The sequence below is a fragment of the Thamnophis sirtalis genome, unplaced genomic scaffold, assembly GCF_051295495.1.
Source record: "Thamnophis sirtalis isolate CommonGarterSnake01/CBP01778 unplaced genomic scaffold, rThaSir2_p1.2 scaffold_2, whole genome shotgun sequence".
In the NCBI taxonomy this organism is placed as follows: Eukaryota; Metazoa; Chordata; class Lepidosauria; order Squamata; family Natricidae; genus Thamnophis; species Thamnophis sirtalis.
Window position 1 is genome coordinate 134,386,024 of NW_028261382.1, and position 288,358 is coordinate 134,674,381.

Consider the following 288,358-nt stretch of genomic DNA (forward strand, 5'->3'; position numbering starts at 1 on the left):
AAAGGATCAAAGCCTCAGGTTGTTAGCCATTGAGTCTTCAAGCTAATTTGGGCTATTGATCATTAAGAATTGAGAGTTTCTTCAATATATGTATGATTTTTTTTCATGGTAATTTCAGATTATTATTTTTTATTCTTTTTATAATAGGCAGTTGTGGTCTTTATATTTCATTTATTTTTATTTCTATTAGGCTTACATGCTGCCCATCCTGTCTAGAGGTGACGCTAGTGTATTGAAACTTACTTAGTTTCAATAAGTTAAAATGTATTCTGTCTCTTTCGCTTAACCTGCAAGTCAGTGTTGACTTCTGGTGATTGCTTGGACAAGATTTCAGAAGTGTCTACTTCCTAGAGATGAGAGTGAGTGACAGGTCCAAGGTCATTCAACTGGTTTTGTGCCTAAGACAAGATTAGAACTCATGGTTTTTATCCTAATGCCTTAACTACTATCTCATACTATGATTTCAGCTAATAAACTGAATGCTCTCTAGATAGAACGATGTGGGCCATATCTACCCATTCTCCTTGGCTCATCTGTAATAATAACAAGACCCAGTTCACCGCAACAAGAGATGTACAGAAGGACATTCAATGGTAGAAATACACTGCATGCAGGAGAAAAACATGAAAATCCATACCTAAAGCAACATGAACTGAAACAGTTTTGTCAGACTTCTTGAAGGGAAATAAATTCTTGTCCTCAATGCAAGACCACTGCATTCTGCCCATTCAGATGACTTTGGGTCATGAAGTATAAAACAAGTGTTTAACTTCTTTTGGAAGTTTTAAACGAATTAAGAGAATTATCTTACTGATCAAAATGCTCAGTGGCAAGTATATTTAATCAGTTGATTCTTACCAACTGAGCCTAAACCTAGAAACAAATGGATCAATTAGGCATTGATCTACCTGGTCCTAATGGAGTTCTTTGGGGAGGGAATACCTATGTGATCCAATACTTCAGGGCAATCCTACTTTGCTCACATTATGAGAGCTAATAAAACTCATTAACTTCCAATCTTTTGCTTTTCCTTCTGGCTACAAAGAGGGTGTTAATTTACTTTTGTAGACTTCTTTTAATTAACTTTTACTGGTGCCTGTACTGATTTTATACAAATGCTCAACTTAGGAACTGTAGGTATTAAATATTAAGTAAGAACAATTATTTTAATTTTACAGGGAGGTTATTGTAAAATGTGTGATATAGCTATTCACTGTAAATATAACTCCTCTGTTACATGTTCCAAATTCTTTTTAAGATGTTCATTGCAATTAATATATTAAGATTTTTTTAAAAAAAAATCTTGCTTGTTATGATTTGTATGGCAAATCAGCAGAATAAAATTTTATCCTCCTGGAAAAACTGAGACGAGGGCAATTGTAGTTCAGCCTGGAGAAAGCTTATTAAATAAATACCAACTATTAAGATCTTACAGTATTTCTGGATAATGTCATTGCTTACTAATGTTCTGAGGTTAGGAAAATAATTTTTGCAGATTGAAATAGGGCAACTAGTATGGAGTAACTATTGGTCAAGGACTGAGTAAAGCCAGATTCAAGTTCAGCCTCAGTTATAGAACCTCACTGAATTACTTTGGGCCAGTCACTCTTTCTCGGCCCAAACTAACTTATGGAGCTTTTCTAAGGAAACAATGGTGGATGGTGGAGAAAAGGTAGGAGTTAGTATAAGGTATACTTCCTTGGGCTCCTAGAGGAAATAGTGCTCCAGTGCTCTGAATTGGAAGGGATTTCCCACATGTGCCCTATGTCCTATCATGTATTAAACTACAGGGGATGGAGGGTGGGATTCAAAATTTAAATCAGGAATTTTAAAATCAGTGGATAAGAAACAAATGTGAGATCTGTTCAAGAAAAATAAATTTACAAAAGTGCTATCTTTATTTCGCAGTATGTCATAAATCCACAGTGTGCAGATGAAATATTTTCTTTGCACCTTTGAGCAAAAATTCTATAAATACACTCAGTCTTGTAGGGGCAATATCACATAGCAAATTCCATATAATGATTATTCCTATCTGATCAAAGAACAAATTTAAAGCAATACCAATAATAACGATATTATTAAAACAGTAGTGGCTGCCAATAGTTGGACATTTTTTTATTATTTCCCCCACAATTCAAGTGGATAGTATAGTTACATTATAGTACTGCAGGCAAGGTCATCTTTATTCACATGAAGACAAAACCTAAGTGACTGAGTGGTTTTGCAATTTTCATTACAACTAAAAAACAGAAAAACTAATTGAGGACTGAAGTTGGATTCCCAAGACTTCACCTGAAACAACTGTTGTGTCTGGGGATTATTTTTCCATAACACATTTTCCTAATCCAGCAGATTCTGTGCCAATTTATGAAAACAATGAAGTATGCTACAGTTATGTAGTTACAATTATAGCACATGCCTGGCACAGAAAACCTTTATGAATGACTTGAACTAGTATCTCAGACTTTAAGTGTATTATGCAACTGGAAGGAAAGAAGGAAAGGGAAGAAACCCTTTTAATATAAAGAAGCCACAGCTAATTACTGGATTGTTCAGCACAGAGCAAGTCAGGTGTGGATTTCTAAGTACACCATGTAGTTTTGACAACATTCCTCCAAAGGATTGATGACTTTGAGTCTAATAATGTTAAAAAATTGTTAGGCATTCATTCTTTTTAATGAGCTGTTACACCTCAATGCTTTTGAAAAATGGCTATATTTTGAAATCTTTCTTGAGACAGAAATTAGATTCTTCCACAACAAAGAGCATATATTTCCTGTTGTAGGCAAAGAGTCAAATGTAGCTTTTCAATCGTGGATGACTGCAAGAGAACAAGAAAGCAAGAAGGTGCAACTGACCTTCTTGTGACATCATAGTGATTTCTACATGATGCCTATGAATTTCACTTTCAATTGGATGGCAATAAAAGATGCCCCAGTGAGGTAGACAAGGATGGGGAACCAGGCTTCAAATACTGCTATTGCAATGGTCTAACATTTATGGCTGCTTCTCTTCCAATTACTGCATTGTTTATTAGCTAAACAATCTTACCTCTATTATCATGACAGAAAGACTTTAGTACATGGACTTCTCAGAACTCAGCATTCCCTGGACGATTCAGATGGTAGGGGATCTTTACTACGAGGTGGACTGAATCTTGGACTCCCGTAGGCACAGGAGCCTACTACAGTACTTGGTGCAGTGGAAGGGATACTCCCTATCAGAAGCCTCGTGAGTGAGAAGCGTAGATGTAAGAGCATCCCGGTTGGTGAAATGGTTTCATTGACATAACCCAGGCAAACTCAGTGGAGGCTCCCTGCGACTAATGAGAGATCTCATGGTGTCCTTTGCCTTCCAGGTGCTGTCCCCATGGTAGAGGGCAGCATATCACCCCCTGGGTCACCAGCTGCACTGGGGCTGCCATTGGGGTGGGGAGAGCTGCCAGCTGGGAGGTGTGTCCAACACCCACACTGAACGCCATGCCCGCTGGGAGCTCACCAACAGCCCGCAGGCCGCACAGCTGAATCACGCTATGGGAACACATGCCAAGGGCCACTGCCAGACTGGGGGCGGGCAGGCACAGCTACGAGATGTCTGCCACAGCTAAGGAGCCCACAGAGAGCCAGAGAGGCCACAAGCTTAGTAAACAGCTGATATGTTGCAGTCTGGATGGGCAACTGAGTGCGTGCAGGTGCAGGCTGCACTCAAGCAGGGCATGCCAGAGAGAAAGCTCTGAAGATGCAGGAATGGCAGCAAAGTGGTGGCGCATGAGGGTGGTGGTTATTATGTGGGCCAGGGTTCAGGTGATGGACCCATTGGGGTGGGATAAAGGGCACTTAAGGTATGGAGGGTTATACCATAGTAGCACTGACTTTATTTTCATTACTATTTGTCACTCTGTGCCGGATTTCCCATTTGCAAGATAAAAGAATATCCACTTCTCTTTCTTCTCTGCGTTTCTTGTCTCTGCTAAACGCCAGGACTTGACACCTTATTTGCTTACCATGGAATAGGAACTTATTGGTTCCTGTTCCAATAACCTGAGCAGCTTTCAAGATTTCATACATTGTTTAATATTCTAAACAAGTGATAAAACATTAAAATGGATGCTGAAGCCTTTCAAATATTACAGCTACAATTAGAATATGTCTTTCTAGACATATGAGTAAACCCAAAAGCTGTTTGTTTTGCAATATGGGTGCTACCACGGAGTTGACTCTTGATAGATAGGATCATATCTCTGATTGGACCCGCAAAATGTGCCTTGTTGAAATCTGGAAGAGTGCAGGAATTTGGGTCTTCAACAAAGATCTATTATCTGCTGTTTGTGTGAGTAATTTAGGCTTAAGATGTATAGGGGTTTATATACTAAAGTGTGCATCTTGAATTTGGATTATCACAAATGACAACCAATATATTTGAATGTGCAGCAATGTGGCAATTCTTGATTTGCACTCTATGTCAGAATGCAAATCAATTTTCAAGTCTCTTCGCCTACATAGGGTATGACTTTGCAATAATCTTTTATCTCTCAAAGCCTTTCTTTAACAGGTTCAAATACAGGAAGACTATTTTTATAAGAGCTGTCAATCAGAACTGCATCTAGCTATTTCTCCCAGAGAAATTTATTTAGAAGAAGTTTTGGAAATTACTGAGAAATGCAGTATTTTGCTGGGTCTGACTAAGAGATCCACTTGAAAAAATATTCTTTAATTGTGCCTTGATAATACAAAAAGTCAAATTCTGATTCTTCTGATTCTGAGAAGGGGGTATAATAGAAGTATATCACCATGTTTACCTCCTTGCCTCATCAATTCATTTCATGAAATTAATATGTAATTCCTGACATCTGAAAAGGTTTGTACTCGTATCATTAAAGCTATACCACAAATTTCTCTGAACAAACATATGGTACACGTATTCTAGCAAATCTAACACCTATCTGCTTATACAGTTCTATCAATATTGTTTTCCTGGCTGTATCAATGAAATCAATAGGTTTTACTTTCATGTAAAAAGGCTTAGTATTGGGGTATAAGTCATTCTGTTAACTGGATGAGTGATCTTTATTCCTTGGAAATTGTCTCTTGAAATATAGGCCCTGGTATGACCTACAGCTTCTTCATTAACCCAGTTTTCAGAATATGCAGTGTATTTAGCATACTATGACTAAACAAGCTATGGAGTCAGTTTTAAATAGGGTTAACTCCCATTGAACATGATAGTTATTTCTGGGGTAAAACATACATAATATTGTACTATTACTTTTTGTATAAACGTACAATAACGTTTTATATACTTTTTATATATTATCGTAATTCTATATAGTAAATTATTTTTATCCCAAACATGGTCCCTTAGAAAGGCTGATCTTTTCAGTAAATTTCATTCACAGTTAACCTATTACCTTAGGTTATAATCTGATAAATGTAAATACTACACAGTGATTCAACAGCTTTAGTTCTTTTCATATTGTTTTACTCTCCAATCTTCTCTAATTGCCCAAACCAGTTTTCATTGTGTGTTTAAATTTAGCCCCTTAAGGTTCTTATTGTAGCAAAAAAGCTACCTCCCTATCAGATTTTTCTAACAAAATGGTACAGATGAAGCCCATCACTTTAATCCTGCTGAGCTATTGTTTGATTTCAAGTGCATCCTGTTTCTAAATATGCCATCTGTGATGGATCTATGCACATATAACCTGAAAAGCCCTCATCAGACCTTTTGTTAGGCAAATGCAGGAATCTAAAAAGCTCTTAATACACAAAGTCATGGCATTAAAATATTAATAAAAATATTTTGCATTATAAATCACAACAAATTATGTTGATATCTGTTCTCAAATGCTAAATTTTACACTCAGGTTATTCTTCCTTCTATAGCCTTCTTTTATCAAATATCATTCTTGTTATTATTATTTAGAGATAATTAGAGATTATTTAGAGAATAATATTATTTAAAGAATATTGTCCAATCTTTCTGACATTTAGCTTGGAATGAAACTGTTTCCAGGTATTATAAAAATGTATAAACTCCCTTAATGCTATGATTTTTCTCCAGCTCCCAATTGGCAAGCTCTCCTTCCACAAAAGGAAATCATGCTGTTGAATGATTTAGCTCTTGAGTAGTAGCTCATGAAAAGCATCTATTGCTGAATCCTATTTCTTTCTTACCTAGTAGTATCATTATCTCTTTCTTGGAAAATGACAAAACTCCTGATTTTATAGAAATGTGTAAGGTTAGCATATTTATTTACCAATTTATTTTGCAGTTCAAAACCAACAGCTAACTTTCCCATCATATGGATCTCCAGTTTTAAAAGCAAGTTTTTAGAAGGAGGACGAGAAATGAAAACATTGAAGCAGCTTATATTGTATAATTGGCAAGGCTTCTGTTGATATTAAAAGGTTTTAGCTATTAGTAAAAAAAGATTGAAGACATTAAAAAGATGGTATAACATTATTTCTTTATGTAGCTTATAAACTGCTCTGTCTGAAACCACACACAATTCCTCAGCTTTGTAGATTTATATTTAAAAACAAAGTAAGCATAATGTTATAAATAATACCCTTAGGACAAATCAGCAGTAAAAAAATTATATATTAAAAGCATAAAATAAAAAACAGGAATAAATTCAATGCGCCCCAATATAAAACATAATTCCTTACCAGAGGGATAAAATTATGATAAACCAAATAAGAACTTTATTATAGCCAAAAATAGCAAGAAAAAGATATAGGCAGACAAGTAATTAATATAGGAGGAACCAGTCTTGTGCTGTGCACGTTTCATCAGTTGCATTCTTCATCCTATAAAAGAACTTGGCAATCATATAATGGACTTGAATGTTTTTGTTGCTTAAACAAATTAATAATTAGCTAACTAAATGATTACTAAAAATAGATAATGACATGAAAAAATAGCAAACACAGAAAGTATTGTGGCAATATAAAATCTATATTTTATATAGATTTTGTATGCCACAAACCCCATCCCTTTCAAGATCTCTCTCTCCCTCTCCCTCCCTCCCTCCCTCTCTCTCTTTCTTGAGTGGGGTGTCGCTGCATTCTACAATGTACCTCACATTTGTGGAACATCTTTCACTTTCTCAGCTTACCAAATGGTATTGTCTGAATACCAATGTAATACAAGTTCATGTCTTCAACCAACACAACATCACAAACAAATCTATGTACAGTATTTGTCCATAAACAAAATAAACATATAATGCAATTTGTATGATTCAAATTACTATGGTTTATAAATCATGATGAATGGCTCAGCAGGTTGTTCAAAACCTATCAGCTGTGATTTATTCACTATACCACATTTAAATAAGCCCGTTATAAAGTTATGTGAACCAGATCAGCATAATTGCAGAAATGCACATTTGCTTATTTAGTTATACATAGTATGGCGATTTGCTCAACTCTGATACCTAGACCAGTCAGTTTCTAGGGTGAAGAAATTAAATGATTGTTACTAAAATATAGAAGTCATATCATTTATAAGATATCAATAGTACAAGTAAATTTTCCAATGCAAATAGATTTTTAAAAACCAAGAAGGATTTTGTATCAATGGCCCAAATGTCTGTCAGTCAGTAGAATAAAAAGTGTTGGTGGATTTGTCTTCTCTCTCCCCGCCTCTCCTTCAGACACAAAGAAGCAGAAAGAGAACCAGAACTGGAAAGAGAGAATAGGAAAAAGACCAATGAAGCTGGATTTATAGAACACTTTTAAGAGAAGGGGAGCATTTTTTTAAAAAAGGAGAAGGAGTGGCTGTACAACTTTTTTCCTGAATCATGTTTTCTGTCCAATGTAAGACTGCTCACAATTTAACACTGCTATCAGTTTAAGTGACTAATGGTGGAATTTAACATATTTCAGAAATATCTTTTACTTTAATTTTTTAAAATTCTTAACTTTGCAAATCTATGGCTACATAACCCACTGAACTTAGTCACTCTTGAAAATAGAACTGCATTGTTAACATAGTTTTAAAAAAATCTTAAATGCATGGTCCAGTTACAGTTGATGTACAGTTTAAATTATGTGTTTCGAATATGGGAGATTTAAATGTACATTTGACTCTATCTGAAAATCAATCAGACTTTAAAATCCCATTGGTCATTGACTCTTTAATTAACATTCTCATCTTCCTGGCTATTGCTGAAACTGTTGTCATTCAGCCCTTGCTGGAAACTTTATCAATTAGTTAATCAACCAGAAAACAATCTTGATTAAAAAACTTTATCATCTGAAACTTAAACAAAGAAAAGTAATACAGAGCTGATTTGATAAACTTCATGGATTTAAAAGGGTTTAGAAAATACTAATTCTAAGTAACACTTTAGGAAACTGAAAACTATAGACACTAATTTGTTTTAGGGAGGACAGTTCAGACATGTAGATACATATGAAATATTGTTCTGACACCCCTCGTCTTATACCAAAGCACACTGAGAAAAGATACTTCCAGGATTTATTAAAACTCAAAATTTTTCAACATTTGACAGAAAAAAATAGGAAAAAGGGTTGCCTTCACAAATTGAACTAAAAGCAACCTAATTATATATAACTCTTTCACCCAGGAGCCCAAGAAGTGTAGCATTTTCAAGTCTTATCAATGTTATTAAGTAAGATACTAAATATGAGTCATTCAATTTGTCTGGTTTCCTGCTAGGTTGCTAGTCTCTCATTAAAATGATTCACTGGTGCCACCTACAGAACAATAATAGTATATATATATGGACTAAAATCACTAAAGATATATTGGGATGTTTAGGGATCTATACAGATCATCGCTAATTTAGCTATGTAGATATGTGAAGATTGGTCCTTCCTCAATAAGCAATTATTTTGATGTAGAATCTGTGAGAGGATAATTATAAGAAGCCACTTCTCAGCAATGAAGAGAAAGGTTTCCGTATCCAGCCATGTCTGACTCTAGGATGCAGAGCTCATCTCTGTTTCTTGGTCTTGGGATCCAGTGTTGTCCGAAGACATTTTTTGTTATCATATGGCCAGCATGGCTATATGTCAAAGGTGCATGGAACACTGCTACCTTCCCATCAAACTGGTTCCTATTAATCTTGCATTTGCATGCTTTCGAACTGCTACCTAGTGACTAATTATAAAACCATCATCATCTTCATAATCCTGAATCAAACTATTGCAGAACAAAGACCTCTCCATGATTTTATTTTCTTTCCTCTATAAAAACTGTTTTTTTCTTTCTTATCTTAGTATATTCAGTGCAAATCAAAATGCACTATTATTTAAGCCATAAAGTAAAGATTGCCCCCTTCTGGGCAACTGTAAAACAACTGCTGTAGCCTCAGACCATGAAATCTCCTTCTCTGTATTATTTTTAAAAACCCAGCTTTCAAATGATGATTTTTAAATTGTAACTAGTCTTTTATAATTGAGTAAAGTTAATGTGTTTTGTAGTTTACAATCCAAAGATAATAGTTTTATATATCATTTTTCGTTTAAGTTTAAGAGGAAATGCAGCATTCCAAAAAGGAGAGAATGAACAGAGGCACATGGACTACATGTAGCCCTGCTTCCTAATTTTCTCCAAGATTGGGCTCCTGAAATTTGAAGAAAGAAAATGGGAATGTGATTTTTGCTCCTTTCTCATAAATTAACCAGTATGTTAAATGTCTAAAAGGGCTAACACATTTGAACTATGGTGCTGGAGAAGACTCCTGCGAGTCCCTTGGATTGCAAGATGATCAAACCGGTCAGTCTTAGATGAGATCAACCCTGACTGCTCTTTAGAAGGCCAGATCCTGAAGTTGAAAGTTAAATAATTTGGCGACCTAATGAGAAAGAAGAACTCACTGGAGAGGAACCTAATGCTGGGAAAGATTGAGGGCAAAAGAAGAATGGAATAACAGAGAATGATGTGGCTGGATGTGTTGCACGCCTTCGGATCCACTGCATCTGCATCTGCTATAGGTGCGAGGGTGCTGCTTGCCAAGGTACAATTGGGGAGGTCAAATCGGAGGCAAGTTTTGGGTTTAACCATTTTAAATTTTAATGTGTCCTTCTTAGATCCTTGCAGTGGGAGTGCACTGGGAGGGAGGGGGCTGAAACCTTTGGGGTGTCCCGTGGGAAAGGTATCCCCTTGTGACTAGTTGGTGTAGGTTGACCCAAGTCAGAATAAGCAGGGTCCGTTATGATAAAGACATGTGCCTCTTTGATTAGTTCGCCCTTGGAATTTCCAGCCTTGCATTGGTAGAGGCCAGTTTCCCTGGGGGCAGTCACCCAGACCATCAGAGTGCTTGATTTGGTGATGGTGTCTGTAGTAATGGTCATCCTCGGGGCCCAGGAACTGGTGAGCCTCTGTCCTGCTTTAAACCAATGGATATACCATCTCCTTCCTATGATACCTTCAATGTGGCAAGTAAGAGTCACGTGCGATGGGGCTTTGACCTGTACTATGGTGGGTTCCAGTTCTAAGGTGAAGGTGGGGGTGGAGCGCCTATCTCGCGTCCTCCCCTCTACCTGGAATTGGTTTGTTTATGGGCCTCTGACGGTGGCACATAATGGTGGAATTATACCTGTCGTGTGGGGCCCAACTTGAGATGTTGGGTTCCATCCGACACTGCCAGTATTTTATCCCTTCCTGTTCACATGGGAAAAGGCCTTCCTCCTTGTGACAGTCCGTATACCAATGATCACTATAGACGAAGTGAGACCCCTGAGTCCCCTCATAGAAGCAATCCCTACATGGGGGGAAAGGACCTGGCCCCATTACCTCAAATGCGGGCAACGGTTTGGCCTCATTCCCCCTTTGCCACAAAGGAGGGGTAGGAGAGGGGGTAGTCAAAATCATAGTCTTCTGGAAAGCCCCATTCCACCTCAGCCTCCTCCTGTGGTTTAGCCAAGAGAACCTGATATAGATAAAGAGAACGACCATTGGTCTTACCTGAAGGGTCCTTCTCTGCACACTGCGGGAGAGTCCAAGCTGTGGGTTATTTCAGTCTGGTTGCCCTGAAACTGAGGAAAAGACTTTTCCTTGGCCACGCCTCCAGGCGTGCCTAATCCCCTGAAATTTGAGACACTTTGGCCGTGGAGATGCAGCTGAAGACGACCGCAGAATGGAGCCATGATGACACGACGATCCGTAACCCCGGACAGACCAGGGTGGGTTGGACTCTCCCGCAGTGTGCAGAGAAGGACCCTTCAGGTAAGACCAATGGTCGTTCTCCTGCACACTGCTTAGAGAGTCCAAGCTGTGGGACATACCCAAGTTAATGTCCATCTGGGCGGGCAGAATCAGAGTCACGGGGTACGACAGAAGAAGTCACTGCCTGCAGCACCCGCCTGCCAAAGGTTGCCTCAGCCAAAGCAAACATGTCTAGCTTATAGTGTCTAATGAACGGAGACGGTGTAGACCACGCGGCTGCCCTGCAGATCTCCTCAATCAGAGCTTGCGTAGCCCAAGCTGCAGAAGTCGCCGCACTGTGTGTCAAGTGAGCCGTTATTCGAAGGGGCACCGCTCTCGACTGTAGTTCGTACGCAGATGCGATACAGACTCTGAGCCATCTGCCAATCGTGGACGAAGAGACCTTCTTTCCCAGCGATCCGGGCTGGAAGGATATAAACAGAGCCTCGGACTTCCAGAAATCAGAGGTGCGATGGATGTAGATTTTCAATGCCCGTCGCAAGTCAAGTTAGTGCCACTTGCGCTCGCTCGGACGGGAAGGATGCGGGCAAAAGTTTGGCAACACAACCTCCTGCGCCCTGTGGTACCAGGAGTTGACCTTGGTGAGAAAGGTCGGATCAAGCCGCAAAACGACCCTGTTGGAATGGACGACACATAAGTCCTGGCGCATAGACAGAGCCGCCAGCTCCGAGATCCGACGGGCGGAGGTGATGGCGATAAGAAAGGAAGTCTTTAGTGAAAGGTGCTTGAGAGAGGCTGTTTGGAGCGGCTCAAAAGGTGGCCCCATGAGGGCCTGTAGCACCACAGAAAGTTGCCATGTTGGGTAACGGTGGACCATGGGAGGCCGGATGTTAGAGATGCCCTTGAGGAAGCAGCGCACCCTGGGAACCTTGTTGAGGGGAAGAGAAGGGTCGCCGGCCCAAACAGTAGACAAAGCCACCACCTGGCGACGAAGCGTGGCCGGAGCGAGACCCATCCCAAGGCCCCCCTGTAGAAAGTCCAGCACCCTTGCCACTGGAGCAGTGACAGGGTCGAGTCCTGAGTCCTCACACCACTGGGCAAAGGTAGCCCAAGTGGAGTCGTAGATCCTAGTCGTCGATGGACGCCGAGCCACTTGAATGGTGTGGACGACATCGTCTGACAGACCTCAGCCCTTAGCAGGTCCCCCTCAAGTGCCAAACTGCCAGCTGCAGCCACTGGGGCTCTGGATGGACAATGGCCCCTTGGCTGAGGGAGACCTGTTCCAGGGGAATCCGCCACGGCAGGGACACCGACAGGCTGACTAAGTTGGTGAACCACAACCTCCGGGGCCAATGGGGCGCCACGAGCAGCACTTCCGCCCCCCCTCTATGATCTTGATTAGAAGACGGGGAAGGAGTGGCAGAGGAGGAAACGCATAGAGGAGGCCGCAAGGCCAGCTGCAGCGAAGAGCGTCCGTTCCTTCCGCTCCCGGAGAATGGAAGCGGGAGAAGAAGCACGGAAGGTGCGTGTTGGCTTTCGTCGCAAACAGGTCTACCAGCGGAAGACCAAACCTGCGGGACAGTTGTCAAAACAGAGCAGGATCCAGCTGCCATTCCGCGGAGTCGATGGTGGTCCCGCTCAGCCAGTCCGCCTGGGTGTTGTCCACGCCGGAGATGTGGTCGGAGCGGATCGATTCCAGGTGCCGCTCCGTCCAGAGTCCCAAGGCTTCCGCCTCCGCCATCAGTCTTTTGGACTTGGTGCCGCCCTGGCGGTTGATGTGCGCCTTCGTGGCGACGTTGTCCGTCATCAAGAGGACATGACGGTGACGTATGTGACAGTGAAAATGGCGGAGGGCCAACCTCGAAGCTCGCAGCTCCAGAAGGTTGATGCTGCAACACGACTCCACCGGGGACCACCTGCCTTGGACCACGAGATGATCCATGTGTGCTCCCCAACCTGCGAGACTGGCGTTGGTGGTGATGACCAGTCGGTCGGGCTCCTTGAACAGGTGTCCCTTGGTCAGAGCTGGAGATGTACACCACCGGAGGGACCTCTTGACTGACTGAGGTACTGGAATCAGTCTTGGTGAGTTGCTCCTGTTGGCCCTCTGATAGGTAGGAGCAGCCACTGCAGGGCTCTGGAGTGGAGACGTGCCCAAGGGATGATCGACAGACAGGAGATCATCTTCCCCAACAGCTGTGAGAGGAGGACAATCGGAACCTGCCTTGCTTGCCGTACTGAGAGAGTTATGGACCTGAGGGCCTCTAACATGTCTTGGGAGGAACACCTTGCAGGACATGGTGTCTATCACCGCCCCCAAGTGGTTGATCTTGGTGGTGGGGGTAAGGTGACTTTTTTCGAGATTCAGGGAGAACCTGTGATGCCTGAGAGTCCTCATGGTTATCCGGAGATCCCACAAGGCCTGCCGCCTGGACGACGACTGGATGATGATGTCGTCCAGGTAGCATTGGAGCCTTATGGGCCTGCAGTGGAGATGGGCCGCCACTACCGCCAGAACCTTGGTGAAAGTCCTGGGGGCTGAGGACAGGCTGAATGGAAGGGCCCTGTACTGGAAGTGGTGGCCTGCATAAAAGAAGCGCAGGAACTTCCGATGTCGGGGGTGAATGGGGATGTGTAAGTAAGCCTCCCGCAGATCTATGGAGGTGAGGAGGTCTCCCTGGCGGATCCCCGCCAATATGGACTGAAGGGACTGCATCTTGAACCTCCGATAGGCAATATGCCTGTTGAGGTTCTTGAGGTCCAAGATGGCTCTCCACCCCCCCGAGTTCTTTGGGACCAGGAAAAGAATGGAGTAAAACCCGCTCCCTTCCTGGTCCGGGGGCACCTGCTCGATGGCATTGATCTCCAGGAAGTGGAGAACCTCCTGGTTCATCTGCTCCTTCTTGATGGGACACGAGGGAGTAGGGCACCTGATGGCATTGATCTCCAGAAAGTGGAGAACCTCCTGGTTCATCTGCTCCTTCTTGATGGGACACGAGGGAGTAGGGCACCTGATGAAGTTCCTGAGAGGGGGGGACAGGAATTCTAGGGACAGACCCTCCCGAACTACCTGCAAGACCCAGGCATCATGAGCCGTCTGGGCCCAGTGGAAGGCGAACAGCTGTAGTCGACCCCCGATTGGTGATGAACTTGGGGAGTCACTTGGACTTCCGGAAGGGCCTGTTGGAGGCGCCTCCGCGATTGAATTTGCGGAAGCCAAACTGCTACCTACCACGGTCTTGAAAGGAAGACCTGTCTTGAGCCCTCTCCCACGCTGCCCAGCTGCTCTGTTAGAGGGGTAGGAGGAGGAAGATGTGGATGGCTCAGAGGAGCGAAAGGACTGCCGCCTCACATAGGGCGTGGACTTGCGGTCCTGTTTTTTAGACGTAGAGGGAAGGACCTTCTTCTTATCCTTCGATTCAATGAGGAAAGAGTCCAACACCTCACCAAATAATTTGGACCCCTTGAAGGGGGCAGAAGCCAATTTCCATTTGTGCTTCTGGTCCGCTTGCCAATGTCGGAGCCAGAGCAGATGGTGGGAGGTGACATTCGTGGCTAGAGCCCTAGAGGCGAATTTGGTGGCATTGAGGGCCGCGTCAGCAGCGTATTGCGACGCTGCGATGAGTTTAGTCACGTCCTGATGAAGCCGGGCGTCCCCTGCAGGAATCTTATGTAATATGTCACGTGACCAGATTACAGCGGCCCTACTGAAAGAAGCGGAAGACGAGGCCCTAATGGCCCATGCCGCTGCTAAGTGAGTCTTATAACAGACTTTCTCGGCCTTCCTGTCCTTCGCCTTAAGGCCTTCAGACAGGTCCGCAGGCAGGGAAGCATTAGAAGTAAGGGCCGTGATGGGAGGATCTACGGCCGGGAGAGCCAAAAGGTCTTCCAAGACAGGCTCCATTGTGTACAATTTCTTGTCCACCCCGCTGGGAGAGGACAAGGTGGCTGGCTGAACCCACTGACGCTGAATAAGGTCCAGAAACCTGGAACCGGAACCAACTCTTGCTGGGAAGTTGGGGCGTCAAACATGACTGCATTCTGGTTTACTGGGGCCGAATCAGCTTGCGGTTGAGTGGGTTTAGGCTTAATGCCTACCATGGTAGTGGCCTTCACCTTGCGAAGGACTGACTTGAACAGGCTAGGCTTGAACAGGCCGGAAAAGGAGGAAGCGTCCGGAGATAGGTCTTCATTTTCGGACAGGCCCTACTCTATAGGGTCCGTTGCCTCCAAGGCCGAGGCCTCCCTTTTTTGAACAGGGAAGTACATTTTGGAAAAGTACAAAATCAGAAATTAATACAAAAGTTACAAAAACAGAAAAAAAGAAGTTTAAATTTGTACAAACAGTTTTCTGCAAATTCATCCTTATAGTATCTTATACCCATGGTTAATTTCCTGTGCCCTTCCTTGTAAAGCATCTTGCCACACAGTTCCAGTAAGATTTGTAATACCTATGAGGAAGTATGAATTTCAGAGTACAGCAAAGTATCAATTTAAAGCCTGTAATATTAATTTATGCCAGAAAGCTAGGGTCTCATAGCCCTCGCTACATGGGGTGATTTTATCTGTTCACCCCTTCCTGCCTCAGATGGAGTCACTGAAGAAGTCGGCGTGAGCTTAAATGGACTCTGGAGGATGGTAGAGGACAGGAAGGGCTGAAAGAACATTGTCCATGGAGTCGTGATAGGACGGACATGACTTCACAACTAACAACAATAAATTCTTGTTACAGTCTATGTTGAAAACTATGCAAGCATCATAGATAATACTTAGTGAACTTTGCATGTGTTTTACTCCAATCTCCTTTTTATGTTGAAAGAAGCATCTAACCTGTTCTGACCCCCCCCTCTTTGCTCGTTCAGAAATGACAGCCACACACAGCTTGCAAAGGAATGTCTTTATCAGTCCCGGCTCAAGCTGGCTGTAAGCCCAAAATAAACATAGATAAATTCTCTGGCAAAAAGTTAAACAGCAAATGCAAAAACAAACTCTCACAGCAAACCATAAAGCAAATTACTTATCCAAGTGCTTCTTTGAATCATGAACTAGAACAGGAACGAACGAACGAAGTTGACTTCTGCAACTAAGGCGTGGCACCATCAGTCTTTTATCCTCAGGAGGAGATCCTTAACGAATCACAGCTGCCTGTTATCCTCTCCTGTGAGCATCCCAAAACAACTCACAGGAGATTTCTGCTGAGTCACAACATAACCCCATGATGGTGAATCTATGGCACGCGTGCCAGATGTGACACACAAAGCCCCCAGTAAAAGATAATTAGGAAAAGCACCTTTATCTGGTTGACTAGCTACCGAAAAAGAAGTTGAATAAAACCCTAATGTTTTCACTGGTTGCAAAAGTGTGCCTATTTCTGGTCCATGGTTTCAAGGTTAGTGTGAGTGCAAGTCAGTTATGGTTTGATCAGGCAACAGTGGCTTAATCTGTCTCTCAAACCAGAATGTCATAAATCTGACTTTTTATTTTTTTAAATCCCAAAGAAGGATTCCCCCCCGCCTGCTTATTTCTGATTCATGTAAAAAGTGTCTAAAATCTATAATACTTCACTACCCATGTCTTAGCTGGAAGCTGCAGTCCAATGCGCCTGGAAGGTGAAGCTGGGAATAATGCTCTAAAATGTTATGTTAACATAACTCATGTTGTTTTCTCCCTCTTAGCAAAAAGTAGTCTGCCACTTCCCTAACCATAGCAGATCTATCTGTAAATCATGAAGCACATCTCTGTGGGTGATTCCTTTCTTCCTCCTTTGCCTAATCTTCTGATTCAATCTTTTGGAGTCTTTCAGAATGGGCAGTTATAATAAATCTAACCACACTAGCATATTCAGCTGGGTAGAAAAGGCCTTTCCCACTGACTCAAACTGGGAAGGACATACAAACTTATGTATTCTGATGATAGGAGAAGCCATGCACTGAACATATATTTCAGACTCCAGGATATTCACATGCAGAAATAAAGTATGAGAGGAAGAACAGCATTTTGCATACGTGTGAAACAAAGCTAGAGTGCAACAGCTTTGTTCTTCCTTATTACAGCACCCCACGTTGTGCATATTTTGCTGACAACTGTTGGTGTTAAAGAGAAATTGTAAAAATATTTGAGGGGAAGTCTATATATACAAAACAGACTGTTAGTCAGACACTGCCAATTTGCCAAATGTTGGTATGCCATGAAGCAATGCTATTTGGATAAAACTGCTATGGGTGCATCGATGGTGAGATAGGTAAGAGGTAGCAAATGACAAAATGTTTGCTATGCCATCAAAAACACAAATCCTATGATTTATATACTTACATACAACTGTACATGTCTTTTTCATTATTGTCCCTTGCTGCAATAGACCTATGAAAGCTGACAGTGCTAGTGGATTTTGTTATTGTTAATTTCCAACAGCTGTTTAAGAAAACCAGAGTTTGTATATCAGTTCTGCACAGACCTTTGAAACAACAGAAATAGGGATGAGAATGACCTACTTGCTGCTTTAAATAAAGGACAACATGATATTCCCACTGCTACTTGAACTGTACAGTATTTCAGTTCTGATAATCAGATAGCATCCTTGGGTAAAATTGGTAGTAGAAACCCAAATTTAAATGTGCAATGTATACTTTTGTTATGCAACAGAGGGAAATAGCTGTAAGGCTCAGAAGGAACAAATAGGCAAACTCTATTGCTGCTACATTACTTTTGCATAACAGTAAGGACAGCCCCAAGCTAGATTTTCTCTCCTTTAAACAGAGAGGGGCATTAACTAGCATAATTGCATTGTAAACATTGCATGCAAGAATGTGAAGATGAAGACTAGCTGTAAATAGTTTTCTAGAATTTGGAAAGGGATTATTCATTGCAACAAATTTTCACTTGGTGACTTTTCAACAACTCTTTGAAAATAAAAGAAGAGTCTCAAAATTTGTAGGACTGTGAATTTGTAAAGGTAAAGGTTCCCCTCGCATATATATGCTACTTGTTCCTGACTCTAGGGGACGGTGCTCATCTCCGTTTCAAAGCCGAAGAGCCAGCACTGTCTGAAGGCATCTCCGTGGTTATGTGGCTGGCATGACTAAACACCAAAGGCACACAGAACGCTGTTACCTTCCCATCAAAGGTTTTTCTACTTCCATTTTTAAATGCTTTCGAACTGCAAGGTTGGCAAAAGCTGGGACAAATAACCAGAGCTCACTCTGTTACGTGGATCTAGGGATTCGAACCACCAAACTGCCGACCTTTCTGATCGTCAAGCTCAGCGTCTTAGCCACTGACTCCCATTTGTAGGACTGTATATAACCCCCACACTCTAGGAAATACAGCTATTGGACAGTGTTCCTTCTGTCCTTGAACAAGTCAACTGTCTGTCCAAATACAGTAGGGGTGCACCCTGGCAAAAACTCATATGTGCATCAGTGCAGCAAGTGTGTATACCCAAAGCTGCATTGGTTTATTTCTCCAAAATTGGAGCTTGCCAGGTTACCCTTTTGCTCTGACCTTTATTGGTTTTATTGACCTTAGGATTTAGCAAAGAGAATTATTTTATGTAGGTAGAAAGAAATGTGTAGTGTTGATGTGAAAGAGCTGTTTCTTTTTACTTTACCCGTTTTTGAAATGTCTCTATATGGACTCATATTTAAAATGACTGCCTATTCCATCTAGAACTGATCTTACAGTACTGATCAGATTGACTAGGGAGATGTCAGCTTCTGCTTTGCTGTTGCTTCAGCTGCCATTGAAACGGGGAGGGAGGGCATAGTATTTGGGTGGGGTTACTTATTGTGCTGGAGGAAGATTCTGGAGGTCTTTGGATGGACAGACTACGCATGCGTGGATGTTTTCCCGCCTGGGTTAACGGCACTGACATTCCATCTTCGTGATGTCTTTTGAAGTTATCTCACACCTGACACTTGAAGGACATATGATTGGACTAGGCCTATGATGCCAGGGGGTGTGGAATGGGCTCTTCTATATATCAACTGCTTTCGCGCCTAATTAACCAGACTTTGCTATGCAACCGCTCTTTAACCATTTTTAATTAGTAAAAGTACATTTGATTTTCCACAAATGGAGTCTCATGGTCTTCTTTCCTAATTATTAAATGGAGAGGTACTGACAGGAGAATTGCAACAAGTCCCACATTTCTGGAAGGTGTCCATGTGGGGTGGGGTGATGAAGCAAGATGTTGCTTCCCTTTGGTAGTGCTGATGTTAAGCAATTAATAGAAATTAGGATAATCTCTTTTTGTTGATATTCCCAAAAGGGTTGAAGATGGAATGTTTCAGAGAGCCTTCTCCTGATTCTATATCACTGTATTTAATTCTTTTTATTGTTTCTATTTTAATGTTTTTGTTTGGTGCTATTTTTATTGTTGTTACTTGTGAAATATTAGATATTACTTTAGATATTACTATGAACATTTTAATTGTTCTGTTATATTTTATGGAATCCCCCAAGAGTTATTTTTATTGCTTCAGGGTAATAAATCTAGGCAAAGGACTGAATTAAGTTAATACTGATACCTTATGAATCTCTTTTTTTCTTTTCTTTCTCCTTCCTATTATGTGTAACTTTTTTGAATGATTGTTGTTGCATTCTTTTAAAAAAATAAAATAAAATGAAATTTTTTAAAAAGCTATTATCCACTAAAATGTCTTTGGGATCTCATACCTACTGAGAGAGACATGGTCATAAATCAGATGCTTTGGCCATTTTATCTCCGTTCTCTTATAACAGTAACTAAAAGTACTGGGTACATTCTACTACATAAAACAAAAAGTACTGGGTACATTCTACTACATAAAACAAAAAGTACTGGGTACATTCTACTACGTAAAATGGTGCTAAGTATTTTCCAAACAATTGTACTGAAGTTTATCTACTCTGGGATGCAGTTTACATTGATGCCTCCCTCTGTGTCTATAATAATACTGTCCACATTAGAATTTGTCAGACCTTACCTTTAAAATGCTAGATGCCAACACATTATTCATTTTAAACACTACAGCAGTAAAATGTCATTTTAAATGTGAGAAAAATGTTTATTCCATTATTAAAATGGAATAGTAGTTATTTTAATAAAAAAGATAGTGTTTAATTAAACCAGGATATTTTTCACATGTCCATATTTGTAAAGGCACTGACTGCACAGTTGTTTAGAAGGACCTTGAAAAACTGGCTCCTTGCCCATGTCTATGGTGCTGAAGAAGACCCTTGTTCTTGTCTACCCTGTCATTCTTTAAAATAAGTACATTTTTATGTATTTCTTTTAAACTGGTTATTATTTTATCTACCTTGTTTTAGCTGTTATGAGCTGCTCCGAGTTGTTGTGGATTGAACGGCTTTTGACTTTAAAATAAATAAATAAATAAACAAATAAATACAGGGCACCTATATTTAGATTGTCTGCAGGCATTGATTGATCACGTCCCTGTTATGCAATCACTCAAAAAATATTTGTAAAAAAGGAGAAGAAAAGGAAGCTTCTGCAGCAATTTAGACAACCGTATTTTTTTTTTAATGATATTAATCTTAAATTCTGAAATGACATATAAACTCTTATTTTATTTATTTCAGGTTAATCATATAAAAACATATGGCAAAATAATAGATTTCATTTACTTGGATATTCCCTTGTCTAAAGACCAGCCACAGCTAATGGCTTAGCATCTTCTACATATGGACATAGTGAACAATAGAATTATTTTCCTTTATCTGTATGACCTCCTCTTCTTCTGAGGCTTAAAATTATTTCTACAATCCTGATCTAGTGTACAGAATGTAGACTGGAATAAAGTAATATTTTATCTTTTGAATATTCCTTACCATTAATTTTCTTTAACATTTTTCCATCCACCCCCCCTCCCCCAATTGCTTTTAGTTTTTTTTTGTTTCAGACAGAAGGAAGTAGGGAGTGGAGAGAAGGAAATGTGCAGCTTGACATGCTTGCTCAAGCTCCATCTGGCTGTTAAATCTGCTTGTTAGCACTTAAATTACACAATAGATTACAACATATAAAAGACTCACATGAAGTGAGATGTGCAAACAAGGTATAGAGAAAATTCCTGTCACAATCCTTGTTGTTGTCACTGGAATCCCTGCATATGTCTCACTATGCATCCATTTTGATATTTTAGTAAGAGATCTTCAAAGAAAAGCAGAAAATGGACTTAGTGGTATTAAATTACAGCACTTTGTTTCATTTCCCACCCAAACATTTAATAATTTAAATGTATTTCTGTATTTTGTAATGTAAATTAAATTAATGTACATTTTGGTTTAAAAGGATACTTAATATAAACAAGTTTCACTGATTTCTGAATCATGGTTGTTGTGAATAATCCACTGGATTTATGTAAAGTAAATGCCTCCTTGCTAGGATGGGATGAGATGGCAGTAATAAGGTGTGCGTGTGAACCGAGACACAGAACAGGACAACGGTATCACCCTCCTCCCTTACATCAAAGGCACCACAGATAAAATCAGCAAAATTCTCCACAAACACAATATCAAGACAGCCTTTGGCACTGACCAAAAAATAGCCAACATCTTAAGAAACCCCAAAGACAAGACCCAGGTAGAAAATCAAGGAGTCTATGAAATACCATGCAAAATCTGCCCAGCCACATACATTGGACAAAGTAATGGGAGAATAAATGCACGCATCGCAGAACACAAGAACGCAGTCAGAAAAGAAAAAACGTCCTCCCTTTTCGGTAAATAGCAGTAGACTTAGCAATAGCAGTAGACTTATATACCGCTTCATAGGGCTTTCAGCCCTCTCTAAGCGGTTTACAGAGAGTCAGCATATTGCCCCCAACAATCTGGGTCCTCATTTTACCCACCTCGGAAGGATGGAAGGCTGAGTCAACCCTGAGCCGGTGAGATTTGAACCGCTGAACTGCTGATCTAGCAGTAGCCTGCAGTGCTGCATTTAACCACTGCGCCACCTCGGCTCTTAATAAATGGAAAATAAAAATGCATTTTTATTTTCCATTTTCATTTCGTACAGTCACATATATATAAGGTGACCAGATTTTCAGATTGGTAAAGAGGGACACCATTGACCGGGGGGGGGGGGCAGGGGGCTTGATTAAAATTTTTATATTTTGTCAAACATGACCCCAGGACACTGAAACCATCATAAATATGAATCTGTTGCCAAACATCAAAAATTTGATCACGTGACCATGAGGATGCTGCAACGGTTGCTAAGTGTGAAAATGGTCGCTAAGTGTGAAAATGGTCGCTAAGTGTGAAAATTGTCATCAGACACTTTTTTCAATGCCATTGTAACTTTGGTCACTAAATGAACTGTTTGAAAGTTAAGGCTAGCTTGCCTTATGCCTTATGCTGGCTTACATTTTCAAGAGAGACAAGCTAAACCCCTTGTTAGAATTGAAATAGAAATGAATAGAGTAGAGTAAAGTAGAATAGAATAGTTTATTAGCCAAGTGTGATTGGACACACAAGGAATTTGTCTTTGGTGAATATGCTCTCAGTGTACATAAAGAAAAATAAAATAGTAAGATAGTGGGATCCTTGCCCACCAAGCTCAGAAACCAGTGATCCCACAATCTGTCCCACACCTCCTCTTTCCTCAAGAGGTGGTGGGGTGGGGGATCCTTGCCAACCAAGCTCAGAAACCAGTGATCCCACGATCTGTCCCACACCTCCTCTTTTCTTAAGAGGTGGTGGGGTGGGGGATCCTTGCCAACCAAGCTCAGAAACCAGTGATCCCACGATCTGTCCCACACCTCCTCTTTCCTCAAGAGGTGGTGGGGTGGGGGATCCTTGCCAACCAAGCTCAGAAACTAGTGATCCCATGATCTGTCCCACACCTCCTCTTTCCTCAAGAGGTGGTGGGGTGGGGGATCCTTGCCCACCAAGCTCAGAAACCAGTGATCCCACGATCTGTCCCACACCTCCTCTTTCCTCAAGAGGTGGTGGGGTGGGGGATCCTTGCCCACCAAGCTCAGAAACCAGTGATCCCACGATCTGTCCCACACCTCCTCTTTCCTTAAGAGGTGGTGGGGTGGGGGATCCTTGTCAACCAAGCTCAGAAACCAGTGATCCCACGATCTGTCCCACACCTCCTCTTTCCTCAAGAGGTGGTGGGGTGGGGGATCCTTGCCCACCAAGCTCAGAAACCAGTGATCCCACAATCTGCTCCACACCTCCTCTTTCTCCCTCTCGTTCTCTTTTTGGGGTAAGGAGGAGAAAGGACAAAAAGGAGAAAGAGGGAGAAATGGCTGCAGAGAGAGCGGCGCCTGAGAGAAGCAGGCAAAAAAAGAAAAGAAAAACCTTCCGACGGCTGAGCCTCTTGGCCCGGGACCGAGCCTCCTCCTTGCGCGCTGCCTGCAGAAAAACAGTGTGTGTCAGCACGCGCACGTGCAGAAGGGGAGGGAGCTGACCGGAGAGTGGGAAACCACTGACCTCTAAAGGCCACATTGGGAACAACACTTCAGAGAAATAAAAACTCTTTTTTAACGGCGTCCTTTTTAAAATTGTTTTCTTTCTTTTGGAAAATCGGGACTTTTTGAACACGCTGCGGGGCACGGGACAAATCATTAAAAATCGTGATTGTCCCGCTGAAAGTGGGACGTCTGGTCACTTTACATATATACTGTGCATAACCGGGGCCATATAACATTAAACAATAAACACAGCCATTCCTCTTGTCAATAATACCCCCCAAAATAGAAACCCAATGTACCTCTTCGACCCTCCCTTTCTTACGCCCCCCTCCAACGTTCCATCTTCCCTCCTTCATTCCCCTCTACCCTACTTCCCCTCCCCCTTTACCACTCCTCTCTCCCGGTACACTCCCTCCCTTCCTTCTCACCCTCCCTCCAATCCTCTCTCCCACCCTCTCTACCCCTCTTTCTTCTATCCCTCTACTCTTCCCTTCGGTGTATTTCTACTATCTATTAATGTATTCAGCTTGTCCTATTTTTACAGTGGGATTAAAGAGCAACAGTATACAAGTGCAGTCGCGTTGCTTTGAGATCTAACACATACTAAATATCCCCCTCCCCCCTAACACCGCACCTCCCTCCCCCCCCCAACTTCCCAGAGCCCATACACGGTATAGATTTTTAACAAACACAGTCTAAAATATATTAAGACAAAGGAAATAAAAAAAGAGAAGTTGATAAGATCTCTACATTGAACTCAGCTTCTTCCTGTTGCACTAACTTTGAGCAGTTTAGATTATTCCTAATCTTAAGCATAAACTATCTGGAATTTCTTAGTCCCGTATTTGTTTTGTATATAGTCAATCCATTTTTTCCCAGTCTCGTTTATATATCTCATTTGAATGGTCTTTAAGATATGCCGATATTTTAGCCATCTCGGCTAGGTTTGTAACTTTCAATGTCCATTCTTGAGTTGTAGGCAAGTCTTCCTTCTTCCAGTATTGCGCCACCAACAGTCTTGCTGCCGTTATTAGGTGCAGAACCAAATTAGTCTCTACCGCTGTAAAGTCAGTACATATACCTAGTAAAAATAACTGAGGAGTAAACTTTATCCTTCTTTTAAAGATATTTTGCATAATCCACCACATTTTTATCCAAAATGCCTTAACCTTTTGACAAGTCCACCATATATGAAAATATGTAGCATCGAGAGAACCACATCTCCAACATTTAGGCTGTACATTCGGATACATAGAAGCCAGCTTTTTAGGATCTAAATGCCATCTATAAAACATCTTATAAAAATTTTCTCTCAGGTTTTCTCTCAGAAATGTGAATTTCACATTTCTTACCCATATTCTTTCCCATGTGTCCAACATTATTGGTTCCTCAATATTTTGAGCCCACTTTATCATACAATCTTTAACTAATTCTGTTTCCGAATCCATCTGTATTAATACATTATATATCCTCTTTATATGCATTAAACTTTGATCTCTTATTTGTTTAAACAAATTATCCTCAACTTGGATAAAACCAGTTTTTTGGTCTATTTTCCACCTGGCCTGTAATTGGCCATACTGGAACCATGTTTGAACTACCTTCTCTTTCAGTACCTCTAAAGATTTTAGTTGTAGAACCCCCCTATCCAAAGTGAGAAGTTGTCTGTAGGTGGTTCTATCCTGTTTTTGTGCTATATTCATATTTTCAATTGCATGTCTAGGAATTGCCCACATGGGTAACTTGTCAAAACTCCCTTTTCCAGCACCTTAAAGCAACAGGACATGAAATTGATTTTGAAAGTACCAAATTAATCTCCAAAACTGAGAATAATTATGGAAGCTATCGAAACAGAGAAACACCCCCACAACATGAATAAACATGACAATACCTCCCGCTTACCAGACATCTGGAAACTAGCCCTAATCAACAAATGAGTCCCAGCCACGCAAACTGACACCGGACCAGAACAACACAGGACGCAACCACCAATTGCCCTCACCAGACTCAAACCCAAACCCATCCCATAGACCAAATGCAACCACCATCCAGAAGCCAAACCACGGCGGCATCACCAACTGCTGCACCCCCCTCCAACCCCCACAAAAAGCAAACTGACATACGCCATGAACACATGGCCAGACCACAAACTCGGAGCCAAACTAAAGCCCGGGATGTTACACCACAGCCATCTGCTCAGGACATTACATCACAGAACTCAGGAAGTTGCAACACAAAGGCTCAGGATGTTACAACGCAGCCAACCCCCCAGGAGGTTGCAGCACAGGACTCAGGATATCACTACAATAAAGCTCAGGATGTCATCACACAGCCCATTACCCAGAATGTTACAACACAAAAGAACAATAGGCACATAGCCAGTACCTCAGCCACACAGGATGTTATGAAAAAGCCGACTAATCTGCAAACATCAACTCCCTCAACTAATCAAAATGTTATAACACAGCCAACCAATCCGCTTACAGCAACAAAGCCAGCACTCCACACACCCCCACCTATATTTATAGAAAGACGAAGCCAAAGGCACCAGCCTGAACATAGTGAGGGGGACCTCGTTGAAATGTCAGCAAGATACTCTCAATCTTACACGGGAAAAGATCCAAATACGCCAAGACCTGCATATGATTTTATATATATACTTTTGATTAAATCAATGCAAGGAATGCTTTTCTTTACCCCTCCAAATCCCATAGCAAATGGTGATCCATTATAAAATGTTATTTTATCTGAAGCTTTCCTAATTTTAGATGGCAATTTAGTTTCAGCACTTAATTGGGGTGGAAAAATCAGCATATGTGTCCTTCCCATTTTATTGAAGATATGTAGGTTCTGGGGAAGAAAGGTTATTTTTTTAAAAGGATGGGAAAGGGTTTTGGAAGCTCCTTCCTAAGGTATGGCTGACTTTGCCAAAATCTAAGAGCCAGGACAGTGTCCCGATAGCCAAGTGACTAGGGCTTATAGCCCAGCCCATAAATAGGGTTTCATCAGCCAAACATGTAGGTTAGCTTGGAAGCCTGTCTTGCATTGGAATGAGAGGCTATGGCTAGGGCCTAATCTAGCTGTTTCCCTGTATCTATATGCTGATGATATTTTGGAAATTCTGGACTCTATTTCTTTTTCTAATTTTATAAAGGTTATGCAGTATTTTGGAAAGTATTCTGGTTATAAAGTAAATTGAGATTAATTTTGTTTATTTCCTATGGACTCAATACAATTATGTAAAAAGATGGGTTTTGTGATTACTAATTATATCAAATATTTGTGCTTTATTCAGTGTAGCAAAAAAGTATTTCTAAATATGTGGAAATAAATATGATGAAACCTTTTGAACTGGATATTATTAGATAACTTTGGATAATATTAGCTTAAAATTCCTTTGCGTTTGTGGAGCAAAATTAAAGTTACTAAAATGAATATTATCTCTTATTTATATTCTGAGAGGTTTTCTTATGTTAATATCAAATAAAAAAGTTACTTAGGGACTTCCGGGGGAGGAGCCTGTTGTCGCCGGGGGCTCAACGGAGCTCCCCTCAGAGTTCTGGTCTGTATATCTAAAAGATCAATAGATATCTCCCCTTTCAGGCAGAAAGGGGCAGGGAGGAGCTCAGTCGTTAGGATCTCTTTGTAATTCACAGCCTTTTCTTTTGCTGTGAACGGAGAAGAGGTTCAACAAAAGCTGAGCTTTTTTTTACTCCAGCCAGATCTTCTCAGCTGTTTTTTTTCAGCTCTAGGCAGGTCGTCCTCCCCCCTCAGAACAAATCTAAGCTATTTAAAGTCGGTCCGAGCAGCGACCATTCCTGAACATTTTTTTTGGTTTATTACTATTTAAAATACCAGCTTCAAGCGTACCAAAAACTCCTTTGCTTAACTGTTTTTCAAAATGGCGATTTTATAGCCTTCGCAGTTGATATATTTAACCAGCCCGGTTTTCCTGAAGACCTCTCTTTACTAATTGCCAAAGTCTACTCAAAGTATTTTATTTTAAATCAAGGTGCTCAAAGACGGGGAGGAAGGCGGGGCTTAGCAGTGAGAAGATGGAGTTTCAGGCTACTCCTGAAATTCCTCTATACCGAAGGATTTTTGGACGGGTTCTTTGAACTCTAGCTGTCCCGTAGACGACAGTGAAGGTGAGGAGAGACCCAGGACCTCAGAGACACCCGCAAGTCTCTGGGGGGGGGTATTAACTCCTCGTGCCAATTCCTTTTTGGATTAGCTGCGTGCTAACTGAAACTGCAGGTTGCCCCTAAGAATGGTAGAAGTTATGTCATCTGGTAAGCTGATTTTATCATCCAAGAGAGATTGTTCGCGTTAAAAACTTAAGCTAACTGAAACCAAAGAACAGGAAAATTTAGCGGCAAATTGGCTTTTTTTAATGGATTTATGGCTGGTGGTTACTTTACTTCTTAAATGCTTCAAGAAACTCCTCGACATCCTCCCCCCTCTGAATCTCCCTAAGTGGATCGTAAAATTTATTTTCTACTAATTAGCCCGTCACGATTCGACATTTTTATTACTTTATTACTTGGCTCTGTTTATGATCAGATAAGATTGCACAGCCTGTAAAACACTAAGAAAAGTGCTTCGAAGTCTGTGGGGGGAAAAAAAAAAGAGAGCTTGCAATTTTTAACTACGACACATCATGGCGTCTCAAAATACCTCTAAGATTTCATTTCAGATTCTTTTTTCCGCATGTAGAGGGCTTTTTGACTCTTATCAAAGGCTGGAAAGAAAATTGGATCATCTGATTTTAAAATATGAAGTAAAAACTGAGATCGTTGAATTTTTAAATGTTCCTGAAATACAAATGGAAAATGTGAGAAATGGTGTCTGGTCTATCTCAGAGGAAGAAAGGAGGGGGGGAGCTATAAAGAAGACTCATTTAAAGAGACAGAGTGCAGGAGGAATGGAAAATCCACCCTTGAGAATTAAAGTTAATTTGGAAAATTTTACAAGCCCAGGACAACATTATTATTTCATCACTGACATTCAGAGTCCAAAGGTGCAAAAATATCTTTGTCTGGATTTGCTTATGAAAACATTTGGTAAATTTATCCAACGCGTGGCAATTGGTTTGAGAAGTTTTTGCTATTGGAGAGACACTGGCTGACAGATGGAAGAACGTAATTTAAAATTAGCTAAATCTGATTACCTTAATGTGTAATAGATATAGCTGAATAATGACTGATATGGATAGTAATATATATAATTTGGAACTGGCTGATAGATTGAAGAATACAATTGAAAACTAGTTAAACCTAATTACTTTTTCTTGTAACAAATATAGTTGAATAATAATTGATATTGATAGTAATGTATATAATGTGGAGTTGATATGATAACTAACAATTGGATATGAGAAAACATCTTTAGATTATACATAAAGAGTATTAACTACAATAATTATCACTATTAAAAAAACTAAATAAAATACATACAATCAAATGTTAATCAATACTGGGAAAATGTTATGATATATGATATAATTAAATATTATGGATGTCCAGCTAAAATAGGATATGAGGATTTGATGATAATAGAGGATTTTACAAATAAGTAAATGAATTGTCAGCATGTGTTATGGATTAATTCTTTAGCATAGCTAAGGATGAAGGATGTTTAAATAACCATAGGTAATTTAAACTGGAGGTATAATGATGTTGATATGGTAAATATTCGAGTTAAGATATTTGAATTAATATGAGTCAATGGAAGAGAAGCACCAAAGCATGTTGTAACCAGTTGATATACTTCCTTTTTTTTTTCATAATAGACACCTGTGTTTTGTTTTGTTTTCCTGCCTTGTCACTTGTCGTTTTTGTCTTTTCTTGTATTATTTTTACTTTTTATTTTTTATTTCAATTTTTATTTTTTATTTGTCCTTTTTTTCTTTTGATTTTTTTTTCCCCACCGGTGTGGGCAGGTATTGTTCAAGATTATTACTTTTATTAATATTTCTAAATAATAATTACAGTTAAATGAAAATGGATATATAATAATGCTTGTGTTAATATGAGTTATGTTGGTTGACTGTGGAGGAGATGTACCAAAACTTATCTGTAATTGATTGATACATTTTCTACAGATGTAAAGAAAGATGCTGTACCTGTTTTAAACTAAAATTAAAAAACATTTATTAAAAAAAAAGGTGCTCAAAGACTTTGTTTGTTCGCTTTTGTTCTTTTATAATGGCTCCCAAGTCAAAACATTCTAATTCTAAACGTTTTTTTAACAATACATCCCAAGTAATCGCTATAAAGCCACAGTCTTTGCCTTCTACGCCCCCTACTGGAGACTTGTTAACGAAAGAATTTCTTTTTGATACTCTCAGGGAATTTAGGGAGGAAATAATGCAATTTATTTTGGAATTATGTGATAAACTTGATGCCAAGATTGCTCAAACAAAGGAGGATACCATCGGGGTTATAACTGTGATGACAGACTATATTGCAGGAATGGAGAATAAATTGGAACTTTTGGAAAAAGCCAATTTTAATCTGACATCCAAAATCGAAAAGTTGCAACAGGAAGTTGATAAGGCAGAGAGACAACTTGTCATGACGAATTATAAAAAGACTGCGTTTGCAATAAGAGTTAGGGGATTGCGTGAAAACGAACAGGAGAATTTGAAGCAGACCTTTTTTGAGGCTTTCAGTCGTGTGGTGGGAGGTCCAGGACTCAACTTTGATTGGCAGATTCAAAAAATTTACCGCCATAGTTCGTGGACAGCAAAACAGAGACAGCTGCCGAGAGATCTGGTTATATATTTTGCTACAAAAGAATCCAGAAACGCGATACTACAAGAGCTCTACAACAACTGGCTGCGAATTGATGGACAGGACTTGATCGTTTTTAAAGAGGTGCCACCCCAGATGTTAAAAGCCAGGAGAGACTATGCTTTTTTAACTAAAGAACTTAGAGATAATCAGATACAGTACCGATGGGAGGCGCCATTTGGCATTACAGTCACACTTGACGATCAAAAACATCGCCTTAATTCAGCTTGTGAAGCTCGAGACTTTTATTATAAGATTTTAAAGGCGGAACTTCCTGAATTACCCGGACCTGGACAAAGACAAGGAGAAGCAGATGGGAAACAACCAATCACACAACTACAAGGCGGGAGCTATCGTTTTTCCCCTTCGGCAGCACAGCAGAGCAGAGAACAAGGACTTAATTATGCTTCCAAAGCATCTGCTTAATCTTAACTCGAATAATACTCTGTGACTCTGTCTTGTAGAAAATGGCATAGTGGTATACCGATCAAGAGACATTAGGGCTGTAAGAAATGATGTTGATCTCCTCGGAAATTATATTGTATGGGACTTAAAAAAAAAAAGACTTGATGGACAACTTTGAACTTTTATACAAAATGTGTATGTTTTATTCTCTTGGGTGAGGAAGGCGGAGATTGTGATGCTTCCGGATTGTGGTTTAGGTTGAATCGAGCTGGGAAGGGTGGCACAGATGGGAGGGTAGTGAAGGTTTAATTAGAGTTTATTTTGAGCCAGAAAGTAAGCTGATTTTTATAGTAATTCTTATTTGAACATAATGTGTGGAAGAATATACTTAGGGAGCTTGAAGGAAGGCGGAGCAAATATGGGAGGAGTACGGATGATAACAAAATATATATATTGACATGGGTAGAGGCAGGATGAGAGGAGCTGGAACAGAAACCGAGAGAAATATTTGAGGTGTTTAAGTTGCTTTATAGAGAAAGAGGTAAAAGGGATATATTAAAGGTTTGGAAATGGATATATATTTAGATAAGGAGATAAAGTCCCTAGCTAGAGTAGAATTTTATTTGATTAACTCACTTGGTTTCAACATAGTTTGAAATCCTGCAAGTAATAAATTAATTGAGATTAGGAATGATGCACATTGCTTAAGTGTTAATAATGATGGGAAGCTGAGTTTAAGGTAGAGAGTTTATTGATTTCTATTTTTTTGGGGGGGGGTTCCCCCTTTTATTTTTTAATTATTCTTTTCTTTTTTTCCTTTCTTTTTTCCTTTTTATTTTTTATTATTTTTTAACTTTTAATCTATCTGGTTTCAATATACTCCAGACTTTGCTTGATAAAGAATGATGTCGGGAATGGGATCTGGGAAGTCAAAAGGGGGTCAGGGAGGGGGGTTCATGGGGGGGAGGGGGGGGAGGGTGGAAACATAGACTCAATTTTTAAAACAATGAATGCACTTGGATACTGTTGCTTCTTTTTCTTTCTTTTTTTTCTTTTCCTTTTCTTTTCCCTTTTTTCCCCCCTCTTTTCCTATAATTTTAGTGTAAATTACAAAACGAATAGACCTATGAATAGTAGAAATACACCGAAGTGGGGAGTAGAGGGAAAGAAGAGGGAAGAATTAAGAGGGAGTGAGAAGGGAATGTAAGGAGGGTGAGCTGGTGGGAAGGGGAGAAAGGAATGGTTGAGGGGGAGGGGAAGTAGAAGAGGGGATTGTTGGAGGGGAGAAATGAAAGTTGGAGGGGTAGAAGGAAGGGTGTATGAAGGATAGAAGTGTTATGAGTTGTTTATTGCTTTTTCAACTGCACAGTATTTAAGTGATTGTATAAAGGAAAATGAAAATGAAATAAAAGATGTTATTAAAAGAAAAAAGTTACTTAGGAAATTTATTTGTGATAGTGGACCACCAAGATTTTCATTTGAACAAGGTAGCTTGATTTACAAAAATGTCATTCTGCCAATATTTTATCAATTATCTGTTTGTTGGTGGAATACCAATATAACTGAATAGTACTCCTCACAGGCTAAGATGGAAACCTATTATGTATTTCCTTTGCAACCAGGCAAGTGCTGGGAACAGCATCTGGAGGAAAAGATGTTTTATTTCCAAAGGTATGAGCAATAAGAAATCCTATTGGCCCATACGGTAAATTAAGTTTTGATAATGAGGCTCATCAATAGCTAACCCTTTGGAAAAATTCTACTTTGAAAATTGGTGATACAGTCATCTTTACTTAAGGATGGGGATTCAGGGATTGTTTGAACATGATAGCACTGAATAAGTGATACTTACAATCAGTCCTCAAAGGTCCAGCCATTGCAGCATTCCACTTCAGCAGCTTCTTCCAAGCAAGGTCAGTGGGAAAGCCAGCAGGAGATTGCAAATGATGACATGATGTCCATGGTGATTTACTTAACAATGTCAACAGGAAGTGCTGGTACTGTAGATACTGCAATTAAGACTTTAAATTAAATACCATTTAACAACTACTTTAAGGATTTTTCCTGATTTCAAATTGAATTTAATCTTCCCAATTCATAAATTTACCTTCAGTTAAACATGTTCAAATGTATAAATATGGATCAGTTGCTTTTGCTGCTCAGAGACACATAAGCTGTTTTCTTATTTGAGGGAATCCATAACAAATAAAACCTGTAACATTTTCAGAGTGGATATTTTTGAGATATTTCAGACATGGACTAAATAACAGGAATTTCCCAAAAAGCCACCTCAATGGCCTCATGTCTTTTAAAATGGTATCTATAGATTTGAGATTAAGATTAATTCTTCAAAAATTGTATTTAGCGTGGATTACATTGCCTAAAAATGTATTCTAAAGATTGGACACCAGATTTCCTATGTTGGAGGTATAATAAATTGAGGGCTAACTAACCCATATTATATGGAATGTGATTATTTAGCACCTTTTTTTGAGATAATGTATTAGTGTATATTAATAGATTTATGAGAACATGTTTAAATGAAAGATGCTAATATACCAAATCTTTGAAATCTGCCTATTATCAGGAATGTAAGATGATTAAGAAATTGGAAAAGTGATATTATTCCAGATGTCAAACAATGGCTGTTGGAAATGTGTATTTTATCTGTTTTGAAAAAGGTAATACAGCTAGTTTTTGATTTACAACAGTTCATTTATTGGCCATTCAAAGTTATAACGGCACTGAAAAAAGGAAGTGACCTGTTTCACTTACAATCACTGCACCATCCCCCTGGACACATGATCAAAATTCAGATTCTTGGTTACTGATTCATAATTATGACGGTTGCAGTCTCCTGGGGTCACGTTATCCATTTTTGTGACCTGACAAGGGGGAAGCCAGCTTCACTTAACAATTGTTTTACTAAAAGTGATTCATCTAATACCTGTGACAAGAAAGGTCATAAAATTCACTTAGCCAGTTAGCAACAGAAATTTTGGGCTCAATTGTGGTTGTAAACCAAGGATTACCTATAGTCAAATATTAATCTATTCAATTAATTGATCTATTAATCAAAACAACAGCAGCAATATTTTTAACTATGGTAGAGATTCTGCAATATATTAAAAAGTAAAGGTAAAGGTTCCCCTCGCACATATGTGCTAGTCGTTCCTGACTCTAGAGGGAGATGCTCATCTCCATTTCAAAGCCGAAGAGCCAGCGCTGTCCGAAGACGCCTTCGTGGTCATGTGGCCGGCATGACTAAACACCAAAGGCGCACAGGACGCTGTTACCTTCCCACCAAAGGTGGTTCCTATTTTTCTACTTGCATTTTTACGTTTTCGAACTGCTAGGTTGGCAGCTGGGACAAGTAACCGGAGGCGGTGCTAGGGAATTGAACCACTGACCTTTCTGATCGACAAGTTCAGCACCTTAGTCATTGAGCCACCCTTGCAATATACTACAATGTTTTATTTAATAGTAGTGAATTCGTTGGTAAACCAGGGACTATTTTTAAGTATAAAATATCCTTTTTTTCTTCATCTTTATAGTTTGCACTTTCATTTTTTCTCCCATTTTTTTTCTTTAAAATTAATGCTTGTTTTATTATTATTATTTTTAAAAAACCCTCCAGTGGCTTTGGTCCGAAGCTGACGTACTGGATTTGAATTGCCATCCTCCGCATCCTGGGAACCTGACCCACCGGAAAGCCGCAGGTCGTTCCCTAAACTGTGCCTTGGGAGATTCAAGTGTCAAGGAGAGGTCGCGGGCACGGTAAAAAAAACAACAACGGAGCCACGAGGAGGGAGAGACACGAGTCCGTGCGCGCGCAGGGCTTAAGCTGGGGATTCCGCTCTTGTAACCGTCTTCCCGGGAGCTCGCGGGCGTCCTTCCTCGGAGAGCGGCAGGAGCAGGTGCCCAGAGAGCGAGAGAGCCAAGAGTGAAGGGAAGTGCGCCTGCGCCGCCCGTACGGCCTCGCTTTTGGAATGGTGGGAGCTCCACATTCAGTGGGATCTGCCCGGGCGGGTTCGCATGTGAGGTGGGGGGAGAGGAGGCGGCGGGGGTGACGTAGAGATCGTTATCTGCATCTGGGAACCACCCAGCCGGAGCCGGCTGTCGGGCCGCTCGCCTCCCGCCCCGCTTCTCTGCGAGAACGTGCAACCGAGCGGAGTGAGTAATTCGTAATTCCTCAACAGCACCGAAGGCTGCCCGCCGGCTGGCATACTTTGCATGACGATGGTCCTTTTTTAAAATTATTATTATTATTATTATTATTATTATTATTATTATTATTATTATTATTATTATTATTATTATTATTATTGTTGTTGTTGTTGTTGCTCTTCTTTGTATTATTATTACAAAATCTTCGTTTTTCCTGCCTTCTCCCGCCTCCCTTTGTGGGTCGCTCCTGAACTCCTAGCTCTGCCTTCCTGGGAAAAAAAGCTTAAAGTTTTGGACTCCGGGCTGCCTCGGAGCGAGCCCAACCAACGAGACAGGAGAACAAAGGGAAAACTGAGGCAGTTTCTGCCTCTGACGGTCGTTGGAGGAGCAGTTTCTCCCCCCCCACCCACGCCGCGTCCCCGCGCGCGAGCCTTTCGATTTTTTTTTAAGAGGCTGCAGTTCGGGGCAGAGAAAATCGTGGAGCTGATGGGGAGGATGGCGATAGAGGCTTATGGAAATAGAGGTCATCCGGGGTGCTTTTAAGGTTATGGACGTAAGGCTCCCTTCACTGCCAATGAAGTCTTACTTCAGAGTAAGCGGGTTTGGGATTGGTCGGGAAGTCAAAGCGCCCAGAGGATAAGATGTGTGCGCGCTGCGGGTGTATAAGCAGAACCTTATGGCAGAGGCGCTTCTTATATTCCGGCTGCTTGCATGCGGATGGAAGAGGTCGGGTTAATTGATTTTCCTCGCTTTCACTGGGTTTCCCAAGATGGTTTGGTTTAAAAAAAATTTAAAAAATTCCAGTGCTAGACAATGTCTTTACGCACAGCTCAGCAGATGTACAGGAATGTTGCTGTTTATTTAAGAGGGCTATTGGATCCTGGGCTATCTAAAACAAAACAAAACAAATAAGAAAATGTGAAATTGTCTGGCTTTTTGCAGTTCAGATCTGGTAGTCCTCTTTTTTTTTTTAAGGCAGGGTATACAAATGCTCATTTTCTTTTCTTAGGCAATTTCTTCAGTTCTGCATCCCCATTGTGCTGGAGGTAAATGTTAAAATGCATGTTCAAAATTGTATTTCTTTGTTTTGCGTGCAGTTCAGAAGCTCTTTGTTTTCTCAGTTATTATTTTGTTCCCTGTTTTGGGGAGTTTCGTATAACGCCAGCCTTTTTGTATCTGGAACAAATTGTGATTTTGTGTTCAGAGAATCTGTTGTACTAATATTTCTAACTGAATATTTATTCTGTCTTTTAATTTTAGCTGTTAAAAATAAAACAATGAATATGTCAGGTTTTGCTCTAGAAGTAGTAGAAATAAATAAAAGATACTTATTGCTTGATGTTTGTGTGTGTTAGATGTTATAAAAAATTGGGAAAAATGAAAAAAAAACTTTACCTAGTGTTGTCCTCAAATGTCTCCCTACTTTTTAATGTAGCAGGACAGATTATGCATGAATGTATATAAATGACATGCTTTTCAGAATATTAAGATTGATCCAGACTTAAACTGGGTTTAAACAATTAGGAGAGGGATTTTAATGGAGATCAGGGATTCCAGCCATTCTGTGTTTCTATTCTGAGGTGAGAGCCTGATTATAGTCTGTTCTTTTCTAGCCTCAGGGAGCAGCAGCTGGGAACTACTACTGTGAGAAGACAAAAGCAGCATGCTGATCTTCTGTGCATGATTTCTCCCCCCCTCCCTCTGCATTGATAGACATGTCATCTGAATACTTTAACTTGGAAACAGGAATAGTACATCTTCAGAATCTACAGTCTTATTGCCAATGATGCAGGCAGTCAAGGACCCTCATCTAGAATGACAGGGCATCATTAGGAGCCATGTGGGAATGAGTCTGCTGAGGGGGAGTGGTCCAGTTCACTTTGTTTAAAAGTCAGCTGCTGGCAGAGGAGAGCAGGGTTAAGAAGTATGGAACTACAATAAAATCTGCTGGACATGTGCTCTCATGTGTTCATGTAACGGCGTTGAATTGTAGGGTCTCTTTTTTCCAGAGTGGCTTGGAGAGATCTGGAAAGCCATAGAGGATGATTGTTCTTGGGCTGAAAAAAGCATAAATTTGACCACGGTCATGCATATAACAGGGAATTAGTAATTCAGCCTAAACCAAGCTTGCTCTCAGCATGCTTTTATCAGGAATAATAAAGCACCAGCACCCAAACTCTCTTGGAGAGGAGCAACTAGAAAAGCAAGATAAGAATTCTCGGTCCAAAAGCTTGCCAATTCTGAATGGGTCCGTTCCGCAAATTAATACCACACAAAGTGCTCTCATCGCAGCCAAAAAGAACTTCTTACAGAGTTTGCAGGGGGGCTCTGATCAGAGATGTGGCCTTGACCCCGATATATCAGCACCTCATAGTAATGCTATTGCTACTTCTTCCAAGACAGTGTTGTCTTTTACACCTTCAAGCTTTTCGAGAATGGGGAATTTCACTGAAAGAAATAATTGCAACAACTCTGCTAGATTAAGTAATGGAGTGTCACCAGCTTCCACACTGCTAGTAATGCCTGGTAGAAAATATCTTGCTATGGTATTGACAGACTCTCGATTCTTTTTGATATGTATGTGTTTCCTGACTTTCATTCAGTCACTAATGGTCTCTGGTTACCTGAGTAGTGTTATCACTACCATTGAGAGAAGATATAGCCTGAAAAGCTCTGAATCTGGGCTATTGGTCAGTTGCTTTGATATTGGCAGCCTTTTAGTAGTGGTCTTCATCAGTTATTTTGGTGGGCAAGGGCGAAGGCCTCTGTGGCTTGCTGTTGGGGGTTTATTTATAGCTCTTGGGGCTGCTGTATTTTCTTTACCTCATTTCATCTCTGCACCATATCAAATCCAGGAATTAAACTCCTCTGTTTCTAATGATGGCTTGTGTTTGACTGGAAATTATTCAACGAAAGGGCACCTGGAATCATCAGGCTGTCTGAAGAATTCACGTGGAAATGGCCACTCACTCTATGTAGCTTTGTTTATTTGTGCCCAAATTCTCATTGGAATGGGCTCCACACCTATCTACACTCTAGGACCAACCTACTTGGATGACAATGTCAAGAAAGAAAACTCATCACTCTATCTAGGTAAGATTTTTGTATGATTATTTTGAAAGAAGGCCAACTTCCTCTTTGAAGCTCCCAAACCAATGCAGCAGCTTTAAATGTATTTGAATGTTTAGCTAGACAGATATAGTAGCTAATATTTGCCAGAATAAAGACTTCAATAGCTGTTACTTTATCTTCTAAAAACTTTGTTCCATTATCTCTTATATCCTGTACTTTTTTCCATGTTGAAATATCTATGGAAATAATTGAAGTGATACTTATCTCTTTCATGAGGGAAATGGAATATGAACTTGTTTACTTTCAATGCATTATGTACCGTATTTTTCATTGTATAAGGCTGAAAATCTGGGTGCGTCTTATACACTGAATACAGCATTTTTTGCCTCACGAAACTCCGCCCCTTCACCAAAATGGCCATGCATACCTTTTAGAAGCCTTTCAGAGAGCTCCTGGGGACTAGGGAGGGCAGAAATGAGTGAAAAAATCCAATTTTTTGCCCCCCACAGCCCCCAGCAGCACTCTATAAGCTTCTTAAAGGCTATCCATGCCTCTCTTTTTTTGACAAAAACGGGCCCGTTTTCGCAAAAAAACAGGACATTTTTTGCTCATTCCCCCTCCCCGCCCAGGAGTACTCTACAAGCCTCCTAAGGGATATTCATGCCCTTTTTTTAAAAAAAAAAATGGGCCTGTTTTCAGGAAAAACGGGCCGTTTTGGGGAGGTCTGCCGAGGTAAAAAACTTTTTTTAAAATTTTTCCTCTTCAAAACCTTGCTGCATCTTATACTCCGAAAAATATGGTATATGTTCTCCCTCCCCCTTCCCCCCTATGTGCGTGTGTCTGTCTATCTGTCTGTCTATCTAACACACACACACACACACATTCATTCATTCATTCAAATAAATGTTTAGGGCAATTTTATCATGTATTTTAACATATACACGCAAACATAAAATTACTATAAAACAAGCAATAACAAATATTATGGTAGCTGGTTAAAAAATTTGAGAATGGTAATATAATTTTAAATATATTGTTGACACATAATTTATAGTGTAAGTTGCATAATATCCATGAATTATGCTCAGTTTTTTAATTATGCTGAGTTTTAAAATACGTTGGGAAGATTTTTAAGTATTTTCAAATCTTTTAAATAGTTCCCGATAAAAGTCCTGTTCGACTAGAATTTTGATCTTTTAAAGCCAGGAATATTAAAGATAGTTAAAAATGCTGTTGGTAAAGCTCTTTCTATTTGTGTCCCAGATGTCAACTATTGTATTTTAATAGTGATATAAAGTAAATCTAGTCTTAAGAAGAAAATGTATTCATCAAATGTAAAACTATATCAGAAATTAACTTCTGAAATTTATTTTTGATATGTGTATGTATTTTTTTTCCTGAACCATGGAAAACTATTCATTGGATTTATTCCAGGAAAAATACTTACATTTCACATTGATAATTCATTCGGTTAATTAGACCTGAAAGGTATTCATGTATGCATGGGCAATAAATTAAGCATTATAAACCAGTTTTTCTGACCTTCATGACCTCCTTCATGAAATGCATGACCAGAATCTTTGTAATTCTTGTAGATATTTTATTGATCAGACATTTATTATATTACTGTTGTCACATTGGATTAAGCAATCAAACCAGTAGTAACAATATTTAGTAGAGTCAAATGTTTTCAATGTTATTTTATTTTTTACTCTATATATCTAAAAGTCATTTAGAAAATTCTTGTCAAGTTCTCTATTTACCCCCAGGGTCAACTAGAAATAGCTACCCAGATTTTTTTAAAACTTGGAAATAGAGTGTAGTGTTAACTTTTCAAAATAGAGGGTAAAACCACAGGACTTTCATTTCACAATAATTGTTTATATCCACGCTATTGGTTAACTTACAAAATGCTTCATAATGTAATGATCATAGCTTTAGCTACATAAAAACCTTCAGAATGAAATGCTTGACTTCATATGGTAATCTCCCCCCACCCCGAACTTTCCTTTAAAAAAATTGTAAAGGGTTAAATTTGTTTAAAGAAAAATGTTTTGAACACTTTTTTTCTTAAGGGTACAAATGAAAATTTAGGATTTTTGTACACAAATGATGGGGAATAAAACCACCTACACTTCCTCCTTTCCCCCCCCTGTCAAATATGTAGTTTCGTACCATTCTAATTTTTGATGTATTTAGTGATCTGACACATTTTTCCCAGAATGCACTTACTTAAATTTTATGGCTTCCTTGGAAACATAAATATGATCCCCAACATTGAACAATACATCCTACCACTTGTAAAGTGTATTCTTAATGTCAGCTCCCTATTTTCACATAATACTAGATATTATATTACCACTTCTTTGTTTCTGCATTTGCATTCTGGATTACTATATTCTCTAATGGATCTTTAAATCCTATTTACAAAAGCAGATTTTATACATCATATGCAAAGCTACAGCACCTACAACAAAAGCAGGAAGCTTGTAGTGTAAAATCAATAATTCAGTCTAAGTTTAGCTACTTTTATCATTCAGCTATTCAATAAAATAATACAAGAATATAAATTTTAAATGTGTTTATTGTAAAAGAATTTCAATGTTCAAGTCATTTAATAGAAGAAAAATGCTAGTTCTAGATGGAAGTCCTTGTTATTCTATAAAATAATTGAGTGGCTGACAACCAGTAAGTTAAATCTTTTATCTGTGCAAGATAGTTTGTATTAACAGATTCAGGTGTTTTTAAGAAGATGAATTTATATGGTATGTTTGAGTTCTCTGTTTATTCTTCTGTCAGAGGATTGTAGATAAGATCTAGCTAGAGAACCAGGCAGTGATTATTGCTAGGCTTGCTTTAACCATCTTTATCATAAACATCACAAACATGTTTTTTTTAAACACAGAATCTTATTTTTATGGTGGTGTATACATAATGTTCAGACTTGGTCTTTTCCAAGTTTAACACGTTTCTCTAAATGTGTGGATTTTATTTGTCATCGAATCCTATTCGTAATACAAACCTGAGAACAGAAAAACGTGAAACTGACAGACCCAGATAAGTTGGCTGAGATACCTTGAGTGTCTTTGTATTATTGACAAGGTTTCAATTTCCTCTTCAGGCATAGTACCTGTACAGGAATGGTCTTTAGAGGAAGACTTGGTGAGAACTCTGTCTTTAAAAAGAAAAAAAAGATCACATTACAACATTGTAGATGCACCAATATTCTGGATTGCCAATCCAATCTAAATATCAGAAGTTCATAGTAACATCTATTCATTCTGCTCTAGTTTTGTTTCAAGAACTTTTACACAATTTTTAAATTTTAAAAGAATCAAAGAACATTCCAGACAAGAAAATAATAATGTTTGTGCTATGCTAAGTACTCAAAACATCATTCTTTGGACGTTAAGGCAGGACGTTGAGACTTGGGATAGATGCTTTGGAAGCTTCCTCAGATTTCTTGCTTGTAAATATGCAAAGAAAGAAACAAATAGTTAAGATGGCATTGAAAAGTGACTTACAACTGATCCTCATTATGAGCATTATAGTGTCTCCACAAATCATGTGTTCAAAATGTGAGCCCATGGCAAGTTGCATGCATTTATAATGGTTGTAGCATCCCAAGGTCATGTGCTAACCATTTGCAACCTTCCCAGGCACCCTTCAACAAGCGAAGTCAATGGAGGATGCAGGATTTGCTTAACATCCATGTGATTTGCTTAATGACTATGGCAAGAAATATTGTAAAAGAGGGCATGGCACATTTAGTGACCACATTTCTTAACAACAACCCTAACCCTAATCCCAATTATACTCATAGGTTGAGGACTATCTATCAAACCTATATGTGCATGTGCACATATGCACATGTGAAGATGACCCAGGAGAAGATTTGAAGAAGCTCCTCAAAGCTGTCCATAGGATGTTGCTGTATCAATGCATTGGTTTATCAGTTCAAGAGAGATTCATTCTTTCCAGTACATTCCATGAAATACTGTTAAAATTTTTGCACAGCCGTAAAAACAATAATAAAGACAACAGCAGTAATAAAATAGGTAGAGATAACTAGGTAAAGGAACTCTGGCAGTTTGTGAAAAAATATTCTAGTAGCTAGTTTGGTGTGTTTAAGACTCCAAACTAAAAACCGGGAATTGTGAGTTTTGGGCATAAAACCAGCTGGATAACCTGGACCAGCCTCTCTTAGGCCTAGGAAAAGCAATGGCAAACCCCCACCAGATGTTGTAAAAGATCACCCATCCACATACACACACCAAACTAGCAAGAAAACTGCAGGGAATAGTTCAGGCAGTCACCAGGAATCAAAGGTGACTTAAAGAAACAAAGATAAATACAGGTAGTCCTCAATTTACAACCATGATGGAGCCTGCCCACCATGGTAATAAGTTGTGATGTTGTAAAACAGATCAGTCACATTAACTGACCAGATTTTATGACTTTTGTGGTAGTCACTAAGTGAATCACCATGCTTATTAAGAGAAACCATGATTGGTAATTCAAGCAGATGCTAGGGATGTAATTTTGCAGAGAACTGGAAGTGCTAGTTTTCAGCAAAGCCAATGAATGCAGGTTGCTGCAGATGACCATAACTGTGGCCATGTTGCCAAGTGCCCAAAGTTGATCACATGATATGGTTGACCATTGGAACTTCAAATCTGGGTTGAAAATAACCCTAAGGTACGTCTGTCATAATTTCAAACAGTTGCTAAATGACTGGTTGTAAATCAAGGACTACCTTTAGTCTATATTTTTAAAAACTGCTTAACATTTAAAGCAAAAAAATCAAGGAGAGAGTTCCTGTTTCTGCAGACTTGGGAAGAAGAACACTGCTCAGAGATCTGAGACTGGAAGAACGTGGTTAGCCCCACTCAATATACTTTAAGCAAGAGAATAATCAGAATCCAGTCCATGACCTGACAGGATGGGTAATTTGTAAACATTGTTTCCAATGTTTATAATGAATTGTTTGTATCTGATAGTTCAGTATCAAGCCTTCTATGCTCATCTGGTACCAGTTAGCTGGTGTTCCTTTACTCCCAAGTAAAACCTTCTAACCTCACTGAATGAAATTCCTGTTAATGACAGTTCTGCAAGACATTACTAATACTTTGGGATCAGGACAGATGGAACTAGGTTAGACACTCAGAAGGGTTAGGAAGCATTTTAATTTAAGCTTTATTCACAGACCCAGAGCTCTAGCTATGTTCATGGATTCTGCCACTGTTCATTACCATTTCCTTTCTTCTGCTTTAAAGTCGGGGGTGTTTATAGTTTGTTAGGTGCTATCAAATTGAGCTTAGATCTGGTAATTGCAAGGGCAGATGGCTGACATTTCATTCTATTTACAGTAATAATTAGTTGTTGTTGCGAAGTCGTGTCTGACCCATTGCAGCCTCATGGACAATATTCCTCCAGGCCTTCCTGTCCTCTACCATCCTCTGGAGTCCATTCAAGCTCATGCCTACTGCTTCGGTGACTCCATCCAGCCACCTCATTCTCTATTGTCCCCTTCTTCTTTTGCCCTCAATCTTTCCCAGCATTATGCTCTTCTACAGTGTGTCCTTCCTTCTCATTAGGTGGCCAGTATTTGAGTTTTTACAAGTCCTCAAATTTGTTTGATGGCATCCACTCAAGTTTATTAGTTGTCTTTCACTTCCTATACAGTAACTTCTCTCAGGCAAGAATAGTTGTTTTTAATTGTTATCTATTCACATCATCTGCTAGATTATGTGAGTTTCTTGCTAATTACCACCCAAGTGGTGCTGTCAGTTTTTTATTTCATTCAGGAGCAATTGCAGTTCATGGAACCCTCTTAATAAATGTCTCCAATACATAATTCAAAAATGTGCCTCTTCTTTTGTCACTCTGTGTTCATGTTTCCTTGCTGTATGTTACATGATCATTGTTTTAACCATTCTGATTTGTGTTGTCATAGATATGCCTTGATCCTTACTGTGTTTCATCATTACCATACTTTCAAGCATTAATCATGTTTATATCTGCAGCACTTATTATCCTGAGTCCAAAGAAAGAAAATCACCTATCATATTCATTTCTTCATTTCTCTTTTTTATAAATGTAGCTAATCCTCTTTAGATAAGCAAGTTCAAGCTGTTTAATATTTCTGACTGTATCCTCTTCTAAAAAATATACTTGATAGTTATTCAACCTCTTGGTTGACTCACTTAACTGTATATCTGAATGAATCACTCTAGAAAAATGACGTGACATGTCCCCCCCTACAGAGGTGCTATTCATGCCTGATACCCCATTCCATTTGTCACATTTTTGTATGAGTAGAGGCAGTCCTCAATTTACAACAGTTCATTTAGTGACCATTTGAAGTTACAACAGCACTGAAAAAAGTGAATTATGACCATTTTTCACACTTATGATCATTGCAGCATCCCCATGGTCACGTGATCAAAATTCTGCTGCTTGGTAACTGACTCATATGTATGATGGTTGCAGGGGCTGGGGGGGTCATGTGATCACCTTTTGTAACCTGACAAGCAAAGTCAATGGGGAAGCGAGATTCACTTAATTGTGTTACTAATTTAACAGCTGCAGTGATTAATAATTGTGGCAAGAAAGGTCGTAAAATGGAGCAAAACACACTCAACAAATGTCTCACTTAGCAACAGAAATGTTGGGCTCAATTTTGGTAAGTTGAGGACTACCGGCATATGTTTTGGAGTCATAAACCAGGCTGAATTCTAAGAAAATAATGGGGGACCCGAAAGAACAAATTCATGAAGAAGGAATATCCACCAAGTTCTTTTATTTTGATGTATACTGTAGCATCCTATAGATCAGTGTTTTTCAACCTTTTTTGTGCAAAGGCACACTTTTTTAATGAAAAAAATCACGCACACCACCATTAGAAAATGTTAAAAAAAATTAACTCTGTGCCTATATTGACTATATATAAAGTAATTTTCCCACGGCACACCTTACACTATGTCACGGCCCACTAGTGTGCCGCGGCACAGTGGTTGAAAAACACTGCTATAGATAGCTATCTTTACAACCCCCAGTAGTTTCTTTTTCAGATAAGAATCTCTGTCCTTAACTCTCAACACATCCCAAATATTGCTTGTATCATAATCTATTTTCTTCTCTTTTTTTGATCATTTTAATCATTTGTTTTGTTTTGCAAATAGGATTACTGAGATGGAAAATGCAGATAAAATGTAGCTGCTGTACATGTGTTTGTGTACATACATGTACAGAGACACACCGAAATATGTTTTTTCTGGACTTTTTTACTAGTCTTCCACATAGTACACAGAGATTAATAACTATAGCTAAAGGGCTGGCTATATAAAATTCAACCTCCATAAGTATAAAAAAGAGTTCAACCTTTGGATAACCCTTCTACTAATCAACATGAACTCTGCCTGCATTGGAAGAACAAATTAACATCAATACTGCAAAAATGACTTTCAGTTTTGGATGATTATGGATTTTTGCAAGAGGGATTTGTTTGTTTATAACATATTCTGCACAACTCCCAATTCTGTGAACAAATCTATGTGGTTCATAGTTTAAAAGAGTATTAACAGGAGTGAGAAAAATTACCGCAATCAATGAAATTAAAGAATAAAAGATAGCAAAGATGACAAAGGCATACAGAAATGAAAATGAACAGACCCATATAATCCAAAGGGGATTTCAGCCATCCTTGCCAAAGGCTTGGGCAAAAGCCAGAAACACCACCCAGAACACCAGCTAGGGAGGATATTATAGTTTATAGTTTTTATGCAGATCAAAGTAATCATACTTTGTCCCTCTAAAATCAGAATTAACTGTGCTTATTTTTTCATGTTGATACAGTCTGTGACCCCAGGATCACATTGGGACATATTAACAATTTAGACAGAATCATAAACTGATATTAGTTTTTAGGCTTTTGTTTCACTTAATGTAATTTATCATTTTCATGCAGCAATAATACTTTCTAACATTTAGTTTGAAGAGGATAAACCAGACCGTAGTTTAAGTTGAAGAGGATAACAGATAGTATAAATATTTAGCTTGAAGAAGATAAAGAGACAGTAAGGTCAGTCTTTTCAAAAACTGGAAGGATAGCTGTGGGGCAGAGTAGCTGATGCCACAGTGAATTTGTTTGTAAGAGGCCAAGGGACTTTTTGGTATTTTTTCTAGACTCTCATTTTTCAACTTTAGGCAAGAAAATTGAATTAACAACCATACTGCAGTAGGGGCTGTGATACTGCTATTGTGTGTTGGTGTGTGTGTATGTGTATTTGGGCATATATGTAGGGTTGTGCATGTAACATCTCTGCTGCATTAGGTGGCAGTTTCTTCCTGAAACCAATTTGAAGTGTTGGTTATTACCTTTAAGGTCCTTCATGATATGGGACAGGTTACGTGAGGAACTGTCATATTCCTATTTCATTGACCTATCCCGTCCGAAATTTCAACTGGCAGGGTCTCGGGTCAAAGCCTTTTGTACTTCTGCCCGCACTCTATGGAACATCTTGTCCCCAGAGATGAGGGACACCCCATGCTTTTTGCCTTTCAGAAAGGTGTCAAGAACTGGCTCGGGCAATTGGCATGGGGATCAAACAAGGTCACGCAACCTTAGAGGGGGGGAGGTGGCTTAATGGCATACCTCTATCTTTTTAAACTCTTGTAATTTTTAACATATTAATTTTATTTTAATTCTGTGGTGGTGCATCCATTTTAGTGCTTCTGCATCGGTTTCAAAGTTTGGGAGCTGTGGCCACCATGTGATAGTGGTTCTTCTGTCTCAAGAACCAATTTCAGTTGGTGTTGACTGAAGGAAGGGAAGATCATTTATTCATTCATTCATTCAAAATTAATATGGTTGCCCATCTCCTTTCCATGACTTTGTGTGCTTACATGGCCTCAACACCCCATCTATGAGGTATTTCAGGGTTACATCTTGTTTAACATCTTCCCAATGTCTGGAAGCTAATTGTGCCACTATCATTATCATTTCTTGCTCACCCCTTTAAGTTTATAGAGGCAGCAAGTGAGGAAAGCACAGAAAAGAAGGAGGGCTTCACTAGCTGGGGTGGCTACTCATGGACAAACTCTTATATGTTGTTTGTTATTGGATGACAATTTTATTGCTGGGCTGACTGCTCTGGCTTCTTTCAGGACATCTTCTACTGTATAGACAGACATGACATGAAAGCACAGCAGCTATAGCTGCTTTTAGCAAAGTGTTCCTTGTTCTTATTTTACCCTTGAACACCAGACATTTTAAAGTATTTTCAAACTGTCTCCAACTGGAAATTAAAGGAGTGAAATATGGGATATGTCTAGAAAAAAGGATGTATGTTAACACTGTTGCACACATATATTCAGATTTTATCATATTTGCCATATTTATTGTAATGCGGGCTGAAAGAGAGTGATTGTCTCAAGGTCACTCCGCCTCTAAAACAGTATTAGAACTCAGGCTTGCCAAATCAGTGCCCTAAACACTAATCAAAGTGATTCTCATAAAAATCTAATAATCCTCGGTATAGCAATTGATGTCTACAGAATTTGGCAACTTTACTATTTGTTTCAGATTCGATATTTAGCCATCAGGAACATTATTAGAAGAGTCATGACTGATACATGAGAAGAATAGCAAAACATGAGGAACTCATCTGATTGAATTTGCTGAATAAAACTGTTATACCTGTCTTCCAGGATCTTAGATATCATAATATCAAATCTAGTTAGCAAGAGTGTTCTACTGTACTATGTGAAGCATGCAGAATGTCAGAAAACATAGTTGGCTAAAGTAAATGGTCTTCTGCTTAGATCAGCTATACAGTAATTGGGAGCAAGATCTAGACTTCAGCCTTTTGGTAATTTAGATGCCTCGTCTACAGAACCTCTTTTTCTGGTACCAAGATGTCCTGTAACCCTTGTTTAGAACATGATTTCACAAAGAGCCTTTGTGAGATGCTACCCAAAGAAGATGTAAGGACTACAAATTCAAAAATATTTTTTTCTCTTAAAAGTTGCAGAGCAAATATGCTCAAATGCATTTCCCTCTGTAATTTAACTTATCTTGCTCTTCTCTTCTAAAAGAAGAGTTTACCTGGTAGGTCTCAAATAGCCCAGTGACAATAGCCAATTGTCTATTTCTTTGGTTGTAGCCAACGTGGGAAAATATTTCAATCCTTATTTATCCATTCCAGTAACAGCTAATTGTAATTTTTGGCAAAAATTAACATTTCACCAGAAGGTTTTGGTGAGGTTTTTTGGTAACAAAAAATCCCAGTTTCTTATTTTTGTTATTGCTTTAAAGTTGTGTAATCCTTTGGAAGCATGTTTCATTTATACTAATGTAATCCTTCAAGTTTTAAAAATAGTCTTCCTGGCACCCAGTAAGAGATATTGATTTATAAGATCTAAATTTAGAACATAAGAAGATTTAAGATAATATCCAAAAAGGATATTAATCAACCACCAAACAATAGCAGCAAGGTGGAGTTTTAACTTTCAGATAGCAGTGGCCTATGCCTGGTTATAATAATAATAATAATAAAAGGTTATATCCGTATTGATGAGTGTAAGTTTGTGTTGTGGACCATCTTCCTGTCTTGATGGCATGCTTACCAAAAGCTAAATATATTATAGCAAGTAGAAATACTCTCATTACGCAATAAATGCTCTTTTCACTCCTGATATTCCATGTTTGAATTCCTCCCCTTACCACTCTTCTCCACCCTCTCATCTTTTCCCCTTCTATAATATGAATAACTCTTTTTTCCCCTTTTTGCCTAAAAGCTCTTCTTTATTAGTGGCAACAAATAGATGGTTAAAAAAAAGTTCAGTAAACCTGGAGACAAATATATGTTATCTCCTTTCAATCTTTATTTATACACTAAAAGTTGAATATATCTCACACTCACTCTCACTTAATGGGAAGTGGTAGATACTGATATTACTAGTAGGACATTTTTAAAGAACATTTAGAATGTACCTACCTTCCAATAATTTTCATACAGAAGGAAATGGAGATGGCACCTGCTATTTTTATATATACTATACAATATTTCTTCTTAGTATAAAATTTTGTTACATAATATCTGTTTGCCTAATTGCTGCTGCACATTGCAGTGTTATGTATGGCAGATATAAAGTAGAGCTATATATTATTTAAGTGGCTTATGTCTGAATCCTGATGTAAATGACTTTAAAACTCATTTTAGGTCCATGAATTTTTAACTGTATAAACTGCTTGGAAAATATCTAATTTTATTAATTATTTTCCTCAATTCTGTTTTTCATGTCTTTTAAGTGATATAATCTATCTCTTTAGGCTGAAAATTATCATTTTTTTCACCTATATGCCCATTTTCCCAAAAGCATGTATAAGACTGGATTGTTATTGTTTGTTAAGATTTTAATTGCATTTCTTAATCCATATAAAAGCAATTAAAATCTAACATACAATCATCCTAACAGATGTATTATACATTTACATATTAATTGTAAATAAATAATTAATAATTAATAATAAATAATAATAAATAATTACTTCAATGGCTATTTAAATTTGCAATTTTACTTGAATTTTGTTCCTATGCCAAATAATTTGTTTCTTATTCAATCACAATATATATGTTAATTAAAATGTGCTAATTACTCCTGGATTTAATTGATTATAAATATGCATATTAATATTCCTGGAGACAAGGTATTATTTATTTCTGAAATTATGATACTTGAAATCTGGTTAATTTGAAATCTTTAAATTATGCAAAGTCAATATGATAGTGTTCTCTTGATATTACAGGAAGTATAAGATGGAGAATGTACTATAAAACAGAAAGAGATTAGTATTTACAACATAGGTTTACTCACTCTAACATACACTCCCGTACTTCTTTATTTAGGCCATGTTAATTATGCTACTTGATAATCATTCTATCTTGTCAATGGAATTCATTAATAAGACATATCTTAATAGCAAGTATATATAATATTAAATATTCAGTGTTCAATAAAATACATAATCAAATTCAGAGTAAATGGAGAAAATAATCTGTATTTAAAGACCAGAGCTATTGAGAATGTTTGAAAAGGTTAATTTGCTTTTCCAAAATTCAAATGTTTTGAAAGGCAAAATATTACTAATAATATGTAAATGTAATCTGTCAGTTTGAATTTGGAAGTTGAATGCTTATTTTATTTTCTATGACCATAGTGCTCAAGAATTTTTTCTGGCACATTTGCTAGTGAATGAATGAAAGTTCTACATGTATAAAAATTAAGCTATTTTTAAATTCAGTTGACATTTCACAACCTAATTGTACTCTTGAATGCTACATTCTCCTATGAATGTACAAAGCAAAACAGAACTGGAATATAAACAAGCAGTGATCTGCCATTTTTGGAAGGGCTGCACCGTCCTTTGGCTTTTAAGGCAAAAATTTATTCAGCCAGTGTGGGTACAGTAATATGATGTCCGCAACTCCTTAAAGCAGTGGTATCATTTATGGAGTTAGGCAGCTGCCCTCCACAACCAATGTTCCTTCTAAGCTGCGCTGCTGTGTGGCCACGCACGTGACAAGAAAACACCGTGCAGCAGTTTCCAACTGCCGTGCAGTGATTTTTAATGTCACAGCGTGATGTACATTTGATGTAAATCAAGCCGCTGGACTCTGGACTTTAGTCTGCAGGCGGCTCGGAGGTTTCTGTCAGCCGGGCTGGGATATTATAGTACCTGGCCATGCCCAGAGGAGGGCAGGCCTTTGGCCAACAGAAACATGGTCGCGTAAGGTTACGATTGGGCTCACAGCTGATTGACATGGAGGCCATTCCCTCCTGGTTGAAAGTTACTGAGGGGGGCAGTGGCAGCAATAGCCAACTCTCCGCGGGACGTGTAAACGAGACGGTACTGCTCTCTGCTGTAATTGTAAAGGTAGCATATCAAAGTAAAATGAATATCAGGCCCTGTCCTTGAAGACCTACATGTAATCTTCCTAGTCTATTGTTAGTCCAGCTACAAACTGCAAAATGCAGCATGCTTCCGGTAGCAGCTCTAACCCACCCCACCCCATTTTGTTAAAACAATATACATGCTATCTTGCCATTCTCAAATAGCAATAGCAATAGCAGTAGACTTATATACCGCTTCATAGGCCTTTCAGGCCTCTCTAAGCGGTTTACAGAGAGTCAGCATATTGCCCCCAACAATCTGGGTCCTCATTTTACCCACCTCGGAAGGATGGAAGGCTGAGTCAACCCTGAGCCGGTGAGATTTGAACCGCTGACCTGCTGAACTAGCAGTAGCCTGCAGTGCTGCATTTAACCACTGCGCCACCTTGGCTCTTTGAAACCTTGACTTGGATAGATTCTCTTTCAGAGGTGGGTTGCTCCCGGTTTGGCCCAGATTGTGTGAATCGGTAGTAGTGGCAGTGGGAGGCTCTGCCCACCTGCCTAGATGCTTCTGTGCATGCACAGAAGCTTTGCACGCCAGAACTGGTAGTAGGAAAATTAGCATTTATTCCTAACTTGCTAATATCACTGCAGACTATTGGATAGTAGGGGGGAAGTATAAAGCATATAAAGTAATTCATAGTATGGAAAATGTGGATAGAGGGAAGTTTTGATCCTTTTCCCATAGAGAGTCATCCATTGAACTTGAATACAAGTAGTCCTCAACTTACAACAGTTCACTTAATGATGTAATGAAGTTACATCAGCACTGAAAAAAGTGACTTACAGCTGTTCTTCACACTTATGATCATTGCAGCATCCCCATGGCCACATGATCAAAATTTGGATATTTGGCAGCTGCCTCATATTTATGATGGTTGCAGTGTCCTGGGGTCATGTAGTCACCTTTTGCAACCTTCTGCCAAGCAAAGTCAGTGGGAAAGTCAGATTGACTTAACAACCAGGTTACTGATTTAACCGCAGTGATTCACTTAACTGTAGCAAGAAAGGTTGTAAAATGGGGCAAAACTCACTTAACAAATGTTTCACATAGCAATAGAAACTTTGGGCTCAATTATGATGATAGATTGAGGACTACCTGTATAGGGAGATTTCTTTACTTAAAGGATATTTACATGGTAGAATTCGCTGCCATTAGATTGGGAATGATTAATTTTGACAGGTTAAAATGGGACACTGGTAAATTCATGATTAGGCTATTAATAGCTGCCAGACTGGATATCTATTTACAGTTTTGCTACATTACAAGCCACACATCTATCTAAATTTGAAAGCTTTCAGAATGTATTTATTTGCCTTATATATCACAGAGAATGCTGGAGTAGATGGGCCAGTAGCAGAACTCTTAGGTACTGTTTCCAGCATTGATTGAAGACAGACCACTTTGCTCAAATCTTTCCTTTTTTTCTGACAAAATGGTGGTGTCATTTTTATGAACATTGTTCTATTGAAATTATTTTACATTATTTTACTTTATCCACTATATTAACAATGTGGTTTAGAATATTTCAAAATCTACAGTTGTCAAGCTTTCAAATACACATACAGCACATTTGCTGTAAAGAACTGATGTCAAAATGTAAAGCTAATGATAAGACTGGAATAAACGTTGTTATGAAGAAAAAGTGCAGCTTGAAGTTTAAACCAGAATGGTTGAGAGAGTTAGTAGAGACTGAACTGCTGACGTTGTCTAGAAAACAGTTAACAAAACTGGGCAACATCTTCACTTATCGTGAAAGTAGTGACGATGTTCTTTGCACCAAGAAGCTTGTACAGGTAGCGCATTCACCACTGGAAAACAATGGAACGATTGGAAAATTGATTATTTGAAGCATCATATCAATCAGAAGATTCACCTGGATTTGGTCACTAAACTATGATGCCAGAAATCTGGAGAGCTGCAGAGGCTACTGACTGAAAGTGCAGAAGACAGAGCGAACAGAAAAGAAGTTTCACTGTGAAGAAATGCCAATGCTGATGAAGTCGAAAGTTTTGATTGATAATGTGTTGCTGGCCATAAACATAAATGTGTTGGTATTATCAGTCAAAGTCATACATGGCCACATAGGCAAGTATGTGTCCATTCCGGAGAGCTGGCGCAACAAGAATTATGGCTTTGAGTTCGTGGAGTGCAGAAAGAAGTAATGCGTGATCTATGTAATGCCAGTTGTCATACTTTTATTGCTGATGAAAGCACCGATGTATCAGTCACCAAAATATTGATTTTGTATGCAAAATTCCGCCCGTCTAATGCTGCAATTTATAAGACCGTGTTTGTAGGAATTTTACAGTTGCCAACGTGCGACAGCACAGCAATCACAGCAGCCATAAAAGAGTTCTATGCTACAAACAACATTGACATTAAAAAGATGGTCATGTTTACGTCAGAGGGTGGGTCTGTGATGCTGGGTAAGAATAATGGTGTGGCTGCTTGAAATGTATCCCATTTGCTTGAACAGCACTGTGTGGTACATCGAGAAGACTTGGGGATTGATGATGCATGTAAGCACGTCTCACTGATGAAGGACATCGAGATTTTACTACAAACTGTCTACACTCTGTTCTGCCTCTCTTCTGTGAAGAAAACTGCATTTGCAGAACTAGCAGAAGTTCTTGAGTGTGAATCGGTAGCCTTCAGACTGTTGAATAAAGTACGATGGCTTTCCAGACATTTTGCATTGCGAGCAATGATTGATGAGAAACATTATAGTTTTGGTTGAGTACTGTAAAGAGCAAACAGAAACACACAGTGACCCAGTCTGCAAATATTCTTACAGAAAGTTGATGAATCCACAGGTTCGTACTCCATTGATTGTGTTTGACGACGTTCGTGAATTAGCCGAGTTAAACAAGCTGTTGCAAAGAAGCAACCTGACACCAATCGAAGCCGTTCAGTTTGTGAAGGCCAGAATAACCAAGCTTCGCTTGCAATATTTAGGCAAAACAGCTTACTGGAATAACGAAGCTTGCGAATATATGCAGACCAACCCAGACATTGACACGGCTCCCATACTCAGATTTATTGAACGTTTGTGCTTGCATCTTGACAGTTGTTTTCCAGACAACGAGCTCACAGTTTGGAATATATTCGAAATTGCTGCTTTGTCAAATGTGATCTCTTTTAATTTGGGGGAAACTGAGATTGCAACTGATTGGAAAATACCAGCATTTCTTTGACGATTTGGATGAAGTCAGCATAACATCAGCTGTACAGTCACGGTATCATGACTTCAGATTTCTGATGTTGGAGAAATTCAAGTCTGGATTAATGCACTCATTGGACAATGTAGTTCAGTTTGTACTAAGAGAGCAACAGTTTGGATTGCTGTCATGTCTGCTGGATATTTGTGCAACATTCCAAGCGTCAAGCACCGATTGTGAGCGAGGTTTTAGCCTGATGAATGCCATCAAGACCAAAGCTTGCAATCGGCTGCAAACTGAGCACTTGGAAATGCTGATGCGAATCCGAGCTTAACCAGACTTCAGCGGCGCAGATTGATCTTGACAAAGTGTACTCGGAATGGTCGTTAAAGAAAGACAGACGTGAGAAACTGTAAGATGAGACAGACTTTCAGTGAATACCAGTGTACATTACCGTAAACATTATACAAGTATTTTAATATTATAGACTTGCAGTATTATAAGTGATACTGATATTATATAGTACTCTTAATTAAGCGGGTACCTTGAATAAACATAACTTTGAGTTTCAAATAACACTGATTTTGTTCTTGTCTTGGGTAACAGCTGTGAAAAAAATTCAGGTTCTCAGGCATGAAAATGTGTCGCTCAAACACTATACTTTTTCGTGCACGCTGAAAAAAAATTAGAGGGAACATTGTCCACAACTGTAGCAGGATCCCAGGATATAATGTTGATTTAAGCAACCTCACCTCCAAAGCAGCTCTTGTTTTTGAATCTTAAATGTTACACTGCAGTTTTTATTCTCTCATGTTTAATTTAAAGAAGGAAGATTTACCACAAACTATGGTTTTTATTAATAGGCTGGAACATACTTTCCCAAAACCTTTTTATCTCATGCACAGAGAATATAGGGAAAAGACAGAAATTGCAGAAAAAAAAAGAATAAATAGCTGTGATGAATGTACAAAAGCCCAGGAAAGCACTTAGTTTCATGCCCTTTTATTCTTGAAAATGGTTAAATTACTATAGCATATTGTTTGATGTGTTTTGGATATTCTTTTCTCTTTTACAGCTATCATGTATGTAATGGGAGCTCTTGGTCCTGCAGCAGGATATTTATTAGGCGGAGTTCTTATTGGGTTTTATGTACATCCTACAAGTACTATTCAGATTGACCAAAGTGACCCACGGTTCATTGGTAACTGGTAAGCTGCAACCATGTGGGGGTTTTATGTGGAAGGTAGCAGTAATGTTTAACATTTGATCAGTAATATTTAACATCTGGTCATGTACTCTTTCATCCTGTATGCTGTGTTTTGAATAGTTGTAGCCAAAGGAAAATGTATAGATTGTTCAAATGCTGCAAATTTTACAACTATTTACTTATCATTTTATTTCTCTATTCTGGAAATATTTAAACTAAAAAAGTTACCCTATAAAAATGTAATAATAATGGAGCTGATGTGTTACTTTTCCACCTGGCATTTTTTAAATGTATATGTTTCTAATTCTTTGTGCACGTTTCTGGCACAGCTTGCCAACATTATAGGAAGGTGAATAGAGTAGGAGTAGGAATAGGAATAGAATAGAATGTTCCTTTTAACTTTGAATGGTAGCTATACAACTGGTCATTAAGCAAAGATCATGATGCTTAATCTGTTTTGGATGCAGTTTTTGTGATCTTCAAATCACTTATATGGTAATTGTTTTATGGGACAAACAATAACACCAAGTGTACATTTCTGCTTCCTATTATAGAGGGTTTGCTTTTGTGTGTATATAGCAATAGCACTTAGACTTTTATACTGCTTCACAGTGCTTTACAGCACTCTCTAAGTGGTTTACAGAATCAGCATATTGCCCTCAACAATCTGGGTCCTCATTTTACCGACCTCGGAAGGATGGAAGGCTGAATCTGCTTTGAGCTGGTCAGGATCAAACTGCTGAACTTCTGGCAGCTGGCAGTCAGCAAAAGTAGCCTGCAGTCATGCAATCCAACCACTGCACTATTACTGCTCATATATGTATGCTTATAGGCAGTGGTATCTCTTATTGTATTGCTTGATGTAATAAATGTGACCCTATTTGTAAATGTTATTTCTTACCTTTTGATTTTAGGTGGAGTGGATTTCTCATTTGTGCTAGTGTGATGCTTCTCGTTATACTTCCAATGTTTGCTTTTCCCAAAAAACTCCCACCTCGACACAAGAAAAAGAAAAAAAAGATGCGCTCTGAAGTTTCAGGTGATGATGATTTGGTGAAAGAAAAAGTGAATTGCAAAAATGAGCTAGAGCCGGAAATTTCTACATCAATGAACTTTGGAAAGAATGTTAAAGGTAAAAAATTTCCTGTTTGAAAAAAATCAAATTAAGATGAACTTCAAATTCATAGAATTATTATTTGTTGTTGAAAACTGATACAAAATATATTTATTTATTTAGAAGTAGCACTAAAGCAGAAGACTTTGGTTCAATTGGTTCTACATTAGTTGCAGAGTAAATTGTTTCACTCAAAAAATCAGTATTGGGTCGCTTCAAGCCTAATCGGGCAGGCTGTAATCCATAAACAGCCTTTATCAAGCTTGAACAGCTTGCTAAAGCTATGTAAATCCTATCTATTATTTTCCTGCTGTTATCAGCATTATGAAAAATAGATTTTGGCTAGGGATGCTGGACAAAAAGAAGAGGTTGAATACATGTACCAATATTAATTTTTATTAAAATAATATCCCAGTTTGGTGAAGATGTGTATGCTGAAGGGTGGTGAATGAAGGGTTAGGGTTAGAAGGTAGAATTATAGTGCTCATGTGCTGTTCATAAATCATAGTTTTATGTATCCAGTGGCAACTCCTCACTAAATGATACTTGATTGTTCTTTGTCTCCCATGCATTCTAGACAACATTTAGGTTTCCTTCTTTTATTGCTTTTTGTCTTTTTTATAGAACTTCCAAGAGCAGCTTTCAGGATCTTAAGCAACATGACATTCCTTTTTGTGAGTTTGTCATACACAGCTGAATGTGCCATTGTTACTGCTTTTATTACCTTTATTCCAAAGTTCATTGAGTCACAGTTTGGCATCCCAGCTTCCAGTGCCAGCATCTACACTGGTAAGATATTGCTGTAAATAAATCTTTTAAGGATTACTTTCCTCAGCTTTTAAAAAGAAAGTTAATGGAAAATAATCAGGATTCTGTTCTTAATTGTTTTAAATGTGCAGATTCTCTGTCTCACGGTTATTATATATGAATAATTTGTTATTGATACCATATAGATTAGCAACATAGAATTTGTGGCACTATTTGGTTTTCCACCAAACAGCCTTTTTGATCAACCCACACTATTAACACTAACAAAGTGGCATTAATTTTGCAAAATTTGGTGATTGTCTGAGATTTGTTGTTACAAGATTTACAGATATCTAATAGAGCTACTGATCTGTGCTTTAACAGATGAGATACATCAGTAGCAGGGAAAAAATTCTGGCATTGCTAGCATTCTTTCAATGTTTGCTTTTATACTAAGAATTAAAAGTTATGTTTTTTAATCATTCTCTTTGCAGTGCTGGATGGATTTTATTGTATTACTAAAATGTACATGTATGAATAATTCCTCTATATAATCATAACATTTTTGTTGCTCTGTTTTTTAATTTTTTTTACTTTGAATATTTAATATACCTTTAAATAATATTTGGAATATACTTTAGGATGTTTTTATTCTTGTAATTGCCAAGTGTCCTTGATGATTATGGCAGTTCACAAAATAAATAAGTGTTGCCAAACTGGCTGAGACCAGAAATCTATTTTAGCAACAGCTAATCCGATATCTGGTGCAGTTGCAATTGAGGCTGTCCGCACTATTTAGCATGATGTAGCCTTTCAGTTGGAGGTTTTCAATATTTGCCATCATGTAGTAGTAAATCATAAGCATTATGCTTCTTCTATTTTCAACCAAGAAGCTTAAAAAACCACAAAACTTAAAATGCAAACACAAATGGCAACAGAATAACATTAAGATAAATAGTTAAGCTGTTAAATATGTCAGTATCAAAATGCCCCAGATATGAACTTGTTGAACTGTTTTTAATAGCCAGCTAATTTTATTTACATAAGTAAATAAGAAAGATTCATGCTGATTAATTCTTGGCAATAGTACTTATCAATCCTCACAAAGATAAATTTAATGTGTTTATTGACAAAGAACTTAATATAATTGTCAGTAATATTTTAATAAATAATTTCATGTGTTTTTTGCACCATAGATCATTTAAATCATGAAATAATGTTCTGATAAAAAAATAAGCTCTTTAATTCTTACAACCAGTAACTTTCAATATGAATCTTTTTCGAATAATCTGATTATGGAATTGTGTCCTGGAAGCTAATTTTTTTTAAAAAAATTAAATTTTGGTTTTATGAATACAAATAATCTGTCATCTCTTGGTTTGAGGTAACGGTTCAGTACACTTGCCATTAAATAAGTTTACCATTCCTGAATGGTAGTCTTGATATTAATACTCAGTATAATACTGGCAGTATGATTATTTCAAATGTATTTAGCTTTTTAAAAACATCAAATAGGCTTATAATTTATTGATTAAAAATGCATAAACAGAAGTTTGGAAATGGTTAAATTTACTTTTACAAAGAAGTGTAAAATTGGATTGTCTAATTTGTTCTTAAACAATAACACACAATTTAAAAAGCTTTTAAAATAAGATTAATACAGGCTGATTCAGTTATTCAATTATTATGGAGAAGAAAAATTGGGAAAAACCTTAACACTTTTTTTCTAAGATGATCACGCTAATTTGAAGCCTTCTGATTTGCTCTGTAACATGTTCAGATACCGGTATTAAGTGGCCACAAGCAACACTTCCCTGAAAACATAGGTTAGTGTGTGTTAAAATGCATAAAGACACACAGCCTAATTAACACAGGTTTTCAAAGCCAATCCTATGTATATTTACTAAGAAATGAATTCTTCTTATTCTGTACTAAAGATAATAAGGATTGTAGTTACATGTATGAGAAGCCATCAGAAAGGAATTTTTATAAAAATACTGTAGTTCTCTGTGTGAGGAATTTTGACAAATCAAAGGGTGAAGCAGGAATCTGCTTACTGAAAACTGGTTTTGCTTTAGGGTGCTTTATGCAATGATTAAAACATGTGCTTTAGTTGGAATTTTCTTTTGAGCAAGGAACAGCATAATTGAATGCTATTTTTAGAAAGCTTTGTCTTGCAGTTCATACATATTATTAATTACATAATTTTGATAAGATATTTAAAAACCTTATTAAAAGTTCAGCTTGGTTTTAGTCTGGTTATTAAAAACTATAAATAGTGGATTTTTGATTTCTAGGCCTTCCACTCTAAAAAATGGATTCATATAACTGGTAAATATTTTATTGTCATTTTCCTGAACCATAAAAGGGGAAGAAATTGACTTTTTCCCCAGGTTGCCCAATATGTTTTCTTGCGAGACCTGAGGAAGATGGTCTTATATGGGCAGCAGTGGCCATGTAAAAAGCCAGGGCAGCAGGCATGCCTCATCAGCAGGGGCCTTGGAGTGCAAGGTGGCAAGAGCAACTATGGATGGGAGTGAGCTGGGTTTACTTCCTGTAGTGAGAAGAAGCCCCTTTGTACTGCTGGACCATGCTGGTGTTGGAAGAAATGTCCATCTGGTTCAGTTCCAAGCTGGGAGAATGACACTGGAAACATGGAGGCTGATTGGAAATATGGTTTATTGATGAAGCAGAACCACATGTGATTCCACATGGGCAGCTGACAAAAATGGAGTTGGGAGTGGGTAGGTTTTATACTTTCTTTGGGCTTTATATTTGAGCTTCCTGTTCCTGTGCAAGAACGTGTCCTTTAATATTCTGTTGGCTGTTGTCAGATTCCTATGGGGTCAGCTAGGGGTTATGTAGGAGTCATAGCTAGGTATAAGTAAAAGAAGAAATGCAATCCTAGATGCTTGTCTGAGCTAATCTGGCCAACCTCTGGCATACTGTTTATCTGAGCTCCCAGGTTTCTGTGACTTTAAAGTTTTGTATTCTGAAAGGGTGTTGGGCAATTCCTCTTGCGGCTAATGGCTTTTGTCCTGTGTTGGTTCCTGGGTGAAGGGCTGCTTCTAATCCTATCACTCTGCTTTTGTTAGCTGTCAAACTTTGCTGCAAGTAGTTTCAAAATATCCTTTCTTGAATGGATTTCTGCCTGCAATATTTGCTTTGCTTATGAATAGAGCCATCTAAATAGTTGGCTTCTTCTTTCAATAAGTTCTTTATCTCTTAAGTGCTGGCATCTGCTGTGGGCTATTAAGAAAGACTTCGGGGCTGCTTTCTACCTCTAAAAACATGTTTCTCCGTTTCCCATTTAGGAAAACATAATATTCTGCCTTTTTAATATTCCTCAAAATATTTCATTCTTCGGAGGGAGGCTTCCCACACTGGGCTAGGACTAGGCTTCTGAGCTCCCTGGGAAGACTGCACCTTCACACTGTGCTGTGGCTCAGGGGCTTCCTACAACCCCAGCCCCACGGCATATCAAGAAGCCTTGAGCTACAGCCCAGCATATTCTTTCTCCAGCCTCTTTGTGCTCACACATGCATGCTCATGTTTCACACCCTCTTTCCCCAGCCTCCCTGAGCTCATGCCACACTGCACTGCGCCTTGTAGGGCTTCCTCCATCCCACTGCAGCACCTGCATTTCTTATCTGGGATTCTCTCCACTTCACTTCCCTCCCAGCTACAGGGGAGTTATGATGACAATCGGAAGTGCTGGGATTGCTGTTGCTAAGTGTCATGTGTCATAAGGTCATGTGACATGCTTTATGACTATCACTTAGCAACAGAAATTCCAGTCCCAGTTGTGGTCTTAAATCAAGGATTATAATTTGTCAGGCTTTAAAACTCTAATCCCAAACCCAGTATATCTATACATAAAAAGCACAGTTCCATAAAATCTCTGAAATGGTATATTAACTATGACCTTCAATAACCATCAATGTTCCCTCTAATTTTTTTTCAGTGTGAGCAGAAAAGTATAGTGTTAAGCAGCATATTTTCATGCCTGAGCACCTGAATTTTTTTCACAGATGTCACCTAAGACAACAACGAAATCAGTATTATTTGAAACTCAAATAATATGTTTATTCAAGGTACCCGCTTAATTAAAAGTGTTATATAATATCAGTATCACTTGACAACGCTCCTGCTTAGCAACCAAAATATTGGCTCAGAAAGTCTGGCATTTGAAGCACGCAAGTCTTAAAGCTGTTGTTACAAGATCCTTGCACCCATAACCCTTTAGAAAAAAAAATCCCAGGGGTCTTCAAACCTGACAGCTTTTTGTGGACTTCAACTCCCAGAATTCCTCCTCCAGTCATGTTGGCTCAGAAACTCTGGCTTTGAAGCATGCAAGTCTTAAAGCTGTCAAGTTACAAGATCCTTGCACCCATAACCCTTTAGGAAAAAAACCCCCAGGGGTCTTCAAACCTGACAGCTTTAAGACTTGTGGACTTCAACTCCCAGAATTCCGCCTCCAGTCATGTTGCAGCAACGTCATCTGCGTGGATCTGCTCCATCTTTGGTTTTTTTCACAGGGGGCAGGGCTGCCGCTGAAGATGCCAACGAGCCCCCGCTGCCACTAGAATAGCTGCTGCCGCTTCCTCCTCCTCCTCCAACAGCACCAACACATTTGCTGCCCAGTGCTGCAGCTGAGGTGAAGCTGCCAACGCTCCCGCTGGCGCCCCCGCCCATGGCAGCAGTGGCGGTGCCTCCCCCTCCGCTCAGAGCACTTCAGCTGGGCTCCGCGTTACCCCTGCCGCTGCCTCCACTTCCGCTGCCTTCCTACTAGCTCCCACGGCCTCATGGCTCCTCAAAAGCATGGCGGAGGAGGAAGGGGGAGGGATAATGCGGGGGCCAGCTCAGGTGCTCCGCGTGGAGGAAGAGGCACCACTCCCACAGCCGGGGGTGCTGACGGGAGCTTTAGCGGCTTCACCTCAGCCGCAGCATCGGGCGGCAAATCCGGCAGTGCTGTTGGAGGAGGAGGAGGCGGCAGCAGCTATTCCCTTCAGCTTCCGGAGCTTGTAACAGAAATCACTGCGTGCAGTTAGAAACGGCTGCACGGTGTTTTCTTGCCACATGCGCGGCCGCGCAGCTGTGCACTTTAGAGGGAACAGTGATAACCATATGTTATAAATAAAGGACATAAGACAATAAAGCCCTACATTTTATTCTTTTTCATTTCATGTTTTTTATAATACTGGGAGCTTATTCCTTTCCCAGCTAATGTAAAATCAAAGCAGTATTTCGTCCTTCTTTAAAGGTCTCTGTTTAGAGTTTCTTTTGATTCTGGGGAAATCATAAGGAGGCTTTTTCCTAATGTTTTACATGAAGTGGATAAGGAATCATTTGTCACTCCTATTCATATTCTAAAAAAACATAACCTTCCTCAAAAATAAAAAATGGAAAAAATTGGCACTGCATTTTCTGGTAACGTAGCCTTTGAGTTTTCAAAGGATTGAAAGGCCAAATTGTAGCATTAAACATTCTCGAACCTTGTTCACTGATGTCAATGGCATCTCTAATTGAGGCAAGGATCAATTTTCCCAGGTTGATAGACCATCTTCTCTCATATCCAAGGGAGAAGCATGTCTTATTCCCTCAATGCTAAGCTTTGTAGCTAAGTTTATAAACTTGGTTATTTGCAACTTCATCTAATATGCCATCATGTTGTACTCCATAATTAACACTGATCAATTATCACTGTACCTCTTGCTTAATAAAAATTAGACTTTAGATAATGATGTCAAATACATACAAATAGTCCTTGACATATGACCATAATGGAGCCTACCATTATGATCATATCTTGTGATGATAGTAATTTTACAACCTTTTTTGTGACAGTCATTAAAGGAACCAGTGGTTTGGTATGGATGTGGTAAAAAACAGAAGTAAATGTTAAACTGTAAAACATCATGTGATTGTGGGATATTGTAAATGACCATAAAGGTGGCCATGTTGAGTGCCCAAAGTTTGGTCACATGCCTATGGAAGGGCCCAAGCATCAAAACTTTGAATATGGGTCGTAGGTCCCCTTTTTTGCTTCCATTGTAACTTCAAATAGTCACAAACGTGCCTGGTTGCAAGTCAAGGAATATTTGTTCATCCTGTTCTGAATTCATAAATACCTATCATCATATGAGTGCCATTGTCAACTAAGTAAAGCTAAAGGGAGTCTTTTCAGAAGGGACTATTGCATATAATATGGTCTTAGTATATTTCCAGTAATAAGCAATGGCATTGTACTTTCTCTGGCCTTTTAATCTTAATTCTAATGTGTAATTTCAATGCAATTCTTTATCTCTCAGATTTTTTTTTCAATTCTATTTTAAATTAACATTGTTACAATTTTTTTAACCTCTTCATTTTTATTGTACAGTAATTTTTTAAGAAATTATGCTCACCTTACTAGCTGCTTCTTAACTCATTCCATTACAGTTGTGATTATTTATTTTCTAATTATGTAGCACTAAATAACTCTTTGCTAACCAAACAAATGACATTTATCTATTTCATAAGCTAGCTTGGGAGTTTCAATTGATCTTTAAGATAGGGTTATAAATATTGTTAATGTAAAAAATGTAGAGAGTTGGTATATTTCGCTTATAGAAAAGGTATTTCCATAATATACATTTTAACACAACGAATGTTTTAACGTTCCTCTTTTTCTTTTTCTTTAACCAGGTGTGATTATTGTTCCAAGTGCTGGTGTTGGTATTGTCTTAGGAGGTTACATTATAAAAAAGCTAAAACTTGGTGCAAGAGAATCTGCAAAACTAGCAATGATTTGCAGTGGAGTATCTCTATTATGCTTTTCAACACTCTTCATAGTTGGATGTGAAAGTATTAATCTAGGAGGTATAAATATACCATATACCACGGGGTAAATATATTTTGAGCTTTCTAAATTATTTATACTTTGCGTCAAAGCCAGCCTTTTTGTGCTGTATAAAAGGCAGTATCTTTTTCATAAGAACATTAAATAATTTAAAAGTGCTTTAATAAGTAAGTAACAAAGAAATATATTGTATAATCATGGATTGAAATACTCCACAAGAAATAACAATTCATCTGTTGTGTTGAAATAAACAATCTTTGGTAAGTATTATATGCAAAATGCAAAGAACCTAATCTAAAAATACACAATGTTTTAGATACACACATACCACTTCTAAATTATTTATTTGAAGAAAGGGTACTAAGGATCATTTCCACCATTCATGGGATATTGCTTTGGAGATCATAGTCTTTCTTGGGTTATGCTCTTCTAAGTGTGAGATAAGTTAATTTTAATGGAAGAAATTTGATATTAAGACATTTCCCTTTTTTCCTTGCCTGCCTTCCCAGCTGAATGTTTTTGAATCTGTAAAGCTTGACCTTGGAAAACATAAAGACATGGATTTTGAAGGATTTTTAGTGCTTTCAGTATTCTATTTTCTCTCCAACCTGAGTATTTTTAGAACAAATCTTGACATTTGGTTGAATGAATGCAAAATCAATCAATCTCCCCCCCCTCACTCACTCTCTCACACACAACAATGTTATTACCATATATATACAACATCAATATTTATTTCCATAATATATATTTAATACTGCAAATTATGGTAATGACCATCAGCCCAAGAACTTTAAATTGGTGATGAGGAAATATATTTTCAGAACATAAATTTATGAGCTCATTTAGCCATTATAACTAAGTGAATGTAGATGTTTGGCTGAATGACCAAGGCCCTATTTTGTTCAGGGCAAGAAAGAAAAAAGAGCTTTGACACTAACCAGCTTACCCTCTGAAATCAGTCACAATTGTTTCATTGCTGTCATTCACTTAGGCAAAATAAGTTATGTAATGCTGTATCTTATATAAGAGAGCATATACAAATTAGCTATAAGAATCATCCATTTCTAATTTTTTTTTACAAATTTTACATATTTGTTAGTTCTGTATCTGTTTGTTGTTTATTTTGTTTTTAGGAAGATAATTTCAGTTTCTCCTAGGCGCTGCTTGGAGTGTCCAAGCTCGGGTTTAACTTCAGCTTGCTGCCCAAGGACTGAGTTTGATTTTTTTGTGTTGTAGCTCCACCTCCTGGTTCCTCCAGAGGCTCAGTTTTAAAAAACTCAGTCGCCCTACAGGACGTCTTTCCAGGGGCTCCAGTCCTTGTTCAGCAAGCTGGATCCCAAATTTCTTATTTTTCCTTTTGGGTTAGAGTTAGTGTAGCTCCTTTAACTAGACTGCTAGTGAGATTGTAGATAGGGTTTTTCCTGCTTTCTACCTCAGCAAGGAATCCTATTTGCCTTCATCGCGCAGGTAGGCTCCCTGGGGTGATCGCAGCCCAGCCACCACCTGGGCTGTCTCTAAGTCGGGTCTTCTCCTCAGGACGGTTCAGTGAGTATGGGGGGGGGGGGCGATTGCGCTGTCAGAGCCCCTCTGAGCCCCTGACAGGAGCGCTAGGCTCCATCCAGGCCCAACGACGCTCCAGGCACGCGGTGCGAGCGCGGGCGCCATTTTAAAATGGGCTTTTGGCGCGCTTTCGATCCCAGGGCCCAAATTCGCCGCGCAGCCTCCCTTGATTAGCGGATCGCCGCAGAGGGCCGCTGTAAGCCCGGAGCCTCACGTTGGGTGGCCACGGAGGCTCTTGCCCTCCTCTTTCTCCCAGCAGCTGCAGGGAACCCGGGCTTCAAACCCCCGCCTACCTCTCTTCAGCGCGGATCCGCAGGAGCCAGGCTGACTGCGTCATCCTGCTCCAGCCTCCCTCTCCTCTCTTCAACCGGCCAGCCTCCAAGCTCTTGAAGGCCACACGCATGGATCAGGCCCTGACCTACCTCAGGCCTGGTCTACTGCCATTGTCGGAATGGATCAGCTAGACTCTACCAGCGTGGAAGAGAGGCAAGGGGGAAAGACCGGGCCCACTCCCAGTAAGCGTTGCAGGTCCAATCCATCGGGCAAGGGAGTTGGGGGGGGTATTTCCCCAGGGGAGAAGCAGCCTAAGGCAGGTTCGACCTCCAAGGCTGAGGAAAAGATGGCACTGCGCTGCCAAAGGGCCCTGGAGAAACAGTTCCAGAAGGCCCAGGCCGCACAGCGCAAAATTCCCATGGAGTCATCCCCAAGTGAGATAGGGGGTGGATCTCCCACGGGTGAATCTCAGCGAGGGGCTTCCCCTTTAGGCCAAGGTAGTGAGGACTTTGGGTTCTCCCCCAACCCTCATAGGGCATCCTTGGGATCACCTAGCCATTCCATGGCTGTGGACTCCCTGGCAAATTTGGATTCAGGGGCTGAAGAGGAATCCTTGGCTCCCTCAGAATTGGAGCCCCCTCCCCCTCAGGGTCAGGAGCCCATTCTATCTAGGGCCATGGAGGAGGTAGTGACTCGTGCCATTTCCAAAGGCATCACCGATGGCATGGTGCAGTTAGCGAACCAGTTGTCCTCTGTGGCTCCCAAGCCAGCTGCCAGCCAGACCAAGGCCCCCAAGGCCTCTGAAGCCAGGGCACCCTCCCCCACCCCAACGGGGCTTAGTGAGGTGTCAGATCAGGAGGAGGCCGAGTCGGAGGCTCCAGCTCTCTCCGACGATGAGACCCCTGCCCCTGAACAGGCCACGGGCTCAGCTCTATTTAATCCGGCCATGTTCAGGCCCCTTCTTACTAAAGCCAGGGCTGCAGGTCCCCAAATGGGTCTCCCAGCCCCCGCAGCCAAACCTATATCCGATCCGGTCACGGGTGTAGTCATAGGTCCCCAGGACCCCGGCGCAGGCCTTTTTAATGAGGTGTCTCCGCCCTTGGACCTCGTACCGGCTCCCCAATTATTTTTGGACATCATCCAACGACAATGGGTTCAGCCGGGGACTCTGGCCAATCCGAGTGGGACGGATAGGAAGCTATTTACCATGGAAGCTCCCCTGGAGGAGCTCCTCAAGATTCCCCAGGTGGACGATTCAATTATGGCCCTTACATCTCCCACTGCCCTTCCAGCGGAGCTATTTGAAGGGCTCAAGGCAGAGGACAAGAGGGCGGAATCCGCGGTTCTTAAGACGCACCAGGCCACTGCCTGGGCCATGTGCGCTTCCGCCAGCTCCTCTTATTTTGGCAGGGCAGCCCTCTTCTGGCTCCGCAAGCTACGGGCTGGTCTCCCGGCAGGCAACTCCAGGACTAGACAGGACATCACCAAGATCATTGCCACCATGGAATACTCTGCTGACGCGTCCCTGGCAGCCACTAAATTTTCATCCAGGGCGCTGGCCTCGAATGTCACCTCGAGGTGCCTGCTGTGGCTCCGCCACTGGCAGGCCGATGTAAAAGCAAAATGGAAGATGGCTTCCGCCCCCTTTAAAGGGGGTAAGCTGTTCGGCGAGGCCCTAGATCCATTTCTAACCGAGAACAAGGATAAGCGAAAGGTGCTCCCTCTGGTCACTAAGAAACAGGAGCGGAAGGGTCAGCCCTTTCGCAAGAATTCCTTTCGGAATAACGAGCCCTCCACCTCCACAGCCGGTCCCAGTAGCGCCTACGGCACCTCGCAGGATCGCTCCCAGGATAGGCCCTCCTTTAGGGACAGAGGGAAGCAGCAGGGTTTCTGCAAATCCTTCCAGGGAGGTTATTCCAACAAGCCCTTTAGGAAGTCCAAGTGACTGTCACAGGGCTCCCCCCATAGACGGCCGGCTCCAGCTCTATGCCGCACAATGGGAGGAAACCACGACGGACAGCTGGGTCAGGAACACGGGCTGACTCTGGAGTTCCTGTCTTTCCCCCTGAGAACCTTCCTCCGTTGCCCTATCCCCAGATCCGCCCACAAGCTACAACTGATGAGGGCGGAGATAGAACACCTTTTAGAGATAGCGGCCATAGAGGAGGTCCCCAGGGGTCAAGAAGGCAGGGGGTTTTATTCCATCCTCTTCCTGGTCCCCAAGTCATCGGGGGTGAGGGCGATCCTGGACCTCAAGAAGCTGAACAAGCATCTGGCGTACAAGCGCTTCAAGATGCAGTCCCTCCAGACCATCCTGGGCTGCGTCAGACCGGGCGATCTGCTGACATCGATCGACCTGAAGGAGGCGTATCTACATGTTCCGATCCACCCGGCGCACCACCAGTTCCTTAGGTTCCAGTTCGCCCATCGCCATTATCAGTACAGGGCCCTTCCCTTCGGGCTCTCGTCGGCCCTGTGGACATTCACCAAGCTGCTGGCAGCTGTAGCCGCATGACTCCAGTCTCTGCCCGTGAGACTGGAATGCTACCTGGACGACATCCTTATCCATTCGTCGTCCAGGGGGCAGGCCCACGCAGACCTGGCCACCACCATCAAGACCCTGCAGCTTCACGGGTTCTCCGTCAACCTCACCAAGAGCCACCTGAACCCGACCTGCAGGATCCAGCACCTCGGAACGACCATCGATTCCGAAACCTGCCAAGTCTTCCTCACTCAGGAACGAGTCAACAGCATCTGGACCCTGGTGAGGAGCATCCGCTCGACCGGGTCGGCCTCGATCCTCTCTCACAACTGATGGGGAAGCTGGTGTCTTGCATCTCGGTGGTCCCATGGGCGCAGCTACACACACGAGAACTACAATGGTTCGTGCTACCTCTCCAGAGGAAGAAGGCCAGCAACTCCAGATGGGTGGTACGGGTCCCCCCGAAGGTCCTTCGCTCCCTCCGGTGGTGGCAGACGGATGCCCTTCTCAAAGGCAGTTGCTTCAGGGAGCCGAAGCGGCTGATAATCACCACAGACGCCAGCCTCTTCGGCTGGGGTGCTCATCTGGGGACAGCGGTGGTTCAGGGCAGGTGGTCGCAGGCGGAGCTCGCCCACAACATCAACTGGCTGGAGCTCCGGGCCGCAAAACTCGCCCTGCGCCACTTCCTCGACCAGGTCAGAGGCCGCAATGTACTGATTGATGGACAACATCGCTGCCAAGGCCTACATCAACCACCAGGGCGGCACGTGGTCTCTGGCTCTGATGTCAGAAGCGGAGGCCCTGGGTCGCTGGGCGGAGAGGCACCTGGCGTCAATTCGAGCAGACCACATCTCCGGCGTAGACAACGTGACAGCGGACTGGCTCAGCAGAACCACCATCCAGAACTCGGAATGGTGGCTGCACCCGAGACTGTTTTACCATCTGTCCCAGAGATTCGGCCACCCGGTGGTCGACCTGTTCGCCTCGCCGGCCAACGCCCAACTTCCCAGGTACTTCACCCGGTTCCATTGCCCCGGGGCGGAGGGCACGGATGCCTTAAGATCCCGCTGGCCTCCGGGTTGTCTGTACGCCTTCCCCCCTCTTCCCCTAATTCCGCACGTCATCCGGAAGATTCTGGAGGAGGGGGCGGAGGTGCTCCTCGTCGCTCCCCACTGGCCGAGGAGGACTTGGTTTGCCGACCTAGTCAGCCTGTCGGTGTCCCGGCCGTGGCGCATACCTCAGGAGCAAATCTCCCTCAGCCAGGGGGTTGTCCAACACCCGGAGCCCCAGTGGCTACAGTTGGCCATCTGGCACTTGAGGGGGACCTCCTGAGGCTTCATCGCTTCTCCGACAGAGTCATCCAGACGATTCAGGCTTCTAGATGACCATCCACCGTCAGAATATACGAGGCAACATGGACTGCTTTCTCCCGTTGGTGCCTCAATCACCACCTTGTGGCATCCTCCGCGACCATTCCGCAAGTCCTGGAATTTCTTCAGGACGGTTTGGACAAAGGGCTAGCGCCAAACACTCTCCGTAGCCAGGTGGCTGCCCTGAGCACCATTCTGTCTTCTGACACTCAACTACCAATTTCACGACATCCTCAGGTAAAGGGACTCCTGAAGGGGGCGTCCAACCTTTGCCCGCCCATCATTCACAGATACCCTACCTGGGACTTGACTGTGGTTCTGCAGGCATTGACCGCATCACCCTTTGAACCGTTGCGGACGGTGGGCCTACGCCACCTTACGCTAAAGATTGCCTTCCTGATCGCCATCACCTCCGCCCGCAGAATTTCGGAGTTGGCCGCCTTATCTGTCAGGGGCGACCTTTGCATTTTCCACTCCGACAGAGTCATATTGAGACTGGACCCTGCCTTTGTCCCGAAGATTAATACAGTCTTCCACAGAGCGCAGGAAGTGATACTCCCTGATTTTTGCCCTCTTCCCAAGCACCAGAGGGAAGTCACTTGGCACAAATTGGATGTGCGGCGGGCGGTGCGCATTTACATCAAGCGAACGGCTCCTTTCCGTAAGTCGGAGGCCTTATTTGTGTCATTCCAGCCGGCCTCCATGGGGAAGAATGTCACGTCCTCTACAATAGGACGTTGGCTCAGAGCGTGCATCAAGATGTCTTACGAAACTCAGGCCAGACCGGTTCCCTCGCGCATAACAGCACACTCTACGAGGAGCGCTGCAACTTCGGCCGCCTGGGCTACGCAAGCGCCAATTGAAGAAATCTGCCGTGCTGCGACGTGGTCTGGTCCATCTCCATTTATACGTAACTATAGACTTGATTCTTTCGCCTCAGCTGAGGCGTCTTTTGGGAGGAAAGTTCTACAGAGAGTCGTGGCAAGCATTTCTTCTTCCCTCCCAACTTCGACATAGCTTCGGCATGTCCCGAGCTTGAACACTCCAAGCAGCGCCTAGGAGAAAGACCATTGGCTTACCTGAATGGTCGTTCTTGAGGCACTGCGGAGTGTCCAAACCCACCCTTAAGGTGGGGCCGCGAGGTGTGTGAATTGCACCTTCATGTCTTGGACTTGGACTTGGACTAGTTCAGTCATGGACTATTGATCTCCTTCATTTTTTAAAACTGAGCCTCTGGAGGAACCAGGAGGCGGAGCTACAACACAAAAAAATCAAACTCAGTCCTTGGGCACTCCGCAGCGCCTTGAGAACGGCCATTCAGGTAAGCCAATGGTCTTTTTAATAATAAACCAATAATGCTTTGAGTCCATTCTTTTTCTGTCTATGTATGAATAAAGTAATGCTTCAATTATATATTTGAAACTGACCAGTTATTTTCTAAAAGTCACCAAAACAGTTGCGATTCTCATCCATTCTTGAAACTTTGAATCATGTTTTTCTCTATTCATCTTGTTCCTAGCCATTCTTTATGTCACCTAACAGAATAATATTTTCCTCTGGATCATATTATTGCATATCTCACCCTCCCCAAATTCATCTCTGGTTCTTTTATTGTTACCATTTGTTAGAGCAGAACACATTTTTTTCATCAATTCCTACTTTCACATGCATCCATAATTCATGCCTTGATGTAAATTTTAATTTTTCCACTCATAATTAAATCCATACTTTCAATTCTGTGCAAGAATTTTGGAGTATTATACTCGATTCAACAATATCAAACCATCCTCATTTAGTTTGATGAAATCATTTTATGTTCTTTCTTAAAAATTTTAAATTTGTTAATCCATATCTTTTATCATATACAATATTGACATATTTATCATATTTATTTATTCTTATTACCTACCAAGTTAGCATGTAACTAGGATCCTTGTTCCTTGGTTGCCAATTATAATGCTACTTATGTTGGTTTTATATTTGGTATCTTCAAATAGAATGAATTGGAGGTGACATGGCAAATGAGATTTTACATTGTATGTTCAAAGCAATTGCATAGTATGGCAAAAGTTTCCCTGATTTCTCATAGATACTAGTAAAACTTTACTGATGATTATAGTTAGCTCAAATTAATATGAGAACAGTTAATGGGATATTTCCTAGTGAATTAGCATTAAACTTTAAATATTGTGTATAGTTTGGTCATTATGTCACATGGGTGGAAAATCTGTGGCCAAGAGGGAAAATAGACAATAGTGAGATGGGATTTGTAGTACAGCAAAATCTGGAGAGACACAGGTTCCCAATTTCTGCTGTATATCAGGATTGCTATTATAGAAGTAGAAATTGTGCAGAATAATCCAGGGAATGAAACACATTTTGTATTTACTTTTAACTTAGTGGTAGCATTACAGGTTTACAGAGCTAAACAAGAGAATAGGAAATCTATAGGCCAGGGCATCTCAGTGAAGCCTTCATTTTCTATGCCTCTTAACTGCTAGATATGTATGAAACAGAGAACAAACTACTGTTGTTTGAGTCCTTTTGAAGTTCCTTGTTAGAATAGTAAACTGAAAAAGTAGATGTATACTTGATTTTGTTCATTAAGAGTTATTTCTTGTTACTCGTTCTTTCCAGTTAGCTTTCATTTTGTCCTGTGGAATTCTAAAAAATAGATTTAAGGCTAGGAACCTCTCTTCTCTCTCCTTCACTCCCTACCACAACACTGACTAGAACTGCCCATGAAGAAAAGAACCACACAAGGTCATGCCTTCCACTGCCAACTCAATGAATCTGTTCAAAAGAATACTGTGATCAGTGCTATCAATTATTTAATAGGAGTAATATACCAAATTTAGTACAACATAAATTATTTGGAGGTTCATATCAAAATAATTGTAAAATGCTTAAAAAAAAATCAAACATCTGTAGAATAAAGTATGGAATTCCAGTCAGTTTTTTCTGTGCTTTGTGGGAGTTTTGGTAATGATTCTTAGTATTCATGACCTTTGGTGTCATTTTGCTGGAAATACTGAGTTTTCAGCTAATTAAAGAAAAATACAGAATCTCAGGAATTCTGAAACATGCAGTGTGTTTAGAAAAGTTTTGTCATACTCGTAACCTTCCCCAACTAGTTATTCAATTGTGCTGGGGTTGTGCCAGCTGGAGCTGATGGGAATTACAATTCAAAAGAATGGAGGCATCAAGTTGTAGGTGTAAAGTAATCCATTAAATATTTTTGCATAAAATACCAGTCTTCATATAATGTAACAAAACAAAATGTAAAAGCATGATAGAAATCTTCCAATAAGCAGCAGACAAGATGTCTAGAGTTTACCTTTGTCTCCCTGTGAATTTAGTGTAGGGCTGTTAAATCATGGTGATCAAGGCTGCATTTAATGGTTAGGGAAAGGACAGGGCTATAATGGCTAAAACAAAGCATTCAAGTGATTAGGATGCATCATATACATATAGAAGGAGCCAGGATTTTTTTTTAAAAAAAGGATTGGGGTGCTCCCCCCCCACTCAGTTTTAAAATTTATCCTATCCTATTTTTCATATACAACTCAAGGTGACAAACATATTAATACTCCCTTCTCCTATTTTTCCACAATAACAACTGAGGTGAGTGAGGGTTTCACCATCCTACCAGACTGATTCCCTTTTAAAAGGATTGCTTAAGCTATCTAGACTAACATCATCGTTTTTATATATTTCCTACTTTACAATGTTAGAAAACTAAAATATATAATGTGGTTAGACAGAATTCTAGGAGCTGCGGAAATGATGGTTTGGGGACTTAGTGCAAGAAACGCTGGTGTTTTATTAGTATCACATCATATGTGGATTTGTCTTCCTAAAATTAAAGCTTGATTTGTATCTTTTATTATAAGTATATGATTTTGAAAATATAATTCTTAGAGTTTGTATTTGTTGGCATCAATGTATCTTTTGCAATGAATAGATTATAATGCGTCTCCCTATCTTTTTTTTTTAGACCTACTCTCACCATGGCACATAGGAATCTGACTGGAAGCTGTAATGTTAATTGTGGCTGCAAAATTCATGAATACAAACCTGTGTGTGGATCAGATGGGATCACATATTTTAACCCTTGTCTTGCTGGTTGCATTAGCAGTGGAAATTACAGCACAGGAGTGAGTATGCCTACAAGCAATCAAAGTGGTAACTTTTGTTGCTGTTAGAAAAGCAACCTATGCACCAAAGATAACTTCAATTTTCAGTATTGTACATCACAAAGCAGTTTTCTTAATAGTCTGGGCAATATCATTGTAGTAAAATGCCTATTTTGCATATAAAAAAGTCTTAGGCAGCAAACATGAAACATTTATATATGTGGGGGTAGCAAAAATATTGTTATACAATAGTGATTTGCCGCTGTTAAATGTTTTTATTTATTTATTTACCCTGTTTCCCTGAAAATAAGTCCTCCCCGGATAATAAGCCCAATTGGGCTTTTGAGTGCATGCGCTAAAATAAGCCCTCCCCTGAAAATAAGCCCTCCCTGAAAAATTGCAACACTGTAACAGCCATGAGGTGACCACGCTCGCTGCCTCCTGCACCTCAAAAATAATAAGATCTCCCTGAAAATAAGGCCAAGCACTTATTTCATGTGTCAAAAGAAAATAAGACCCTGACTCTTCTCCTCAACTGTGATAAAGATATCTGTTTATGGAGATTATTTTTGCATAGTTCAATGAAATGGAAATTTCAGTCCTGCACTAGCAGAGCAGGCATGCTGTGGGCCCTGTCAATCAAGGAATTTCAGCTTGCGGAGTTCAATAGAAGGGCTTTCTCTGCCATGGCTCTTGTCCTTTGGAACATCCTACCCTGGGAGGTGAGATAGGCTCCCTCCTTCTGATCTTCCATAAGGGCTTGACCTGGCTCTGCCAGATGGGTTGGGGCCCCAACAGGTGAGCATCACACTGCAAATGGTTGATGAATTAAGAGACAATCCTATCTCACCCACCCACCCCCTACTCCTCCTTCTCCCTTTCTCCCCATGTCTTAACTATAATTTTACTTTTGATTGTAACTCCATTTTTATCATCTTATAAATATTTATCTTACAGTTTGAATGCTTTTAATCCTGTAAGCCGGCCAGAGTCACTTTGAAACAAGATGGGTGGCAAATAAATTTAATAAATTCTGGCAATATGAAGGCTACTATGATCAGCATGTTCATCAGATTATCTGCTAGAGTCAGAAAATTTTCTAATTAAATTATTAAAACCAACAATTTTTCCATTAGAAGGAATGGAAATATTTCATCAGGTTTTCTGTAACTTTATAGTTATGGAGGATCCCTATTCTTTATGAAGTAAAAGGAGCACAAATCATCTTGGAAGTTGCCCATTCTGTAGAAAACTTTATGTTTGTTTTTGCCCTGTTCCTTCTTGCTCTTTATAATCATTTAAAGCCTTATTATTTGTCTAAGCATTTCACTGTGTGGATTCGGACCCCCCAGGCCACATTGACAGATGATGCAACCCCTAGCGAATTCCACCTCCCCACTAATGCAAAGATTTGTATTTTTACCATGATTCAGAAGGAGGGGAAGTGTTGGTGGCCCCTAACCTTTGATGCCCTTGTTTTTACCTATTTGGCCTTAGCCTAAAGCCAATCCAGGACTCTTAGACATAGAATTTTGATACTGTGTTTTCCTTTCATGTATGCATTTTCCTTCTTTCTGTGAACTTCCTCAAGACTGGATAATTAACAATTTATAAAATTTTGCATTTTATTAATTAAGTACGGTATTAAGCTTGCTATTTGCAAAACAGAACAGAAAACTAAAACACTATAACTTTAGACCAGGAAGACCTTCCTTAAATCTTCCTTTTAAAACACTCAATTCAGATATTTTAAATACTGTTACAATTTTTTCTGTATAAAATATTTTGCCTTCAGATGAAGAGCATTTCTTATCTGCTGTAAGTGTCCCGATTGTATTGTGCATTATTTCGAGTCATAAATAAGATGAAGCACATGTACCAGATGCAGGCATTCTTGATAAAAATACAAATAAGGAATCATGATTGTTTTACACTTTTTAAATCTTTTTACAGATAAGAAATTACACAGATTGTGCCTGTGTCCAAAGCCGACAAGTTATCACACCGCCCACAGTTGGACAGCGTAGCCAACTAAGAGTGGTGATCGTCAAAACATATCTCAATGAAAACGGCTATGCTGTATCAGGAAAGTGTGATAGAACCTGCAACACACTCATCCCTTTCCTCATTTTTCTCTTCATAGTAACACTTATCACAGCATGTGCCCAACCATCAGCAATCATAGTTACTCTCAGGTGAGAAGTTGCCTGGATCATTTCTCTCTACTAGCATAGCATGCTTTATTATAATTGAGTTTCTCTGCCATCTCCCACAAAACATAATTCACCTTTACTTTTCTGATGATGAATTACGTTACTTCTAGAGATAGATGGATTTACAAAGTTTGATTTCACTCTTCGTTTCATTGTTGATACATAATTAATATATGAATCAATATAATTTATAATTGTAGAAGTCAGAGAGGGTAATTGTGTCTGAGGGGGTATTTGTTATTGGGTAGGTTGCAGGATGCTAAGGAGAATGGGAAGACAATTTTCTTAGAAAATAAATCTACTTGTCAATCTAGATTTGATTGAATCTACTTGTCATCAGAAATGTAGGGGAAATTTCTCACTTTGCTTTCTGGATAAAGTTTTTGTTTCTCTGAACTTGTGATTCTACTGAACTCCGGGCTCCTGCATGGTTGGCATTGGTTCACTCTCCTGGGACATGGCTAAGGAGAAGAGTTATATCAAGTAACAGTTAAGTATCATTCCTACCATTTTCCCCGTTCAAAACTTTAAAATATATTGTATCTTTTTGTAGGTCTGTGGAAAAGGGTGAGAGGCCTTTTGCCCTTGGCATGCAATTTGTTTTGTTAAGAACTCTTGGTAAGTGCAGAGGCAGATCTAGTGCCTCACAGTTGGTTACATTGACTATCATGAAATATTATGTGAATTGGTAGAGGAATTGTCAAGGTAGCTGAAAAGAGCACTTTTTAAAAAAGGTTTCCCTGCCTATGATCTGACACTTTTGATGGAGTCTTAATTAAATTAAATTAAAAGAGGTCCTCTTAATTGGTGCCATCTTTCTCAGTTTTTTTAAATTCATACACACAACCTTGCACTTCTACAGTGGCTGGGGTGGATATATCAGTTATCCAGTCTTGCTGATATGGATTAAGCCTACATTACCATCCCCCCTCCCATATTTCTCTACTGTAAGAAAGGGGAGAACTCCATAAATGTTTACTTTCATTTTAGGGTAACTATGAATTGTTACATGTTGTTAATATTTTTCTTAACTTTAAACCTGATTTTTATAACAGATTCTATACACCAAACACTATTGTTAGCTAAAATTGAATATATGATTCTGTAAAAGAAACAGGGACGAGGTCAGGCACAAGGTTGGTGAGAATACTAGCTATAGTACTCACTATAAAATCAAGTACAGCTACTAAGTGCTGAGGTTATTTAGTAGCTGTTGTTGGAATAAACTTCCAGTAACCTGAAGTAGGGCCTTGTTCTGGATTTATGGAATATGACCAGCCAGTTTACCTTGATATTCTCTGAAACTTTAAATAATTGTATTAAAGTTGACTTACAATATATTATTAATATTTTAATGCTTTACAGTTATTTCAACATTTGAAATTCTAATATTTGAAGAGTGATATTATTGGATTGAGATTTATATAGGATATGTCTAATGGTGTGGTGATAAATGTATTATCGGCTAGCTTTGCTGACTCCATTGCTCTGCTGCATGACTCAGTGAGTCTCCAAACAGTTGATCAGCACACAAGCATCTTGGGTCTTCTCTTAACTAGTTCACAGAATTCTTAAAAATTCAACAATTGTCTGTCACGAACCAGTATGAGACATATCTAGCACTCCATTGGCTATAATTCAAAATAAATAAAAATGTGCTATTGTAAAGAGTTAAAATTTAGGTATTCTCTTCATCACTTCAAAACCAAGTCATTTATAAATATCTTACGAGAATTTTGTCTCAATCTGTTTGTATGTTATGTGATGTATATCCTAGCCAAAACTGCTTAAAAAGAGAAATATTAATAGGTTTAGCTTTACTCTGTACTTTGTCAAAAAAATTCCCAATAACTGTCTCATTTGATATAGAAGTTGATTGACAACACTTTTCCTATTTATTACAGCATACATTCCTACCCCAATTTATTTTGGTGCCGTCATTGATACTACCTGCATGCTGTGGCAACAGGAATGTGGCGTTCAAGGCTCTTGTTGGGAATATGATGTGACGTCATTTCGTTTTGTGTACTTTGGTCTGGCAGCCGGTCTCAAATTTGTTGGCTTCCTATTCATTTTCCTTGCTTGGTACACCATTAAGTATAAAGAAAAGAAGCAGCAAAGGCAGATGTGGGAAGATGCTCCTGTTAGCACTGTGAGTGAAGTGGTGTATAACAAAGTTGCTCAGCAAAACTATGCAAGGACTAGATCCTGTCCCACTTTTAGCTCTCAAGGTGACCATGGTAATGATGTCAATCTAACAACAACAATGCATTACACAGCACAAACCTATCCTGGCCCCCCTACAATAGAAGCAATAACTACATCAGTTGAGAAGGCTTCACAAGAAGTCACTTCTGAAATAGAGGGGCCCTTGCAGTAACTTCAGATTATTATTTATTTGTACATATTAAGTATGGGGCCTTTTAAAACGCCTGTGCCTTCTTTTTCCTAATAAGATCTGCCACTGATAATAAACCAGAACAGCTTAATGCATAGAGCCATGGCATATCTGAGAGCTGGTTACCTCCAAACAACTTAGAGATGGGCCTTTCTTCTTTTTAGGAACTGGAATGTTAAAGTAGGTTTGCAAGTCCTTTAGGTATGTCTATTGAAGTTGCATGTTCCAGGCAAATGCTAATAGATTCCCTACTGCGAAAATCAGTTCTGATAGAAATGTATGCCACTGTTGAAGATAAAGCATCCATGATTCTTGAACTAGGAGAAAACAAGTAATTATTTTAAGTTCTATTTCAAAGCACAACTTAGCTATGCAACATGAACTGGATAATTTGTTTGGTTCTATGTATTTTTAAATCAAAATTTTCAATCACCTGACTTGGAAAAGGGGCAATTTGAAGTAATAAAATATCCAATTAAACATTTTATTTTAAAAGATAAAACAATTTTAAGACAAATCAATAACAAGTTAAGTTATTGATAATTTGTTTTATTTTAGTATGATAGTGTATTTTTCATTTTAATTGAGAATTTATAACTCATTAGTGATTTCAATACTATTTGTAATAACTTTAAAGCGTAACAAACTGATCAATAATTATTGGTTTGTATTTGCATATTTTTGCAAGAAGAAACAATCAGCTGCAGAACTCCTATTAAGTTCAAATCCAAATCTTAAGGTTACTTTTGTTTCTCTGCGTGCAGAAACTAACCTTGATAGTGTGGCAAACTGAGATGACTCTAGTATCTAATCCTCTGCTGGTATGGTACAATGGTTATTTGTTCTAACACATGGCCCAGATTGCTGTTTACATACCTCATCATGCCCTAAATATCAATCTGAGCATATGCTGGTACAGTAAAATGATTGCTTTGCCAAATTGTCTATTCTTAGGTTCCTACTGATTCTTGAGGGAGAATTACAGGCCTTAACAATCCATTTCATATTAAAGGCTTGTACAGACCTGCTTATATTTTAGCATTTGGCATCTACTACATTTATTTAGCTTTGTCAGCAATAGAAATTGTCTTGGGCATCCTGATCTGATCACCACTTTTTCATTACTGGAAAAAAAGGTGTGCGTTTATAGATGCCAATATCTGGAGAACTTGAGACTGAAACTCAACCTATAATGCTCAGTTGTGCAACTCTTTCACCCTGCCACTAGGGATTTTTAATGCAAAAGATCTATCCGCTAGAGTGGAACATTTGCAAGGTAAGTGGATGCTATAGATTTCCCATCCTGCCATCTGTCTGTTCAAAATTATACATTTTAACTGTTTTTTCATATTGTTAGCCATTTTTTTCTTCTTGGAGGAGGAGGAGTTATGAATAGACAAATGGCAAGAAGAATAAATATTCCACAGTTACTGCTTTTTGCACTTGCCAGAATTATTTCATCTTTTTAAAAAAAAAATCTGTTAAGGGAAAAATGCCATTGAGGCTTTCATATTGCTAAAATCAAAAGTACAAGTTAGCTTTCCATTGCATAGATTTGCTAATACACTTTAAAAGAGTGAGATTCATAGGCAATAATCAGGGGTGTATTCCTGAGGCCTTGTTCAGATCTGTTTTGGAAGCGCTATGTTTCATGCAATTGCACTGCTATTTTTTAATCTAAAATATTTTGTTACATTCTGTTGTCTGATTCTGAGACTAAAGGATCTCTTAACTCACACATTGAAGAGCAGTTCCCTAGGCTGGATCAATTTGATGTTCAGGGTAAATTCAAAAAGGGCTTCTGAGGCGTGGCTTTCCAAAAGTTGAAATGAGAATATGATCAGGTCCCAAGCTCTTCTGCACCCCTCAAATAATCTTTAGAGTGGTAATCCAATGAGAGGAAATGCTTATTAGTAGGGAATTTAAAAAGTGAAATATTTCATAATGGGCAATGAGTATGCAATCAAAGCTCAACTGCTAAGGCCCTGTAGACTTGAAAAATGAGGTTAGGGAATAGGTGATGGAGGAATTTGAGGTGTGGGGAGACACCTCCTTATATTTATCAGATTGTGTTCTACGTTCTTGAAGGCATCAGCCTATTTGAGCTAGGCCTATATGTGTCATTGCATTCTGAAGAAAATCGATGCCATGAATTCAACATGTATACTGTTAGCTTACTACAGTAGTTGAATGGCCAGTTGCTCTCTTCTCAGACATACATCTTCCAAGCACTGTGTATGTCTATGTATTTTCATTGTGAGCAATGTCACTGCAGTAGCTTAAAAGAGCAATAGGAGGTTTAGCCAGACTGTTCCCCAACTTAGGTATTACATTTTTTAAGCTTTGGAACAGAAACTAGAGAGCATGCACCAATGTAATACTTCAACTCATAACTGAAGAATTTTGTTATCTCTTTGTTCCATCCTAGAATAAGTGTTAATTTTTTTCATAGTGTAAATAATGTACATGGATGTAGATTGCCATAAATACTAATATATGTTTATTAATATAGTGCTAAGATTATTTATGCAAACCTACCATTGCCTCAAAAGTGTCATTATTCATTCAGTGTTGATTGCATACTTGAAATTTGGAAGTAGACAGTTTATACAACTTGTTGGCTAGTTGTAGTTTACCAAGAGAAGGTAAAGAGAGAACTCAAAAGGGAGGAGCACAGAGAACCGTATGGGCCTGAAGGGGACCAGTGCTCATGTTTGCTTAAATAGAAGTAAAATTCTCTGAATGTACCTTAGTGTGATGTAAGGTCTTAACTTGCACTGACAGCTTTACTCCTATTACAGCAAATATGAGTATAGCTCCTTTTCAGACCTGCTTTCTGTATCTATGGCGATAGGAAACAAGTGGGCCTAGTTTTGAGCTCACCATGTATTCTGGCAAACTTTGAAATGGAGCTTCTGAGTAAACATATCAGTTCATTATGTCATTTAAACATTGGTACTGTTCTGACTTTTTTTTTTTGCAATGTATTCATAATATGGACAGTTCCCTAGAGAGTGCAGTTGTCCCAAAGTCTTTTTTAAAGTATTGTTAGTGTACCAGAAAATGTACATTGGTCCTCTAATGTAAATGAGCGATCCTATGGATCAGCTTTGAACTGATCCAACTGGTGCTAATGGGATAAAAGAATTCCCTCCTGAGACTGAAAAATACTTCGAATAGCTGCTCAGGTGCTTTCCTTGCAGGACTATCAGCTTGATGGTACGTTTGCAATATACTCTTGCTCCACAAATATTTACGAGGCAGCACAACTTTGAACTAGTTTAAATATTTTAACTGAAAGAATTGCCTCTCATTTGCCAACTGGAAATGTTTTAATTGTTGAATCTGGAAGCAATTTTCTGGCAGAGCATAGCGATAGCCAAAGACATGGTTATCCGGTGTCTTGCCAAAGTTGCTAATTGTTTTACTTTTAGCTATAGTAGCTTGCAGGTCTAGGAGGCAAAATTTGATGCAGCTGAGGAGCAGCTTAGTAGGCAAGGTTTTGTTCTGCAGATGTTATGACCAGTGTTTCAGACTATGGTACCTGTTAAATGAACACAAAATGTACAATAGATGACCCTCGATTACTCCCAGATTATTGTCTCCCTCAGTCATTTGGTTAGTATTGGAATGTGGTGGCAAAGACAAAAGAATTGTGTCCTTTGATTTTTGAACTTTAAAAATTAACTTTCAGAACAGAACTGTTAGCCAAAACCATGTGTCATTAAAAACACACTGTATGCTAAAGAATCTAAAAAATACTGTTCCAAAAGAATCCAGGGTTGAACTTAAAATTCTTAAATATGCAATTTTGAATCATTACTTTTTTATACTTCACACACTCCCCCCTTAATATATAGACAAGGCTATATTTTTTCCCATTGATTTCAAGAAAATAGCAGTATGGTGTATATTGTATTTCGTTTTAACCAAATATACCTGAAAGAGGGAAAGTATTATTAATCAAAGGGTAGACTAGTTAAAATTTTAGTTTTGATAAATGTTTTTAAGTGTGTCAGTCAGGAAACTATAAATTGCATCTGTAATAACAAAATGGATATCTGTGGACTGTTCCTTTTTTTTAGGGAAGATTTGAATTAATATTTATCTTTCAGTGGAACAAAGACCAGTTTTCAAACTCTTAGGTATAAGCTTATGTAAAACTTTATGGACAATATGTGTAAATAGCTGTTTGCAAATGAACCTTCAGTACTTGGCATTTTGAAATAAAAATGACTTCTTAACTTTGTTGTGTTTTATGTCAAATCTTGTACTATTCCAAACTTAAAGTGTTCTTTTGGGTAGCAGGACAGTAGGAGAATCCATTCTAATCCAAAATAGTTTTGCTGCAGAAATCAATGCAGTAAATATGGATACAGTGCTACTATCTCATTTAGTATATTGTTTCCGCTCAGCTCTGTTTTTCATAATTAGCTAATCATCATTATGTATGAGTCAAATTGCCTGTGTTTTAATCTTTCAGTTATATTTATTCATGATCTGTAACATTACATAATATAACATTTAATGCCAGTTTTAATGTGGGCAATTATTTTCATTTTATATTATCTTAACTCCAAAATTCACATTTTTAAAGGTATTAGTTGACAAAGGCAATATTTATCATTTAAGAATCCCATCTCTACACTAATATTTATCATAATTACTACAAGCTATTATGTGATGATGTAAATGTCCAATGGACATTTATGAACAGTAATTTTATACCTGTTGAGTGGAGTGTGATTTTAATTTACTGTTTAACAGCAACAAACTCTTGAAGACTTTTAGGCTGCTGATTTCATGTTCAAAAGCTGCCCCCTTTCCCTTCAACTATCTATTATGATTTTAAGTCAGAGGTTTAGACTGGCATTTTTTATCAGACTATCGAGTCTTTCTCAAGGATCTGAGATTGTCTGATGTTTCATGATGTTAAATATATATATCACAGGATAAAAATTGTTCCAAGTAAAGCTGCCTTTTGCAATTGACTAATAGTGATTTTATCAATGCCTCTGATATTCAGGTGATGCTCCATATATTTTGGAATTGTACCAATATACCTATTACTATTGGTATTACTTTTATTTTCTTTATTAGTCTTTCTACTTCTATTTGTAGGACTTTTTTGTTTTGTGATTCCCCCGCCTCTTCTATTCCACTGTCTTGTATACACAATAGTATGGAATCACAGCTGCCAATTCTTTAGCTGATACTGGCTTTCATACGCATTGACTCTTTCTAAGAACTTAGGATATTTTAAAATATCAGGTAGTATATGTGGAAATCAAAGAGTGTGACCTTTGGTAATTGAACAGATGAGATTTTTGTCCACAGCTGGTTTATGCCATGCTTTTTCAGTTTTAATTTTCAAATTTTGATACTAAGTCATCTTCTCCAATTCTTTGCCATCTATTTTCTGGCATCGTTATTTTAAATCAAGTAACTGGAAAATATTACATAGTAAAACATTTCTTATTAGTTTATAGATGAATACATTGAATTAAAATAATTTAATACCTTTATGAAAATTTGACTTGACTGATTTCTACAAAACAGGTAACGTAACATTTTTTATTTGAAGAATTATTGCTTCTAGACTTTCCTGAAGCCAGAATTGTTCTATAAAAGTACTGCAGAAAATTCTTACATAAACATTTTGTAACCTAATGAAAATCTATATAAAAATAGCATCATTCACATTCTTAAATAAATTTGTTCTGCCATTCAGTTTGAGACATGTAAATGATAAATATCCATGTTTACAGAATCTACTAAAAGTTTTTCATGAAAATTACTGAAATGCCTTCAAATAATAAGTAAATGTTACATAAACTATAATATAAGGAGCACACAACTGAAAATTAATACATAAATATCAAGACAATTGTGTCAGACAGAGAAAATGGAGCAAACAATTGCAAGTTTGTATATAAATGTCAAAAAAGAAAAAAAATAAACTAATTTGTATACCTTGTTAAAATGTGTATTAAATGAATGGAGCTTTTTTTTAATGGAATGAACAACAGAAGAACCAAAAATGGCTGTATATGACAATATATGCTTTTCTCCACATTGTTATTTGGAAATAAGGAAAGCTAGGAGTAACCTAATGTTAAGTTGAAATTGGGAACTAAGTACTGCAAAGTGTGTGAAGAAAAAGAATGAAAGAAAAGGTCAAAAGTTAATATATTCTGAATGTGGATTGAATGCAAAAATATGAGTAAACAATCTGGAACAACATTGGAATTGGGCTACTGTATGTAGGGAAAAGTAATGAGAATTAAATTTCAAAACAAATATGAAGGAAGAATGAATGGGTTGAAAGGAAACAGGAGGCTGAGATCATTACTGGAGTTGAATTCCTCGAAAAGGAAAGGTGAGAAATTTAAAACCAAAAGTTTTAAAGTAGAAGATGTTGCATATGGATTTACTGGAAAAGTGTGGGGTAGTGAATGGTATTGGTGTATAAACTACACTTAGCTATCTTTGTCCATGTTAGGACTTTAATTTCATTGGTATACTTTACGAGCTTATACTTTTAGTATACTTTAAAACTAATCTTTATTCTGAAGGTTTGGGAGGGTGTTTGTTTAGGCTCCCTCCCGGGGGGGGACCCAACCCCCCCATTTTGGAACTATCTTCTGAAGTCATTTACTGGTAGCTACCTTCACACAATTTCAGATGACGGTATCTTTTTATTTCCTGCTCAGATGCTATATTCTAAAGCACTTTAATAAACCAACATATGCAAACTTCCCTGATGTGAGAAGCATTCCTTTCCTTGATTCTGGAGAAGAGTGTAGAAGCACTTTTGCACATAACATTATTCCCTGTGTACAGGACCTTGCTGTTTAAAAGGTATACCTACAATCCGGTATTCCGTATGGCTACATACAGATATGGCAATGCAATTTGCAGTCTTACCTTAGATTGTGTTTAAAAAGGGATATGTGTAGCACTTCTAAAAGTGTGCCAAGATGTAATATAATATATAGCATATTTGTATGCAGAACCTTTCTTCAGATTAGATTTTATTCTAAAATGACTAGAACAGCGGTGAGTGCATTAAGACCATTTACAAAGTGGAAATCAAATTTCCTGAAAAAACAAACATCTTAACAATTTAGTCCCTATCTACTGGAAAATGAACTCACTTAAACATTTTCTGTTAAGTTTCCTATTTGTTATATCTAAGAAAAAGTCACTGAATTGATTGGAAGATAAAGATTTTAAATCAAACATGAAAATCTGCTCAATATACCAATAACTGCTTTTTACAATCCATCTACATAATGTATTCTCTATCAACTTCTTTTATTGTTTTTCAAATTACATTTCATTTGAGTCATTAATAAAAAGTATGGCACAAAGATTATAAAGGGGCATGTAAATTTACTTTAACAATATAGCAATAGCAATAGAGCCAAGGTGGCGCAGTGGTTAGGGTGCAGTACTGCAGGCCACTTCATCTGATTGTTATCTGCAGTTCAGCGGTTCTAATCTCACCGGCTCAAGGTCGACTCAGCCTTCCATCCTTCTGAGGTGGATGAAATGAGGACCCAGACTGTGGGGGGTGATATGCTGACTCTGTAAACCGCTTAGTGAGGGCTGAAAGCCCTATGAAGCAGTATATAAGTCTAACTGCTATTGCTACTTTAACAATATGAAATTTCAATGGTTCAAATTAATAAAAAATACTCAATAATGGGATAAGAATATTTGTTATGAAAACAGAAAAATGAACTTATTTCTTTTGAAGGTGCATTTACACTACTTTAAAAATAGGGCTCTGCTTAAAAAAAGTCACAATGGTGCCTTTTAATTCTCAGATTTTAGTAGCTGCAGCCACATTGACAAGAATGTGTATGTAAAATATACACTACTAGAATTTTGATAGCCTAATTTGAGGGGAGTGGATTTGAAGCACTGCCTTCTTCATTTAGAAACACTGTAGATTTCTGGAAACCTTCCTTTTTTCTCAACATTTTAGTTTTATGTTGCAGAACAAATGTATTTAAATCCCAGCTGATTATTTTTGCAGGAGAATTCATGGGAAGGTAGACTTGCTCTTCAAAAACACCCTGTGCAAAATCTTTGTCTGCCGTAGAGGCTTTCTGAATAATGTTAATTGGTTGCAAGATGAAGCTGTGTCTGGATTCCAGTTCTGTCAAATCGTTCCCACTAAAATCCATTTCTGAATTAACTGGCTCTTCAATCTTCAGCCATGTTTTGGCTTGGTGACCATTTGTACTCCTTTTTGCAGGAATATCATTGCTTAATTCAAGTCTGCTATCCTTGCTTGACACTACTGTGCTCAAGTTCAGGTCTCCATAATATATTGGGATGATAGGTTGAGCCTCTAGGGTTGTCAACCCACTCGAACCTTCCTCCATTTCAGCAGAGCTCATTCCCAGCAAGGAGAATGATGTGGATGAATCATCCAAGTCTCCACTCGTATTAACAGTGGCAGTCTCTGCTCTTTGATTTTGTTTAGAGTACCTGTTCAGCAGCGCAAAAATTCTATCTACATCCTTCAAGTAATTTCTCCAGTCATCAGAATGAATGCTGTAGTTGTTTCTGGCTTCATATAAACTTTCATTCACACTGTACAAATCTTCCAGTCCTTGCCAGCTGATGCTTTCTGTAAAATTTGGGAGCTTAGCCTTCCCATCCATGCCATAAGTGTCCTCTGTTAAAAAACAAGAAAGAAACAGTAATACTTGTAATATTGGAAATCAGTCGTGTGTTAGCTTGGAACTGATTCAAATTGCTTTGGTTCAAATTTAATTTAATTTAGAAAGTCAAATCTGTTCCATTTGGCACTTCAATCTGATTCTCCAAATTGATTCAAGAATATCTACCGTAGTTTGATTGTTGATTCAAAGTGATTCATAGAACCAATTGAAAAATCAGTGATTTGAATTAAATATCAATCTAATCTTAGCACAGTCGTATTTAATAATTGCCTTCTCAGTTGAGTAGCACAATACAGGAAAATCCTTACATGCTCTTTTTCAGAATTTTAGTATATTGGTTGCAATGAGAAAATACCAGCTCTTTTAATATTAGGCAGGGATATGCAATCAATATTTTACGCAAAGAGATCAAGTATGCCATGAGTGGGTTAATACCAGGCAGCAACATTTTCTTGCATTTGTTCTTAGAAGGTTCCATTCAATGTGATGAAAGTGAATTTGCTTTAGAAATTCTTCCAAAAAAAGAAAAGCATTACAGAAACATTCACATGGATTTCTTGCTGTTATAGTGATTGACATTTAGTTGCGAGATAGCCAAAGCATATGTATGAACAGTCTTTCATTATACACTCATTTCTCCCTGGCTTAATTAAATCCCAGGGGATCATAAGGAAACTCCTTTTATTGGAGAGTACTTCTAATTTGATGTCACCAAATCTTTGCAAAACAGGGCTTACAACAATATGCTCAAATATAATATAATAGTCTATATTTAAGTAAAGCACGCTGTAGTTCATAGCAAAAAAAACAATAATTTCTAAGCAGTAACTAAATAAATTGGTGAATGTGTTGAACAATGCTTTTTCCCCACAGCACATCCTGAAATTGGGGCACTACAAGGAGCTTCTGAGATGAGTTTAATCTGGTGGCCCTGCAGAATACCTAGGGACCAAGTCATATAGAACATTTCTCTTTTTCCTGGAGATGTGGATGTATCAAGACAAAGCAAAAATCAGCTTAACTTTTTTTAGCTTAAACAGAAACATTTTTAAAAATTAAATGCTGAAGATAGAAGAATCACTTAAGAGTAAGTTCTGTTGTACGCTTCTATAGCATGTAAATTGTTTTACCTTTACATTGCAGATAATAACATGTTAAGCTAATTCTTGCTTGTCTTCATAATATTTCTCAGCTATATTAACCTACTTTTGTCCAATCTTTTTGCATAAAACTGGAAAAGTTATTGATGCCCAGCTCCAGAAAAAGAAAAATGGCCACATTTGCTAATTTTTTATCTTTCAAATGGTTTGAGCTACAATGTTTGTCAATAATGGGGCCTGTATTAGCATATATGTGGAGGAAAACAGGTGAAGACAGAAACATAACAGGTATTTTTCTACTAAAAGCACACATTTGAACATTTCAGGAAAGTTCTCATGCAAGGAATAATAATTGACACCAAGAGTTCTTTTATCTCTGGCCTATTCGTAATTGTTATAAAAAGAAATACTTTTGTGGGGGCAATAAGACGTGTCAAGATCTTCTATCCATGTTGCCCAGTTGACTTTGTTTTCCATAAGTTTTCATCTCCAGTCAGTAATTAGGAGGGATAAAGAGTATATTTGTTTTGTAGATTTTTTTTAGAATGTAACAACAAATGGAAAAAACAAATGTCATTTAACTGATTAATATCCTTATACAGGCAGTAGCAACATTACCAATACCACTAGATTCATTTGTGTGCTTGTGGAAATAACGCAACTAGAGACTGAGGACTTATTATAGACACTAATTGCAAATATGGATGCACATATGGACTATGCAGGGGGGTCATCCAGAAAAGCTTTCACATGCTTCAATCTCAAAATCTGTGAACATATAGCTTTCCTATCAAAAAGGAAGCAAATCTTATACAGTGAAGACTCGACATGCCCAAATATTTGAGGAATTGGAGAGAAGCAGAAATTATTGGAATTAAAATGTAGGTATCTGACATTGAATAATATGCAACAATTTTATCATAGGACTAATTTGTAGTTCATAATTTTTAGGTCAATCAGTAATTTTAATCTTTGCCATTGTATGCAATGTCTAAGGCAGAGGCATCCAAACTTTTTGCAAAGAGCGCTAGATTTGGTGAGGTGAAAATGCGGGGCTGACCATTCAGCCTGACATTCTTTGAACCATTGACATTAATGTGCAGTGAAGGAAAAAACGCTGAGTGACAGGCTGAGCTGGCGGGGAGAAGAGGCTGCGGGCCATTCAAAATTTGAAAACGGGCTGCAATTGGCCCTCGGGCCGGACTTTGGACATGTCTGGTCTAAGGAGAAGCAACAGAAGAAGCTATTACACTGAAAATCTTTTTTTTTAACTTTCCAAAGATGTCTGACTGACTAGTGATAAAAGTACTCAGCTAGATAATGACCTTAGATTTTATATTCTTAAGAAATATAGAAAAGAAAGTTTTTGGATAGAATGGTAGAGGCAGATGGAGGGACGTTTGTGTGCTAATGATTAAATCAATATGACATAATCACTTTGGTATTAGTGATATCAATTAAACAGCAAATTTTTACAGAAAGAAGGAGGGTGCAATTCAGAAGAGGGACCTTAGAAGTAAATCCAGGAAAGGACTTAGTACTAGAGAAAACATTAGAAATAATTAAAAAAAAATTAAAAATGAAGATTAAAAACAAAATCAACTTCAGCCATATCAAAGCAATGTTTCCAAACTTAGTGTCTTCCAGATGGATCAAGAATTCCATAAATCTAAGCCAGAGGATTCTGTGATTGTAAGACATAGTGGGAGTCCCCGTGCCATTGCCAATCTAGAAAGTGCCAATTTGAAGACTATTACACCCCCCCCCCCCAAATGCTATGTTACTCAGGACAATAATTTGGTGTAGCAACATTGTGGACTTTTTCTGAATACAGGTACTCCTCAGGTTATGACAGCAACTGACAACAAGAACTCCATCACTAAACGACATGGTCATAAAGCATGAAATCATGTGATTGCATCACTTAGCAATGGCAAGGTTGCCATTGTTGAACAAAGATTACATGCTCATGATTTCAGATTCTCTACTGGTTTCCCTGTTGATTTTGCTTGTGGAAAACTGGCAGAGAATGTCAGAAATCCCAATTAGGTCACCAGGGGGGATGTTACAATGGCTGGAACTCCGAGTCTCCATCCTCATTCAGCACCATCATAGATCTGAGTGGTCACTGAACAATGTGCCTATACCAAGAAGAGGAGCACACTTGCGTATATATATTCTTATAGGTGTGCCTGTACATATAGATCCTAGAAGGCATATCCCAAAAAGAAAAGAATGTATATTAATTGAATCACAAATAATTACAGTTAGCAACTTATAAAGGAAGGTAGACCATTTGCAAATTTAAATGAGGCCTATCTGCATATACCAACCATTTCCCCTACAAATACGTCTCTCACACAGATGACCATACATGCTCCTTCCTTTAGAGACAAGGGGAGACAACCCATGTAGAAAAGGAAAGAGGTAGAAGGCAGAAATGCTTTGTTTCTGTGTTGCAAACAGGTTAGATTCACCAGACAAACAGCCTTCTCAAGCCCCAACTAATCTTCAATGCTAATTCTACCTTTAAGTGGCTTAATGCTAATCCCTTTGTTTTCAACAATATTTCCTGCCTTATCAGCGAGGTAGTTTAAACCTTTCTATCATTCACCTCCCAATTCATGACATTCAGTTGATCAAGAAGTTGACTTATTGTTTTTATTTTAAATGATCATAGAAGCTTTGGTGAATAAGTTGCTTATTTTAGTTTCTTACTGAATAAAACTGTGGCTCAGTTTGATCTGGATGCAAGTTGATACTGGCCTCAATCACCTCTGGTTTTGCCTGAGACAAATCTGATCTTCGGTGAAGGTAATCATTGAGCCATCAATTTGAAGTGTGTAAGATAAAGGTAAAGGTTCCCCTAGCACATATGTGTTAGTCATTCCCGACTGTAGGGGATTGTCCTCATCTCCGTTTCAAAGCTGAAAAGCCAGCACTGTCTAAGACTTCTCCATGGTCATGGCCAAAGGCGCACGGAACACTGTTTCCTTCCCACCAAAGGTGCTTCCTATTTTTCTACTTGCATTTTTACATGTTTTCAAACTGCTAGGTTGGCAGAAGCTGGGGCAAGTAATCAGAGCTCACTCCGTTATGCGGTGCTTGGGATTCAAACTGCCGAACTGCCAACCTTTCTGATTGACAAGCTCAGCGTCTCAGCCACTGAGCCACCGCATCCCTTTGAAGTGTATAAAGACTGGTAATTGTTGCCACCAGTGCCACAGTAAGCAGAGACAACTTGAAGCAGTTTGACAGAGTAACAATCTTTGAGAAACTAAGCAGAAGGAAGCTTGTAAATCCCAAAAATGAAACAATGTAAATATTTTCTAAATATGTAACAAAGCCCAACCTCTTACTGAAGTTCTGCAAAACAATCCAATAATCCTAAGAGTCACTCTTCTTTGAAAATTAATTTCTTAATTATTATCTCATAGCATTCTATATCATCTGGGTGCTGATCCAATCCACATTGGCTTAACTTCAACAGCTTTGTAACATCAGTTTTACTGGTGCAGAATTACTTAACCCTTTTTTTGCATTTATTTGGGAAATGTGCATAAGTGTATTATGGACCAGGTCACCATCTTGCAAGCTGACATCAGTTTTATAAAACAACAAGTTCTAAAGGAGAAAAAGTGAACAAGTATCCATTCAAATATATGAACATTTCATACAATGTAAGCTCAATTGATTTTGCTTTGCTGTGCAAAGGTACATGTATTTAAGCACCTTCTTTAGGGCATCATGACCTACAATACATACAACAGTACAAGAATGTATTCTTCATTCCAGGTTGCCAAACACATGGAAATTCCTGATACCCATAGAGAGTGATATGTAGATGTTCTAGATCAGGGCTGTCAAATTCCTGGGCCATGGGCTGGATGCTTCATACGCTGGCCACACTCACGCCCAGTTTAGCAATGGGGGAAAACACTTCCAATACATCATGTGATGCTGCCATGATAATGTGAATTTGACACCCCTGTTCTAGATGGAAAGACAGATGGGGTGGATTGGTGAATAAATGGCTGAGCATTTTTTCTGCACTATACCTTCCCTCCCTTCCTCTGCTTAAATATGAGGATGAGAGTGAATTTCCTAAGGTGGAATAAAATAAAATAAAATCTTGATGTAAATATATTAAATGTCTTGTGAAAATGTAAACACCAGTGGTTTCATGAACAGCATTAGCGCTTGCATGCAGCAAAAGCTATGTGATGTGCAGCAGGCAAAGTAGAGGCATTAGTTGAAATGGACCAGGTCATGCAATTATTTGGAAAGAAGCTGCTGAGGAGAATAATAAAGTGTGGATACCTGTGTGGATCATAGCTTCCTCCATCTTTATTTCCTGATATAGGAAAATACAAGAGTAACTTTTGTTAGTGTTTAGATTTGGTAAAATCATTCACAATGTAGCTTTCCATGCACAGCATCTAATTCCTAATAATAATTTTATGGGGTTAAAATCAAGTAAAGAAGTAGTCCAACAAAGAATACCTGAGTAAGGTATGTACTGAAATAACTAAAATAGGACAAAAAAGTAATTAAGTTAAAGAAAAGGGAAATGTTTATTGGTAAAAGAAATGAAACCATAAAAAATGAGAGATAAATCTCTAAGGAACAAACCCATGATTTCTAATTATATTACAGATGATAAAAGAATGGACATATTTCCCCTTTGGGAGGAAGTGAGAGCTGACTCAGCTATGCACTTCTGTAATAGGAGTTGATGATGATGTGCAAGGCTGATGCCAATTCAAATTCCTTTCTCCTATTGGCAAGCTCAGGTTGCTAAGATCTGTAAAAAGAGGCAAGTTTCAGGCTTCGCCCATCTCAGGTAGATTTCCTAGTCACCAGAAAGTTCTAAATCGGCTAAAGATATAGCAATAGCAATAGCAGTAGACTTATATACCGCTTCATAGGCCTTTCAGGCCTCTCTAAGCGGTTTACAGAGAGTCAGCATATTGCCCCCAACAATCTGGGTCCTCATTTTACCCACCTCGGAAGGATGGAAGGCTGAGTCAACCCTGAGCCGGTGAGATTTGAACCGCTGACCTGCTGATCTAGCAGTAGCCTGCAGTGCTGCTTTTTAACCACTGCGCCACCTTGGCTCTTATAGAGAATATTTTAAATGACAATACAGAGGATATGCAACATTAAACTAACGTTAAGGAACACACATTAAGGTCTCATTATCTAACCATCTTAATGGTTATTTGTATAATAAAAACATGACCACTGTGGGTCATTTATTTTTATCTTATCATACTTTTATCTTATCATACTCTTATCTCAATTTCCCAATAGATTTTGGGAGAAAATAACCTAGCCTAATTTATTGATAATGGGTAATTATTGTATAAGGTAGGGGTGATTTCTTAAATCTATCCTAACTTACATTGACCAAAGAAATGCCTGTCTGTTAGAAATATGTAGAGCAAACATATGGGTAAATAAGGAAATTGCAGCTTTTTCTACTCCTTAGATGATTGAGCCAATCACTGCCTGTCAGTCCAACCCATCTCACAGGGTAATTGTTGTGGGGAAAATAGACGAAAGAAATATTAGATTGGTTTGTCACCTTGGGTTATTCATAAAATCAATAAAGGTGAAATATAAAGAAAAATGAAATATTTTGATATGTATTATTCATATGTTCAGTGAAGTGCATTATTTTCTTGAGCTTTTGTCCTTATCTAAAAGTCATTGTCAGGATCTATATTTGATCCATTATTACACAGCAAGAGGTTTCACAGACAACTTAACTGCTCCTTGGAATAATTAAGGGAAACAAAACACAGTATTCCAGTTTTTAAACCATAGGTTGTTACCTGTGTCAAGTCCCTTAGGTCTTGGATTGCACTGCTTATAACCTTGACAACTTCGTAGCTCCATTAGCTGAAGATGTAGCTGGTTCAAAATGCCTCTTTCTACTGTATGTACCGAATTTGTTAGCTGGGCATGAAAAGAAACAAATGAATGCCTGCATCTGCAAAATGAGTGAACTTTAAATGATTATGCTTATGTATGTGGACTTTCAGCAATTTATAACTGTTTCTCACATTTCTTTTGTAGTTATATAAACCCTTTGGAAAACACATGCAAGTATCTACAAACAATTCTTGATTTACAACTCTAATGCAACCTGCTTCTCATGATAATAAATTGTGATGGTAATAAATCAGGTCATCCACATTACCAATCCAATCTTTTTTGCAGTGATCATTACATGAACCAAGGGGCTACTTTTGCCAAAAACTGGAAGTAAATGCCAATTTTTGGCAAAATCATCAAAAAAGGCAGTTATGTGACCATGGGAGCAAAAAGCTGGAAATGCAGGGAGCCTAATATACAAATATATGGTTCCACCACAAAACCGTGCTCGACTAAAGCACACTCGACGAAACCGCGTAGCTGACGTCATCACAGCGCGACGAAAAAAGCACGCTGTAAACGCTAAAGCTAAAATTAACACCTAAACCTAAACCTAACCCCCCTAAACCTAATCCTAACCCTAAACCTAACCCTTAATCTAACCCTAAACCTAAACCTAACCCTTAATCTAACGCTGAACCTAATCCTAACCCTTAACCTAACCCTAAACCTAACCCTAACCCTTAACCTAACCCTAAACCTAACCCTAACCCTAACCCTAACCCTTAACTTGAATCAGCTTGCTTTCAAAGCGCTATTTAAAGTGCCCTTTTTTCTCCGCGGTCACTGTTGTCGCCCTGCTGATGACATCAGCGACGCGGTTTAATCGGGCGCGCTTTAGTGGAGCGCGGTTTTGTCATGCCACGCAAATATATGACCTGGAGGTGGGTGGACAGCTTTCAAAACTTTGGAACTGGGTTATAAGTACCCCCAGGAAGTCTGTCATAACTTTGAACAGTCATTAAGTGACTGGTTGTAAATCAAGCACTACTTGTAATCTTTTCTCATGCCACATACGCCATGTACTAAGAAAGCTGCAAAGTATTCATGACTGTATGCTTGGATCAAAACTTGGATGTGAAAGTGTTTGGGGAGACAAGTGTACATTATTTTGAGTTTCATCAAGATATAAAATGGGATATAATTGAAATGTATTAATAGTGGCTTAACTAAGTTAGTGTTCCACAACTGTATCATTTTTAACCTACATTTACCTGATAGGGATCAGAATTCATATCAAAATACTCCAAAAATCCTGTAGCAAATTCACAGAAGAGGAAGTTGTGTGTTTCATTTACTGTTCGCAAACACCAGTAAGTATTGTTGTTGGAGCTTGTACAAGCACAAAATGATCCCACTGTTATAGGGGAAAAATAAATTTAAACATGCATGTATTCACTTCACTTGAGTAAGGACAATCCGTTGATAGTTCTATAAGCAGATCACAAGCTTCATGCAATGATATTGCATATTAGTGGACAATGCTTGTACAAAGTGCAGATATAACTATTACAAGTGCACAAAAACATTTCTGCAACCCATCTTATAATATTAGAAAACCAACCTACTGGTGATAAGAACCAATTTGGAATTCGAATTAGCTACCAGGATAACTTTCTCTCCTGGGAGTTCTTCAAAGCAGAGCCTAGACAGCCCACCACTGGATGAGTTCAAGCTCTAGATTTCTTGAACTGAGCAATGGATTGGCCCTGTTTGCCTACAAGACCTCCTCCGGATACATCACTAAATAGATAATGGGTACTGCTAGGTTCCTAGCACTGTCATATATGTTGCTGTCCCTCTATTTAATCAGGCAACTCTTTATACTCCTACTGGGTCACACAAGATCTCTGGTTTCATTTACTTGGAAACAGTTTTCACTCAGAAATCTGTAAATTTAAATCTAGTCAGTTCAGCTGTAATTGTAATTCTAGTTTGAATTAACATACCCATTTTTAATGAGCTCATTGTCTTTTTCTCTCCTCTCCATATGAGATCCAGAACAAATATGCCCTCCAACTCCCTAAGAGCTCACATCAATTCTTATTCCTATGAGCATGCATCTACTGGAAGTGGTTCTCACAGTTCCAGAATGGTGCAGTCTGCCAGTGATTGTTGTCATGAGTAAAGCAAGTGAGTCCAGGAAGGCTGCATTCGTCTCCTTTCTTCTGGCGCTTTTTCCCTTTCCTTTCTTTTTTTCTCCTCCGATTCTCTTTGAAGAGCTGAAGCTTACCATCCACTTCTTGAGCAGCTTCCCTAATCATTGAAGAATATTTAATAGATGTTAAATAATAGCATCTTTTAAACATTGAGGCTACAATAAACTAAGTCTATGTACATGTAGATTTTTCACATATGAACTGACCACTGTAATTTAGCTTATAGTCTAGAAACATTATATATTATTAGTTTCCCTAGTTTCCCTAGTTCTGGAAGAGCATCATCAGTCGCATTGGCTAAGCTCACTACTGCTAATGGGAACTATTATGCAAAATATATGGATTGCACCAGGTTTTGAGAAGTTAATCTGCTTAATCTAACCTCTGTGATTTTAGTTTTGTTCCCCTCCCCCCGAAAAGAACTAGCTTATTTCACAGCGGATCACAGATATTACTTCTCAGCTACTCATCTCTACCATTAAGAATATAAAGACATAAAATCATGTTCAGAAACTTATATGCTTTTAAGTATACATAGAAACCTGTCATAAACAACGCTTCCTGCTGTTATTTATAGTCTTCTTTGTCAGTGGTGGAATACGGTTACTGCTGTTTATTTTCCTATTCTTTACTTATACATCTATCAGATGTATAAGTAAATGTATTAATAATTTAATATGCATTTTAAACAATAGTGTTATGCTTAGAATGGCCCTCTCTAAAATTTAGGCTGATTAACTCTAAAACTTTCTCTTAGAAGCTGTGAACTCTGAGATCTTACACATGATGACTGGGATACTCTGCCATATAATCACCATCAGTCAATTGCAGCTTTACTTGAAACAGCCTGCATCTTGCAATGATACCCTTAATACTATCAAACAACATCTGCCTATCTCAGGTCCTTGGGAAGAACCTGATGGATAAAAATACCAAATTCTGGTCTAAACATCCATCTGATTGCAATCAACCATAATAATAAAATCCATTGAATTTAAATATATAAAAAATACAAACAAAACACATTAAAACCTAAGCAGCTCTAACCCTAAAGGAATACTGGAATACAAGCAAATAACCCCTTTCTTAAAAAAAGAACACATAAAGTAGACCCTGTAAAACCTACTAACAATTTATAATGAATTAAAAGAAAGTGGACAGCTTATTTGAAGTTGTTAAGTAAGGCCATCTGTATCTATCTATCTCTTGGTTGGGCAAGACTTCCTGGGAGATGACTTGTAGTAGTGGTGAATGAACCGTTAGGAGATTAGGTGATTCTGCAGGTTCTGGAGAAGACAGTGGTCCAGGGGTGAAATCCAGCAGGTTCTGATAGGTTTTAGAGAACTGGTAGCAGAAATTTTGAGTAGTTCAGAGAATCAGCAAATGCCACCTGTGGTTGGTCCCAGAGTGGGGTGGGAATGGAGATTTTGCAGCATCCTTCCCCTGTCATGCCCACCAAGCCACGGCCACCAAGCCATACCATGCTCACCAAGCCACGCCCATAGAACTAGTAGTAAAAAAAAATTGAATTTCACCACTGCAGTGGTTTAATCACTCCAGTAAACTATGACTGGATCTTATGAAACAGACAATTTCATCCAGTCTCCAATCTTCCTTTTTTAGAAGGAGGTTGCATTTCAGCAAAGTTGCCCTGGAGAAAATGAATTAAGCAAGAGTTCTTTCATTTGGTTCAACTGGAGATGTAATCCTTTTTGATAAATCTATTCTGTGGGGGGGGGGGATATCGTCCTTCTGACCCTCTTTGGTCTCTCAGTAACCTTTAATACCATCAACTATGTTATTGTTCTGGACTGGTTTAGAGGGTATTAGGAGGCACAACATAATGGTGGTTTTCTGCCTATCTTCAGAACTGGTTCAAGCTGGTTTGCTGAGGAGAGACAGATCTCCATGGTGGGATGGCTTAGGGATCCCTTCCACTTTTCTTTAACTTAAATAAAGTTAAGTTATATAAATAAAACTGCTAGATGTGATCATTCATTGACATAGCTTACGGATCATTTGTATGCTTTGACTGTCAGTTAAATATATCCACCCTGATCAACCAAGACAAGTGATGTTTGGCTATAGTCCTAGGAAGATGGAGTAATTATAGGCTCATTGTATTTTACACAATTATGATATTTAACCTTGTCAGTTTTAATGTGCGTCTAAGTCACCAATAGAAATGGATGGGAATATACTGTACTCAGGTAAAGTGAAAATGTATGTTTAGAAACTGAACAAAATTGAAGTAAAAAGAACTGGATACATCACAATTCCAGTGAAATGAACATAAAGTTAAGCTATCAACATGAGATACAACAAAAAAAATTGAAAGGTACCCAAGAAGTTTGTTAAAGCTATTTACTTATTCCAAATCCCAGATCATTGCGAAACATTTTTTTTTACAAACTTCCCATAGCGTGTGAATGACAAGATGATTGGAAGATAGGTCTCATAAATATACGCTGGAAAGATAATAGGCTGAAAATTAACAAGACTCACTTAAATGGATGTAGATGACTTGTCTTAAGCTTTTCTTGAACTTTTGCCCCCTTTTCTTTGTGGTAATAGCTATAAAGAAATATAAAATATTTTCTGTAAAATGTTCATTTAAAGCAAAACATGTCTGATATTTTAAAATCTGATCATGAGAAACACTGATTCTATACACAGTGGGCATCTTTTAAAGAAGCATGGATCTGGGGTAAAAATTTCTTGAATTTTAGAAGCATTCTAATAATACTACATGACTTCTTTTTTACATGCTTAGTTAATAGTTAGTTAAAAAATCAACTTCAGAACAATGTCATGCTCCCATGTACGTTGGTTTCCAAGTTATATGATAATACGTAAGTTATTGAGAACGTTTTACATACCTTTTTTTGCTACAGTCACATTCATCTGGTTTTCGTCTTTTAAGATGTCCTCTTACTTCTCTTAAATTTTTAATTTTATCCTGGAGCGCTTCAATCTGAAAAAAGGACGACTGGTTTAATAGTAATATATACCCAATTCTTATATTGTTCCTGATAAATTTTCCCATTAAACTATTTCATATCATTGCTAAATGTATATGAAAATTATTATTGCTTTTTAACATTTTAAATTATTCATATGTTACAAGCACATCTTGTAAATTGTTGTATATCTAAAGTCAGACATGTGAACTGCCACTAAACAATTATTTCCAAAGGCCATAGAGTGTTTAGAATGTTCTTTAGTGTGATGTGGATTACAACATTGACTACTTTCAGTCTATTTGTTTAGATTCTGTAGTTGTTCCATGCTCCATTTCTTATATTAGTTTTTTTTGAAGTGAACAGAGTTGCTGCTACACAAACCCAATGTGTTTAAAAGTTTTATGTGGGGGAAGACTGGTTTAGGCAATAAAAACCCAGAAACATGGCACATTGTCAGAAGCTGTCTTGTTTGTATCATTATAAATAGGACTACAGTTTGTCCAAATAATATTTTATAAGAAATCATAGTGAATGACAGTGGGCATCCTCTATACAAGAAAGGATGCTGAAAAAGAGAGAACCACAGATAAGTTTCATTCTCATAATACTAAAACAATAGTTTACTATTACCTCCAAGAACCTATATTGTGCGTATCAATATGCAGAAATTTGCACTCAATTCCAATATCATTCCAAATGTTCATTCAATATATATTTTCTGATAAATTATTCTGTTTCAAAATAAAAGTTCTAATTCTAAATTAAGAAAAGGACCTTCCAACCTCCTTGTCGATGTAGGCTTTGTGATCTTTCCAAGCTCTGGCTGAATGATATAGCTCCCTTTCACAATGAATAGAGTCATTTGAAAGAATAAAACATCTGTAAGGAAAGAATAAAGAGAAAACAATAACAGAGTGTGATATATTTGAGATACCTTGCCCAGCTTAAATTCTAGGACTCTGCACAGTCATAAGAAAAGCAAATAACTCTCACTGCTTTAACAGTTAATAGCAATAGCACTTAGACTTATATACCACTTCATAGTGTTTTTACAGTCCTCTCTAAGCAGTTTACAGAGTCAGCATATTGACCCCAACACTGTGGGTCCTCATTTTACCCACCTTGGAAGGATGAGTCAACCTTGAGCCAGGTGGTATTTGAACTGTCAAATTACAGGCAGTCGGCAGTAAGCAGAAGTAGCCTGCAGTACTGCACTCTAACCACCGCACAACCACAGCTCTCTGTGGTAAGTGCTTGATCTAAAAACTTGCCATAGAGAAAGCAATACCAATGTTTTAGGACAATGTATCTAAACATTAAATCTGAGCTTATGAACGCTTAAATAAGTACACAGACATTCCAAGAAAAGGCATTTGCTTTCAAATATATCTATTGCATTTCCCAGGACTTTAATGATACAAAACTATCCCTAGAATTGTTATTTTTCTCCTTCTACCTCCATCAAATATTTATCCTACCTTTAAAAGCTCTCCATGATATTGTTCTCTTTATTGTACAAACTAGTCCTATCTCAAATGTATTTTTCTTATCCTCTTGGTTCTCAAGTATCCTGCATTATGCATAAAATTCTATCGTCCAAATTAGAATAAAATCCTCTATGCAATCATAAACCTGTTTCATCTTGAATTCTCATTCAGGGTGAGTCTGCTTGTGTTCAGATAAAAATAATTTCCGACCTTCCTGCTCAGTGAGGGAAGTTGAGAAAAGAGTGAATGGTCACATAGGGAAATTGGCAGAAGGGCTCATGTGCTGCTCTAGCTTTGATGTTTCAGATCTTCTGTAGTTCTTCTAGATAAGCCAAAGTTTATTTGGCTTTACTATTTGACATTCTTCCTAAAATGAAAAGCAGACATTCCTTTTGCTCAAAATGTATCCCCTAAGATCTTCTCTTTTCTATCCCGGAAATCTGCCCTGGGGCTATCTTTACTTCTGCTACCTGGGACAACACACATAGTAGATGGTTCTGAATAAATAATGAAAAGTAATTAAGTAAAGCACTCCTACTTATGAGTAACTTTGACAGAATCTGGCTGGCCAACTGTGTTAGTCCCATCAGCAAGCATTGCTTTTATTCCATCACCATCTTCTAGATGACCTTCCTCTGCTTCATCTTCTTCCTCTTCACTGTAACTTCCATGCCGCTTAACAATGCTTTTGGACGGAAGAATGTGCACCACCTCCTCCTCTTCCTCCTCCTTCTCCTCTTCCTCCTCCAGATTTATACTGTATATTTCCCCTTCAAATTCCACAGATAAGGACCGAGTTTGGCGAGTATGGACAAACCGAGGTTTGTATTCTGCATAAGATCACAGACTCATCAATAGGCAACTATAAAATGCACACTCTTCGAAAGAGAATCAAGACATTGGAACTAGGGCTGACATTCCTACAATGCTGATGTATATACAGTGCATATAAACAATATAAATAGTGATAGCTATTTCCAATTCTGCATTTTGGGGTAAAGATTTGCTACTTTTTAAAATTATTATTTATTTAAAAATAATAATAATCCTTTCCAATCTTGACAGACTCTCGGTGGCTAACAGCAAGACAAAAATCATTTAAACGCAACATGAAAATAATGAAAACAACGATATATAAAAATGCCTATAATGGCTGCCATACCAACTTTCATTAGTTTGTAAAATGCAAAAAGGATTGGGTGCCTTAACCATCAGAAAGATATTCCACAAAGTGGGAGCAGCTACCACTGAGGAAAGCTCTTATCTTCTCTATATCAAATGTACATTGAAAAGAGGCAGGCCCTCTCTAGATGGCTGGACTGGATGGGCAATTTCAATTCAGTTATGTCTTTAAAAGATAGCTGGTATTGAAAGAATATACTTGAACTTGCTTTATGCAGACAGAAGAATGTGCTAGTAAAGTGAATTGCACAAATTCTGCAGGTGGGAGATGTAATTTTTGAATGTTCTGCAATGTAAAACTAAGACATTCTTTATAAGATTTTACCTTTGCTCTTCCAGATTACCACCTGAATATTTTTTTTAGGATGATAATTCAAAGATGTGATTCCCATCCTAACAAGTGAGTCTGAATACAGTGGCAGTTTTTTTTTCAACCTATAAGGAACAAATGATTCTTTAGCATCGCTGCCCATCGTGATCTCTGGCTTTTTCAAATCTATCATCACCTACTTTGTACACTGGATGTCCTGATGAAGCCTCTTTGATTTTTCCTTTGGGCCCGACTGGTCTGGTAATCAGCCTCCCCACAATCACAGTCATTTTCTTTGCTGCTATATCCCTGGGAATGTATGCTCCGTGTTCTTTTTCTCACAGCAAGAATGTCACTGGCTCCTTTGCATTTGTGAATACGTAGTTTTCCAGATGTGTCTTCAATACACTGCCATTTCTGTGGGAACAGGGAAAGATAGTCCAGTGAAATACAGATGGCAATAATAGCCTAGAGAACATTTATTTCTTTTTGCACCTTGTTAAACATTAATCTGTGTACTACAGTGACATTCATAATAGCCTCATCTCACCATTACTGCAGAGATATTCAGGATGCACAGGGCAATTCTTCACCTCCCTCCTGTTCTCAAATACCAACACTGCTACAACATACAGGTTAGCAGATTGTGTGCAGCAGTGCTCAAAATTTGTCAGAGGATGACCAGTGCTATAAACTAGATTTAATGAGCACAAGTTAGTTATATCATAATGCTCTGTAACTTGACATAGACTTCCACATACTGTATTAACACTTTAAGATCCCCTAGACCTCATCTAAAGCGTCTTTTATATTTTTGTTTCTATATATACTTTGTTTTTTAATTCATATACTTTTTATATTTTGTAGCTTTTAGAAATATAGAATTTTAGTTTTTAACTCTGATTTATCTTCTGGTTGTTAAATGACTATACTCCATGCTTCCTATGACAATAAATACATAAAAAATTAAGTGTTTTTAGGCAAATTAGTTTTTTAAAAATGAAATGCAAACAAGGTAGAAATCCTTCAGGTGAATTTTGTTGGGAGAGGATGCATTTATAATTTGCCAAATTCAAACAATACTTGCATTATTTTCATGTCCCTTTAAATTTCACTTTAGTGTTAGCTTTATTTTGGGCAGAACTGGATGAAACTTCTCAATAATTAATGAAACCAGGCTTGCTTGGTTTCCAAAAATGAGATACGTACATATCCCTGGGATCTGTAGCCAGTAAAAAAGGCACAGAGCTGAGATATGGTTGCACCATACGAATCTGCACTGTTTCGGAAGAAAAGCAGCAGCGGTATGCAAAGCCTTTGATTTGAAAAAAGTTGAGACTGCACTTCTTGCTGTTACCAAAAGGGGTCGACAGTACTCTGCTCATAATTTAATGTTTTGAGATGCATACAGTTTCTTTATTCTGAGAAAGACATTTACAGGTACTAGTGGAAAAATAATTCTAGTAGAAAAGTAGTAATTTATTTTATAAAGTTACAGCTCTATTCAATGAGAAGTGATTTGTTCATGATAACCAGGAAGCTACATCATAAGCAAAAAGATTGATCCATCAAGTCAGTGTAAATTCCCCTTGACTAAATAGATACATTTTCTCCAGCGGGATTTGTCTCTAACTTGGTATTTCAGATCTTTGAATGGTGCACCTGTCAGTCACCACTGTTAATTAGCCCAACAAAAGGACTAGAATAACTGAAATGTATAGCATCTAATCTGGTGTTTAGCAGTTCTTGAGTTAAATAGATAAAACACTCATCTGTTGACTTCACCCTCGATGAGGAGGCATCCTGAGTATACAGGATACTTCACTGAATATTGAAGCCACTGCTTGAACCGTCAGGATTCTATATATAATTTTTAGAAAATAGACAGGTTATTAATAAGTAATCCCACCTTTATGTTTTTACACTCCGATATAAAAATAATTTACTCATATCAACCATGTGAGGAATACTGGGTAGATTTACATTGTAATAGGAGGCTATAGAAATGAGGAGAGAGAATTCCAGCACCAAAGTGATAAAGTATGTGCTATTTGCTAAAATTTGAATTTATTTATTTATTTATCATTGATGTTTTTACAACTCCTGTTGGAAATAGGCAAATTATATTATAGGGAATCACATTTTGCCCAAGATCATCCATTAGAATAGCAGATTTCTACTGATTTTCTCATAGACACTTAATTTTGACCATGAAACCTGAACAACTTATAGATGTAAGTATATATAGGCATGTTTATCTTGACTGTATGTATAGTAGCTTTCTGATATTGCTGCCTTTTCTCAGTAATACCGGACCTTGTGCTTCCATCATCCTGCTACATTCTTTTCTAAAATTATTTTCACAGACTAAGCTATCTGGAAAAAAAAAACTTTTCCTGTCTGTTGAAGAAATTACAGAGAACCAATGGTGACAAACATAATTCTGGAAAGATTTGCAATAAACCACATGAGGTAGATTATGATGCTCTCCCTTTATTGGTTTTTGTAAGAGTGTTAATGTAGCTTTGTATTCAACATCATTAAAGTGCAATAAATGTCCCTCTGAAGTCTAAAAAGTAAACACCGTTTATTTAATATGCTGTGACAGCTTGAAACAGCCACAAAAGCCTTTCGTGTAATAAGGAAATTAATTACATCGTCTACAAAATATGTCTCAATGATAGGCACGCCTGAAGGTTAGGGAAAGAATCATTGCCAGCTGACAATTCAAGCTTTAAATATGCTGGAAAGTTTGACTGCCAAGACATAAAAAGTGCAACACGGAGTAAAGAACTTGTTCATAGGATTCAGCAAGATTTAAATTTCTTCAACATGGTCTAACCTATAATATATGTGGTAAAAGAGGCTAGTCAAGAATGAATAGATGCTGAGTGAAGGTAGACTGAATACACAGGCAGTCCCTGGTAACAGCTATTCGATTATGACTGTTTAAAGTCACAAAGGCACTGAATGAGAAGTGGCTATGACCAGTTCTCAAAGTTCCAGCACCCGCACAATCACATGATTATGATCTGGGTGCTAGGCAACTGGCTTGCAATTATGACAGTTGCAGCACCCACCTATGTGACTGTAATTTGCAAGCTTCCTTGCTGGCAAAGGAAGCAAGCCATGTCAAGGGACAAGATGGTAGGGAAGACTGCAAGTTGTTGGGGTAAGTCCGCCATGCCTGTACCCCTTTATACTTGTACCATCGAACACCTTTGCCCCATCTGGCAGCAGCCATCCTAAGCCCTGCTATACTCATGCCATGGCTCTCCCGCTATTTGCACACTCCTGTGCATTTTTCCCCCAGCAGCATCCATTTACTTAACTGCTATAAGCTAAGTGGGACTTGCAACTACTTGCCAGCTTCCCCCAGTGCCATCATAACTCAAGGAATACCTTTAACAGTAAGTGGCTTGAGGAAACAAGTATGTTACTGTTGTGGCCCAGGAGTGGCTGGTTGAGCTGTTGGTGGAATCTGAGAGCGATGAATACTATGGTTCTGCCCTGGAGGCTGAAGAAGACTCTGGGGTGTGTGCAGGGACTAGAGAGACCTGTTGGCCACCAGGTGGTGTCTGAGTCAGGCAGCAGTGAGGAGGAACAAGGGAGGTTGTCCCTGACGTGCGGATGCGTAGAGCTGATAGGAGGAGAGAGCAACTTTGGAAACAGGCTCACAGAAGGAAATAGGAAACAGGTGGCTATTGAGTGGCCGCTCCCAGAGAGCTTATAGCTGGGGCGATGGGAGGGGAATTTTGCAGGAAACAACAGTTATTTATCCAGGTTAGCGAATGTTTGAAGAAATCCGTGAGTTCAGGCCTTGTTTTCATAAGAGATAATTTTCTGGGCTCCTAGCCAAGGCCTATCTCCCTCCTTAGTCATGGCAGACAGCCAAGCTGGTGTCAGTATAAGTTAGAGGCTTGGGACAGAACAGTTATAATTGCTACAAGGAGAAGAGTATTGACCTATGAATGAATGAATGAATGAATGAATGAATGAATGAATGAATGTATGTATGTATGTATGTATGTATGTATGTATATGTATACATACATACATACATACATACATACATACGTGTTCTGACCCCCCCCTTGACGGCTCGTTAACAAACTCAGGCAAAACTTAAAAGAAAGGCTTCTGTCTTTATCAGTTTTCAGTTCAAACTGGATTCGAGCCCAGAAAATAACATAAACATAAATCTCTGATAAGAATTCCAAAACAAACGTTTACAAGCAATATGCACTTCTTCTGAAGTCTTCACGGAACAGTTTACATGAAACACCAAAGCACTTGTCCAAGTATAACAGGCATAAATCACGATTAGTAATCAAACAATCTTTTACCAAACACGGAACACACGAAGGAACGAAGGAACGTATGTTGACTCCAGCAACTGGGGCGTGGCAGCATCCGTCCTTTTATCTCCCAACTTGCCTCAAACCCGCCCCCAGCTGCATAATGAATCTTGATCCTGAAAAAGCTCTCAGCAGAACTGCTGAATCACCACACTGAATTTTGTATCCTGAAAAAGCTCTCAGCATAACTAGTGAGTCACAACACATACGTATATGTATGTATGTATATATATATATATATACATGTATAAACAACATGAACAAACATGATAATACCTCCCACCTACCAGACATCTGGAAGCCAGCCCTAATCAACAAACGAGCCCCACCCACCACCCAGGCCGTTCCAACACGAAACAACAATGGACACACAGCCAGCATCAATCAGCATCAATCTACCAATCATGATACAACCACACAACCAATCATTCCACTTACTGAAACAACACCAGCACTCCACACCCACCCACCAGGATTTATAGAAAGACGGTAGCTCCGACCACGCTTTAAGCCCAAAACCCAGCCTGAAGATGGCGAGACCTCGCCAAAACGTTGCCAAGACAATCTCAATCTTACATGGGAAAAGACCTGAATACAACAAGACCAGCATATACATGCATGCATGCATGCATGCATGCATGTACACACACACACACACACACACACACACACCCCTGAGATGAAAGGGAACTCTGAGAAAGTCATAGTAGGATGGAGTTGATGAACTAATAATTGCTAGGTTTGTCAGGAACCTGTTTGATGCAGTATTTCCCAGTTGATGTCAGGGTAGTTAAAGTCCCTCTCTACTACTGTAATGTGCTTCCTACATACCTGCGAGTTAATTGACTGGCGGAAAGTTCCTCTCTCTTGTCTGTTTGGTTGGGTGATCTGTATCATTCTTTTTTCCTTTTATATTGAACCAAATGCATTCAAGACGGTTTTCATCATTGTTCCGCTCTATTTCTGTACATAAATGGTTACCGTGTTTTTTGTTTCATAAGACACACTTTTTTTCCTTCCAAAAGTGGGTGGGCGACAGGCAGCAGCGGCGAACGGTGGCAGTGACCACCACCACCTGTAAGAGCTGATCGGCAGTATTCTGGGAGGCCGATCAAACCGCCGATCAGCTGCTCGGAAGTGAAGGCTCCAGTGTTGTCTGTCGGAGGCAACAGACACGGAAGAAGCAGGCTACTTTCTGCAAGCCAGATGACTACCGGATGGACGCTGGGAGGCATTTTTTTTTCTTGTTTTCCTCCTCTAAACCTAGGTGTGTCTTAAGGTGAGGAGCATCTTATGGAGCGAAAAATAAGGTACTTCTTATATATAATGGAACTCCACCTCCTCTTTTATTAGGTATGTTTCTTTAATCTCTCTAGCTGTATATTCCATTCATGGGTTTCATCCCACCAAGTTTCCGTAATGCAACAATATCATATCTGCCCTCATGTACTTGAATTTCTAGATCACCCTGTTTATTCTTCATTCTTTCTGCATTACTGTATAGACATTTGAGTCCATTTTGAGTGACCCTGTGTTTACTTTCTACATACCCTGCTTTATGTCTGAGTTCTCCTTCTTCCTTACCATGTGTTTGATTAGTGCACATGGTATGGCACACCCTTATCAAAAGCTTGATTTTCCTTCGTATTAAAAAGTCCCTTAAAAAACTGGTTCATATGACATGTGTTATCAAATTAATCACTGTATGATCACACCAGCTCTTAAAGAATTATGAGGTATAATTAAATATGTGTTATATCTACTGCTTACCTGACCAGGTTGCTCACAAGCTGTTTGGTATCGCGTTTGTTGACATAATTCTTTTACTCTCTCATATTTAGGCAAATGATTTGACTGTTGAGTATTTTTGCCCAATTCCTCCTTCTTACGCAAAAATTTGCTTTAAAAAGAAAAGAGGCAGTACTTTTGAGAATTTATGAATAATATACATGAATCAAAACAGAAGCATCTCTATGAATTGGAAGTAAATCAACAAGGACCAATAATTGTTTATCAGAGAATTAAAAGCAATGTATTTGAAATACAGGTCACGGTGAGACATGAGAAGAGTTTCAATCTAAAGCAGTGTTTCTCAACTTTGGCAACTTTAAGATAGGTGGACTTCAACTCCCAGAATTCCCCAACTTGCATGGATGGACTTCAACTCCCAGAATTCCCTAGCCTTCACACTGAAGTCCACATATCTTAAAATTGCCAAAGACTGAGAAACACTGGCATAAAGAGATCTTTGAGAAGTCTTATATGATTTATATGTTCTCCGGGATATCTAAAAAGACTTTCTCCATGCTCAGTTCTTTCCAATGAGCAGATTTCCACATTTTGCAGGAAGATATGTACACTGGAGGGGGAACATATTTTAGTGTAGAACATGTCTATGTATATGATGTAAATGTATATATGTATGCTGTGTGAAAAAGTCCTGCACGGTTTACGGTTTACAGTTAATGACATGTTTTGGATAGGCCATTGATTTTAGATATTTTATGCTAACTGCTATGTAAATATTGTTATATTTAAATAAATACTAGTATTTTTTAAGTGAAAAGCATACTCTTTTTGCAATTTGGTGCTGTTTGGAGGGGATTGTGAATTTTCTTGCATGCTTACAATGTCTATGAAGACAGATTAACTGATGCATACCCAGTGACATACAACACGTTTACTAAGGCCGATGCTAGTATTTTGTTAAAATTTTTATTGTTTGTGGCCCTGAAAAGGATCATTTACGTAACCAAACATAGTTACTAATATGAAATTGGCCAGCCCTTATTGCTTATCGCCAGGCGGCATCGCTTCGGCATAGACTCTATAAGCCTTTGCATGTGATCTTTGGTGACAATGTGGTGCCAGGCTGCAATAATGGATTCAATCAGTTCCTGCTTGGTCTTCGGATGCTTCTTGCTTATTTTGTAACCAATCTTGGCCTACAAGTTCTCAATTGGGTTCAAATCCAGGCTCTGAACTGGCCAATCTAGGAGTCGAACACCATGCTTCTTCATCCACTGCTTAATGGACTTGGCTTGATGACAAAGAGTGTTGTCATCCTGGAAGTAAAAGTCCTTCTCTAAAAGTTGCTGAGCTGAAGGAAGTATGGTCTTTTCCAGGACTTTAACATACTTCTTGGAATTCATGATTCCCTGTACGATTTGAAACTGACCAATACCAGAAGCAGTGATACAGTCCCAGATCATCAAGTGCAATGGATGCTTCACAGATAGATTTAGGCAGTATGGCCTAAATTCTTCAGCTGGAAATCTTCTGACATACTTATTGCACTGATTCCCAGTCAAGTAGAAATTGCTCTCGTCACTGAAGATGACGTTGGCCCACTGTTCGTTGGCCTACTTGGCATACTTCTAGGCCCACACACGTCGACAAGAGCAGTGAGAGTCTGTGAGCAAAGGTTTACTTCAAGCCCTGCAGCCTTTGAGCCCTCTGGCAAGCAGTCTGCAACGTACTGTTCTTGTGCACACTTTTACATCACATGTTTCACCCCAGGTTCTTGTAATCTGAGGTGAGGTTAACTTCCTGTCAGCCATCAAAATGAGTTGCAGAGCCTGATTTTGCGGTTTTGTCGACTTTCTTGGTCTTCCAGAGCGGAGTCTGTCATCAACTGAACCAGTTATTTGGTATTTTTCAACCACTCTTCTCACTGTGGTGTGGTGGCATTTCACTCTCTTGGCTATTTCTATACAGGAGTAACCTTCTTCATGAAGCACAATGATGCTGTGCATTTTGATTGGTCAGCCAAAGCTCACTACTGATTGGCTACTTTCGATCCTAACATTCTCGAAAATTCAAGGTGTGTTTGTTTTAGCACATAAACTCACTCAAAACCTTAAAAAGACTTTGGTTATATTAATAAAAATTATGCATTTCAATCCAACTACAGAAATTTTCATCAAAATATGAATTTTGCGTGGTTTCTTTGAGTAAAAAGTTGATTAAACATGTAAATACAGCTTAAAACTGAAAATGTGCAGGACTTTTTCACACAGCTGTCTACATATAATGTATATATGTACATGCATATGCATATGTATATGAAGGACAAAGATGACTGGCAGAATTCAAGGCTGCATTTCATGCAGTTGTTGCCTCCTAATGAGAGATTGCATGGATAGAAGAAATGTGTATTTTCTACATTAAAACATGCAGGATAAACATTTGCAAAACCCTTCATTTCTATCATTTCTTGGCACAGGCAGAGAAAACATGGCAGAGTAAGAGTTGGCATCTGGCCTCGCCTTTAGTACTGCATTGGATGATCTCTCTAGGCTTGTTCACCACAAGTTTTTAATATGGAAGCTGTAAAGAGTTGGAAGGATTCATTCCTCAGCTCATATACTTCGGCAGGCTTCTCCTTATGTATTTCAGTTGTGATAAGATCTGACTGGGCCAAGGATGAAAAGAGACAAATCAGCAGTTTCTTTTGTCAAATAATTATAGAGAAAGAAAAAGAGAGAGAGAGAAAGAAAGAGAGAGGGGAGAGGGAAAGAGAAAAAGAGAGAGAGAGAGAGAGAACACAGATTCTCTTTTCTAGGCATGCTGGTTTGTGAGGGATAGCGCAGTCCTAGAACAAAATCAATTTCATTCTTATTAAAATGCTAGGTTTTACTGTTTGAATTGTTCCTTTCCTCAGTTCCGTTAGGATGCCATTGGGGAAAGTTTGCATTACTAAAACTGAGGAGATGGAAAGCAGCTCACAGCCAGTGAGGTCTGGGAAGAAAAAGCCCAAATATTGTTCCCGTTTTGCCTTTTTTCCATTCTCTAAAGCATCCAAGATGATTTTCTTTTACAATCCGGGTCAACCTAGTCTGACAAGGAAATCAGCGTCACCACCTGCACTGTTAATAGTAGCAAAAAAGGTTGAATGAAGGATTTTGCATACAAAATTAAGAGAATTTCCCACCAGGCAATTTTCCTAGAACTCACTCAACTTCAATAATTACCCTCTTTCCACAAGAAATGTATCACGCCAAACTTTGGTTTTCTTGTTTGTTCGAAACCTAAAATCAAAATAACAACAATTTACTGTTGGCATTTGTGGCTATGTTTGGCTATGCAATTAAAGATGACTAACTTATTTTTACTCCAAGCAAATTATTTGCTCACAACTTTCACAATTTTATAAATATGATCTTTAAAATTGTTTTGTGTGCTGGGAAAGCAAGGGTCATTTGTACTTTAGACATGTTTCACTTTCTCTCTTCTTCACAAGCCAACTCAAGAATTTGGTGTCAAATGGGCCTCAAGAAAGTGCTTCAGCTCACCTGTTCCCTGATTTTTCAAGGTCCAGAAGTTTAAGAATAGATTTGCCATCCATATCTGGAGGTGTATCAAGTCCTGCAATATCCAAAACTGTTGGAGCAAGGTCAATATTCAGCACCATGTGAGATATTCTGCAAATGAACAGAAAATGTCGGAGCTGTATTAGGCACATTAGAAGAAATATCTGAAATCTTTGTAGAATTAAAAGAACCTGAGCGTCATTTTATACAAGTACTTAAGAAAATAGTATATGCAATGGCAGTTTCAAGTTTCTTCCAAGTTTCCCTTACCGGACAGTGAATTAGGATGAGCCACACTAATTTCAGTTATGCAATGAGATAAAGCAGTCATGCTATTTGAGCCAGCAGACTTGTGGCTAAATATTTATATACCCGGTAAAGCCACAGTAAGTGAAATATATCCTCACATGACCCCATTACAGTCTTAGCAGCAAGCTACAAAATAACAGTCCAAGGCTATAACAATAAGAAAAGGAATATGCCATTATACTTCTAGCAAAGTTTGGAAAGAATAACATTTACAAAGTAAGAAAAAGATGTTCTTCTTTGATCATGCTTCGCAATAATCTTGATGAAATAAACCATCCACAAGAATGACAATCAAATATGCTTACAAATATTTTACATTAGGTACAACAGCTGTGCTGCAGACATAGGAGAACGTACACTGATCCCGGCTCTATACTTGGACCACGAATAAAGAAAGGAACCCGAATATCAAAATCATATGGCATTGACTTTCCCTTGACCAGTCCAAACTGTCCAATATGGTAACCATGATCAGCAGTGTAAATAATGTAAGTATTCTCCAGTTCTCCAGTTTCCACTAGCATATGATATAACTGAAATGCAATAAATGGAAAAAATATCAATGCAAATCAATGCTAAATCAATCATTATACATACACACAAAGCAGTATTTACAAAATTTACATTTAAACAATTCTGTTAGGGCTACGTCACTAAAACCAATTAAAATCCAGCAATCGTGAAACAATCACCATATGCATCTAGAAGAGATTATACAAATTCCATCATATATAAAGCAAATTGGAAATGTGCATTTTAGAGCTTGATGCTTCAAACAAAATGCATCAGCGGTTTTCAGATTGGAACAAAGCGCAGTAGTTTGTCATGATTTTGGAACAGAACTAGTCTTTTTCAAGATTGGAACAATTAGCAATAGCAATAGCAATAGCAGTTAGACTTATATACCGCTTCATAGGGCTTTCAGCCCTCTCTAAGCGGTTTACAGAGTCAGCATATTGCCCCCAACAACAATCCGGGTCCTCATTTTACCCACCTCGGAAGGATGGAAGGCTGAGTCAAACCTGAGCCGGTGAGATTTGAACTGCAGAACTGCAGTCAGCTGAAGTAACCTGCAGTGCTGCATTTAACCACTGCGCCACCTCGGCTCTGTAATTGAGGCTTTCAATCACTCTAAGAGTTACATGAAATCTTTTCTTTTTGCTTTTCTTTTTCTTTCATCTTTCCTTTACAGTACCCCTCCAGTTTAAGACTAGATAACTAGATCAAGTTTATCTGCCCTATAAAAGTCTACTCCCCAAAGCCATGATTGGAAGAGGCCGAGGAATAGCTAAAGAGAGAGATGATAAACTGAAAGAAAGACCAAGGCAGAATTTGCTGATCAGACGTGGGGAGAAAACAACTACATAGAAGCCTGACTTAATAGTACCTCTTCTTGTGGTACATCAGCCAGCATCATAATGGAAGAAGCCAAAACAAAGCTGAGGACCAAAGAATAGGCTCTTCTCCCATCACAAACAGAAAACAGCCCCCATTAGCAAACCACTGGCCACCTGATCATCACTACCTATGCACATATGGTTATTGGTGCCCATGAAAGCTGTTCTTTCCATCAATTCACCTGTGTCTAGCTCTAGAGGTAGAGGGCGGAAGGAAGACCTACTACTAAGGAAACAGAGAAAAGGAGGCTGAAGCCAGGCCAATGATTGAATGTGAATAAAAGTTTTAAACAAGTTCTTCCTTAGCTCACATGAAGATAAGGGGAAGGATGGGAGAATACATTCAGACTTGTAAGATTCTATTATTGTAGCTTTACAATCAAAGTAGTACTGATCTATGAGGCTTTGGTTTCCTAGACTGATCTACTTTGAGGGGCTGACTATATTATTCCCACCCTTTTTGTGAGTATTCAGTGTTGGATTCTGATTGCTAATTATCTTGCAAGATAAAATGCACTAGCTCTGAGACCAACGCACACTTATTTATTGCTTTAAAGATATAGACATGATTCTCTCAACAACAGCAGAATTGGCCACAGCCCAGTCAGATGAAAAAGACAGCTAACGTAATGTCTTCATGCCATTATTGCCTGCCTATTAGCAATACTAAGCAAACTATTGCTATTTCTTAAATTAATTCTGTTACGGTGAAACTTAAGTTTATGATATGGATAGTAGGCAGGTAAATACAAAATAAGTGTGCTTGTGAGAACGAGGCCTTGTGAAGTAACATTGCTGAGATTAATTTACTTTAAATGATTTGTTGAGCCTATTTGGAAGTGGGCAGTTTGTGCAAGCTGTTATGACTTGCAGAAGTTGAGTTTACAAAGTGTATTCAAAAATACACCGGCTGACATTTGGAATTGTTTGATGAACTTTTGATTTCTCTTCTTTTGCTGATTCAGCTGTGGTTGTTGAGTGATATGTTTGTGAATATACAATCAAATCCAAATAAACACATGAGCACGTAATTGTCCCAACTATTGCTTAATCAGAGTTTTCAGAAAACATTCTGGTCTTGTTTTATACTCAACCAATATTCTGTATTTTTTTTCTGCGAGAATTCTAATTAAGCATTTTAAGTACAAACAATACTTAGTTTAAAAATTATCTGGAAAGATAACAACAAACCTGATAGGAATGGTAGCACCCATAAGAAATTAACTTTTTGTCCAGGTCTGCATCTGGTTACTTACTTATAACTTGGCTGGATGGTTTTCGCCAAGTACTTGCGGGCTGTCAGTTAAATATCAGTGAGTCTTTCTAGCTTCATCTCTTTGGTTTGTATTGTGTTGCTGAGCATCCCCGTTTAATTGAAGACTTTTGTGGTCTTTCCTGAACACCTTAAGGGTTTTTCTAAGTTGATGGTTGGGTAAAAATGCTTTACTTATGATATTTTACAATGTTTTTCATTGCCACTTTTTCCAACCTTTATGTGAGTTCATTGGCCAGGGATCACCTACTTTTGTGGTCCTGGGCCATAAAACAAGCCAGCAGCAACAGCACTTAGACTTACTGTATATAAAGCTTCACAGTGCTTTAAAGCATATCTAAGCAGTTTACCCAGTCACCATATTAGCCGCAACAATCTTGAATCCTCATTTTACGGGCCACGGATGGAATGCTGAAAAGGTAGTAAGGATCTGATTCCAAGTTCTCATTGTCTCTTGGAATCTCAGAACATACAACTTATTTTAAACTTGATGTGATGAAAGACTGAATCTAGTTTGAATTTTGTTCCATTATCAATATAATTTCAAATGGGCTGTTTGTTTCAGGCTCGAAACAAACTATGTTTCCCATCTTATGTACATCTTGGGAAGCTTTTGTAGGTCTCTACAATTCTGATATTCTCCAGGTCATATGAATCTATTTGGCTGCAAAACAAGCAAGTATGACTGTAAAACTAAGTTAGTTTCACTGATACAGAAAGTCTCTTTAAATGTGTTCAAATACAATTTGTTTAATTTTTCTGTATTTTTTTTCTATCAGCTAAAATGAACCTATCAAACTATTTGCAATGAAGATTTCAAACAACCCAAGGAAATTTATTATAGAATGTTTTTAATTAGTACAGAACACGGAGGGACTCATACAGATAGTTCTTGACTTATAATTATTTGTTTAGTGACCATTTGAAGTTGCAACAGTGTTGAAAAGTGACTTATGATTGTTTTCCCCATTTATGGCCATTGCAGCATCACCATGGTTATGTGATCAAAATTTGAGCTCTTGGTAACTGGCATGGATTTATGACAGTTGCACTGTCCTATGGTCCTATGATTACCTTTTTGCAACCTTTCCAGCTGGTTTTCAACAAACAAAATCAATGGGAAAAGCCAGATTTGCTTAACAACCACATGATTCACTTAACAACTGTAGTGATTTAATTAACCACTATGTCAAAAAAGGTCATAAAATGAGGCACAGCTCACTTAACAACTGCTTCGCTTATCAACAGAAATTTTGGGCTCAGTTATGATTATAGGACTACCTGTACACTACAATGCTTCACTACACAATCCTTGGGTATGCGTATATCTATTTTACCAGATGAAATATAACCCTTTTTCATGTACTTGGTTTGCCTTATTATCGATACTGTTGCAAGAATGAATGGAATAAAAATTGGGGTATTTATATAAAAATGGAATGTATTGGTAAGTGGAATTCTGGGACAAAGGTTTCCTACCATAGCAATATTCAAAACAGAGCAGAATGTAATACTATAGAATGGTTTTAAGCATGTCTATTTTTTTACCCTTTCCATGGAATCATCAACCGATAGCAGAGTTTGAAGTCTTTTGCGTTGCAAGATATTTGTAAATTCCATATGGATGGGAAGCATAGGCCCTGTATACTGCATGATCCAATGCTTATCCATATTGGGTGCATAGTTGTAACTAGGAGTTCTGCAGGGGAAGATAATATAGATTAAGCAAAAATCTGCCCTTTTTGCTATTATCTACTGCACATCAAAATAACTTTCAGAAAAAAAAAGCAAGGTTATGAAATGCATTCTTATAAATTACCAGTTGAGAGTAAGCAATCACAATTAAGTAGGTAGTTTATTTCATGCAATTCTGAGATCTGACTTCTAGCATATTATTTATAACCCCAATATTATAATCACCTGGTCTTTTCTGAGGCTGATGTTTCACTTCTCATCCAAGAAGCTTCTTGGATGAGAAGCAAAACATCTTCAAAGAAAAATTAGAAAGTCCAGTTGCCTCTTGAAAAAGCATCTTTGGGACAACTATGCCCTGGTTGACTGAGAATCTCCATAGACATTAATGGATGTTTTAAATAATAAAGGCAATATGCTCCTAAGAAACAATCAGGGATGTGAGGATTGTTCTGTGTGACTCCCTGTGTGACTCTCTTGCTCACAAGCCACAGCGTAGTGTATTTCAACCTTGGCCACTTTAAAGGGTGTGGGCTTAAACTCCAAGAATTCCCCAGGCATCATTCTTTCAACTTTCAGGCTTGCTGGCTATACCACAGCAAGTTTTTTTCCTGTTTTTACTGACTAATTTCTGAAAATTAACATTTTTGAAATTAATATATAGATAAACTGCTGTACTACATGTATATCAGAGTCATGAGAATTAGGAAAATTAAAAATAAATATTTTTTTCCTTATTCAATAGCAAAAAGAAAATTTCCTACTGATGCAAGAATGTCATGTAATTAAGGAATTGCTTAATTAACAGACATTCCTCATTAACAAACAGAACTGTATCATAGTTCTTTAACTATGTTATAGTTTTTTAACTATGTAATAATGATAATTTTTTTCATCTAACTTTGCCGAGTTATCAAGCAACATTTTTTCTGCTTTCCACTCTTTGTCGCAGACAGCATCACAATTTCTGCCATTCACATAAGCAAATAAAATAAAACTAAGCATGCGCATGCCATGCCACTCCCTGCAGCACTATTATCTTGCTTTTTGTATAATTGCCATGATTAGAGCCAGAAAATAGTGTTTATCTTCCGTTTTGATTACTGAAGAGTCTATTGATGTTTGGATGCTGCCCACAGAGAGTCAGCTGCCCCAATCGCCCCTAAAACAATGGCTGCAGCCATCATTAAGAAGCATGTTATGTCTGTTCTCATTATGATATGGGAGAAAATAACACTAATGCTACTGTTTGTGCTGTAAATATTTCATTGGGTGTTGCTGAAAAAAAGAATGACCCAAGTCAAATATTTTAATGTCATCTGAGACATCCGTAACGGAATTATTGAAGGCTAATACTCTTCAGGTCAAAATAATGTCTTTCAAATCTCAGTCTCACCAGTGCAACTTACACATGGTTGGAATTCTACAAGAAGCAGAACATATTAGGTGGAATATTAGCTCTGGCAAAGCTTATCGGTAGAAACCGAGAGGGCTCCCTGCATATTCTGCCCTTTCCATTTTGTATAGCTGATAAGCCTTTGCCATTTATTGGGAAATATCTCAGAGATCCATATTATGTTCTGTCCAAACTACCTTAAGACTGTAATATGTTTTTTTCCACAGGAAGAAATATGATTTAGGAGATACAGTTTAAAATGTTATTGAACTTAAAGTCATTATTTTGCTTATCTGACAAATTAAGGGCATCCAGAAATCTTTTTGTACTCTTGTGGAAGCAGGAAAAAGCAAACTGCATTTTCTTTAAATTTCGCTACCAAAGTCACATTAGTGGATTGAAAATTTCCTCCCCTTTTTACAGAATTTATTTGCACACTGTTAAGAGTTTGGAGCTACAAGGAAAAGTTAATAAACCACAGTGCTTTTTAAATTATAATTTATTTTTTCCTCTTTGCTCTACTCCTTTTCCTTAATATTAATCTAACCTTCCTCAAAATATATATTCAAAGGCAAATAAAAAGTTTATTTCATTTTGTCTCCTATTCAATTCTGTGTAAAAGTAATGATAGTTATATAATTTATTTAATAATTTATTAAGGTACTTAGAGGAAATTAGAGATGCTTCATAACACTTTTAATTATGATGCACATTGAACCATTTTTAATTTTTTTCTCAGAGGTGCTGTGTTTGCATATTTATAACATATGATATAAAACTATTTTCAAGTCCTTTGGATCCTGTCTTAATTGATCTTTGGGGTACTCCTCTTAATTCGATTGAACTTTAAGGTTTAGATGATCTTTATATAAAACTCATAGTGTTACAAGCAATAAATAAGTCCTACAGAAAGCTTGGGTGAGGGAAATATATAACTATATATGAGACAATTCTGAATGTGCAAAGAATGTTTCAACTTGATAGATTTTTTAAAAATAAGATTGCTGAAGGGAAAAATGGGGTGAAATATATATTTATGCGATTATTTACAATGCATCTGATCATCTGAGTGGTTTATAGTCCTTCATTCAATACAAAGCTTAAAAACAAAATATAATAAAATGGTGTAAATAAAATAAAAACTTTTCCTTCTAATTTGGTTTCAGAATGTCCCACGACTTAGAAATTCTTAAATAATTAGATGGACGGCAGTTGGTGAACAATGGTAAGATTCTGTGGTGTCCAGATTATACGTTACATTTCTTACAGGATTACAAAACCTATTGTATATTCCTAGCTCAGGGTGAATTCCAGCCAACACTACTGTCGGTTGTTTATGTGCGCGCTTGATGTGCACTGCGTGCACATGCACAGTGCAGTTAAAATTGTTCTGCGGATGCACAGAACTGAAAAACAAGATGGTGGCATCCATGGCGCTGACTGGGCAACTGGTACGGGGGTGTGGCAGCCGTGGGTCGTTGCCGGTTCCAGCGACCCAGGTTGGCAAACCACTACCATTTCGGCCAAACCGGTCTGAACCGGTAAGAACCCATCATGTCCTGGCTGCATTTTGCCAGTACAAGTAATCCTCAATTTACAACAGTTTATTTAGTGACTGTTCAATGTTACAGTGGTACCGAAAAAAGAGACTTATGACCAGTTTTCACACTTATGAGTAGTGCAGCATTTCCATTGTCAGGTGTTCAAAATTTGGCAATTGACTCATACTTATGACGGTTGCAGTGTCCTGGAGTCATGTTATCACCTTTTGTGACCTTCTGATAAGGAAAGTCAATGGGGAAGCCAAATTCACTTAACAACTATGTTACTAATTTAAAAACTCCAGTGATTCACTTAATGACTGTGGCAAGAAGGTCGCAAAATGAGGCGACCTTAACTGTCAGTAACAAAAATTTTGAGCTCAATTGTTAAGTCAAAGACTATCTGTGTACTTATCTGGTATTCTATCTGGTTACTCTGAATTGCATTAAATTAATTAGGTTTCACTAAAAATATTTATATGTTTAGGCTGTATTCCGAATCCTATATTTTCTTGCTATAAAAATTCCAAAGAAGTTCAGTTTAACTTCACACAAACAAAAGAATATCTAGTTCTCAAACTTGGAGGTAAAATTAATATTATTAAAATATTATTAAAATTAATTTAACTCCAAGATTATTTATATTTTAAAAGAACTTTCTATTTATATTCCTTTTATATTATTTAATAGCATTAATAGTTTATTACACTATTACATCTTCTAAAACACTTTCTCGTATGCTTTAAGATCGTTACTGTGTTAGGATTCAACTGTCTACAGACAAACATCATTTTTAGGCCTTTTATTAGGCATTTTTTCCAGTTCTGTGCACTGTTTAGAATAAGGAATTGCAAAAGTCAATTCCTTTCTGGCCTCAGTTTCAAAAGTTCTATTTGACCTCAGTAAAATTCTGATGAATATTCAAATAAATATTTGATTATCACTTTCCTACTTGCATTTAATTCTGCAAAGTACAGTAATGTGGAAAATAAAGTACTGGGGCTAAAATTTTGAAGGTCTTAGCCATGAACAAGTTATATTACTTTTCCAACATAGTAGCAAGGAACAAAACTTTCAACAATTTAGTCATTTTTTATATTTTGCTTGTAGATAATATATTTTTCTAGCCTTTCAATACTTTTGTCTTTCATATTTCTTCCCATTGTTAACATTATACGAATACATTTGTTAGTCTGACGTAATACAAACCAAACCAAAAAAGAAAAATCAGACAGCTTAAATTTAAACCCATTACCAGAAAATAATGGTGCCAGAATATATTTAGCCACCAAAAGAGAAGAATCCTCAATAGTTAAATACTCAAACAATGACACTTCTTACCAAATGATTATATTGCTCTTGCTATTATTTTCACGAGCTATAGCCAAAGGAAAAGTCAGGGAGACATTGGATTTTTCCTTTGTTAACAGGCCATGATAAGCTGGCAGCGTATTAAACAGCAGAAACCATTCCTTTAGCAATTTAGTCATGCAAACTGGCAGTTTATCTTCCATTTCTCCTTTTACAGTTCCAAATAAGATTTTACTCTGTTTAGTCTTTCAGTATTAAAACAACTTGCAGTAACCACTGAATGAAAGATGCATAATAGTCCCAGAATTTCAAGACAGCCAGGTTGGGATAAAATAGTGATTTCTGATTTGTGCTTCCACACTTTTTATAATCAGTTAAGCACAAATCACTTTGGCTTCAAACTATTACATATTTTCAGGGATGCATACCGAGTTTAACAAAAGTTTCCAAGGTTACCAAGTTCAGATATTAATATCATATAGTGTCCAGTGCAGACAAAACTTTTCTCAATCTCCTAACGCAGAAGAGTGGAAGTGGCTGCTAAGTTTAATGCTTGAGAGCTGTCTTTGATCATTTTTTAAAAGTGAGCATAGATTCCACATGCAAAATGCGGGCAAGTGTGAAGACAAACAATTTAACTCTGTTTTGCCCTCCATCATTTCCAACAGGTAACAAGCCACTTACTGCAAAAGAGGGCTTCCTTTGTCCATGAAGACCTTTCATTTAATTGGAAACCCTGGTCAATCAGAGCTCTCAACTGTGCAGACAGCCTCCACAGAGAGTGGAGTCTCTCAGCTGCAGACACCCCCTCCCCCATATGTAGAGGGCGATGGGAACAGTGCAGCTTACATGCTTTAAAAATGATTAAATGGGGCTATTACTTGGCCTTAGTTTCAACCACTCCATGAAATCTGCTTCTAATTAAATTTTTAGAACACAGCCATGTCTGAGAGCCTTCAGGCGAGCCCTCCCTCCTCTTCCTTACTCTCCTGCCTCATCCTGCTATCCTGTCTGCTATCCTGTTTATTTTTGGGGTGGGAGAAGAAACGTTAGAGGCTGAAGTGATAATGCATACTTTTTTAGAAAGTCAAAAATTTTAGAAGGTCAATCTTTCAGTATTTAAAAAGTAAGTGCTCGGCCTAAATAGAGCTGTTTGCCTTTCCAGTGGGGGTGACCAAAGACTCCCTGCTAAGAGGCACCAATCTGTTGGCCCAACAGTCTGTTAAGGGAGTGTGGCCCAGACTCCCACAAAAACTTAATACAGGAGATAAGCACATTGTGGACTGGATTTTGCTTCCAGGGAATGGATACAGAACTCATTACAGTTATAAACCCTTGCGTGCCTACAGGACTGGCTCTCAGTCAAGTGGAAAGAGGTATTGAATAGTAACACTACAAAGATCCCAGGCTCTGTAGTGTTAATATACTATTTATTAATGATTTGAGTGATGACTTAGGAAACATAACATGGATGACATATACATAGGGTAGATAGAGAATTATTACAGTTTTAGAACTTAGGATGTATTGACAAGCTATAACAATAGAGCAACAAGATGGATTTTAACAGGAGAAAATACCTTGATTTGGAAATGAAAAATCAAAGGCATAAGTGTAGAGTAGGGAAGACCATGTTGGGAAGCAATATTCCTGAGAGAAATTGGGTGTCTTGGTGGATTACAATTTGAACATGAGCCAACAGTGTTGATGGAAATAAAGCAAATGCAACTCAAGGTTGCATCAACAAAAATACTGTAAAAATATCAAGTCATTTGTGCTCTCATTTCTGTGCTGGTTGGACAAACTCTGATACATTGGAGCATATCCAGAGAACCATTACGATGATTAAGAGATCTGGAAGAAAATCTTTATAAGAAAACAATTGGAGGAGTTGTGGATATATAATTTGGAGAAGTCTGTGGGTAAGTGTGATAGCTGTTTTCCAAATGATTCTAATGTAGAAAATGGAATACTTAGGAAGCAAATTTTGATTGGATATCAGAAAGTATATCATTTTGCTGTTAAACAATGGAACAAATTCCTTCAGGAGATTTTAGACTCTTATGGGAGGTGTTTAAACAGGGTGGACAGCCATCTGTCAGAGATAGCTATTGCAGTAGATTCTGTACTGGAAAGGGAATTGGACTAGATGATCTCCATGACACTTTCTAACCATTCGGTTCCATGACTGCATGACTATGGTTGGTTCAGCTTATCCAGGTTGGGAAATTTTTGTATCTTAAAATTATGTTTGCCTGCAACTTCAGTCAACAACTCTGATTTTTGGGGGGATATATTTATGTACTGATTATTTGTTAGACATTTGGGATCTCAAAACTAGGAATAGACAAAAATAAATGTTTGGGAATTGGAATGTCCCAATTTCAAGTACAAAAATAAGCTAGAAACAGAGCTATTTTGAAGATGTTTTGCATCTGAAATATTCAAAAATGATGAAGTTTACAAAGTTTCACTTAAAACAGTTTAAAATAAAGCACTTCACAAACCCTTTTATCCAGATTTAATGGTGCTACCCAACAAATTTTGGTCTGAATTTGTTGCACCAATTAAGATATCAAAGCAAAAGCATGGGAATTGTCAATGGGATGGGAAGAAGTATAGATGTCAAAAATATAGCCTTTTTTCATTTATTATTTTAAAATGGTGACATAAACTGGCTTTTTTTCTTGTGCAACCATTTATCTCAGGCTTAGGAGATTATGAAATATATTTTCTGAAATATGTTTTAGGCTGCAAATGTGTCTTCCATATTATAAACACATTAGCAAATACATAAAAAAATATCACTATTATTTTAATTCATACCCATTTTGTAGATGCTACTCATTGGTTTTTAACAGAGAAAGCATGCAAATATGTGATCCGCATCTACCACCATGAATTGGTAAAATCCACTGCACAATACCAAGACTTTACTGTTTCTTTAGTGCAAACTTAATATCAATTGTACAGAAATGAGACCAAATGTTCAGAGAGAAACTTGAAAGAAACTCAGGCAACCCCGGGAGAAAAAAAGGAAAAATGGAAGAAAAAGGTGTTCCAACTGCTTTAGACACCAAGGCAAATGACAACTCAGTATTCTCAGTGTTTACAAGGCTTTCCTAAAACAAAAAAAGTAAAGATTATGTTTTTCAAAAGGTAGAAAATATGGACCCTTGCATAAGTATGGAATATTCTAGAATATTTTATTGAACCCTCAAGGAATTGAAGCAGGGCAAGAAGGTGACTGGCTGAGGCTATGCAGGACATCAAATTTCCATTCCACACCTGAAAAGGGCAGTCAGCAATGAAGTGGCAAATCCCCAGCATGTTCACAGTATGAAGTTTCACTTACATGTGCTGAGAAGCGTTTGCATACAGCTCAGAGAATTGTGGTGCAGAGTCTTCTGGGCCATGGGGAGCTGCATGGCTGATCACCATCATTATAGGTCTATGGGGATATGTCCTCTTAGACATTTTGAAATAACTGATACTGTCATTAGTGATTAAATCTGTAAAATAGTCCTGAAACAAACATTCAACATAAATGACAATTTGCCAACTGCATCCAATATCACAAGGTCATATTATAGTGGCTTAGTCCAATAGGCTTTGAAAGGATTTCACCTATCTAGTTTTAGAGGCTGGGCATAGTTCCCAGATCAAATATATGCAGATGAATGGCTGCATTCCAATAGACTTATCTGTGTAAGGTAAGTAGGAATGACACCTTTTAAGTAGAAGACAAAGACTTTGGGACATTTAAATCATATCCAAGCTACCCATAGCCTCTTGGTTATAATTGTAATTAAAAAAGAATACTTGCATTTCTAAAGAAATCAGCTCATTTTAGAACAGCACAGCACAGCTACTAATATAAAAATCCTATCATATCAACTAAGCAGCTTAACCTATAGCCAATGTAATAAAATGAAATATCTCTCTCTCTGTCTCTGTCTCTCTCTGTCTCTCTCTCTCTCTCTCTCTCTCTCTCACACACACACACACACACACACAGAGAGAGAGAGAGAGAGAGAGAGAGAGAGAGAGAGAGAGAGAGAGAGACTTTTTAAAAAGTTGGGAATTAAACTATCTGTCATCTCTAGGTTTGCGGCGTTTTTGATCAAATGACTGGCATGTACTCCAGTGAGGAGTTCCAAGGTAACATGAACATACAATTTCAGCCATTTCCAGACTGGACTAATCAATCAGATGATGTGGACTCAGGGTCATGAACAGCTGCAAAAGCAACAGTGAAAAAAAGTGCAGGATTTTTTGACACATAACACTATTAAGGGAAGCCCATACAGCTGTGAACACTTTGTCCTCATTCCAGGACTGTTTCTCAAACTCCTAACACCAAAAGTACTTTGCAGATACATGTGAAAAAGTATGAAAGAAAGTATGTCATAACTCTAGAGTAAGAGGTCAGCTTAAATGTATAAATGTTGTATAAGAAAACCAGAATTTATTTCTTTAAATTTCTTTTTTTCTGAGCTTTTGGCTTTGTCCTTTAATTTTTCAAAAAAATTCTCACCTGACTTATTAGTTTCAGTTAGTTTTTATCCTACTTGTTTAAAAATTTAATAAAGTTCTAAAAATCAGTTTGAAAGATAAATTTCACTGATTTTCAAATATGTTTTTCCATTAAGCCAGTCCCACTAGCTCTTCTCTGTCAACAGTGAAAGACTTACTGGGGAAAAAGTATTTTCTGAAGGAGGAAGTTTTCTTCAAACTTCAAATGCCAAAATATTGTACATAACATGGAGTCATAGATAGCACTGGAAACCAGAAACTTTTGCAAATTATCTCTCTCCCAAAAGATAAAAGACAATTGCTTTTTATGGGAAACAAATGTGCTGTGTAATTTGTGTGTTTGTTTGTTGCCACTGTCAAATTTCCAGGATTCAGTAGCTTTCATTATTTTTTCTTCATAACCAGAAATCCATAGTGTTACCGACCTTCTATGAACATTATGTGAAAAAAATTCTGGCCATACAGTAACAAAAAAATTAAGAGTTTTATTTCAATAAAGTGATTTTAAAATATCATTTCTTCTATCAAGAATAGGTTTTACCTATGTGCATAATAAGATTAATGTGATCCTTCCTTACCTTTGCATATTCAAATCCATGCTTCTCTTTAAGGCCATTGCGACAAACAGTGTAATTATAGAAACGAGAATTTTTTATTAATCCAACCCACTCTCGCCAGCCAGGGGGGATATAGCTGCCATTGTATTCATTGAGGTATTTTCCAAAAAAAGCTGTGAAAGAAAAAGAAGCCACATTCAATGGCACTTGAATGTGATGTTTTATGAAGTAAAAAAGTTGGTTACAGCAAAGGTTGGTAACAAAAGGACCCATTTCTGTATGCAACCCTCAATCTTTTGGCAATTGGAGTGTTTTCTATCTACAAAGAACAAGAATTGATGGCACATTCTTCATCAGTTTGAAGCAGATGATACACAAATATGGATAAATACAAAAAACTGCAAATGTGTGTTCTTCAACCCGTTCCTCACAATGAGCCCACCCCAGTCCTTTGTTCTTGGGGGGCGGGGAGCCTAATCTTACACTGAAGATAATCCTTGCGACATATTCAATGCAGAGATGGTATTCAGCCAGTTCTGACAAGTTCTGGAGAACCAGTAGGGGAAATTTTGAATAGTTTGGAGAACCGGCATATAGGCTGGCTCCACCCCCACTGCCTCATAGCCAATCTTCTTTTGTTGCCCTGAACAGGAGAAGCAGGTTTGTGGGGTGGAGGGAATCTGGCTCCACCCCCACTGCCTCATAGCCAATCTTCTTTTGTTGCCCTGAACAGGAGAAGCAGGTTTGTGGGGTGGAGGGAATGGGGATTTTGCAGTAATCTCCCCCCTCTACAGGAGTAGGCAGGGAATGGGGATTTTGCAGTATCTTTCCCTTGCCATGCCCACAAAGCCACACCCACAAAGCCACGTCCACAGAATCGGTAGTAAAAAAATTTGAATCCCACCACTGATTCAATGACAAGTGGGAGTAGTGAATGCATGCTTGAGAGAGGAGATGATTCTGTCAGCTCTTAAAGAAAATGAGGTCAACTCTGTCCTCTTCAGATATCAGAATGACCTGTGCCGGGTTGGCCTTTGACAAGGCTGTGAAGACTTGGTTGGGTGCTAAGGGACCCATTTTCTGTCTGTATTAATGCCCATAGTAACAGTTTTATTTGGGCCCGTATATATTTATTTTGTATTGTTTTAACTCTTTTTATGTTTCATAATGTATGCCATCCAGACTCATTTGTTGAGATAGGCTGATAGAGAAATAAAACAAAACTAATAAATTTCAGGACAGTACTATATTGTATTGTCAAAATAAGAATTAGAATGATGTTTTGAAAAAAACCCATTAGAAGCTAAATAATTAAAATAGATTTGAAACTATCTTAGTCACTGTGTATAACAGCAATAGTTGCAATTAAAAATGTAATATCAATTAATCTGTGATTTATAATATAAACCAGCTTTTCCTCAGTTAAATACTCTACAGATGTGTTGACTTTTAATCCTCATAATCCCCATACAAAACCAAGAAAAGCTCTCCAGCTGGCTGCTTACATCTTCGCCCTACTCAAAATGCCCCTGGCCAATGAATATATTTAAGAACAGAGGCAAAGAAAATTAGGAATTTATTTATTTATGTATAATTAATAAGCATACAAATACCACTGAATTAATAAAAGTCTCATTAAAAAGCAATATCACTGCCCATCTTTTCATTACTGTAACTAATGGTGCCCACAGGAAGAATTTTAATTTGTAAATTCGAATGAGATAGAAAAACAGTCAGTACACAGAGGAAATGGTGAGCAAAATCCTCCACATTAGTCCCTTAATTGCAACTAATTTTAAACTTTGCACCATTTTCATTCTCTTTCTCCCTTAGGATGCTAACATGTCACAGTTGTTTTCATGCTATGATTCAAGTAGTCAATAGTCTCCCCCAATCATTCCAGTTTTTTTGTAGACATATCCTCTGAATCTGAGGATGTGACCAATTTCCTTTAAATTCTATCCGTCTGTCCCCAACCTTGTCCTTACCTGATACCTGAGACTTCAATGTGTATTACCCTGGTGAAAGATGATGCTAGAAGGCACCCTATTGACTAACACCATTTTAATGACAATACTACAAATATTTTTAAGTCTCTCTTAAAAATGTAATACAATATGTTCAAACCAAGGCTTGCTAAAATTCAGGCACTGGTGAATTAACTAAGAAAAATGTGTTTCTGGATATGCCTTGTCCAGTGAAGTACCTTCTGAAAATCTGAACAGCAAAAGACATGCATGTGTGAAAGTAAAAGTCTCCAGTATTGAAATTAACATAGTAAACTATCAAGGATAGGTAAGAATATGCTGATAATTGATGGAGAGGACTAAGGGGAATTGTAGTCAGAAACCTGATAATGCTGATAGAAAAAAAATGCATCAAGGTAACAATAGATTTGCAGACTTCTCTGGTTGCTTGGTGGAATGGTAGTATGAATCTTAGATCAATGCATGGCCACCAAAAATTCAAAAGATTGAAGGTTCTGAAGAACCTGTAATGTATTGAAGGGTGTGTGTGTGTGTGTGTGTGTGTGTGTGGTAAGCCTTCTTCTGATTACAGCGATATTTGTAAAACAGGATTCTTTGATCCTACTGACCACATAGGATGGGCACTAGATGCATTCTAAATCTGCTGGTGCGATTCTTAAGTATAAGGCAGTGATGGGCAACCTTTTTGGCGTGGTGTGTCAAAAATCGGCAAAAAATCGAGCATAACTCGCGTTGTGTGTCACTTCGACAAAAACATAATTTTGCGCAATTTATAGTTTAAACTACAAAAATGTATAATTGCAATATATAATTGTATTTAATAAACCAAAAACAAATTATTTAACATACCTGCTTAGTAACTTCTTTGTTCATCAGTCGATTTCGTATGTTGCCCTTGATATTATTGAACTTGTTTGGGGTGCTGTGAACCAGGGCTGTGGAGTCGGCTGCTTCCAGCTCCACGTCCTCATCAACATGCCGCTCCAGCCCGCCCCTGCTATGAATATTCCTAGTGACGCGAGGGCGAAGAATATGAAGAATATAGCGGGGGCGGGCTGGAGCGGCATGTTGATGAGGACGTGGAGCTGGAAGCAGCAGACTCCACAGCCCTGCCGTGAACTGAGATAAGTGTGGTGCGGTCGTAACCGACAGTCCCAGGAGTAGACTCTCTGTGCCGGCCTGACTGGAGAGAGCCGCGCACTGTTCCCACGCTCCTCTCCTGCGGGTCCTCCCTCGCCGCGCTGATGATGTGTGTGCGCACGGCACGCACGCCTTACCAGCAGCCCCTGCGCTCAGAAAGGGGCGGTGGCAATACAGTAAGTGAGTGTGGGCGGGGGAGATCACACGTCCCGCCCCCCCGTTCCTCCAGCACAGATTCTTTCATCCTCGGCGGCCGTGCAGGAGCCGAGGATGAATCGCATGAAATCCTGTGCGTGTCACCCCAAATGGCTACGCGTGTCAGCACTGACACGCGTGTCATAGGTTCGCCATCACTGGTATAAGGATTGCTCTGCAGCTTTGATTTGCTTCATCCAAAAGCAAGGGGTGTTTCATAGCTGCAAATTTCTTAAGTGGGAGCATAGACAAAAATGGTAACAAATATGTTTAGAAGATGGAGGTTTTCAACATTGCCCACGGCAGTGCCAATGTTATTAACCCCCCCTCAAATAACATTAATCTCTGCCTTCTAGGATTCAGAAAATTCAGAACTGTTTTAAGAGAACCTTTGATTTATACATGTGCTATGTATTTTAACTGCTTTTTAGTTGGTTGCTTTGCAATTTTATCTGCAGTTTAAACTGGGTAACTGCTTATTGCTATATAACTGGAACTGTATGTGGATACTTTATTGTAATAATTGTAACCTGCTGAAAATTTCTTGACTATGGTGGGCCTAAACCAATGAACAAATATTTGGACTTCTGAAACAAGACATCCATCCTTTTGTTGAGATGGAAGTTACTTTGAAGTTGGATGAGAAAAAAGAACAGTAATCCCCAGTACTGCCTTTGGTTTAGCCTACAAGCTGTCTGGAGGCATTCCAAGCCATAGTGGCTTGTCCTTACCTCCACAGAATGTTGAGCCCTTACAGGTTCCAAAGGCCATCTTAATATGCAAAAACTCTCCATCCCAAATAATGTAATACTATTCTCCAGGACTGAGTAGAGGTAATTGACGCAAAGTTCTCAAAATTTATGATGTTTGTAAGAGAATGCCTTTGAACAATTTTAATCCCTGAGGAGTTGCCAAGCCAGAAAGGTTTCGATCTTTATTAGATCCATCTGAAGTCTTTCTAGTGAAATGTGATGGCATAGAAAGTCAATAGTGGCTATTTGAATTTAAGTTTTTAAATTTGATTTATAGATAATGCTCCTGAACCCACTGTAAACTGCCTCAACATGGCATGTGTATATCTCAAGGGATAGAAAATAAATTAGAACATCATCCAAATAAATAGTATCAAATTGTTCCATGAAATCCCACAAAGCATCATGCCTTAGATGATTAAAGACAGACAGTATAATGCAGAACCTGAAAGCGACTATGTATTTTTAAAATAGTTATACACAGTACAAAAGGATGTTTTCCATCAAAGGCTATTCTAGATACTTCTGCATAGCATGGTATCCTTCTGCCAAAGTGAGAGTGGTCTGCCATGTGTTTTATGTCTATGGGGGAAGTATTTGTATGGCAGAAAATGGTTCTGCCAATTTCACATTCCCTGAAGGAAGCACAAGGAATATCCTGGTATTGTCCACTACTGCCTCCTTCTCTTTGGAGTCTGATAGAGCTCACCACTGGCTAAGCAAGTGATTCTGACAAGGCCTTATTCCAGTGGCCTAAAAGCTGTTGGGATCCTGGATGGAATCCTACTGATGGATGTTGGAGTCATTTGGGTCTGGAAACTTTTTCCCTTTAGTTCTGAATGAGGTTGCAGTTTTTCATTTGGGTCTAAGCATGCAATTTGGGTTCTTCTGCAGTCTTAGTTGTTACTCGAAGGACAGGTGGAAGCTATGGTTTAGGACAGTCTCTGCACTGATCTAGTCTGACAGGTGCATTTTTTCCTGAACCAGGAGACCCTCCTTATTCAGATCTTGGTCACTTCACGTGCAGATTTTTGCAGAATTGGGCTATAAATAAGACTGCCTTGCAGACTGTTTAGAACTTTCAGCTGGTCCAGAATGTTGCAGTAGAGCAATGATGGACCTGCCTCAGTATGCTTTGCGAGTTGCACTGGTTAACAGTTTTCTTCTAGTTCAAAGTGCTGATTATCACCTCTAAATCCCTACATGGCATAAGGCCAAGTACTGTATTTGAGGGTCTGTCTGTTCCCCATAGTTTCTCTTGTGTGGTCAGACAGAGTTGATAAGCTCCAGGTCCTTTTTATAAAACAATGTCATTTGATGGATACATGGAATGGACCTTCTCTGCCATTGTGTCTAGCTCTGAGTTTCCCATGAAACTCAGAGCTAGGCACAGATGAAGAACTGGCTCAGATGAAGAGAGGCACATAAACTGGCACTTTTTCCTGCTATTACTTCCCTTGTGAGGCTCCTGGACAGCTCCCACTTTCTCCCCAAAGCACTACTTTCTCCTCTCTTGTTTTCCTTCTGCCCTGGTAGCACCAGTTTCTGCAGAATTGGCTTTTCCCCTACAGTGCCATGGAAGCCACTTTGTGCACTAAATGCACTTAGTACTGCACAAGCTGGCACTATGGGAGAGAAGCTTATTCTGAAAGGAAGAAGACAGTGGGGTATATATTGCCTAAGACTTGAAAATCTAGGACAAATTGTAAATTAGAAATGTACAGTCACCCTACTGAGAAGTTGCTGCTCGACATGGCCAAATATGTACAGGAGGGAAGCTAAGACAGCAGCTCCTGAGTGGTAACCACTAAGGGCTGCACATGGCCCATGAGCTTTAGGTTTGAGACCTCTGTGGTAGAAGAATGTATAGTTCTCCTTCTCATTTAATTATTGTCTTTTACAGATTTCTTTGTTTTCTTTCCTGTTTTTATTCTTGTACACCATATAGAGTCATCTGAAGTCTGACCACCTTATAAAGATGCCAAATAAATAAATATTGATAGGATACTACACTATGGATGGCTGCTTAATGCAGGTCTAATCATCAAGAATTTGGCTTCCAGATCTTTATGGATGGATCCATTCATTCTGCTCCAAGTCTTGTCAAAAGCAGGAAGTTATTTAAAGATTCTGCCACTGAGTGGCACCCCTGTTGCAGCTTTCTGATCTGGTGATTGGCAGATTTAATGGGGTGTTCAAGTGTAATGCAATAGAATTGCATATTTGGCCACTGTTCCTATTACTTTCTGTCTACTTTGTTACATAATCTTCAGGGTGTTGCAAATGTTGGAAACTAGTTGTGAGAACCCTCAAGCTTTTCAAGTATGGCTACTGAACATTTGTATCATGGAGGGATTGAAGCCGGCAATAGGTTCAGTTCCCATGGCAAAGCATCAATCGGAGCAATTAGCTGGAACAGCTGGCCTCTCAACTGAACATACTCTATTTCAGCAGAGAAGGCCGAAAGGAAGGGGGCCTTTAAGAACTGACAACAAACTCTCCTGTTCAAGGTAGAGCTCAGAGCAGGTGGGAGTAAATTAGCATGTAGGTTTTAAGTACTTCAATTACTTAAGCCGTAAATCAGTTCAATGCATAAACAGAGATAACACACAAGCTGATGGTTGTAAATCAACCTGAGCCTTACACACAATGGGACGCTCATTGGAGGAACCTTGCCTGTGGACTAGAGCAAAGCATATGTCACTCTGTGGAAGTAACTAGGGGAGATAAAACCTGAATTATTTAGACAGAAGTCCAGAGCCAGTGGAGTCCAAGAGCTGATGTCAGCCCATCGAGGTCAGGAAATGAAAGTCACAATAAATGTAGTTTAATGCAGTTAAGGTATTGAAACAGATCTTGAAAGGCTGCCAAAGCCCCTTTTTACTTCAGCTTGTATCTCATACAGTCAAGGCACAGTTGTTTTGAATTTATTTCTACACTTTCTATTCTCCCAAGACTTGGATATCTTTTCTGTAACAGCCCAGAAATCTCCTCCTCTGTCTTTGAGTCAAAGCCACATTCCTTCACAACTGAAAACTGGATATCCATGGGGCAAAACACTAGGAGGAACTAGGAACTTGAAGCCAAAGAAATTCAGATTAGGAAAGCAGGAGTTGCTTCCAACAAAGGAGGCAGCCTTGGAGAATGTTTTCTATAGGAAGAGTGAGCAACCTTAATTAAGTTGACATCCTTTCCTCTTTCAGGGTGACACAGATCTCTACTGCTCAGCTGTTTTTAACTGCCATCTTGTTTTAGGGCTTAATATTCAACCAAAATCAGGGTCCAACTCTTTTTAATATCAGAGTCAGCACCCTACATGTGCCAGGAACAACCTCATTTGGCTGACAACTTCAGATAAATGCTGACAGTCCATTAGATTCACTTCTCCGCTTCCTTCATAACAAGATTAGGGCCTGGTATCTATCTGCAGTTTGCATTTTCAAAAAATATTCTATTTGTTTCAATTTCAATTTTAGGACATGCAAAGGACAGACAATTGGTTCCATGATCTGGAATATAAGGATTAAAAGACACGATCCTTATTGAGAAAAAAATCCCAGTATTTTATTTGAAGGTCTTCAAATAAATATGGGTCCATGTTGACTCTCTAAACCACAGGTGTCAAACTCACCACGTCATGTTGCTGTCATGTGATGTTTTGCAATGTTTTTCCCATTCACAGAGTTGGAGTGGGTGTGACCTGCGCGTCACACATCAGGCCCATGGGCTGCTAATTTGACACCCCTGCTCTAAACTTTGGTGCTACAACTTCCCTCTATCTTATCAGAGCTACTAAACTTTAAGAAGTTAGTATCTGCTCTTTTATACAGCTTTCTGCTGATTTCTAACCCACAAATTAACAATCACAGTACCATTAAGCTTTGCAAAATTTCTGCATCAATGTTCCAGAAATAATTCTGTTATTAACAGCATTAACAGATTGAAAACAAGCAACTTTTAAAAATCAATTGAAAAAGGAGTGTGAAAAGTAATCCCTTACCAGTTCTATATCCAGTATTGTTGAGATACACAGCAAAGGTGCGTGGCTCATGTGTTGCTTGCCAGGATGGAGAAGAGCAATTCTCATTGTTAGTATAAACATTGTGATTGTGAACATATTTTCCTGTCAACATCGAGGACCGAGATGGACAGCACATCGGAGTGGTTACAAATGCATTAACAAAACTGGCACCTCCATTCTCCATTATCTTCCTGGTTTTATTCATCACTTGCAAGGAGCCTAAACATCAAAAGCAAACACATAATTAACTCACATACGGCACACATTCAAAGTTTATATAAACTATGATCTTGATCCCTGATATTCCTAAATACAATTTTCAGTGTTACATTTTAATTTATCCCAAGAAATTTCCATTTATTGAAGTGTCTCTTGTGTATACACTATTGTTTACAGTGAGTGTGATTTAATTACTCAATTGTATATTACTTAAGTTTTTTTTCTCACAGTATGATAAATCTTATAAAGCAAAGCATTTTTAGATTCCAGAAAGGTCAAGAAATTTGAAAAGCTATTTCTGTCTGGGATTAAACTCAAACAGTTTATTTGCAATAGGAAAGCTTTTGCCCCCAAATAATTACCTGAGATTCATTGAGAAGAAAAGAAGAATCTGTTGGGGGGGAAATGGAATGAGCAATGGGCATAAATTAAGGTGGCTGTAGGAATAGGTGAGTTTAATCCTTTTATAACACCTAAGAAGTGTTCCTCTTTTTCCCCTCTTTCATCCCAATGGCTAACTCAACAGGAGTTGAGTTACTTGGCTACCATCTAAGTGTTTGTCTAGATATTTGTCTAATATAGTCACATATTAATCTCTCTCTCACACGCACAAACATACCTTGCATTGAAGATAAATATCCTGGATTGGTTTCAACTGGAGTTGGAAACTTTAGGTTGACAATATGGGTATTACATATAATGTTGTCTGTTTCATAATCTTTTTTCGCTTATTTGCTATAGGAATGTTCAACTCAATAAACACTACATTCTTTTTTAAAGTTCAGTAATGATAAATGTGCTATCAGTTTTTAACTAAGAATGCAATGAACAATTTAAGCTTTTAAAAAATGTCTTCGAGCACTACAAACTTCCTTTCTTAACATTTAATTTCACAGGGAAAACTATATTCCATACTATAAAAGCTATATTGTCACATTTTATAGCTTCAGGGTAATAGCAAAGTATTAGGTTTAAGCCCAGGAGCCTTGTAATTAGTCGCTATTTACATATAAACCAAGGGCTATTAAAAACATGCAGTTAATTTTTAAACAAATGCACAATAGAATGGCAATCCCTCGGGGCCATACTTTACATATCAACACTGTTCAAAGGAATTTCTTTCATTTAAATTCTGTGTTCAGAATTTCAACCTTTTGGGTATTGGCCTATGATATACACAATTGCATAGTAGTCCCAGTTGCACTATTTCTAAGTAAATGTAATCCACCTCTTAAAATAAAGTAGTATTTTATTCTTGATCTCAGTTCAAAAGATACAAATGAGTAGTAGTAATCTGTAATCAAGGATTTCCAAGTATTTGTCTGTCTGTCTGTCTGTCTGTCTGTCTGTCTGTCTATCTATCTATCTATCTATCTATCTATCTATCATCCATCTATCTATCCAACCATCTATCCATCCACCCACCTACCCACCTACCTACCCACCCATCCACCCACCCACCCACCCACCATACCTAATACTCCTGCCTGCTATTTTTCCAATAACAGCACTATGAGATTGTTTGGGTTGAGAGAAATTAGCTGCCCATTATATCCAGTTATGCCAGCCCTTGTGGTTCTTGTGAACCAAAATACTTTGGTTCAACTCTTGAGGACCGTGATCATGAACCGGCAAAAAGGATGAAAAGAAAAAAGCTCAGTTCCTTGTAGATATAGTGAAAAATAAACAGTTAAAAACGATTCAGACAAATGCTAGATTCAGTGATGAGCAAAATGCATATTCAGAGACATTAAAAAAGAGTGCAAAAAATGGGAAAATGTATCTTTGACAGAAGAAGACTAAGGAAGGATGATGCTTTCCAAGTGCCTGAAAAAGTGCCATACAAAAATATCAAGACATATCCCTGTCCCATTGTTTGAGAGGGCAGGACATGAAGTAATGGCAACATCTGATTGACTTTGGCTGATCTCAAAAATATAAGTAAGGCTTTGACATGTTTGACATTTGGTTGAGCTGCAGGCCAGATTGTAAAATTGTAAACAAAATCACTTCTCTATTATTGCCAATAAATTTCATGGAAGAACCCATGACATCACTGAGTGTAACTTAGTTATTCACCATTTGCTTACTTTCCAGGAAATGTTGACTCACAGATGGAATACTTTATCAATGCCAGGTTACCTTGGGATCTATTGTAGGAAGTTATCACCCAGCCCTCTCCCAGAAAAAATAAATATCCTAGGAAATATTGAAAAGGCAGAATATTTCTCTGGATGTGAAAAGGAAGAAACATGTTTTAAAAGACAGAATAGCTGCCTGCAGCTTCCTGCCCATCCCCCTTTGTCAATGAGCCATTAAAGCCTGAGCTAGTCTACATACTAAAGAGCTCTCTCCTTCAGCTCCAGGGGATGGGATTAAGGCATGATAGTATTGGCCCTTTACCCAACTCCCCACATGGAATCTGAGAACGCAACCAAACCTGGATTCAAAACGCAGCCTAGAGAGTTGCCCCTGCATGGGCCCATGGGAGTCTGACAACCAATCAGAATGCAAGATCAATATCAAAGGCTAGAGAGGGCATAAAACCAGGGACTCAACTTCTCTTTTTCTCCACCAGTATTGAAGCATGTGATCACCTTTTCTGTTCAGGACTCAAGCCATGTGGTCCTGTCCACCATTAAAACCATCTTTCCAAGCAGCCTCCATGTCTCCAGTGTCTTTTTCCCCACTTGGAGCCGAACCCAGAAGGACATTTTTTCCAACACTATATTGTCCCAAGTGAGTCTGCCTCTACTCTTAGATCACTGAGTCAGATTCTGCTCTATGAGTCAAAATCTGTCCCAGTTGTGATCCATTCCATGGAATACACTGACCTTGGAGATATGCTTGGCCCTTTCACTCCAGACTTTTAGGAAGATAGCAATAGTAACAGCACTTAGACTTATACACCGCTTCACAGTGCTTCCTCTCTAAGTGGTTTACAGAGTCAGCATATTGCACCCAACAATCTGGGTCCTCATTTTACCCACCTCAGAAGGATGAAAGGCTGAATCAACCTTGAGCCTGTCGAGATTTGAACTGCCAAATTGCAGGCAACTGGCAGTCATTCTTAAGATCCTTAAAACCTTCTATTTCAAACTGATTTTGGGTGCTCTTGTGGGCCTCACTGGCTTTTTGATTGCTTGATATTAATTGGTGGTTTGGATTTTGAGATTTCTTACTGAGATACTTATATAGCTAGAGTGAACTTGGGCCATACATAAAAATGCCTAGTAAATATTAATATATGTATAAAAATAATTAGCTTGTAATTGTATACATAAATAAAATAGAAGTGTAACTGCATCCAAGAGATTATGTTTTCAGTGTTCCAGATCTTTAAAAATGTTTTACACAGATTCATGAATGGCCATTATTAGAAAATTAACTGCTGTTGACAGGAAACTTCCTCTTTTCCTTTGCCACCCAGTCTTATAAAATGCTTCAGTTAATCAGAGGTAGCTGAACATTATCTTGATTCTGCAGTTAAATGAGAATAAGATATATCATGTTGAAGCAAAAAAAACCTGATCGTTTTGTTTTCTGGGAATGGGTTGTCCAAATCTGTCAAGTAGTTATAATAATGGACAGGAAAGGCCACTATAAAGAAGGATTATTTACAGAGCAGAAAGTGATTTTCAAAAGAACAAAACAAAGCCAAATGAAATTGTGATGGTGGTAAAAAGAAGCTGGAATTCAAAACAGACTTACCAAGCTCCACATCCTGGTCATCTGTAAGCACAAGTATAATATTTGGCCTAATATTTTTTCGTTCATGCTGCACCCGACCTCTGAACCTTGGGGATTTGACAGGGGTACCAAAGCTCCTTAGTAATTCAGTGCCAAGCACAGTGCACATAAAAGCAATGTAATAATGGTTCATTGTTATCTGTCCAAGGCCACTGTTAAATTCTTGTGCAAATGTTGCTTTTCTTTAGTTGTCAGGTTCTGTACAATAAAAAGGGGAAACAGAGAAATCAATTCAATTGAAAATATAATTTTTAGACAATGCAGCCAGAAACCTGCAAGATACACATGAAAAAGTACCAGCTAGTCAAAATGTTATGTAGTTAACTTCTGAGCCTAGGATAATTTATTTGGGAGGAAACCCTATACAATGAGACTTATGATTGATTAAAGAAAAAGATAAATGGATGGAGTGATAGCATCAAACGCTGCTCTTGAAAACTTCAAATTGGTGTTCAGAACTGAGGCTAATATTAACCAAGGCTAATATTTTTCAAGAGCAATACATTGTCCTTTTGCCAAATGTCCATACTTTAACTGATCTGAATTTCATGTATCTGCATTTTTTAAAAAATAAAGCTAATTCCTAATATATTTAATAACATCATTATTTTTTAAAAAAAAATCCATTGTATTTTCCCAAAGTATTACTTGAGAGCAGTCAAAGTATTCTTCAAAATTCCTATAAAGATAAGAGCTAAATTCTCAGTTTTCTGTTAAAAATAAATAAATTTCTCATTTAGCAAAATGGACCTCTATATTGTACAATAAGCACACACCCTCATTGGAAAGATTCAGTGTTTCTTAAAGGGAGAAAAATGAGCAAAGTAAGTGTTTAAATAACTCTCCTGAGTTTTATTACATTTGTTAAAACCTTCCAAAAGGACATGTGCTCCTTTGAGTCCTAGGCTGCCCATACAGCATCCATCCTGTTTTAAGAAAACTCACCTGCATTCCCAGTTTGAAGAGATGACTTGGCTGCTGGACTTAATATGCAGCAGAACATTGATTTTTTTCAATGTAAACAATTTGTTTAGATGATCCTACTTACTGCCATGAAAGCCTGTATTACTATCCTTCTTTGGTCAGCAATGGGATTTAGTACATCATCTATTATGCATAGAACCTCTGAGAAAACCCTTATCCCCAATTCTCCATTTCCAGATTCGGCTCACTGAGCCTATCAGAATCATTTCTCAGGAAATGTCAATCAAATAGCATTGCTATTGTGAGCCCTAACGTACTCCCAGGAGTCTAAACCTAAACCCACAACAGAAAATGATTGATTGGCCTTTTAACTAAAAAGGTTAGTTACTAGCATTCTCTGACCTGCTGACAGACACATCACCAGAAGAACTAAACTTGCAATGGGGCTAACTTAATTCCCAGTTTAATTGTCTGTATTTATAAAACAACTGAAGACTCATTGGTCAACAGTTAGTAAAGTCTGGTCCCATGGGAAAGTTATCTTGAAAAGGATGCAACACTAGATTTAATGAGAATGAGATGCAACTCATTAGGCCATTGGTACTCCCACACCTGAGACTTCATATTTAGACATGCAACATTAACCAGCAGGAGATAAATCAGCAGAACTAATTAAATGGAAGCATAGCAGAGCAGAGAAGGGGAGGGGCTGGATGAGAGGAAAATGGCCCCATTGCTCATTGCAAAATACAAAAAAAAAGAGATGAATGGATGGATGGATGATAATGTGTGGTGAGTTTTCTTTGTCCCCCTCTTAATTTTCTTTATTCCAACTTGAAGCTTCATAACATAGCCTATAAATGGTGTCATGTATCTTACTCTTCAGGCAGATAATTGCCCAGAGACTGAACATTTCAAAACAAAACTTCAATCTCTAAGCAGACAAATTTTGGCTCCATCGTCTGAACAAACATTCCAATCTATGATTGACAACACAGAAACTTGTAAGCAGGATGCTGAAGAATTCAACATTCTAAGTTAAATGCCACTGCTCTGACCAGTGAAGTTTAGATAAGCAGATTGGAAACTGGTAATTAGTTTAGGGAGTTCTGGATTTTTTTCTCCTCTTTCTTAAGAACATTTTGAGTTCAGGAGAAATAAGATAGACCCAATAAGCATTTTATTATCTAATATTACACTAAGACTACCTGAACTTACAGGGGGGAAAAAACCCAAACAGACATTTCTCCCAAAGTTGTTCTTTAAACAACCTTGTTGATGATGTCTACTTTAGGGCTTGCAATAGCAATGCTAGACAATAAATCTTAGACAACTCTTGCCAAAAGGAAGAACATGTAAGAATAAAAGAAGCAAATGTTTAACATTTCCTAGATCAATTATTTAGCTTAGAAAAGTTTCAGATCATGTTGTCTCAGCAAAATACAGTATATTTTCTGAATACAGCAAGCCAGATTTCCCCAGCTCGGTCCTTTCCAGATGTGCTGGGACAGCATCTTCCAGAATTTACAGCCAAAATCAGAGGAAGATTATCATAAGAAAATACTGGGGAAAATCCTAAGGCTTCAGTTTTATCATGGGGTTTCTAAGTAATATGGTGAGGTTCTCTTGCATCAATGTACCTCAATTGGCTTATCTGCTGCAATATTTCCAACAACTAAATCTACGTTTCTGATTTAATTTCCTACAATGTCCCCAAGTTACTTTATTTTAGGGCATTCTGGGAGATGTAAAATATGTCAGACTGAGTCACTCAGTACTGACTGAAGTCTTATATTGGGAGAGTGGGGAAATTAAATGAGGCCCGGGTATTAACTTTGCTCAGCTGTAGCACTGATGCCAGCCAGCAAAGAAACAATTTTTCAATTCCGAGCATTTCAAATGAAAGGACTTCTTGCAATTGAGTATACTGAGTACTATTATAGTAGTTATAAATAAACAGATGACCATTTGCGTGTTAGCATCCCTTTTCCAGGAAGAACCATCATTTTCCAGCATCTAAATTGTAAATAATTCTTCCTTTCTCTGTATGTAGTTTTGTTGCAAATAAAAGTACTGTTTAGAGGCTGACAACTTCATTAGTGCCTAGTAATATTTGTCTTCTCCCATGATATTACTTCATAGTCTGTCAGAACTTGTTACTTTATAATAGGATAGAATATTATTTATTTTAAAAGATTTATGTAGTCACCCATATTATAATATAACTCAGAGGAATGGAGAATATTGTTGACAATTGGATGCTCTTGGCTTCTCTCCATCTCTTCTATTGTTCCCTTTTCTTTTTCTCCTTCTTGTTTCCTATCTTGTACTTGAGAGACCGCCTGCTGCCAATTACCTCCCACAGACCCATTAGATCTCACAGGGTTGGCCTCCTCCGGGTGCCATCTACAAGCCAATGCCACCTGGCTATTACCAGGGGGAGGGCCTTCTCTGTGGCAGCTCCGGCCCTCTGGAATGAACTCCCCGCAGGGATTCAGACCCTCACCTCTCTCCAGGCCTTCCGGAAAGCCGTCAAAACCTGGCTGTGCCGGCAAGCCTGGGGGTGATGAGTTCCCTCCCCTCTCGACATGTATGGTTGTGCGATTGTTGTCGATTTTTATTATTTGTATTTTGTCTTTTATGTTCCCCCTTTTTTTCCCTTTGAATTGTTCGCCGCCCTGAGTCCTCCCGGAGAAGGGCAGCATACAAATAATAAAATACCAATACCAATACCAATATCTGACCTTCTGGGTTGGTTCTGCATCTCGAATTTAGGTTAAAAGCTATGAAAATTAGAGGATGAATCATTTTCTGTATTTAGGACAGGGTGGCTCTTGCAGAACAAATAGCTTTGTGAAAGTATCCAAATGCCATACAAACTGAATCCTAAAGAAGGAATTTTCTATTGGCATTAATAAAAATACAAATTAGGAGGCATGCTATCAATGGTTGAAAGACTTGGAAAAGATGAAGACTGGAACACAAACCTTACCATATTTACAATTGCTAAGAGGGAAATAAACATTTGGAGATATATCTATAGATTCACATTAATTCCAGGACATGGAATGATTTAATTTTGAATTGGTAAATGAGTCACATTGTTTATTCATTACACTAGATATTAGTCAAGGAAACCATACAGTACTAGAACTTAAAGCAATGTCTGAACTCAATATCAGGCTTTCCACCACTCATTCCTTGATTTCCTTAGCCTTAGTGTACAGAATTCATTTTCAGTAGGGTCTCCAAAGATTCAGTATCAACTTCCAAAGTTTGGTGAGATTATCCATTATTGTTACTATTATTATGTGTAATATAACGAAAGTAGCATATATTAAATTATTTTCATATAAGGTATGGGTGTCAAACTCAATCACGTCACATGACGTATTGTGACATTTTTTGCCTTTGTGGAGTCAGGGTGGGCATGTGACACATCCAGCCTAAGGGCCATTATTTTGATAACCTGGATATAAACGTTTGGAGGTGAATGAACCATCTGAAATTTCATGAAGAGCTGGATAAGCTGAAGACTTTGGTAACCCCTGGTTTATATTAGAGATGAGCATCTCTTGAATGATCACACATCCTGAAAAAATTGGGTTTCTAATGGCATGCTTAAACAGGTAGGGATGTATAGGACATGGTCAAAGATGACAAAGTAGCCCACTACATGGATTTCTATATATTCATTTCTCCTATCTGTTCTGAAAAAAGCTACGGTTTCATACAAACACAAAGAGTTAAATGATGTAACCTACCATGACACATTTTTCCTTTGCATGGGGATTTCTCTAGAGTTCTTAAAAATGTGTCATCTACTTGCAGCCTGTCTCCTACCTCTTGAAGAAAATGAAGCAAAGAACCATCCCTAAAAAAATCTACGGCTTCACAGTGGAAACAAGAATATAGTGTGTGCAAGTTTTCTCAGAGACACTGCAATTTATCTTTCAGAAACAGTCAAAAAATGGAAAAATTAAAGAGGCCTTTTTCCTTCACACATGGTATATTAACATAAAGTATTGTGCAGTGTCCAAGATTCAAGAAGAGACTACAAGTTGCCTTTCTTCCCGAGGGTAAATGAAAACAGATTTAAGTGTACTGAAAAATATGGAAATTGTAAAGGTGTTTTTATAGAGACGAGCACATAATCAACTATGGAAAGAATGAGAGTAGCTCCATTTTGAGACCTTTCACTGGCAAATATTATTTTGCCGTACACACACTAGATCTCAAAAGATCAGATCTGCAGCAAGACCTAAGAAATCCAGACATTTGATGCATTTACACAGGTCCATATCCAGACTGAGCCATTTTTGCCCTATAAAACTATATAATGGAATGAGACTAAGCAGAGTCTATGTTATGAACACTGGCTTGAGTGAGAACATTAGACCCTTTAGCTGAATGCTGCCAACACTCCCCAATACTGTGGTAGGTTTTTTTTTAAATGCTTAAAGCAGAACTCTTTTCAGTCCTACCTAAAGATTCCAGAACTTAAAATTGGGACTTTTTGCAAGAAAATCATGAGATCTTTGATTGAATTATGACCTAATCCTATGAATCATTACAGTTCAAATTGTATTATAAACTTTTCACCCATAGACAAAAGATCTGGAAAGTACAAATCTAATAATTATTATGCTATGTCAATATTAGTCCAATTTTTGTCCAGGATTTTGTCTCTTTAAAAAAATTATTGTAATTTCCACAACATAACCCAATCCACAACAGATAAAGGATTTGATAACTCAGTTTAAAAGGAAAATGTGAAAAAATTATAACACACCATTAAAACATCTGTAAAAAACTAACTGATCTGATTCAGACTTTGATACATGATATTGATCTGGAAGCATAATTTATTACATTTATCCACTTTGGAATTTTGTTTTGAAGCAGTGTTGTTTGAATTGAAACCTTTGTCTTCATTAGTCATTGTAGCAGGTAAGCACATAGAAAAACATTTCCTACTAGATATAGCAGTTGTAAAAGCCAAGTTGGCCTTAATTATCTGTAAGCAATTAAATAACACATTGTTCACAATTTAATTGGTTACCCAAGAATATTAGGACTGGATAAACTGGTGCAATAAGTGACACAATAGCCATTTTCTATCCCATATGTCTGAAACAAGTTTTTTAAAGGCATTTTTGTAACCAAGACAGACTTGCCTTCCATAAAGCTCGAAGTATCAGCTTTCAGAGGTTTTATTGATTTATGTCAGGTTTTTTTTTAAAAAAATGGAATTATAACCGGTATCTACAATTATGTCAAGTAATTCAAACATATTTCAAGGTTGTAATCACCGGCTTGTTTTCCACAGTGCAATTCCTTTTGCTGAGGTATTTTGTAATGTAAAACCCTAAAGACTTACACACACACACAGTACCTTCAGAATAAGTTTGATAGAGGAGGAATCTAATTTTCCTGCATGAATAGCTTTTACAGATTTTAAGTGAATTCATCTTGAGCAGGTGCTCTGTTAGGGATTCTAATTAAGGTTACATATAGTTTCGAAACATTAAAAAGACAAAAACATATATAGTCTTCTGATGAATTTTAGTCAAAAGAAATCCAATGTTTAGGACAGTTCCTTTTGGAAATGTAGTTATTGACAATCAAGAGTTCTGTTCGCTCACAGCAAGTTCAAAATATACTGAATGTCAAATCAAAATTAAAAGGGAGCAATAATACTTTTAAGATCCGGCATTCATATTGCATCTCTGAAAAACAGAGATAATAATCTTTTCAGCAAATCAGGAATAGCATAGTGAAATTCCATTTCATTACTCAATGGGGTATCCGGTATTTACCATGGAAAATGCATTTACAGTACAATAAAATCAAGAAACAGCAGGATCTGTTGCCTCCTCTTAAAGGTTAATCCATTAATCTTAGTTGTAAAATGTTAGATTTATACTGAATACAAAGAATGTAGTTAAATGTCTAAGTCTAGCACTTATCTCTCCGATCTACATATTTACCAGTCAATCAGAATTATTTGCTCTCCTCCAAACATAATCTCCTTATAATTACAATGTTTTAACCCATGCCTAGGGATAAATCAATGAATCTACCAATTATAATTTAGTTAGACTGCAGGCACAAGAATTTGTAACCTCATAATAGGCAAATTATAATTTACATAAACAGCAATATGCAGGTGATTTAAACATATGCTCTTCTGGAAAACAATTCTTACATGAACAAAAATGTTCATATGTTTTAATCTATCATAACCATGCATATACCCAGAAATAGCATAAATAGTAAAAAAAGAAAAAAATGAAACCAATTTTTTAGATTAGTACCAAAGGTTTTGTTTTATATACCTTTAGGATATAAAAATAATTTACTCCATGTACTTGTAAACTAGAATTACGAAAAGACTTTGCATTTCCATACTGTATCTTGTTGCTTCTTTCCAAATGGGTTGAGACTACCATTTCCAAAGTTTTTAATTGGCACTGTTAGAAAGACTATAATGTAGAATTCATTTGTTTATTAGAAAGTTTACTGGTACTGCATTTTCATTCATTAAACAGTCAGTATGGTTTAAATGAAAAATTCTGAAGCAGTTTCTAAGAAAATAATCAAAATACAATAATCTAATGCAATTCTAATATTAAATCAATGCATGAAGAAATAAAATTAACAATTTTATGGATATTTGCTGATTATCTATTCAAAAGAATACTCCAATAAATAAGCCTTTCCTGTTATAAGAAGCTTCAACATTGGGAACCACAAATTTCAATAAAAGAGCATTGCATGTAGCAGGTATACTTTAGATCTGCTAAAAGTTCAGACTGCTGTAATGGCTGTCAAAGTATATTGTTCAAGATGGTACTGTTCATTTTCTGTTTTTAAATTCTTTCAAATTCTTTTAGTCTTAGTCTTCACAGATGAAACCCTATTAAACAAGCCAAATCCAAATTGTATTTTATTTCTTTACAAAAGCAAAGACTAATTCAATGATGGTTCAGCGAAGAATGTTCCACAGTGCCAGTTTATGGTAGGCATGATCAAAAGTTAAAACATATCAAGATTGAGGCTTACATTAACCACATGTCACATGAAACAATTCAAAGGAATGTTCCAATATGTATCTTTCAGCAAAAGGAGCTCTTACAAACAATTCTGGCATAAGCTTTTAACACGCTCTTTCCCAATCTTGTTTTCTCACTGTCTAATTTGCTTTGTTTCAAAGCTTCATATTTCAGCTTGTTAAGGATTGCACTTGTCACACAAAAGGATGTTGATATAATTAAGCCAGATGATGTGCCCCACAAGTAAAACCAGCCATTCATGAAAGCTGGTCACCAGAGGCCATTTCAAACAATGCATATTTCAGGGTAATCTAAAGTAATCCCTTCTCTCTGCTGATTTGGTTTCCAGGCAGACTTAAGCACATGTGTGGAGCAAACAGGAGTCTTATTAAAACCTGATGTTATATTGGAGAATGCAAAGCAGTGGACTTATGGTTGAATTCAATGTTTCTTCAAATAAAACAAATATCAGATAGGGAGATATTTTAAAATGGAGAAATGAAACCATATAGCCAATAAGTTCTTATCCACTTCATTAAATAAATAAGCACTTTGAACTTTATGGCAAGGGGAAAATAAAAGAAAGAACACCATAGCTTGATTTAGCTATTATCAGGAAATCCATGGCAAAATTCTCCCATGTCTTTTGCAGCCATAAACAATGATCTCATTGTTTACAGGAATTTAGTCTATTTTCATATTCCCTTTGTAAACCTCATCCATTTGCTATTATTCTCTCTGAACTGCTCAGCAGTGTACAACTGAGGAATCTGAAGTCAGGATATCAAAGTGTCAAGTAACAAAGTGATCCTTTTTTTATATTTTACTAGAATGCTAAAGATTGGGGAAGGTGGAGTGAGGAGACACACTTTAAAGATCTTGATGCCCTCCAGAAATGTTAAGACTACAACTCTCAGATTTTTATTGTGGCATATATTCATACTAGTAGATATGATGTACCCATAACTTTTTTTTAATTATTTTTTAAATGTGTGTAATTATAAACTGAGGCAGTTTGATGTAGTAGCTAAGACAATGCGTGGTCTAGAAATCAGGAAACCACAAGTTCTTTTCCTGGGTGACTATGCACCGCTCACTTTCTCTAAGCACTAGGAAGAAGGGAATGCAAGCCACTTCTGGAAATATCCAGCATTTGCCAGGAATCAAAACTAATTTAGAGGGATCAATTTGTTTGTTAAATTGAACTTCCATTAAAGATGTCCTGGGATAAGAAACAGCCATGGAAGAAAATCCTGCAGTTTTATTTTAGGACTCAATACCCCTTATTATTGTCACAGATATAACTTCTCCAATTGGAAAAAAAAACCCCTGTTTTCACAAGTTGATGCTTGTATCTGCTATAAGTTTTGTCTGCAATCCTGTCACATTAAAATCCTTTTTTATTACATTCAATAATAGCAGAATTTACTTCTTTTGAGACCAAAACATATTTAGGGAATATAACTGGAAATCAAAATGAAGGGGTCTTTTACTCTTTATAATATATGTACACATGTAATTTTCAAAAGTATATTTTGCATCAGTCCCTCACTGATGTATTTATATCTAAATATGTTTATATATTTATAAAATACAATATTTAATAAAAGCTCACTGCATAAATCCCTTATAGGAATGGTTTATATTTATCAGAATTTTTTAAAGTAAAGTATTTGTCTGCATAAATACTGCAAACAATAAAGAACTCATAGCTACTTCAAAGGACAAGCTCATTTTAGCAAACTTTCTTAAGAGACTGAGTTTGGGCCAGACATTTGGGGAAATCATTTGTATCTTGAAGTCTGTATATTTACTCCACTCTTCTCTAGGTTCTTAAACCCTTGGTGAGAGCTAAGTGTTCTGAAGCTGGCAGTCTGAAACCAATCAAGTAATTACAAAGACCATTGGCAAACAGTGATCAACAATTGTTATCAAATAGTGATTAGTACGCTTACTAGCAGGAGCATATAAACACTATTTGGGTAGAGAAAATGTCTCTTTCTGAAACATAGTCTCCACTGCCATCATTCCTTCAGATTCAGAGGTTATTTATCAGACTGTTGTCAAGGCCAGTAATGGCGAACCTTTTGGGCACCGAGTGCCCAAACTGGAACATGCGTGCATGTGCGTGTGCCACAGTGCAAGAAACCCAAAGACCAGCTGGCTGGTACGCATGCACATGGCAGCGAGCTGGTCTTTAGTTTTCCGGCATGCTAGTCTTTGAATGTGCCGGAGCACTGGAAACTTGAAGACCAGCTGGCTGGAGCATGCATGGCTGTTTTTGGAGCGTTTTCAGGTTGTTTTTTGGGCCATCTTCAGGCTGTTTTTGGGCCATTTTCAGGTGTTTTTTTTGGGTTGATTTTGGCCTGAAAAATGGTATGAACATGGCCTGAAAATGACCCCAAAACAGCTCAGAAAACACCCTGGTTTTGGGCTACTTTGGGGCCCATTTTCAGTCCATTTTCTGGCACTCCAGTGCCTGCAAAGACCAGCTGTGCATGTGTGTGCCAGAAACCAGAAGAGCGGCTGGCAACGGTGTGCGTGTCCATAGAGAGGGCTCTGCTTGCCACTTCTGGCACACGTGCCATAGGTTCGCTAACATGGGTCTAGGATGTGGCTCTTTCTGTCATCTCCCAAGGTCATTCCCACATGCATTACAAACACCCTCTTCAAACCTTCTAAAACAACTTTTACTTTATGCATTTCAACAATCATCTTAGGTTGAGGGCTTTAGACCACTATTGCCTTTGGCTAGATTCTCGTAACATTTATACTTTATCCTTGTGTTTTATTTGGCAGTTTAGGTAGATTTAATATCAAAAACTGCTTCTAAATACAAATATCAAGTCTAATAGTTCAATTTATTAGCTGTGACTAAAGATATTTAGATTAAGATTTAGTGGATGGGGAGAGATGATAGATGATATTTTAGTAAAGAAATGTTTACATGTCAGAAATCAGATAGATTTAATTCTCAAATGTAATTGTAATAACTTTAAAGATGTTAGTCTTTAAATTTAAAAACATATCGAAAATCTGACCAGACCTTTTAAGAAAATTTTCATAAATAATTTATGTAAAACAGATGTTTTAGTACTTTATTCCATAAAAGCTATTATTATCCAGGAAGTAACCGACATAAACATATTGCCATTTGTAGTGAATTTACTTAAAGATGTTTTTTTTGTTGTTAGTCAAATTAAACTTCCAGAATGACCCCTTTTCAGAAGTTTTCAGAATAATTCAATATTAGATCTCTACCGCCATACCCTACACACTATTGTAGTTCTTTCTGCACTAAAATAAGTTTACTGTTTAAGGTATGTATAATCTATCAATTTCGTGCAGAAAAATCTCATGATATGGAATTGTTCTGCTGAAATAAATACAAGAATGTATCTCCATTATAATCACATTCTACTGCCACAAGATATAGCAGGATTCTGAACCTGGATAATGGAATAATCATGGCAAGTGTATGTATGTATCTACAGTATATGTATACATAAACTCTTCAGTTCAAATGTTTCAATTTATACCACCTAGCACAGATGTATCTTCAATTAGGCACATCTTCTTTTAAAGAATTTAGGTTGCCTGAAATCTCAATGTTCTGTGCCTTGTTGAAGCCCTTTGTCATTAAATTGTAAGGCTTTGATATTCAGGCTTTTTCTAGCACCCATACCATATATTTTTTTAAAGTATCCATGGCTTTCACCAGCATCAATACTTTGTTGGGATCAGGATGGCAAAGTATAATCTCCAAGTGTTCAAACTTACATGGAAAAGTTTGGTATTTTAAATGATGTACGATTTGACATAGACTGAACTCAGCCTTTCACCAAGTCTGACTGTTTATTAACTGTGACAGGCAGCTGCTCCCAGGAGATTTTAACAAAAGACTTTCTTTTTCTGAGAAGCTTGCATACTATTTTGTAAACCCTGAGTTTGCCTAATAAATGTTTTGGCTAAACAAAGAGTGACACTTCTTTCCCCCTCAAAACCCACAGTCAATCAGGGAGTCAGCATGAGGTTACATAAAGGTTATCTGACTAAATATGAGATGGCTTATTATGCATTTGTGCCTTCTACAGAGATGTATGATATGTTTATCATTAAACAGAAATATGTTTCTCCTAAGAAATATTCTACTAAGAAATGCAACATTGTGCCCACAAGTCTCAGAGTCTTGTGGAATCTCTAGGTAATGGCAGTTCCACAGACCTAGTAGCATTTTTGGACTGCATTGCATTTTGGCATGAGATCTCACACAAGAATATTGCCATTTTGCAGGCATTGGAATGGAAAGTCCAGACCATTACATGATATCACACAGCTGTACACAGGTCTAGAAAAGCATGCCAACCATGATGTTATACTTTTAACAGTATTATCTGAAATGTAGCAGCACCTGGCTGATCTAGTTTGGGTGAAACCAAATTAGTACTGAGAGTGGTGGTTGGGGAGGGGGGGAGAAACTACCAGGGAATCCTGGGGTATAGGCTAGAGAGTGAAGTTGAAAAAAATCCCAGATGAAAGCAGTGGTAAACTGCTTCTCTACTGCTACCCCAAAAAATAATGTGTATTAAGTCACAGACAGTGAGCTAAACTCATTGGATGCTGTGCCTTTATCTTTCTCTCATAGGCTGAACACATCACACATAATGGCAGATTCCCAAATCTCTCTTGAATGCCATTGCCCAGAGCAAATTTTTGGTGCATTGTTCCCCAAGAAGCTGTTAAATTTGTTACTGGATCATGTGATGCATATCAAGACCACTTTTTTCCTCTAATTTTTTGTATATTATTGTAGACTTTGAAACCAATGTCCTTGTGAAATGATCATAAACAAGATAATCTAAACAACTTGCCCATTTGGTACTTAGAGGATATTTGTTTTCCATGCTGCATGAAATATTTCAATGTGAGTGGCTGCAGAAGTGATGTGGTCTATGGCATGGATGCTGCTTGCTAATTATGTGTGACATCAATTTTTGCCACTATAAATACAGTGACTACTAAAAGGCTATATAATTAATACAATCAGGTTTGCATATTAGGTTGCTGAAACAGTGTTTAGTTTTTATTCCCACTCAGTCTTTATTTTTCAAACTTGTAGAGAAAAAAATAAAAACTTTATGGAAAAACAAATATTTGTCATTCTAAGCAACACAATGGAAAAATTCTACCATACTCAACTTTCACCTGTCAAAACAAATATAGGTCAAAAGTTCCCGTTTGAATATATTTAAGCCTTATTAGTCATATAGTTAACAAGTCTGGGGAACAAATATATTTGCAATCTAATGTACAACATTAGGATCTATTTGTTTTTTCTTGGGTTATTTTTTTTTTACCACAGAAAATATCAGTATTATCTGAGCTTAGATACAGATTCTCTGAGAAAAGTAACATTTCTGTGAGCTTAAAACGTCATGTATAATGTGATCAATACAAGTCAATATACAACATTAATTGCACAATTATGCCTAATGTCTTAACACCGTTCTTTTTGTACTCCACATCCTGAGTGTTCAACTTGAGATTCACTCACCACGCCCCAGGAAAAATAATAATTTGGCTTTTTTTGGTCATTGAGTTTCAGAAACCTGGTTTTATTACAGCTGGGAAGTTCCATGTACTCACAGGCTATCCAGCCCCCCCCCCTTTTCCATATATTCTATAAACAATATATTCTCATATCACACAATCAAGACTAGTAACAGCACTTAGTACTATGGAACAATGCTGGAGCTACAAGACAAGAAGTGGATAAGTGGAACAACTTGCTTCCAGAAGTTGTGAATGCTCCAAAACCAGAAGCTTTTAAGAAGATATTGGATAACCATTTGTCTGAAGTAGCAGTGATGGCTAATGTTTTTGTTGTTGGTTGCCAAAAATGTGAGCGTGCATGCACAGTAGCATGCACATGTGCTGGCACCAATAATACAAAGCGCCCCCCACATGCACAACCCCACACACATGTTTCCCTTCCACGCGTACTGCACTGCTCGTCCCCAAGCTGAGCTTAGTATTTTCCCCCGGCCACCAGAGGAGGCCGTTTTCACTCTCCCCAGGCTCCAGGAAAGCCTCTGGAGCCTGGGAAGGGTGAAAAATGGGCCCAATGGGCTTACCGGAAGTTTGGAAATGATCTGTTTCTGGCTTCTGTAGGTCCTCCGGGGGATGGGGGAGGCAGTTTTCACCCTCCCCAGGTTCTGGAGGCTTTCCTGAAGCCTGGGGAGGGCAAAAATGGCCTCCCCCGGCCCTCCGGAAAGCCAAAAATCACCTGGCTGGCGAACACAAGTGCGCTGGAGCTGACGGCTCAGTGCCGGCAGATATGGCTCCGCGTGCCACTTATGGCACGCTTGCCATAGTTTTGCCATCACAAGTGTAGGGTTTCCTGCCTAAGCAATTCAAATTAGACCTTCTGGTAAAACAGTGGCAACAAGTATAAAATTCTAGGACTGTTAAAGAACAAAATGCCAGTATGGCAGACAAATCAAGAAATGGCCAATACTCTTGAATATGAAAGTGAACAACACGAACAGTTGATTTTCAAGGTCTATTATTCTTTTGATACATTAGCATATAAAAAGAGCATGAAAAATTCTAGAGAGTCTAGATAGGAGAAGGCTAATAAAGACTGATATTGTGCCTTAGTTAAGTTTAAATAAGAAGTAAAATTGGTAGAGCTTTGGATTCTGGACTCATTTAGTACCTGTTCCTCCTAACCATGACGTTACTTCCATACTTCAAGTATGTTTTTATTGAAAAAACACTTTATTTTTCTGCTATATTATAGGTCATTGCTGTTTACAAAATTGAGGCTAAACTACAAGATAGGGGGTCAAAGCCCACTTATCTCTAAGCTTTGGTAGGTAAGATCTCTCTATCCTTCTGCTTCAGTTCCTCAACTTAAATTAATTAGTCGTCAGCCAATTGGAGAGAAAAAAGCATCATATGGTTTGAGTCTTCTAGCTAATTAAATAAAGGAAGATATTATCATTCCATAATTTTAAAAAGAAGAGGGGTTTTCTTTGATTTTTTAACTGATAACACATCTACAGAGGTTGCAAAGTTACATTAGAAGCAACAACCCCTAATTCCTGATATACAAAAATAAAATGCCTCTTTAAAAAATGGTGGAATAACCACTTGTAATTTTTAAATACAAAAAAAAGTAATTGATAAAAGTTGAATTATTTATAGATCCTCAATAACAACTGAAAGCATTTTTGCAGCCAACTGAAATTAATCCACTCACTTTAAGTACTGCAGCTCCAACCATCATTGTGAGCTAATTCACACAGTTTTAAAAATAAAAATGCATGGAAAAGGCTGATTATTTTTTGTTTAGTAAAAGAGTACACTGTTTTGTCCTGGAAAAATGTGTGCATTCATGGGAATATCAAAAACCATATGCCACAGAAGCATCACTAGTCCTCAGATTAAAGACTGAAGAAATAACGTAGAGGCCATTGGACAATTTTTTTTGGGGGGGGGTGGTGGCCTTTTGAAATATATTTTTATAAGGTTACAGATGGTGTTATTTGACTGAATTAGGTATGGAGAAACCAAGGATAAAAATTGTACATTAAAGCAGTATATTAAAAATAGAATGGGACAAAAGGAACAGCAAGAATTGTCCACTATCCCAGAGTTCTAGGAGGAGAATCGTAGTGAGAGATTATGCCATCAGGCTTACAAGGTTTAAACATACATGGCCACAGAAACCCTAGGATAGCACAATATATGAAATCTAATGCAATATAAATTTAAAAAGGAGAATGTAAAAAATGATTAAGAATTGCATGCAATGTTCATGTATGGCATCATATTTACAAAGTTTTGAATTCAGGTTGCATTAACTAGGCTGTGGCTCAGTATTGGTTAACAGGAGGAACAGTTGAAGGTGGCGGTAGTGGTGGAGGTAGAATTGACTATTTCTGTTTCTTTCTTCTCCAAATTGTTCCACTTCTTTTATATTAACTGAAAATTAAACAGTATATGTAAGCTTTGTTTCTGTTACATTTTCAGTCATTTGTTCTAAATAAAAGTGAATGAATTTAATGTCATTTGCTCTAAATGAAATTAATGAAATGTGACTTTAAACCAACAACAGCAATTTCTGCATTATCAATAACAATCAAGAAGAAAATGGAAGGTTATGTGAAAGGGGTGGGGGCAGCAAAATAGCATCTTACCCAGAATACCAACAATCTAAAATATTCTGTGGTAAGAAAAGAGTTGTAACAAATATTTGTCTCCACCACCAACTTCCTCTTACAAGCCTTCCTGTTAGAAGGTAGTAAATGAACAGTTTTGTTAGATGAACAATTGCTTTTCTTTGTCCCAGCTGTTGATGCTGTAAAAATAATTGCAGGATTAGGAAGGAAGCAATTGAGCTGTCTAATGATTTTCAGAATGCCTGTAATGTCTTTGATGTTTACCTCCTGTCATAAGAAGATGTTTTTCAGATACACCATTATCCACTTATGGCTCTGAGAGAAGACCTCATCTCTACCTTTTCCTTCTACATTTACTTACACCAATTGGGCAATATTGGTCCGCATCCCAACTAAATTGCTAGAGACTATTAAACATTTTGCAGATTTGCAAGCTTTAAAGAAGGAATTTATTTTATGTCATTAAAGCTTTTTTTTCAGCAAAAAGTATAATAGACCACTCCTTTGCCATTAATTTAGATTTAAAAAAATACCTCCTTACATATATACATGCATAATGATTCCAGCATGTGAACTTTTGTGTCAGATTTTTCAGCAAAGATTAAGTAGTTTGATTTATTATTATGTTATTTTATAATCTACCTTTTTAAATATATAACTCAAGGTGGCAAACATATCTAATACTGCTGTCTTCTCCCCTCCCTTCACCAAAACAGTATTTAAAATTCAATCCCTCTTGAATTGAATGGGGAGTGACTGGCCCAAAGTGATTCTGCAAATTTCCATGCCTAAAGATGTGAACCTCGCTCTCCCCCTAATCCAACATGACACTATATTGGTTGTATAATACTGCAATCCAACTCCTGCCAAAGGTTGTAATGCCAGCACTATATCTTAATTCAGAATTTAATCCCAAACCATTCTAAGAGCAAATGTTGTATGCTTCTGCTCTGGCAATAAACCTGAAATGAAATCCAATATACAAATCCAACATATCCAACCCAACCTATGATGGAACCACAGTTTAATTAACAGGGAAACCCCATTTTCTTGCCAACCTTTGTTAAATCTTACAATATCTCAGAATTTAAACTAATGTGCTACTTTTAAATGTTTTGTAGAAATAGTACATCAGTTAGTGGAAAAAATGTCAATCACATCCAAAATCACTGGAATTAAAAACTATATTTTTCATAAATGTTTGGTCAAGTGTACAGGTTTGTTATTTTTGAAATCTAATAAACTTCTTAGATATTGAAGATGTACAGTAATGTTTATTAGCAGAAAGCCTTATACACATTGAAGAGAAAATTAACTTTGTGAAAGTAGTTCACTCTACAAATTCTCTCTTCTTATGGAATATCTTTTCCCCACCCAATACTTCCAGATGCAACGGAATTACATTTCCCAGAGTTCTTGACCAATACGACATTGTGTTGTACTTTATTAATAAATTGTGTATATTATTATCCTGGCAAATATCACTATGACACCCTCTGCACACTGTTAAAAGCTAATGGGCCATATGTAACAGGCAAAACAATCCTAAAAGAATTATAACATTCCATATAGAAAGTTCACACCTAGATTGTGTATAAAAGGACCTTCCTAAATCAGATTTTTGGGTTGAGACAACAAATTATGATTACAACAAATCTTAGTAAAATTCAGAATATACAAGTTAGTGCTTTTGTTACAAATGAATGTAATAGTGATAAATATAGAAAGGTATGGTACATTAATTAGAATATAAAGGGACGGATCAATTTTTGGAAACAAGATAAAATGACACTGATTTTTCCCCACCTATAGGAAATAATTAGCATATATTGTGTCTTTAAATACAAATATGTGGTGCATTTTATATTGTAAGAGAGGCAGATAGGTACCTCTTACAATGAACTATTTTTTCTCTATCACATTGTTCTGTAGATGGCCATGTCTGCTGGGCATGGAAGGAGCATCTTAGGTCAACATATGCATTTATTTATACATGAATATATAGGCATAAGAGTTTATACCTGGTTTCTGAAGGTCATAAGGTTAGCAAAACTGATACTGCAGTACATATAATGATGTATATAATAATGTTATATCTTGAAAAAAAATAGAAATAGTTTTTGTGAATAATTTTTCACTTTACTGAAAGAACAAGCATTAGCCCATTTTAGCTGCTTAAGTTCTTGTTCAGGCAAGTAATTTCTCTTTCTTCCCAAGACTTGGGTCAGTTTTATTTAATCAGATTACAGGACCTCCCTTCGTTCTCCTATATGAAATGCATTATCTTACAAACTGAAAAGGTTTCTCCAATGCCATTTTGTTTATAAAGGAGGAAAGAAAAGAATAGCCATTTAATCATGCTGTGCAACAACTTGCCCTGAGAGTTTTAAGAGCTGTAATCCTTTTTCTCTTCAATTCTCCAGAAAGAAAGTGTTAAATTATAAACATGTACTCCCTGGTTGTTCCTATCAATGAGCCGGAAACAGTTGTTTTACAATGGGACTTTAAAGGATTAAGTAAAATGCAGAACATATAAACTTTGGATTTTCATGACTTTAAAACTTCAGTGTTTCAAACTTATTAAAACACTTCCTTTATATCCCTTGACTGTATATAGGTGTTCCATCTCATCTATTCAACTTTCAGTTGTATTCTCATGCCAATTTATAAGACAGAAACTTTGAACAGTTAAATGGGGATGGTCATATGCATTTAAATTGAACACATATAAATAGGTGTGCTTGGCTTGCATTTCTCTAGAATTCTCCTTTTTAGGTCCTTTCCCCTTCTCCTTTCCTCATTCACACACTTCTGGAAAAAATAATTTGAAAATATCTAGAACTGAATAGTAATTAAGAATTTTAATAAAATGAATCTAGTATGCTAAAGATATTCAGCCTTCAGTGTCTTTTTTTTAAATAAATGGAAATATATCCACACATTTTATCCAATCAACTCCCCCTAATTCTGAAAATTCACCCCTCTGGTAATTCTTTAGTTTATCAAATTTATTACAGTCACCAACTCCATTAGGGATGGGGTGACTTATAAAATCTAAAAGATAATAAAAACAATAAAATTAAATGCATCTCTCAAGTAGCCTGGATGAAAAAAAAATCAAAATAATAAACTACACCTCCCACAATAGATCAATAAACCCATTAACTGATAACAGAGGTAGGTTTAAGGAGTTTCTGGAGCCCCAGAAGAGTGGGTGCCATAACCATTATGGCGAAATCAAGAGGGTCTTTTCAATAGCTACTCTTTCAATGTGGAGTCCTTGGACCCTAATATTAAGATTCCCAAACCCTTCTGCCATTTAAAAAAGCCTACTATGGCATGTAAAACCAGCATGTTCATTCTGTGATGTTCTAAAAAGTATTACTAATAATACAGATAAAATGGCTGTTCCATTTTTACAATCTTATATTCTTCTCTTTACTTTATAAAAAAAGTTCCCAACATTTATATGTCTTGAAAGCCTACATCCAATTTAAATGCTAAGTAATTCGTTTACATCTCTTTTCTTATTCTTGCTAACTATCTCAGGCAACCTATGTTAAGAGTAAGCATTTTTGTTAAGGCAAACCAGATGGAAGGAAACTTTTTTCCCAAGTCTGTTTTGATTTCTATAGTGTTTCTTTTTAAATTGAACTACACGCTGGAAGATTGTTGAAAAGAAGATATCATACACTTCAACTTTCTGTTCCAGGTTGGATGTACAATATAGGATAAGCATTTTTAACATATAGCTATAAATCTTCTACTTAAAATCTGTAAGACCTATCATTTCAAGAATTAGACTGAGCCCTGAGAATCCATCTCCCCCTCCCCGAGGAAGTTCTATTAGGTTCTCTTTTGCAATGCCAAGCCCTGGATTCAGAATCCAAAGGCTGTGTTGTAGGCACAACCAGTTGAAAGGAAAGGTTCCTGAAGAGTCCATATGGCAACAATGTTTATATTGTAGTGTTTCTCTACAATTATCTTAAAAAATAGTTGCTGGAGTAAGGTTGTAAAAACAAGGCCATTATTCAAATTAGACCACTATAAAAACATTAGATCTTGTCATCTTATTGCTAAATTGTCTTCAGTTTCATACTTGAATCTTTTTAACCTTATCCCCTATATATTATGGGTAGACACTCCATATGTCTTCCAAGCATCCTATCTTAGACTAGAGGTGGTACTCAACAGGTTCTGACCAGTTCTGGAGAATCGGTAGCAGAAATTTTCAGTAGTTTGGAGAATTGGTAAATACCACCTCTGACTGGCCCCGCCTCCATCTATTCTCTGCCTCCTGAGTCCCAGCTGATTGGGAGGAAATGGGGATTTTGCAGTAACCTTCCCCTGGAGTGGGGAGGGAATGGACATTTTACAGTATCCTTCCCCTGCCACATCCACTAAGCCATGTCCACAGAACTGGTAGTAAAAAAAATTATCCCACCACTGCTGCAGACACCAAAATGTCTTGGAAACTTTGTTTTAGGAAAGACTTTTTTTAAATAGGCAGGGAACTGTAGGAGGGAGGAATCCAGCAAACAGTAGTAGAAGCAGAAGATTTTTTTTTTGTTTAGGTATAAACTCCCTTGTACTCAATGGGAATTTGTTTTGAGTAGATACATACAGGATTAAGTTACCAATTTACTGCAGATCAGAAAAAGCTGGGTATAAAACAATAGAAACATTCTTCACAATTTAGTGAAAACCCCCATCTGCTTAGAAGACCATCTACTTGCTTTCTTGATTAATCTGAGTATGTTGGTTCATTTTTTTAAAGCAAAAAATAACATTCTCATTTCACTGCATAATCAATAAGCCAACTTCTTCAGTAGCCAAGTCCAAAATTCCTCACTGTCTAGTAAGAGGTACACAAATTCCTGAGTCTGCGGTGTGGAGAGAACTAAATGAAGCTATGTAGATTGCAGTCTAGTGGGTATTTGTTCTATTCCCTTAGACACAATCTTGGAGGCCCATTGCTTCTCTCAAATAGACACTGCAGATTGCTAGCTTTGTTAAATGTATGCTATGGTACAAGCGACCCACCCTCGTCATACTTGGGAACAACTGTATTTACCTGCACATCTACGCCTGAAGGTGTGACCTCTGCTGCTAGTGAATAGCACTGCCTGTCAAAGGCATCTTCAATTAACTCCCTTCATATTCATGTTGACCCTATAATTAATCTATTGTTTCTGAATGTTGTATAACTACATAAATTTTTATTATGCCAGGCATTGCATTGGAGACATATTATGGGTTATTATTTCTGTACTATAATTACTAAAAACTGCAAATATAAGATTAGTATTGTTACTGTCCATTAAATCCCTTTCTGCTGTGCTTTAATTAGTTTGGTCTTAGAATTGGGCATGGTTATGTTTTTTGGTTGCACTGCATCAACTATTTGCATTAATGTGAATGGTTTTTAATAATTAATGCTTTTATGTTAGTTTGGAAAGCTGGTGATGAATGAATTAATAACAAATAAATAAACATTTGGTTTGGGTTTACATCCTTTCCACATAACTGTTCCAGAAAAACAGTATCATTATATCTATATATAGAAATATTATTTCAACCTCTTTCACTTGGTCAGTGAAAGGAAATGATGATGATCAATGAATTCAGAGCCATGAAAAAATTGAATGTTTATTACTAAACATTTAATAAATGTTTATTATTGAGATGATTTAGAATACAAAAAACTTTGACTGCTTTAAAAATAATAATAAAAACAGAACTAATTATCCAGAAAGGTAATTGTTTCCCCTTCATTAGAGACAAAGAAAAGACTAATCAGCCTTCTGTTGGGGAAGTTTTAATTCATATTCTTGAATGAAGTAGTATTTTAGACTTGATACTCTAGACTAATAGCCCCCTGTGGGATTCTAAGTTTGGCCACAAAAGAGGGAGACACCGTGCTGCCATACAGGCTACTCCCATGAGTTCATCTAGGTGCCCTAATCCTTACTCCAAGGTTAACATCATACCAGCAATTAAGTAAACAATACCTTAATCAAGGAACTGCCAAACAAGACAACAGGTCAACCAAAGAACCTTTAAGACCACACCTCTCCAGCAACACTGACTGGGCAAGCCACTAAAATATAAACTGAGAGCAAACCCCACTGTTTACTAGCACTGATTATTTACTAGCACCTGGTTTGGGTAATGAAAGGTCAGAGAGCAACAAGGACTTCTCATTTCACCCTGAACTACAAATATTTTCCTTTATTGGTACACCAGACTTTACCTACTTATTACTACTAATACTTTTATTCTATTCATTAAAATAAGGAAAAGTCCTTATTTTAAAGGATATCTATTTGCCTGAATTAGTCTATAAAACTGATAGTTTGTTGCAGTGGTGGATTGCAGGCGGCATGCCCCAATACGGGTGTACCGGACCCTTCCCGGAGCACCGGGTACCATTCCGGTATGGTGCTCCGGAGGGCTCACCCATCCACCCAAGCTCCTTAACGGTCCTTTAAAGCCTTCGGCGCTTCCGAGCATGCGCCTGGCACTTACAATGCTTGCCAACGCTCCACCGAGCAGCTGGAGCGTCGTAGAGGCTTGTGGAGGTGTCGCAGGCAGGTACGACACATGCACGCACAGCTCGCATTCATCTGGACAACACCGGGCCTGTTCCAACCATACCAATTGGAACGGGATCCGGAACCCATCACTGGTTTGTTGTGACTGAAAGTCTGGCTACCTTAAAAAAAAAAACACCTCCAAATCAGATTGGTTGCTTCATTTTTTTCTAAGTGTTTGGTCATATGTATGTGCTTCCCATCATAAGGAGAAAGGGAAAATATTAGTATGCAGCATAGGGGTTAGAATTACAATCATGCTCTGCTCATTAGTTCTGTTCTCCACATATTTCTATGTACATCTTTTCAATCTTCTATATGAAATTTAATCTAAAACCCAGACTTATAATAACTAAACGTGAGCAAGAAGAGGTAGCATTCTTGGGAATATGCCAAAATAGACAAACCTTCAATCATTCTATTTGTTAATTTCCAATGTCTCCTGACTCTATCATGTCTCATACTTGAGATTGCCGCTTATTTGTTTCCATATTCAAATATATGGGGAGTTAAGCGGGCTGATATAGCATTAGTTAGAAGTAGTAAAGCTATAGTATCAATGAACAGACAGCTGTGATAGTAGAAATTAAAATGGCCCTTTAGAAAGGAAGGGTGGTAAGAACATTTTACTTGAGGGCTCTTCGAAATCTGGAATTAATATTGAGAATAATCATTTCTGTGCCATAAAAAAACTTTCACAAATAGTGCTTTTGTAACAAGATATCTAGCTATCAATAATAAAACTAGAAAATCTGTATTTTCTTAAATACATTTCATGGTAGAAAAAAAAAGGATTGAAATTGTTTCTATAGCATTTCTCTTAAATCTGCATATTAAAAAGACTGCATGAATGAATTCACATAGTGAAGGACACAAGTTGTAGTTTCAAGTTGTTGCCCTTTCATAAATTGTACTTACATATTTTGCTTTGTTCTCTAATATATTATGAAATATGTCTTCTCCGTTAACATATAATTACTGAAAAATTCAAAAGGTGAAAGGGTAGCATTGAAAATTAAGGACCTTTTGATCTCTTCCATCCATTAGTGTTCCACAAAATAAAAATAGCTTCAATTATAGCAGAATCTTTGAAAAAGGTATGCAAATTGTGATATAGAATCATCTCATCTTATTAGAACATCCATGGAGAAATTACCTATAGTCCCACTCATTTCCAAAAGGGTTGGGAAGCTAGAAGGCAATGCTTTTATACAGAAACACTAGTCCTTTGGAACCCCCTTCTTGTTGGTTTTTAGTAAAATGTTAAGAATCAAACTATTTTATGAGTTTCTTAAGTTTATATATAAACATTTACTCTTTTTGCCTATTTGCTCGCCTTATTTATTGTTTATAAATAAATGTTTATTTTTATATAAATTAAAAATTAATACATTTTTTATACTTCTTTTTTTTGCATCTTGTTTGGGATTTTAATCAGAGTATGGATGTTTAACTGGCTTTATATTCTATGTATACCACCAACAGTAATTTTGACAATAGTGGTAAAGAAATTGGTAAATTTAGGCAGTATATCTGCTCAGAAATATTGTGTTATTTCATTGTCATCAATTAACAAGAATTTGACCAGTGGAAACTTTGATTATGCAACAATCTGAAAAGGAAGTGAATTTCCTCCCAATATATTCCATGCAGAAATTAGTACATAGCTATTTAATCTTCTTTGCCTGGTTTACAATAATGGCATTGTTTGCATTCTGAACTTAAGTCTTAATCAGCTCGAATTTGCCACTATAGTGCTGTATTGTTTGGTTTGATACTGATGTGGTAAATTGTTTCTATTCTGGATTTAAGCCAGAAAAGGGATTTCATTCTCTAGATTTTTTTCCATGTTTTGAATACGTAGTTGTAATCCAAATGATGCTATTGTGTTTCACTTATATTAGAGAGCTTGAAATACAACAGTCCACACTGGGATCATATTACTGACAACTGAAGCATGCGGTTGACCAAAACATATTCTTCCTCTAATTGTATGTATGGAGGAAACAAAATGTGATCACCTTGCAAAGCTCTATATTTACAAAGGAACCTTCTTAAAAAACATTGCTTGAAAAGTCTGATTCAAGTACATTTCAGTTACAATAGCAGTTCTCCATTAAAGTGCAGCAAAAAATATAAATTGGATGTGCAGGACAGAAAAAAACTTCTGGTAATAAGTTTCTAGGTGTTCTAGAAAGATTTTGCTTTCTATCACACATTTTATATATTTGATTACAATTTGGCATTTTTATCCTACTATTAGAGCAAGGCTGTCAAACTCCCAGCCTTTGGGCTGGATGCCTCATATGTTGGCGATGCCCACACCTGGTTTAGTGAAGGGGGGGGGGGGAATCCCGATATATCATGTAATGATGCTGTGAATTTGACACCCCTGCACTAGAGTGATCACAAATGTATTTGTTTTTTATGCCTATTAATCAACTCATTAGAGTTTCCCATTGTCCTCTTTAATCTGTTTCTAGAACCATTGGCTTTTTAAAATTAGACAATAACAGGATATCATCAATGTGCTGTTGTAGTGGGCCCTAAATACATGCTTTCGATACAAGACATTTTGAGAATTTTGATATTTAATATCTATACTAAATTGTGCAATGTGGCTTAAATCCAAGGCATACGATTATTTGGAAAAAGGCCTAATCTGCTTCCTCTAAGATTAAAAAACCAACCAACAAACAAATCAATGTCAAAAGTTGGATTTTACAATTTGAACTGTATAAAATGCTTGGAATGGATTTCCTTTTATATCCTAAAATATACTGAATTATATCTAAATGCATAGATATGATTGTATTGGATATAAATCAGTTAAAATTACCTTTGAGCCTCTGGAGTAAGATTAATGTAAACAAATTGTATATAGCATTTAGAGTGATGTACACCTTCAGAGGAATATTGATGTTAATTTCATTTAAATATCTAAACTATTGAGAAAAGGTTTATAGCAGGACAAGGTCTCTCAATTTACTTTGGCTAAATTGCCTTATGATGATGGTAGCTAATTTAGGTTTATCAATGGTCTTTTATAATAGAATGAAGGCATATTGCTTCATTTGGGCTCATTTAAAAAAACCAATGTGTGGACTTCCTGGGAGGAGCTACTGGTGGAGGCAGCAAAAAATCAGCTGCCTCCGAATTCCTGGCTACGTACCTGTTTAGAGGATCTTCCATCTGACGTCTTATCAGGTTTTCTTATCCTTCAGGCAAGAAGGAAAGAAGAAACTGTTTTGCTGGCAAATGCTCTTCGATTTTTGCAGCTTTTGTGCTTGCAAGGAAAGGGGGGCTAGCCCAAGGCAGAACGGCTGTCCGTGCTGGGAACTTCAAACTGCCTTGTGCAGGACAAAGTAGGTCTCTCCCACTCTGCTCTAAGTTTTGTTTGATTTATTCTTATCACGAGCTGGATCCGTTTACTGTGGACAATAATTGCTTATCAATATTTTAGCTTCTTTTTTTTTTCTCCTCCGAAAAATTATTTACTCAGAGGCTTCTAAAATGGCGCCGAGTAGGCTGGTTTCTCCGGTAATAACGAACACTTTCTGCTAATCCTCACAAGAATTCAAAACAAAAGAGATAGCTTATCACTTGTTTTGGTTTCACAATAGAAGAATTTTACTCCTTCATTAACCTTGCTTATTTGGAAGTTAAATGGTGATGAATCTGCTGAATGGTCTTGTTACAATGTTTACTCACTGAAAGTTTTGCCAAGCCTTAAACTTCAAAATAAAAGCCTCTTTATTTAAAGCTGCATATTTAGGCACTAGAGTTTTATTAACTGCAGGCAGATAAATTTTGAAATGGCCTCAAAACCAAATATTAACTTGAAGTCGTCACCCTCTACTTCCAGGGGCACATCCTTAGTGCCTGGCACAAAGCTGCAGCCTCCGCTTCCTACGCCCCCTGCTGGGGATGTGTTAACGAAAGAATTTTTCCTGAGTAATCTAAGCGAGGCTCTTAATGCACAGACAATTAAAATGGAAGATAAATTTAGAGATAATAGAGAGGAGAGAAAAGAGGAAATAAAAGAAATGAAAGAAGAAATTAAAAGTGAAATAAAAGGACTTAAACAGGAGCTGTATGAGAAATTTGAGGCTAAGGTTGATAAAATTAGAGACGACATGCTGAGTCTTGTAACTGTATTAACAGAACATATTTCTGGAGTGGAAGATACTCTAGAGGTTCTTAATGATGCCAATGCTAACTTGACAGTGAAAACAGAGGTGGTGGAACAAAAAGTGGAAAATGCTGAAAAAGAAATTATTATGATACAGTACCGACAAATGGAGTTCGCATTAAGAGTAAGGGGGCTGCGTGAGGAGAAACAGGAGAACCTGAAACAGATCCTATCGGAAGCTTTTGACCGCCTGATGGGAAGACCAGGGACCAATCAAGATTGGCGAATTGACAAAGCTTACCGCGTTAACTCCTGGCTGGCAAAGCAGAAGCAGCTTCCTCGAGACATAGTTATATATTTTACTACAAGAGAGTTTAGAAATATGGTACTGCAAGCATCTTATAACACTAAGCTTCAAATTGGCGGTCAAGACCTGGCTGTTTTGAAAGAGATACCACCTCAAATGTTAAGAGCCAGAAGAGACTACGCTTTTTTGGTCGAAGAACTCAGAAATCGTCAGATACAGTATAGATGGGATGCACCATTTGGCATCATATTTACATTTGATAAGCAAAGATACCGCCTCAACGCTGTATGGAAAGCCCGAGATTTTTATTATAATATATTGAAGGCCGGACACCCTGCACCATCTGGACCTAGAGAAAGACCACAAGAAGGACAGGATAGACAGCAAACTATACAACCACCAGACAAGATGGAGCATCTCTCTTCTCTAGAAGTGCAAGGTGCTATGGAACCAAGACCTAGCCGCATGACTACTAGACGCATGGAGAAACAAGCTAAAAAGCAACAGCATCAACAATCATCGGCCATCGATCAAGGATCTACAACAACAAATCTGGAAGCAATGGGAGGAGCTAGACCTAAGGTTAAACAGGCCGTGCAGGAAGCTCTAAAAATGCTTCAACCAACCAAAGATGACAACTAAGATTTTAACATGGAATGTTAACGGACTGAACTCTCCACAGAAGAGGAAGAAAATATTTCATTATCTCAAACAGTTTAAGAACGATGTAATTTGTTTGCAAGAAACTCATATCAAGTCAACTGATCAAAAATATTTGATTAACTCAAAACTTGGTCAACATTTTGTAGCTTCTGCTATGGAAAAGAAGAATGGTATAGTTGTATACTTAAGAAAAGACATGAAAGCTGAATTAATAGAAGCAGATCCCTTCGGAAGATATATTGCTTTAGACTTAATCTTAGAAGGGAAAAAGACATTACTTTTGGGAATTTATGCTCCCAATCAACAGCAAGATAGATTCTATAGAAATCTTCATGCTAAATTAGTTCAATGGGACTATAGTTCCTGTATACTATTGGGTGACTGGAATGGAGTGATAGACACTAAGAAAGATAAGAAGATTTCCCGCCTAAATACCAAGATGCGAGCAAAGTTACCCAAATCTTTCTTTGACATTATGGATGATTTTGAATTGAGAGATATTTGGCGAGAAAGAAATGCAGAGGAATGTGACTTCACTTTCTTCTCGGACAGGCATCAATCCCTCTCAAGGATTGATTTTATTCTAACCACTAATGATTTGCTTTCTAGGGTCAAGAAAACAAAGATTGCAGCTAGGATCCTTTCGGACCATAACCCAGTTTGGATGGAGTTGGGAAGGGTAGTGCAGGCAAGAAGGTCTTGGAGATTGAATGAAAACTTATTTAGATATGAAAAGTATATTAATGATTGTAAAAAATTACTATCTGAATATTTTGTTTTGAATATGAATAAGGGTACATCTATGGAATTTGTATGGGACGCAAGCAAAGCGTATATGAGAGGAGTTTTGATGAATATAAATAAAACACATAGAAATAAGCAAGGGTTAAAACGAACAGAACTGGAAGAGGAAATTAAGAGAAAAGAGCTGGAGTTAACAATGAACCCAGACGATACAAAGGTTAAGGAAGCTATTAACATATTAAAATCTCAATTTGACATGTTGATCTCTGACCAGGTGGCTACTAATCTATTATATGCAAAACACAATACTTTTTGTAATGCAAACAAACCTGGCAGATGGTTAGCTTATCAGATTAGGAAAAAAAGGAAAACTCGAAATATATCTAAACTGATTTACAGAGGGAAGGAGGTGTTTCAACAGGAAGAGATTCAAAAGGCTTTCTGGGAATTTTTTACAGAACTGTATAAAGGGGATAAAATTAATGGTTTAGACATAGACAAATATTTAGACAAAGAGAAAATACCTTCAGTTAGAGAAGAACACAGGCAAAAATTGAATCAACCAATAACCTCGGGGGAAATCCTGCAGGTAATTAAGCAATTAAAGTCAGGGAAAGCACCAGGTACAGATGGCTTGACAGCGGTTTACTATAAAAACTTACAGTTAGAAATGGTAGAACCTCTTAGAGAATTATTTAATATGATTCAAATCGAAGGTAAAGTTCCTCCATCTTGGAAGACAGCGTTTATATCTTTGATACCCAAAGAAGATCAAGATACTACTCAACCCAAAAATTATAGACCTATTTCATTACTGAATGTAGATTATAAAATTTTTACTAAAATATTAGCAAATAGGTTAATGTTGGTCATTCAACAATTGATACATACGGACCAAACAGGTTTTATACAAGGGAGACAGATGAAAAGTAATGTTAGATTAATTATTAATGCATTAGAATATTTGGGAAAGAACAACCAGATTCCAGCTGCGTTTATATTTTTGGATGCTGAGAAGGCCTTTGATCGAGTTAACTGGCAATTTCTGTTGAAGATACTGCAAAAAATGCAGATAGGAGATAACTTTTTACAGTCAATTAAAGCAATATACCAACAGCAAACAGCACAAATCATAGTCAATGGAAGTCTAACAGACTCTTTTCAAATTGGAAAAGGTACAAGACAGGGCTGTCCTTTGTCCCCATTATTGTTTATTATAACTTTGGAAGTATTGTTGAATAAAATACGGGGCTTGGATGGTTTAAAAGGGATCAAGATTAGGCAGCAAGAATATAGAGTCCGCGCTTTTGCGGATGATTTGGTCATAATATTGGAACAACCGCAGGAATCTAGTATGGTTTTAATGAATATGATTAATCAATATGGTCAAGTGTCGGGCTTTAAAATAAACTTAGGAAAAACCAAAATATTAGCTATAAATATGAATATTAAACAAAAGGAAGAATTAGGAGTGATGCTAGGATGTGAGGTAGTTAAAAAAGTCAAATATCTTGGAGTTAACATTTTAACTTCAAATGGGAAACTATATAAGCATAATTATGAACCACTTTGGCATAGTATACAGACAGAGATGAAAAAATGGGAGAAATTGCACCTATCTTTGCTGGGTAGGATAGCGGCAGTGAAAATGAACATTCTACCAAAATTTTTATTTCTCTTCCAAATGTTACCTATATTAAAAAAAGATGCGAACCTTTTAGAATGGCAGAAGGGTATCAACAAATTTGTGTGGGCAGGAAAGAAGCCGAGGGTAAAGATGAAAATAATGCAAGATGTACGTGAGAGAGGAGGATTGAAACTACCTAATTTAAAACTATATTATGATGCAGTGGCATTATCTGTAATTAGTGATTGGATTCACTTAACCAATGATAGAATATTGAACATTGAGGGACACGATCTGCTATTTGGTTGGCATGCTTACTTGTTATTCAACAAAAAATTGGATAAGAACTTTAAAAGTCATATTTTAAGAAATGCTTTATTGCGGGTCTGGAAGAAATACCAATATAAATTAAATGACAAGATACCCATGTGGGCAATTCCTAGACACGCAATTGAAAATATGAATACAGCACAAAAACAGGACAGAATTACCTACAGACAGCTTCTTACCTCGGAAAGGGGGGTATTACAATTAAAATCTTTAGAGGTATTAAAAGAGGAGAAGGTAGTTCAAACATGGTTCCAGTATGGGCAATTACAGGCTAGGTGGAAAATAGATCAAAAAATTGGTTTTATTCAAGTTGAGGATAATCTGTTTAAACAAATAAGAGATCAAAGCTTAATGCATATAAAGAGGATATATAATGTATTAATACAGATGGATTCGGAAACAGAATTAGTTAAAGATTGTATGATAAAATGGGCTCAAAATATTGAGGAACCAATAATGTTGGATACATGGGAAAGAATTTGGGTAAGAAATGTGAAATTTACACAAGCTCAAAATCTGAGAGAAAATTTTTACAAGATGTTCTATAGATGGCATTTAGATCCTAAAAAGTTGGCTTCTATGTATCCGAATGTACAGCCTAAATGTTGGAGGTGTGGTTCTCTCGATGCTACATATTATCATATATGGTGGACCTGCCAAAAGGTTAAGGCATTTTGGATAAAAATATGGTGGGTCATGCAAAATGTTTTTAAAAGAAGGATAAAGTTTAGTCCTCAGTTATTTTTACTAGGTATATGTACTGACTTTACAGTGGTAGAGACCAATTTGATTCTGCACCTGATAACTGCAGCAAGACTGTTGGTGGCGCAATATTGGAAGAAGGAAGACTTGCCTACAATCCAAGAATGGACATTGAAAGTAACAAACTTAGCTGAAATGGCTAAAATATCGGCATATCTCAAAGATCATTCAAATGAGAGATATAAACGAGACTGGAAAAAATGGATTGACTATATACAAAATAAATATGGGACTAAGAAATTCCAGTTAGCCTATGCTTAAGATCAGAAATGATTTAAACTGTTAAAAGTCAGTTCAGTAAGAAGAAGCTAAGGTCAATCTAGAATGTCATTAATTTCTTTATTTCTTTTTTCTCAATAGATTTTAGACTGTGTTAGTTAAAAATCCATACCGGGTACGGGTTCTGGGAAGTCGGGGGGGGGGGGGAAGGAGGAAGGGGGTGGGGGGGGTGGAGGGAGGGAGGGGTACACACACACAAAAAAAATTGTACTTCAATGTCTTAATGATTGACAAATGATGACATATTTGTGTTGTTTTTTTTAAAGAAAATAAATAAATAAATAAAAAAAAAAAAAACCAATGTGTGACTCCGTTCAAGTTCTGGAAAGTTTGTGAATCAGATTTCAGAAGAAAAGTCTCATTCTCCCAGATTTGGTGGCTATTAAATATATTTAGACATTATTTGCGGTGCAGTTAATCTTTCACCCACATTCACATGAGATAATGACATTATGGAATAATCCTAATTTGAAGACAGAAGAAGTGAAAATGTTTTATTTGGAAGTCTTGGGCCAAGCAAAGGTTTAGTACCTTGAATTAATTATTTAGTAAGAGCTATTTTAAGAATCTTGAGACATTACATTTTAAATATAATCTCTTTGAACCATTGCTTGGCACTCTATACAATTAAAACATATACTATCAAAACAATATGGCCCAGATGTTTTAGTAGCTTCAGAAGCACCATAATATTTGGATGTTAAAAATATTGTATCAGAAGTAAAATAAAAAATCAAATTCTATACAAAACTAAAAATATGACACAGACTAATATTGGAAAAATATATGATTTGAATATAAGAAATCAGAGTATACAGTCATGAAAAATATATGGGCCCAATTTTTCAGAAGTGCTAAGCACAGTTTTAATGACCTAGGAATGAAGCTAATTCATCACAAAAATCTTGATCTGAATTAGCTTGACATCTCCAAACATTTTTTAAAAAATGTGTAACACTAAAGAAAATTTGAGAGCTTTCTGATTCATAAAATATAGTCTTGTTTGTCCAGTCTTTCCTTTGGTTTCAAGGCATCAAGGTAATATGACCTTGGGGAAGGGGGAATATAACATGTAGCTCAGTAAAGAAATAAATATTCTCACTTTATTAATACTGAGAAATTTCAAATTCTATTCTATTCTATTAAAATAAATGATATCATTCAATAATAAATTCAGTTTACCACAAGAGTTTACGATGGATCTCCTTTACACTTGTGTTTCAAAACTCCAAAGAATATTTTTAGCATGTCCACTCTAAATTCTGTGCAGCATATAATGACTTTGTTTAGTTTCATATGTTACAAATTTGCTTAATTATTCACAGTGCCCCATGGTACAGGAACTTCCAGAATATAGCATTCATATATTGGAATATATTGGCCAGTCTATAGCTACATCTAGTTAGATAAGGTTTTTTATAAATAAAAAAGTAGACCAGAGTTCTATCAAGTTATAGAGTTTTTAAAACAAACCTACTTCTCATTCACAAATGCCTAAAGTTATTTTCTCTATGAAGTAGTTAGTAATGGCAATACTTTTCTGTGTGTTGAATAAACTGATACATAAAATGTGTTCTCAATTAATAAACATTTTCCAGATGAATAATTACTTGACTATAAATGAAGTCCAAGCTATGTTTGTGTAAAACAACTCACCAAATCAGCTGCTATGGAAAATATTTTCTACATCCACCCACAAGCCACAGTCATAGATGGTCAGTCAAATGGGAAGCAATCATATCTGATCAATTCCCAACCATTGCCAAGAGGGCCAAAATGCTGTTATTTTTGAGAGATTTTCAAATTTTTTGGCCTAAAGTGTAAAAAAAAAAAACAATTAGTGGTTCAACTAAGAATATCACTAGTACAGATAGAACTGGTAGAGCTCTGCCAGTTCCCTGTTCCTTTCCCCCCCTGTTTTATGTCCCTTAACCAAAATATAGATCAATTATTGACAGCTATAAACAATAGTTTTGCACCTTTTTTAACAGAGGTGAACAGAGATTTTTAAAAATCATTCTTAATTTCCTGAGTGGCAACATTTGTGGCACACTGTTTAGGAAGGGAGACAAATTTACTTTACTTTACTTTACTTTATTGTCATTGTACCTCGTACAATGAAATTAAATGTCATCTTCAGTGTACATCATACATAAGAAAACTATAAAAATAACACAACAACAGACATCGTTCACATTCTATACAATCAAATTGAAAACCTCTGACACTAAATTAGTATTACACTGCATTAGTATTTAAATTTAAATATAAAGTAAGGAAGATCATTACTGTAATGCTATACTTATATGATTATAATTGCAGTACATTGTATTACGTTGCATCCTCAACATATATTTAGATTGCATGTCAAAATGGGTATTTATATTTCTCTTATTCAATTAAAAATTAATGAACTGATGTATGCTCCAAGAGGATGGTTATACTCTTATTGCTGAGTTACATAAGATTTTATGTGGAACTTTGACATAATGTAAAACTACTATGCAAAAATATGAAAATAAATAAGAAGCAGGTCCTATAATAGTAATTCAACTCCACAATATGAAAACACGAGAATACCTGTGATAGCATCCAACACATCCAAAGACTTTCTTTGTATTTAAGCATCTCAATCACTGTTTTATCTTTCTGGCAGATTTTAGTCCCCCCCCCCCCCCATTAAACACTCAACTATAAGCACTGCATAAGACATGACTCTTGTCATTGAAAATTTTGGCCCTTCAGGAAGATTTCATTTTTCATATTTCAAACATTATATTTATAAACTTAAGATACAGTTACAAATTATTTGCTTGATGTTTTCCATTGGCATTTTCAACAAAATGTTTTAAATACTAAAAAAGTCAGTATTTAAAGACATATAACGACCAGTCAAAAATAAGTAATTCTTTCATGGGCATGAAAATTATAAAAAGCCAAGCTATTCCTTTTGAATCCAATTATACTAAAGTGTTGGACTTGCAATACAGAAAGTTTTCAGGCCCAATTAAAAATTTTCACTTTTCCTATGAGGCATATTTTGCCTCATAGGCACTTATTAGGCATATTATAGATAGTTCTTGATGTACCACCATTCATTTAGTGACCATTCAAAGTTATAATTGCACTGAAAAAAGTGACATGGAATTTTTTCAGCCTTTGCAGCATCCTCATGGTCACATGATCAAAATTCAGAGACTTGGCAACTGGTTCATATTTATGACTGTTACATAGTTCCTGAGCCATGTGATTACCTTTTGCTACCTTCCGGCAAGCAAAATTAATGGGGAAGTCAGATTCATATAACAGCCGTGTTGCAATTTAACAACTGCACTGATTCACTTAACATCTGTGGCAAGAAAGGTCAGGAAATGAGACAAAACTCACGTAACTATCTAACTTCAGGCTTAACTGAAGTTAACTTGGGCTTAATTGTGGTTATATATTGGCCTCAGACCTCAATTATTCCTCAATTGTTTCTGACTCCATCAAGCATGGCTGTTGTTATCTGGAGAGAAATGAAGGATATTCTTTTTCACTAAAGTCATTGATTTATCTAGCCTTGTACTGTTGATAGTAATAGACAGCAGCTCTATAGTTTCAGGCAGTACTTTTCCCCACCCTTAGATTGGGATTTACTACAAGCAACTTACTGAAGCCCAGCTCTTAAGATACTACAACCTGATAATGCAGGTTGTACTAATGGAGGTTACATTAGTTCAAAATATTTTGAACTAATGCAAAATTTGTAGTCTACTTAAACTTTTGAGCCAAAAGTTTCACTTGGATTTTTATTGTAACAATAGATAAATGCAAGGGACTGGCCATCATATTATTTTCATAAAAGTTCATTTTCCATAGTATGTGCAGTTCTATCAGAATATGAAAGCTTGGCTTTCAGTTGCATGCTAACAGAAAAAGAAATAAACGCTATTGCAAATATTCTTGTGGGTTTCCATAAGTTTCTTCTGAAATTGAAAGCATGCATTAAACCAACTTTCCTCAGTGTGGATTCATTTAGATCAATTAAAACTTCCACTTTTATGTTAACCCAATAATAGTGGAACATTTGAAATATATTTCTTGAGGTCTAAACAGTAAGAAACTAATTTATTCAATGACAGTAGTAGCCTTAAGCCAATGTCTTAATAACCACTTGTTATTGAACACTGAAGGAGTGGCTTAATGTAATTAGATACATGTTCAAGACTCTTAATTTAATTAACTACAGCACCAATATTTCCCCAAGTAGCTTCGGCCTTTTTTTAGCATTGTTTAACTACTAGAAGCTTTTCACTTGAAGAGGTAAAACCAATTGTGCATCCTAGTGAGGTCATATAGTATTCCATAGCATCCTATGATTACAAAGTGCATGGAAAGTTTGGCCTAACCAGAATAAATAAATTTCTTAAAATAGAATTAAGAAAGCACCAACTTTGGCCACCCAAGATGAGGATGCCTTAAGACAGCCTTTCCCAAGTTAGTGCCTTCCAGATGTTTTCTCATATCCCCAATGACCATTGCAAGTTTGTGTCCAACCTCTAACCATATGATTTTTCTCCACCAACTAGTATGGATAAAATATAGCAATACACAAACTTGGTACTGTGATTTCATAAGGTGGCAGAATATGTTAACATCAAATGAAAGTTACTTCACAATATTCCCTAGGAAAAATATTTTGCTTACCTTCCTGTTGTTTGAAACAAACAAAACATCAACTGTTGGAAGAAGAAAATTGCCCATAAATAAGAGTTTTAAGAATTATTTTTTTTAAAAAATAATCCGACAACAAAGATGTATGAAAGAGATATGTATGAAAGTTTTGGTCTGAAAGTCTGACGCCAAAAGTAGATTTGCCAGATGCGAATAGGCCTTTTTCATTACAGGATGTTAGAGTTGGATGGGTTGAAACCCTTCTATCTCAAGTGATTAAAAATATGATAAAAAGGACGTTGGTCTTACCTGAACATCTATTTTCTGAGGGGAGGAGGGAATGGTCACACATGGATTTTATCACAGCCTGATTGGTCCAAGACTGAGAGGAAATCTATAAATACTGGTGCCTGTCCACTGTTAGCCCAGATTCTCGAACATGAACGGTACAACTGAAAAGACAAAAAAACAACAACACAACAAACCCTGGGAACGACCGCCCCCCCCCCTTGGCCCCAAATGACAGAACTCAGGGCGGGTCGTGACCATTCCCTCCTCCCCTCAGAAAATAGACGTTCAGGTAAGACCAACGTCCTTTTTCCAGAGTGGGAGGAGGGAATGGTCACACGTGGGACATACCCAAGCTAAGGTCCCAGGGAGGGAAAAGAGAACACTAGGGCCCAAGGGGAGCCTCAGCCACCACCCCCTGCAGAACCCTATGACCGAAGGACGCGTCTGCAGACACGAAGGCATCCAGACGATAGTGCCGGATGAAAGAAGTTGGAGAAGCCCAGGTAGTCGCACGGCAGATGCCCTCATGGCCCACGCTGCCGAGGTCGCAGCACTCCTGGTAGAGTGCGCCGTGATGCCTGACGGAGCCGGTCACCCTGAGGCCACATAGGCCTCCGAGATGGCCTGACACAGCCAACGGCCGATGGTAGCCGAAGATACCCTCGAACCCAGCGACCCAGGCTGGAAGGAGACGAACAGGGCCTCCGACTTGCGGACGTCCCTGGTCCGCCGGAGGTAGATTCGCAGAGCGCGGTGGACATCCAACCGATGCCAGAGACGTTCCCTGTCATTGGCCGGGCCCGGACAGAAGTCGGGCAGGACGATCTCCTGGGCCCTGTGAAAAGGAGTATTCACTTTCGGGATGAAGGCCGGGTCAAGGCGAAGGATCACCCTGTCCTGGTGAAAATGACAAAGGTCATCCTTGGAGGACAGGGCGCCCAGCTCGCCGGGCAGAAGTGATAGCCACCAGGAAAACCACCTTCAGCAACAAGAAGCGCAAGTGCACAGAACGGAGGGGCTCAAACAGAGCTCCCGTCAATGCCCTGAGGACTAGGGGAAGATCCCACGTGGGAAATCTGTGAACGGGGGGAGGCCTAAGATTCACCGCCCCTTTAAGGAAAAGCTTGACCAGAGGTAACTGGGAAAGGGAGGAAGACCCCGCCCCCCCAAGACCGAAGACAGAGCCGCCACCTGGCGACGCAAGGTGTTCTGCGAAAGCCCGTCCTCAAGACCTTTCTGAAGGAAATCCAAGACGTTGGGAATGGTGGCCCTATCGGGAGGAATGCCCCTAGGAGAGCACCATTGGACCAGACTGAGAGAGAATCTGGGCTAACAGTGGACAGGCATCAGTATTTATAGATTTCCTCTCAGTCTTGGGCCAATCAGGCTGTGATAAAACCCACGTGTGACCATTCCCTCCTCCCACTCTGGAAAATGGTAGAATTGCATATGAATACTATACATACATAGAGCTTATGTTGGCCAGAAATACACCCAGTAATTGGCAATTACTGGAGTAGCACAGCAACACAGGCCTATGCAGGTATTCCCAACATAATTCATAGCCGTTAAGTAATTGTGTTAAGAGATACAAACAAGTTTAGAATGCATTTACAGAACAAAAAATTCTCAACATAAAATAGAGTAGACTAAATCAGTCTCTGCAGCTTTTCCAAAATTTAAATATGGTAACAAATTCCACTATCTTTATACTAATATCAAACCCTCTAATATCTCCTCAGCATCTCTAAACATCCTGAAATAAATAGCGAAATATCAAATAGTGACTATGGTGCATAGAAAGGTTCACATTGGAGGAGGCAACCTTCCACATAATCTGGACATTTTGAGCTTGACACATAATAACCAACATTGTTTTTGTGCCAAGACAAATTAAATGTATTACTATAATATGTTTAAGAAATGAATACAAAACCACTGCAGCTACTGCAGTACACAAGGCTGGAATTTCTGGAAACTCTTATAGAACAGTGCATTGCAGTAGTCCAATCTATATGTGAACAGGATAGCAGTTAAACTTTTATGAAAAAGTACTAGCAGGCACACATCACAACTCCTAAACAAGCCAGGTCCTCTATGGACTAGCTCCTGTACCTAAAAAATGATTCAGGACTTTCATAGTTGATTTGGCCTTTATAAAAAGAGAAAAAGCTAGGTATTCGCTGCATACAACCAACTCCAAATTGTCCATAGGTCCTGTCAGATATTAAATAACACAACGAACAAGCAGATCCTTTAAAATTAAAGGATTTCTTCTATTAGAATTGAGTACTGGTATATACTCCAAATCATGCATCTATGCATTAAAAATGAGTATTTTTGGACATTTCAGCATTGTAATACCACAGTTTGTCTCTTCTCAAAAAATAAATTGTTCTTATTATTCAGTATTATTTTAATTATTCATGTTTTCAAATTTCAATTGCATAGACTATTTTTGGGAAAGAAGGCAATTATCATCAGTTAGACTGATTATTTGCTTAATATATTTCAATGAATTATTATTTGAAAGTTGTGTGTTATAGTAACCTAGTGAGGGACGTAAGAACAAAAAAAGGTTGAGTGTGGGGTATTTGAGTTGAAAGGTGAGTTAAAAATCAGCCAATAAGTACTGCCCTTTTGAGTTTTAAGGATGGCAAATAAAGTCATCATATTATAACCAGGTTTTTCCCCCTTTTACAGGTATTTTCTAGCCATTGTGATAAATGATCTACCATATGAGCATCTATTTATGCATAGATACATAGAGATGCTGTGATTTAATCATATTGCAGATATAGCACAATTTGAAATATAAATTGGGAGAGGTTTCCCCACAAAATGAATAACAACTGTAGAAGAGGTATTTTCCTCTGAAGAGCAAGAGAAAATAATAAATTTCCTCAACTGCCTTGGTCCTTTAATTACCACATTTCTCAAGGTGGATCTTTTGCATTTTTTTCCTTTGCTATATACTTACTTTGTCCCTCCTTATTACAGGAAAGTGGGTCTCAATTTGTGAGCCACCTCAACTCCATGACACACAAAAAAAGAGCTCCATTTCAATACCTAAGTTTTAGCAGACCAGTTCATTTTAACCAAAATGGTTTTTTCCCCATGCTGGATACCTCTTTGAAGAGTTGCTTCATCAAAGTTTTAACAGTAGCAAAGCACCTTTTCAAATCTTCACACAGACTAATTAATGAATGCACAGCTGTATGATTATATCTTGGCAATTGCTTTCCATATTAATTGGAATGGAGAATTTACATTTATAATGAATTTGGGACTGAGTAATCTTCAATACTCTGGGCAACTGAAAAAGATGTGGCAGTATCACGAGAACCTGGACCTTTCTGTAGCATTTCTCTTGTTTTGCTTTTTGCTTTTTACATTAAAATGTGCTAAATTCAATTCTGTTATTTATTGTAAAAAATATTTGAAGATCTCAGAAGAATCCAAACTTTATTTTTCTTCGCTCAAGTTCATATTTGACAAAATATTACTCCCCTTCTTATGACCCTGTAATCCCTGATTATTAACTGGGATATTAACTGAAGAAAAGAAATGGTTAATAATTTGCTTGTTTGTTTCTTTAAAATACATCCCTTTAGGATTTTAAAAAAAGTATTTGTCAATGTGAAATACCTATTTTGGGCTTATTGTTTAAGATATTAGATTTGCATCTGTAGACTTTCTTCTTTAAGAATAATGCAAAATTATTAATCTATATATATATATATATATATATATATATATATATATATATATATATATATATATATATATATATATATATATATATATATATATATATATATATATATATATATATATATATATATATATATATATATATATATATATATATATATATATATATATATATATATAAATGGTTGTGTGTATGTTCCAGCATAACTCTGGAAGGCCTCGAGCAATTTCAAGCAAACCTGTTACACAGATGACTTACTCTCTGGAAACAAATACTGTGGGGGTAAGACACCTCTAAAACCCATTGGGGGTGTTCTGTTAAGATACAGCCTGTTGTGGCTTCTACTGTACTGCCGTAAAATGGCTTCTACTGTGCAGCACAGTGGAGTTGCCATGGTAATGGCTCCACAGTACTCCACAAGGGGGCTCTCTCTGGTAAGGAGGAAAATTCAACATTAGAAATTACATTTGATCCCAACATTTTCTCCCTATAAATAAATACCCGGGCTCGCCGGGTTATCAACTAGTAATACATAAGAATAATCTCATGTATTAGGACATTCAGTAGTTAACATCAGAGAGTTGCTATGGGTAAGGCATCCTTCTCAGTGATTCAGTAGCGCAGACAAGATGAGCGACTCTTCCATTAGAGATACTAATAAGTATAACTGGTAAGCATTTTGTAACAGATTCATTCCCACATGGTACATACTATAGATCTGGCTGTCTGATAGGGTTCATACCTCAAAGGAAATCCCACATCAGATTTACCATGCTGATCTATTATTTTCATTCTGTTTCTGTTCTTTCACCTGTGCACTCCAATTATGGGGTCATTATATGCAGTAAAAAGAGGAACATCTGCATTCAATTGTTTTGCTGTCTTATAGGAAATCATAAAAACTAGGCAAACAGAAACTAAATAAGTCTTCTGTATGAATATATCTCAGTAACTCCAAAATTTGGAGCCAATCTTGACATCCCATTTTTCTGGGAGTGAATATTCCACGAGGATCTAATATTTTGCAGCAGCAAAGTGCTTTAAGGTTCTTTATCCACAATGTGTAACCAGATAGTATATAAATCTACTATATAGTAATATTATTTTGTCTCCTAAGTTCTGAAACTGAAAATAATGCTCTTTAGCAAAGATGACGAAAGCTTAACTGGCACACAGAAAGTTGATACATTTTTAGTAAGCTCAGAAACATGCTGTTCCTCCAGAAATTATAAAAGTTATTTAAAAATGGTAAAATTATAACCAGCACATCAATCCATCAATATATTACTTGCAGACTCTCCAGAAAATGTCGCATTTCACATTCTTTGGTATTATATTAAACACCCAGCTGCTACAGTTAAATTATTCCAAAACTGTATATGGAAATGTTATATTACAAGAATGAGATGAACTTCTAATGATAATATAAATGTATGAAGTGTGTTTTATTTGATAAAAGCTGTAATAGTACTATTTCTGTGATGATCTGTCTCTAGTTAGATGAACATTTATAGCAAGATTAGGCAACTTGATATTAATTAGATGCATTGGATTACAATTCCAATAATCCAAAACTATTGACCAGTATAACTGAATTCATAGAAACTGTATCCTAAAATGTCTGTAAGATATGACAGTGGTTTTGAACAGTCATTAAATAGGCAACACTCTAAAAGCAAAATGATCTAGTGATTTATTAGACAGTAAATTCAGCACTTCATACAGAGTGATAATTAATAGAACTATACATTTCACATATCTTCACTAACTGCTTTCAGTACTATATGAATATCTTACTGCATATTAGGCAAGGAGAGTTTTTACAGTTTAAATCAATCAAACTGTGGTGCATGTCAACGGATTCCAATGAGACCTATTTCCAAGTTAATGTGCACAATTTTTGTGCAGGTAATATGCACCTCACCGTATCATTAGTTGTGATCCTACCATAGCCCAACTTTATCCTTTATTTATTTATTAAATGTATATGCCGCTCATCTCACTCTAAAAAGTGATTTATAAACCAAACTAGCATGAAGAGTATTGGAAAGCACCCAGTCTGGCACAGAAGAAGGATCAAGCACACAGTTATCGTGGAGACACTACACAACTACAAAAGGTCACACACACAAACACACACGTTCCTGGAAGCCTTATCTAATTGTTCTCAAGAGGCTGCTAGATCAGGGAAATTCCTGTATTATAAGCAGAACATAATAAAATAGTTAGCTTGAACTCTGCAAGTGTGGGTCAGGTGGTTCATGTCTACAAGTAGGCCATAAATGTGGTTTACAATTCTTAATTGGTAACGCTTAGCTGGACAGTTTTAATAAATCTCGATCTCATAGAAACATACTAAAGAAAAGAAAAGAAAAGAGATTCTCTATTTCCTCACACAAAATAAGAAAGGATCATGTCGAGTCCAACCTCCCTGCTATTTTCAGACATCCAAATTAAAGATCCTTGAAAGTTGTCAGCATTTGCTTGAATGTATCTCCAATGAATGGCAGTTCATCACCTCATTTATCATTGGTAAATGGAAAAACTACTGTTGAACCACTTTTACTCTTAGGAAGCACTTATAAAGCACAGTGGTTTCTTGTTAGTAGGCAGAGTATTGTAAAAGAAGTTACTGTTGAGATATGAAGTATTAATGCTTTTACCAATCAAAAACAGTTTCTCAATACAATCAATTTATAATACTGGGCTGTGAAGGCTTTGAACTGATTTTGTACCGTAATTAAAGGAAAGGAGGGGAAAATGCAGGTGACTGCTTAACATCAGTAAGCTTATTAAAAATCATGCCCACAATGAATAGGCCAGATATTGGATCCAAATCTCAAAACATCTCTTTCATGTGGGTTTAAGCTTAAATCAGTTTCAACTATTAAAGTATAACATTAGTGAAATGTTTTCAACCCCATCATAAGCGCCTTTTTCAGCAACCATGCCCATGTAGTTGTGTGTGTGTGTGTGTGTGTGTGAGAGAGAGAGAGAGAGAGAGAGAGAGACAGACAGAGAGAGAGACAGAGAGAGAGAGAGACAGAGAGATAGAGAGAAAGACAGACAGACAGAGAGACAGAGACAGACGGAGAGAGCATAAATGCTTGACAATTTTAAGTGTTGCTGTTCTAATATAGGTGAAAAAAGCTAGTCTGTAGATTATTGCTGTTATATTTTCCTCCATTACAACAAGAGGATTAAACAGCACATTATGAACAAAGGTCAGCAAATGCAGGTATTTTGACCTACCTTGAATACCAATACTATCCTATCTTCTTGGATTTCTTTAACCTGCTTATAGCATTTTGACTAAACATCAAAAATGATGACATTGCTTCTACGATAGTCAGAGAACAAAGCTAGCTCTTACAGAATAGTATGCAGTAAATCCAAGGATAAATCCTTGGATATCAAGAAGTCATCCTTTTATTTTCCAAACCATGAGAAATCAGAACAAATAATCCAGTTTAATATGGTAATAATATAACAGGATCCAGTATCATACAAGCAGACTTGCATGAGCATGATGGATTTTTAATCTAACTAACACTTCACATTGTCAAAATCTATTCTAGAAAGATGAAAGAATATCTGCAGATTCTGAGAGCAGATGGGAGCTGAAATCAACTTGCCTAGTTTTATTAGTAAAAGCACATAACTGGACAACAACCAACACATCCATTTACCACCCAGTAATAACATAAGAAAGCAAAATCTGCCTAGACAATTATTTGATTGTGACTATACAAGTTTCAAAACATTGATAATAATGTCTTTAAAATCCTTTGTAATTGAAGACTTAGAACAGTATTTGAAAAAGATTCAAAAATCATTATTCCCATGGTTGACTAACTTCCTTTGAGAGTTTTGGTTTATAATTCTTTCCATATTTGAAAATACTAAGCCACTACATTTCAATGTATTTCATGATCTCTTTTCATTGATTCCTACTCTGAGTGAAAACCATCATTTGATATAATTATTCTCCCAATATTTGCTGTTATTTCAAAGGAGCCAGTAATTTCTTTTCAAGTTCTCTGGGGCAGACACTTGGCAAGATGAGGTGACATGTTTGTATCACTGGTTCAGCACATTTAAAAAATGTTTTAAAAGTGCATATACTTGTATAGATTATTCAGCAATTACATAGTGCATCAGCTAATAGAAAGCTCAAATCACAAAAGTATCAAGCAACATATGATGAGTAGAGCACTCTCATCTACCTTGACAGTGAAGTGCCAAAAGGCAAAATGCCAAGTAATAAACTAATACACAATTATGTAAATATACATCAAAGTAAAGTACCTTGTTCCTCAAAGAAGTTACTGCATTTGCCATTTGCCTGACATTAAGGTGGGAGAGGGAGGGAAGGACAAATGAGCTGGGTTAAAGCAACTACTACTATTTGGTTCAATTAAATTATATTTCTGAATCTAATCACGTGTGTGTGTGTGTGTGTATGTGTGTGTGCACGCGTGCTAGACTATAAATCCTAAGCAAGCATATAAAAAGCACATCAGATTGTTTTACTTCAATTCAACTCTTCCCAGACATGCCTGTGATCACTCCTATCCCATCATTCATATCCCATCATTCCTTAGCCCAAGAAACTTATCTTCATAGGACCAGTGTCAGCTATTTCTATTTAGTGTTGAGGAGGAAAGAAAACCTCATAAAGTCTGGATAACTTTTACTTTTCATAGCCAGATGGCTATTATTTGATTAAGTTTAAGCTTCCTATTAACCTGGGGAGGGGGGAACAGCTCAGTAGTCATGCCAATAGTTTGGCATCTCCAGATAGAAGTAGGAAAAAAATCCACTCTAAAACATGCCAACACTGAGTCTGTGCTAAGCCTCCAATATACTATGCCATGGTTTATTAAGTAAACCACTATTGGTCAGGGTTACACCACAGTTCAACCAACATGTTTGGCCACAAACTACATTTTATCTGAGCAGGTTATGTAAACCCAGCCAGTATAAGGCAATTTCCTGTATTCTTAACTCATCTACCGTAAAACTCATCTACCATTTAATAGGTTTACCAGTGTTTTGACACTTTTCTTCTTCAAATTTGGCAGATTAGCCATTCAGCATAAAAGCTTTTGACTCATCTGGTATATGTGACTTTTCATTTTAAAAAGGATCATGCTTCAAAACAGAGAAAAGGCAATTGAAATTGGAAGGTCTTTTTGCATAACTGGCAGCTTTGCCAGCCACAAGTGGTTTTCTCTAGCAGTTGAGAATATTTTTCCTTATTCTTCAATGTAGTATTGCAGCATCTTTTAAGCTCTCTGAATAGTTTTACAGCTGTTAAGTTACTAATGGGAACTTCATGTGTTTGTGCCCAGTATAAATGCTGTCAGGAAGGAACCAAATGTCAACCAGAGGTATGCAGCAGTAGCCATAAATATTCCTTTGAACATTTACCATCTGGAACCCTAGATTACATCTTGACAAAGAGCTGGACTACCTTAAGGGCATTTCCCCTCCCCCACTCTTTTAAAGAAGCCCCATCGGGTCAGTGATGTAAAAACATGGTTTCACATCCTATTTCTTCTACTGTGTCTTATCCAACACCCAGGTTTTTTAGAATTTGCAAAGAATATTATAAGGCTGCAATGATTGGCACATTTAGCATCAGTTGAAATCTCATCACTTATACTGCTTAAATTTGCATACTCTGTTATGCCATGGTGGGTTTTTCTAAGTTTGAACTTTATGCATTGTGCCAACCTTGCTATCACATGATGAACTGTAAGGTGTGGATTCTGGCTTAAATTTTGTTTGCACAATATGCTAGCCTTTAGTTAACTATTACTGATGAATTAACGGCAGAAGACAGTGACTCATAACTAGCCACACTGATCAGCAAGGCTGTCATGTTTTAGCCTAGTCTTTTGTGTAACCCAAACAAGCACTTTTTTCCAACAGAATGTTTTTTTAAAAAAAACCACTTTAGCACATGCAGTAAAAGACTTACCTTTGAAATATATGACACAAGATCAGGTTATAAACTTCAGACGTCTGGAATTCAGCTAGAAAACAAGAAGCAGTTACACTGCATCAATGCACAAACTTCAGGCTGGTAATCTTAACATTCCTGCCCTTGTTTTGACAGTATGGTTATCAAATTCTAAATTTTCACCAAATTCAGGCTGTTTGGAAACAATTTACTATGATTCTGTATATCTCTCATGGATGCCACACATTTACATATGTTCTTCTTGTCAGTGCTAGTATCTAGGAAAGTTTACATCACATCTTTGAGTGGAATGGAAAACTAACTACTTCATATTAGTCATTTAACTCAACTAATTAGCAATTTCTGATACAAACACAGACACATACTTCTGGAGAAGTTGTTTTTGAGGATATTTTCTTCCAATGGCATGCATCAAAAATGAAAGCCAACAAATATATTTGGAAGGGGAGGCTGATATATCAAGTTTCACCTTCAAGCTGCTGTACAGATTCTTTGATGTTTGGTCAAATGCCAGAATCATAGAACATTCAACAGACCCATATCCCATAATCTAGCTGCCTAAATAATTTTTCAGAAAGTATACAAAGGTTAGCATTTCATGCCCAGGAAATTCAAGCTAAAAAGGCAGAGAGAGGTGATGTGCTTTCTTCTGTACTCATGGGAAAATGCAGGAATTATATACATTCATCTTTTTTGGAAATTATCATTTAGCAACACATTAATAGGTACATGGACTTTTGCATTATCTACATGAATACCTACCCTAATTCTAACCTGTCCAATTAGCATCCTGAGAATTCTACTTAAGCTCCCTTCACCTCTTGCCTCCTCTGCAACTGCCTGTTTAATGAGATATTAGAATACCTTAAGAGAAACCATTGCATCACAAGAAATCTAGTGGAAGTTCGGGTAACCATGCCCAGTAAGGGTTTCTGCTTCTTCTTTAATCGCCACATTAAAAAAAAAACTTTCAAGTTTAATTAATACTTCAGCTAAATTGCTTAGAATCTATAAATACAGCTAGGTTTTAATGACCGTTATGATGATGCTGGCTTAAACTTTCACAGACCTTTATATTAATTACATCCCACTGCTGTGTGGCAGCTGCCTGAGAAACTTCTCCACACTGCGGGGCGGTTGCTGCCTTTAACCTCTCCTTCTCCTTACTGGAAAATCCACGCGGAAGCTCTGCCAAGACCCCGGCATCCCTTCCACCAGCCCAGCCCTCTTTTTTTTTCTTATGGTGAAGAAAACACTCTTACTATCCCCCAAAGTCAAAGAAGAAACGCGCGCTGCTCTATTGCCAATTTCAACAGCCTTTATAAATTACCCTCTCTCCAAAAAGGGTCCTTTCCCGGAGAAACGTGATGACTGGGGGATAATTCGTTTTAGAAAACTGCGCGCACGCAGTCAGAACCTATCACACCCCAGAAAAGGGGTGAAGTGAACTTTTCCCCCCCGCATCAGAAAGCTCAGAAAAGGAGCAGAGAGAGAAGAGAGAGACAGAAACAGAGAGATGAGCGAGCGAGCGAGCGAGAGACAGGGGGATGAGAGAGACAGGAAAAACCGAGAGAGAGAGAGAGAGAGAGAGAGGGGGGGGGGGGGAAAGGGGAAAGAGAGGAAAGAGAGAGAGGAGAGAGAAAGAGAAAATAGAGATATGAAAGAAAAAGAGAGAAAAGAGAGAGAAACCGGGGAGCGTGCGCACGCGGGAGACACGCGTCGCCCACTCCTGCCCGCGGGCGCCAGAGCCTTCTTAATAGACACCTTCCCTGGCCTGACCTCGAGCCGCGTCGCGGAGCGCGTTTGGTCTGCGGGGATAGGCAGGCACCTCAGGCAGCCCAACCTCATCTGTTAGCTCCACATCGGCGGCACTGAGGCGGCGTTTGACAAGTGGACCACGCGCGCGTCCCATTCAAACAGGAGTGGGGGGTGGGGGTGGAAAGAGGCACGGGAAGGAGAACGAAATGGGGGGACTCGCTCTGCGCCCCTTTACCTGCAGAGCCTCTGTTGCTGTGGACGAGGGGGGGGGGCGGAAAGGCGCCCTCTTTCGCGCCCCGCTCTTCACCCCCTCACCCCCAAGCGACGGAAAACAAAAAGGCACCTTGGCTGATGAAGTTGGGAAGAGGAGACCACACAGCTCCGGGTCGGCAGCCCTCGGCTCCCCTAATCCCCACTCGAACGAGATGACACGCTAACCCCGACCATCTGTTGAAACACGTCCTCGACCCTCTCGGCGCGGCGTTGTGTCAAGACGCGGCTGCCCAATCGCCGGCGCTGGGTGGCTCCGGAGGCCAGGCGGAGTTTGGGGGGGGGGTAGAGGAGGACGGAGGGAGAGCGCGAGGGAAACAAAAACAGGCTGGCGATCGGAGCGCGCCCTCAGCCAAGTAACCTGAGAGTCGCCAAAGAAAAAGGCGGCTGTTAAAAAGAAAGTGGGCGGGTTTGGGGGGGGGGGAAGGTAGAGGGGAGGGGAAGCCGTCTCCCGCTGCCTGGGGGAAGCGGACGGCGGTGACGCGGTGTGGCGTCTCCCCAGTTCTTGCATTCTCCGGGGATCCGCCGTGTTCGCTGCACGAGAGAAAGAGCGCGCGAAATCCTCAGCGGCCGTGGGGATGTGTGGAAAGTCCATTGAGAAAACGACCGGGGGGGGGAGGTCAGGGAAAACGTATCTCTGTGGGAGGAAATGAAGAACTGGAGGAGAAGCTTATCCCGCTGCTCTTTTGCGCCAACCTGGGATATTAGCATTGCAAAGTCCTAATCCGGCCGCTTTCCCTGCTTGACCGCGGGCGATGCGTCCTGATTCTTCCAGGACGAAAGGGGGAGAATCAAGTTGGTTCCCTGCCTCGTATACAGGTGTAAATTCAACGCGATGCGCTCCCAACCTCAATCCTCCCAGGACTGATTTCTGCAGTTGCATTCCTTTTTCGTAGAATAAGCGTTACTGAAGTCAGCAGGGCTTGTTTTGGGGATCGGTTTACAGCATTGCTCCGTGTACTCATTGTACCAACAAGGGGCTTCATCTGGGGCGGTGGGGTTCATCCAGTCGTAACCCTGGTGCTTATTTAAAATTAAGCAAACAATGTATGTCAGTTTGCTATAGGGGTTAAGCCTAGAAATGGGAAGAAAAGCTACCTGTGTAATTTTGGGCCCATACAATTGAAATAACATTCCAGGAGAATTACTGTTGCAGTCTCTTGTGTGGGACTGCAGTCTGTGATATTTATGTGTAAAGCAGATCTAATCATCCTAATAAAATGTACATTATACAATATGTAAACCAATAGGATCTTTTTGACATGCTTTCTAATACTGTAGCCCAATGTGGGGAGAACAGGGACAATTTTTTTGAAAGGCTGTGGGTTTTTCTTACATTCCAAAATGTCTTAACACTTGGGTTGAATCTGCATTTCACATGGTGGTAAATGTTGAATTTCTTTGAATTGGAGAATTCTAAAAAGAGAACTATCACTAAAAATGTAAATCTAACTTGTACATGCTAATTGTTTTAGATGCTTCGTGCATATTTTTCCTAAAGTGGTTTGCTTGATTTGTAAAATCAATGTGTGTCGATGAAATATATTTTAGACTCACCAATGCTGTTTCATAAAACACTGAGGAAAGTATGTTTTGTGCCATGTTAGTAAGTGACATGTAAATGGAAAAAATGAATATTTCCTGATTTCATTTGCTTCTATTTCTTCCCAGAAGTGATTACTTATGTGACCTCTGCTTCAGCCTATTTAAAAGAGCAGTGCTTTCATAAATGTTGTATAAACTAAAGCACAATCCCTAACCTTCTAAATTCAAATAAACAAGGAACTGGATAATATTTTTGAGAAAGGCAAGTGGCAAGTTCATAATAAAACTTTGTTGAGTAGTGCCAATTAATGCCAGTTAATGCTGAGACAAACTTTATTCCTTTTCCTACTGTAATGTAGTCCATTTGGAAAGCTCTTAAGGCAGTTTTAAAACCAATTTCTTTTATATTTGCTTGAGTTTGTTTCATATTTGCATGCTCTTGAATACCAAATGTAAGAACCTGTGAAATTGCAGATTTCAGTTTCACCTCTATCCTGTCAGTAACACTACATCCAAAGTATGTTCTAAGTGCTCAAGGAATATCTAAAATATTATAAATACTGCAAACAGCTTAAAAACTGGGTGTGAATTAAAAGTGCAGACATGGAATGAGTTGTTATTTGCATAGTAAAATAATTAAGATACTACTACTAAACTTCAATAAAATAAAAATTAAAGAAAAATAGAAAAGAAAAAATACACAGAAATGCCTTCCAATATTTACAGCATTTATAATTCCAAATATATTTTAATCTCTGTCCCTAACATTAAATCATGTTACTGTTCCTGCTATAATCCAACTTAATCTTAAGATCTTTTAAGCAGACTCTGATATCAAAGTCTGTTCATATATTCATGTTCTGCACTTGAAGTCTATTGGATCTATTGAATAGAACAAGTAAAGAATCCAGCCAGCACATGCAGGCATAAAGCAACACATTCTTTAAAAGGTCGTAGCATTCCATACAAGTAAACTGGGTCAGAGGCAACCTGCATTTGCATATTATCTCCTAACTCCATGTCTTTTAGAGATTTGGAAAGAGATTGTTATAACTGCTTTAGTTAAACAACCTACCATAAATAGTGAATGGAAAATGAAATCCTGACTAGGTCAGAATGACCTCACTCTGATCAGATTTAAAACAAAATAAATTACACATTCAGTAATAGGTCAAGGTAATTCTAAAGCACAAGCTCCATTGTTGGTAAATTCACTGTTGTATACTACCTTACCCTGACATTTTCCCCACACTTAATATGGACTTTTAACTTGACAGACCATTTAATTCTATGATTTATGCTGTCAATACGACTATTTATATTGTATTGCCAAAATTCCTCTTTTTTCACAAGAGAAAAATACAAGCAAACTTGGGAACTCCCCCCCCCCCACCAAAACTTTGCTGAAATGTAAATAAATTCACTTGGGTAAGAAACTGGGATGAGGAATCACACAGCGGCTGAGCATCTACTCTGCTTGTAAATATTTATATTATGTTCAGATCCTCGTATTTTATTTTTGCTGCAGTCAGATTCTAAGAAGTTTGCAACATACATCAATACAAACTACACATATTTGTATAACAAAACCAAATAGTATAAGAAATCTTACATACATAGTAGCAGATTAATGTAACCTATAATGTTAGCTCATGTGACAAAGGTTTCCCCAAAAAGTTCATATTCCCAGAGAGAAGCAATTTCAAAGTGAAGGAATCCCTATCCTCACTTTATTGATTGAGTGGGTTAAAATCATTAGTCTAGCAAACCCAGTGCCAAGAGATGTAATGATTTCATACTTAAAAACAACACTTTGAAGTACAACTAGAATCAAATAGTTACAGAGCCAATGCAGGGCCTGGTGCATGGATGTGTGCCAGTCAGCAGCCAGCTCTCAAATACTGGACCAAATGGAACTTCTGCATGGCCTTCAAAGCAGCCTCATGTATAACACAACATGGCAGTAATCTACACTGGTGGGAAAGTCATAAGATTGCGAGATTCTCATGATCAGGTAAAGCTATAACTAATGCATCAGCTGGACAAAGACGATCTATCCACTTATCCATATCCATCCACTATCAGTAATTATGAGTCTAGAACTGCCCCCAAATTGTAGACTGCTTTGGCAGCAACTGTACCATCTGATCAAGAATCAACACCGGGAAGATCAAAGAACAAACAGCTGCTCATTATTTCTGAGTACAGCTTCTGCCTGATTCATCCCACCCAAATTCTCACAGGGCTAGAAAAAATACCTGAATCTTGGGCAAAACAGCAAATTAAGATCTATTAGGCTTCTTGTTCCAAGCAGAGATGGGATTCAGAAGGTTCTGACCAGTTCTGGAGAAATGGTAGCGGAAACTTTGAGTAGTTCGGAGAACTGGTAAATACCACCTCTGACACCTCTCCACCCCCATCTATTATCTGCCTCCTGAGTCCCAGCTGATTGGGAGGAAATGGGGATTTTGAAGTAACTTTCCCCTGGAGTGGGGAGGGAATGGAGATTTTACACTATCCTTCCCCTGCCACGCCCACCAAGCCACACCCACAGAACCAGTAGTAAAAAATTTTTTGAATTCTACCAGTGGTTCCAAGCCACTACTGACCTGAACACTATAGCAGGGATTTTAAAAGAGTGTTTCATTGATGGGGAAGGAAATAGTAATTGTCCCCTGCCCCAAAAAATTTCAATCACATCCAAACATTCCTTTTATTTTTTGTGCACCATGTGAAGTGCTTTAAATACTGGTTTTCCTGTAGCAAAGGGCATCTCATCAATTGATATAGGTATGATTTTGAACAAACCCATGAGAAGCACTTCTGATGTTTAAGAAACCATTAGTCTACAGTGGGGGAGGATGTCACTTTTGTTTAATTGTGGCCAAACACACTACTGGCACACATCTCCTAATTTAAAAAGAAATGCAAAATACCAGGTTGCTAGTTATGTTGCAAAATGAGAAAGTAGAAAAGGGAAAATAACGTAATCAAATGATGTGGCTGAAATTCCACACTGTAGTGTTCTTTATGGCAATATTTTCACCCAATTCGTACTTATTAGCTCTAATATCCATGGTAACTGACAAGTGTTTGTAAGTAGTGGTCTTAAGCATTTCTCATCTTGAGCTAGAACAATTCCTTGCTTTCTTTCCCTTTACTCGAATCTTTTCATTAATTAACCCTCAGCTCATTTACCTGGAGCACTGAACTCTGAATTGACATGAATAAGATTGGCCTGCATAGACTTTGGATTTTTTGGAATAATTACCCTGAAATATATTTTGCTAGTTTCAGTCCTGATATGCATAGAGGATTGCAAGCTATAAAGTCCTGCAGTACTATGTTCAGCGTAATATAAAAACTTGTGATTCATTTCAATCTGAAGAACAAGAATGGCATTAAATTTGGTACATATGCAGACAGGCAAGCTTTACATTTTCAGACAACCATTCACTATTTTTACAGTAAGCTTTCAACTGCAAAAGCAACATATCTAATACCAAAAAGATACAAATGTGAAGGCACATCTAAAAAAGGCTCTAGTGCTGATAAAGGAGAAAGGAAAGAGAAGGAGAGGATGACCAGAAGCAAGTCATAGTGAAAGTGGTGATGGGTGTACCTGCAAACTGCACGAGCTAGAAAGAGGACTATGAAAATTATCTACAAACCCCACACATCCTGGACATAATTTGTTTCAATTTTTCCCCTGAAGACAATGCTACAGGGCATTGCAGGCCAAAACAACTAAATATAAAGACAGTTTCCACCCCCTCCCCATGCTCTCACTTTGTTAAATAACCAATTCCCACTACACTGTCTTATGCCCCTGGGATGTCAAACCATCTTTTAGGGCTGTATTGCTATGATCCTTCTCATCTTTCCTATTACTTACTTCCTTAGCTTCTCAGGACTGTAACTTTGTTGCTTGAATCTTATGATTTATGTTGATTGTTTTTATTAAGTATCCTATTATGATTTATGTTGATTGTTTAGTACACTATGACTATAACTGAGTGTTGCATCTTATAATTTATGATGATTGTATTTTATGATTATAATTGTGATTTATCACTTGTTGCTTGTATATACACTGAGAGCTTATGCGCCACGGACAAATTCCTTGTGTATCCAATCACATTTGGCCAATAAAGAATTCCTCATTCATTGAAGGCCTCATTCACTGAAGGTTGGAAAACCAAATCTACCACACTGCTCTTGTCTCCGTTGGGTAGACTGAGATGTTTCAACTTCCCATGCTGAAACAGGATGACTAGGCAAAATCCTTCAGCCTGCTTCCATGTCTAAGGGAAGACTAGAAACAGGGTTTCCTAGCTCCAGTTTAGCATTTAACCACTACATCCACAACCAGAACCACACTTGGTTTCATACTGAATGTAACAAATGATAAATTAGCTTAAATGTCTTATTGTTCCGGGACATTCTTACCTAACTGGTGTAGGATGAATTGTGTTGTCTTTTCTCCAGGAGTTATGTGGGTGTTTCAGGTTTCAGGTTTCGTTTTATTTATATGCTGCCCTATTTCCAGCGGGACTCAGGGCAGCTCACAAACCCAAGAGGGGAAGGGAAACACTAGAACTACAAATACAAGTATTTAAAATAACCAACAGACACACAATCGAGAGGGGAAGGGAACTCATCAACCCCAGGCCTGCCGACACAGCCAGGTTTTAACAGCTTTTTGGAAGGCCTGGAGAGAGGTGAGGGTCCGAATCTCGGCAGGGAGTTCGTTCCAAAGGGCCGGCGCTGCCACAGAGAAGGCCCTCCCCCGGGTAGTAGCCAGATGGCATTGGCTGGTAGACGGAACTCGAGGAGGCCAATCCTGTGTGATCTAATGGGTCTTTGGGAGGTAATTGGCAGCAGGCGGTCTCTCAAGTACCCAGGTCCAATACCATGAAGGGCTTTATAAGTGACGACTAGCACCTTGAAGCATATCTGGAGACCAATCGGTAACCAGTGCAGCTCGCGGAGGATAGGTGTAACGTGGGTGTACCGAGCTGCACCCACAATCGCTAGCGCGGCTGCATTCTGGACGAGCTGAAGTCTCCGAATGCTCTTCAAGGGCTGCCCCATGTAGAGCGCATTGCAGTAGTACAGTCTTGAGATCACGAGGGTATGAGTGACTGTGCGAGTGCCTCCGGTTCAGGTAGGGACGCAATTGGTGCACCAGGCGAACCTGGCAAATGCCCCCCTGGTCACAGCCGACAAATGATGTTCTAAGGTCAGCTGTGGGTCCAGGAGGACTCCCAAATTGCGAACCCTGTCTGAGGGGCATAAAAGTGTTGTGGGCTAAGGAGTATGGTCCAAAGTTATTGAATGAGTTTCCAGTGGTAAGCTTGAACGTGGATTCAAGCACTTTAAGAACTAGACCATACTTACTTGCCTTTGTTCCTGAAAGAAATTACGACTGGGTTTAAATATTATATTAAGTCATAATGTAAGTTCTCTACTTTTGATTTAAGAATGTTGTGTAAAATCAGCCTTTGTGGTTTGTAAATTATGGTTTAAAGCTTAGCATGTGAGCACAGCTAATTGCTGCCAATTCAATAAATATAGCTAAGTAAACTGTAGATTAATGTGTTCTTTTAACCTTTAATATACATTTAAAATATGTTTAATGTTCATAAACTGTTAAAAGCATTTTGGCAACAATTAAAATAATTGCTAATTATTGGTAACATATTGACATGCTCTGATGTTGTACCATATTATTTCATGTCAAGACAGAAGCCTTTGTATGGGATGTCTTTATGGAAAAGTTTGGATATTTTAGGTTTCTGCACATGTGAAGTTTGCATCTCCTATTTTTATTGGCAAAAATCTTATATGGTTGCATTACCCAAAAAATGTATACAGAAAGCCTGCACAGTACTTAGTAATAAACATATAAAAACTCATTTCTGTGTACATACAGCTAAGACCATATCAACAGAAAACATGTTTTGGGTTCTCAAGTATCCTCACCTCCCACTTTCTTGTTCCTAAATTACTTTATTCAAGTTTAAAAAATCTGGGAGTGAGCCATAGAAAACATAGCCAAACTTTCTCTATACAATGGTTGACTTAGGACTAAAAGGACTTATGAGATCTAAAAATTACATGTGAATTAACCTCAAACAAATAATCAGAATGAAATCTTTCACATTAGCCAGATCTCACCATCTTCATTTCATCCCAGCTTAGCTTGACATAAAATTGGCTGATGAACATGAGGAGATATAAGTAATACACAAACTTCCATATAATTTTTTCTTATCAACATTCAGCCTTAATGTTTTCCACTAACCTTTTTTTATTATTATTACATAGAGAATACCTAAGAAAAGAGCATGGATGCAGTTTTTCTCTGAACAGACATTGTCAGAATGCATGTAGTTCAATGCAATTTGTCCCCCCACATCACTTAAAGGAAATGAATTTTCAAATCAATCTTTTATCATGGTTATAGACTAGCATAAGGAGGGTGGGATACAGTCAATTAAAAAGTATAGAAGATATCAGAGTCTTAAAAATATTTTAAAAACTATAGCATACATTTATTTAGTATAAGGCAAATACATGGACTTAAAGTGGTTCAAATCTTAATGTCCAGTCCACTCAGCCATTCAGAGACAGGGTGGTCTATGTTGAAAAAAACCAGACATTGGGCTGGTGTAAGCTCTTGATAGACATTCGGACACAATGTGATAGATATTTTGTTGAGGAGCACTACAGTCAAACTGAGGGGTAGAGACAAGACCCTACTTAAACAATGAATCCTGGCAGAAACCATGTTGGGCATGGATTCTGTTTAGAGTTGACAAATGCTGGTGAGTAAGGTCAAAACCTGGCACTTTTTGTGTAGGGTCATCTATGAAGCTGCCTGTCTCTGGGTGTTCAGCAGCCCATTTGGCTTTCCACTGTGTGTTGATGTCAAAGTTGTTAGACAGCTATTGAGTGAGTTCCAGAGAGGGCTTCCTGGATTTAAGCCTGCCAATTGATAGATGAGGAAGATCAGTGTGCACAGGAAAAAGTGGGTATCTCAACGTTTTCTTGTACTCCTTCACTAAGGCTTCCTGCCTTTGTAGAGGCAGGTGGTGCAATGTGGCTCAAGATGGGGAACCAGCAAGTAGGAGTAGATTTTATGCAACTGCTTATGATCCGCATTGTATCATTTGGTCTTAGCATTGATCTTGCTAGCTATTAATCAAACAGGGGCACAGTATTCAGCTGGGGAGTAGACCAACCCTTGTGCTGATATTCTGAGAGTAGAGGCAGAGGTTCCCCATCTTGATCTTCTTAGTTTATGGAGTAAGTTGGTCCTGGTATTGATTTTAGTGGACATGCTCTTTAGGTGTTTCTTATAGGAAAGAGTCTGATAGTAAGTTGTTATTCAGTCATGCTTTCAGAATGGCATTTGTGAGTTTGTTGTTGAGATGGAAACAGGTGGTCACCATTTTGCTGACACTGGGTATGAGTCTCCAGTCAGCAAAGAATTTTCCCACTGACTTCAGGGCCTCAGAGATGAGGCACTCCAAAACTTCCAAGTGTTTATCTTGTGCTGCTAGGACCAGGTCATCTGCATATCCAAATTTACATCCCCTGTAGCTGGCCTATCTGAGATATAAAGATTGAACAGTGTGGGTGCCAGTACAGACCTTGTGGAAGGCCGTTATTGAGTATTCTTAACTTGCTAACATTGTCCCTCTTAATGATCTAAAAGGATCTATTGCTGAGCATGTTGTTTATTAGGTGAAAGAGGATTTTACAGGAAAAGATGTGACTCAGTTTGTAAAACTTCTTCCACAAGGTAACGTAGGTTGCAGTAAGGTCGATGAACACAGCTGTGGTTTTTAACCCTCACTGGAAGTCAGTCTCAATATGCCCTGTTAGGCTTTGCACCTGTTCAACACAATTGTGATTATGATGAAAGCTGGCTTGTTCCTTGGGCAGAAATGTATCTATTGTGGGTCCAATTCTGTTTATGATAAGTTTCTCCAGAAATTTGTAACAAGAACTCAGAAGGGCAATGGAACAGTAGCTTTCAACTCTTGCCAGGTTTCAGAAGTGATATTACTTTGGCTTTTTTGAATTCCGGTGGAGGCGTCTGTTAGAAAGTATGTTTGAAAATAATCTGCCAAGCCAATTCCTTGTTAGTCTCCCAGAATAAATTAGAAATTCAGAGTGGATGCCATCAAGGTGCTTTGCTGGACTTCAGACTGCTGAGGGCTGCGTAGATTTCGTCCACAGAGAAAGGATGGATGAATTCAGAGTGTGTTGGAGCCAACTGTCGAAAAGCTGAGAGCGGTTTCTGGGTGGTAGTTGAGTGCTCTGTCACCCTTGGGGCTTTAGAGAGACAACTTGGGAAGTTACTTGGTTGGCAGTTACACTGGGTATTTGTCAAGCAGGTATAAGATATAAAAAATTATGTTATGTATTAAAACAGAATTGTATCAGAGGTGTGTTCCTACCGGTTCAATATATATATAAAAGACTCTAAAACAAATCTAAAGGGAACAGGAGCATTAAATGGGTAAATAGAAACATATAAAGAGTAGCACTAGCAATAGTAATAACACTTAGTAATATGTGATTTGCACAATATCAGTATCATCATAGCCAATGAATCTATGGAGATTTTCAGTCATCCAGGATATTTTGCTTCTCTTCTAAGAAATTTCTACTGTTCAGAACTGAAGAAGCTTCTTGGATGAGAAGCAAAATATCTTCAACCAAAAACAAAGAGACTTTGGGACATAGCCAATGAGATTAACCCAATGTGTAATTATTTATAATTAGAAAGAGGAAATGAATTTTATTTTTACTAACAATAAACGTCTAAAAGTTTTATAGCATTAAGCAAATCTAGAGGACAATTGCAGGCATTGTCAGTGGGAAGAAATGCCATTTAGAAGCAAATTTTCATCCAACACCTGTTGGAGAGATATCTATGTGGTCACCAGGAGCTGACAATGACTTGAAAGTGTATAATCAGTCAAATTAATCAATCTTCAAGTATCAGCTATGTGAACTGGAGTAAATTACATTAAGCTAAGTGGTGTTGGTAGTAGTTTGTTGCTATCCGACAGAAAATTATTGTGACGGCCCCTCTTCCTTCTTGTATTCGTTATGTCTGAGCCAAACACAATTCTCATCTTAAGGCTGTAATTAAGAAGATGCATGTAGTCTGGTTTAATAAACTAGTCTGTGGACTGATTTGAATTTAGAAAACTGGTCCTCTTGGAAACTACTGTAATCATGTCTTTTCTTGCACTCTAAATTAGCTGCCTGGCTTCAAATGCAGTCATGTTTACTAAACCCATTAATATCACTTAAAGTTATGTTTTGATTAGACTACTACAGCATGTCCAACAAATTATGATTGAAATGAATGATGAATTAGCATGAAGTTGATCTTTCTTCATCCTGGCACTAATCTAGCATTATTCTATAACGTGATAGATATTTAATTTGATGGGCAGTGAAATATTATTTCCTATCACACCACATTTGAAAGATACACAGACAATGCTTAATGACATGCTATAACTCATTATCAAAAATAAGCTTACAGAGAATTATGTATGAGCACCATAAAATTTGCTATATTTTTTTCCTGTGCCTTACAAGTCAGCCTGAAATAGAGGTTCTGCCACTATAAAAGAGAAAGAAAAATCATGTTTTTGTGAAATACTTTTACAGAATGTACTGAAAAGGTATATCATAGCAGAAATTAATTCTGTTTAATATCATATCACAAGAATTGATCCAGAAGCGTTCTGACACAGGACCATAGGGCATTGAAAACTTCCCTGTGCAGAAGTCCAGCAGATGTAGTTGTTTGGTGTTTTACAGCAAGCTGAACTCAGTCTTAGACTAAGATTCCTTAGTCTAAGAGAGAAAACACTGCAAGCAGCTTTCTCAAAGTGTTCTGAAATCTAGGAAGAAACTGTGCAGAGGATGACCCTTTGAACTGTCCTTTCTTTGTAGGCAAAAGTAGCACAATGCCACTGCTATACACCGCCTCATTGCAATACATGTTGAAATGAAAGATCTGCTAGAAGCAGATGGGAAGCAGCTGCCTGAATATGCTCATTGATCAATAACCTATTTAAGAAATGTATGTATGTGTCTTTCTTAGATCTATCTTCAAGTCTTTCGGTTTGTCAAAGAAAACTAGTCATTTTTAAACAAGTCTCTGCTGTACTACCTATCCAGTAGCATTTCCAGAGGTAGAGCTGTTCCTGATTTTCCATCTCAATCCCAGTTTCAGAAGAACATAAGAGCCCTGGTGGACCAAGAAAGCTTTTTTAATACAGGCCTCTGTTGTCATCATGTCTTGCCAGACATCTATTTGAAATTCAATGCAGAACATGAGCACAAGAGCATCTTTGTGCTTGTTTTCCCAGCAACTTATTTTCAAAGTTTCTAATACTAAAGATAATATATTTGTAATACAAGGCTGATCATAGAAACAAGGCTGATCATTATCTCTGTTTTATAGCCGTCTAAGTAGGATGTTATCGCTATATTTTGTAGTAACAACTTCCACAGTATCCACAGGCAATGTACAAGCTTCCATCTCTTACCTTGAATCTTATATCATTCAATTCATATGCTAGAAAGATATATAGAAAAATTTCACCAAAAAAAACACCTTAGTTCAAAGTGATTTGGGGATTGAAGATTAAGTATAAATATTTTTTATTATGGTTTTCCCCCCTCAGGAGTCTGTGGTGGAAGACTTGAAATGTTTGAGTATAATTTTTCCCCCAAGTAAGAGACTTCACATAATTCATTCTCAAAGACTTAACCTTCCCTGACCATTCTTCAACTCTTACACTGTCCCATCAGTGTTCATTGTGGGAGTTGGTATCCAATCAGAATTAAGCAAAGCTTCTCTGCTTAGTTTATAACAGGGCTGTCAAAGGTTCGGCCCACAGGTTGGATGCATCATGTGCTGGCCATGTCCACATCCAGTTTAATAAATGGGGGGAAAGTCTCACTACATCATGTGATGCCACTGTGAGTTTGAAACCCCTGGTTTATAAGCATTATTTAAGCAGCTGAATGAATCTTCTTCAGCAAGAATCCTTATATAACATTTGATACTCTTACTTTTAATATTTATTCCAAAATATGTGCAGAAAAAGTTTCAAATTAACTGGTCTATAATTTTCTGACATTTTAAAAACTTGATGTCTAATATTAGTGGGATATCTAAATTTTGCTACAAATCAGCCACGATATAAGTAAAGGGATATAAATTCCTTAATTTTATTTTTTACATATATTATTTTGAGATTCAGTTATTTTTTATTTTAGTTTTCTTCTGTATTCTCTTGTAATCTAAAGATCCAGCTGTTTTCCTACCTGGTTTTCAACTTTAAACATAACTAAAAGCTAAACCATAAAAATTCCTAGAGATTTCAAGTAGCCTCTTCAATTATATATTATTATATGTGAGGTTTCAAAGACAGAAAGAATGGTATAGTGATGTATAACAGCTGCAGCATCCAAGCCCAAAATTGAGTCATAAATTCTATGCGCATTTACCAGCCTTGTAAAAGTCATATTGAACAGACATGGTTAAACATATTATGGAAGCCATATTAACATCTGGATGGATGATTTTCATATAAGTTTCTCTTAAGGAACATCACCTCATTTATTTGGTTTCAAACATGAATTATGCAAACCTAGAATGTTGTCTTTACGCATGATTTGGGAAAGTAAATATAGAAATGTGATGGTTAAAGTAAGTGGAAATTGACTATAGGGTAAATAAGAACCTTCAGTTCATGATGCAGAAGCATATTGCCCAATTAATGTGATTTTCCTTTCTTTGATTAAGTTATTTAGTAATCATATGAAGGTGGGTGTGTAGGCTTGGTATGTTCAGGACAAAGATAGACTACAGTTAAAAGTTAATTATAAACATTAGTGACAGATCTAGAAAAAATAAATCAATATGTAGATTGAATTAATTAACATATTTCCCTTCTACAGCACACACTGTAGAATACTACGTGCAAAAATGATTATATTCTAGTTGTGTAAGTACAGATATGGGCTGGGGGAACTGACCACTACACATAAAATGCCTATATCTAGATGATATGGACAGCTTTTGTTACTAATTAAATAAAAATAATTTTAAAACAGCTGAATTATTCTGAGATTAACTTTGCTTTCATAATATTTCAGTCAATTTACTGAAGAACTGTTCTTTCACTTGTTTAAATACATACATTTAGCCTTTCATTCCATTTTTCTCAGATGTTCACAGGCCGAAAGTATATATGATCAAGAAGCTTGTGACCTTGTTTCAAGCTTGATTTTCAAACCCCCAGACTGCTGTGTAACTCCTCTTTAGGCTGCTTTGAAGAATTTGTTCATTATAATTGCATTTAGCTGTTTTCCAAACCTTCTGTCAAACAGTCATTGTGTATGAACCCTCTAGTTCTGTGTGTTTTAAAATCCATGGCTTTGATATTATAATTGTTGCCAGTGGATCCAATTAAATCTTTATTTGGAAATCTATACTGATGCAAGTTATTCACAGAAAGCCACTGGCTCTGTATTTTCATGTGCTTTTATTTGCTTAAGATAACAAATAACTTTTAGCATAAAAAATTTAATCTTTAGTGTTACATATAGCAATCTTCTCAGTCTTCTCTTTGCAAAATGAAAAAAAAACTAATCTAAATTAATAAGCAAATATTTTGTTGATTATATAAGAATGTGAACATTCAAATAGAGGTTCGTACTTCTAGTTGAGTAGTGGTACTTTAACAAAAATCACATAATCTAGTCATGGTACTCCACTAGCAGAATTTGTTCTATCAACGGGGCTGGGAAGGAAATTATCTCTCATGACCCTCAAAATATTATCCACATGGCTGGAGACAAAGAGAATGTCCAACAAAATAATATGTTTTAAGAGAAATAGTTTCTATTTTGTCTTCCCATGTATGAACAATATATTCTGTGGTATTACATATATACGAGATGTTCTTAGCTTAACAAATTGCTTCACGCTTCATGAAAACATCCAGGTACTGAGTATTTGTTCTGAGCTTGAGACAATAGGACTGTTTCAACTAGGTCCTTCCTTTTGCTTATATGCCACTCCATTTCCAAAGCCTTCAAGCAAGTTACAATTAACATCACAAAATGGAAACATGAACAGTCAATAATATAAATGTAATACCAAAAAAACCCTAATATGTCACCATTTGGGTAGAGAATTTTCAGGTGTTCCCATATCAGAGAAAACGATCTGAGACATATTCATATCAGAGGAACACTGATCAGAGGCACACTGAGTGTGTGTTCTCTCAATTACTGTGATTCTATTTCCACTATTATTAATTTGGTTGGGTTTTTTAAATTTTTTGGGAAAGTTAGAATTTATGATTGCATTTTGTATGAATTGTTTTGTTCTGAACTATGTGCTTTCTTTTCAAAGACAAAGTCCTCTGCTATATGCATTCATAAAGATTGCTAATAATCCTCTTTAAGTTTCCAGGTTGCAAATTGTAACATGAAAATACTATGGCATGCTTCTTCTTTAAGTTTTTTTAATTTTATTTTTACAAACATAATGCATGAACAGTGTGGCACCAGATGTCATACATTCTAATGCAAATAATACTAATAGAATTAATCATAGTTATTACATTCAGCCAACTTATATTTGTAGTAGTAATACATATTTATATTAAGTTGCAGCCTGTCATTATTCAACTATTCCATATTTTATCTTGTTATTGTTCCTATTCCATTATATAAAAATGTATACATTATTCCCCCTCTTATTTCTATCTCTTCCATCCCTAACCCTTTAGAAAAAAAACTTGAGAGCTTTAAGACTTGTGGACTTCAACTCCCAGAATTCCTCCTCTCGCTCTTCAGCTTGATGATGTGCGGACGGGCGGAGGGTGGGGAGCTGGAACCGGTTCTAAACGGCACTGTAGATTTGTTGAACCTCTTCTATAGAAGAGGTCAGAACTGGCAGGAACCCACCCTTGCTAATAATACACTGTACCATCTGAGAGGTTTTAGCCAACAGGATATGTCCAGTAATAAAATTATCTTTCCTGACTGTGTTAGGCTGTATTTACATACAGTAGACTTTTAACATGGCACACAGATGGTTTCCAGACATTATTATTTTTCTATAGTAAATAAGTCCATTTCAACAGATTTCCATTCATCTTTTCTGAGTAGGAAAGTCCATTAGGTAGAAATACATGTTTTAGAAGTGCCACACAGAACTATGGATATTTATTTGTATGGATTTAATTCTTTCACATTTTAGCAGGGCATCTTAGCATCTTAACAGGGGTTATTTCTATTTCCTTGCACACTGTTGCTTCCTACAACCAAGCATGTATGTATTTTAACAGTCATAGTAAACCGGGAGAATGTTACATGCACATATCAATTAATCAACGTGATCATAAGTATTGCAAATGGGAGGGAAGCTGAAAAAATTATTCTACTGAGCAAAGCAAAAATTAGGATTCTAGGCTTCAGCTAAAATTCAAGTAAATTAGTTGTTCAACAGTAACATATGAAACCGCAACCAGTATATATACACTGCTTTATAGTTCGCACATCCAGAAAGAATGAAAGCTATGGTATAAATGTGAGAACTGTTGTTAACATACTGTATATTAAAAGAAAATCTGGAGGCAGGCTTAGAAACAGTGTATTTTAAAAAGCTAAAAAATGAGAAACCCAAGAACTGCTCTTCTCTGCAAGATCAGGATCTTGTTTAGGGTGTCACTGTTTCATGATATTAGTATAGAAAATAATGTTTCTAAATTCTAATCATGAAAAAAGATATCTTTGTCCGTCTATATAAAATGAAACCAAAAGTTGTTGTTATTCTCTGGACTGCATTCTATCTACTGGTTGTGTGTTCTATATGAAATAAATTTCCAGATGTTGCATTAAAAGCTAATAAAAGCCTCCTCCCGCCCCTTTGGAAATTTTTTCCAAACTTGAGTCTACTGTGTTGGTACAACATCAACATAAATTTACAATATTTGCGACTTAAATAGGCAAATATTTGCACAGAAAAAATGTTTATTGCCTCATAAAGTGATTTCTTCCTTGTTATTCTAATTCCCAAAACATTCAGCACCAGTAGCCTCCACTTCACTGCCACTGAAATAGCCCTTTTCTTTTCTGGCTCCCAGGTCTTTGCATTCTGTAACCTTTGCCCTTTCATTTGGTCTAACCAAAATGATACCATTAGAAAACTAATGTGCCAAAGAAAATGAGGATGTGTGGCTATCATAATATCCCATTATTCTTTTAATGTTCCTACTGCCTCAGCCTGAATTTCTCAGCTTATTTATCAAAAGGAAGTTGTTTTTTAAAGTAACTGAGTAAAGGTAGCAAACAACCTTGGTTTCATAGTGTTTAAAGTGCTAGGCCTAAATGTCTTCACTGTGAAATAATAGCATCATGAAAAGTACCTTTTTTGGGGGTAGCTTCTCACAACTCCCTGGGAATGACATTTTTATCAACCTTTGGTCCCACATGAAAGCTTCACCTTTGTTTTGATCCCAAAAGTGAACCCATGTGGAAATGATTGAGAGTGACGTCACATATTCAGCATTATGATTTAAATCAAAAGTTCAGTAGGAAAAGAGGAGGGAATGTTGTCTGAGGTGGTGGATAATGACCCTTGCAGTCAAACACAACTCATAACTGTCAAGCCCCAATCTCAAACAATAACAAAAGCAAAGGCAAAATTATGAACTTTTATGGAGACATTTGCACACCATGATTTGATGGAAGCAATTAAAATATTCTGGTGCCTTTCAGATGTAGTGAGATACAACCAGGCACAAAAATAACAAGATTTTTGTAACACAAGGGGGATTTGTTCTCTAAAGTTTGTTCTCTACAAAGATAAACTTAACAGAGCTTTAAAATAATGTTGGATCTTTTCCAACATGTTTCGCTGTAGAGCTTCATTTAAGGTAGTGTTTAATGTGGAGCTGTACACATCTCAGAACCTGTTTCATCAGCAGCAACTTATCCAGCAGAGAAATAACACACTATTTATTAAGATATTTGGAATGCTTTATATATACAAACCATTATTTCTTCCTTTTGATAAAACATTTTCAAAATAACTGAAAACATACATTGAAAATAGTAATAAAGTTACATACATGAAAACATACATTGAAAATAGTAATAAAGTTAGTTAAATACTTGAACTGAAGAATATATTATTACCATTAATTGTAATGACAGCCAATTTAGAGGACTCTAAAAAGGGACTGGAGAACCAGTTTGGTGTAGTGGTTACGGTGTTGGCCTAGAAACCAAGAGACTGTATGTTCTTGCCCTGCCTTAGGCATGAAATATTGACTATGTGACTATATGCCACTCTGTCAGCCCAACTTACCAACTAGGATTGTTATTGTGGAGGAAGGAGGAGGAAGAAGTACTATGTGTGTTTGCCACTTTGAATTGTATATGAAAAAAATGTGGGATAAAAATATAAAATATGCTGTCTATAGTATTATACATTCTGATATTTTATATAGTTCATCTCAAGACAGTATATATATAAAATAATGTATACTATATTTCATGTTCATAGAATTGTATAATATTAGAAAAAACTAGGATATGCATTGCTTTATATGTTGTTTATAATTATTATGCACAGCCTATTTCCAGATTCAAATTTCTTTCATGAAAAGTAGATAAATATGATATTTCCCATTGTAATTGATTATTTATTTAGTACAAAGAAAATGGAAGGAGAATAAACAAACTGGTACATGGTATATAACTCTTCAAAAAATATTTAAAATAATCTTTGGGAACAGCACAATAGTGATAAATTTAGATTCATGAAGATCTTAGTTATTTTATATAGCCTACATGATCGGACTCACATGTAGCCCCTCCAAATTTCCTATTTTGGGTATATGGATCACCATATTCTGCTAATTGTTGAAGGAATATCTATAGATTTTATCAGCCTTTTGTGTATCTAGGTGGATGACTATGTAACATAAAAACCTGATATTTTGATTCACACTGTCAAGCTATTCAAAGACTCCCTTAAGTTTTGGCAGGACATGTCAAATGCAGACACATGTTTATTGTCAATTCACAATCAAGCGCAATTTACATTACCAGACCAGTTCAAAGACTATTTCTGTACTGTTTAAAGCAGAACAATAGGTGCAAATTAATTCCATTAATTAATTAATCCCATCCCATGATCTGCTCATACTTAAGCTGTAAATTGGAAAGCAGCTTCAAGATCAATATAGCAACAGTGATAGCACTTAGTCTTATATACTGCTTCATAGTGCTTTATACAGTTCTGCTTCATAGTGCTTTATACTCTAAGCGATTTACAAAGTCAGCATATTGCCCCCAACAAAACTGAGTCAATCTTGAGCCAGTGAGAATTAAAATGCCAAACTGCTGGCAGCTGGCTGTCAGCAAAAGTAGCCTGAACTACGGCATTCTAATCACAGCGCCACTATGGCTCTTATATAGTGAATTCAATTATGATGTGTCCATACTTTTTAGGGGTTCACTTGTGGTTTTAGGGATGATTTTTCATTAGAATCCAAGTTCTTGTCTGCATTTATGAATTCATCCATCTGAAGCCTTACCTTTGCCTTGTGCATTGTGAAAAGACCACTGCAGAAACATCACACGTAGCTTGTGCTTTCTTTCCTTGAGACAATTTATTTGAGGAAGGCTATCTTCCTATAATACTTCCAACTGAATCATTGAAAAGCGCAATTTTAAAGGTATATTATGGTTTTAAAAAAATAACAACAACCAATAGCAATAGCAATAGCAATAGCAATAGCAATAGCAGTAGACTTATATACCGCTTCATAGGCCTTTCAGGCCTCTCTAAGCGGTTTACAGAGAGTCAGCATATTGCCCCCAACAATCTGGGTCCTCATTTTACCCACCTCGGAAGGATGGAAGGCTGAGTCAACCCTGAGCCGGTGAGATTTGAACCGCTGACCTGCTGATCTAGCAGTAGCCTGCAGTGCTGCTCTTAACCACTGCGCCACCTTGGCTCTTCTAACCAACCAATCAAGTAACCAACCAACCATCAGCCAACCTCTAAGGCTTTCATTACTTGTGCTTAGAGTTTTAAAAAAATGTTTTAGGATATATTACTGTTTCTTTTTATTTTTATCTTTTAACTTTTATATTCTGTCACTCATTTGCTAACGTGTACCCATATGATCCTAGGTTTATGGTAAAGTGACCAGATTTTAAAATTGGTAAAGCGGGACACCATTGATGGGGGGGGGAGCAGGCCTTTTTCCATTTCAAGACGCTGCCGCTTCTTCCATGGCCTCCTTCTCCCCCCCACCTCTTGGAAAGCTTTGGGTGGCTCCTGGGCAGTGGGCGTCTGGGCAGGAAGAGCCGGAGCGATCAGGTTGATCGGGATTTTTTTTTAAAAAAATGCCGGATTCCTTGAATGCCCGCGCGTGTGCGCAATGCAGGCCTTTTTCCATTTCAAGGCACTGCTGCTTCTTCCACGGCCTCCTTCTCCCCCCACCTCTTGGAAGTCCAGCCAGCTGCCCGCCAAGCTCTCCACGGAGACTCACCCAGAGTTTTCACCGCGATCTGCCTGGTGAGGGGAGGCTGCAGGTTGATGCAGACCAAATCCACATCCTGGTGCAGCAGGACCTCGTCTATCCGGCTGGTGTAGAAGGGGATGCTCATCTCCTTGGCCAGTTCTTCTGCCTCTTCCTGAGTGCAGCCCCAGAGTGCCTTGACCGCGAAGCCCTACTCCTTTAGAAGCAGGATGGTGACCCGGGCGGTCAGGCTGGTGCCAAACACGCCCACCCCGGGCAGCACGGTTGTTGCTGCTGCGGCTGATTCTGCCTGCTTCCCTCCACCCTCCCCTTTTTCCTCCCCTTCCTCCTCCTCCTTCTCGCTATGATCTGGATGCCCGACGCGCCTTCCTTTCCTCCGCATTCGGCCCTTTTACGTGGAGCCTCAAGATTACAAGTAATGCGGGGTTGCTACACTAAGGGCGCCCGGTCCCAATTGGGAACTGCTTCTGCTGCTGCCACTGCAGGGACCCAGCAGCACCCGATCCTGGCAGCAGTGGCTTGCTCTGCTCCCGGCTGCGGGCCCCTGCCGTGTTCAGTGCGTCTTCATCAGCAAGTGGGTTGCCTGCCCGGCTTGCTGCCACTGCCCCTCCATAGCTGGGTCATCCCAAGAGGAGCTCCCCCACCTAGCTGCATTGCGCACACGTGTGGGCATTCAAGGAATCCAGCGGGTTTTTTAAAAAAAAAATCCCAATCAACCCGATTGCTCATTTTTTTTAAAGGTTCCAGATTCTCTGCAAACACCCTACTGCATCCCAGCCATCTACAATGCAAGGGCAGCGAAGAGCAGCCAACAAGAGGCACAGGAGCTAGGAGCATCCAAAGCCCCAGCAGCCGCCCCGCTTCTAATCTCCATCTGCCCGATGGAGGCAGCCTGGCTGCTGGTGCTGCTGCGACTCTGCTCCGCCGCCGAAGATGTCACTGCCACCCCCTCACCGGCTCTTCCTGCCCGCCACCAGCTGCACCATGGCCGACTCGCCCCGTGAAAGGGCCGAACGCGGAGGAAAGGAAGGCGCGTCGGGCATCCAGATTGCAGCAAGGAGGAGGAGGAAGGGGAGGAAAAAGGTGAGGGTGGAGGGAAAGCAGCCGGGCAGCCTCCATCGGGCGGCGAGGCGAGCTGCGTGTGAAGCCGCTTTGTCAGCCCGCCCCGCGACTCTTGCTAGTGCTTGGCAGCATGCAGCCACCACGCAGCCTCCAGCCGTGCAGGCTGCCCTCCCGGTGCACAACCACTAGTCTATAGACAAAGATAGACCTGGAAAAATGAGTGAAAATGTTTGCAAGAGGAAGCCACGTGGTGGAACGAAAAAGGGGCAGGGCACCCTTTCTACAAAAATCGGGACTTTTAAAAAATGCCCCGGGACGCGGGACAAATTATTAAAAACCGTGATTGTCCCGCCAAAAGCGGGACATCTGGTCACCTTAGTTTACAGTTTTCTTTTTTGTTTTGGTCCCATTCTACATTGTACACACACACAACCTAAACCAGTCAGTCTGGGTGGGGAGGACCTAAGAAAAAGATTGCCCATTTCAGCTGTATTGGAAAAAATATCCTTCAGAAACAATGGACGGTCCTGATTTTTCTAGGTAAGACTTGGGGCATATCCTTGTCTAAAATCCTTTAATGCTTGTAAAGTTATGAAATTAGATCATACAGTATATATTGTTCATGCTTTTAGCAATAGAGTGATTGTTTAAAAGGTTCTTTCAGAGCAAATAATAAATGAGGTAGATGATCCCATGTGCCATGCAGACTTTGGCACTCCGGTCGTCAGTTCCTTATTATATATGCAGCAGGGAACTATGACCTAATGTTGACATAAGAATCCAGCCAAATTAACCTACTGAACAGAAGGCAAAAATACATTTTGACTCTGGCCTCAAATCCCGATTTATAAACCAATATTAAATTACAGTTCTGTTTTGGAGTATCTGGGAATATTTCTGCTAGATTGGGTAAACAACAGCTCTTTATTGAGTACAACAAGTGAGAACAATCCAGCGAAGGTTGAGTCTGACAGCAGCCCTTTTATAGGGAGCTGTCAGACCCTTCGACCAGTAGAATTAAACCTCTGTTCCCACTGGAATAGAGGACCTTGGTGGAAACCACTGTAGTTAGAACAAGTATCTAACACCCCTCCCCTCTTGGATGGAACAATCCCACTTGTAATGTAGTAATGCAGGTAGGCGGGCTTTTGGTTTGTGCCAGACCTGTGCAGTTCAATAGGAGGGTTTTCCTTGGACAGGTCAGACGGACCTGTTTGCTTCGCAGCTCCGCTTGGTAGAAGCTCCTGAAACCTTCCACAGGCCGCGGCTGGAGTTTCTAGAGCCGGTTCGCGCGGAGCTTGCTGCGGGCCCGCAACATAACCAGATAGGTTCCCCAGTACCCTCGGGCTTGAGCTGGCTGTGGACAGAGTGAGTGTTTGTTCCATTTGGGTAGGGCTTTGCTAACTTATGCAGGAGTAACCTCTGGTTGTGTAAGAGTGAAGATGGAGAGGAGGCCATGGAGTTGGTCAATGTGCCTTCTCCAATTCCTACCGTCCTAGAGCTCTAAGAGGTAAGAGCGAGGGCCGGTGATGCCTATCACTGTGGCAGGAATCCACACATTCCCCCGGTGTAGTTGTGGGCATATACTGAATCCCCTACACTAAATGTCCGAATCTTGCTTGTGGAGTCTAGGGGCGATGAGTTGGGGTATAGCCGGTCTAAGTGGGACTTTAACCAGCGACCCATGAGAAGCTCGGAGGGGCTTCTCCCTGTCGTGGCACTGGGTGTGATGCACTGAATTAGCAAATAGTGGTCAACCCATGTTTGCCAATCTCCCGGGCCCATCCTAGAGAGGGCCTTTTTTGCAGATCTCACCATTCTCTCTGCCTGACTATCGGAAGCCAGATGGAATGGTGCGACCAGGGCATGCCTGATTCTCTGAGCTGCTAGGAAGGTCTCAAATTGCATGGCCGTTAATTGGGGCCCATTGTCAGAGACCAAGACGTTGGGCAGGCCGTGCATGGAGAAAAGTCTCTGTAGCACCTTGATGACTGCTTCTGCCATAGTGGAGGTCATCAGGACTACCTCTAACCATTTCGAGTAGGCGTTCACAACTCCGAGAAATGTCTGGCCATGAACTGGGCCAGCAAAGTCAATGTGCACCCTAGACCATGGTGCTTGAGGTCGCTCCCAATTTTTAGTGGGCGCCTCTGGGGGAGCTGGTCTGGACTCTTGGCACGGTGTGCAGGTAGTCAACCATTCTTCGATCTCCCTGTTCATGTTAGGCCACCACATGTAACTCCTAGCCAAAGACTTCATCCTGACAATTCTCTAATACTGCAATGTGCAATTTGGATGGAACAACGACCCTGTCCCCCCACAGTAAACAGCCATTTACAACCGATAACTCATCACGTTTGGCAAAATACATTTTGAAATCAACCCCAACAGGCCCCTTGGGCCACCCCCTCCACACCCAGTTCAAAATTTGCTTGATGGTGGAGTCCTTTGCAGAGTGGCAGGCAATGTCACTGGATGAGACAGGCCCAGTCTCAAGGCAGTCAATGAGGAGGACTGGCGTCTCGGGGTTAGGGTCAGTGAGAAGTTCAGGCAATGGGTATCAGCTTAGAGCGTCAGAGTGCCCCAAAGTGGAGCCTGGTCAGTGGATGAGCCGGTAGGAGTAGGCAGCAAGGAAGATTGTCCATCTGGTCATGCGAGGTGATAACGACACTGGGGTAGGTCGGTCCCCAGCCAGTAAGCCCAACAACGCCTTGTGGTCTGTAACCAGTTCGAAGTTCCGCCCATATAGGTACTCATGGAACCCCTTTACTCTGGCCACTGCAGCCAAAGCCTCATGGTCAAGCTGGCTGTAGTTCAGCTCTGCGGCAGACAAGGTCCTGGAGTAAAATGCAATAGGGGCTTCGATTCTGTTGGGTATGCGGTGGCTGAGAATGGTGCCAACTCTGAACGGGGAAGCATCGCAGGTCAGCACCAACGGCAAGGTCTGGTTGTATTGTATCAGAAAGGATACTGCCGACAGAAGTCATTTTACCATGGCAAATGCAGCAGCCTCAGGTCTGCCCCAGGACCACTTCATGTTCTTAGCCAGGAGATGGTGTAAAGGCTCAGCAATGGTGGCTTTTTGCTTGAGAAAGACGCTGTAGAAATTAAGGAGCCGAAGGAACGCCTGCAGCTCGGTTTGATTGCAAGGTGTGGGGGCGTCCTGAATAGCTTAATTTTTTGTGTGTAGTCGGGTGAATCGCAGAACCATCGATTAGCTACCCTAGGAATTCAACCCTTGGCACATTAATTTGGCATTTTTCTTTTTTGAGACGGAAGCCTTTGTTTCTAATTTGAGCCAAAACTCATGTACATGTTTTAAAAGTTGCACCTCATTTGCAGCCAATACCAATATGTTGTCAAAATAGGGGACGACTCCTGGAATCCCCTGAAAAATCCATTCCATGACGCGTTGGAACAGTCCAGGGGCGATACTAATGCCGAATTGCAGGCAGTGACATTTGAATGCACCCCTGTGTATCACAATGGTTTGGGCCTCCGCTGTAGCACTATTTACAGGCAATTGTTGGTATGCCTATGCCATGTCCAATTTTGCGAAGATTTTTCCTGGGCCTAGTGAATAAGTAGGTGCTGTACAATGGGTACAGGGTACGTGCTTTGTTGTAATGCTTTATTTATTGTGCACTTGTAGTCTGTGCAGATGTGGACAGACCGGTCAGATTTGACAGGTGTCACTATAGGGGTCTCCCAGTGTGCGTGATCAACTGGTTCTAGGATTACCTGGCCCACAAGCATGTCAATTCCCTGTCAATTTTGGGGTGGAGAGCAAAAGATACTCTCCTGGGTTTTAGCCTAATTGGAGCTATGTTGGGGTCCAAACTAAAGGAAATTGGAGTCCCCATATACTTACCCAGACCGGTGTCGAAGACATCCTCGAACTCCTTAAAGATGGCTTCAGCAACATCGTGTTTCAAGGTGTTGATACCAGTCACTTCTAGGCCCAGGGCTTGGAACCAATCTAGCCCTAGGAGGCTCTGCAGGTTGCCCTGACCACTGTCACTGGGAGTTTCCCACTGAACTGCTTGAACTTCACCTGGAAGGTGCCTTGGCCCACAATGAGGACCCGGTTTCCCTGGTAATTGCGTAGGCGGATGTCAGGGGTGTGTAGATGCTGCTTCTTTAGGCTAGGGATAGCCTGCTTTAGGGTAGACCACGGTATGATGGGCAGTGATGACCTGGTGTCGATCTCCATCTCGCATGGAGAGTTCCTGATGAGGACTGTGACCTTCAGCTTTTTTGGCCGCCTGGTGCGAACTTAGCCGATTGACGTATGGTAGGTGACTCTATTGTTGCCCTCTGAGAGCAGTGGTGGCTTCTGCCAGGCCCCTGGGTTGGGCCTCTGCTGGCGGCTTGGTGCACTTTTAGGCTGCCAGGTAGTGGCAGGGAATTTGCTCCGGCACACCTTGGCGATGTGCCCCTTTTGCTCGCAGTTCTGGCACGTTGCATCGCAGAAACAGCAACCCGATCTGACATGGTCTCCTCTGCAGCTAGCGCAAGGCGGGAGACGCAGTTTGAATTTGCGTACCAGCTGGGCACAGCTACTGTGCATGTGGCAGCTGTCATTTTCCTCGCCTTCTGAGCTCTTTGGCTCTGCAGCTTAAGGATGTATGTGTGTACTCTTTTGCACGTCTTCTGGAACTCTTTGGTGCTGCAGAGTCTCAGTAGATTTGAAGGCTGATTCGGATGCCCTGGCCTCGTCAAAGATGATCTGCACAGTGAAGTTAGATTTACTGAGTGAACTCCTCTGCAGAGTAATGTCCTGCATGCCGCAAATTATGTGGTCCAGAATCAACTTGTCCAGGTCTCGGAATTCGCAGTACGCTGCGGCCTTGCAAAGCGCTGCAACATACTCATTAATTGACTCACCCTCTTTCTGGTTCCTGATGTAAAACTCATGCCAGTGAATGTGTTTGGATGGCTTGGGGGCATAATGAGTCCTCAAAGTTTGCTGGAGCATGGACCAGACGGCTGATTGCAGTGGTGTCGGCTCAGAGAGGTCTTTCACCATCTCAAACACTTCCCGGCCACAGCATCGGAGGAACATGTTCTTCTTGTGGCCTTCAGAAAGGCCCATGAGGTTGTTTGCCTCAAGGAAGCAGTCAAATCATAGCATATACGGTTCCCAATGCTCGGTGACTGGATCATATGGAGTTGGTGGGGCATGCATGGCCATTTTGTGTTTTGAGGGTGTTTTGAGTTTGCAGCTCAAAAATGGCTGCTCGAAGCCGTATTGAGCTCCGGGCTGGATGTACTTGCTGGATTGCTACGCTCTTTTTGGTTCGCCTAGTTGCCTTCCAATCCCATCCTCGTCGCCAGTGTTAGATTGGGTAATGGATAAGCACACACAGGCTTAACAGTAACAACAGCTCTTTATTGAGTACAACAAGTGAGAACAATTCAGTGAAGTTTGAGTCTGACAGCAGCCCTTTTATAGGGAACTATCAGACCCTTTGACCAATAGAATTAAACCCGCCGGAACAGAGGACCTTGGTGGACACCACTGTAGTTAGAACAAGTATCTAACAACTTCTTTATTTAACTAAGATCTTAAGATACAGCTGTGATGCAAAGGGAAGAATGCCTGGCTTCTTAGACAAGGTTCTTGATTTCACTTTATGCTACTTTAATCAAATCATGAACATGGCTATATTAATTAGGAGTATGAAACAGTAATTGCATTTGCATGAAACAGAACTCCCTGCTAACTAGTAAAAAATTCTGAATTCGTAATACATGATTACTTCTACTGGATCCAGCTATTAACAGGTCCAACTAACAAATCTGCATATCTCATTTGTGGTAAATTCATAGTGCTTATGATGTAGTCAATAAGCAACAAACCATATAGTCAGAATTTGTCAGCTGCAGCTATTGGGATGAGATGCCAGAGGGAATAACTGACAGTTGTTAAAAATAGAGAAAAGGATATGCTGTTTACATAAGAAAGAGAAACGTAAAATCATATTCCAGCAGCAAATCTAAACTTCTATTTGGATGTACTCTAAATATATGAAGGAGGAACAGTATCTCCGAAACCCAAAATACAAGTCTTACAAATGGGATGGATATATAATAATCTTTCTTCACAAAGTGTTAGACACTTGCAGTTGTATCTGTTGGAAACAACGAGTGTGTTCTACTTGACAAAGATAGGGAATCCACCAAAAATGCAAATGCTTTTTGCTCCATCATCTATTTTATAATTATAGAGTCAGAAAGTTCCTTAGAGATCACCAACAGAATACCTCTGCATAATAACAATATCACTTAGATATATATACCACTTCACAGTGCTTTACAGCCCTCTCTAAGCAGTTTACAGAGTCAACATATTGCCCCCAACAATTTGGCTCCTCATTTTACCGATCTTGGGAATATGGAGTCAACCTTGAGCCAATCAGGATCGAACACCTGGCAGTGAGCAGAGTAAACTTGCAATACTGCATTCTAACCACTGCACCACCACTGCACCACTAATGCCGATTCACTACAGGTAGATTTTGACTTAGGATGACAATTGGGACCAGAATTTCTATTGCTAAGCAATGTGGTTGTTAATTGAGTTGCATTTGATTTTATGACCCTTTTGACACAATTGTTAAGCAAATCAATGCAGACATTAAGCAAATCATGTAGTGTCGAATTGATGAATTTTCCCATTCATTTTGCTGATCTGAAGTTACCTAGGAAGGTTCATAAATGGTGATCAAGTGACTCTGGGACACTGCAACCATTGTAAAAACATGGTAGTTGCCAGTTGTCTGGATTTTGATCACATGAACATGGGGATGCTGTGACAGTTGTTAAGTGTGAAGAAAGTCATAAGTCACATTTTTCAGTGCTGTTGTAATGTCAAAGAGTTACTACATGAATGGTCATACATTGAGAACTACTTGTACAGCATTTCTTAGAAATCATAACCTAGCCACTATCTGAAGACATCTGACAAAGGAGAACTTGCTACTTCATATGGCTGGCTTTTCACTGGCTGCTGGCATGAATAGTCTTCATCTTTAACCTGAACTTCTTTCCTCATCCTTTTCAGCTGCCCTTTTGGGCACTACCATGTCAGTTCTCTCCCTCTTCTGCGGGGCAATCCTTCAGATAGTTGAAGACTACTATCATGTCTCAGTGACGTACGGTGAGGTTTATGCCTGGTGAGGCTCAGCTGGGCATCTCTTCAAAGACTCGCCAGCTCCAGCGGAGTTCCTTCCCAGACTTTGGCGAAGCAGCTCAGCGGGGCAACAGTCGGCCTCGGCGGGGGGGGATTTGCATCGTGGGAGCCGCCAAGTGCCTGGGTCTGCAGCAAAGGCGCTTGGCGGCTCCCGTGATGCAAAGTTCCCAGCCACTGCCACCCGCCCGCTGCCCCGGCCTGCAGCTGCTGCTTCTCCAGGCTCCGCCACTGGAAGTCCTGGATTGCCTCTGGGGGAAGGCTGAGCGAGAAGCGGAGCTTCTCTGCGGCCTCCCAGCGCCGCGCAGAGGCTCTCGCATGAGCGTGTGCCAGCAGCCGGTGGCCTGGAGCAGCCCCAGCTGTGAGACAAGGCAGCGCTTAAAGCAGCCGCTGCCACTGCCACCGCCCCTCCTTTGCCCGACGGGGCATTCCTGCTGCCTTGGACTGCTTTGCCGCGCGGCAGCTGCTTCTGCAAGGAGGCGCTGGGCCAGGAACTGGAGAAGCTGGCGGATCGCTCGGACTGGAGTCTCCATGGAAAGGGTGCGGAGTGGCTTCCGAGAGATCCGCCGGCTTCTCCAGTTCCTGGCCTGCCTCCTCCAATGAACAATCCTGCTGCCCCAGCCTGCAGCCAGCCAGCCCACCCACCCCCCGCCCGACCTGCTCCCTGCCTGGACTCACCGCTCTTCTCCTCCTCCTCCTCCTCCTCCTCCTCCCCACTCGTCCTCCCCGCCCACCCAGCCCATTCCTCCCCCCGCCACCACTGTGTCCAACAGGCCAGGCATCTCACATTTATGGCGGACATAAACGCAAGACGCCTAGCCCGTTGGGACACAGCGGCAAGAACGTCCCTGCCACCTCCGCGCTCCGCTGCCTCAGCCCCCCGCCTCCTCCAACCCCACCGGACCGCTGTGAAGAAAGAAACACACACACACACACATACACTCCACAATAAAAAAATTACATATTTAATTACAATAAATTTGAATCCCCCCCTCCCTCCGTCCGATCCACATACTTTTTCCAGCTGTGAAAACTCTCTCAACTCTGCTCTTGTCTGCCCAACGTAAGCGTGCTCAACGTAAGTGTGCTCATAAGGCATGATTCGCTGCTCCCTGATCAGGAGGCGGGAGAATCAGTGCCTCTTTTGCATATGGAATTTTTTGCTTTTTAATTCTTTCTTAACTTTTAAAAGGTGAAAAATTCCTTATGCAAAGGAGGCCCCGAGTTCTCTGGCCTCCTCCTAGTTAATACTGAGAGCAGACACCAAGCCACTGTGACTTGAAATCTGGTAGCAACTACCCTGGCTTTAATTATTTAAAAAAAAATATTTAAAATTCTTTCCTTTCCCTGAGGAGACTGGTGAGGCCCCGCCTCCCTTGCCTCTAGTGACTGCACGTCCCTGTCATGTCTCTTCTTAGTTGTTTTTGGCTAACATCCTTATATTCTTTAATTGCTTGTGAGGCTGGACTGGATAAAATTATTGAAAATATCTTAGATTGTAAAAAGAACAAAATTAAGTAAAGAAAGACTGTTAGGAATATAATCTAATGGTTGGGTTGGCAATATATAAATCATGCAACAATGCTGTACCTGTTTCTTTAAATCATACTGTAAAATGTGATTGGTTACTGTTTCCTCAATCTGCCATAAGAGGGAGCCAGAATGACTGTTAGCTCTCTGTTTGTTAGATGCTGGGCTGATCTGATCTGAGTGTTTTAGAAGCTGGCTGTTAGAAAGTGCTGTGAGCTATTGTAAGTTTTGCAACTGCTAGCAAACTTTGAGTACCGGACTGTTTGTATGATTATGGACTATGTTATTTGGATTATCTCTTAACTGAAAGACACTGTAAGATTTATATGCTGCTAATATGAAAATAATTTGAACATTTAATCCAAAGGCAAGTGTCACTGGAGATGGTCCTGACATTTTGAAAACTCAAAGGTAATTAGAAAAAGAGGCCAACAGACTATAACTGTGATGGTGAACCTTTTAGACAGTGCTCAGTTTGGCATGCGTGCATGTCCAAACTGAAAGGTGTGCACGGCGCATGCAGCAGAGGCTCAAAGACCAGCTGGCCAGCAGAGCATCCCAACACTGGCAGTGCGGCAAGAGGTAAGATCTTTTTATTTTGTGAACTTCTGTTTCATCATTTGCAGTGAAACAGAAGGTCATGAAAGAAATGCCACAAAGATCTTACCTGGGGTGACAGTGCATGTGCCAGCAGAGAGGGCTCTGTGTGCCATCTCTGGCATATGTGTCATAGGTTCACCCTCATGGGACTATAAGGTAGATAGATACTATCACTGATGACCTAAATATGAGTTAACAAGAACTCAAATAACTGTTATTGACAGAGAATGCTGAAAAATAAAGCTTATCAGGATCATAAAAAATCAGAAGTGCCATTAGTAGAAAAAAAATTTTTTTTAAAAATTTCACACTAGAAGTGGCACAGTATTCTATAATCAGAAAACAAGAGATGGGTAGTACAGAATACAGATATATACTTCAAGTAAAATATTCATTTACCCATAAATCAAACCAACTCTTAAGCACGAAAACTAAAGATAATAATCAAAGATAAGGAATAGATCACTTAGGCTTTTAGCAGCATATAAAAGTTTTAACTAAGACAATCTCATTGCTTTAAGGATTATGTTCTCAGTTTTATGTATCTATTAATTGAATCAATTTTACTGCTCAGTTGCACTACATAAAATTTAATTGGGTGGCAAAAATTCTGGCTATGTGGAGACGTGATTTAATAATTGCTAATTCATTTTTTTTATAATCCAAGCTCATAAAAATAACACAAGATACATTAGCATTGGTAATGGACCAGTTAGGGATATGTCCTAGTCCATAAAATCTGGCCCATTATTTAACATTTTAGTTATGTCTTAAATTTAAATTGACAAGAATATTAACTAAAGAAATAGCAGTGCCTGGGTGCATCTCTAACCAGCCACTTATTTGTTACATAATATTTGCCAATTACTACATTACAGCTGATTTACTTTGTACTATAGTTTGTAGTTATTTATTTATTTGCAAATTTCTCATCCTACAAAAGTAGTATTTGTAAACCAAGACACTTGCAAGGGTCCAATGTTTTAGCTTTAGCTAAATTATCAAGTCAATGTTATTTTATGGGCTTGCTTTGTTGTAATTCTTATTAATGTGAAACTGAATTAGTTCCCCTAATATAGAGAATATGGGAGAAAATTATCCATGCAGTATTAAAAGAAGTTAGAAAAAGAGGATAATAACAAGCATAGGAGTGCTTTACCAAGTATTCCGTGAACATGGAAAAGTGAAGGACTTCAGGATCTCTGACTTAAGTCTGAAGCTGTCTTCCTGTTGACTAGTTAACACGATTAACTGAAAGAATTAGAGCAGTTAATGAAAGCAGGAAATGTCATGCAGTATGGTAGCTGGAAAACTCTCTTAGAAAAGGCAGCTGCTGTGGAGGTTGGCCAATGCTGTTTGGTCATGTAGTATTTGAGTATATTCTTTTTTTCCCACAGGCTCTCCTTCTCCTCTACTATGAACAAAACAGGATATGGGTGAAGACATTATTAGTAATGTGGTATTTTGTTGACACTGGCAAGTTCCAAGAATATATATTGTATTGCTCACTACGTACTGCAAAAACAAGAATTTTCAGACACTGTAGCAGTGATGTAGCAGTAATTTTCCATGGATTTGTACTATCACACTGCTAAAGGTTTGAAAGTCAATTTCCAATGGCTAGATTCCTTCCATTGAATAGTTTTCTATGATTCCAGCTCTGATTCCAATAATACATTGGCTCATGTAATATTAAATAAGTATCACAAAGCAGTAAAATATGTATCTTTTCTTTTCATGTACATGTGTCACACATAGTATTCAGCAAATATGTGGCATAAATATACAATACAATTATATATACAATACAAATATACAATACAATATGCAATACAATTAGATACATCATACACACATAATATGAACATGTTGTCTGCAATAATGGCACTTCCAACTACTAATTTAATTTTCTGAATCTTTCAGTCAAAACACACAAAACAATCCTCCAAAACAAAAAATGTTTCCTTATAATTGAAATAAATTAGCTCTTGCACAGAAGAGCCAAGAGTATATGAAAAATAAGAGAACTATGGACCTACTTGTATTATCAAAGTATGTTTCAAAGGTTCTAGCACAATGTTATAGGTTTTATGTTCTCAAAACATCTGGTACAATGCAAGAAACACACAGACACACATAGACACACACAGAGGCACTCTAGTTAATCACAGATTGTAAAATGAAGGGCATCAGAAATGACTTCTAGAAAAATGATATATCCGTTCCCTACTCAGAGCAACTTGTGTTTTGCATTTGCAACTTGATTTTTAACAAAGAACTAATATAAAAAGTTTTAGAGAATTTCTAAAAATTCATCTCTTTTTCATTATCTGTCTATGTATGAAGTTTGGCTATCTTAATGACCATTAATTTTTATGGCCACCCACTCAACACATAACGTACGAGCGCTATATATCAGATAAGTTAAAAATAATCTTAAAAAAACAAGTCCCATGTTTAGAGTCATTCAGCAATATCTGAACAAAAACTAATACAAGAAGACTGGCTCACCTCACAACAAGGCTCAAGGCCCAAAGAAAGAACCAGGTCTTCAGCATCTTTTAAAAGAAAATAAGGTTGGGGCCATGCAGTTTCATCTTTGTCCTTACATAGTTGGCATTTGCTATTATTTGAAATATGTTTGATTTTGCATTGATGTTCATTTTCTTAGTTTGTTCTTATGCTGTAATACGTTTTTTTTAAAAAAAATCAGTTTTCAACTATTTTTAAGTCAGATTTTGTCTGATTTTCTTTATTATCATGATATTTGTTGGGCTTTCTTTGCAAACTTTCAATAGTGGTCTCTTTCTATATCTGATCCAAAATACATTTATCTTCTTTGATTATTAGGTTTACTTGTGAGACAGGAGATTCCTCTCATTCCACTTTTCTTTCCGGACTCTTGGTTTCAGTCCCAGACTTCACCCCTTGATTGTAGAAATTATTTTATTTTAAAATCTCATGCAAGCAATATCTCTTTCTTTACATAGAAAAAAAAAACCAGATGCTTACAGTTTTAGCTCTGGAAAGTCACTTTTAAGCCTAAAATGGCTTTCCAGCTCTTTAAAAACATTGCTTTCTTGTTTTAAAAAATGTCCTTATTTCTAAACACTAGGAATTTAAATGGGAAAATAAACAGGAGATTTTAGAGTGTGTGTGTATATGTATAGTAAGCTCCTCTGGGCATTAAAGTTTACTACTTTATTGTGCATAATTTTGGCATTTTGTTTTTCACTTTGTCAGGATGCCAGGTCTGGATTAGAGGATCACTATTGCACACCAAGGATGTGGAGCTTGAAGAGGCTAATCTTTCATTGTTCCGTGATGTTAGCCCAATTAGACAGAATAAAAACAGGAACTGAGACAGTCAAAATGATATGTTCCAATATGAATATAAAGCCAGGGCTGGTATATGCAGCCAAGCTTCATCTAGGCTTTAGTTGAAGAAAATGCTTGCTTTGGGAATGTAGAGGCTTAGTAGATAAAATGCAGAATTAATCAGACTCATTTTAATGGCTGAAATATAGTTGATTTTTACAAACCTTTTTGATACTTTACTTTATTAATCCAGTCCAACTTCAATCAACTCCTGTGATTTACTTTTTTATATTGCTTAGTTGGCAATTTCAGTACAAAGAGCTTTCTAGATGATACAACTGTAAGCAGAGCAGTTGCTACTCTTTCAACTGCTTGGGACTTAAAAAAGAAAGTCAAGTCATTTCCAGGAAAATTAAATAAAACATTTATGATAATTTACCATTTGCTCCCAAAATGCACTACTGTACAAATATGTTGCCAAATAAAGCCATAAATGTATTTATGTAGCAAATAATGGTGATTACCAAAATTTGAATGCCACTTGAGTAGGAAGACTAAAGACCTGAATAATATGATTTTGGATCCTATTTTTACCTTGAGAAGTTGCAGGCAGACATTTTGTGTGTGTGTGTGTGTGTGTGTGTGTGTGTGTGTTTACTCTGTACTTTTGCATGTGTGTTTACTCCATGCTTGTCTAGCATATTTTCTCTGTATTTTTATCACTTAGCAGACTTCATATATAAAGTAAAATGAGCAGCACTTGCTTTTGTAGCCATTTTACTGAACAATTTTTTCATGAATAATAAGAGAATGAGACAGAATTTAAGATTTAAATAATAGAAAATATTTATTGAGCAGACAGAAACATTCCTTCAAGCAATTTGTATGATCATCTGTCATGAGATTGCCCTTTCTAACAAATGACCAATGCTTTCTTTCTTTCTTAACACATAATTGTCAAGGTTTCTAAACGTGCAGATGTGGACGCCCTAAAGGAGTTGGTAAATACTTTTGGCTATGAAGGCCATAAAACTGCTTGGACAAAATGGGTTTCTTTGAATGGAAAAAAAATATCTCAGGCTAAGGAGCAATGCTAAGCAAAATTTACTAAGTGGTTTTTTTAATCTATTCAGTATAAATAGGCTAGCGTGTTGGATGATGACATATAAGTGCACATGCTCAATAGCATTTGCATTGATTGGGATAATAATAATTAATAGATTCTGCCAAATACACGATCTCACCTTCCACCTATATATTAAAAAATGAGACTCTAACTCGCTATGTTCCCAAATATGGTTAATGATTATTGTTAGATACCAGAAACATTGATAATGGTTAACACCAAGGTCCTCTGTTCCAGCGGGAACAGAGATTCAATCTGATTGGTTGAAGGGTCTGACAGCTCCCTATAAAAGGGCTGCTGTCAGACTGAACCTTTGGTGGATTGTACATAGTTGACTTGTGCTAATAAAGAACTGTTTGTTACTCTGAAGCCTGAGTGTGCCTTCATTCACTCGAATTAACACTGGCGATGAAGGTGGGATCGGAAGGCAACTAGGCAGACAAAAAGAGCACAACAATCCAGCAAGTCAATCCAGCCCGGAATACGGTGCGGCATCGAGCAGCCAGCTTTGAGCAGTATGCTCAAACGTGCTCAGGAACATAAGATGACAACACACGCCCCACCGACTCCATACAACCCAGCCACCAAACACTGGGAATCCTACATGATGAGGTTCGATTGCTTCCTCGAAACCAACAACATCATGGACCTTTCTGAAGGCCGGAAAAAGAGTATGTTCCTGAGCTACTGTGGACCAGAGGTGTTCGAGATGGCGAAAGATTTCTCTGAGCCAACGCTGCTCCAATTGGTCACTTGGTCGGTTCTACAACAGACATTGAGGACACACTACGCTCTCAGACCGTCTAAATATGTCCGGAGGCATGAATTCAACATCCGTAACCAAAAAGAAGGGGAATCCATCAACGAATATGTTGCAGTGCTCAGAAAGACCAAAGCATACTGCGAGTTTAGAGATCTTGATGAACTACTACTTGACCTCATCATATGTAGTGTTAGGGACATGGGCCTGCAGAGGAGGCTATTAGCAAAAACTAATCTTACTATCCAAATTGCCCTAGATGAAGCCAGGGCTACTGAGTCTTCAATTAAATCAATGGAAACCCTGCAGCGCCAAAATAGTCCAAAGAGCATGTGGAAAAGTGCAGACATGCATTGCAAGGCCACAGAACCTGAAGGCTCGGAAAGCGAAGATGACAGTTACTGCATGCACAGTGAGCACACCAAGCTGGTGTGAAAATTTGAACTGTGCTTCCCTCCTTACGCTGGCTGCGGAGGAAACCACCTCAGAACACATTGCCGTTTCCATGATGCCATCTGTCAATGCTACGAACGCAAGGGGCACATCACCAAGGTGTGCAGAAGCAATCGCCCCGCTAGCCCAGAAGCATACCTAACCACCAGCAGAGGCCCAACCAAGGGGCATGGCAGCTGCCACCATGGTGAACAGAAGGCGACACCAGAGTCACCTGCCACACCTCCATAGGCCAAGTCTGCACGAAGCGGCCAAAAAAGCTGAAATTCACAGTCCTCATTGAGAACTCTTGATGCAATATGGAGATTGACACGGGGTCATCCTTGACCATAATGTCTTGGGCAGCACTCAAACAGGCTATCCCTAGCCTTAAAAAGCATCAGCTGTGGGTTCCAGATATCCACCTTCTCTACTACCAGGGGAACCAAGTCCCCATCGTGGGCCAGGGGACCTTCCGGGTGAGGTTCAAGACCTTCTGTGGCCAGCTACCAGTGACGGTAGTCAGCGGAGACCTACAGAGCCTCCTGGGGCTTGACTGGTTTGAAGCCTTGGGCCTAGAAGTAACCGGAATCAATGTCATATGAGACAAAAGCACTGAGGAATTCCTTAAGGAGTTCGAGGACATCTTCGGCACCAGTCTAGGTAATTATGAGGAGACTCCAATATCTTTTAATTTGGACCTCAACGTAGCCCCCATCAGGCTAAAACCCAGGAGAGTACCTTTCACTCTCCGCCCTAAAATTTATTTGGAACTAGACAAATTTGGAATCCTAGAGCCGGTGGATCATGCACGCTGGGAGACCCCTATAGTGATACCTGTCAAGCCTAACGGGTCTGTCCACATCTGCGCAGATTACAAGTGCATGATAAACAAAGCTTTGCAGCAAAGCGCTTATCCTGTACCCATTGTACAGCATTTACTGCACTCATTAGGCCCCAGAAAAGTTTTTGCAAAATTAGATATGGTGCAGGCATACCAGCAGTTGCCTAAAGATGGCGCCACGGTGGAGGCCCAAACCATCATGACTCACAGGGGTGCATTAAAATCCAGAGTTAGTAAGCGTCATGGAATGGCTTTTTCAGGGAATTCCCGGAGTCATCCCCTATTTTGACGACATATTGGTATCGGCTGCAAATGAGGTGCAATTATTTAAAAGATTGGGAACTGTTCTGGCCAGAATCAGAGACAAAGGCCTCCACCTCAAAAAAGAAAAGTGTCGAGGATTTCCGGGGGAGGAGCCTGTCGTCGTCGGGGGCTCAACGGAGCTCCCCTCAGAGTTCTGGTCTGTATATCTAAAAGATCTATAGATATCTCCCCTTTTAGGCAGAAAGGGGCAGGGAGGAGCTCAGTCGTTAGAATCTCTTTGAAATCTACAGCCTTTTGTTTTTCGCTGTGAACGGAGAAGAGGTTCAACACAAAGCTGAGCTTTTTTTTTTTACTCCAGCCAGATCTTCTCAGCTGTTTTTTTCAGCCCAAGGCAGGTCATCCTCCCCCCTCAGAACAAATTTAAGCTATTTAAAATCGGTCCAGGCAGTGACCATTCCTGAAATCCTTTTTTGTTTATCACTATTTAAAATACCAGCTTCAATCTTACCAAAAACTCCTTTGTTCAACTGTTTTTCAAAATGGCGATTTTATAACCTTCGCAGTTGATATATTTAATCAGCCCTGTTTTTCTGAAGACTTCTCTTTACTAATTGCCAAAGTTTACTCAAAGTATTTTATTGCAAATCAAGGTGTGCAGAGACTTTGTTTGTTCACTTTTGTTCTTTTATAATGGCTCTCAAGTCAAAAAATTCTAAGCGTTTTCTTAACAATACATCCCAAGTAATCGCTATAAAGCCACAGTCTTTGCCTTCTACGCCCCCTACTGGAGATTTGTTAACGAAAGAATTTCTTTTTGAAACTCTCAGAGAATTTAGAGAGGAAATAATGCAATTTATTTCGGAACTATGTGATAAATTTGATGCTAAGATTGCCCAAACAAGGAAGGATACCATTGGAGTGATAACCGTGATGACAGATTACATTGCAGGAATGGAGGATAAATTGGAACTTTTGGAACAAGACAATTTTAATCTGACATCTAAAATTGAAAAGTTGCAACAGGAAATTGAAAAGGCAGAAAGACAACTTGTTATGACAAATTATAAAAAGACTGCGTTTGCAATAAGAGTTAGGGGATTGCGTGAAAACGAACAGGAGAATTTGAAGCAGACCTTTTTTGAGGCTTTCAGTCGTGTGGTGGGCGGTCCGGGACTCAACTTTGATTGGCAGATCCAAAAAATTTACCACCATAATTCGTGGACAGCAAAACAGAGACAGCTTCCGAGAGATGTGGTTATATATTTTGCTACAAAAGAATCCAGAAACGCGATACTACAAGAGTTCTACAACAACAGGCTGTGAAATGATGGACAGGATTTGATTGTTTTTAAAGAGGTGCCTCCCCAGATGTTAAAAGCCAGGAGAGATTATGCCTTTTTAACTAAAGAACTTAGAGATAATCAGATACAGTACAGACGGGAAGCACCATTTGGTATTACCGTCACACTTGACGATCAGAAACATCGCCTCAACTCAGCTTGTGAAGCCCGAGATTTTTATCATAAGATTTTAAAGGCGGGACTTCCTGAATTACCCGGACTTGGACAAATACAAGGAGAAGTACGACAGAAATAACCAATCACACAACTACAAGGCGGGAGCTATCATTTTTTCCCTTCGGAAGGGCAGCAGAGCAGAGAACAAGGATTTAATTATGCTTTCAAAATATTTGCTTAATCTTAACTTGAATAACACTCTGTGACTATGTTTTGTAGAAAATGGCATAGCGCTATACCGATCAAGAGACATTAAGGCTGTAAGAAATGATGCTGATCACCTTGGAAATTATATTGTATGGGACTTTAAAAAAAAAAGACTTGATGGACAACTTGGAACTTTTACATAAACTGCTTATGTTTTATTCTCTAGGGTGAGGAAGGCGGAGATTGTGACGCTTTCGGATTGTGGTTTAGGTTGAATCGAGTTGGGAAGGGTGGCGCAGATGGGAGGGTAGTGAAGGATTAATTAGAGATTATTTTGAGCCAGAAAGTAAGCTGACTTTTATAGTAATTTTTATTTGAACATAAGTTTGGAAGAATATATTCAGGGAGCTTGAAGGAAGGCGGAGCAAATAGGGGAGGTGTACGGATGATAATAAAATATATATATGGACACGGGTAGAGGCAGGATGAGTGGAGTTGGAACAGAAACCGAGAGAAATATTTGAGGTGTTTAAGTTGCTTTATAGAGAAAGAGGTAAAAGGGATATATTAAAGGTTTGGAAATGGATACATATTTAGATAAAGAGACAAGGTCCCTAGCTAGAGTAGAATTTTATTTGATTAACTCACTTGGTTTCTACATAGTTTGAAATCCTGCAAGTAATAAATTAATTGAGATTAGGAATGATGTACATTGTTTAAGTATTAATATTGATGGGAAGCTGAGTTTAAGGTAGAGAGTTTATTGATTTTTCTTTTCTGGGGGGGTTTCCCCCTTTTATTTTTTAATTACTCTTCTTTTTTTTCCTTTATTTTTTAGTTTTTATTTTTTATTATTTTTTAACTTTTAATCTATCTGGTTTCAATATACTCTAGACTTTGCTTGATAAGGAACGATGTCGGGAATGGGATCTGGGAAGTCGGAAGGGGGTCTGGGAGGGGGGGTTCATGGGGGGGAGGGTGGAAATATAGATTCAATTTTTAAAACAATGAATGCATACTGTTGCTTTTTTTCTTTTTCTTTCTTTTTTTTCTTTTCCCTTAATTTTTTTTTTTCTTTATAATTTTAGTGTAAATTACAAAACGAATAGACCAATGAATAGTAAAAATACACCTAAGTGAGGAGTAGAGGGAAAGAAGAGGGAGAAATTAAGAGGGAGTGAGAAGGGAATGTAAGGAGGGTGAGATGGTGGGAAGGGGAGAAAGGAATGGTGGAGGGGGAGGGGAAGTAGAAGAGGGGATTGTTGGAGGGGAGAAATGAAAGTTGGAGGGGTAGAAGAAAGGGTGTATGAAGGATAGAAGTGTTATGAGTTGTGTTTATTGCTTTTTTTTTAACTGCACAGTATTTAAGTGATTGTATAAAGGAAAATGAAAATGAAATAAAATGTTTGAACATAAAAAAGAAAAGTGTCAAATTAACGTGCCAAGGGTAAAATTCCTAGGGTACCTCATAGACGGCTCTGGGATTCACCCGACCAACAAAAAAATTAAGGCAATCCAGGACGCCCCTACAACTCACAATCAGACCGAACTGCAGATGTTCCTCAGGCTCCTTAACTTCTACAGTGTTTTTCTCAAGCAGAAAGCCACGGTTGCTGAGCCTTTGCATCGGCTTCTCAGCAAACACACCAAGTGGTCCTGGGACAGAGCTGAAGCAGTCGCATTTGCAATGGAAACTCCTGTCAGTGGACACGTTTTTGGTCCAATATAGCCAGACCCTGCCACTTGTCCTAATGTGCGACACTTCCCCATTTGGCGTAGGTGCTATCCTCAGCCACCGCATGCCCAATGGAACCAAGGTGCCCATCGCCTACTACTCATGAACATTGTTTGCTGCCGAGCGGAACTACAGCCAACTGGACCGTGAGGCTCTGGCTGCAGTTGCTGGCGTGAAATGGTTCCACGAGTACATCTACGGCCATGACTTTGAACTTATCACACAGACTACAAATCATTGCTGGGAATGCTGGCTGGGGACCGGCCTACCCCTGCTTCTTTGTCACCATGAATGACCAGATGGACAATCTTCCTTGTGGCCTACAGTTATCGCCTTGCCATTGACCTTGCTCTACCTTGGGGCATGCCGACACCTTGGGTCGATGCCCATTGCCTGAACTGCTTGCAGACCCTCCACCCGAGATGCCAGTGCTCCTCATTGATTGTCTTGAGGCTGGTCCTGTCTCGTCTTGTGATGTCGCAGCAAAAGCAAAACTCAGCAAAAGACTCTACATTCCGACAGGTTTTGAACTGGGAGTGGAGGGAGTGGGAGTGGCCCAAGGGGCATGTGGGGTCTGAATTTAAAATGTGTTACTGCAAACATGATGAACTATCAGTAATAAATGGTTGTTTACTGTGTGGGGACCGGGTTGTTGCTCCACCCAAACTGCACATTGCAGTATTAGAGGTCTTGCACGTAAGGCATCCTGGAATTGTCATGATGAAATCTTTGGCCAGGAGTTATGCGTGGTGGCCTAACATGGACAGGGAGATAGAAGAATGAATAGCTACCTGCACACCGTGCCAGGAGTCCAGACCAGCTCCCCCAGAGGTGCCCACTAAGGAGTGGTAGTGACCTCAAGCATCATGGTCTAGGGTACACATAGATTTGGCTGGCCCTGTTCATGGCTGGACCTTTATGATAGTTGTGGATTCCTACTCGAAATGGCTAGAAGTAGTCCTCATGACTTCTACCATGGCAGAAGTGGTCATCAAGGCACTACGGAGACTTTTCTCCACTCACGGCCTGCCCAATGTTTTGGTCTCTGACAACGGGCCCCAATTTATGGACATGCAATTTGAGACCTATTTAGCAGCACAGGGAATCAGACATGCCCTGGTCGCTCCATTTCATCCTGCTCCCAATGCTCAGGCGGAAAGAATGGTGAGATCTGCAAAAGAAGCCCTATCCAGGATGGACCCAGGAGATTGGCAAACAAGGGTTGATCAATTCCTCCTCGTACAGCACATCACGCCAAGTGCTACCACTGGTAGAAGCCCTTCCGAGCTTCTAATGGATCACTGGCTAAGGTCCCACTTAGACCGGCTACACCCAAACTACTCTGCCATGTCTCCCCCAGATTCGACCCGCAAAATAAGAAACTTTAGCATAGGGGATCAAGCTTATGCCCACAACTACACTGGCGAAACCCTATTGGATTCCTGCCACAGTAATAGGCATCACTGGGCCTGCTCTTATCTATTAGAGCTCGAGGACGGTCGAAATTGGAGACGACACATTGACCAACTCCGTGGCCGCATCTCCAACTCTAGGCAACCAGAGGTAACTCCTGCATGAGTTTGTTGTTTGTTTGTTGTTGTTGTTTAGACTTATATACCGCTTCATAGGCCTTTCAGGGCCTATATTGTTGGGGGCAATATGCTGACTCTCTGTAAAACTAAGCGGTTTACAGAGAGTCAGCATATTGCCCCCAACAATCTGGGTCCTCATTTTACCCACCTCGGAAGGATGGAAGGCTGAGTCAACCCTGAGCCGGTGAGATTTGAACCGCTGACCTGCTGATCTAGCAGTAGCCTGCAGTGCTGCATTTAACCACTGCGCCACCTTAGCCAAAGCCCTATACAAAAGGAGCACGAATTCACTCCTTCCACAGATAACTTAACCCCGAAGGTACAGGGGGAACTTATCTGTAATTATTGCAGGCCCGCAGCGAGTTCCCAGCGAACCGGCTCCAGAAACTCCATCCGCGACCTGTGAGAAGTTCCAGGAGCTTCCACCAGGCAAAGCTGCGGAGACAACAGGTCCATCTGACCTGACTGAAGAACACCCACCAACTGAACTGCGCAGGTCTGGGCAAGCCACCAGAAAGCCCACCTACCTGCGTGACTACGTCACAAGTTGATTAAGCCCATCTAAGAGGGGAGGGGTGTCAGATACCAGAAACATTGGTAATGGTTTACACCAAGGTCCTCTGTTCCAGCGGGAACAGAGATTCAATCTGATTGGTTGAAGGGTCTGACAGCTCCCTATAAAAGGGCTGCTGTCAGACTGAACCTTCGGTGGATTGTACATAGTTGACTTGTGCTAATAAAGAGCTGTTTGTTACTCTGAAGCCTGAGTGTGCCTTCACTCACTCAATCTAACAATTATATTATTATATATCACTAGTTTCCCCCCTGTTTAGCTCAATAATAAATTTGATAAGCTTAGGATTATGTTTGGTGGGCTTTGAGCTCTACAAAGAAATTACATCCTAGCTTACTGCAATGTGTTGCCTCCAACCAGTTTGACAGCCTTCAATATTTGTCTTTAATATATGGGAAATGAGAGACTCTGACATGTTCTAAGCATGCATTCTTTTCTTCTTCTTCTTCTTCTTCTTCTTCTTCTTCTTCTTCTTCTTCTTCTTCTTCTTCTTCTTCTTCTTTTTCTTCTTCTTCTTCTTCTTCTTCTTCTAACCCTCTTCCTCTTCTTCCTCCTCTTCTTTTTCTTCCTCCTCTTCCTCCTCCTCCTCCCCTTCTTCCTTCTTTTGTCTTTTTTCATGAAGAGAGGTCATTTTATGGGTAGGTTTCATTCTTCTTTTTAGAACATTATCTCCATTCTTAAAGGCCTTGACATCTTGGCCATTGTGAATACTATGAAAATAGTTTTTTATTGTGATATTTAAAATAAATGTTGTTGTACTGATTAATTAACAGGGGAAAAAACCTACAGAAGAAATCCATTGTCATAGTAATGAAGCAGTAATTGAAAAAGGAAAAAGGAAAAAGGAAGAAAATGAAGGAAAGACGAAATTATGCAAATTATACTACAAACAGAATTCTGAAAAAAATGTTTAGATATCCTTGCCCCTTTTTCAAATAAATGCACACATATACATACATAATTCAGGGTTACTTTATTTATTTTATTTATTAAATTTGTTTGCCACCCAACTTCATATTGGTGACTCATAAATATTTCTACAAATCAAGAATATATTTCTATTTCCAGTGTTGGAATAATATTTCTTTTAGCCACCCTGCATGCTAAAAAAATCATTCTGCATCCTTCCTTCCTTCATTCTTTCCTTCCTTCCTTCCTCCCTCCCACTCCCTCCCTCCCTGTTGAAAAATACTGTTCTAGATGCAAAGACTGCTATATTATTGTTCATATGAATGGTTAATGAACAATGCTTGGGAAAACATCACTCTCTGTCCATTACATTTTGTAATCTTATTTATACATATTATTTGACTCCTCTCAAGGCAGTAATTGCATTCACATTACATCTGTTTGAAATGCTGCCTCGTTAGGGCATTTATAAGTGTGAGTGCAACTGCATCACATATACAGTTTATTCACCTGTTAGATGTTTTTATTATCCAAACATTGTTGAATGAGTCATATATTTGCTTTTTGAAATACATTAACACATAATAATATAATGTAGAAGAGTTGGCTGCAGTCTTCTCTCTTTCACACTACTGTTCAAATTTTAAGCTAAACTATCTAAAATCTGTAAGTCTCTTGGGCTTATGAAATTACAGCTATGCTTGGCTGTCCAAAGGGCATTTGAAATAAAATAAATACACACCATAGTACCTTTGGGTGCCAATTCAAACACCAATTGCCAACTGTTATGAAGACTTCCTTTTGCAACTGGAACAGATTAATCATAGAAAATGAAATGACAAGAAATGCTTCTGCTTTTCACATAATCTGTTTGTACTCAAAGTTTTCCTGCCACAGATGTGTGATTCATACTTCATTTTTATCAAAGAGATTAGCCAAACTGGAGATGTTGACTTCAGTGGAAAGAATTACATGTACATTAAATTGTACTTGCTGGATATTTTAAAACATGCTACAAATCATCCTTTTGTACTCCTGTACGTGAAATGAATTATAAAAAAAATAGCATAATATTGATTCTACAAAATCTGTTTCCATAAAGCTGAATCATTAGACAAAAAATAACAACCAGTATTTTGTACTAGCATGCACCCTTATGTTTCTAGTACAGTGGGAAGCATCCAGTAGGCTTTGTGCCTAAGGCAGGACTAGAACTCAGTGTCCTGGTTTCTAACCTATTGTTAACCATATGTAGCTAGCATTATATTCCTATGGACTATAGTGACAATAAATCACTGTTGTAGAATATGACTTTAATCAATACAAAACAGAAAGTATTTTTAATCAATACAACAGAAATAAAATTGGATCTTGTTTCTCACTACACAGAGCATACTTTTTGGTAGACGTGAATGTATTCTATAGTTTGCTTTATTATAATCATAACTAAGAGCAGGAGTGTTTAATATTTTCAAAACATGAAATTCTAAATAAATAAGAATATGGTTGAAAACATGTTATGTATTTATTAGATTTTCCCCACCTTTATTATTTTACAAGTAATTCATACCTAATACTCCATCTTTTTCCCCACAACAACAATCTTGTAAAGGTTGGTTGAGCTGAAGGAGAGAGTGACAGGCCCAAAGTCACCCAGTCGACTTTCCTGCCTAAGGCAGGACTAGAACTCACAGTTTCCTGGCTTCTAAGTCAGACTTTAACCACTATACCAACTTAAACACCAAATTAAATTATTGAGTTTAACAGGATTTAGGTAGACCCAGCATATTTGACCAGCAAACATCCCAAACCACTAACTCTTCCTGCCATCTAATCGTTTCCCAGATTTTGAAGCCCAACTATATACACAAGTAGTAAATTAATGAAAGTAATTATTTAAGAAGGAAAATAATAATCTATTGACCTATTTTGTTTTAGTCATATTTTATCCATATTCAATACTATTTGAGGACTTTTAAAAAAGAATTTCAATGTCTAGCTTTTCTATTTTCAGTTACATTTTAGGCCATTGTTGTGTCAATTGTTCTTTAAAAATATCCTTGATGGGAAACCCAATTTTTTAATGGTTATTCTATGTAGAGTAAAATGTCAAACCTTCCTGAAAATGGATGAAGAATTATGAACATACACAATTCTTCCTGAAATATAAAAAAGATACGATTGCAGATTGTTTTGCTATCTTTGAATAAAATGATTTGATTGTTCTTAAGTTCTGAGTGTGTTCTCCACAATAATGCCATCACTTAGTACTTTTACTGAAGCTAAGTTATTTCTCCCATACAACTTGCAATCTCATTTCTTAGCCTTTCACTAGACTGTTGATTGGTGTCACTGACTTCAGAAGCATGTTTTGACCCAATGGCGTCAACTCTTTCATTAAGACTAGCTTCCTACTGTGTAAAGACAAAGATCAAAGAGCCAGGAGCTTCAGAATTATAAAAATAAATTCTACTTTTCAATTATTATTTTGCTTCAGATACAGTTTCTCTGTATAAATATGTGCCATTTATCTTAACCTTTTGTATTTTACATCTCATCAATCCCTCTATTAAAAAAAAACCTTGAAGAACCAGGAAAGAAGTTGGTCTGTATTTTTTCTGAGAAAAACATTTATATGCTTGCAAGTGTTCTGCTACTACAGTTATCATTTACAATAATGAAATGAATTTTTAAGGATATAAAAATTACAGAGGTATTTTCTTCCTAGTAAATTTCAGTTCTACTGTTTTATAATATAAACATAAGCACTGTTATTTAAGAATAATTTCATTAGGATTTGACAATCATGGTACGGGAACAGTCTTGCCAATATTTTATATATCATCATGAGTATAAAATATAAAGGACAGATGATATAATAATTTGTAAAAAAATATATGACTGAATACAATTGACCAGAATCTCAAGTTGGCAAATATGATTTGAAATCGTGTCTCAAGGACTGCTTTAACAGATGTTTATAAGAAATATGTCACTCTTTGCTGTCTTTTTCAGGTGTAGCATGGGCCTCCAAATGAGACAATCTTGTTTTTACAATGATTATCTCAGCTCACTTGAGAAAGATTGAGGTGAATGTAAACAATCCTTGAATAGGCTATTTTGATCAAACACAGGCTGGGAGAAAACAGCAAAGCAATTATCCTGATTGGTGAGTGGGGGGTATAAGAGGAAAGGGGAAGGGCAGGTGGCATATACTTAAGATTGATATGGGAACTAAAGAAGATAAAAATCTTAGCCATTGTTAGAAAACTGGTGTATTTCTTAGACAGTTCCATGAATTACAAATTCAGAATTGTTAGACTGAAGCACATTTATCATTTCCTAAGAGTTAAAGTAGATGTGGCATTAATTGAATGAATACAATTAACATTCATATTAATTAGGAGCTCTAGGGAAGCCTAAGCAGGAAGTAAGCAGGAAGTATAATTAAATCCATTGTTTCATGTCATAAACCAAGCAGTTTGCATTTCAATTAAAATTTATATTGGCACCAATATATATATTTGGATTTATTTATAGTTTAAACCTGGATTTATAGCTCCATTTATAGTGAATATGTGTACCACACGTTTAGATGTCACTTTACCAACAGTTGTCTAATAATTCAAACTATTTGCATAGGAAGGGAAAAGAAAAAAAGGAAGAAAGAAAGAAACTTGGTACCTTAGCAATGAGTCTGTGAATGAGTTTGTAAATTTTTTTTTTTTAAATGAATAATAGTTAGGAAAGTCAGTTCAAAATGCCCTGTGCCCTTTATCAGAGAAGCAATAAGAAAATGAGCTATGATGCATTATATTCATTCATCATGTAAAAAAAAAATAACACAATATATTACCTTTTGTTATATATTAGCAAGCACATTCATCTCACATTAAAATATCAATAGTAACTTAAAGTATTAGCAAATCTATTGAGAAAGAACACTTTAACTCCTATCTGAAGAAATCAGAATTCTGTTAATGCCCTAAGTATTTCTTAATTGTAACTTTTTGTTTAAGACAGAGAATTTTATAAATAAACAAAGGAGTTATCTTTTTTTTAAAAAAGCACTGTAGGTATATATTAACGATATTCTAAGTATTTCTTCATGTATAATCCCTTAAAATAATACAAAGATAACGCATGAGCCAAACAAAACTAAATCCCATTGATTTGGAAGGATACCTAAGGACATGTTTTAACTTTCCGTTGAGATCAGTAGAACTATGTAACTTAGTGGATCACCATCATAATAATGTTTATTCTATAGCTTAGTTAACTATAATTAAAAGCATTAGAAACAGCCCAACCAAAAATATATATCTTACTTGGATAAAAAAAAAGTTGGGAAAAAGACTTACTGTGCTTAGAAAAATATAAGCTTTCACTAAATAGATTTCTTCCCACCCCCCAGACTATTCTTTTAAAGCTCTGTCCAACATGAAAACACTGTAAAGGTACAATAAATAAATATTAGAAATAAAGTCAGTATTACAAGCATACACTTGCAAACTCGAAAAATCTGTGATGAGGGGAACAGCCAAATGCTGAATGAATGAATGAATGAACGAACAAACAAACAAACCAGAAAGAGCGCTGAGAAAATATCTACAGACTCCTAACATCCAGGACATAAACATTTTTAACTATTCCCTATAAGACCCTGCTATAGGGCATGCATCCCAAAACAAGTAGACACAAAGATAGTTCCTTTCTCCACTCCACTGCTAAACACCCACAGCACTGTCTTATGCCTATAGACATTTACCCATGTAGTAGTTTGTATTACTATTAACTTTGTCAAGTTCTCCTCTTTCTCATCTCTCATCTTTCCTACTACCTTCTCCTATATGTATATTATGATTTATAAGTTGCTATTTGTATCTTATGATTTATAATTGTCTGGTGATTTATCATCTATAACATCATTTTGTCTTTGGTGCATAAGCTTTAAGTGTGCATATAAACAACTTCCTTGTGTGTCTAATCACACTTTCCCAATAAAGAATTCTATTCTATTCTATTCTATTCTATTCTATTCTATTCTATTCTTTTCATGATATTGTTTCTGTGAAATCTATATTTTGATAATAGAATAATAGGATTGAAAAATATCATTTAAGTCATCAAATCCAAGTCATTGCTCAATGCACACTTTGAAATATTAGTGAAGAGTAAAATTCCACCAAATGCAATGAAAACAAATAACATGAAATTGTTGTAAAGTGGATTGCAGCCTACTACTTTATCTACTGAGAAAGACGCTGCATTGAGTTCAACTGAATTAAGTTCAGATATAAATGACTAAGTTTAATGTACATTTATTTTGAAATGAACATTGTGTGTAATAAATTCTCAAGGTTTAATTCCTTGAAAATAAGCTTAAGATATTATATATTTTAAAGATGAATGGGGAAGTTCCAGAAAGTTTAAAATTTTCTTATTCAACAGCAGGCTTACTGAGCATGTGCAAGAAACCTGAGTACGTGCTTGAAACTAAGCAAAGAACACCTACATTCGGTGAACCAAGAATATCCATATATGGTAAAGTTAGGGCGATTGTGTTGTTTGATAAGGTTTGTAACCTGCCACGTCAGGTATAGCTGACGTAGGTATAGGAGGAGTTAGGGAGGGTATAATTGCTGTTACGCTTCTGTAAGGGGTGTGGCCCTTCCTTGTGACTCTTGTGAGTGCATGGTTGAGTTCCACCACGCTTTGCAAACCGTATTTTTCTACTAAATTTGATTTTTGATAATAAAAGAAACTTTATTCTGCTACTCCGAACCTCGTCTTTGAATTTCTTTCAAGGAATTCTACAAACAAATTGGGGGCTCGGCTGGGATCCAATCTGCGCTGGGACTCTGAGGGGTCCTCCTTAGGTGCACCTATTTCCTTTTGAAAGGAGGGGAACCACCCAGAGGACTGCGGAGCTCTTGGAAACCCGTAAAATTTCAATAAAGACGAGTATTAGGAGAAGGGTAAAATTTCAATAAAGACGAGTATTAGGAGAAGGGTGAATAAAGTGCGGAGCAGCCTGAAGACAGACCGAGTAACATCTGCGCGCAGACCCTGGTGAGTACTGGTTTGAAAACACCAGAACACAAGAGTCCAGGGCGGTCTGGGTAGAGTGTGTGGATGTGAGAACTGGCAACGAGGCCGGGTGGAAGTCCTTTTGAGGGACCTCGGGGAGGTCTGCAGGACGGAGTGAGTGAGTGGGATATTATTGAATATCCAGAGACGGTGACATGTGGAACTGAAAAGAGTTGCTGGGAGGGACACAGGCGCACATACTCAAGATAAGCTGACCACCCATAAGAGAGATGGGGGGTAATACAAAGTCGACTGAGTCAGGGAAGAAGTGTGTTAAAAGGATCCAGAAAAACCCCAAACTGAAAATCGACCCGAATGGCCCTTTGGGCAGAATATTGGCTGGATGGGGATCCCCGCCCTATAACCGGGAGATTTTGAGGTTGGGGTTGAACAAAGAAGATATGGTTAATTTGTGTTGTTTTATTTGGTGGGAGGATGATAATGTGGAGTGGCCAAGGGACGGCTCCACGGATTATTTTCAGTGTCACAATTTATATAATTACGTGAAGAAAAAGAAATGTAAAAGTTTGGATAATGAATTGGATTATGCGCTAATTTGGGTCCCGGACCTTTGGAACCCAAAGGAGCACATCCTCATGACAAAAACAGATGAGGAAGAAGAAGAACACGCACAAGGGAGGGATCTCTTGAAGAGTCTCCCCCCCTATAATCCGGTGCATGTTCAAAATCCTCCTCATCCAGTGAATGTGGTAACATCACCATTATATCCAGAATTACCCTGGGAAATAAGTCAATTGACACCAGGACAATGGTCGGGTTCACCAATGCCCGTCCTAAGTCCACAGGGAAGGGATCCATATCGTACTCCAAATTATCTTACTCCACCTACCCCCGATTTAACTCCATACACTCCAGGGGTGGGTGAGAAATCAGGATCCTTAAGGGAAGGGTTGGGAAGTACGAAAAAGAACCTAATGAAACAGATAAATGAAGAAGAGAAGGTTCAACAATTCCCTTTGAGAGAGACACCGAACGGGGTGGATGCTCAGGGGGGTCCAATTATAACTTATGTGCAGGAACCCCTTAAGGCATCAGAAGTCCGAGCATTTAGAAAGGAAATGAAGAGTTTTATTGAGGACCTGATTGGGGCCAGTGACCAATTAGACTCTCTGTTAGGGCCCAGCATTTATACTTGGGAAGAAATGCAAAATATAATGGGAATTTTATTTAGTCCTGAGGAAAGGAACTTAATCAGAGTAGCCGCCATGGCGGTATGGGGACGGGAAAACCCTGTGGTGGCTGGAGGGAACCAAGATAGAGAGGAGGCTAAATATCCCCTTGTAAGACCAGATTGGAACAACAACGAGGCGGGGGGGAGAAGACATATGCAAGATTTAAGGTCAATCATTATAAAAGGAATGAAAGAAGCCGTTCCAAAAACCCAAAACATGGCTAAAGCAATAAATATAGAACAAGAAAAAGAGGAAGCCCCAGCAACGTTCTTGCAGCGTCTTAAAGATGGAATGCGGAAGTATGCTGGGGCGGATCCTGACGATGCCTTAAACGCCCAACTCGTTAAGATCCAGTTTGTGACTAAGGCGTGGCCAGACATCGCCAAGAAATTGCAGAAGAGGGAGAATTGGACTGCAGAATCTCTGGAAGTATTGTTGAGAGAAGCCCAGAAAATATATGTGAATAGAGAGGAAGAGAAAGTGAAAAGAGATGGTCAAAGGACAAGTAGGATGATGGCGATTGCAGTAAAAGAAGTAATGCAAGCGCAGCCAGAGAGAGGAAGAGGGCGAGGCTGGGTGCCATGAGGAAGAGGAAGTGTTGGGTTTAGAGGAAGACCAGGAATGAGAAGCAGGGGCGGAATAACCAGAGGAGGAATGATAGGAGAGAGAGGAACTTGCTTTCACTGCGGCAAGATGGGACATTTTAAAAGAGAATGCCCTACTCTGGCCTCAGGAGAGCAAATTAATAGGTTAATGGAGGAGGATGAAGACATCTACTAGGGAAGTCAGGGGCCCTTGATTAGGAGTTCCCGCTGGGAGCCCTTGATAAATTTGGAGGTGGGAACCCAGGAATACACCTTTTTGGTGGATACTGGAGCATCTCGCACCTCTGTGTGTGTGATGCCAAAGGAAGAAAAATTTGACAATCAGGCAAAAATCAAAGTTAGTGGGGTAAAAGGGGAAGCTTTCAATGTAAAGCAATTGGAACCAATGAAAATAAAATATGGGGCGAATGAAATTCGGACCTTAAAATTGTTGTATGTACCTGAGGCAGGAATTAATATTATGGGAAGAGATTTGATGTCTGCACTGGGACTTACAATAAGTTTTGATCAAAATGAAACAGTTTATGTTTTAACAGAAGAAAAAGAACAAAAGATCGATCCTTTAGTTTGGGTGCAACCAGGAAATAGAGGTGGATTAGAGATAGAGCCTCTAAAGATAAAATTGAAACCCAATAGTGAAGTAGTGAGCCAGAAACAGTATAATATTTCAATAGAAGGAAGGAAAGGTCTCCAACCAGTAATAGACCAGTTAGTGAAAGATGGGCTGTTGGAAGGGACTATGTCACCTTACAATACCCCCATACTACCTGTGAGAAAACCTGATGGTACTTACAGAATGGTGCAAGATTTGAGGCTCCTGAACCGGATAGTAGAAACTAGACATCCAGTGGTTCCAAACCCTTATACCATTCTGAGTAAAATACCTGTAGAACACAGATGGTTTAGTGTGATAGATTTGAAGGATGCCTTTTGGTCTTGTCCTTTGGACAAAGACAGTAGAGCATTATTTGCATTTGAATGGGGAAATCCTTTCACTGGAAGAAAACAACAATACCAGTGGACTGTATTACCCCAAGGATTTACAGAATCCCCAAATTTGTTCGGACAGGTGTTGGAGCAAACTTTAGAGAAATTCAAATTGCCAAAAGGAGTAAAAATGATTCAATATGTAGATGACTTATTAATGTCAGGCAAAAAGAAAACAGACACTGAAGAGGGAACAATTGCCTTGCTAAACTTTCTAGCCCAACAAGGTCTGAGAGTAAGCAAGGGAAAACTTCAGTTTGTAGAACAGGAAGTAAAGTATTTGGGACATTTGATCAGTCAAGGTTCTAGGAGAATCAGTGCTGAAAGAATTCAAGGGATTGTGGAACAATTGAGACCTAAAACGCAAAAAGAATTAAGAAAATTCTTAGGATTAATTGGATATTGTAGATTGTGGATAGAAGACTATGCCAAGTGGACGAAAAGGTTATATGAACAATTAATCCAAACCAAACCATTTAAAATTGGATGGACTAAGGAACTGGATGAAGACTTCCAAGGACTAAAGCATCTGCTGGTTAGTGCTCCTGTCCTTAGTCTTCCCAATTTGGATAAGCCATTCCACCTCTTAGTTTCAGTGGAGGGAGGAGTGGCTATAGGAATTTTGACACAAAATTGGGCGGGGCAAAAGAAACCGGTGGCATATTTGTCAGAAAACCTTGACCCTGTGGCCCAGGGGTGGCCCACTTGTATTCAAGCAATAGCAGCAGTAGCCTTATTGGTGAAAAAGAGTGAGAAAATTACAATGGGAGGGGCGCTGGTTGTCAGTAGTCCTCACCAAGTAAGAACTCTACTGAAACAGACAGCAGGAAGATGGCTAACTGATTCAAGGTTGTTGAAGTATGAAGGAATGTTACTGGACCATGCTGACCTAGTTCTGACAACTGATTCAGCATTGAATCCGGCGCAATTCCTAAATAAGACTAGCTCATCTGAAAATGAAGAAACTGAACATTGGTGTAATGAGATAGTGGATTTAGAAACAAAAATCAGACCAGATTTACAGGATACTCCTTTGGAAAAAGGGGAAAGATGGTATATTGATGGTTCTTCACGAGTAGTGGAGGGAAAAAGACAAAATGGATTTGCCATCATCCAAGAGGGAACATGGGCCCTGTTGGAGGGGGGTAGATTGCCAAATCATTGGTCTGCACAAGCAGCTGAACTATATGCTTTAAAAAGAGCTTTAATATTAGGAGAGAAATTGAATTTAACAATTTACACCGACTCTAAGTATGCCTTTGGAGTGGTGCAAACCTTTGGGAAAATTTGGAAAGAAAGAGGGTATGTGACAAGTCAGGGGAAAGATATGATACACCAACAACTAGTGGAGGGGGGTGTTATCGGCCCTTGTATTACCACATAGAATTGCTGTAGTACATTTGAGAGCACATCAAAAAGGGGATGAAATTGAGACAAGGGGGAACCGGTTGGCAGATCAAGAAGCTAAAGAGGCTGGCATGAGTGAAATTATTGAACAAATTAAACTCATGATCCCTCATGTAGCTAAAGTAAAAGAAATTCCAACCTTTAATGAAAAGGAAGAAGAAAAAAATTAAGCAGATTGGAGGAATCAAGGACAAAGAAGGAAAATGGTGGTTACCAGATGGGAGACAAATTCTTAATTATCCCCTCATGAGACAAATCCTTGAAAGATTACATGAGGAGAGTCATTGGGGAACTCAAGCTTTGATTGATGAAGTGCTAAAAAGGTATGCAGGAGTGAAGGTTTACACTGCAGCACAACAAGTAACTCAAAAATGTATAATTTGTCAAAGAGTGAATAGAAATCAATTGAGAGAAAAACAAAAGGGAGGAAGGCCTTTGGCCCTCTACCCTTTCCAAAACATACAAATAGATTTCACTGAAATGCCGCAAGTGGGACGGTATAAATATTTGCTGGTAATTGTAGATCATTTAACGGGATGGGTGGGAGCCTACCCTTGCTTTGATGAAACTACTAGAACTGTTAGTAGATTGTTGTTAGAACATATTATACCAAGGTACGGGATTGTTCAAAGAATTGATAGTGATCAGGGAAGACACTTCACCGGAAAAATCACCCAAGGGATAGCTAATGTGTTAGGAATAAAATGGGACTTGCATAGTCCATGGCATCCGCCCTCTAGTGGAAAAGTGGAGAATATGAATGGAAAGATTAAAACTATGTTAACGAAATTGTATTTAGAAACAGGAATGAATTGGATGAGAACTTTGCCAATAGCCCTGTTTAGGATAAGAACACAACCTAGGAGGGATGTTGGAATTTCACCTTATGAAATGTTATTTGGCATGCCACTAAGAAACGCTGGTATACAAATGGGGAATTTACCTAGTAAAGATAAGGGACTGATTCAATACTTGCAAATACTGTCCCAGACTTTTGATTCTTTCAGAAAAACTGGCTATTTGATACAAACCCCTCCTCTGAGCTTCAAAGTCCATTCCATAGAAGTGGGAGACCAAGTGTGGATAAAGACGTGGAAAGACGATTCCCTCAAGCCGAAGTGGGATGGACCGTTCTTGGTGTTGTTGACCACAGATACTGCCATTCGGACACAAGAAAAGGGTTGGACTCACTATACCAGAGTAAAGAAGGCTAATCTTGAGGAGTCGGAAACATGGAAAGCCTTTCAAAAAGAACCATTGAAACTGGTGTTAAAAAAACAGTGACTTATATCCTTTTGAATATAACCCTAGTGGCGGTTGGGGAGAATTATGGATTGACCCGCCTAGAATCTTTGAACCTGATGGAACTTGGACACAAATTCGGTGTTATAATGACAAAGAGAGTGAGTATTGTCCCATGAATTGGATCTTTGAACCCAAAATTTGGTGGTATGAATCTAAGTTACAACCAAACTGGCAACAAGTAGGTCAGGAGGAAAGTTGGATAGTGGTAACACAAAAGAGAGGGGGTAAGTGTCAAACCACTCTATATTTGCAAATAAACCGAGAGACTATAGGAAGATATACTTGTACAATGTGGGAGGAGAAAGACTATTTAAACACAAGCTCTTTAGTGGTCTCCCCAAGTTCTTTCGAATTTCCTCCTATCCCCTCGTGGATGCTGACTGCTTCGGCTATTAGGAGACGCTCCCTGCAGAGAAAGAATAGAGCCGTTAGTATGGTTATCTGTTTGAAAAGTGGGGGACATCAAAAGGGAGAGTTCCAATACTGGAAAACTGCCCAATATGGATGTAATCTGACTCTGGAGGTAACACCAAGGCAAACTCAGAGAGATCCAGCTTGGACTTGTAAAAATCAAAGTAGAGAGTGGATGAGTGGAATCACCCAGACGTGTAAAAATGCAACCAGGGGAGACCCAAGGTGCTACTGGATAGGGAAGGCCTTGTGGTTCAGTGGTTGTGGCACAGAAGGGGAAGGCACTGAGAATCTCCACTTTCTATGTGATAATACTAGGAGTCAGTATTTACAACCAGGATGGAAAGGGTTGTGTAAAGTATTGTGGGAACCTGCTCGGAGTCATCAACCAGCCTATCCCTTAAACCCCCATGGAAAGAAAAAGATCAGAGCTACTAAGACTACTCCTGCTTCAAAACAGACAAACACGTGTGAACAATGTATTACGGAAGTCAAACAGGGAGCAAAGACAACCAGAACCTTGATGTACACGAATATAATTCCTAGTGTATGCAGAGAGAAAAGCCAGTGCATCCGTAACAACACCCAATATGTAACTTGTAAGAAAGAACAGAGCATTACTTGCCATAACCCAGGCCTACTCACAAGGTATAATGTGACCCTGTGGGTTGGACTGGGAATTATTAGTGGACAACCTGGGGCAGCATTACTAAAATATCTTAATCATACGGTGGTCACCAAAGAAGAAAAATGGGAGCTTTCATTAGATGTATGTAGAGCAATGGATATAATAGCCTTCCGAAAATGTGGTTCACAAACCTGGAAGGATACTTTCCCCCCCCCCCCCATTTTATTAGGGTTTATAGGCCGCCCTTTTCCCTGAGGGGACTCAGGGCGGCTTACAATCACCAGGGAGGGGGTGCAAATCAAAATAAACAATATACAAACAAATAAAGTAATAAAAACACAACTTGCATACAACATTCAACACTCGGGTGGGGCAAATTAGAGACTTATCCCCAGGCCTGTTGGGAGAGCCAGGTCTTGAGGGCTGCGCGGAAGGCCTGGACGGTGGTGAGGGTGCGTATCTCGACGGGGAGATCGTTCCACAGGGTCGGAGCTGCAACAGAAAAGGCTCTCCTCCGTGTAGTCGCCAGTCGACATTGACTGGCGGATGGGATTCGGAGGAGGCCCAGTCTGTGCGATCTTATCGGTCGGAGGGAGGTAATTATAAACAAAATCATAAATATTTATGTACCCGTAACATGCCACAACCCCCTGGACACCCGTTTTTAACTCCTTATGTTTCCTGGGGCTATCCAGAGAAAATCGCATGGCGGGGGGTTTGTGAGTATACGGGAGGGGGCTATAAGGGTTGCTATAACCCTCTGGACACTGCAAAGAGGGAGATTCAATCCTTTCAAAGAACACCAAATAGTAATAAGGTTATCATAACCCTCAATCCTGAACATCCGTGTATTGAGAGTTATGGGCTTGGAATAGACGGAACGGGAGCTGACCCCTTAACTTATATAACTATCACAGTAAATAATATAGAAGAGGTGGCTAAAATACAGTGGTCCGTGTATGACACCCTGGAAAAATTGGAACAACAGGCTTCTCCTATTATATCAGAAAAGGCTCGGAATCTTTTTATGGATTTGGCAACCAAAGTAGCCAACACGCTAGGGGTGAAAAATTGTTTTGTATGTGGGGGAACTAATATGGGAGAGCAATGGCCATGGGAAGTTCATGAGGCAGATCCCGAATATATTAACAACCAAACAAAAAGCGATAATTTTACCCTGAGGACCTTGTCTTCTTCTCCTACAACATGGACTTTAACCACAAATGTGATAGGTAAAAATTGTTATTATAGAGATGGTTCAGTTCAGGTTGGCACCTTATATTGTCAGGGACAATGGGATAATAATGAATGGACATCTCCTAGTAACCTCACACAACCTGAAAAATTAAATTCTACCTTTTTCCACTATATGAATGAAACAGGAACCAATTGGACTGCACCGAGAAATATGTATTGGGTATGTGGTTCTTTTGCTTATGAGTATTTGCCACCCGATTGGGGAGGGGCCTGTGTGTTGGGATGGATAAAACCCTCATTCTTCCTCCTCCCCCTCTGAGCTAAACAAAGCCTCGGGGTTCCAGTATATGATAATTGGAGAAGGAGAAAAAGGGAGACTGAGGAAGGATATGCTGGTATATCTGTGGGGAGATGGAAAGATAATGAGTGGCCCCCTGAACGTATCATAGCATACTATGACCCTGCTACTTGGGCTGAAGATGGGTCCTATGGATATAGGACTCCGATATATTTTTTGAATCGAATCATTAGATTGCAGGCAGTATTGGAGGTAGGAAGTAGACGCATTTCTGCAGCCTTAAATGTTTTAGCCACTGCACAAGATAAACTCCGATCTGCAGTATATCAGAATCGGCTAGCTTTGGATTACCTTTTAGCCAAAGAAGGAGGTGTATGTGGAAAGTTCAATTTAACAAATTGTTGTTTAGAAATAGATGATACTGGGAAAGTAGTGGCAGACCTTATTGCAGACCTCAGAAAATTGGTACATGTTCCAGTACAAACCTGAACTGGTCTGTTAGATGAAGGGGGCTTTTTGGGAGGTATTTTTAGAAATTGGAAGCAGGCTTTATTTATGGTAGGTTTGATTTTTATTGGACTTATGATGCTACCTTGCTTAATTCCAGTAATAAGAAATATTGTAACAAGCTCAGTAAATGGAATACTCCAAGCACAACAAAATGCAAAATCTGTAATGGTATTGAAGGAGATTGGAGACCAAATTCAGTTATTAGAAAGCATGGAAACTTTGCACCCCATGGAAAATACAGAAGGTGAAAAGAAAAGGTTGAATGAAATAAGAGAAAATATTAAACAAATGACCAAATAAGAAATGGGGGATTGAATGGGGAAGTTCCAGAAAGTTTAAAATTTTCTTATTCAACAGCAGGCTTACTGAGCATGTGCAAGAAACCTGAGTACGTGCTTGAAACTAAGCAAAGAACACCTACATTCGGTGAACCAAGAATATCCATATATGGTAAAGTTAGGGCGATTGTGTTGTTTGATAAGGTTTGTAACCTGCCACGTCAGGTATAGCTGACGTAGGTATAGGAGGAGTTAGGGAGGGTATAATTGCTGTTACGCTTCTGTAAGGGGTGTGGCCCTTCCTTGTGACTCTTGTGAGTGCATGGTTGAGTTCCACCACGCTTTGCAAACCGTCTTTTTCTACTAAATTTGATTTTTGATAATAAAAGAAACTTTATTCTGCTACTCCGAACCTCGTCTTTGAATTTCTTTCAAGGAATTCTACAAACAAAGAGGAGGCATAAATCTATATAACTGTCTTAAAGCTACTTTAAGTAATAACCAAAGGTTTATATTTTCATGTTTATCAGGAAAAACTCCATACTTTAAATTGAATTAATTACCAAATGCTGATAGCAAAATGAACAATTAAATATAAACATTATTCTGATTAGCTGAAATAAAACTTCTTAACAAATAACAAGATAATGAATTAAATTTAGATTTTGGAAACTTCTAAATATTCAGTAATAAAAAGTAGAAGCATTAAAAAACCAGCATGCTAAAATCCCCACATTTATTGATAGTTATTATAAAGATATGCTTTTAATTTCCAAATTCCTACCAGAATTGATATTATATTTAACCACAGGATGAAAAAATACTGAATATGGGATAGACATTTTTCTATCTCAATTTTCCATTGCATGACATCAGTGAAACCTACGTATAATTAATATTTTAATGTGCCTATTTAAAAAAGAGGCATCTTATCCCCCTCCCCCTCCTCCTCCCTCCTAGACAGGGAGGCTCTCTGCTCAGTCACCCAGAGGTGGGGCTGCCGGTTCGGCCTGGATCGGCCAAACCAGTAGTAGTGTGGGCAGGAGGCTCCGCCCACCCACCCGGACATTTCTGTGCATGCGCAAAAGTATTGCCCGTGAGTGTGCGCGGAAGTGCGCCCAAAGCGGTAGTAAAAAAAATTGGCAACCACCTCTGCAGTCATCCATGTCCTAGTCATCTTCTATTTGGACTATAGCAATGTACTCTATATGGGGCTATCCTTGAAAAGTATGCAGAACCTTCAGCTGATAAAGAAAGTGACCATTCGAGTAATCTTAGGTCCCTAAAGAATGGCACATGTAACACCTTTGCTGTGCAAGCTGCGTTGGGTGCAAGCTTGTTTCTGGATCCAATTTAAAGGGTTCATTAAAGCCCTACATGGCACAGAGCCAGATTACCTACAGAACCATCTCTGCCCTATCACATGGCCGAGGAAAGAGCTTGCTCTGCTTTTGTCCCACTCTGTGGAAGATTCCCCCACTCCAGAGTTGAAACAGGTGCTTATTCTCCTGGCCTTTCAGAAGGATATAAAAACATGGCTCTGTGGCCTTTTGGGCCCCGCAGAAGAACATTCAGTGCTTGGGCTGGTTAGTGCCTTGTCTAGTCCTTCCCTGCCTTTTAATTAACTTTTAATATTAATTTTTCATCCATCCTTGCTTTTAATTTGTAAGTTTTGTTTGCTGTTTTTATGCTTTAATATTTTTTATTTGTAGGCTGCCCAAAGTAAAGGAGACAGGTGGTTTTAAGAATTTGATAAATATATGAAACGTGGAGGATTCTTATTTTATAAAGTTGAAAACAGTGTAGCTATTATATTCTTATTAAAGTCAGCAAAAAAAGTTGTATCAACCTTTCTCTGCGTAAAAAATATAATTTTGAATATCAAACTAGAGAAAAGATCTAAAATTAGGGGGGGGGGGAAGCAGGAAACCAAGTAAGCCATCCTACTATAGGAAGGAAATCAAACTCTGCACCATTCAACATCCCCCCCCCAAATGTTCTTTCTCGGATCTTTCAGACAAATTCCAGGCAAGAATTAGAGATCAGAAGATTACTTTTAAACAGATTTAATACCAAGGCTAAAATTAGCAAGACATATTCAACAAATTAGCAAAAGGCGTCAATCTCCTCAAATAAAGGAAATCTCTTCAGGATATCAGAGACTTTCCCTTTCCATATGAGATTTCCTCATTAACAGACAAAAGGTTTTTCATTCCAAAGTCATCACCCTGATTTGTAATGCAAAGTTCACAAACTCAACTGGGTAGTTAACCACTGAGTGCCCCCATTTGGCTGACCAGCTAATTGCACTCTCCAAGAATTTGTAGAGGGTGCCCTTTGTTTGCATGCTTTCAAGGAACAATAGAGGGATTTTCCTATAGAAAAAAACTACCCTGGGAAACAAAGTTGTGGCCACTTTTGACAGCTGATCTGGCATACTGCCTGTAATGTGCCTTCAGAAATAAAACTTCTCTATTTTAAGCAGTTGCCCATCTTCCTGATCCTTTATGGGTTTTGTCTTGGTTTTCTGATTGTAAGCAGATAGTACAGTGATGGTTAACCTTTTTGGTGCTGAGTGCCCAAATCCCCAAAATGTAATGTGGATGCCCCCCTGTGCATGTGCCCCAGCCCCTCGTGCCCCATTTTGGCTTCCAAGTTGGTGCAGGAAGATTTCCAGGCCTGAAATAGGGGACAGGGGACTTGGGCACCACCTGGTGCCCCATTTTGGGCTTGGAAAGCCTCCTGCACCAACCTGGAAGGCAAAACACAGGGGGTGGCTATAACTCTGCCCTGAGATACTGGCCTGCCACTACTGCTGCTCTTTGCCGGAGTGAATGGCCTGCCGCCATTGCCTCTTTGCCGCTGAGAACAGCCTGCAGCTTCAGCCTCTTCGCTGGTGCTAACACCTGCAGCTGCAGCCTCTTTGCCAGCATGAGGCTTCCTGGCACCCCATTTTGGCCCTGGAAATCTTCCTGCACCAACCTAGAAGCCAAAACCAGATGTGAGAGGGGGCACCAGCAAAGAGGCTGCAGGTGCAGGCTGTTTGCGCTGGCAAGGAGGCAGTGGTGGCAGCAGCAAACCAGTGTCTTAGGGCGGAATCGTTCCCAGCTGCACCCACAAAGGCAAACCCCCAAAATGCAATGCAAATGCCCTTGTCCCAGCCCCTGCACATGTCCCACATGCATGCACGCATGCATCCTGTGCATGCACCCTCGTCCCCACACATGCGTACCAAAGACCCGAAGACCAGCCGGCTGGCAGGAGGTGTGTGTGCATGCACATGGGAGCATGATGGGGCATCAACTGGCATGCCTGCAGAGAGGACTCTGCGTGCCACCTGTGGCGCACATGCCACAAGTTTGCCATCATGGATATATAGGTTTAATAAATAAATAAATTTATATATATTTATAAATAAGACCTGGCTCAGAATGGACCAATTTTTTCTAACACAATTTTTTGTATTAATCTCCAATGGATTCCAAAGAAAAACAATTACCAACCTAATCCAAAGGGAGACTCCCTCCAAAAACCGAAACATAGAACAGGACAGCAGCATCTCCCTCCTCCCTTACATCAAAGGCACCACAGATAAAAATCAGCAAAATTCTCCACAAACACAATATCAAGACAGCCTTCAACACTGACCAAAAAATACCCAACATCTTAAGAAACCCCAAAGACAAAATCCAGCTAGAAAACCAAGGAGTCTACGAAATACCATGCAAAATCTGCCCTGCAACATACATAGGACAAAGGAACAGGAGAATAAATGCACGCATCGCAGAATACAACAACGCAGTAAGAAAAAAGGAAAAAAAACTTTCTTCCTTTTCCAGCACCTTAAAGCTACAGGACATGAAATTAATTTTGAAGGAACCAAAGTAATTTCCAAAACTGAACACTTCAACAAGAGAATAATTATGGAAGCTATCGAAATAGAGAAACACCCCCACAACATGAATAAACATGATGATGCCTCCTGCCTGCCAGACATCTGGAAACCAGCCCTGGTAAACAAACGAGCCCCACCCACCACCCAGGCCGTTACAACACAAAACAACAATGGACACACAGCCAGCACCAATCAGCACCAATCTACCAATCATGATACAGCCACACATCCAAGCAATTCACTTACTGAAATGCCAGCATTCCACACACACACACCAAAATTTATAGAAAGACAGCATCTACGACCACGTTTTAAACCAAAAATGTAGAGACTGGAACTTTTTCCTCATTAGATTATTGATTAATCGATTAGGGGTCCATTTGTTCCCAGGTATGGCTGGGAAATATACCAAATTGAAATAGTTAATGAATTGCCACCTGTTGAGATTTTATCCGTTCTCATTGTGCCCTAATTCTTTGTTGCTTCAATTATGTTATTATTATGCAGTGGTGAAATTCAAATGTTTTTACTACCGGTTCTGTGGCTGTGGCTTGGTGGGCGTGGCAGGGGAAGGCTACTGCAAAATCCCCATTCCTACTCCACTCCTGGGGAAAGGATATTGCAAAATCTCCATTCTCACCCCACTCTGGGGCCAGTTATTTGGTAGTTCTCTGAACTACTTAAAATTTCCACTACTGGTTCTCCAGAACCTGTCAGAACCTGCTGAATTTCACCCCTGTTATTATGGTTTGTCACACAATCAGCCAGACGTTTAGACTGGATTTGGCATTTTTATCCCCCTATCAAGTCCTTCCCAATTTATTGAGACAGATATACATTGATAGTGTTTAAAGTATTATTGCAGGATGTAAGCTGCTCCTAGCAAGGTGTGTTGATCAAGATTCTAATAACTCTGATGATTTGTCTAAAGATTTTCATGTTGAAATGACAGAAATAAAATTCAGACCTTAGCAGAGTCCTCAGAGTTGTGGAGACCTCAATAAAGTAATTACTTACAACTGAACATGTGTTCATAACCATGAGAAGCATGCACAAATATTTTTGTAAGTTCTGTACCTTATCTCTCATAATGTTCTTGTTATATAACTAAAAATTCTATATATGCTTGCTTGAAATTGCACTTGGGGTTCTTTCAGCTTTATGGGAGAATCCACCTTTGTTCAGTGCCAAATAAATGTATGACTTAGAAAGAGCACCTAGACTTTACAAGTGAAACTCGAAAAATTAGAATATCATGAAAAAGTTCATTTATTTCAGTAATGCAATCTAAAAGGTGAAACTAATATATGAAATAGACTCATTACATGCAAAGGAAGATAGTTCAAGCCATGATTTATCATAATTGTGATGATTATGGCTTACAGCTCATGAAAACCCCAAATCCACAATCTTAAAAAATTAAAGTATTGTGAAAAGGTGCAATATTCTAGGCTCAAAGTGTCCCATTCTAATCAGCTAATTAAACCATAACACCTGCAAAGGGTTCCTGAGCCATTAAATGGTCTCTCAGTCTGGTTCAGTAGGAATCACAATCATGGGAAAGACTGCTGACCGACAGTTGTGCAGAAAACCATCATTGACACCCTCCATAAGGAGGGAAAGCCTCAAAAGATAATTGCACAAGAAGTTGGATGTTCCCAATGTGCTGTATCAAAGCACATTAATAGAAAGTTATGTGTATTCCTCTTGTCAAGCTACTCCTGAACAACAAACAACGTCTGAAGTGTCTTAACTGGGCTAAAGAAAAACAGACCTGGTCTGTTGCTCAGTGGTCCAAAGTCCTCTTTTCTGATGAGAGCAACTTTTGCATCTTATTTGGAAACAAAGGATCCAGAGTATGGAGGAAGAATGGAGAGGCACACACTGCAAGATGCTTGAAGTCCAATGTGAAGTTTCCACAATCTGTGTTGATTTGGAGAGCCATGTCATCTTCTGGTGTTGGTCCACTGTGCTTCATTAAGTCCTGGGTCAACACAGCCGTTACCAGGAGATTTTGAAGCACTTCATGCTTCCTTCCGCAGACGAGCTTTATGGGGATGCTGACTTCATTTTCCAGCAGAACTTGGCACCTGCCCACACTGCCAAAAGCACCAAAACCTGGTTCAATGACTGTGGAATTACTGGGCTTGATTGGCCAGCAAACTCACCTGACCTGAACCCCATAGAGTAATCTATGGGGCATTGCCAAAAGAAAGGTGAGAGACATGAGACTGAACAATGCAAAAGAGCTGAAGGCCTCATCCTGTCTTCCATAACACCTCAGCAGTGCCACAGGCTGATAGCTTCCATGCCATGCCACATTGAGGCAGTAATTGCTGCAAAAGGGGCCCAAACCAAGTACTGAGTACATATGAATGCTTATACTTTTCAGAGGTCCAATATTGTTCTATGTACAATCCTTGTTTTATTGATTGCACGTTTTGTAATCTAATTTTCTGAGATTGTGGATTTGGGGTTTTCATGAGCTGTAAGCCATAATCATCACAATTATGACAAATCACGGCTTGAACTATCTTGCTTTGCATGTAATGAGTCTATTTCATATATTAGTTTCACCTTTTAGGTTGCATTACTGAAATAAATGAACTTTTGCACAATATTCTAATTTTTCGAGTTTCACCTGTATTTAGGCTGATCCACTTCTGGTCCCAGCTTGGCAGGCTGCTTTTTGCAATTGATGGTGGCCATTGTATAAATTTTTATAAATGCCAAAGTGTTCAACTGGTGCTCCAAATGTTTCTGATTGCCCTCTTGATACTATCTTTGCTTTCTTTTTTCTTATTACATTATTCTACTTCTGTTTACATATCTTTGTATTTTGTGATTTTCTGCATTTCTTTCTCTTCTCTTCTACTGTCTCAAGGTTCTGCCATACCCACTAAACATTATCTTTCTTGTAGCAAGTGTTTGCCTTTTTGAATGCTAAAGTCCTACAGTACTTTAGCTTCTTCATTATCTATTATATTGTCTATTTGTGGTCCTACCATTCTTGTTTACAGGCAAGCGGTATTTCTTGCAGATATTCCAATGCATCATTGTTGCTACTTTGTTATGCCAATGTTTGTAGTCAGTGTGTGTGATCTTTTTGCAGCAGCTAAACCACTGCTTCTTCAGCTTTTTTGTTGAGACGGCACTTGCTGTCTGTTGCTCTTTCTCAGTTTTGGCTTTGTATGCATTTGTTCTTAAAACTTGGTCTTGTGTAGCTAGGATATTATTATCATTATTATTAGTAATTTCCTTTGTGCAGGAGTCTTTGTTTTGGGTGTTCAAACAAATTTTATATATTGTATAATTTAAAGCTGTACATATTTGACTGAATTAAAAAACTCAGCTTCCTACCATTGATATATGAAATGCCTTATCTAATACCTATAGTTTCTGCTTTCAGTTTTGATCTGGAAGTTTAATAATTACTTGTTTTCTACTAGTTTTCCTATATACAAGACTTACTCTTTTAGAAAATTTATATGAAGTTTATTTCTTCGCTTTCTCAGCTCCCCAGTGGTTCTTCCTAAGCAGTTATTTATGGTTACTTCTGATTTTGATCTACTTTCATCTATCTCTAAGTTGAACCAATCAACAAAAGGACTATCTTTTGCAGACAGTCATTATCTGGTATTAATCTGTTTCAGAAGTTTAATATACCACTTGAATACCACTTGTAGAATTTCATTTTTTTTTACTGAGAAAGCCCAAAAAGTATCACTAATCACTAACTGCACCTACTGTAAGTCATATGGCAAAACTGCTTTTGAAAAGAATGGCATTTTAAAAATAGTTTCAGATATGGTATATGATACAATATAGGAGTATGTGTGTGCCTGTGTATAGTATTCAAAGAAAGTTTAAGCTTCTTAGTAAGCATACAGTCAGTCTTTTAATCATGTTAAAGTAATATTTAGGACTCCAGCCAATATTTCTATGAATAAACAATGGATGTTTTACAGGTAGCAAGTAAAAAATTTGCAGAAGGGAAAACATAGTGTCTTACTATGGCAAGTTAACTTGGCTGAGAATAGACATTGCTCTCTCTTTTGCTAGGAAACCTTCCAATCACCGGTGCAATGCTACCGGTTCGCACTGGTTCATGTGAACCGGTAGGAACGATTGCCATTGGTTCTGCAAACCGGTAGTAAAAAGAAAGCTTCCAAGGTTCGCACTTCTCAGCTGTGAGCCGCGCAATCATCAGAAGCTTTTTTTCCACTTTTTAAAGCATTTTTTCCCTGCCTATTTGCCCAAACTGGCAGAAAAAATGCTTTAAAAAGTGAAAAAAAAACTTCTGACTATTGCATGGCTCACAGCTGATTCACACAATTGTTGTAAGTTTCTCCCTTGCCCCCTGCTTCTTAAAGCATTTTTTACTACCAGTTCGGGCAAATAGGTAGTAAAAATGCTTTAAAATTTAAAAAGTTGGCCACGCCCACCCAGTCACTTGACCCCCCCCCCAAGCCATGCCCACCAAGCCATGCCCAGAGAACCAGTGGCAAAAATGTTATATTTCACCTCTGCTTCCAACATGTGTATTTCAAAGCCTGACTGGTTGTAGCAGGCTGTCTTCTGATAATCAGCCTCTAGTATTGGCAAAGGAGCAGGAAGCCAATGCTTAATCTATAAATATTATGACTTAAGGTCAAAAAGCCTGATAGTAAAATTATGCAATCAGTGTCATTCTCTGGATGAATTTCAAACTTGGGGCAATATACCACTTTCCTTACAGTCACAGCTCTAAGCAGATGAAGACACCAACTTAAAAATAGCTTTGGTAATCTCCACAGGGATTTCAGATCATCATACCTACTATTAACCTCACCTTGAAGTTAATATTTTAAGGTGAGGGTAGAGAACATGCTACAACCATTATAAAGACATGCTAGTTTCCAAGTGCCTGAATGTGACCATGGGATCACTGTGAGAATTGTGACTACCAGTTGCAAGTCACCATTCCCAGCCCTGTTGTAACTTTTAATAGTTGCTAACAAGTGGTCATATGTTGAGGACTCCCTGTAAGATAATGCTGAATGATACTGATATCTAACAACTCCATAAAACATATATAATTATAAGAGATAATTCAGGTATATCAGCAATTTTAAAAGAAAGGAAAAATAGTAATTTTTAATAATCTGCCCAGTTTCAAACAGGTGAATTTCTGTTTGCAAGTCAAGTCATTATAGCATTATTGGGAAAAGAGACTCTAGAAAACACTTAATTGTAAGAAAAGAATGTTTATTATTAAAGTTGCGCATTGTGAGTTCATGAATTGATGTAAATGAGTTCAACTGGCAATTGAAAGGGTTGGAATAGGCCTGAAGGAGTGGTCCAGAAAATCTCTACCCTTTTCTGCTAAAAAAGCCAATACAGTCCTTAATACAGGGAGAGAATCTAGATCACATGAAGTGTTAATTCCAGTTTATAATACCTTGGAAAGATCACACTTGTATCCAGTTTTGGTTGCCACGATATAAAAAAAATCTTGAAATTCTAGAGTGAAGAGAAGGGCAACAAAGACTGGAGGCTAAAATATGAAGATAAATTTCAGGAATTGGGTATGTCTTGTTAATGAAAAGAAGAACTAGGGTGACATGATAGCAGTGTTTCAATATCTATAGAGCTACCACAAAGAAGACAGTATCAACCTATTCTCCAAAGTATCTGAAGGCAGGTCAAGAAGCAATAGATGGAAAGTAATGAAGAAGAGAACCTGCCTAGAACCGAAGAGAAAATTCCTGACAGAATAATTAATCAGTGGAATGACTTGCTTTCAAAGGTTTTAGATGTTCCAACACTGGAGGCTTTTAAGAAGACATTGGACAACCATTTGTCTGAAATCCTGCTTGACCAGGATATTGGACTAGAAGACCTCCAAGATGTCTTCCAACTCTGTTATTTTGTTCTATTATCTATAGTGTTCTAGTATCAATAGTCAAAAACAAGATTTGACTATGTTCTCATATGAAAACAATAATTTTAGTCCTTAGTCAGTTGCTCAAACACTGTAGGTTTTTTTTCTTATTTCCAGAACTATAATGATTGTAGATCTCTCTTCTTTGCTAACTGTCCCTTGAGTGTGAATTCTCACTTGGAGCTGAACTTTGACATTAAGGTTCTCAGTGAAAAGGTAAAAATAAATCCATGAGAGACAGACAAGCACACAAACACATACTGTACCCCTAATGTCATTTCCTGGCTAACAGTGTTATTTTATTTCTATTAAGGAGGCATTGAGTTCCTGCCAGAAGTAGGTTTGTCTCCATAAATCCCATAAGGTTCCCTGCTTAATTCCTTATTTTCAATACCAGCCTGGTTTTCTTTTTTGCTTTGTTTTAGTAGAAAATATCATATACTGCCAAATCAACTCATATAATTAGGGGATTTATAAGGTGCTAAAGTAGCCTCTAGGCAAGATACTGACACAAGAAGAACATCATCTTAGGTACTTTCTCACTTGCTGCTCTATGGAGAAAACTGTGAATATAGAATGCATTTATTATCTGAAAATTAAAAAGTTACACAGTTCAAAAGAGAAGTTTGCGGAGTGTGAGGATAAATATTTAACAGTGTTTATGAACTATGGAGACCCCATTGAAAACATGAGACACAGATCTGTTAATTTTAAGAACCTGGGATTTAGTCAGTCACACCATTAATATCAAGGCAACATGAACTACTACCAACCATGCATTTATATGAAAGAATCCTGGAAATGATGTTTCTAGCATGCAAATAGCTTGATTCCTAGCAGAAGGAATTGCAAGACAGCAAGATTCAAGCAGCCAAAATGGACATAGTTCCTATACAAAGTAAATAGCATTGAAATATATTTAACCACTGAATTTTTCAGTAAATGGTAGTGCAGTTTGTGAATAAGAAGTTTAAGAATGCAGAAGTTTGTTCATATGATATGCCTACAATGGCAGTAATTCAAACTACCTGTCATGCAAGGTAGTTTCTAGATTAAGGAACTTAGTTTGCATAAAATAATAGGAGCATTTGCAACACCCTGGAAAAATGTGTCCAGATTAAGTGATACTTACTTTAGCATTAACAGGAAATGCTGCATATGAGGATATGACAAATCTACTTCTTCTCTATCTTGTTTAAAAGCATTATGTGGATTGACTCAGTCATGATGAGCAATGGAGATTAACAGTATTGTGGCAAACTGGCGATGACCATGCATATCCCAGATTGCAAGTTTGTAAGAGCATGAACCAGAGAAGATAAGAAAGACAATGAGAATTAAGATATATAAATGAGATATGTTATTAACTTAAAATAACAATGAACAATTTAAAAGAAATTATGATATACAAAGACTAAGTAACAAATGAGATAAGATATATATTAGAGGTGAGAATTCACCTACAAGTAATATCAATAGACTACAGTGTTGAAAAAACTTTGACGATCTGATAGGAAAAATCCGTTATGAATACCTGCATAGAATTAGTAATCTAGCTTCTTACTGTTTCTTTTCTTTTTTTGTTTTCTTCCCTCTTTTCTTTTCCTTTTCCTTTACTTACTTACCTTAGATAGATATGTAGACGGGCAAGGTGAGATGAACTATGTACATATATGTATGAATTTTTGCCATTTGTGTTGTAAACATGTAATGAGTTCTATCTCTTTTTTTGTATTTTGTAAACCTTGCCTTTTTTACAGCCTTTAATAAAAAAAATTTTTTTAAAAAAAAAAGAACCAGAAGTGGGTTCCTACCAGTTCGCACCTATTCGGTAGAACCGGTTCGTCAAATCTACCGAACTGGTTAGAAGAGGTTCTACCAGTGGACCTAGAAAGCAGGCGACACCTACAGAAGAGGTTCCAAAAATTTTCGAAACTCACTACTGGCAAGGATCTTGTAACTTGACAGCTTTAAGACTTGCATGCTTCAATGCCAGAGTTTCTGAATAGCTACTTGGACCAACCTAAGTACTAATTCATAATTTCATATCCGGTCACATGGGCGGCAAGCCACTCCCACAAAGGAGGCCACACCCACAGAGTAGGTTCCAACAATTTTTGAAACACACCACTGGCATGAACCAATGACTGAAGTGTAAGAAAGCATGTTATGTTGTATGTTTATGAAAGTAAGATAAAAGGGAAGATGTAATAGATCTGAATGAAAATATCCCAGTATCATGAGTAGAACTGATGTAAATAAATGCAGGGGAAGTAAAGCTGCTGGCTTAATTGTGCATGAAAAGACTAACATGGATCTTAGGAAATATGGAGATATTCGAAATTATTGTAAATACACAAGAAAATAGGAATTCAAAGGCTGGTGACACCTGCTTGTTATGCTACAGTGAATGATCATATTCAATAAGGTTTGAGAAAACTACACGTTTTGAATAAATATGCTCCAACGAAAAACATTATTTTGTTAGATGGTGAGAATACTATATGAACATTCAGAACAAATAATTTGACCAAAGATCTGAATTTAGTCTGAAATTAATCAAAATGAACTGTTACTGCACTGTTACTGATAATTATAAGACTATTTTCCTCAAGGACAAAATAGATCTGAGGAAAACAGGTGTTTCTTTAAAAGACTCTTCTGCCCACATGCCCATACTTCTCTGGTTTTATAGGTCTAAACAACAGAGATTAAATGTCTTTTGATTTACTTAAAAGTAAAGGTTCCCCTTGCACATATGTCCTGTCGTTTCCAACTCTAGGGGGTGGTACTTATCTCTGTTTCAAAGCCAAAGAGCCAGCACTATCCAAAGATGTCTCCGTGGTCATGCGGCCAGCATGACAAAACATTGAAGGCACATGGAATTCTGTTACCTTCCCACTAAAGATGGTTCCTATTTTTTCTACTTACATTTTTACATGCTTTCAGATTGCGAGGTTGACTTTTTCTAAAAGATTTAGAAACATATAGATAACAAAGATGCTTCCAACTAAAAAAAGATTTGCATGCTGGGGCAGGTTTATAGTGATTAAAATGTATTTGTTGTATTATAAATTTTGTTTATGGACAATTATGGCAGAATTATAAACAGGAGTAACTCATGTTATAGCTTACATATTGCATTTTTCTAAAGAAAAGTTTCTAAAGAAATGAACTACAGATATCTTACTTTATAAGCTTCTGAAGAGAAGGGCAACATGTGCAATAACATGGCAATCAAAAGAAATATGGATGACTGCAATAATACTATATGTCAATGTTAAGCTATCCCAAGCCTTACAAAGGACTGTATGTGCACTGTTTGAATCCCTTTTGGGTTACAAACCTCCCTGGGAAATATATATTATATCTAATAGATATATATGCATCCAACAATTTATCTATCCTTTATATATGGAATCATAAATTACAGTTGCATTCATATATATTAACATAGAGGATGGTACATATATTTCATTTTCTTCAGTGTAGAAATGAGGTCTATATACTTCACCATTTTACTCAGACTTGACTTCTATCCTACAGCCAATGTGATTCACTGAGTGTTAAATAAAACTTTTAAACAAGAAGAATGGTTATCATTTTTCCCTTATTCTGCAACCTTTTTTTGTAGTGCTTAGAGAACAAAGGAACTCTATCATGATTTATATGCAATCTGCAGTGGCATTTTCCACTGTCTTAAACTAAAAGTTCTTGTAACTAAAAGTTCTTTCTAAGCCCAAAAACATTGGCGGATTTCTATACATACATGCAAATTATTACCACTTCATTTTGTGCCCTGTATATTCTCAATTTCTATTAAATCACTAACCCAAATCATTTATTATATAGACTTCTGTCTCTAAAGTCACATTGATTTATTGGTTTCCTATAAAAATGCATCTAACTGCTTAAATGTTTTCATTATAAGAGAATTGTTGAAGTTGCCCTTATGGGTAACACTGTTGGTCATGCCCATGTCTATGTATTTATTTCTAAACAATAAATATAGAACTTAGTAGAACCTAAAAAGTACTTTTCAGTATTTTGAATGTGTTTGATGCACTGTCACTATGCCTTTACCCCAAACTGTGTGTAATATATTTTCCAGCACATGTTTTTATTATCAAGCAAATGGCATTTGGATCCATCAATACTCAGTCCTCTGTGGTATCCTTCTAGGAACTGCAGTTCAGGTTCTTCTGGTTCTGTTAACCTTCGGGTTCCATTAATGACTGAAGGGACAAGACAGAGTTGGTGCAGAATGACAACATTTTTTTATCGTATCAAAAATTTTAAGAAATCTAACAGAATCAGAGCAGGTGCACATCTAGATGTTAGCAAAGATAATCCACTAGTACAACCAAAGTTGACTGTGTCCCATGGCCAGGTTTGAAGTTTGACTAGCAAGTGTCTAGGCAATCCATTTCATCTGTACTTAGTTCATCATTACCATCTCAAGAACTTTCATTCAAATGAAAGTGAGACATTGCCAATAATTATCTAACATCTTGGGATCCATGGAAGTGTTTTTAAGGAAATGCATACCACAGTCTCCTTTAAGACCCAGACTTCTGCTAAGAGGTATTGATAACTTCTCAACCTAAGGAAGTCCTTTCTTTCCACTCCCAGCCCTACCATCCCTAGCTGCTTAAAGAAGCCAGTAATGAGACGGATTAGTTAAAGATAGTCCCAAAGAGCACTTCCTCAGAAATCACCAGCCAAAACACAGTCCATGATAATCTGGCAATAGTCAGTCTGTAACTTGGCCAATAGGTAGTCCCAATTTGAATGAACATCTCCAACAGCAAAATGCATTTGGGAGGAAGGTCTTACAGTTGGTTCCTTCTCAACAGGGAATTAACCACTGTAAAATCATGCTGATGAAGAGCAGAAATAAGGCTCACAAGAACAGAAACAAGAATACTTCTCTTTTTTTGTCTGGAATAGGCACAAGCTGGGCACATATCATTTGTTAATCAGATTCACTCTTTGTCCTCCTCTACCTACACTCTAGTGTTGCTTCTCAGAAAACCAAGGGGACAATCTCTCAATCTGCCAAGAAAGAGAGGATGCTCAGGAGCAATTTTTCAAAGATTTGACATTAGTAGTGAGCCAGCCCTCGACAGATTCATTTGTCAGATTGTTGGGAGAATCCCCAAGTGCCTACCAGATCTGTGAAGCATCGGAGCAGACCATCCAAAAAGGCTCAACCCTGCGAAGGTCATGGGTAACCATCAATTATAGCTGGATCAGGAAATAATCTGACTACAACAAAAAAGTGATAGCAATACTCTCTGTATCCAACTCGTTGACATTCTATTTCCCACTGACTTGAGTATTTACTCATTTTTCTCCCTTCGGCTCAGTTAGGGATACATATACAAAATTGTACAAATATACATACACCTTTGCATCAGGATGACCTGTTCCTATGTTAAATGTTACAAGCATATTGCACATCTTCCATTCATCAACCCTGTATTCATAATTTAGTTAAGAATGTAATATTAGCAGGGTCTATGAAGAATTCCTTAGGCATTGTCTTTGAAAATGTGCCAAACTTACAAACTATTGCAGAAATACAGTACTGGAATCCAATACTGAAATGCCATTTACCAATATTCATATTCTATTGAATCTATTCCCATAATAATTTAGATAAGCAAATATTGTCTATTGAATTTGTTTTTCTTTTATTCCTCTTATACCCCTTACTACAAATGAATTTCAACTGAAAAAAGAAATAGCAATGTTTGATTACAATCTCAGTAATTAAAACTGAAAATTAGTCTTTATGGACTAAAGATTCCATTCATGTATATTTTACCTCTGTATTCCCCAATTTGTGTTAAATTGAAACTATTGTCCAATAAATAATAAGCATTGCCATTCTAGACAGTTTGCCTACAGTTTTGGTCTTTCGTTCCACTGCAGCTAGTTTTCCCCAAGTAGTTTTACAAGAGGATTGCAATCATTTAAAAGCCATGTTATCTTTTATCTTAGTCTGTTTTGAAATGAAGGCATGCAATCCACTTCAGCTCCAGCTGTGTCAGTTGCTCAGTTCCTGCTTTTTACAACTGCTAACGCAATTCTTTTAGTTGGAATCATTTGATAAACATGTGGGGACCCAGGAAAAATAATATTTCTGTTGCTTCTTTGTTGCTATAACCTTGTTGCTGCCATTTAAAAATGTTCGTAAGGACTTCCAGAGCACAGCTGGTGATTTCGAAGCTGGTTTACGTTCTAGCATTTTTCATTTTACAAGTCAAGTCAGAGCTTTTTTTTTTTTTTTTGCAGACACAAAATCTGCAATTTAAGGGAAAGTAAAACTACCCTAAAACAGCATTTGTGCAGCTCAAAATTTCAAGTTATGGTAATGTTGTACTTTGTTTTTTGCTAGAAATAAAACAATAAAACGATAATATAACTGAAAAGTCTACAATCATTTAGGTTTCTAAATGTCACAGAATAAGATTCTGAACAATCACAGTCATTAGTAAACCTACAAAAAATATACTACTGAGATATATTTGCACACAGTAAAATCCTAGGCTGTGATAAGGTTCAAACTGTCTCTTTAAAGGTTCTATTTAAGCAGTAGTCTACAAATCATCCTCAAACTGCTTAGTTATTGCTCTAGACATTAGAATTACTTTATGAACCAGTGCTAACAGAGTCATTGAATTATTTGAGCATTGAATTACAGAGGCCAGGTTGCCTCGACACGGAATCCAAATCATGCCCTTTTTTATGTGCTTGCTATGTTGACTCACCTGTCCTCTGCAGATGCTCCTGCAAAGGCATTTGTGTTCTCACCTCTTTTCTATTATAGATTGGTGAGTTTGCCATTCCTTTCAATCTAAGCTATCTCCATGGTTTGGGGTTTTTTTTTGCCAAGGTTATGTTAAACTCATTAAATGAAGGAGAATAAAAATAAAATCAACACTGATGACCCTTTGAGTCCAAATATACAATGTGCTATGTCTATAAAAAAAAATAGGTCTGTAAAAAAATCATAGCGCATTTGCCTGTTATTATTTATAAACTTCAAGAGTTTTGGGGGAATTTCCAGAATAAAACATTAACTTCCCTCTTACATCATGAAGTTCTACTTATGCAAATCAGTCCTATGGTACTTATACTAGATTAAATATAAATTAAAATTGCATACATATTTAATTACAATGACAGTAAGATGGAAAACATATACTGTGACATAACAATGCCAGGTCTGCTTTTTCATACTTTTCTGTGACATATGTTTATTTTATCTCTATCTTGCTTTGCCATTCCCTTTTATTCAGTACCACAATTCTCATTTTGCAAACAATCTATTTAACCAACACGTGTGCTTCCTTACAGAGGCTTTGTGGACCAATTGCCCTAGTTCTTCAAGACAGAATTGAAGCATTGTGGACGCAAAAGCTTTTCTGAATAGTCTATTTTCATCATGCTTGCTAATAACTAAGATACATTGCAAACTGTTGTCTGAGTTATTTGGTTTTCCTTTTCTCTCATCATTTCTTTTTCTTTTCATGTCCTTCCATTGTAATTGTAAGCCTAAAGGTAGGATATGCCTAGTTTACTGGAATGTAATAGTCTGGTAGCCTTTTATACTGAAGTATGGAATCTCAGTATTTGAACAAATCAATTTCTCAACTATCAACAAAAGCATTATTTTCTTTAATGTCACATAACTGGTGAAATTGGTTTGCAAGTGTTGAACCATGGTGAGTCTATATGTGCATAAGTTTATTCTATGTTTAATATAATATAGGACATGTATTTGTTTGTTTAATAGGACGTGGTGGCTCAGATGCTAAGACGCTGACCTTGTCAATCAGAAAGGTCAGCAGTTCAGCTGTTTGAATCCCTAGTGCTGCATAAGTGAGTAAGCTCCCGTTACTTGTCCCAGCTTCTGCCAACCTAGCAGTTCGAAAGCATGTAAAAATGCAAGAAGAAAATTAGGGACCACTTTCGTGGGAAGATAACAGTATTCCGTGCACCTTCGGTGTTTAGTTAGGCTTGCCACATGAGTACAGAGACATCTTTAGACAACACTGGCTCTTTGGCTTTGAAACGGAGATGAGCATGGTTTAGGAACATTATTGCAATATTCTATGATCATGACCAAAGCAAATCAACTAAAATAATAACAATTACAACAGGGACAATAATAATTGTATTCAGTAAGGCATATCTAAAAATATATCTTTATGACAACTGCAAATTATTTCTAGGTTCTGTGTCTCAGATGTACCTGGGAAGGGTCAGTAGTGCAGTACTACTATACAGCAAGTGTGCCAGGGTGTGAGATGTGTGGTGGTTTTTGTTTTCTGTCAATAGCTTATAGGGAAAATCATTTTAAAAAATCAATTAAGTGACCGCTCAATTTCAAAAGAAAAGTCACTAAATGCTAATGATGAGGCAAGTCACTCCTTTCTCTCTTTTCCTATTTCCCTCCCTTTTAGCTACCTCTTTTCAGCCCAGCAATCTAAAGCCTAAGCAAAGAGCAAGCTTGTAGCATCCCCAAATCCCAGATGAGTCCCAGATGGCACTATCAGAGGATGGTACTCCCAAAGGATGGCACTGCTATACTGCACCAGATTTGAGGTTTCCAGAGAAATCCATACTATGCACCAGAAAAATGAAGTCTACCATTTTTCAATGATGTCCTGCCCTTCAGTCACTAATTATTTCCTTGCTTGATTAATTTCTTTGTTGATATTGTCCACCTCAGGTTATGTGGTTGACAAAAATATACCCTCTTGCACTTTGAGAAATGCCAGGGACATTATTAGCAGATGTGGACTGTGATGGTGCAGTGGTTAGAATGCAGTACTGCAGGCTACTTCTGCTGATTGCCAGCTGCCTGCAATTTTACAGTTTGAATCTCATCAAACTCAAGGTTAACTCAGCTTAACTCAAGGTTAACTCAGCACCACCACGGTCATCAAACTCAAGGTTAACTCAACCTTCCGAGGTTGGTAAAATGAGGATCCAGACTTTGGGTCAATATGCTGACTCCGTAAACCGCTTAGAGAGGGCTGTAAAAGCACTGTGAAGTGATATATAAGTCTAAGTGCTATTGCTATTTTGTAGAATCAGAAACGGGAAATAATTTTCATCCCAGCTGTCTTGGGCGGACAGGATATGAACTAATATGTTTCTGGGAAATGTTTAAATATTTTTTGTTCTCTTTGTGCAGGAGCAACACAATATGTAATCCCTACAGGGAAAAAAGGTTAATTACTGTATGACGGTATGTTCTTACTTCTGTTATTATCTTTAGTATTAAAATCTCTACTCGCTAGAGGTAAATTTAACAAAATGTGTCAATGAATGATGTTTAGATTTTGCAGACTTTTTGCATATTAATAGAACATTATAGGTAACTTCCAGCAAAAGCATAAAATAAAATAAAAGCTGTATAAACAAACTCATCCAGCCAATGTAATACTGCCTACTGGTCAGTATAACCGGTAGGCAGTTATAAACATAATAAGCCTAATGCTAATTTCACAAAGTATTGCTAATTATATCTATATTTTATGTAAATTAACCATGAACACAAGAATAGCATCCCTGTATTGCTTTCATTGAACTATCATTCTTGCCCATTATTCTCTTAATCTGATGTTTGCCCATCGTGTTCGAAGAGGACCTTGACATCTAACAGGTTGTGGACTGTCCACGATGTATCCACAGGTGACTGGTAAGGCCTATACGGGCACGAAATGTTTTGCCACATGTCAGGCAGACATGCGTGGGCACCATTGATGCAGCATTTGAAGCTCTGGCTTTGCGGAGTGCTTGCTTCTCTTGTGCTATGGTGGTTCTTCTGTCCTCAGATGTCTGGTAGCCTTGGTGGATCAGCATGTGCCATGTCGATCAATCTTGTGCCAGGGTGGTGTTACCATATGTGGGATGTATCTCCAAAGACAAGCTCCTGAATGTGATGTGGAACTCTGTACAATCAGATTTTCTAGTTCAGATAATTAGTGGGTCCTCTCTATAGTCAGACCCACCCAATGTATGAACAGCAACCAAATGGAGCTGAAATGAGACACATGGCAAGCCAATGTACATGTCCTGTGCTTTCGTCACATTATTTCATAGGCCAAATAGGCCATTGATATTACTTTATTTATTTATATCCCACTTTTATTGTTTTACAAATAACTCAAGGCGCTGAACACCTTCCTCAAGGATCCTATGAGGTGAGGTGGGCTGAGAGAGGCTGACTGGTTCAAAGTCTGGCTTTCAAGGCTAAGGTAGGATATGAACTCATGGTCTCCCAATTTCTAGCCTAGTGCCTTAACCATTACACCAAACAGATTTTCTAGTTTACCATGTTTGAATCCAGCCAATGTTATACTGCCTACCGGTCTAAAAAGTTAATTTTGTACTATGGTTGCCAATGACTTAAGATCTTGCACAAAACTTCACTGAGCAAATTCTTTAGCAGAGATGCATCTGGTATTTCATTGTGTAAAACAGGCACTTCTGTGCATAGCAACCAAATTTCCTTTTCAAAAATTTGTGCAAGGCTAAGAGCTTCCTATTTGTTTTGACATTTTACCTAAAGTTGTATGATTATTGCTATATTGCACTGATTTTTGTGCAGCATCTTCATTATAGCAGGAGGAGCAGAAAAAAAGGAGAAGTTTTTGGTAGGGAAGGGGAAATATGTATATCTGACTAATTAATTAAATGATTGTATCAGGTTGAAAAATTATGCAAAATGAGAGACTTTTTTATATTTCTAGGCAATACCAGTATTTAAAATATAGAGTTTATATAGTACACTGTATAATTTATAGTTTTTTAAAAATAGCCTATTTTAAAACGTACAATTCAATATTTTATTGGTTCTGCCAGTAAAGTAGCAGAAAATAGTGCACCTAATTTCAGCAGCTATAGTTAAAGAGGCCACACACATACACGCGCAAAGTTCAAGTGTTGCTAAAGTTTGACAAATCTATTTTTGTTAAGGATGACTTTTGAGATGTAGAATAATGTTTGTGAGCTGTATTATATCAAAGTCAATTAAATTAATTACTCAGACATCTTTAAAGAAATATACAATTTTATATGCTTATAAATATATAAGAGTGAATCCCTTAAAAAAAACCTGAATGTCAAATGGAATACCAACTAAATATTTACGTTTCTGTTTAAAACTAAATAAAAAGCAAGTTCAACAAAACAAAATATTATTTATTACCTTTTTGAATGTAATAAATACGTAATAATAAAAAAATAAATCTCCTTAGGGAAGAAATTCAGTTAGATGATGCCATAGAAAAGACTCTTCTCTGTTCTCCTGAAACAGCTGTTCTACTGTATTCCTCAATTGGATATTCAGTATGATTTATTCTTGAGTAAACATGAATGGAATTATGTCTACTTTTTCTCTCAAAATAACAACACTTGCAGTATTCACAGTCTTCCCCCACTCTGCCACTCCACATAAATATAAAGGTTGATCTGATATCCCCAGGAGCCTTAGTGCAACTGTACCTGAAATTTTCAGATATAGTTTTATTTCTCAGTTTTTACCAATGTGTTTGCATAATATACTAAATGAGAAATTAGCTAAGTATATTGTGTGAATCCAGTCTATGTGGTTAGCTTATCATTCAATGTGTTGTGTAAACCCAGAGAATCGGGTTGAGTAAACCACAATTGGGTTAGTCAGGGTAACTTTTAATTCTTTTATGTTTCCAAATGGTATATTTTTACTTCTTTTTCATTTGCTATAGGAATTGGCATCAAATACACTTGTACACTTGCAACTACTATGTTTCCCCAAAAATAAGACCGAGTCTTATTCAGCAAAAATAAGACAGAGTCTTATTTTCTTTTGACCCCCAAAATAAGCACTTGGCCTTATTTTTGGAGAAATCTAATTCTCTTTGAAGTGCAGGAGGCAGCGAGGATGGTCACCTAACGGCTGCTGCTGTGTTGCAATATTTTCAGTGAGGTTTATTTTCAGGGGAGGGTTTGTTTTAGAGCATGCACTCAAAAGCCCGATTGGGCTTATTATCCTGGGAAGTCATTTTCAGGGAAACAGGGTAGCATATTTTTTGGAGTATAAAATGTACCTTTTTCCCGCAAACAGAGGCTGAAAATCTGGGTGCATCTTATACACTGAATACAGCATTTTTGGCCTCCCAAAACTCCGCCTCTTTGCAAAAATGGCCATGCATAGCCTTTAGGAGGCTTCCAGAGTGCTTCTGGAGCAAACATGAGTGAAAAATAGGCCGTTTTTGCCCCACTCCCCAGGAGCACTCTATAAGCCTCCTAAAGGCTATGCATGCCTTTTTTTTGTCAAAAAATGGGCCCATTTTCACAAAAAATGGGCCGTTTTTTGCTCGTTTTTGCTCCCCCCCCTTTTTTTATAAAAAATGGGCCCATTTTTGTGAAAAACAGGTCTTTTTTGGGAGCTCTGCAGAGTGAAATTTTTTTAAAAATTTGCCTCTTCAAAATCTTGGTGCATCTTATACTACAGTGCATCTTATACTCCGAAAAATAGGGTAGATTGAATTATTTTTCAAGTAAAGATAAGGTATGCAACTAAGGAACTAGCCCTCACCAAATGACAAAAAGTTTAAGCACTGCTTTCTGACCACAGGAAGCAGAGTTAACCCTTCCTTGTTGCTCCCTCCCTTCAGTGACACGATAATATGCCTAATGTACTGATAATGTACTGAAGACCAGTACAGAAACAATGGCTTCTGGATTTTTAGGAATTACACTACAGATAGTCCTCGACTTACAACAGTTTGCTTAATAACCGTTTGAAGTTGCAACGGCAGTGAAAAATGTGACATGACCTTTTTTCAGTTACGATCTTTGCAGCATGCCTATAATCATGGGATCAAAATTCAGATGCTTGGCAACAGGCTCATATTGATGACAATTGCTGTGTCCCATAGTCATGTGATCGTCTTTTCTGACCTTCTGACAAGCAAAGCCAACGGGAAACCCAGAATCACTTAATAATTGGCTTTTCAGCTACAGCTTATTCACTTGACTGTGGCAAGAAAAGTCGTAAGATGGGGCAAAACTCACTTAACAAACATCCCACTTAGCAACATAAATTTTGGGCTCAATTGTGGTTGTAAGTTGAGGACTGCCAGTACTGTATTTAAAAACCTTTCTGTCCCAAATGAAGTTGCTTAAAAGTAATGCTCATGAAAAATCAGGAGTGGTCATATTTATATCAAATAGACCGCTGGTGACCTGTTGGATCATCATTTCGGAGATATTTCCTTACTCATGCACTTGGACTAAACCTTACTCCCTCACCACACCCCGTCTTATTTTCAGGGAAACACAGTATTTTTTACTAAATTGTTTTAATAAAATCAAAGCAGATTTTGATAAGCCTGAATGAAATGGAAACCAGTGTAAGCAGGAATTACAAATTTAAAAAAAGAAAGAAAGAAATATTTTTCTAGCATGTTTTGGCTTGGTTTGCTCAGAAAAGATTATTCATACAGAAATCTGAATGTCTGTTCCAACAAATTGCCAGCAGAATGATTTTATTTTATGTTTTGGCTCTCGGATTAATTAGAAAGTAGCAAAATGTTTACTTCATTCTCACTATGAGCTAAAACTCATACTGGAAAATTTCTTCCCTTAGCTAAGGATTATTTCTCTTAGAAAGTGCTCAACTGGTTACTTTAGAAAGCATAAAATCCTGCACTTCAAGTGGAACTGCTTCATCTAACAGAAACCGAATTGGAGAACACCTGCTTTAAAACAGCTCTAGAGGCAGCATAAATGAAGTGATAATAACCAATGAACATGTGGAGGTGACCACAGTCATAAAAATTATCAAAACCATTCAGAGGGAATTTTCTGAAATTAGCCACAGTGCTTACCAGTGCTCTCATCTGGCTTTAGTCATCCACATTTCTTTACTGCTTCATCACTTTGCAAGAAGAGGCAAAAGATGCCAAATGGCACGAGTCCACATGCAAGCGCCTAGAGCGTTGGCTTTAATGACTTCCAGACAGCATAATAGCTATTGCAGCTAACTGGGATAAAGGCAGAGGTGGCTTGAAAAGACTCAGGTGCTTGAAAATAGTAATGGTATTACTTGAATCCTGCCTGAGATGTTCTTCTTCAAAGTCAAGAGGACTTGAAGGTTCTGATTAACAGGTCAACAAATGCCCATTAATAAATGCTAAGCTGAACCATCAGGGGTTTCCAATAGCTTAGTATCCGACACATATCAAACAGCAAGAAAAAGATAGATATCAAACATCAAGGCAAAACGTGTTCATTATCTTCTGTCAGATTCTTGGCACATTCTGTTTCCAGTTGCTTACTTCTCTTGAAACCTTTTGTAAACTCTAAAAGGTTTTAGTGTGTAGGTATGTTATCCCTTGCACCATGTGCATCTCCTAATACTGGGCAATGTACAATATTTTCAACTACAGATAACAAATATAATCTCTTCTGACATTCTAAGCCTAGCATGTTATTGCCAGTTTTGTTAATATAATAACTATCTAGCTTCTGCTTTCCAAAATGAATATGAATTATTTAAAGAAGCCTAGACATTTTTGGGACTAGTGGGACTTACTCTATGAGTGAGATGGGAAGTCTCAAAATGTCATACATTAAATGGTTTTCTTCATTCTTTCATTAATCTAAGAAGAGTGCTAGATGTATCCTGAAAAATGAAAGAATCTAATTTCAATGTTTGCTGCCTCCTCTCACATTTCATCTTTGCAAAGCAACTTTATTGCCTACTTCAGATGTTCCACAGTAAAACCTTTGCAGGAAAAGATAAACAAGGCAGGACTGAGGATAGAACAGTCTTCACTTCCCTGTGGGATGGAGGAGGAAAAATTTAATTTGAACCAGATTATTTATTGTTTTACATTTATCTTAAGAGTTAGAGTAGCTGAAAAGATGAGGAAGAGCTCTTACAGAAGCACTGCAATTTGCTTCTGATTTTGGGTTGTTTTTTTAATGCCAGAAAATCTATATTTGGTGGCTGAGAGAAAGAGAATTCATGACATCTTTCCCCTTCCTTAGACCAGATCCCTTTTCACATCTTGAGATGGAAATCTGTTTCGCTCTAAGGCTTTGAGAATAACATTCCAAATGACATAGGGCTTAGCCTAAGGCTATTAGTTACACATTACAGACTGTTTATGTTCTTTCCTATCTTTCTTTTTGTTTTATTTAGTTATTAAATTTTTATTCTATACATCACCCACTACAAGGTAATTCAAGATGGCTTTATTTATTATTTATTATAATTTCTCCAGGATTCAAAATCTTGCACATTTTATAAACATGAATTGTCCCAGTGTGACTTTTGGTGCTGAAATCCATTCTCCAGATCAGGAAGAAATTGCTTTCCTTGTGGCTTACTCATTTTTTTACCCTGCTGCATGTGCAAATAAACAAAGAAATCACTCTTTACAGGGAGATCTTACTTTACCATTTGCAGCATACTTTGCATAACTAAGTGCTGCAAAAGAATATATCATCTAATATCACATTTGATAAGAACTTTAATAAATATAGGTTACTTGCTTTATGCTTTACAATCCATTTCTATTGATTTTTTTAAAAACCTTCCTTTTTTTATCCTAAAAAAAATCTCTAATTGCCCCAGAGATACTTTTTCCTCTGAATGATAGTCTTTCATTTAACATATGAAAAAATATCAATACTTGTAATATATTACATTTCTTATAAAGGAATGTTTAAACATATTCTAATCATTGTTGCAGAGTCCAATAACTGCAAAGTTTTAGCACATGATTCTAATTTGTTTCATCCATCCTCCAGATTTAACAATAACATTTATGACATTTTCAAAGAAGAAGTTGAAAGAAAGGTTGTTTTTTTTTAAATTGGAAGAGAACTTTGAAAAAATTACTGGGCAACATGGTTTTGAAAAAATGAGCTTAATCAATTATCTGTCCTGAAAATATTGTTCTTGGTTATTTTCATCCCTCCAAACGAATTGCTGCTGTATAGGCCAATTTGCGCTACAGAGTTTTTAACTGTGACTCAGCATTCATTAAGTGAAATATAATTAGGCACAGTTTCCGAAGATTAGTGTGCAGACATCTGTGGGTTACAGACATTAACCATGAGATTATTAACTAATTAGGATGTCAAGGGGAAAATACGTTGCAATCAGTTTATTTTAAAATGCAAGTTTTGGCGTTTTGAAAGGTCATAGTTTTTAAAATAGGCAATATCTGCTATAGATCTTTAACTATTAACGAGAAAATTACTTGTTATGTTTGGAGGTTACTGTCTATTTCATTATCTAAATTTTTCCAATGAAGAAAAGGTAATGTTTATTCCTAATCTTGGTGACACCTCAGATGATGAGATTTTCTAGTGACATGGCTACTGATGAAGATTTTGACCAGTGAAAGTACACACTCCATATGCTGTGGAAGGCTTCTTTGCTTTTCAGAAAATCAATGGCAGAAAGAGAGCGCAAGGGATTAATCTTCTATTTATTTCTCCCAGTCCATAGCCTCTTCTTATTGACAGAGAATAATGGAAGAGTTGGAAGCACAGCTGAATATGGGTGGAAATCCTCTTCAGAAGTTTGCCATCCATATGGGAACCAAAGTAGAACAGCAGAGGGAGACCATACTATATGTTTGTAGTCCCTCCAATCATACACAATTTGACCTTCTGGGGAGAGTTTATTTTGTTGTCCATTTACACAATACTCAAAGTTAGGGCTGCAAAGATCTGAATGAATGAGAGAAGTTTTCTTTCTAACTTCTATTTAATGTTGTCAGTATTTGTGCAGCTAGAAATTGATAGCTAAAATCCTGATGGCCACATGAACCTATCTTTGATCAATAGTTTAAATATGTATTTAGCTATAGTTTTATTTTGGGATGGGGGAATGCTTTTAGAGCTATTCTGGAAGACCATTAATATGTTGGATGGTCTCTTCAAAAGTCAAAGTTTTTTAAAGCTGGCATATGACTTTTCCTTTGAGCATCAGATGAGGTGGTTTCTTATTCTTATACTGCAGTAAAGATTCAGAGATTAAAAACCATACAAGACTCAAACACATTTGCAAAGACAGTATGAGGACATAAAACCATATGTCAAAAGTAATTGCTATTTTGAGTTGTTAAGGATAGTACTAGTGCTTTAATAAAGCTCAAATAAGAGATTCAGCAAATAATATTGCTATAATATTGTATTATAGAAGGTAAATGTAGAGAACAATTTTAACAATAGTTAAAAATAATAAACACAAACTTATTAATGTTTTATGAATAAATTAGAGTTAATGATTAAGGCGCTAGATTAGAAGACAAGAGACTATGAATTCTAGTTCCACTTTAAGCATGAAAACTGGCTAGATGACTTTGAGCTGAGAGACATGGGCTGACCCAGTCCCTCTCTCTCAGCCCAACTCATCTCACATGGTTGTTGTTGTGGGCAAAATAGCAAGGAATATTGTGTGTGCTTGCTGTCTTAAGTTATTTATATAAACACTAAAGGAGGATACAAACAAACAAACAAACCAGCGTCGATTTTGTTTAGTTTGTGACATGGCAGGCCTTCCATGCCTGGAATCTCTGTGCTGTCTTTTTCTTGATCCAGTGTTACTTGAAAAGCTGATCCCCTACCATTTTGCAATGGGAAGAAGTGAGGTTCAAAGAAAGTAATGTATTCCTTCAATTTAAGTTTCCATGTCCAGGTTTGGAGCTCAAGTGAAACAGTCATCTTCAGTCTAATATATAAATGGTCAGCATGGACATTTCCTTTTACCCACTACTTAAATTTCTAGAGAGTCATTTAATTCTAAAAAATAAAATATATAAGAAGCTAAGATTTATTAAACAATTTGCTCGTCTATAAATATTATCTTTATTTACAAGAATGCTATTTCAGACTCAGGTAAAGTGTTGAATGCTCCATTTTTCCTGGCAGCCACTCTGTCAACATGCCCATTATATACTTTCTTTTTTAAAAAAAATCTTACCTATTTTAAGAGTTGTTCTATATTTTTTTGGCCTGGATCATTCTTACATTTTGACACCTGAGGGTATTTCTAACCAATACACTGATATTCCAATCAGGCACAGTGTGTTAGATTTGATTCCCTTACTGCCTAAAAATCATAAGCCTGACAGATAGTAATATATGATACTAGTCTATAAAAGGAAAAGGAAAATAACACCAATAAACACTTGGTATCTGTATTCCCCATGATACCATTCTCCTTTCCGCATGCATATTTTGACAACACTTCATTAATTACAGCTATGAAAATTTCAGCCTCCTCAGTCCTCAGAGGAATCATCCAGATTCATTAACTAGTGACTAAAAACAGATTGAAAGACATAAATTAATATAAATAGCAAATGGAGTTAGATTAAATGAGTCTTTTTTAAAAAGTAAATAAATCTTCCTCAAGGCAAGGAAGATTTGAGTTGCTTTTTCCTCAGAAAGAAAGAGTTTGTCTAGAAATACAATTGCAGAATTTTCTACTGGCTCTGTAACACACAAACTTTTGGAAACCAGAAGTTCAAGGGAGGGGTGTCAAACTCAAGGCCTGCGGCCCAGATCTGGCCCAAGACGTGCTTAGATCTGGCTTGTGGGCTTGCCCTGGAAACAGTGAAGGACCGGTCCGCAGTGCCTCTGCCAGCAAAAACAGAGCTCAAGAGGGCTGTGTGTGGCCCTCCCTGACTCCATTTTCAGCCATGATGGCCTCCTGCAACCCTCTGCCAGTGAAAATGGAACTTGGGGAGGCTGTGCCCAGGCTCCATTTGTGGCCGCAATGGCCTTGTCACCTTCTGCTAGCGTTTTTGCTGGCAGAGGGTGACAGGAAGCTGTTGTGGCCAAAAACGGAGCATTGATAAATGGTGTTAATCTGGCCAGGTCCCCCCCCAGCCCCCTCAGGTTAAACACAACCCTGATGCGGTCCTCAGTGAAATTGAGTTTGACACCCTTGTTCTAGGGTTGTTTTTTTTCCTGTTTCTTATGAAGTGTTTCTTCTTACAGCCTCTTTTAAAAATTATACTACATTTTTGTATGTCTCCTGCCTCAGAAATGGAAGCTTCATGGTCAGTTTTTGGTAGTTTACCATTTTGTCTCAGTAGACCAGCAAGAGATGATTTTATGGACTTCAAAAAGGGATGTGAGACATCCATGCCCCTGATGGCCTATGTGGCCCATTCAGGTGTTCATAATTGCTTAAAAATAATTACAACTCAGCTCAGAGTTAATTAAAAGATGGGCATCTATATAATGTTTTAAATAAAGTATAATAAATAAACTATGGACTTTATAGTTATGTTCAAGTTATCCTATGAATGAAGACATCTGGCTTTGAAAAATACATTGTACTGTATCAGGGAATTTAACCCATTTTATTGCCAAAAGAGAATATGAGGAATATTTACATTTCTGCTTTATTACATAAAGGAAAGATTTGATTTGTTAAAATGTGTTCCTTATTGTTTCAGAGTGCTGGTCATGGAATAAGATATTTAAATTACAGGAAAGTAGATTCTAAGTGAATGCTATATAAACTTTCTAAAAGTAAAAGCAATTAATGATGGTGGACAATAACATGTTGGTCCTCAGTGAGTGTGTGGAAGCAGAGTAGTTAGCTTTTTATTAGGAATGCTTTCATGTACTTGCATATTGAGCTGGGATTTGGATTTAAAGGCATAAATTATCCTTTCTAACATTGTGAAGTTATGACAATTGTTGAAATCCATACATCTTTATGTTGCCAAGATTGAAAAATCCTGCTCTATATGCTTAATTTAAGCAATCAGTAACTAGATATTCCTGTGACACATCTGCATCTTTTTCTCTGGTCTCCATTGTTCTTGGGCTAAGAGAGGTTTGGGCTTGAGAGTGACTGGCCCAAAATCACCCAATCAGCTTTCTTGCCTAAGGCAGGACTAGAATTTACAGTCTTCTGGTTTCTAGGCCAGAACCTTAACAACTACATCAAATTTTTCCCTGTAGCCTGTGTGTCTTTGTGGTGGATATAACATATATCTATAATGAAAAGAGAGCATTTTTAAAAAAAACCACTGAGATTTTTGCCTGTCTCTTTTTCAACTTTCTAAAAAATATTGTTGACCAGAGATTTACAAACATAAATGTGCATATTTCAAAATAATCAACCAATTAATGAAAAATAATTTAAAATACAACAGTAAACAAAAGCAACCAAGGTTAAAACTGCATCTGAAGAAGCAAGCATTTAAAGAAATAAGAGACAGTTGGTCTGTTCATAGCAGAACAAATCAATAAAATTCTGCATAAACTCTTGTTCAGTGTTACTGAGTAAAACTTCTCACAACTTGAAACTAACTAACATGAAATACTTTCATAACAACTTAAAATTATTATTGTGGTGACCAATTCTGCAGTATTGTGAAATCTACAGCTGCATTAATAATCACATTTATCTTACTATTAGAAATCTATTTGAAATAGGTTCCATCATTTCCAAATGAATTTCTATGGTAAAAATAATCCTAATACTATGTATATGCTTAAACCATAGCACACACTATGATCACAAAAAATGACTTGGTAATGGTTACACAATACAGTTGAAAATATTGCTTTCAATTGTCCCAAAGGTGCTTTTTCAAGAGGCATTTGGACTTTCTGGTTTTTCTTTGAAGATGCTTCACTTCTCATCCAAGAAGCTTCTTCAGATCAGAGGTGAAGAAGCTTCTTAGATGACAAGCAAAACGTCCTCCAAGAAAAACCAGAAAGTCCAATTGTTTGAAAAAGCCCCTTTGGGATAACCATAACCTGGATGACTGAGAAGCTCCATAGACATTTAGTGATGCACTTTGATATGAACACCCTTCGCAGGAGTATAAACGGATTGCCAGAAAAATTGCAGACTACAGGAACCGTTTGTGCTTCAGTTTGAGATGCAGACAGCAGAGACGTATCCCCAACAGCATGATCCTGTGCCCAACAGTGAAGGGACACAAGGCAGAAAACATCCTATAGAAAGCACAGCTCCAATTTTTTAATGAAAGAAAAAATTGCTTTCAATTGTTTGCAATTTAATGGTATTCTTTATGCAGCAATCACAACATAGTAATACTCTTAAATATTTGATGACTATTCAGGGACAGATAGCAATTTCTGTCAGAAGTGTAGAATGAAACTTAACAGAGTTAAGTTAACTAATAAGTAAGTGCTTTTCCACTCCCAAAGGTGTGGCGTCCTAACTCTCTAGTGCTTCTCAACTCAAATGTCACTTCCTTCATACTCCTGTGAGTTATATTTTACTTATTTGGAAAGATATCTGCATTACTTTATACCGTAGAAAAACAGCTGTTATGCAGGAGGCACTTCACTTCATTTATAACTATGTAAGGAATGTGTTACATCATGAATTTTCCCATCCTTCTTGCTTTTATTTCTTGAAATGATGCTTTTATTGCTTAGAGTTTGGCCCTCTCTTTAATATATGGAATCTAAGGACACACTATATAATATATCTAGATTGAAGCCAGAACATTACTAAGCCATCTGCTGATAAAATTTAGTATAATGAAACTTCAGTTCACGCAAAATAGTCAAACTTGCCAGAATCTTACCTTCTATTCGCTCGGAAAGACATTTTGGACTAATAAAGAGCTATACATATTATACAAACATCTGGAGAAATTATAACATTAAAAAGACAAATGCTTTTTTTCAACTCCACCCATTCCCAGTGCAGTTGTTATATTCCATTTTATGTGAGACTTTTAACAAATCAAGAGCAATATTTGAATATAAACTTGTCACACCCATTGATGTATTAAGTTAATTTATTTCCTAAAAAAAATTATAAATGGAAATCTTCCTTATTAAAAAAATCAAAAACCTAAGTTAAAAGAGGGAAGCTTATCTCCTTTCCCTGGTTCATTATAATTTTCTAATTGAAATTCAATAGTGACAGGAAAATAATATATCACTGGGAATACAGGGTATGTATGAGGAGTAGTTTGATTGAATGACATATTTGAAAATAGGTCATTGCAAATAGAATATACGTAGGAGACAGGGCCAAACTGAATATACGTACGTACGTACGTACGTACGTACGTACGTACGTACATACATACATACATACATACATACATACAATACACACACAAAATATTATTATATTATATATAAATACTTCTATTTGCTTTGGCAAGAAAATAATGAAAATTCATTTCATTATTTATTTTAACTCACAATGCATTTATTACAATAATTTCTAAAGCAAGCAATTTAATTAGTCTATCATTGTTGTTGGAATTTCTGGTGTTTCATCTTCTGTGGAGCCATTCAGAAAAGGTGAATGGGTAACATATTAAGGATCTCTCAAAGAGATGGAAAGTGAGATTTAATCTGCAATCTTTAAGAGAACTTTTGCTATTGTCAGGATCCGAAATTAAAATATTAATTAAGGCTAAAGGGGTCCTATTTATTGAGCCAGTGGTTAAAAAAATATTCACATTCAGAAAATATTTCAAAACTTTAGAAAGCTCCAAGTTAGTAAGTTGGTCACTGCTAGATTGATACGTATGCTACCCCTGCCCACATAACATGCATACTTGTATAGAATATTTGGGGGGATTTCAGACCTACCACATTATTGGAAATGGTCTGAAAGGAATTTCTGCAATAAAATCTGATCTGAAAGAATTAGACGGGTAGACAAATGAAACAGTGCTGAGGTCATCGTAGGGTTAATGTGTTGCTGTTTTATTGTTGCTACATCTGCGCTTTCTGCCCATGCATTTCTCAATGTGGCTACTAAAAAAAGATTTTTTAAAATAAAAAATAGATTACATGATGGTTAAATGCCTTGTAAATGAAAGGTCACCTAGCTAAAGAAAAAGAGCCTGTTTTCTGATATGTTGCCATTCATTTGCTAGAGCCTAATATGAGTTCTGAAAAGACATTAAACACTTACTCTCTGTGTCCACGTACTTCCTATGTCCATGATCAAAGGCTGCATCTTCTAAGCATTGGTGCAACTCCCATTGGCATCTAGTGGACTACTGTGAATGAAAAACTCAACAGGCATTAGTCTGGTTCTTTTATGGTAAGCTATCATGTTCGTCTTTCCTCTCCCCTTTTTTTCACTGTCATATATCTACCTAATTAGATGTAGGTCCAAATTCTGGAAACCAATGGGGTATTTCTGGGTCCTCAAACCTTTTGTGCTGAAAATTATAAACTAAATTTTTACATCATTTTTTACTATTTTATATTACCAGTATGTATATTTTTACCAACATAGAACTAAGAAGAAATTTCTGACAGTTAGAACAATTAATCAATGGAATGCTTGCCTCCAGAAGTTGTGGTGCTCCAACAGTAGAGGTTTTTAAGAAGACATTGGACAACCATTTGTCTGAAATGGTATAGGGTTTTCTGCTTGAGCAGGGGATTAGACTAGAAATCTTCCAAGGTCCCTTACAACTCTGTTATTCTGTTATACCTAACAAGGTAGCTGTTGGTTTGTAGCATGAAACATTGAAGATGCTGAGAGTAAGCCACTTCTTTGGTGTTAGTTCTCCTTTATCTTTTTGATTGCAACAATTATTTGCAACTTTGTCATTCTCTATTCCAAGATTTTCATTTCAATTACATGAGACATTCTTAGAGCAACCCAATAATACACAGACCAGATGGATGAACTGAGCTTCTACAGAGTTAGTTTTAATACAAATACAAATCACACCAAAGAAAGATCTCTGTCTGACTTTAAACTGTCTAAGAAGAAACATAAGAATAAAAGCAGATTTACATTACTAAAAATCTAGCTCTGGATCTAATTATTAAATCTGGTTTTCTATAGAGATGAGAATATTAAATGGAATTTTTGACTGAACGCTGGGATTTTTATGCTGATATGCTTATGTAAAATCTCACTGTATTGGCAAGCTAATATTTTCAGATATTGGAAGTAATCCATATAGGTGCTGTCAACCTACATTTATGCTGTCAGCTTTGAGACGTACCTTATCTTATTTGTTTCAATATCATAGAAATCTTACTTAATACAAAAGCCAGAAATCCAGTTCAAAGAAATTAGATGCACTGAAATCCTATTGAAATTAATGAATTCTAAGAATAGGCACAACTTACATTTTTGGATCTGAGCCATAAATTTTAAGGAAGGATGGCATCTTTTTGTTAAAAGAACTGTAATAAAAATTGTGCATGCTTCTATAAATTGTGCCTTATTTCACGTGACTGATCATACTGTTGTGTACCAACTTTTACATTATGCATGTCTAGTGAAGTGTTTCAGTATTTTGAGGCAGAAGTAAACTTTAATCGTATGTTTGCCAAATGAATCAAGGCAACAGTCTTGCAGTAGTAAAATGTTTGCAGACATCTCACTGTATTTGATTTCCTTCCTAAATATAAGTCTTGAGTCAAGAAATGGCATTTCAGTGGGGGCACTGTGAACAGATGAGAAATCAAAAGAAATGAGGCACTCCTACCATGCTGTTTTTATTTCCTTCATGACAGCCAATTATCCCAGCAATTTTGATGCAGCTAGTGGAAAGTTTTACTTTATTCTCTCACATTGTATGCTAAATTAAGGTCCACACAGTTATTGTGCAGCATATAAAATCACTGCACTAATTGCTTTTAATCCCTGTAGTAATGATTTTCTCACTGCCAATTGAGTGCAAAATATACCAATATTTTATTATTTCTGTAATTCAAATAATTTCTCTTTTTTTTTCTTTTCCAGCTTCAAAGTCTTCTCTATTAAAGACTTGCAGCAACAGTCAATTCTACCAAACTTTTGTGACATTTTCTTTGTATAATTGGAAACAGCTAAAACATGAAAATGAGATCTCATTATTACAAAGTTCTTGACTTTTAATACTTTTTCATTAAACTTGCTACAAAATGTAAGAAAGGAAATAGTGAATATTTAACAAGTAATACATTTATTTCAGAATTCTAGATAATCTATCCATGTACTTCCTGATACTTCACACTTTAGATCCTATCAAGTCAACTCAGCAAGGTTGATGGCCTGGGAGGTTATAGATCAATACACCTGGACAGTACAATCTACAGAGTATACATTTCAGTGTAGGCTCAACTTTGACACATTAAAGCTGAAATCCCACAAATACAGGCTTTGGAAAATATTCACTGAAATTAAATGTATACGATAACAAATTGAGTATCAGCTTTATATATTCCCCTTCTTAGAGGACTTTTTCCTCTTTCTCTTTATTCTATTTGATCTATGGCAACTTTTCATTTTGAACAATAATGATGAATGTGTATACAAGTGTAACTTAATAATATTACTAATAAATAAATGCTACTTGATCAGTCTTGTTTTATATCCAGGTTTGAAAAATAGTTTAAATATGACTACTTTAAATAAATTGGGTCATATTTTTTTCATGCTCAACCAGGATTCTGAGAAATTCTATATCTAAAAATGAGTCACTGCTTAATGAAACAAATTACCCATTTTGCCTTGTGCTTAATATACAATACAATATAACATAAATTGAAAGACTTATCAAAATAAAATTATCTCCTTTACTGATTCAACTTTTGGAGTATGGTTTCAGAACGTCAAGAGAAAGAAAGACTATCACTTTTTCTAATTCTTTTGATATCCATATCAGGACTCTGTTTCCATTCAGTATGTGTGGGTTGCTAGCTTAAAGCCCTGATATGCAAATCTCAAGAGCTTTAATAGTTGAATCATATATGCACTTATCTAACCTTTTAAGTCTGGAGATCTCATGCTATCAGTTTCCCTGATGATTCCCAGTTCCTCCTGTAAATCCTTGGTTAGAACAAGCTCATTGAAGTGGCCTAGAGGATTCAGAGACAGATACTCTTGACAGGCTTAGTCAATAAAATAAAAACATAACAAGAAAAATTCAGCCCTTATTAGGACACTTCTCAAATGTTGCCCAATAGTTTTTGCAATGGCAGAAAAAAATAAGATAAATTATTGATATGTTTATCAAACTAGCCAATATGTGTGCAAAGCACCACAACAGTACTGGTGCATTTACTTCCTCACAAAGAGATAAGTAAGTCAGGCTCTCTCACAAATTTACTCCTTTCTAATCTTGCTTTTTTATATTCATGTATATTTGATGCATGAGTATGTGAATATGCAACCCTGCTGCATGCTATCTGATGTGGGACAATCTAGAAGAGATAATGTCATATGATCATTTGTTTCAGACGCCAGAAAACTGGCAATGGATAAGGTCTGGCTGACAATCTAGAGCAAGTAGAAACATTTTACTAGAATTAGCTCCCCACATAGTGGAAGACACATAACGAGCCTAGCATGAATAAACCTTAAGGCTGTTTACTTAGAAAATGCTTTGGAGTCTGGCTGTGTAGCTTGGTTGCTAAGAGTCAGAGGATTTTAAAAATTAAGTTTAACTTCGTTAAAAGTTTCAGGCTAGCCTAGGGTATAAAGAATCCCTTTTCAAAAGCAAGCTAGTGCTAGTAGACAATCTGTCAGAAAGATTTGGTTATCCTTTTCTTCAATTAAAAGGAAAAGGAATAGTGGATTTTACTTATCAGCCAACTGATGCTGTACAGGCCACACAGCTTATATGGTTTTTGTACAGATAAGATGTGAACACTGGCAATCTCAGAAAGAAGTCTTTGAGTTATATTATCCAATGAAGAGACGAGCTGTACTTTATCCTCAGTGAAAGATAAATGATTGGGGACAGTGAGAATTTTTTTAAAAAGCCATTTATTTCAAGCGTCAGTGTAAAAACCACATGGATAGAATCATCCTTTTCTGTCAGTATGCTTGCTGGGAGATTTTTAAACTCAACTGATGTCTTATTTTCCCACTAAAATGTTTACAAAAGATATTGCATATCTTAAACAAATAGCTTCAAAAGACTGAATTGATTTCACGTGCCTTCAAGTACTGCACACACAAGAATAAGTTATTATGAGGTTTTGCAAATTGCATTTTGAAACAATTATTAGAATGCCATGTTTACAATAGGATACTGTATATTTTTGATGACAAATTTTCCAAGAAGACAGATGTTTGCTCATTTCCTTAATGGTAAGCCCCATTGAACACAGTGGGACTTCCAAGAGCACATCTATAAGGGCCGGTTTGCATGAGAAGGGTTCTCTGATTTCTGAAACAGTGGGAAAACTGAAAAAAACTGTCTAAAAAGAACAGATGAAAAACTATATATGCTTTCTAGAGTCCCATTAAAACAGTCCTTTCTTGTATCAGATTCTCTGCACAAAGTTATCAGTATGAAGACTTTCTTAAGACCTGAAGTATAGCTATGCCTACTTCAGAACTAGCATATTCCAGATATTGGAAAGATATGAAAGATAAGTAAACCACTAATTAAAGTTAACCCAACTCTGAAAGCAATGCTACTCTTCTAAGCTCACCTGCAAAAGTCTCACCTCAACCCAAAGGGCTAGTTTCACGAATAGCAAAGAAGTCCTATGGTGTCCAATAGTGCAAATCTCTTTTTCCAAAACTATTAATAGTTGGTTTTGAGGCTAAAAATGGCATGGCTGCAGTCCAATACTATACAGTATATGAAAAATAAGTATGAAAAAGCAGGGGGGGGGAGCAGACCCAATAATATAGTCCCCATACTTGTCTTTGAGCTACTTTGTTAAGTAGTTTGATAAATGACTTTAAAAAGTATCTTACTGTCAATATTGTTTTAGATTGATAGAAAAGACTTTGCTAGAATCAATTTAGGGGTTTGTTTGCAGATGATTCATGTCTGGATAAAATACCAGGAGGAATGATTTTTGGCTTGCATTCATTCTTCTCCAGGGGGAAAACTGTATGGGGGTATGTGTGAGAGAAGAAATCTAGTACATATATTTCAATGTATAATATGACATGATTACAGGATAACTCATTATAAAGGCAAAACAATTGCTAATAATTTTTTTCTCTGGCAAAAGCCTTGTCTACCTTGCATGTTTTCAAATGAACTACAGATCTTGTGGTCCTGGAATAGATCAACATAATTTATTCTCTGGATAATCCATTTCAAAAATAAGCAAATAATTCTGACTGAGCAAAAATCCATCTTGCCAAATAGATAATAAAATGGACTACATTTACATTGAACTAGGCATAAAATAAAATCATTTTGTGTATGACCTGCTAACTATATATACCTTTCCTTGGTTTCAATAGACAGGATATCAAAATATATTATGAAATATTCTAATTTAAAACAACAAGATGTTGAAGAGCTTTTTAGAAAGAATAGCCTATCCTGAATTGGGTAATAATACAAAGTAGGTGATACTAGGAAGGCCTTTTGTAGAAAGTGGAGAGAGTGATCTTTTTTAAAACTATATTAAAATTATGGAATCATACTTCATGTTGATTTTTAGAGTAGTAAAAGCTAAGCATATACCTGAGTCCATATTGCTGTGTGAATCTGCCAGTAACAAATATGGTTCATTTAGATTATAATAACCATGATTAATTGACTGGTAGTTTAATGCAACTGCATTCTGCAAATTACTATTGTACAAATGAGTGGTCTAATGTATCAAATTAGTGTGGCTATATCAATTTTTAAAATTTTAGATCAAAATGCTATGCTCCCATAATTATACACATTTTTAACTTAGTGGAAAACTTGTTTTCCATGTAGATTAGAAACTAAGTTTGTTAAATAACAGTTCATTAAATCAGTAACTGTTCTACAAGCGGAAATGTAGAAATAAGATGAGCTGTGGTCTAATGACTACATATGGCTCAAATTCTTCTTCATGAAGCCTCCAATGAACCGTCTGATTGATTTTTTAAGCCTAACCAGAGGTGGATTGCTACCAGTGGTGGGTTCCGGATACTATTCCAACTGGTATGGTTGGAACAGGCCTGGTGGCATCCACATGGACATGTGCAGTGCATGCACACATGCGTACCATGCATGCATGCACCTTAGGGCCTCCGCGAGCCTCCGCGACACTCCAGCTGCTCAGTGGAACATCGCGCAGGAGCTGTACGTGCCATGCATGGAAGCACTGAAGACTTAAAAGACCGGTGAGGAGCTCGAGCAGACGGGTGGGCCCTCCGGAGCACCACACCAGAACGGTATCCGGTGCTCCGGGCAGCTCTGGTACGCCTGTACTGGGGCGTACTGCCTGAAACCCACCACTGGTTGTTACTAGTTTACACAGGTTCAGGTGAACCAGTAGTGGAATTGTTGGCCTGGGTTGCAGAACCGGCAGCAACCCAGGCTATCCACATCTCCGAGCTGGTTCCCCAGTTGCTTCTGCCATTGCCAGCATGTTTCTGTCCTTTTTAAATGTTTTGCACATGTGAGAACTATTTACTGGAACTGCGCACATGCTCACAGCATGTATCAGGCACACCCGCAAAGCGAACTGGCAGTAATACTGGCAGCAACCCACACCTGACTCTAACCCTAATCCTTATCTTCATACTTATGGTTGTTCTTTACCCAACATGCTATCTGTGTTTCTAATTCAAATTATTAAGTATTTGGTTATGGCTTAAATTTGCCATGGTTACTCAGATGCATGCTGGAAATAAGATGATTAAATAAATGATAGTTAAATAACACTTATGTTTTCATAAGTATTAACAGCTGCAATTAGCAATGAGGAAAAATGCAATCTGGAAAATATTAGCTGGCATAGAAAACATGTCATCAGTTCCACAATTAAATGAAATATTTTGCTTTGCAATATTATCATACTGAGGAGTTGGTGACCAAAATGTTATGAAAATATTTTAATGAAGGTTGCTCCAATAAAGATTAATACAGTGCGGCTTTATGAGTTATATGAGTTTATATAAAAGAATGTTATATAAAATTGCTATGGAAGTTGGGTATAATGAAAAAGATCTTTTTCTTTCTTTCTAATCTGTCTTAAACTCACTAAGCTGTTATTAATCTTGATATTAAGCCGTTAAAAATCAGACTATCTACCAGGCAATTTCCAAATATGTCTAAAAAGTGTAGTTTCTCCTTATGATGGTTTTTTTTCTTTAAAAAAAACTGCAACATTTGGCTTCTCAGCTAGGCAAGAATAGGATTTGCTGTACCATTGCATTGTATTACAATCCAAGGAATAAGAAGTCAAATCCAAAGCCAGGTATGTAATTCCATTTGTCTCTTCTCTGGACATAAATTTTTAAGTCAATACATTGGAACAGAGTACATAAGAATATATCCTATAGTGTAACGGGTGAATGATTAGGCTAATGGTAGACAATTTGTACCTCTCAGGCCTTATGCAGCCTTTTAACTTCTGCTTAAATTGAGCATCATATCCAAGGCCATGCTGCTAAACAATAGCATTATATCTCCATTTTTGTAATACAAGTTAAGAAAAATTAATAGGCAAAATCTAAAATATGTTTACTAACTCTCCCTCAGATTTAACATACCTTTTTACTAAGGTGCAAAACACAACTTTGGATGTAACACAAATGGATGAAAATTTCAGCTGTACCAATTTAATCAACTTGACTTTATTAACCTGAATGTAACTATTAGGAATCTTTTTTTAAAAAACTATCTCCAATGTTGAATAAGTATGTTTGTATATAGCCTATTTGTAGAAATGGCTCCACATCTACTAGCTTCCTTTGGTTCAGCACTCGGTGTATGGTAATGTTGTAGTGAATCAAAGCAGTATTATTTTATTTATTTAAAATCGATTACATGCTGATTTTCTAGTGTAGTTCAGGGTGACTTAAACTACTAAAGTTAGTTCATTTACAAGATAAATGAAAACAGGGTTGACAAATTATTCTAAAATCCATCTGCTTCCTGACCCAAAGCAGTTTGCCATTGTTTAAATAAACTTTCATTTTATTAGCTTTTATTCAACCTATTACTGCTGCCAGCTGATGATACAGAATATTAATAAGTTCTTTCCTAGTGAAAGAAAAGAATGAATAACGCTTCATGCTGGTGACAACATATTCCAAATCCCTTGCAGATTTTTCAAGTGGTTTCATTTATTCAGATAATAGAATTCCAGACTGAACCTATATGCCAGTGAACAAATTCCACAGCAGAACCATTTTGACTAGAACCATTGCAAAATGACACTTTTGATACTGAATGCTATTGCGATGCCTAGCAGAATTAAGCGGTCCTTCTCCTGTTTATTATAATTGCCATTTCTCAGGTCACTCAAAGATGTCTTAGTCCATTCAAAACTGGAACCTGAAGTTCTAGATCATTTATCTTTTTCATGAGCTGAGATACATTATTATTTCTGTCCCCAGTGCTAAGAAAGATTTTAGGATCTATATACTTCTGTTATATGCATATTTTCTGCAAAAACATTTTAGAAAGCTTCATGAAGCTAGATGAATATTAAATAACACACATATATTATGTAATTATACACACGACCAATGTATATTGTCCCTTATTTATTTATTTATTTATTTTATTAATATAAAAATTCATATTAATTTATATTGCTTAGCAGCCCATTCATGGAAAGTGACTATGGGTGGAGTGCAATAATACAGGGGCCCCCAACCTCGGGGCTGTGGAAATGGAAACGGTGGGTGAGCATGAAGTCCCCATTTGTGTGAACAGCAGGCTAACATGTGTACAGCATGTGTGCACCATTTGTGTAAGCGGCGAGCATGGCTGCATGCTGCTTTTGCAAATGGAGCTGCATTTGTGTGCTTGCTGACCACTCACAAAGAACCATCCCCCCCCCGTTGATCCGCAAAGCTGCAAAGGTTGGGAACTCTGCAATAATCAATAAAAAATAATACATCTGTTAAAATAGGCATTTAACAGTCAATTTTAAATAGAAATTGATTAAAACTAAAATATATACTCTGCAATATAATTTTGATTGGGAACCACCCAGAGTTGATTATAATATGGGTGGCTACATAAATAAACAAATATACAAATCTCAAGCATAGAAAGAGTACATTGAATCCCAATAGTGGAACAGATCTAAACAAGTCTCCAGTTCCCTGGGACCCCTAGCTCTGATGATAATGACTTATGACTGCAGGACTGTAACTTTGTTGCTTGCATCCTTATGATTTATATTGATATCGATTGTTTCTTGATTGCTTATTTGTATCCTATGACTATCATTAAGTGTTGTACCTTATGATTCTTGATGAATGTATTTTATTCTCTTATACATACTGAGAGCATATGCACCAATGACAAATTCCTTGTGTGACCAATCACCCTTGGCCAATAAAGAATTCTATTCTATTCTATTCTATTCTATTCTATTCTATTCTATTCTATTCTACAATTCGGTGTTCTGAAGAGACTAAAACCTACATTCATATTCTCCATGTTCGACTACCACTTTCCAATGTTTCATGAAAGCATTGTATTACGGAACAATGTTAGAATGAGATTGAAGCTTATCAGTATTCAGACATAGATTCTTTCATGCACAATTCATGAATGCAATTTTAGTAATAATATTGACTTGTAAATTCATTAGGCTTATTACAGTTAAATAGTCTTCCAGGTGAGTTTTGAAAACAACATCCTTCAAGTACAGGAGCAATAGATTTGTAAGATACTTATCAATTCACAGTTGTTTATCTGAAGCATGTAATTCATACTTAAATTTTAGAAGTACACACATTTTATATTGAGGAGGGATCTACTAATGAAGAAGTTTATCATAAACTAATCTGCAAAACAAAAACAGTGGAAAATATTTTTAGCAAATAAATCTGTGCCATCATCATAAAAGTTGCCTGTATATCCCACCACAAGTCTATTAACCTCTAACATTGTCTCTAAAGCAATTCTATACACAATGACAGATAATATTTTAATAGAAAATTCTGTTATAAACAAAAATACTCCAGCATCTGAACTTGATTCTTTTCTCTGTCTCTAACAGTGTCTATTCCTATTCATGACCTTTGTATTAGCTGTTTTGAAATTGTGTAAAGTCTATCAAATGAGTTACTCTGCTCAGAATCCATGACAAATATTGTATTTGTCAAATGGCCAATGGTTTTGCGAAATACATTATTTTTTATATATGACTCTTGGTTAGTTTTGAGAAACTTTGAAGTCCTTGTTTCAATTCAACTTGAATTGACTCAGGAACTATAATATTAAGTCAGAATAAGTTTCAACATCTGGATTATCTGGAAATGGTTTGAACCTGCTTGAACCAGTTCCCCAGGACTGTGAGTTTAACCACATGCTCTTTAAATCATGACTTGCTAAAGTGACCATGTGATTGTTATGTGAGTAAGTTGTAGTGTTGGTTTTTTTATGTGTGATGTGGCTATTCCATTATCTCATAAGGAAGCCTTGTTTAGCCTACCTCTCAATGAACAATTCAAAAGTTCAAATGAACAATTTTTGATAAATCTCTAACCTTTCCCTTCAGGTTGATAGCAATAGCCCTGATATATTGTTTCACGGTGCTTTACAGCCCTCTCTAAGTGGTTTACAGAGTCAGAAAATTGCTCCCAACAATTTGGGTCTT

At 38.1% G+C, this 288,358-nt stretch overlaps 2 protein-coding genes and 1 pseudogene across 5 annotated transcripts; 2 read left to right on the forward strand and 1 right to left on the reverse strand.

The window, feature by feature from the left end:
* The first annotated feature begins 34,691 nt into the window (after positions 1-34,691).
* SLCO5A1 (solute carrier organic anion transporter family member 5A1) lies at positions 34,692-82,710 on the forward strand. Its single transcript, XM_087706963.1, has 11 exons — positions 34,692-34,933; positions 35,937-35,973; positions 36,541-38,020; positions 55,194-55,326; positions 56,240-56,457; positions 57,064-57,228; positions 63,874-64,072; positions 73,713-73,872; positions 75,805-76,046; positions 76,618-76,682; positions 77,969-82,710. The coding sequence occupies exons 3-11, from the start codon at positions 37,066-37,068 to the stop codon at positions 78,442-78,444; spliced, it is 2,613 nt and encodes an 870-aa protein (XP_087563089.1). The 5' UTR covers positions 34,692-34,933; positions 35,937-35,973; positions 36,541-37,065; the 3' UTR covers positions 78,445-82,710.
* Positions 52,592-55,183, forward strand: LOC148049167 (zinc finger protein 862-like; annotated as a pseudogene).
* Positions 82,711-83,803: 1,093 nt separating the features above from the next.
* SULF1 (sulfatase 1) lies at positions 83,804-186,525 on the reverse strand. Of its 4 annotated transcripts, XM_087706966.1 has the most exons (21): positions 186,404-186,525; positions 184,300-184,354; positions 138,011-138,247; positions 134,060-134,299; positions 126,006-126,157; positions 124,247-124,416; positions 116,500-116,650; positions 112,639-112,814; positions 111,955-112,083; positions 111,634-111,690; positions 108,431-108,560; positions 102,503-102,719; positions 101,349-101,640; positions 100,106-100,202; positions 99,240-99,334; positions 98,866-98,934; positions 96,285-96,457; positions 95,416-95,558; positions 94,099-94,222; positions 92,582-92,615; positions 86,994-87,154 (listed from the first exon to the last, which is right to left on the reverse strand). In XM_087706966.1, exons 3-21 carry the CDS (start codon positions 138,180-138,182, stop codon positions 87,124-87,126), a joined length of 2,652 nt encoding a protein of 883 aa, XP_087563092.1. In that variant the 5' UTR covers positions 138,183-138,247; positions 184,300-184,354; positions 186,404-186,525; the 3' UTR covers positions 86,994-87,123. The 4 variants fall into 4 exon arrangements, with proteins under 4 accessions (XP_087563090.1, XP_087563091.1, XP_013917652.2 ...); XM_087706964.1 differs by lacking the exon at positions 92,582-92,615 and having other exon boundaries at positions 83,804-87,154; XM_087706965.1 differs by lacking the exon at positions 92,582-92,615 and having other exon boundaries at positions 83,804-87,154; positions 186,296-186,436.
* Positions 186,526-288,358: the final 101,833 nt, after the last annotated feature.

Coding starts and splice junctions, on each gene's coding strand:
- SLCO5A1 (XM_087706963.1), top strand. CDS start 37,066: ATGCTTTTATCAGGAATAATAAAGCACCAGCACCCAAACTCTCTTGGA. Junction 57,229..63,873: donor CAGTGCCAGCATCTACACTG/GTAAGATATTGC, acceptor TTCTTTAACCAG/GTGTGATTATTGTTCCAAGT. Junction 73,873..75,804: donor GTGGAAATTACAGCACAGGA/GTGAGTATGCCT, acceptor ATCTTTTTACAG/ATAAGAAATTACACAGATTG.
- SULF1 (XM_087706964.1), bottom strand. CDS start 138,182: ATGAACCATTATTACATTGCTTTTATGTGCACTGTGCTTGGCACTGAA. Junction 126,158..134,059: donor CAATACTGGATATAGAACTG/GTAAGGGATTAC, acceptor TTTCTTTCACAG/CTTTTTTTGGAAAATACCTC. Junction 102,720..108,430: donor CTTGTGAGCAACCTGGTCAG/GTAAGCAGTAGA, acceptor CTGTTCCCACAG/AAATGGCAGTGTATTGAAGA.